The following is a 283,344-nucleotide window of genomic DNA, read 5'->3' on the forward strand; positions in this document are numbered from 1 at the left end:
GAGTTCCTCTCCCCACAACCCCCCTCAAATCAATTAAAAAACATTTTTAAAAATGTCTACTCCTTTCTCCCAGATTATTATTATTTTTTAATATATATATTTTTTTATTGATTTAAGAGAGGAAGGGAGAGAGATAAAAACGTCAATGATTAGAGAATCATCGATTGACTGCCTTCCGAAGGTCCCACACTGGGGATCGAACCTGCAACCCGGGCATATTCCCCGCGTTGGGATTGAACTGTAACCTCCTGGTTTATAGGTCGACACTTAACCACTGAGCCATGCAGAGACATGGATTCTTTATTTGAGTACAAACTCATCAATTTCTTTTTCTTTAAAAAAAAAATATATTTTATTGATTTTTCACAGAGGGGAAGGAAGGATAGAGAGCTAGAAACATCAATGAGAGAGAAACGTCGACCAGCTGCCTCTTGCACACCCCCTACCGGGGATGTGCCTGCAACCAATGTACATGCCCTTGACTGGAATCGAACCTGGGACCTTTCAGTCTGCAGACTGATGCTCTACCACTGAGCCAAACCGGCTTCGGCCAAATTCATCAATTTCTGTAGAACTATGGTAGCAGACCACAGGAAAGATCTGAAATATCTGAAAGTCATCTGATTAGAGAAAAATGTCTTCTTGAGACTTGGAGGCCGTCCTTCATCACGTTGTGTCTGAAGGCATTCCTCAGTGAACGTCTTTCCTAGTCTTCGGAGGAAAGCGCAGGACCTGGCTTCCCAGAAGGGGCTGCTCCCAGCGGGAACACTGGCCAGCAGGGCGTCCTTGCAGGCCTGCTGCACGCAGTACTGCTGGTCCTCTCCACACTGGCCTCCAGCCACGCTGCTCCTCCAGGCACTGCAGGGCGTTCACACAGGCCCGGGAGACAAGGCCACCACACGGTGCTCTGAGGGCAGGACACGAAGAATCCTAATGTAAAAAATGCTCACAAGCCCTGGCCGGTTTGGCTTAGTGGATAGAGCGTCAGCCTGTGGACTGAAGGGTCCCAGGTTCCATTCTGGTCAGTGCAGGAGGCAGCTGATGGATGTTTCTCTCTCATCGATGTTTCTGACTCTATTCCTCTCCCTTTCCTCTCTGTAAAAACCAATAATATATATATATATATATATATATATATATATATATATATATATATATATTTTTTTTTTTTTAAATGCTCACAAAATCCAGTGTGGTGAGCAGCCCATAAGTGACCACCAGTAGTCCCCACCTGCTGTTGTGTCATCTCTCCCCCTTGAGTGTGGCTGGACCTAGTGGCTGGCTTCTGCTGAGCAAAACATCATGGGATGTCACTTCCTAGATTAGGCTACGAAAAGACTGTGATTTCCATCTCGCTTGACACCCTCTCCCTCTTCGGTGCCTGGATCTAGTGGGAGCCACTGCTGTGTGGTGAGTATCCTCTGGAGCAGCGCTTGCCAACCGGTGGTCCATGGACACTGGTGGTCCGTGAGGTCTGGAGGTTGGTGGCTGCTGCTCTAGAGAGGTCCGTAGGCAAGAAACAACGTCTCTGACCAACAGCCATGGCTGCCCCCTAGCTGCTTGCAGCCTCCTGAGAATCCCTAAGCCAGAGGCGCCAGCCAAGCCCCCTATGGAAACAGCGATATAAAAAATGCTTACTGTTTTAAGCTACTAAATTTGGAAATAATTATTATGCAGCAATGTGTATACAACTAACATATTCATTAACGGAATATATTAGGACATCAAACTATAAACAGTTCATTCAGTACAATTTTTCAGGGAGCTAATATGACCATAAATATTCAATTCTCCTATAATTCTACACATCCTCTGTCCTTATAGATCTATCTCTAGAACTTCTCTTAAGGGGAGACAAATCATGAAATGCTAACAAAGGAATAGTTACAAGGATGTTCAGAGCAGCATTATAATGGCAAAAATTGGTAGCAATCTCACACATCTAATAACAGGCATTGAGTAACTAGATTATGGAATCGCCTCTAACAGAACAGGTTGGACTCCATTAGTGAGTCTTGAAAAACAAAGTGACTTGCTTTCAGCATTTGAAAACAATAATTATAACAATGAAATAGAATTAAAAATACCCCATATTTCCACCATTCAAATGCCACTACTTTCACCACGTTGTGGGTTTAGTGATGACAGCTATTCTGACAGGTGTGAGGTGATGTCTCATTGTGGTTTCAGTTTGCCTTTCTCTGATGATTACTGATTTTGAGCATCTTTTCACATGTCTATTGGCCATCTGTATGCCCTCTTTGGAGAAGTGTCTATTCAGGTTCACTGTCCACTTTTTCGTTGGATTGTTTAATTTTAGTGTTGAGTTGTTTGAGCTATTTACAGATTTTGGATATTAACCCCTTATCAGATGTATCATTGGTGAATACCTTAAGGAGTCTCACATTATTAATAACTAGAGGCCTGGTGCATGAATTCATGCACAGGTGGGGCTCCTCAGAGTGGCCTCCAGATATTGGGCCCCAGCTCGTACCCCCAGCCTCACAGCCCTGCTTGGCACCCCGCCTTGGCCTGGCGCCGCCTCCTCACCTGCTCCACCATCCCGCTTACGGGGCGATAGGTTGAAGCCAGGCTCTCCCACCCCCGCCTGGCTCCCTCAGCCCTGTCTTCCGCTACCGCCTCTGCTGGTCACCATCTGCGGGGTGATCAGTGGGGCAGTTGGGCCTGGTACCACCTGCTCACCTGCTCCACCTGGTTGGGCCAGGTACCACCTGCTGGGCCTGGTACCACCTGCTCACCTGCTCCACCATCCCACCGAGGTCCTGTTCTCATTGGGGCTCCTTCAGGGCTGGCAGCGCCTCCACTGCCGCCTGCTGCCTGTGCTGCATCGCCAATGTCTGCCACGTTCCACGCCGCCCCCTGGTGGTCAGTGTACATCATAGTGAGTGGTGGAAAGGGGACAATTTGCATATTGGGCTTTTATTCTGTAGGATGGGAAAAACTCATTCTTGTGCCCTCAAGTTTCACCAGGTCCATACTGTTTGCTGATGCAGAATCCCACCAACCGCCAGTTTACACATTAGGAAACAGGCTCAGAGAGGCTCCTTGCATGAACCTGTCTATGTCTCTATGTAGGCATCCAGGAAGTTTGCATATTTATGTTCTCAATTAAAGTTCTGTTAAAGATTGCCCCCTAAATACCTCTCCAGCTTCTCCACTTCTTACTACTGTGTTTCCCCAAAAATAAGACACCTTCCGAAAATAAGACCTAGCACATGGAAAGATAAGACATCCCCTGAAAATAAGACCTAGCGCAACTTTGGGAGAAAAATTAATATAAGACACTGTCTTATTTTCGGGGAAACAGGGTATCAGCAACACTGCCTCCCCTTGTCAAGCCTTACAGCAATGACCTCTTTTTTTTTTTTTTTTTTTTACCTGCCTCTAGAACTTGCTTTTATTGATTGATTTGAGAGAGAGAGAGGAAGGGAGAGACATTGATCTATTGCTCCACTATTTGTTGATGCTTGTATACGATCTAACCGACAACCTTGACTTACTGAGATAACACTCTAACCAGCTGAGCTGCCTGGCCAGAGCCTAGACGTTCCTGGTGCAAAGGGGCTGAGCTCTGAGACCCAAAATCCAGGAGCCATGACGATGCCAGGGCATTGTTTATATGAACAGTCTCCATCCCACCAGCGTCTGAGGTTGGCACTGTTTTAACCCTTTTCCTCCCGGAGTCAACACTGGCATGGGCCTGCATGCCGCTTCCTGCTGGGGAGCCTGGGCACTGGAGGCCTGTCCTCCAACTTGATGTCCCCCTGCTGCAGGGCCTGCTGGATGGCGTTGGCGAGAGTCTGGAAAGCTAGGTCCACGTTGCAGTTGTTTTTGGCTGAGGTTTCCATGAAGGCCATGCCCAGGGTGGCAGCCAGCGCCTCTGCCTCCTGGGCCGAGACGCAGCGGGCGCTCTCCAGGTCGCTCTTGTGGCCCAGGAGCAGGAAGATTGCCCTGTGGGGCCCTGGGTGGCCAGGACCTCCTGGTGCCAGTCCGGGATGTGTTCAAAGGACTTCCTGTTTGTCACATCGAAGACCAGCAGGACACCCACCACATTCCGGTAAAAGGACCTGGTGATGCACCTGAAGCGCTCCTGGCCCGCAGTGTCCCAGAGCTGCAGCTTGAGCGCGGCCCGGCGGCAGGCGCAGCGCGCGCCGGGGAACTCCACGCCCGCCGTGGGCGCCGCCGCCCGCCCGGCTCCGGGCTCCCCGCCGCGCCCGCCGGGAAGCGCCGCAGCAGGAGGTCTCCCCACCGCGGCGGCCCCCAGCACCGCACCCGGAACTGGCAGCCAGCCCGGCCCCCCCGTGGCCCGCGCCTCGCCCTCCGCCTCTATCGCCGCGCCTCCCCGCCCGCAGCCCATCTAGCCATGGCCTCTTAATTGGTCTCCTCCAGCCCTTCTGCACCCTCTGATCCTCTCTCTATTCAATGGCCAGGGTGATCTTTTAGAAATGTAAATCGGAATATGTCAGCCTGCCCAACCACCATTGCTTAAGATTTTGCAGTGATTCCCAAGGCTCTTAGACTGGAGATAAAATGCCTTAACATGATTCACCGGGCCCCCGTGTACTACGTACTTTCACACCTTGTGCTCATGGCTCCCCTCCTTTCTGATCCTGTCCCTTGGACTCTCTGTCCTCTGTACTCATCATCTCCTTCTTGTCAAGAGGCTTTGCTTATGGTCTGCCTTCTGCCCGGTCCACTCCTGCTGGCCCTTGTGCCTAGTTCATGCCTACTCACCCTTCAGAATTCAGTTCAGCCCTAACTGGTTTGGCTCAGTGGATAGAGCATCAGCCTGCAGACTAAAAGGTCCCAGGTTTGATTCTGGTCAAGGGCATGTACCTTGGTTGAAGGCACATTCCCAGTAGGGACTGTGCAGGAAGCAGCTGATCAATGTTTCTCTCATGGAAGTTTCTAACTTCTATCCCTCTCCTTTCCTCTCTGTAAAAAAAATCAATAAAAAATATATTTTTAAAAAAATTCAATTCATGCCGAAACTGGTTTGGCTCAGTGGATAGAGCGTCGGTCTGCAGACTGAAAGGTCCCAGGTTTGATTTCAGTCAGAGGCATGTACATTGGTTGTGGGCACATCCCCAGTAGGGGGTGTGCAGGAGGCAGCTGGTCAATGATTCTCTCTCATCGATGTTTCTAACTCTTTATCTCTCTCCCTTCCTCTCTGTAAAAAATCAATAAAATATATTTAAAAAATTTCAGTTCAAATGTTATTACTCACTACATGACACCTTATCATACCTTTTTCTTTAGATCACTAACTACAGTTGCCATTTTATATTTATTTATTAGCTGATTAGTGTTTATTTATTTTTTAAAATATATTTTTATTGATTTTTTATAGAGAGGAAGGGAAAGAGATAGAGAGCTAGAAACGTTGATGAGAGAGAAACACCAACCAGCTGCCTCTTGCACACTTCCTACCGGGGATGTGCCCGCAACCAACGTACATGCCCCTGACCGGAATCAAACCTGGGACCTTTCAGTCTGCAGACCGACGCTCTATCCACTGAGCCAAACCAGTTTCGGCATGTTTGTTTATTTTTATACTAGATGGTGAGTTCCATAAAGGCAGGAACTGTGTCTCTTTTGGATCAGCCATCCTGGTGCTGACACAGTATTTGGCCTGCGAGAGGAGCTCATAAAGCCTTTGTTAAGTGAATGAGGTGACGAATGAACAAAACCCAAGGCCTCCTCTCACCTGCTTCCTCTTCCAGAAAGGTTCTCAAGTCCTTCAGAAGACAGGAAGCAGCAGAGAGAGGGGACCAGCATAATAATGACTGCCCGTCACAGTGTCAGAGTAACAGGGGAGTCTGCAGGATGCATTTTAGAGGCTCCCCTATCCTTGCTAATTTCCACCCCCTCCACAGAGGCCCAGGAAGGAAGTCGCTGAGAAGTCCCAGGGCCAGCACTTCAGATGCAGAGCCTCAGCAGGAAGGCAGGGAGAATGGGAAGGGGAGAAAGGAGGGAATGGATGTCTACTAAGAAGGGACTCTTTTTGGACACCATGCTAAATGTTTATGTCTATCATCTCATTTAACCCTCCCCGAACCCCATTTTGCAGATGAGACAGCAGACTTAAAGAGCTGTGAAACCCATGCAAGACAAAGCTGAGCCGAAGCCGGTTTGGCTCAGTGGTAGAGCATCGGTCTCCGGACTGAAGGGTCCCAGGTTTGATTCCGGGCAAGGGCATGTACATTGGTTGCGGCCACATCCCCGGTAGGGGGTGTGCAAGAGGCAGCTGGTCGATGTTTCTCTCTCATCGACATTTCTAGCTCTCTATCTCTCTCCCTTCCTCTCTGTAAAAAATCAATAAAATAAATAAAATAAAAAACAAAAAGACAAAGTTGAGTTTGAACTCAGATCAGTCTTCCTTCCACGACTGGGCTTCCCCAGGGCCTAAAATTGGACCTAAAGACTCAACGCTCTATCCAATGACCAATTTGCCTCATTGGATAGAGCCTTGGTCTGCGGACTCAGGGGTCCCAGGTTCGATTCCGGTCAAGGGCATGTACCTTGGTTGTGGGCACATCCCCAGTGAGGTATGTGCAGGAGGCAGCTGATAGGTGTTTCTCTCTCAACGATGTTTCTAACTCTTTATCCCTCTCCCTTCCTCCCTGTAAAAATCAATAAAATATGTTTTAAAAAAACTGTTTAAAAAAAAAAAAAAAGACTCATTGGTTGGCCTCTGTCTAAAGCTATCTTTAAGCGTCCGTGTACAGTATGATGGTGGAAGCCCATAGATTGGAAACAGAAACTCAACATAAAGGCAACTGCTACCAGACCTCAAAAGTAATATATAAACGAAAATTGGGATGTGGAAGCAAAAGAGATGGAGTTAGTGAAGATCTATCCTTCAGATTAAGGAGAGAAGAGATAGTGACAAAAACGGACATATTTATGGTGTTGCATAAAAGGATAATGGTGATCACAGGAGAACTAAAGACAAGCTGTTGACGGCAGTTGCCTCTGGAGAGAGGATTTGGCGAAAGAAGAGAACTGAAGGGTCCCAGGTTTGATTCCGGGCAAGGGCATGTAAATTGGTTGCGGGCACATCCCCGGTGGGGGGTGTGCAAGAGGCAGCTGGTCGATGTTTCTCTCTGGGACCCTTCAGTTTCACTTTCATTTGTTCGTCCTTCTGAGCTTTCCATTAAAAAAAAAAATTAACTCTGGCTGTGTAGCTCAGTTGGTTAGAGCATTGTCCCGATACACTAAGGTTGTGGGTTTGATCCCTGGTCAGGGCACATATAAGAATCAACCAATAAATGCATAAGTGGAACAACAAGTCGGTGTTTATCTCTCCCTTCCTTTCTCTAAAAATCCATTTTTAAAAATTAGTGTCCTGTAACTTTTCTAAAAAGTTTACATATTTTTGTTACAAAGAACTAGACAAACAAAACCATCATTCCTTTATTTAAAAAAAAACATTTTTATTGATTTCAGAGAGGAAGGGAGAGAGATAGAAACATCAATGATGAGAGTCATTGATTGCCTGCCTCCTGTAAGCCCCCTACTGGGGACCGAGCCCACAACCCAGGCATGTGCCCTTGACTAGAACCGAACCCGGGACCCTTCAGTCTGCAGGCCAAAGCTCCATCCATTGAGCCAAACCAGCCAGGGCAACACCATTCATTTAGAGTGCAAGCAGGTGTAGAAGTAGCAGGCCTTGATACCTGGGTAAAAGTTAGTCTGCAGGTTTCCTGTCAGGAGGGACGTGAGTCAGGGGAGGGTCATGTGATGATAAACATGGCTTCCTAAGCAGTTGCCTCTGGAAAAAGGAGACAGGCTTGGTAAATTGCCTTTGCAAGCACAGGGGGCCTGGCTAACACAGGAGCGCCCCTCCCCTCACATATTCCTAAAGGCGGCTCACATGCAGACACACCCAGACACAGAGGGCACTGACTCCATGGGGACCACAGATAAGCACCCCTCCGAGCAGGGCCATGCTCTGAGCAGGAGCTCCTTCCTGCCGGGGACACTGCTCCTGCAGGTCCATCCGACCGCCCACAGGTAGACTCCAGGCGGTGGAGTGCAGCAGGTTCTCGGGTGAGTGTGACTCTGGTCCTATCTCAGAGCTGGTCATAGAGCACAGATCACTGACCCACACCCCTCAGGGCCCCAGGGCCCCTGCCCCCTCCCGAGGCATGGCACCCTCTTGACCTTTGCTCCTTTGCAGCTTACGTCACATGGGAGCCTCTACGGCTGCTAGAAAGGGAGGCTAGGGCACAGCTCAGCTCGGGAGTGCCATTCACTGGCCGCCAGGAGCCAGGCGTCTGGCATTTCCAGCACCTGTTGATCTTTGACCCCCCGCCCCTCCCACCTTTCTTCCCTGTTTGTCTCTGTTTCCCGGTTTCCTCAGTTCCCTGGCACCCAGGCTCTGACTGGCAGTGTATCCCAGCTCCTTGCCCGGGCCATTCCTCCCATGCTGCCTTCAAACCCTGACGCCTGCACCTCTCCCAACCCCGACGGGGAGAGCTCCAGTAAGAGGGTCCAGTGGGCTTCTGGGAAGAGGAGGACGTCATCCACAGACTCAGAGTCCAAGTCCCACGCCGACCCCTCCAAGGTGCCCCGGTCCCGGAGACCCAGCCGGCTGACGGTGAAGTATGACCGCGGGCAGCTCCAGCGCTGGGTGGACCTGGAGCAGTGGGTGGACAAGCAGCTTCAGGAGCTCTTCCAGGTGGGTAGCGTGGGGGAGGGAGGGGGGAGCAGGGGCTTGAAGCCTGGCCCGGGAGCTGAGGAAAAGCCAGGAGGAGCTGGAGGGTGGATGCGATGCTCCCATGGAGAGATCGCTCTTCCCAACAGGCGAAGCGTGCGCTTGCAGCCCAGAAATCTGGCCCCTCTGCTCTGGGCTCTGCCTCTAACTCCTCACAATCCGGGAGGCATGTCTTTTACCATCAAAGAGACTTGGTTTCCTAATCTATAAAACGGGCTGTAAAAACCTGGGCCTGTCAATACCGCCTTTTACGACGTTTTGATGTCCAAGAGAGATAATAGAAGGGCTATTTTTCTTTTTCTTTTATGTGTTTCTTTACTCTTTTCCTCAACGTATATACACATCTAGAGCTACACGGTCCAATACTGTAGATATGAGCCACGTGTAGCTATTTAACTTCAAATTAATGGAAATTAAATCATATTCAAAGTTCAGTGTCTTAGTCACACTATCCAATAGCCCCACGTGGCTAGTGGCTACCAACATATCTGTCCGCAAAGATCTAGAACATGTTCCTCGTTTCAGAATGAACAGAACGGGGCCAGAACATCAGAGTAACCGGCACTAACGCCAGCAGCTGGTCTGGCTTGTCCTGGTTCTCACTGACTACCCTCCGTTCCCCCAGGGCCAAGGATGGGTCTTGGTCCCTTGTCATGGGAAGTGCTCAACCAGCTCCACATTGGGCTCCTGATGTAGTAGCAACCACTGCTTTAACAAGAGCACATTTTGAGCACTGAAGCACCTGCTAGGCCCAGTGCCAGCATTTGATGTGCGTTATTTCATTCACACACACTCCACACCCCATGACTCCATTAGATGGGTAGTATCTCACCCTGGAGGACATGGAAGCTTGGCGATGCTGAGTAGCTAGGAAGCCACGGCACTCAGGGCTGCGGCCGGGGCTCTGCCCGCAGAGCCTGAGCACACACTTGTGCATTAAGTGGTTCTCCACACACCTGAAGTACTTCAGGGGGAAAAAACAGTGTCCTGGCTGCACCTCAACTGAATTTAATTAGAATCTGCTAGGGTGGGGCCCAGGCACTGGTCTTTCTCATAAGCTCCACAGTGATGCTAGCATTTGGCTGGCAGAGAGCCACTGCACCCAGCCAGAAACTACAAGTCTCCCTTATCCTCATACCATGGTCCTTATTTCTCCTCTTTCTTGACTCAGTTCTCTCTCTCTCTCTCTCTCTCTCTCTCTCTCTCTCTCTCTCTCTCTCTCAATCTCTCTCTCTCTCTCTAAACAAGGGCCTGTGATTCTTCCAGGAAAGCCCTCTGTGGTTGGGTGGGGAGGAGTCGCCATGTGGTCCACGCTGCCTTGTGAGGCTCACTGGGTCATGTGGCTGCTTGGACCAGGTGCATCCTGGGGCAGGTGGCAGATGTCTTGACGCTGGGAGCGGGAGAGGCAAACTTTCTTGGCCCGAGTCTGCTCTGACCTTGCAGGACACCTCCCGTGCCAGTCACTCCTGCCAGCACCCTCTCTCTGGATCAGCTTCCATTTCAGATTGCTGTGAAAAGTCTCATATTTCAGACACCTCAGGGCAAGTCCTTCTGGAGATCAAAGGAAGATACTAGTCAAAACTTGTTTTGCAAGATTAAGGGAGGGGGGGGTAGGGGGGGGGAAGCAGTACAATAAGGAGTTTATAACATTTCCAACAGGATGTGTAGGAGGACCGCTCCCAGGCAATGACTGAAATAAAATACCTGGCCTGCAGTTGCCATGGTGCTTGTCCAAAGGTGCAGGTGGCAGTTCCTCTCCCAATCCCTGCTCTTTTCATCTGGAAGCAGCCAGTGACTGGGGAAGCCCCAAGTGGCTGAGCACCTTGGGCGGAGATGGAAGCCACAGAGCCTCCAGACTTACCCGACCCCAGTTCTAACTTCCCTGGGCCCCTCGCCACCCACCTGGGCTCTCCTTACATGTCCACCTTAAATGGCTCAACTGGAAATGGTTCCAGGGATGCATCACTACTTGTTTAGTTAAAAAAAAAAAAAAAAAAAAAAAAAAAAAAGACAGGAAGGGAGAGGAAGAGGGAGTCAGAAACATCGATGAGAGAGAAACATCAATCAGCTGCCTCCTGCACACCCCCTACTGGGGATGTGCCTGCAACCAAGGCAAATGCCCTTGACAGGAATCAAACCTGGGACCCTTGAGTCTGCAGGCTGACTCTCCATCCACTGAGCCAAACCAGATAGGGCCTGTTTAGTTTTTTTTTTTAATGGGACCCAACCTCCCTTTGATGAAGGGCCCACCTCTTTTCACTGGGTGTATGGCCTGCTTTGGGTTCTTCAGAGGAAGCAAGTCTGGATCCAACCCAAACAGACAGATGTGGGGTGCGGGCGCTCCTGCTGTCCAGAGTGGGAGTGTGGGTTTGGCTGCTAAGCAGGGGCTTAAACACTCATAAGTTTCTCCTATTTTAAAAACACTGTTATTTCCATCCAGTAAACTTTTCATTTAAAATATTGTAGTTTTCACCTCTGGATGTTTGGTTCCTTCTCAGATCTCCCATTTTCATCACTGTGTTCACGTTTTCCTTGTCTGCTAATTCCATCCTCTCTGTCATTTCTGGGTCTGATTCTATTGATTGGTCTTCCTCTTAGTGTATAGGGAGCATTTTCTGCTTCTTGCCATGGCTAGTGGTTTTTGCCTGGATACTGAATTGTAGAATAAATTATGTTGTTGAGTAACTGGATTTTTCCCCCTCCCTTTAATGTTGGGCTTTATCCTAGAAGGAAGTTTAGTTACTTGTGGTTCTGCTGAGGCTTGTGTTTAAGCTCTGTTAGGATTAGTCTAGAGTTGCCTTTAAGCTAGAGAATAATTCACCCTCGTAGTGAAGCGTGGCCCCTCTGAGGTCTGTACTGGATCCCTGCATGGTCCGTGCTGGCTGTCTGCGCTGGCCGGGTGGACTCTGATTTGTCTCCACACCTCTGTGAGGTCTGGGAACGGTTCATCTCTGTGCTTTCAGTGTCTCATGGTTTTACCCTACGAATGTGTATCTTGTGTTCAGCAGACGTAAGAGACCCCCTTATGCAGATTTCTGAAGGTTATTTTCTTTATAACCACTTCCTCTCCAGAACTTTGTCCAGCAAATTCCAGTCACCTCAACCCTGAATTCTGATCTCTGTCATATCAACTTAGCAGGACCTCTGTGCTCTGCTTGGAATCTCCCTCTCAGCTCTGTGGTCTGGAAATGGCCCCTAGAAAGCAATTCCGGGCAAGTCTAGAGGTTACCTCTTTCACTTCCCTTCTCTCTTGGGTATTTTTGAGCTTCTTCTTGTCCAATATCTGAAAACACTGCTCATATATTCTTGTCTAGTGTTCTAGTGCTTATGTTGGGAGAATAAATCTGGTCCCTGCTACTCCATCAAGACCAGAGTTACATATCTGGCTAACTCTTACTCAGCCTCTGGTCTCGGGTTAGAGGTCACTTCCTTCAGAAAGCCTTCCTAAACCACAGGCTCGGTTAGGTTTCCCTTCCCTATTCTCCCAAAGTATCTGTCAGCGTGCTTACCACCCTATTGCAAGTGCCTTTTCACCTGTCCATATCCCTCAAGAGACAATAAGCTTTTCAAGGACAGGATCATGTCTGTCTGTCCTGCAATTATAACCCCAGTACTCATCACAATGCTTGGTGTACAGCATTCTCTCAATAAATATGCATTAAATGAATGAATGCTGAATCAGATGAGCTAGAAACCAAGGCAGCAAAGGGAGCTTAGGATGAAAGAGCTATCTTAAGACACCTAGCACTGTTCCTTTTGAAAAAGGAAAGGAAGGACCAAAACTGTTAATTTGTCTCTGAAATCAATAAAAAATATTTTTTTAAAAAATCAATTATAGAATAAAGTCTACATATGAATGTACTTTGCTATAATGTATCCAATACCCCAATCAAGATATGGGACATTTCCATAGTCCAAAAAGTTCCTCTAATAGCCTTTACTTTTAGTTGAATTACACAACTTGATTACTTAGTACATCTATTTCTATTTTGTTTATGAAAACAGAGCCAGGGTTCTAAGATAGTCCTTTCATCCTAACACGTAAGCTGTTTGAGGGCAGGTTCTTTGTTTTGTTCACTGAATTTCCCAAGTTCACAGTAGCCACTTGACACATATTTAATATTATCCCAAATTAATATTATTATTATTCCAAATTATTAATGAAAAAGGTGAAGTTTGTAAAGGTGAATATAAAATATACACATCAATATGGAAAGAACTTGTGTGTTTTTAAAAAATATTTTATTGATTTTTTTACAGAGAGAAAGACAGAGGGATAGAAAGTCAGGAACATTGATGAGAGAAACATTGACCAGCTGCCAAAACCAGGGTAAATGCCCTTGACCGGAATCAAACCTGGGACCTTTCAGTCCGCAGACAGATGCTCTATCCACCGAGCCAAACCAGTTTTGGTGGAAAGAACTTGTTAAGCATAAAATAAAAAGGAAGCAAAACCTAAACTGGAAAATACCATTAGATTTAACTATTTAAACACATACACCTATTCCCCAAAACCCTTCTGAACAAATGATAATTCTATGTGGAATGCTAGGGCTAATCTTATTTTTTTTAATCAGTAAGAAAAAACTGAACAAACCTAATAGACAAATGGATAAGGCAACAGTTCTTGTGGTCTGGTGACTCCAGGGGTTCCTAAGACCATGTCAGGGGGCCCATGATTATTTTCACAACAATACTAAGATGTTGTTCGCCTCTTTCACTATATTGACACTTGTACTGATAATGCGAAAGCAATGATGGCTCTTAGAGTGAATCAGTAACGTGACACCACGCACCCTATGTTCATTGGGTGTTATTTACAGTAGCCAAGACCTGGAAGCAGCCCAAGTGTCCATCCGTAGATGAGTGGATAAGGAAGTTGTGGTGTATTTACACCATGGAATACTACTTGGCCATAAAAAGAAGGAAATCTTATCTTTTGCAACAGCATGGATAGATCTGGAGAGAATTATGCTAAGTGAAATAAGCCTGTCAGAGAAAGTCAAGTACCAAATGAGTTCACTAATATGTGGAGTCTAATGAACAAAATTAACAAACAAAATAGAAATAGACTCATAGATATAGAGAACAGACTGACGGATGTCAGAGGGGAGGGGGGCTGGCAGGCTGGGTGAAAAAGATGAAGTTTTGGCAATTATGAATGAAGTTCCTATAAACATTTGTGTGCAGGTTTTTGTGAGGAAATGTTTTCAAGTCATATGGGCAAATATCAAGGATCACACTTGCTGGATTGTATGGTAAGACTGTGTTTCATTTTATAAGAAACAGACTGTCTTCCAAAGTGTCTGTACCACTTTGTATTCCTACCGCAATGAATGTGAGTTCCCGTTGCTCTGCATCCTCACCAGCATTTGGTGTTGTCAGTGTTTTAGATTTCTTCCATTTTATTTTATTTTATTTTATTTTATTTTATTTTTTTTTTAGATTTCTTCCATTTTAATAGGCGTGCAGTGGTATCTAATTGTTGGTTTAATTTGCAATTCCCTAATGACATGTAATATTGAGTATCTTCTCAGCTGTTATTTGCCACCTGTGTATCTTCTTTGGTGAGGCATCTGGTCAGATCTTTTGCCCATTTTATTTTATTTTTTAAAATATATTTTATTGATTTCTTACAGAGAGGAAGGGAGAGAGATAGAGAGCCAGAAACGTCGATGAGAGAGAAACATCGATCAGCTGCCTCTTGCACACCCCCTACTGGGGATGTGCCTGCAACCGATGTACATGCCCTTGACCGGAATCGAACCCGGGACCTTTCAGTCCACAGACCGATTCTCTACTACTGAGCCAAACCAGTTTTGGCTCTTTTGCCCATTTTAAATTGTTCTTTTCTTATTTATGAGTTTCAAGAGTTCTTTGTATATTTTGGGTAAGAGTTGTTTTTTTTTTTATCAGATACATCTCTTGCAAATATTTTCTCCCAATCTGTGGCTTGTCTTCTTATTCTCTTGAGCTTCTTTCATCTTCAATTTTATAATCTTTGTAGTTAAAATTTTTTCAATGACTATAACTTTTCAAAAGTATATCTTTATTGATTTCAAAGAGGAAGGGAGAGGGAACGAGAAAGATAGAAGCATGATGAGAGAGAATCATTTATCAGCACACCCCCTACTGGGGATCGAGCCTGCAATTCCAGTATGTGCCCTTGGCCAGAATCGAACCTAGAACCCTCCAGTCCACAGGCTGATGCTCTATCCACTGAGCCAAACTGGCTAGGGCGACTATAGTAACTTAAAGATAGCTTTATTTCACATACCATATAATTCACCACTCAAAGTGGGAAATTTCTTATTTTAAATATCTTCAAATGGTTGTACAACCATCACAATCTAATTTTTGGCCTTTTTATCACCCCTTAAAGAAACCCTGGACCCATTAGCAGTCATACCTCATTCCCTACCGCCACCATTTCCAGCCCTAAGAAACTACTAATCTACTTTGTGTCTCCATAGATTTATCTATTCTGGACATTTCATACAAATTGAATCATATAATATGTAGCCTTTTATAACTGGTTCCTTTCACTAACAATGTTTTCAAGGTTCATCCATGTTGTAGCATGAATCAGCGCTTTGTTCCTTTTATTGATGAGTAACATTGCATGGCTACATCATATTTCATTTATCCATTCAACAGCTGATGGGCATTTGGGTTGTTTTAGACTTTCTGGCTAGTATAAATGATGCCGCTATGAAGGTTCATGAGAAAATTTTTTGTGTGGACATGTGTTTTCATTTCTTTTGGGAACAGATCTAGGAGTGGAATTGCTGGGTCAGATGATAAATATATATTTAACATTTTAAGGAACGACCAAACTTTTCCAAAGCAGCTGCACTGTTTACATCTCTACCAACAATATATGTAAAACTTTTGAAATTAAAACAGACACTCTTTTGAAAGACTTCTAGGGCTGTTCTGGTAGATCACAGTAGGTGTCCAGTAACTGTTAGGGCAGGATGAATGCGTGGTTTGAAGAAGATGAGAGGAACTGGACATGGAAAATAGAGTGGGGAACGGGTGAGCCCCTGACAGTAACTTTCACTCCAGCACTAGCTGGCCAGGCCTCTCTGAGCCCCATGTGATTCCCAAACAGGATCAACCAACCTCTTCCGAGCTGGAGATCGACCTGGAAGCTCTCCTAGAACTACCCACAGAGGAGCAGAAAACTCATTTGGAGGTAGAATGGGGGCTGGGTCTGGGGCCAGGGTTTGGGGTTGGAAGCTGGACTAAGGGGAACTTAGGAACCCAGGTTCTGCCTCCTTGGGTGGGGTGGGAGAACCAAATCAGAGGGAATTCCTGGGAGACTGAGTGCGGGCTTGTGAGAAAGTACGGAGGCTCAGGACCCACTGTCTGCTCTCTTCTACCCAGGCTCTTCTCCGAGGCTGTCCCAGCCCCACAGAGGTAAGGATGCTTTGCTGCTCTGGGGGTAAGGGGAGGCCCAGTGGGGAGGAAACTAATGACAGGAAAGCTTGGGCCTGCATCTTTCTCCCTTCCCTGGCTCCAGGAGACGGGGTAAGGCAGATATTAGGGAGGACAGTATGGTGGTGGGTGTGACTCCATGCCTTGATCTCACCCATTTCTTCTTCAGCCTTTTATCTCCGAACTGCTCAGTCAAATCAAGAAACTCCGGAGACTCAGTCGGCCTCAGAAATAGGACTTGTGAGACTACGTTCAGCAGCTGCAGCGCTGTCAGGCCTGCCCCAAGCCTCTGGATCCTGGGCTGAGAGGGAAGTGGCTCCTTGGGACACGGACAAGGAACGTTGGAAGATGAGGTCACATGTGGCCAACCCTTTTGTATGTACAATCACAGCTAGTTCTTGTCAGTTGGGCTTTCTGGGAGCGTCATGGCCGCTGCCCAGTGTTTTCCTTCACAGCCAAGTGGATAAAACCTTTAGGAGTCCCGGCTGAATGGAGTGTGGACATATCTGTACTGAGGGGAGGGAGAGGGTGAAGTGCTTTACCAGGAGGCGAGCATCATGATACATTCTATCTTCATACCTCACCATCCGTCAGTCCGTCCATCCATCCATCCATCCATCCATCCATCCAATCTGAGAATTTAAAAATGAAGGTCAGAGTTCTGCTTCAGAGATCACAATTCTAGCAAGGCCCTGAGGCTAAGACACAAAGCACCCTGTCATCATCAACAGGAGCCAAGCGGCAAAGACTAGTTTTGAGTCCCAGAGGCAAAAGGAAAAAGCCATCTGGGTCTGGGACATCAGGGAGGCTGAAACCTGCCTCGCTAGGTGAGGCAGGAAGTCTCAGGCTGAGGACTCTTTCCAGAGCTCGCTCCAGCCGGGGGAAGAGAAAAAGCAGGGCTAAGCAGAGAGGGACAGGGTTCAGGCTGAGGCCAGGGGTCAGGTCAGGAGGGAGTTGCTAGCAACAGACACTGAGTCAGAATGGCAGGAGCCTGGAATTGGTGCCCTTTGGGAGTAAGGCAGGAAGCAGGGTGTGCTTCCATTGCTTGTGCATTCGGCTCTGAGCACTAGAGAGGCCGAGAACCCACCATAGTGGGGGCTGGGGCTAAGGTGGGCTGCCCAGAGCAGGACCCACACTTCCGTCCAGTTGAACAAATATTCATGCCTATGGTCTCTGGGGCCCCTGAGGCGGGCAGCACTGTTCCTGACATGAGGGTCGACCCTTTCCCTCACTCCGGAGGCCTGGACTTACAGCCTCCTTTGCTTCGCCACCTCTCCCAGGACCCAGGCTCAGGGCCCACAGGTTCTAGAGATCAACGATGCTGGGCCCAAGGACTCAACATACTTTATTTGATACATTAAGTGCTGGGGCCCTTGAGCAGGTTCCAGGCTCATTCTTAGATTCAGTCTGGTCTTCCCAGCCCAGGCTTTGCTGGTGGAAGGCTCCTCCTTCTGCCTTCCCTCTGGCTCCTCCACCACCGTTCCCACTGCGGAATCTTTCCCCCTCCGTGGACACCCAGGCTCAGGAAGGGGTGCACCCAGGAGCAGTCTGGCTCAAAGTGCTCTCCCGTCAGAGGTCCCGAGTCTGGGCCCAGAGGTGGGTGCCCCGGCCTGTGTGACTGCCCGCAGGACGACCTTCCTGGGAGGACAGGGCTTCCTCAGTGTGCTTGGCCTGCATGTGGGGGGTGGTAAGCAGATGTCTGATGCTCTTTAAGGTCAAAGGCGTCATGGCCTTCCCTGTGGAAAAAGAGAAACAGGTCAGGGGTCACAGGTCGCCCTGGGGCACCCCCAGCCCCACAGAACACCCTCCCTGCACCCACCGGAAGCAGCGGACGCAGTAGAGGTCTCCATCGCAGCCAGCACAGCGCAAGGTGGCGTCCTCATTGCAGATGCAGCACCAGGGGAGCGGCTCTTCCTCAGCCTCGGGCCTGGGGGCCGTGGCCTGGGCCTTCGGGGAGCAGCAGGAATGGGGAGTGAGGTCCCTGAGGGGGGAATGGGTGGGGTGGCTGTTGCCAGAGCATCAGCCAGTGAGAGGGGAGGCTGCGGAGGCCCCTCAGTCTGTGTTGGGGCTTTTCTCACCTTAGGCTCTGCCCTGCAGGACGTGGCCGGGGGTCGGAGTGCTGGCTCTGCGGGGATGTTAAAGCCACTGGCCTCGTCCAGGGCAGCCTCTTCAGTGAGCTGTGGACAGGGCAGAGAGTACAGCTCCCTGCTCGTGGCCCAGGTCCTCCCCCGTGCCCCTGAAGGTGCCGTGGCCTTAGCTTCTCAATCCATCTTCCTTATGTGTTGTCTATGGCTGCTATCACCCCATCTCAAGGGGCCAGGGGCAGGTCTGGGTCATAGGGACAGAGGGACCTCAGCTGAAACAGCAGCTGCAGAGCGAGGCAGGATGAATGGGGCCAGGCGTGTGGTGGGACAGGGAGGCAGGGGCAGGACAAAGGGTGGCCAGTGGGTAAGGCAGGCCCACCTGTCGCAGGATTCTCTGGATGGCCGCCTCCTCATCCTCATCGTCATCACTGTCTGGGAGGCGGTAGTCTTGGAGGGTCACTTGAAGAGGGAGAGAGGTAGAAGCAGGGAGGAGTTGAGAGAGTTCACCAGCTATACTCCTTTTTTTTTTTTTTAATATATATTTTATTGATTTTTTAGAGAGGAAGGGAGAGGGATCGAGAGTTAGAAACATCGATCAGCTGCCTCCTGCACACTCCCTATTGGGGATGTGCCTGCAACCCAGGTACATGCCCTTGACCGGAATCGAACCTTGGACCCTTGAGTCCGCAGGCCGACGCTCAGAGCCACACCGGCCAGGGCATCACTGGCTATCCTCTTGCTCCCAGGAGCTGGTTTGGTTTCCAGTGGCACTTGGTCCAGAGCTGAGCAGTCTCTGCAGCCATTCTGATCAGGCCTCCCTCTCCTTGTTCCACCCGGTAGGGCTCGGGGTCAGGAACAGAAGGCTCTGCACCTGAGGGTCCCCTGCCCCCTCATGGCTGCCACTTACTCCTCAGCCGCTGCTTTGCTCCAGTATTTTCCCTGTGGTCCTGGGCAGAGCTCGGTAAACTCCCGGGCACAGAGACCCCCGGCACCTGCCTGAGCTGGGCGGCCCTTTCACAGAACCTGCCGAGTGTGGGGGCTGCTCCCCAGGTCCTACCTCTGTCGGGGTCCTGTCCCCGAAGCACGGCCAGGCGCTTGGCGAGGTCCAGGATCCGCTCTTGCCTCGTGTTCTCCTCCCGCAGCTCGACGGCAGCTTCAGCCAGCAGCCTGCTCTTCTCCCCATCCAGGGACCGGGTGGCCTGCCCCTTGGAATTTGCGCTCAGGCCGCCTGGCCAACCCTGGTTGAGGTCATTCTGCATAGAGGCAGCTGGAAGGAGCAATGCAGTCAGGGAGGCGGAGCTAGTCCGAGATCTCTCATCAGAAGCCACGGAGCCCGTTTCTCAACATTTTATAAAGACTCCAGAGCGCCAGCTTTCTGTTCAGCACCAGCCTCCATGGTTTATATTACACACCAGATGTAATATAAACCTAAGAACAGCATGTTAGAATATCAGGTGGGTTGGGAGGGATATAGTTGGAAAAAACCTCTACGATTACCAGTGTTTTATATTGGGGGGGCAATGGTATGAGAATCAATGCCCCAAATAATCAGGTTACGGGGAGGCCAAAGTTCAGCCAGTGCCTCTGCCTTACCGGCTGAAGCAGCATTTCCAGGGACAGCACAGAGAGGATATGACAGAACCTGAGGTCTCCTGTGTCACTAGGCTGGAAGAATTTTGACAGAGGGGGTGTGGCTCTGACATGTTCCCTTAAGCTCAAGATCAGACCAAGAGGTCTGAAAGCAGACAGCTTTGGGTTCAAGTCCTAGCTTTGTTCCCTAATGGCTGTGAGATCTTGATCTAGTTCTTGAAAACTCACAAGGCCTGTTTCCTCATTTATAAAATATGGATAATAAGAGTATGCATCTCAGAGAATTACTGAGGATGTTCAATGAGATTGTGTCTCTAAAGCAGAGTTCCTCAATGGTGGTTCTATTGACATTTTGGGAAGGATAATTCTTTGTTGTGGGGCTGTCCTGTGCATTATATGATGTTTTAGCAGCATCTTTAGCTTCTGCTCACTAGGTGCCTGTGGTAAATTCCACATTATGACAACCAGAAGGTCTCCAGACACTGTCAAATGGGACATGGAGGAGAAATCATCCTTAGTTGAGAACCACTGCTTTGAAGCCTTTGAAGTCCAATATAATTTTTATAATGATGGAAACATTCCATATCATGGTTATATTTGTGCAGTCCAAGATGGTAGCCATGAGCCATATGTGGAACTGGGCACTTGAAATGTGGCTAGTACTACTGAAGGGGCAGAATTTTAAATTTAATTTTAATTAAAGTAGTGTCTTCCTCCTCCTTATCTTCATCATTGCAAAGAACATTCGCTGAGCACTTACTACAGCCAGGCAGGGTCCTAAGAGCTAATTGGATAATCTCATTTATTCCTTGAAACTTCCCCACAAGGTAGGCTTTAACACACACACTTCCATTTTACAGATGAAGAAAGCGAGACATTCCCAGGATCACACAGCTGGTAAGTGGTAGGAGAATCACTGACCGATTCTAAAGTCCACACACTATCCACTAGGCTTACACTGGCTCCCGGAGGAGTAGACACTCAATAAATGGTAGCTCTTCTAGTGTTGACTGTTCTCTGATTTACATATATCCGCCTCCCAGTAGACAGCAGAGCCTCTCCCACCTGGGGAAAAAGGAGGAGAAGTTACCTGGGCTTCCTCCTTCCCGGCCCTCATCAATAGCCACCTCTGCAGTGAGCTGTGTCAGCAGGTCCTGTGCTTGCTGGGCCTGGGTCCTGGGATCTGGTGGCTGGTGCACCTGCTCAGAGGAGGGAACCTCAGTGGGGATCGGGACGGGGGAAGCCACACCATAAGGCCCAGAGCAGTCTATGTCAGTGAAGGCTGAGGAGTTCCCAAAGCTCAGGGAAACTGGGGCTAATCCAGGACCCACATAACCGAGTAGGTCTGGCAGTCCCCAACCAGACCAGAGCCACTCTTTCCTGCCCATCCAATCCTGCTTGACCCTGTTCCTTGGCCTGGCAGCAGACCCGAGGATCAGGGGGTGGGAGTCAGAGGCTTGCCAACTCCTACAGAGTATGTCCTAGCACACATGTACTAGGACCCCCTTCCCTCTCAAGCCACAGCACTCACCGGCTGGGGGGTCTGAGAAGGTGGAACTCTGCCCTGCAGCGCGGCAAGCCGTGCCTCCATCTCCTGGGTGGAAGGGATGGAACTCTGGGCTTCGCCCCTCAGTGCGGCTAGCCTGGCTTCTATCTCTGCCAGTGAGGGCACTGACTCTGCAATTGGCATGGGGGACACGTGTAAGGCCCAGAGGAACCCCAGTCCCAGGAGCCCCAGAGAGTGTCCTTTAGGCCAGCGGTCGCCAACCTTTCGGACCCCATGGACCACCGGCGGTCCGCAGACCACCAGCTGGCGACAGCTGCTTTAGGCCAGCCTGCCTGCCCCTACTCACTGGGCTTGTTCTCCTGGCGGAGCCGTGCCAGGCGCTCAGCGATGACTTGGTCTTGTTGGGTCAGTCCATGGCTCTGGGGAATGGTGGACTTCTGCTTGGCTTCCAAGGCTGCCACACGCCTGGCAGGACAGGAGATAAAGGCTCTCAAAGAAGGCAAAGGGAGGGGTGAAGGCACCCATCACTCCTCCCCATTCAAACCATTTCTAGGCATCGAGGGGGGCCTCCAATGGACAACCTTCTGTGGTCCTCATGCATGTTGGCCTGCAGCTCAGCCCACTGCCCAGCCAGAGGGACCAACGGAAAGGATGTGTATCAAGAACTGTTTCTGGGGAGAAGGCTAATGAGCTGCTTTCTGATCCCCAGAGGGCGGATAGGAGCCTTCCAGATGGATGTTCTCCTGACCCTGTGTTCATTTGATCTAGAGGCTGGGAAGAGAGTCCTACCCCGGGGCCTCCCTGTCCTTTCCCCCATCCACATTGTCTCTGTCCCTTCAGCACTTACTTCTTGTAGTTCTGAGGTGGTGACCACCTGGAGGCGTTGGCAGGAGAAGACCCTCTATAGAGAAGAAATCTGGTTTCAGGAGTCCTGGCATCTGCCGATCAGTGATCCCCACCCCAAACACTTCCTGGGCTGACCTCAGGCCACAGAGCACAGGCTACACGGGTTGGCCAGCTGCCTGCTGCCATGGTTGGCTGAATCCTCGCCCTTGTCAGATTCTCACCTGGTCAGGACCTCGTGGCACTGTTTGCAGACTTTCTGTTGGGTGTTCCCAGCCCGGGGCACTGCTGCACTGAAGCTGAGGCAGCTGGAACAGAAGGCCCGGCCACAATTCTTACAGCCAACCTACAAGAAACACGAAGCAGAGTTATCCACCTCTCAACCACCCAGGTGGGCCCTCCCGGGCACTCTCTGAGCACCCAGAGGGAAGACACTGAAGTCAGATGAGGAGTGAGGACCCTAAGGCCTGGGAGACACGAGGGTGGAGTAAAGTGATTCCTCTGTCCCCAGTCTTTTATTCAAATCAGGTAACGCTCCATACAAGATTCCCATGCTTTCTGTCTGACGGGTCTTCAATTTCCTGACACTGGGGTAGAGAAGACAAACAGGCAAGGCCCCTTGGCCACTGACTCTTCAACAAAGGAGAATCGGAGAAAGTACGGAGCTCACGCCATCTCTGCTCCAGCAACCATGGAGGGAGGCTCTGGCTGAGGATGGGATGACAACAATAGCTCCATTTATTAAGCACTTACTGTGTGTCAGGCCCTAAGCTCAGTATTTAACATTCATCAGCTGATTTAATCCTCACAGTTTCGACTCACTATTTTACTTAATCCTGATGTCCAGCATTATTGTTCCTATTGTAGGCAGGGGCAGAGAGCTTACATGACCTGCTCAAACAAAAGCCACCCTATGAACAAGACAACAGAGCTCACATTTGAACTCTGACCCTGACTCTCCAAACCCAGCTTTCCAAGTACTGCACGGACCTGCCTCCCTACGTGCTCTTCACTCATCCTATGTGGTTCCTATCTCCTAGTCACTGCTGAGGTTCAGGAAGCCTGCAGTTAGTTTACCAGGGAGACTGGGGGGTCTGTGCTGAAGAGCGGAGAGACTCTGCCATGGACCCTGCGGGCAGCAGAAAGGTTGGTGACCTAACTGAAGAAACCCGGAAGGGCCGGCTGCGTGATGGTGAACGTTTCAGAGCAGAGAGTAACGGGACAAGGCGTGATGGAGAGTGGTCACCGGGCTGCGGAGAAGAAGCAAGATTGAGGGGAAGAAACAGCCGGATCCTACACTTGGCAGACAGAAAAGTCTAGCTTTCCAAACCCACAGGAGCGCGCTTTGTAGTTCACAGAGAGCTTTTCCCTCCATTACTCCACTGGACCCACACCAACCTGCGAGCGAGGGAGTGCTAGCCCCATTCTACAGAAATGGAAACTAAGGCGCAGGGACTGAAAACCATACCGCTGGGAAAGGCTGGAAACGCAGTCTATGGGCTGCAAGTCCAGTGTATTTCCTCCACTCTGCGTTCTCCCCGGCCCTCTCGCCCACGGGGAGAGAAGACTCACCTCCTTCTTGAAGAGGGTGAACTTGACAGCGCAGCCGTAGCACCTACTCTCCATCCTGGTTCCCGGCGTGGCGTGGCGCGGCGCGGCACCGTCGGCAGAGTTGAGATCACACCTGCGAGGTACGGCGCCCCGTGGACCTTCACCCGGCTCCGCCCCTGCCCCCCACACCCACTCGCGCGAGCCTGCCACGGCCTCCCGCAGGGAAATCGCGAGCGGCCATCCTAGTCGGAGAGCTACAGCGGCGGGCGCGAGGGCTGCTGGGAGTTGTAGTTCACTTACGGCAGCCCGCTTCCCTCAGTGGCAATCAAGCTTGACACGGAACACGACATTTCCCAGGGGGCTAAGCGCCATTTAGCGGCTCGGGGCCGACGGTCTTCGGGAAGAGTCCCGCGCACGTGTGGACTCCTGGGAGTTGTAGTAGGAATCCAGTCAGGGTTGGAACCATGTCGGTGGCCAAGGAGCTCTTACAGATGGACCTGTACGCGCTGCTAGGCATTGAGGAGAAGGCGGCGGACAAAGAGGTGAGAATGGTAGCGAGGAGGGACGGCCCCGAGAGGTCGGGCGGCCCTTCCTGTCTTGGCGCCTAGACCGGTACCCGCTTTCCAGGTTCGGCCGGGCCCTGGGCCCGTAGCGAGGGGCGGCCTGCTGGCCTCAGAAGCTGGGCTCCCGGACCGTTCTAAGGCGGTGTGAGAGCCTCGCGAGGAAGAAGGGGTCGCAGAAGAGGGGCTCCTCGCGCGGGATACAGTGCTGCCCCTCTGGCCCTAGTCTAGGAGAGGGTGTGGGGTGAGCCTGGAGGGAATGCGAGCCTCCTCCCTGCGCCTGCGCAGGCTCAGCCTCTAATTCCGCTTGTGTCCCGACTGTGGCCGGAGGCACTTCACTCTCCTGAAGGCTGATTAACTCCGCTTAACTTGCAGTGGTTCTCAACCTTTCTAATGCCGCGACCCTTTAATACAATTCCTCATGTTGTGGTGACCCCCAACCATAAAATTATTTTCGTTGCTACATCATCACTGTAATTTTGCTACTATTATAAACCGTAATGTAAATATCTCAAATCACAGGTTGAGAACCGCTGCTGTAGAGCCTAAGACCGTCGGAAAACACAGATATTTGCATTACGATTCATTAACAGTAGCAAAATTACAGTTATGAAGTAGCAACAAAAGTAATTTTACGGCTGGGGGGTCACCACAGCATGAGGAACTGTATTAAAGGGCCGCAGCATTAGAAAGGTGGAGAACCGCTGGCTTAGAGCGTAGGACGAAAGAAAGGCTCAGGCGCCTCCACTCCCTTTGCAGCCCCTCCTTGGGTCCTATGACTTTGCCGTCTGCCTCTGTTTTCTTTTCCTTCCCAGTTCATTGACTCTTTTCAAGTATCAGATGCTCAGGTGTTGTCCTTTAAACAAGTGCTAGTGGGCCTTGCAAAGCAGAGGATCACAGGGTGAGGCAGATGGATGGCCTGAAGTTCCACAGGAAGGTGTTTATAAAGGCGCCAGGGATTCGGGCACTGTACTGTAGTTAAGATTTCTGTTATCTAACCCTGGATCATGGTTGGTAATTGTAGCAACATAGGAAGGGGAGGCAGATAATTCATCAGCTGAAAACCAAAGCCTGCTGTGGCTGGGTAGGTTAGAGCGTCCTCCAGATACGCCAAGGTTGCCGGTGGATCCCTGGTCTGGGCACATACAAGAATCAAACAATGAATGCGTAAATAAATGGAACAATTCAGTGTTTCTTTCTCCCTGCCTCCCTCCCTTCTTCTCTCTCTCCCTCCCTCAATAAATAAAAAATAAAAAAGAACATTAATGCCTATGAATGCCCCTGTACTTCCAGGCTGCCCTGCTCATTAACTGAGTGAGCTTGTAAGGGAAATGCTAGGCAGAAAAGCAGGAAGACCCATAGGGCCCTTGGGAAGCGCTGCCCCCTGCAGCTGGGCTGAAATCACAAGTGGACCATGGGCCCATGGGTTTGGGTCAGTGAATGGTTAAAGCGCTGACCTGCAGATCAAAGGGTCTCGGGTTTGATTCCCAATCAAGGGCATATGCCTCGGTTGCCGGTTCAGTCCCAGGCCCCTGTTGAGGCATGTGGGGAAAGCAACCTCTTTTCCTCTCTCCCTCTTCCCTCCCTTCTACTCTCTCTCTAAAAAAAAATAAATAAATAAAATCAATGGGAAAAAAAATCTTTGGTGAAGATTAAAAACAATTTTTTAAAGAAAAAGAAAAGAAATGGGTCAGGGGGATGTATAACATCTGCTATCTGTTAAGTCTTAAAATTTCAGTATTAGTAATGTTTAACACCCATATAACACTTCGCGTGTGCTGAGCACTATTCTAAGTTCTACATTTGTACTTTGTTTAACTGGTTCTTCATTAGTAGTGAGAAACTACTTGGGACATTTCACACTAGATCTAGCAGGTGTGTTGGAACCCTGAAGTTGAGAACTTTTGAGGAAGGCAGTTGGGAGTTGTTGCTGTATATATTACTCAGAGAAGTGATGTAATCAGATTTTTAAAAATTGAACATCAGTGTGTAAAATGGACACAAGTGGGTGGTGGGTGTGTCTGTTGTCTAGCCAGAAACCAAGGTCTAACCAGGGGTCCTCAAACTTTTTAAAGTGGGGGCCAGATCACGGTCCCTCAGAGAGCTGGAGGGCCGGACTATATGAACTACTAATTCCTACTGTAACACCTCGGCTGCGCTCACTGCCCAAAAAACCTGGCTGGCCGGATCAGACTCCTCTGTGGGCCGCATGTGGCCCACGGGCCGTAGTTTGAAGACCCCTGGCAGACCAGTGTGGTTGGGATCCAGTTTTCACTCAAACGAGATAAGGGATAGGTGAGAACATTCTTTTAAAGGATAACAGGTGCTTCTCCTGCCTTTCCGTAGGAGAGACGCAATTGTAATACAAGGGAGAACACAATACGTTCCTTAAGAGGGACACAGACAAAGTGCTGTGGATGTTTGGGAAAAGGGGTGGGGAGATAGAGAAGGCATTTTAAGCCTTGAAGAACCGGCAGAGTTTGGATGTCTGGGGATAAGGAGGAAGGGATAATCCAAGAAAAGGGAGAATGTGTGTAGACCAGTTTGTGTGGAGCATAGGCCAAGAAGAAAGGAAGGGTAAAAGAAGATAAGGCTTGAAAAGTAGATTGGGGCCTTTGGATATATTAGCTATTAGCTAGCTTCATGGTGATGGGTATTTTTTGGCAGAGAACAAGGAGACATCGGCCCTGTGTCCCCTCTCCTGGGTTCAAGGCCTATGTTTTCTAGGGATGTCTGGAGGACCAACAGATATCTAAAGACTGTACCAGGAAGGCCTCCTAAATGCTGGTTGTCTGGTTAGATAGCAGTTCCTTATTTGGGATCCACAAAAAGTTGCCAAGAATTAAATAAACCCCAGAAATCATGTGTAATTTTTGTGTGTGTGTCTTCATTTTTGAGAAGAGGTAAGTCTTAAAGAGAAAAGATTAAAGAAGCCTCAATCTAGGCCAACCCCCTGTGTTACTGTAAGTGCAGCAAGAGTGGTTAGTGACAGAATTGGGTCTAGAACCTGGATCCTCTGGATCCCCAGCCCAGGCCACTGCTCCTTCCACACCGTGTCCCGTTAGCCCTGTCCGGCACTGTACAAGCCAGTGGTGATGATGCACATCAACATCTGATTTAATTTCCATTCAGACCACTTCTCTGAATCCCAAATCTGTATATCCACCATCCTGTTCAGTCTCTCCATTTGGATGCTTCACAGGGATCTAAATTGTATTACTCCAAAATCGAACTCTTGAATTTCTTGAATTTCTCTTTCTAAACCTGCTCCTTCCTTGTGCTTCTGTGTCTTAGTAAATGGCACCACTATCCCTCCACTCAAGCTAGGAACCTGGAGTCATTCTTCAGACCCCCCATCCTCTTCCTCCTGCCATCACTGTGTCTCACTGAGTCAGCCTCCTAAATAACTCTCAAACCTGTTCGCTTATCTCCGTCTCCACCACTAGCGCTCTGCCCAGAGCCCCATCAGCTTCCGTCAAACCATTAGAGTGGCCTTTCAGCTTGTCTGCCTGCTGCCAGTCTATTCTAGTTTACTTTGCTGTACTCCTCCAACATATTCTCCTGGCAGAAAATGGAATGATCTTGAAACCATATTGTGCTTTTAATAAAACGCTCAATAGAATTTCTTACCCTTCTTACATGCTGTTCCTTCTGCCAGAGATGTTTTTTCTCTCCTTCTGTTAGCTTGGGTTGCTTTTCCTTTGCTTTCAGAACTCAGCTTCAGTAGTACTTCCCCAGAGAGGCCTTGCTGATTATTCTTCCATACCAACTGGTTCTCCTCTTTTCCAGCACTTTTCATTTTGCGAGTATTTATGCATTTGTGTGGTTATTTGTCTAATTTCTTACTCCCCTGTATATTCAGCTGCAAGGAGCATATCTCGTCCATTTACCTGTGCAGCAGTTCCGTGCCTCGTGACTGGCACAGAGGAGGCTCTCAGCAAATACGGGGAGTGGGGGCAAAAGTAGGTTTACAGTTGTATGTGAAAAAGGTTTGCAGAGTTTATTCTTGTATTATTATTTTCCATACGAACAAGTGTAAACCTACTCTCACCTCACCCTGTATTTTTTTTTTTAGTTTTTTAAAATATATTTTATTGATTTTTTTACAGAGAGAAAGAGAAAAGGATAGAGAGTTAGAAACATTGATGAGAGAGAATCATCGATCAGCTGCCTCTTGTACACCCACCACTAGGGATGTGCCCGCAACCAAGGCCGGAATCGAATCCAGGACCTTTCAGTCCACAGGCCGACGCTCTATCCATTGAGCCAAACTGGATTCGGCTGTTTTTTTTGTCTGTTTTTTTTGTTTTTAAATATATTTTATTGATTTTGTACAGAGAGGAAGGGAGAGAGATAGAGAGCCAGAAACATCGATGAGAGAGAGTCATCGATCAGCTGCCTCTTGCACACCCCCTACTGGGGATATGCCCACAACCAAGTACATGCCCTTGACCGGAATCGAACCCGGGACCCTTCAGTCCCCAAGCCGACGCTCTATCCATTGAGCCAAACCGGTCCCGGCTCGGCTGTTTGTTAATGAATAAAATAAAATAGTGTCTTCAGAAACCACTGCAGCAATTTGACTTGAGAATCAGGAGACAGTCTCTGCCTTTCTCATTTTAACCCTTTTTGAGTGTACAGTTCAGTGGTGTTAGTGCATTCACATTGTTGTGCAACCATCACCACTGTCCATGTCCAGAACTTTTCTGTCATCCTAAATTGAAATTCCAATCAATTAAACGTTAACTCCCATCCCTCTCCCTTTAACCCCTCCCTGGTAACTATTCTACTGTTTCTCTTATTGTTTCTCTTATTGTTTCTATATATGAACTTAACTATTCTATGTACTTCATATAAATAAACATACAAATATCATATAATATTTGACATTTTGTGACTGTCTTATTTCACTTAAGGTAATATTTTCAAGATTCATCTATGTTGTAGCATGTATCAGAATTTCCTCATTCTTATATTATGATTTGTTTATTCTTTTAAGGGGACATTTTTTTTCTGTGATTTATATCCTTTTTAAATACATATTTTTATTGATTTTAGAGAGGAAGGGAGAGGGAGAGAGAGATAGAAACATCAGTGATGAGAGAGAATCATTGATCGGCTGCCTCCTGCACGCCCCCCACTGGGAATAGAGCCCCCCACTGGGGATGGAGCCCACAATCCAGGCATGTGCCCTGACTGGTAAACTGTGACCTGGTTCATAGGTTGATGCTAAACCACTGAGCACACTGACTGGTCGAGTTTTGTAGTTGTTATTTTTTTCTTAATCTTTTCACCTTTTTCACCCAGCCTACCAATCCACCTCCCGGCTGACAGCTGTCAGTGTAGTATTGACTCTATGAGTCTGTTTCTACTTTATTAGTTTATTTTGTTCATTAGATTCTACCTGCTGAAATCATAATGGTACTTGTCTTTCTCTGACTGGCTTATTTCAGTTAGCATACATAATACTCTCCAGGTCCATCCATGAAGTTGCATTTCTGACTGGCCTTTTTTTTTTTTTTTTTTTGCTGTTATAGTTCTAAGTTCCTTGTAGTATTCGCTAAGTTTCTTGATCATCCTTATAACCATTTTTGGAACTCTATATCTGATTATTTGCCTCCTTTCATTTAGCTCTTTTGCTGGAGATTTCTCCTTTCATTTGTGGCCTGTTTCTTTGTCTTCCTCATTGGGCTGCCTGTTTTTTTCTATGTGTTAATAAAATCTGCTATGATTCCCCGGATTTGTAGGGTGGCTTTTTGTAGTAGGTGTCCTGTGGAAGCCAGGGGCGTTGTCTCCTTGGTCACCTGAGCTGGGTGCTCTGTGAATGTCCCTTGTGAAGGTTTTATGGGCCCTTCTGTTGTAATTGAAACTTGGTTGTTGGCCCTTTTGTGTGTCGGGTCAACCCTCAGGCTGTGAGGATCAACCCCAGCCACAGTGTATGAACTGCTGTGCACATAAGCAGAATTCTCCGTAGCCGGCCTGGTGCCTGCCAAGGTCTCCCTTTGTACAAGCGGTACATGCCGCTTGTGAAGCCAATTAGATCCCGCTCTGATGTTCGAGGCCGGCCTCTGGGAGAGACTCTGGTAGATGGGCAGGTATCGTTAACAAGGAACACTCATGGGGGGGTGAATATGATTTTGATGTCTTTACAGTAGAGCTGTAACTGAGAAGGCTACAAAAGAAAGCTATTTTGAAGGCTTTATTGCTAGGTATTCAACATCAAATTTCAGCTATAATAAATCTTGGTCCCTTGTTGTATTAACATAATCAAGGATTTTGCAGTTATATTTTTTTCTAAAATCAAATAATTAAAATCCTTGTTACTGACAATCCCTGCTCCGCTGCAGTTGCCATCACTGTCCTCTTCCCCTCCCTTAGCAGCCCCCTAAAAGCTCTTTCAAATTGTCTTTCAGAAAGCTGGTACACTCCCAGCCATTAAGTATTAGACTGCCCATCTCTCTGCTGGGAGTCCCCACCCTGATTCTTGAAATCAGCATGCTGTGTGCCCAGTGCTTTGCTCAAGTCTGTCTGCCTCTCTCTCTCTCTCTCTCTCTCTCTCTCTCTCTCTCTCTCTCTCTCTCTCTCTCTCTGTCACACACACACACACACACACACACACACTCACTCACTTTAGTTCCCCTGCTACCTTTTGGTTTCCTTTTCCTTTCTCCATGAGTATTTTACATGAAGGTAGAAACATTTCTCACAAACACCATTTGATTACACAAACTTTTAAGCGGTACCATGTGCCCATCCCACGTGGTGCTAGGGATATAAATGTGAGGAGAATATCCCTGAAGGGCCACCCCAGCTTGTCTGTCCTCACTTTCCCTGTCTGTGCTCCTGTGGCTCATCATTTTGAAACGCAGGGGTTAATGTTGATAATTCTACAAAGTTTGTATTTCCACACGACTGATGAGAGCAAACCAGTCCCACCTCTCCCTGAAAGCCTCCATGACCTCTCTGTCCCCATGGCCTTCCACCCACCTCCACTCCCACTCCCACCTTCTCTCGTTAATTCAGGTCTTCTGGTGGCAGAGAACACTTTAATGAAGTTACCACGGAATTCTTTTCCATCAAACCAGTTAATGGCTGCCTTAGCTGAAAGAGAGTTATCAAATACTCTGTTGTCTCCCCTTTTGGCTTCTCTCTTTCCTTGTCTGTATACACATTTATCATCCGTTCAGGTCTTCTTCTTTGTCTTGGCAATTCCTGTTCATTTAAAGAACCTCCCTACTTGATCTGTAGACACACCCTCCCCAAGTCCTTGTTCAAAGATTGTTTGTTATCTGAATGATCGGATTCTTAATCAGCATTTGGTCTGGGTCCATAATCCCTGTGACCACCAACATTTTTGAAGCCACTACAGTCACCACTTGATCCTGTCATAGGACTTCTTTCATCCTTATCATATCTCCACGCCCTCTGCCTCTTCCCTGTGACCCACCATATCCCCTATTATCTTCTCTATTCCTGCCCACATCAGACAGTCATCTTGTGTGTGGTGGCTGTAATTTTTCCTTTGTGAATGGTAACACTACTGGTTTTGATTATAGGAATCATGCTGCTGATCATAACTAGACTGTTGAGCAAATATTTAACCTCTGTGTGCCTTGGCTTTCCCATCTGCAAAATGGGAATGATGGCAGTTCCTCCTTGCCAACATTGTTGTGAAGCTTGGTCCAGGCAAAGCACTTAGCACAGGGCCTACGACAGGTTAGCTCTTGCTGTTATCATTGTTGTTCCACCTTTCTTACACTGTGAGTGCTAAAGTCAAATACATGCTATCCATACCTCATGTCTGTCCATACCCCTTGCCCCTCTCACTCATTCCAGTCCTGACAGACCAGTGCTGATTCACCCAACACTACACCAGTGATTCCTGACTAAGGCAGTGGTCAGGGTAGAAAGGAGATGGGGAATCAGAACAAAGTTGAGAATCAGCAGAGTCCACTGTTCAGTTCAAATCTACAATGGATGGAGTTTGTTACCATGAACAAGTACCTTTTGGGTCTTGTAGAGTTGAATAAGACATTACTTCTGCTTTCTGACAGCTCTCACAGTATAGTGAGCAATGAATTCTGAGGTAGATGCAGGAGGTGCAATGAAAATATATAAGGAAAAGGTAGGAATAGAAAGGGAGACACAGCTTGTACGATTAGCAGGATCAGGGAAGATATCCTTCAGGAGGTGTCATTGTGCAAGGCCTTGAGGAGAGAAAAGAATATACCACAGCGGGGTTAAAGGGATCTTCTACTCTCATTTTATATGTGAAGATGGAGGTCCAGGGGGGTTATGGGACTTGCCAGAGTCACCCAGTGAGAGAGAGACCTGAGGGGTGAGAGCCCCAGTTTAATATTCTCTTCACTCCTCTGCCACTGACACGTGGATTTCTCTCCCGTCCACAGCAGCCTCGCCTTTCATTTGGAGCCCTTCGAAGGCTTCAGACTCACTGTATCTTGGCAGGTATCACTTGGTGAAGCCAGCCTCAAATTTTAAGTGTATTTACCAGGAAAACTTAATATTGACATTTGAGGGTGGTTGAAATGCATTTTGGTCAACTTTTCGAAGACTCAAATTTTAAGTGTACTTACCAGAAAAACTACCATGGAAACTTAATATTGACATTTGGCAAGGGGGGGGGGGGCAGTGGATATATTTTATTACTGCTTTAAGAAAAAGGCTATTTTACCTTTATGCTAGCTAATCCCTTTCCTTAAACCATGTATTTCTGTTATAGCCCAGAATGTGATCCGCTGGCGTTGTATCTTACAGATGTAAGAAGAGTTAAGTTTTTGAGGACAGACAGGGGCTTGAAGGAACAGCATGAGCATGAGGAAGTAGCAGTAAGAGTACTTGGCATGACAGGGAATGGGGCATTGCTTAGGGTTCTTTTGAATCTGAAAAACGTGGTGTCTTTGGACCTCTAGGTTATAGTGTGGTTAGACCTAATTCTGTGGACATCCGGGGCCCATTTCTGCAGTTGAGGTGTACCTGACTCGGTCACTGCCTCTGAGAGGAGCCTCTCACCGGAACAGGCCCAGGTCCCTGAGGTTGGGCACCGAGCCTGGTTTCACTTGATGATAGTCGTTTGCTCATCAAGGGCCTGACCAGCACTCCAAGACTTCGCCTTCTCTCTCTGATGGTTAACTCACTCCTGGGTTAGTTGTCTGGCTGGAGCTCTGGGTTTTTGAAGTTACTTGGCTGCCTGTTAAGTCAAATGGAATGATTCATTTGTGTTTGTAAGCTCTTCATTAGCATTCAAGATAATAACTCTCATTTATATGACACTAAATTGCTTTCACATAAATTAATCTCATTTGATGTGATCTTCAAAACAAGCCTGTGAGATAGGCAATGACCATTAGCTCCAGTTTATAGGTGAGAGACGAAGTTTAATTGATTTGCCCAGCATAGGGTGGCTAGTAAATGCAAAGCACCTGCCCAAACCTGAATTTTCTACTCCTCTCTCAGAACCTTTTCCATGACCCACACTTCAGGAGCACTAGGGCAATAAAAGACAGATTTTGGGGCCTCAGAGAGCCTTGGGACTCCAACAGTGACACCGATGGAGATTTGACTACATGAAGCTGCCCAATCTGGCTGACCCCAACAGGTATTGAACTGGTCTGGAAAGTTGGATGAATATGTGTCAAAATTTGCATTAAAACTACCACAGCAGAGTTTCTATTTCAATTGAGGCAGTACTAAACATATTCTCCATGCTCATAGCTGCGTCCCTATTTTTGCTGTTTTAAGTTGGCTCACTTCTTTATTTCTTTTTTTTTATTGATTATGGTATCACATAATTGTCCTCATCCCCCCAATCCCATCCCAACCCCTCCCTACATATGCCCCGTTGTCCATGGCCACTGGCCAGGCCCATATGCATGCACACCAGTCCGTTGGTTGATCTCTTCCCCTTTACCCCCACCCTCCCCTACTTTCCCTCTGAGGTTTGAGAGTCTGTTCGCTGCTTCTCTTTCTCTGGGTCTGTTTTTGTTCATCAGCCTATGTTGTTTATTATTTCTTCTGGATTTGTGAGATCATGTGATCTAAGAAATACCCTTGTAAGAACCTAAACTGAGACAAGCCATAATGGTTATGCTGATAGGCAAATGATCAGTCTGTAGGGCTCACTTCTTTTTAAAATACATTTTATTGATTTTTTTACAGAGAGGAAGGGAGAGGGACAGAGAGCTAGAAACGTCGATGAGAGAGAAACATCCACCAGCTGCCTCCTGCATACCCCCACCGGGGATGTGCCCTCAACCAAGGTACATGCCCTTGACCGGAATCAAACCTGGGACCCCTCAGTCCACAGGCGGACGCTCTATCAACTGAGCCAAACCAGTTTCGGCTGGCTCACTTCTTTTTATTAACATAAATTTGTTTATAAAGGAAACTGGTAGCTGAAACCGGTTTGGCTCAGTGGATAGAGTGTCGGCCTGCAGACTGAGGGGTCCCAGATTTGATTCCGGTCAGGGGCATGTACATTGGTTGCGAGCACATCCCCAGTGGGGAGTGTGCAGGAGGCAGCTGGTCGATGATTCTCTCTCATCGACGTTTCTCTCTATCCCTCTCCCTTCCTCTCTGTGGAAAATCAATAAAATATATTTTTAAAAAAAAAGAAAAAAACTGGTACATTAAAGGAAAAAAGAAATGAACGAAATGTAGGAAGTGCCAGGGGCCAGAGAGAAGGGGTTGTACACTCCGGGAAAGGGCGGAGACCGGGGGCCCAGGTCTCCAGGAGTTGAGGGTAACAGCAGGCAGTGGGGAGAGGTGAGGGACAGCCAGATCCCCGGTATAGATAGACCTGAGGGTGAGAATCTCTAACCTGAGATAAGAAGGTGGGCAAGGATTTTGGAGTCTGAGCCGGATATAGGGGTACTTAGCCGGATATAGGGTGGGAGAGGAGAGATGGGGCCTGAGAGAAGTGGTACTGAGGAAGGGAATGGCAGTAGACAGGGCTCCGGGTGAATTGCGGATTTGGGGAAGTGGGGCTGAGAAGGAGGGCAGGGCAGATATCAAGGCCCAGGAGAGAGTGCTGGGAGGGCCAAGGGAAGGAGGAACCCAGAGGTGAAGGCCCGAGACATGGGAGAAGCTGAAGAGTGACCTCAGAGATGGAATGAGGATCCAGATCCCAAAGGGTGCGTGGGGCAACATTTGGAGAGAAGCGAGCCAGATCCTGTACATGGGCCCAGTCGGTCCAGGCTGCGTAGGTTATACCCCGAGTCTGATGATGGGTATGGTAGCAACCTGAGAGAGATGGTGTGAGGTCCAGGTCCCCCCGGAATCATCCTGGTACCACCAGCAGGCCCACATTTTGGGAGTGTGGAGCTGAGGGTGCTGGTCTGGGGGTTGGCTGGTACCCTGCTTGCACTGAGGCTTATGAGCAGTCCGTAGTTTCTGTAGTGACCAGGCATTTAGGAATTTCTCCATGGTGCTGTTGCAGTGTGGGCCATAAGCTATAAGGAATGAAAGGGATCAGTCTTTTAGGCAGAGTATTTATTCTAGATAAATACCAGAACCCTATGGTTTACTTCCTGCCTCTGACATTGGGCAGTCACATAACCTCTGCTATTCCTGGGGCTATGTCTGCCTCTCCCAGGCTTGGGGAGAAGTTCCTGCTGGGCATTGGTTACTGGGTCCCATCCTGGAACCCAGTCTTTCTAGCTGACTCCCTGACGTGGTCTGTTCATTCAGTACCTGTGGCCACACTGAGTGGCCTCCCTGTGTGTTCTCCACCTCTCAGTCCTATCTGTACATCTTCCTATCTGACTCCCAAGTATGAGTCTGGCTTTTGAGAACTGGGCCTAATTACCTGTACCACTTACTTACCTGGCTCCAAGTTTTATAAGAAAGGGCTGTAGGCCCTAACCGGTTTAGATCAGTGGGTAGAGCGTCAGCCTGCAGACTCAAGGGTCCCAGGTTCGATTCCGGTCAAGGGCGTGTACCTTGGTTGCGGGCATATTCCCAGTAGGGGGTGTGCAAGAAGCAGCTGATTGATGACTCTCTCTCATCGATGTTTCTAACTCTATCTCTCTCCCTTCCTCTCTGTACAAAATCAATAAAATATTAAAAAAAACAATGATCTCCTCTTTGTAGGGCACCTTTCTTTTAAGTTAATTATGGCTATTTTATGTTTATTGGACCCCTTAGAGCCTAGCGTTTTTTTGGTAAATCAGGAGTTCATTCCCCTAAAGGGGTGAACCTGTAGGCAGGTGGATTGTCAGAGGCCCCAGCTCTGTGCCGGTGCAGAGCCCGTTGGAGATGGCAGGAGACCCAGCGCCGGGCCCCTCTCCTGCTTTGGGCTCAGGTTGCTGCAAGTGGTGGAACCAGTTATGAAGACTCCAGGAAGGGCTGGGTGGCTGTTAATTCATGACTCATTCTCCTCTATAATGTGGCTCTGGGGAGATGACATTTTAGTTCTCACAGTTGGTCTCTTAGCAGTCTGCTATAGTGATTTCTTCCCTTTCCCAGATGTGATTTACCAAGAGGAGGTGTTAGGCAGCAGGGGAAATTGTGAAAAAGTGGTCAGGTCCCCTAGAGTCGGGGCAGCACCCACTTCCTTCTACTCCTCAGTGGCCTGAACTAATTGACATAGTTGAGGCTTTCTAATTGTGTTTGGGTTGAGAACATATGAAAGTTTGCCCCTTTCGTTCAATAGGTATTTATTGTGTGCCATTAAGTACCAGGTGGTGGTCAGTGCACTGTTCTGTGCCCTGCCCCCTGAAGTGCATTCCCTTTTTAAAGGGAACCCACATAATTTCTTATACCTGTATGCTCTCATATGAGGTGCAGTTATGACCAAGTTATAGCTTTTATCCAGACCATACCTGAAAAAAAATGTAGATTCCAGGCAAGTCCTGGCATCTGGCATAGTTTAGTACAGGCTGATTAGCGAAGAGATGGAAAAACTATATATAAAAACAGTCAAATTTAAGATCATCACCACCCAAGCAAAGGAAAAGCCTGACTCTGCTCTCAGTAGCATTGAATGTGCTGTTACTGTTCAGTAGTTTATGTTCTGGATGATGATCCTGAGACAGAGACAGATTAAACTCAAGTGTGTCCTAGGATGGAAATGGGGAGGGGGAGGCAGTAACATTTGAGAAAGACATCAGGAGAAAGGCCACACACTCTTCTCAAACTGGATTTTAAAGTCCTCACAGAGCTTATGTTCATCTGAGGTCTTTGCCGACCTGGGCCTGGGCCTCGGAGACAGCCTCGTCCTCTGAAAAACCTTGGTCTGGTCTGGTCTGGTCCGGAGGCATTGGGTGGGAAGTCTCTCAGCTCTCCCCTAGCTCTCTCCTTGAGGCCTCAGCAAATGCTAATGAATGTTTCCAAGTGTTAAGGAGACCAGAGGACTTAGGGGAAACCTAGAGGTAAAGAAGGAAACTGCATGTGTTAAGACAATGCCATAGCCTTTGGCAACTTCCTGTGGCTACTTCAACCTTGCCTAAGCGATCCCAGCACCTGCAAAACCCAATTTCACAGGGGAGCCGCTAAACCTTGATGCCTGGAATAGGCAGTTCTGTGTTTACCCCACATCACTCCACACCAGGTCCCTCTATTTGTTCTTCTGAAAGTTCCTTTTCCTTCCCAGCTTTATCAGAGTTCAGAAAAGTATTGTTGCATCCTTTTGCCCTGAATCTACTTTCTTTTCTTTTTCTTTTTCTTTTTTTTAATATATTTTTTATTGATTTTTTACAGAGAGGAAGGGAGAGAGAGATAGAGAGCTAGAAACGTCGATGAGAGAGAAACATCGACCAGCTGCCTCTTGCACACCCCCTACTGGGGATGTGCCCGCAACCAATGTACATGCCCTTGACCGGAATCGAACTTGGGACCTTTCAGTCCGCAGACTGACGCTCTACCACTGAGCCAAACCGGTTTCGGCCTGAATCTACTTTCTTGAGTTGCCCATTAGGTAAGCTTATCCTATATAATAAAGAGGTAATATGCAAATTGGCACTCACACCCTCACAAAATGACTGCCTATGGCCAGGCCAGCAGGGAGGTTAGTGAGGGACCACCAAATGACTGAATAGCAGGCTGCATGGGGTAACCAGGCTGGCAGGAGGACAGTAAGAGGCAACCAGACTGGCAGGGGGCAGTTAGGGGTGACCAGGCTGGCGGTGGAGGGGGGGGGGCTGCAGTAAGAGGCAACCAGGCCAGCAGACAGGCAGTAAGGGGTGACCAGGCAGGCAGGCAGGTGAGCCATTAGGAGCCAGCGGTTCAGGATTGTGAGAGGAATGTCCAATTGCCGGTTTAGGCCCAATCGGACCTAAACTGGCAGTCAGACATCCCCCAGGGGGTCCCAGATTGGAGAGGGTGCAGGCTGGGTTGAGTGGACCCCCCCCCCCCCAATGCACAAATTTCACGCACCAGGCCTCTAATTTATTATAACATTATTATTTTAAAAGGCTAATACGCAAATTGACCGAATGGCCAGTCTCCATGATGCGCACTGACCACCAGGGAGCAGATGCTCAACACAAGAGTGCGCTCCCACTGGGGAGTGCCCCTCAGCCAGAAGCCCTGAGCTGGCAGCAGTGGCCAGAGCCCCTCCCGCCTCCGGGGCAGTGTAAGGATTCTGACTGATGGCTTAGGCCGCTTGGGGAGCAGGCTTCAGCCGTCAGGCAGACATCCCCCGAGGGCTCCCAGGCTGCAAGAGGGCACAAGCCAGGCTGAGGGACTCCCCTGAGTGCACAAATTTTGTGTACCAGGCCTCTGCTGGGGAGCATAAGACATTTTGGGGGCTGGCAATCTGAATTTGTTCCAGTAACCTGCTTTCTACTGCACCCTCTTGCTAGCCAGTAATTAACTCCATTTGTGAAAAAATGTAGGAGACTAGCAGCCGGACTCTGTACCTAAGTTAATCAATGCCCCTAATGCACATTCCTGAAGTCACTGCCCCTTCCTTAATTATCTGTCTTGCAAGAGCTATTTACCTAATACTTCCAATTTACAAGGGGCCATAAACCAAGTATGTAACAGCTAATCTAGAGGGAGGTCACTGGCACCATCCAGGATGGACATTAGATACAATCTAAGTTAACCATTCCAACTGACTAGCAGGGTCTGTGAGACTCCACTACAGAAGCTTGGTAGTTAGGAAACAAAGAAACTCAAATATATAAAGAGAAAATCTCATTGTCTAAGGGGTCCAGAATCTGGATCTTAGAGTCCCCTGAACCAGCAGCTCTGCTTTGAATAAAGGCTTTTCCTGAAACCTCAGAGTGTCCAACTGTCTCTTCAACACCAATTCTATATATATATATATATATATATATATATATATATATATATATATATATACACACACACATATATATCCATCCCTATACAAATAGACAACAGCAGAACAACCAAACAACCAGGGGCACACACGGAACATGGTCGGCGTCAGCAGCAGGTGGCAGAGTGCAGAACATGGTGGGCATCGGTGCAGCAGGATAGTGGAGCAGATGAGCAGGGGCGCCAGACCAAGGTGGGGTGCCAGTCATCGGGGGAGCCTTTGGTGATTACTGAAAATTCTATGCTCCCCTGTACCATGGTCCCACCCAGCACTCACATCTGCTGCTGGCGCCCAGTGCTGGTCCCGATCCCTTGGCGCCATCAGCAGGTTCTAGCAGCTGCTGGCCCCGATTGCCCCTTAAGGGCTTCTCCACCTCCCGCTGCTCCTGAGGGGCTCTTGGGGCAACAGCTGCCTCTTGCACCTGCTGACAGCGTTGGCCTGCTTGCACCCGCTGCTGGCATCATCCTTAATCCCTCCATGCCATCAGCGGGTGTGAGTAGGGCCAGCTCCGTCAGCAAATGGGAGCGTGGCAGGAGTGGGGCTGCCAGCAGACGGGACCCAGGGCCATGGCAGGAGGGGCCGGGTGGCAGTGCAGAGGATGGGCCAAGACCTTCCCCTGAGCCCACTGCAGCCTTCTGGCCTACAGTTCCTTTCAAGGTACACAAATTTGTGCACTGGGCCCCTAGTATTCCATGACACCTCTAGTTTCATAATAAACAATATTAACTCTGGGAGCTTTTTCAAAGGCCTGTTTTAGGAGAGTTGTGTTTACATGAGAAATTCTTCAGGCAACAGTCACTTCAGGCCAGTTTGTAACACAAAACACCAAACTCTAGGCCAAACTGGTTCAAAGTCAAAACTGACCTTCCAGGCTATACCCCAGGAATGAGCCCCGCCCAGAGGAGGCTTAGCAGCTAAAGATAGCAATAACTAGTTAATCAGGACAAACACACTGGACCAGCACACTAAACCAGCTGACCTATGGTTCACAGTCTCTGGAAGATCTCAGGACACCTCCACTCTTTGAGAGTATTTCAGAGCCTCTAGAGGCTGACCAAGGATTGAATTTTAGAACTGCCCTCCAGCAGACTTGAAAACAGTCCTGTCCACCTCAAGAATTCAAATTGGGCTGACCTGGTCCACTGTGGACTGACATCCAAACTTGGAATTACTGTCAGGTTGGCATCATACTGGGCTGGTGTTAACAATTATTTCCTCCCAGGAATGGATAAGGGAGAGTTTTGGAATATATATATATATATATATATATATATATATATGTGTGTGTGTGTGTGTGTGTGTGTGTGTGTGTGTGTGTGTATGTATATATTGTATATATATGTATACATATGTATATATATTTTTAAAATATATTTTATTGATTTTTTTACAGACAGGAAGGGAGAGGGATAGTTAGAAACATCGATGAGAGAGAAACATCAATTAGCTGCCTCCTGCACACCTCCTTGGTACCAAGGGCAACCAAGGTACATACCCTTGACTGGAATCGAACCTGGGACCTTTCAGTCCACAGGCCGACGCTTTATCCACTGAGCCAACGGGTTAGGTGGAACTCATATTGAGTGCCTATTTTGTCAGGTACTTTACATGAATTATATACTCCTCACAGCAGCCCCTGTGGGAGGGGATGCTTTCCTCGCTTCGTAGCTGAAGAACCTAAGAATGAGTGCGATTCAGTAATTTTCCCTAGATCATGCTAGTTGTACGTGAAAGACTCAGAATTTGAAAACCCATCTGTTAGACTCAACTTCCTTTCCCTCCCTCCCTCCATTTTTGATTCCTCCCTCCTCCCCTCTTTCTTCCTTCCTTTTAAAAAATATATATATTTTATTGATTTTCTTACAGAGAGAAAGTCAGAAACATCATGAGATGAGAGAGAAACATTGATCAGCTGCTTCCTGCGCTGGGGATGTGCCTGCAACCAAGGTACATGTCCTTGACCAGAGTCGAACCTGGTACCTTTCAGTCCACAGGCTGACGCTTTATCCACTGAGCCAAACCGGTTTTGGCTTTTCTTTTCTTCCTTTCCCTCCCTCCCTCCCTCCCTCCCTCCCTCCCTTCCTTCCTTCTTGCCTCCTAGCTTGGAACAGTAGAAAGAAGCTAAACATGCCTGTTTTTTTCTATTGAGACATAATTGATAAATATACCATGTTTCCCCGAAAATAAGACATCCTCCAAAAATAAGACCTACTTACAGGTTTCCTTCTGAGTGAAATATAAGGCATCCCCCGAAAATAAGGCCCCCCTAGGCTAAACATGAGAGATTTGGTCCACTGATTCTGAAAGAAATGGAGTCACAAGAAATTCACCAGGAAATTCAGGAATTGGATTGTTATGATGATGTTCCAGAAGATGGTGACATGATTGTCATTGAATAAATGAGTAAATTCTTGATACTGTAGGATTCACAGTTTGTCTGGTTTGTGTTGACAACTACCGTACTACCGTACCGTATACAGGTAATACATTTCCTTTATTTTCATTTAACAATAAATGTGTACCGTATTCTTCTTTATGGAAAAATAAGACATCCCCTGAAAATAAGACCTGGCACATCTTTGAGAGCAAAAATTAATATAAGACACTGTCTTATTTTCGGGGAAACAGAGTACTATTATATTGGTTTCAGGTGCACAGCATGATTTGACATATGTATATACTGCAAAACGATCATAGTAATAAGTCAGTTAACATTCATCACCTATAGTTAAATTTTTTTTTAAAGATCTATTGTCTTAGCAACTTTCAAATATACAGTATAATATATTTTTTTAAATCCTCGCTTTGGAATATTTTTTCCATTGATTTTAAGAGAGAGTGGAAGGGAGAGACAAGCACTGATGTTAGGGAGACACGTCGACTGGTTGCTTGCTGCATCCCCCACCCCACCCAGGGCCGGGAGCCTGCAACCGAGGTACATGCCCTTCACCAGAAATGAATCCAGGATCCTTCAGCCCACAGGTCAACACTCTAGCCACTGAGCCAAACCGGATAGGCTGCAGTATAGTATTTTTAACTCTAGTCACTGTGCTATACATGACATGCCTAGGACTTATTTATTTTATAACTTATTTATAAAGGACTTATTTATTTTATAACTGAAATTTTCTGCCTTTTGATCCCCTCCACCTATTTGGCCACCCCTGACCCACCACCCCTGGTGACCACCAGTCTGTTCTGTGTATCTATGGGTTTGGGTTGTTTTTTATTTTGTTTTGCTTTTTAATTCCACATATATGTGAGATCATGTGTACTTGACCTTTTCTGTCTGACTTATTTCACTTAGCATAATGCCCTCAGGCTCCATCTGTATTGTCACATATGGCGAGATTTTAATCTTTTTTATGGCTGAATAATATTCTATTGTATGTATATACCACATTTTTTTATCCATTCATCCACCAATTGGCACTTAGGTTACTTCTGTGTCTTGGCTATTATAAATAATACTGCAGTGAACATAGGGGTGTATATATCTTTTTTTATTTAGTGTTTTCACCTTTTTCTCCCCCCCCCCCCCCACCCAGATATATACCCAGAAATGAAATTGCCGGATCACATGGTAGTTCTAAATTTTTGAGGAGCTTCCATACTGTTTTCCACAGTGGATGCACAATTTACACTCCCACCAACAGTATACAGGATTCCCGTTTTTCCACTCGCTAACACTTGTTATTATTTTTGGTCTTTTTGACAAGAGCCAAATCCAAAAAAATTATTACCAAGACTGATGTCAAGGAGCTTACTACCTGTTTTCTTCTAGGAATTTATGGTTTCTGGTCTTACATTCAAGTATTTAACCCATTTTTAGTTCATTTTTGTGTTTGGTGTAAGAGGTCATTCTTTTGCATATGGCTATACAGTTTTCCCAACAGTATCAAAGATACTGTAATTTCCCTAAGTATACAAAGTGTCCCAAAAATATGTATACACAGTTTAACAGCTGATAGCTCAATGTTGAAAATTAAATGTATTTTAATAAACACTGTCTTTATAATTTTTTTAAAATATATATATTTTATTGATTTTGTACAGAGAGAAACGGAGAGAGAGAGAGAGTTAGAAACATCGATGAGAGAGAGTCATCGATCAGCTGCCTCTTGCACACCCCCTACTGGGGATATGCCCGCAACCAAGGTACATGCCCTTGACCGGAATTGAACCCGGGACCCTTCAGTCCCCAAGCCAACGCTCTATCCATTGAGCCAAACCGGTTTCGGCTGTCTTTATAATTATTCAAAGTATGTATATACATTTTTGGGAATAACCTATATTCTTGGTTTCTTTGTTGTAAGTTAATAGACCAATAATTTGTGGGTTTATTTCTGGATTCTCTATTCTGTTCCATTAATCTATGTGCCTGTAAATCATACTGTTTTGATTATTATAGCTTTGTAATAAAGTTTGAAGTGTATGCCTCCAGCTTTGTTCTTTCTCAAGATTGCTTTGGCTGTTTGGTGTCATTTGTGGGTTCATACAAATTTTAGGATTGCTTGTTGAATTTCTGTGGAAAATGCCATTCACATTTTGACAGGGGTTGGCACTGAATCTATAAATTGCTTTTTGTAGATGGGCATCTTAATAATATTGATTCTTCCAATCCGTGAGAATGGTATATCTTTCCATTTATTTGTGTTTTATTCATTTTCTTTCATCAGTGTCTTAAGGTTTTCAGTGTGCAGTTCCTTCACCTCCTTGGTTAAATTTATTCTTGAGTATTTTATTGTTGATGTAATTATAAATGGGATTGTTTTCTTCATTTCTCTTTCTGATTGTTTATTATTGGTGTACTAGAGGCCCGGTGCTTGAAATTCGTTTCTCTCTCTCAAAATCACTTTTAAAAAGTGGGAGGTGAGGGGTAGATAACGGGCTAAAGAATGTAGATGACATTTCAAATGTAAAACTATATATTAAACTAGCACCTGCATTCCCTTATCTGTGTGTGTGTGTGTATGTGTGTGTGTACATGTATACATGTGTGCGTGCGCACCAATGGAGTCACATTGGCCAGGGCCCAATTTTTTTTTTTTTTTTTTTTTTAGTTGGGGGGGGGATCAGGAAGGGAGAGAGAGAGAAAGAGAAATATTGATTTGTTGTTCCACTTACTTATACATTCATTGTTTGATTCTTTTATGTGCCCTAACTGGGTATTAAACCCAAAATCTTTGCATATAGGAATGACACTTTAACCAACTGAGCTACCTGGCTAAGGCCCATTCCCTTAGAATTCCTTTTTTTTTTTTTTTTTATCTTTTTGTAGTGTAAACAGAGCTAGGTTTTGTTGTTGCTGTTTAATGGTGAAGACGTCTGTTGGGGTGGGGAGGTGAACAGGTGGGCCAGGTGAGCAATTGGGAAGGTGGGAGGGCAGGAAGGCATGTCTATACCTTTGCTGCTCCCAACCTGTCCTGACTGGTTCCTTCCGCCTCCTGCTCAACCAGGAGAGCCAGATGGGCCAGGTTACCCTAGCAGGTGAAGGTGTAGTGCTGGCAGTGGCCCACCAGAGGGCAGCACATCCCAGAGGTCTAGGCAGCTGCCGGCCTTAGCATAGATGTGGGAGTGCAGAGGCACCTGTCTACAGGCCCTCCTCCCCTAGGGCCTCTGGCAGCTTGCCTCTGAAGGTCCTCATTTAGCCCACTGTGGGTAGAAGTATTTACTGGTTCCCGCCGAGAGGTGGAAGTTCTAGGTCCAGAGGCTCCTCCCAGGATCTTTGAGCAGCAGTAAGGTATGTAGGCAGAAGTGAGGGCAAGCCCTCAGGAAGCAGAGGGCAGAATCTGGGATTTTGTGCTCTGCTTTCCCTTAAAACAAATGAGTGGGTAATAGACGAAAGAGAACCTTGGTAGCTGTTTACTTTTACTAATAGAAAAAAATACTACTTTTCTTCTTTTCAAATCAGAGATGCAACGATAAAATGCGCCATAACCTCCCCACCAAGATGACCTCTGTTGACAATGAAAAATGATAGTAAAATAAGACTTGTTTAAGGTTTGAAATTTGAACTACAGAATGGCATAAAATGAGACGAAAATGTTTCCCTCCCCTCCATCTTTAGCTTCTCTCCGAAGGAAACAACTCTTAAGGTTCTCATGATTGCTTTGAGGGGAAAAAAGAAAACAGAAGCTGTGCACATGCCAGAGTATCTCGAACTATTTATATTTCATTTGTTTGATTGTTTATTTTAAACCCCGAAGTGATCATATTATATAATGGTTCTAAGCCTTTTTTTCACACACCTTATCTTAAAGATCTTTCTAGTCAGCACGTATAGATTCCCATCTATCTTTGTAAATGGCTCTTTGTTGATGGAGATTTTGGTTGGTTCTAGTTGGGGGCTAATATAAATAGTGGTGCAGTGGGCATCCTTGTATGTTTATGTTGGCATACTTCTACAAGTCCAAATTCCTAGGAGTGGCTCAAAGGGAAAGTGTATTTTAAATTTTGATGGCAAAATTTCCCTCCAGAAAGGTTGCCCCAGTTCCCATGCCCATCGAGGTGTGTGAGATGCCTGTTTCCAGGTGGCTGCAGAGAACCTACCCCTGCCTGGAGCCCTGGGCATCCCAAGTGATGAGATTGGGGCTGGGCAGGACGTAAGCCCAGCCCCTCCGCGCCAGGAGGTCTGGGCTCCCTACCGGCCCTTGCCCCCTCCACCGCATCTCCTCGGTGGCTGTGAGCTACTGTCTCAGTGTGGGAGCCAGCAGCCTCCCTTATAGGGCTTTCCCTTATCGCTTTAGCGAGGTTCTCTTGTTTGCTGTGGGTGAGAAAGAATGAATGAGCGTGTTTTCTGACTCTTCCAGGTGAAGAAAGCATATAGGCAGAAGGCCCTCTCCTGCCATCCAGACAAAAATCCGGATAATCCCCGAGCAGGTGAGACTCTCCTGGGTGTGGTGCCCGCCTGTGCTCCCGGGGGGTGCTGGGAATGCTGTGCACACAGCCCGCTGCTCGTGTTGGTGGCGGGTCCATTGCTGATGTACTCGCCTTCCTGCTGGCCTGTCATTGCCAGGGCCAGCCTGACAGGTGAACCGGGCTGAGGTAGGGAGGTGGGAATTGAGAAAAGAAAGACAGGAAAGCGGGGTCGGGAGGACTACAGGTAGCCATTGACCAACTGTAGCAAGTTTATTAACTGCGCAATGCCTTTTATACACAAACACTTGAAAAGGAAGTCAAGAGGAATGTACTCTTTGTTCCTCTTAATCTCTAAGGGAGAGACAGAGCAGAAGGACAAATTCTTGGTACAGTAAATCTAAGTAAATAGTTACAGACTTCTTGGCAAGCATGAAAGGTTGCTCTCATTCTACTGATAGGAGCCATCCAAACAAGTCTGGGAAAACTGTGTGGGTTGGGGCCAGCCTTGCTAGCCCCCTCGAATGCAAGGACCTTGTCAGCTTACACTCTGTCTCCAACATGTCATCCTATGTCAGCTTTTCTGCCAGCCTGTGGCTTCTTTGAGGTGCTTTTCTGAGGGAGCACAACATCACCAAGTCTAATTTAATTTTTCTCCTCTCTGTTTTTTGATCTTTGTGTTTAGCTGAACTCTTCCACCAGCTTTCTCAGGCCTTGGAGGTGCTGACTGACGCTGCAGCCAGGGTAAGACACCTCCTCTGTCTGAATTGTCTTCATGGTTAGAGACCACGTGGTACTTCAGCTCGGTCCTCTGTGCCATGCCATGAGCACGGTCCCAGCTGTCCCAGCCTAGCGGCCCTCCCAGGGCTCAGCGGGGGGCGGGGCAGGGGGACAGGAAGATGGCGGGGCCCTCTGCTTGTTCCCTTGCTGACTGCTCCTCGGCGTTCCTTTCTCCTGCCAGGCCGCGTACGACAAGGTCAGGAAAGCCAAGAAGCAGGCGGCAGAGAGGACCCAGAAGCTCGATGAGCGAAGGAAGAGAGTGAAGCTTGGTAGGTGAGATGGGGGTGCCGGGTGGCCTGCCGTTTCCTTGGGCAGTTTTGATGCGCAGCCTCGCCTTCCTTCCTGGAGCTCATTCAGTTCCAGCAACTCAGCCTCTTGGCCCAGCTCGGGGAGGAACCCTGTCCTCAGGTGGACCCTAAAGGACACCGAGAATAACAGCAATGACTAGGCTCACTATTAGCCAGGCACTGTGGCCAATGTCTTACTGTCTCTTAATTGTCACAGTGCTCAAAGGAGGTGGATATTACCGTGTTTCCCCGAAAATAAAACATCCTCCGAAAATTAAGACCTACTTACAGGTTTCCTTCTGAGTGAAATATAAGGCATCCCCCGAAAATAAGACTCCCCCAGGCTGTCTCAGAATGAAAATTAATTTACCTGACTGGTAAACTGGTCGCTAGGGCCACCCCAGGGCGACTGGCGTCTAGCTACCAGTGACGTTTCGCGGAGTCCTGATGTCACTGCTGTGTGGAGGCGGAGCAGAGGGTGGGAGTGAGCGGTGAGCACCGGGCGGGAGAGGAGGAGACTTTCGCAGATGCGTGTAGAAGAACAGGAGGATTAGAGCGGACAGGACACGGCGAAGGTGGTGAGTGCTGGTCTGTCTCTGGAGACAATACCCTGTTTCCCCGAAAGCAAGACAGTGTCTTATATTAATTTTTGCTCCCAAAGACGCGCTAGGTCATATTTTCAGGGGATGTCTTATTTTTCCATGAAGAAGAATACGGTACACATTTATTGTTAAATGAAAATAAAGGAAATGTATTACCTGTATACGATAGGGTAGTACGGTAGTTGTCAACACAAACCAGACAAACTGAATCCTACAGTATCAAGAATTTACTCATTTATTCAATGACAATCATGTCATCATCTTCTGGAACATCATCATAACAATCCAATTCCTGAATTTCCTGGTGAATTTCTTGTGACTCCATTTCTTTCAGAATCAGTGGACCAAATCTCTCATGTTTAGCCTAGGGGAGCCTTATTTTCGGGGGATGCCTTATATTTCACTCAGAAGGAAACCTGTAAGTAGGTCTTATTTTCAGAGGATGTCTTATTTTCGGGGAAACACGGTACCTGATGCTCGCGGCCTCATGATGACTGAAGGTTCTCAGTCAGTGGCAGACCCTGCTCCAGCCCAGATCCAGGCCCCAGCAAGCCCAGTGACAGTCCCCAGGCAGGTCCCAGGGGGTAAATGTCTGATAAAGGGGTAGGGGGAAGGTGTTCAGTGGCACAGGGGTGGGGGGAGGGGGATCACTTAATATGACACAGAAGGATCAGAGGGGGCAATCAAAATGACACAGCAGGATCAAAAGGGGTTACTAAAATGGTAATCCCCCCTCTGATTCTCCTGTGCCAGTTTGATTTCCCCTCTGATCCCCTCTGTGTCATTTTAAGTGATCCCCCTCCCCCTACCTTGGTACCCCAATTCCTTTTTTTTACCCCTAGAAATGAGCGCAAAAAGAAAAAGCTACTCCGTGGAGTACAAGAAAGGAATCGTGGAAGACTCTTGGGGCCAAAATCTTACTGCTTTCTGCAAAGAGAAGATGTTGAGTATCCGATTGGTCCGAAAATGGCGAGCAGAGTATGGTAACCTCATTGAACAAGTGGACAAGGGAAATGCTAAAAAGTGCAAGTGTGGATCAGGTCGGCAACCATTATTTTCCGAGCTGGAAGACCTGATCTGTGAATGGGTTGTTGACAGGAGAGCAAAGGCTTTGGTTGTGAATAGGGCTCAGATTCAAGAATTTGCCCTTGCAATGGCACCGCAGTTTGACATAGCCCCCGAAGACTTCAAAGCATCACAACACTGGCTGGATAATTTCCTTCAGCGAAGTGAACTGTCTTTAAGAAGATCTACAACATTGTTTAGGTTGGAAGATACTCAAGTTATTAAGCGAGCACTTGCATTCAAGTCCTTTATTGATGATGCTGACTTCTCTAAATACAGTCTTTCCAACATGATTGCTATGGATGAAACTGCAGTGTTTATGGGCCAATCATCTCAAACAACAATTGAACAGCGGGGTGCCTCCTTAGTGTACATTCCCTCCACTGCTTACGAAAGTGCACGTGTTTCCTGTATTTTGGCAATTCGTCTGGATGGCACTAAAATCCCACCTTTAATCATTTCTAAGGGCAAGAAGGAAAAGATTGAATGTGTTTTGGGCGTTTTTATTCTTGAAACTGAAAAAGCCTGGGCCACACAAGCAGTTATAAGGAAGTGGGTCGATTTAATGCTGCCGCTTGTTATGCGAGGCAGCCAAAGAGGTCTGCTAGTCTGGGATGCAGCCAGCACTCACCGTGCTAAAGACATGAAGACATTTCTTCACGAAAGAAAAATAGATCAGATAATGATCCCCGCAGGAATGACAACCTATCTCCACACTCTTGATATTGCAATAAACAAGCCATTCAAAGACAATTTGCGCATGGAAATTAATGATTACATTGAAAATAGAATGGAGAGAAATCAGCATGGAAACTTTGTGGAACCTAAACTGCAAGAAGTTGTGACTTGGGTGAAGAATTCATGGGAGAAAATCACTGACAGTTCGATTGCAAATGCACTGCGAGCAGGCTACCTTGACAAGAAGTACTCATTTAAGGACAGTGCTATTGCTAAACATGAGAGATTTGGTCCACTGATTCTGAAAGAAATGGAGTCACAAGAAATTCACCAGGAAATTCAGGAATTGGATTGTTATGATGATGTTCCAGAAGATGATGACATTATTGTCATTGAATAAATGAGTAAATTATTGATACTGTAGGATTCAGTTTGTCTGGTTTGTGTTGACAACTACCGTACTACCGTACCATATACAGGTAATAAATGTCCTTTATTTTCATTTAACAATAAATGTGTACCGTATTCTTCTTCATGGAAAAATAAGACCTAGCGCATCTTTGGGAGCAAAAATTAATATAAGACACTGTCTTATTTTCGGGGAAACAGGGTATTAAACCCATTTTTTATAGACAAAGAAGCTAAGGCAGCACAAAGATGGGAACTGGCTGGAGCTGTGCTTTTAACCCGCAGTCCGTGTAAATCCGTTCTTGTTCACCATGCCATCCGGGCCCTTTTACTCGTCCCAGCCTCCTTTCTGCACAGAGCTTTCACTCTGCGAAGTCCCCTCCGAAGGATCCAAAGAGGTCCAGGCATTTTTTTTAAAACGGCTTTATTGAGGTATATTTTTCATATTATAACATCCACCCATTTCAAGTGTACAATTCAATGGTTTTTAGTAAATTTACCAAATGGTGTAATTATGACTGTAAGTCAGTTTCATCACCTCTGTAAGATTGGTCCATACATTCTTCACTCGATTTTCCCTCCTTCTTGCCTATTTGATACCCGTATATTTAATATGTTCATATGCCAGCCCAGTACATCCAACTCTTTATTAAAAACAAACAAAAGTTCTGGAGACTGAAGGCAAGTAAAGTGCACAGAAAAGAAAGCTCTGAGTCCCGAGCCAGAGAGAGGAGCTTGCCGCCGCAGCTCGCCTGGAACAGGGCCACACCAGTCTTCCCCTGGGAGGGGGGCAGAGCTCTGACCTGGGTGAGGGCCTCGCTCAGAGCCTGCCGTCCCTGTGGGGGCTGCGCAGCCAGGCCGCAGTGAGGCTTGGTAAACGTGAGTTGAGGGGGAAGTGAAGGCGACAGTGACAACCTGAACTCTGGTGAGAAATGCATCAAAGCCAAGGCAAGATCACAGTCAGGCTGTGGTGCCAAACCGCAGGAACGGGGGCCAGCAGCTCCTCCCGCTGGCATCCCTGACACTTGGCCCTGGCTGGCTAACATAAGCACCTACCCACGCCCTGTTCCCTGATCAGACAGCCAGCTCGTCAGTATGAGCTGATTTCACTCTCCCAGACCCCGGCCACTCATCTGGAGCCTGTGCTTCTGTGCTGTGACTTTTTCCTGATGGAAATAAACTTGGGGGCACAGGGGCATGGAGGGTGGTGGCAGTCACTGTACAGTTTCATCCTGTGTGAGGCTGGGGAAGCAGCCAGAGCTGGGGAGCTGAGGCCGTGTAGAAACTGCTTAGACCAGCCGTTGGGTCATTCAACCCTTGTGTCTAGACCTGGAGGCCAGGGAGCAGCAGGCGCAGGCCCAGGCCCAGGGCGAGGAGGAGGAGGAGAGACGGAGCACCAGGACACTAGAGCAGGAGGTGAGTGGCTGGCAGGGCCTCAGGCCCTCTGCAGGAGTTGGGGGGAGGTGGACTTAGCTGGGTGTGGTGGCTGGGAGGTCATGCCCCCCACCTCCTATGTGGGATCAGGGCCATCTGTCCCACCTGCAGGTTGCTGAGCCCTAGCTTACAGGTGGAACCTCCCAGGGGCCTTTCGGGCGGGAGCCCATCTGGAATGGGATCTGCACAGAATTGTCACCTCCCACCCCCCTGCCCTGCAGATCGAACGCCTGCGAGAAGAGGGCTCCCGGCAGCTGGAAAAGCAGCAGCGGCTGATGCAGGAGCAGATACGCCAGGAGCGGGAGCAGAGGCTGAGAGGTGAGAGTCCATCACTCACCTGCCGCCCGCTCGGTGGAGACATCTACCTGCTGCAATCCCAGGGCCTCCCCCGTGGGCACATGCCACCCGTCCTTCTTCCTGCCAGTTCTCTAGGCCTGTTTGCTTTCCCTCTGCCCTGGCCTCATATACCTTAGTCCCAAGTAGGGCTGGCTCTATTTTGGAGCAGGTAACCAGGAGAAAAACTCTAGTTTTGTATTTTTTAAAATGTATTTTATTGATTTTTTTACGGAGAGGGATAGAGAGTTAGAAACATCGATGAGAGAGAAACATCGATCAGCTGCCTCCTGCACACCTCCCACTGGGGATGTGCCCACAACCAAGGCACATGCCCTTGACCGGAATCGAACCTGGGACCTTTCAGTCTGAAGGCTGACGCTCTATCCACTGAGCCAAACCGGTTTCGTCAAAAGCTCTAGTTTTAGTAGAACTGCGTGGTTGTACCTCGGCGTCCTGCCCCCAGAAGGTGCTCACAGCCCTGCGCTGGCCACGGGCTCACCGTGCCCTCCCGCAGGCGGCCGGCACCCCCTGGGGTGTTAGCCTCAGGGGCTCCTGAGCAGGGGCAGCTGTTGCCCGTGGTCAGAGTGACCTTTCCTAGGTCCTCTGGGCCCGGGCTGCGTCTCCTTTGAGAGAACGTCTCTCTCCTTCATACTCTACTTTCTAATTTCCCAAATTTTCCAGGAAAGGCAGAAAACCCTGAAGGCAGAGGAACTCCCAAGCTAAAGGTGAGCCCTGTGGGGATCCGTGGGTCACCTCACACTACCTTCTCTCACTCAGCAAGAACAGATACTTTCTGTGGCTCAAGGGCTTCTGGTGGGGACCCCGGATCTCGGGGAGCAGCACCTCTCCACAGCCTCCACCTTCCCCTGCCCGGGGAGGACAGCCCGGAGAGCTCGCCATGGAGGCTGCTCCTAGCCCTGACCGCTGCAGGCACTCTCCCGGAGGCCCGCGAAGAGCGCATCCCCAGGCCGGGGAATGGCTGCAGTGGGCAGCCACCCTGCTCGTCCGTCTTCAAGGGGGACACATTTTGGAGGGTTCTCCCTCGATTGCTAGTGGCGGGTGTCTGTTCAGACTGTAAAGCTCAGGTGTGGGGTCTGGCATTGTTCAGGCGAAAGCTGGTATTCACTGGTGATGCCCGCTGCTGTCTTTCCAGCTAAAATGGAAGTGCAGAGAGGACGGGTCAAAAGGCGGCTACTCCAGAGATGTCCTCCTGCGGCTTTTTCAAAAGGTCTGCCCTGCTGACTTGCCCCTTTCCCCATCATCTCAGTCCACACCCCAGGATCTCAGCCTAAACCTCCCTCACCGTCCTCCCTGCCTCTTTCTCTGTCACGGACCTCAGACAGCTTAGCTTCTTCCAGGTCACGGCCCTCCTCTCCCCTCCAGCCTGGCTCACCTTCCCTGCCCGTCACCCTTAGAAGCAGAGGGCTTGGCTGAGTGTGTGGGAGAGGAGGTGGGCATCTGGCACAAAAGCCTGCCTCCTTCACCATCTCCAGTCATTGAGGCAGCTTTGCCACTCTGCCAGTCAAGTCCCAGCCCTTTGTCCGACTCTCCTTTCTCCCCTGTATTCCCCGGGGAAAATCCTTTCCTTCCTCTCTCTGATCTCCTCTCTGGGACCCTGGGAACAAGAAGCGGTCCCAGCGGGACGCCCCAGGCCTCCGGGCCGGGCTGACGGCCTTCCTTGTCCCGCAGTACGGAGAGGTGCTCAACCTCGTGCTTTCCAGTAAGAAGGCGGGCACCGCTGTGGTGGAGTTTGCGACCATCAAGGCTGCGGTGAGTGCTGCCTGAGGCTTGGGGGAGCCACTGCCGTTCCAGGGAGGGACTCAGTTCTGGGTACCCTGTGGTTAGGTGTCCACATTCCCAGGAAATCTCTGGGGCAGCTCAGAGCCAAGCCCTCTCACCCCACGCCCACCAGGTGCTTGACTCCTGCCTCCGGAATCCCGGAGGAGGGCAGGCATAGCAGGGAAGGGATGGGCGGGGGATGCTCTGGGATGAAGGAGAGCGTGGACCAACAGCATTGCCCGCTGCTGGCTCCACCCTCCACTTTGCCGGGGAGCTGGCGGCCTCCAGGCTGGGGCCCACCCTGCCTTTCCCCTTCTCCAGCTTCTCCACTCGGCACACCATCTGGGAAGGTTGCTCAGTTTTGCTTGGAGGATGAGTTTGCTGGTTCTGGTACTTTCTGTGGGGGTAGAGAGAGCCACTCCATGGCTGACTTTCGGAGTGTTAGGACTAACTGGAGGCTGTGTTTGGCAGGAGCTGGCTGTCCAGAATGAAGTGGGCCTGGTGGATAATCCTCTGAAGATTTCCTGGTTGGAGGGACGGCCCCAGGGCAGGGACGGCCCCAGCCACCCAGGACTGGCACCGGTGAGGAGCCGCCGCACACGGGGGCCCAGGGTTTGGGAACCTGTTCCTGTCTGGGCTCTCCTCAGGGCTCTTCGCTCGCAAATGCAGCTCCTCCTGACGGAGTGATTGGCAGGCCCGCCAGCCAGAGCTGGGGCTGGTTTCGTGCTGACCCCTTTCCTTTCTGGGTGGCAGCGGCCCACCCTACACAGATTCTTAGACCTCATTTTCCCTCCACATCCTGGCTCCTGCTGAGACCATCCTTCCCCAGAGGGGTTTCCCTGGCCCGCAGGCTGCCTGGTTTTGATGTGAAGCGTTTGGCTCTTAGACAACCCGGTGCTGTAGGAAGGGAGAGAGGACGAGGGCAGCTGCTTCCACTTGCATCCCCACTCCTTCTCCCGGTGTGTCCGCAGCTGCCCCAGGCAGGACCTGCTGTAAGAGGTGCTGTCTGCTCCTCAGAAATAACACTAGCGACCCTGCCCACACTGGGCGCTCGCTGCCTGGCCGACTCATGAGGAGGCAGGCTTCAGCTGGTGTGTTCTCCACACTGGCTGCTGGTCCTCACAGCTCCATGGAGGCAAGAGCGCACACACACACGTGTGCAACCCCCTCCCACACACACACACACCCCTGCCCTTGCTTTGGTGGGACAGAGAGCTTTTAGGCCAAGAGCTCTTCCCTCTCTGGAATGGCCCGTGGTCTGTGTGGGAGCCTCAGACTGATATCACGTCCCTCTGAGGGGAGCATGCCCCTCGGTGGGTCAGCAAGGCCTTTGCGCTGTCACTGCACCCCTGCTTTCCTACTTGCCCCCCCTTGGCCGTGAGAACCGAAGCTCTGGGAGGTGTCCCAGACCATGGACAGAGGAAGACAAGGAACTGTCCAACTGAAGACCCTTCTGCTGGGAGCTCCTTCCCTCCCCGTTCAGTCCCAGCATCTCACAGCCCCAGATGACACTGCACAGGCTGCCATAGAGAACTTTATTTACTGCCTCCGGGGAGGAGCCTCTGGGCACACCCACAGGAGGAGGGGAGATGGGCCACAGGTTTGGGTTGGAAGCAGTGTGTGCCGAAGCCTCCTTCTCTCTTCACACCTGGAGCTCAGAACACAGGCCCAGCCTTCCTGAGCTCTAGTTTCAAGTCTTCTGGCCACGCCACAGTGCGGGCAATAGCACAGCATCGGCCTTACCAGCGGCCTCAGCCCCGGGTGGCAGGCCCATCGGTGAGGGTCCAGGCAGAGCTCCCCATCCTGGTGAGAGCGGCCGTGAGTTCCTGTCCATCCCGGTCTGGCCCTCCTGTGTTCTCGTCGGGGAAGGATGAAGCAAAATCTGCCAGTGTGGTTGCTGCATTTCCCAAGGGCTCCATCAGCAGCAGTTCCCACGCAGCCCTTCTCACGCTGTCTGTGCCTTCAGCTGGCAGCCCCTGGGACTGCTGCAGGCAGCTGCGTTGGCAGCTGGAGTCTCTCATGCCCCCTCTCCTGCTAATGATGTGTGTGTCTCCATGCCTCCCTCTTCCTCCTCTCCAGCCCCTCCTTTCCTGTGCAGGCCCTGTGCGCCCTTCCCCCATGCCACTGCTCCTCAAGGCCACGGCCGGGGCACTGCGGTCCTGTTAACGACCCAGAGGACCTGCCCCAGTGATGCTAATGAAGTTCGCCCTGCACTGTGCAGTGTGGTAGCCGCTGGTCATGTGGCGATTCAGCATTTGAAATGCAGCTAGTGCAGCTGAGAGACTAAATTTTTAATTTTACTTAGTTTCAATTATTTAACTGTAAACAGCCACATGTAGCTAGTGGCTACTACACCGGACAGAGTCAAGCCTGTCTCATCCTCTCCCCTCGGGTCTTCCCACTTTCCCCTTGGGTCTGATTCGGACCATTTTTGCCTGGACCTGACCTGTAACCTCTCGCTGTGGAGAGTAGCTTCAGAGGGTAGACTGTCCAGTCTGCGTGTCCTCCACTCCCTGACTCGCCCCTTGTGCCACCCACCCCTCTGCCGCCTCTGCCCGGCCCCTGGAGTTGCCCTGTGGCCTCTTTCCCAGCCTCGCTGCTGCCTTCAGGGCTCCTGACAGCAAGTGCCCCTTCCCATTTCCAGCTTGCCTCCACTCCCCTGTCCCTCCACGCCTGGGGACTGTTGAGGACCCAGAGGGCAGGCAGGGTCCTGGGTTCCCACCCCACCTTTTTCTTAGCCCACAGCTCGACCTTCCTTTCCTGGGTCCCAGGCTTTCCTCTCCTCCAGTTACACACTCTGCACACCTCACCCCCGTCAGAAGCCGGGCTCCCTGGGAAACTGCTCCCTCAGCATCTGCAGAACCTCCTCGAGCAGTGAGATCCCCAGGTCCACCTTGAAGGAGAAGAAGGGGTCAGTGGGGTCCGGAGCAGGCGTCTGCTGGCAGGGGGGCGTGTCCACCAGGTCCTCCTCGGAGCACTCGTGCAGGGCCTCCGCCAGGGAGAGCGCCGGGGGCAGGGTGGCCGAGTAGGCAGCCGCGTAGGCGGGGGAGGGCTCCAGGATGTTGGGGCAGCTGGAGCTCTCTCGGTAGAGGCGAGGGGGCTTGGGCGGGGCCAGGAGGGTGGTCCGGGGCTGCTCGTCCCCCCACAGCGGCAGGCGCCGGCCATCCGGCCTCCCTCGGAGCTCCCGGACGACCTCTCTGTTGCTGTACTCCTCGTGGTCCCCGCCGGCCGCGCTGGCCTGGCTCAGCACGCTGCCCTGCCGCCGCAGCGCCCGGGGCCGCCGCAGGCTCAGCCGCTTGAAGAAGGAGGCGTTGCGGAAGGAGCCTTTCCGCCAGGTCTCCATGGGGCAGTAGGTGGTAGGAGCGGCCTCTGTCCCAGCTCCTTGCGGCCCAGCTCACCCTTTCCCAGCCAGCACCCCTCAGGGGTCCAGTTCAGCAGGGCCAGGGGCCACTTGTCTCTGCCAGAGCAGTGCGTGGCGAATGGGAGGCAGCACGTGGGCTCCCCGCAGAGGCCTCCAGCTTTCTGCCCAGCGCAGACCTCAGGCCGCACCGGCGGTGAGACGATGACCCGCGGGCTCGGGGAGTCTCCCGGAGGCACAGGAGTGGCCCGGATACTCGATAGGGCAGTGGAAAAACCCCGAGGGGAGGAAGCAGCACTTACTGGAGCCGGAGTGAGGAGCGCCAGGGGTGAGGGATGAATCTTCTCAGGTGGTAGGAGCGGCCTCTGCGCCAGCTCCTCAGGCCCAGCTCCCCCCTCCCGGCCCGGCCCTGCCTGTCGCTGTGGCTCCGGCCGCGGACGAGTACCCTGTGCCCTGCTGGCTGTGCTGTGCGTGGAGGTGTGTTGTTGTTCTCAGCTGACTCAGTCAGGTGGAAGCCGGGTTTCGTGCTCCGGTAATTGCAGCATCCGCGTGCAGGAGTTGGGGCAGCCATGGCCAACACCCCAGGGCCACTGGGGAGCAGAGATTCCTCTGGGGACTCGTCTGGGGCAGCCCTGCCTGTCCGTCAGCACACTGTCCCCCCGCCACCCTGGGCCGCAGCAGCAGGCGGAGCTCCCCAGGGCCCAGTGTGCCTGGGGCAGAGGCGCCCAGGGAGGTGTGAGTTAGCTGAGTGCAGGCGCTGAGCACTCAGATTGTGGAGGAAGAGGAGGCCTGTTGGCAGTGGGTGACTCAGCCGGGGACAGGCCCTCATTAGCAGAGCCCACAGGTATGGGGGAAGGAGGCAGAGGGTGTGTTAACAGGGAGCAGCCCCATGCCAATAAAGGGCAGGCTGCTTCCAGGGCTGGGCTCAGGGCATGCCAGGGTGACGGGTTTTCTCAGCAGAGCAGTATTTCCTTGCGGAGGAGAGAACTGCCCTCCCTTTGGCCTGACACCCAATCTAAGCTGCTCCATTTCCTCATCCTTCATCCATTTACCGGACGGCCTCCGGGCAGGAGAGAGCAGCTGAGGGGCAGGGTCCTGTGCTACAGTCCTTCCTGTGGGCTGCTGTGAGGCCCTCTGTGGAGGGGCTGGCTCACAGGAGACGGCCCTGGAATGTCAGCAGAGCTCTGACCAAGCTGAGCGAGGGGGGCCTGGCTGGGGGGGCAACTCTGCTCAGAGCTCGTGCAGCCCAGGAGAGAGAGACGCAGCCCAGGAGAGAGAGAGGGGTGGGGCAGGGGGAGGAGCAGGGGGATCTGGGCTGAATAACACTTCCTTCCTTGTTCCGAAACCCCCATATACAAACCAGTTGGCCAGGATCTGGCATCTTAACCACAGCCACTTCCTTCTGATCCCCTGGGTCACTGATGCCAAACTTGCCTCCTGACTGACTGACTCCGTGAGCGGGCAGCAGTCAGCATACCACGGAACAGGGCGCTGCCCCTCTGCCTGCTGCGCAGCCCCGGCCCTGCTGTGCCAGCTCAGGTGGGCCTCGGCTCCACGCAGAGGAAGTGATTTAATCCCTGCAGGCCTTATCAGGGCGCGGCGCTGGCAGCCGGCCCCACAGCCTGGGCCCATTGAGTGGTTGTTTATTCTTCTGATGATGAAAATATAGCAGTCTTGAACCCGCTGCACTCTGCTGGCAAGATCATACGAGAAAGAGCTACAGCCCTGCCCTCCAAGAACCCTGGTGTGTTTCTAGGAGGCAAGCCAGCTTCCTGCTCGGCTCTGTTCCGGGCTGAGGTTGACGGGCTGTGTCTCGGGCAGGGCTTCCTCTCTGTGGCCTCAGCGGGCCGGTCCGCAGGGAAGGCGGGCAGCTGGGAGGGTGCGGTGCTCCGGCCTCCGCCTGGCAGAGCAGAGCGGGTTTCTGACCTCTGACAACTTCCTTCACTGGAGCCTGTGAGAAGCAGAAGCTGGAGGAGAGGGCTGAGAGGGGTGAAGGGAGGGAGCCCCTGGGAAAGCTGGACCAGAGCCGGCTGGAGAGGGAAAGACCTGAGGGGGTGGGGCGGTAGCTGGTCCGGCGGCCCAGGGTCCGCGGCTCCGAAGGAACATGAACTGGGCTTGCAGGTGCTCCCGGTCCTCCTCCTCCTGGCACCATTCTTCTTGACTCTCCCCAGCTCTGCCCGGGCCCTGACCCCTCTCCGTCCTCTGTCCCCAGGGCTCGGTGGTGTCCGAGAGGGACTACGAAAGCCTCGTCATGATGCGCATGCGCCAAGCAGCCGAGCGGCAGCAGCTGATCGCCCAGATGCAGCAGGAGGACGAGGTGGGGCAGCTCACGTAGCATCCGGCCCGCCCCCCGCAGCCCTTCCCCAATAAACTGTTTCTAAGTCTCCGCTGTCGCTTATACAGGCGCAGGAAGCCGGCCTGTCCGGTGTGGCCCAGGCTGGCTCTCCGCCTGGGAGTGGACAGACCCGGGGAGGCGCTCCGCTTGCCGAGTCCCTGCGCGCACACAGCTTAGATCAGCCCGTCATCACAGCCCTTTATTGGCCTAGACTCGCGGCACAGGCCCCACCGCCCAGGCTCGGCCAGGGCTCCTGACAGCCCCTCAGGCTGCCCACGAACGTGGACTCCTCCAGAGCCCTCCCCAGCGGGAAGGCGGAGGGGCAGCCGGGAGCAGGTTTCAGAGGGCCGTGCACTGCCCGAGGCGCTGGTCCGAGGGAAAAGGACAATTTGGGAAGAGGGGCAGGGCCGCGAGCGAGGGGGGCTTGGGATCGGGGCCCATCGGCAACCACTCGGAGAAGTGCCCTGTCCCTCCTCACAGGGAGGTCACTCCTTGTGCAGGCACCACACCAGCGTCTGGCCCACGCCTGTCATGCTCAGCACGCGGAAGCCCCTGCGTTCCAGCTTGTCCAGGACGATTCGAGGAGGGTCATTGACGTAGTACTCGTAACTGCAAACAGATGGAGAGGGCAGCGTGAGGGGGCACAGTGTGAGGGGGCACAGTGCGAGCTCCCCCTACAAAGCCAGTATCTGCTGAAGACCACAGCCGGGCAGGATGCTCATGACAGGGACGGACACTGCTGGTGTCGTCCAGGTGCCGGGCTGATGCACATCCCCTGACCCTCCCCTGCTAAGCCTGTCCGTGCCTCATCCCACTCATTCCCCCCAACAGCCGAGGAAGGCACATCATGTTTTCATTTTGTAAATGAAAGAACTTCCAGGGCTTAAGTCGCTTTCCCGGTGTCATAGGCTGGGGGACAGCCCACGCGCCCTGGCTGCTGCGAAGAATGGCTGCTCCCAGGGCCGCACCAGCCTCCCGCCCCTCCTCCTGCCTAGCCTGTCCCACAGTTCTGGGGCCATAGCTTGACCCCCAACAGTTCCTGACCCTGGGCGCCTCTCCCCAGCACAGAGAAGGCCCGTGTCCCTTCTTTCAGGGTGAACTGATTCTAAAGGGCCATCACAGAGGTGAAGGGCGCAAGCTCCAGCTGGGCATCCCCAGAGCAGTGCTGCGTGGCACACGGACGGGTTGGCTTCCGCCCTCCAGCCCTGGCCCAAGGGGCGGGCACCAGCTTGCCTCTCCTCGCTGCCCCCTTTGGATGGGGCTCATTCTGGGGCCTTCTGAAGAGCTCCAGCTGTGGGCGTGCACGGGGAGGGGCAGGAAAGGGAGCAGCACTCGGGTTCAAGCGCAGAACCAGTGAGTGTGCAGAAAGCCAAGGGAAGTGGCGGAGCGCCGGGCTGCTGGCTGAGCTGGAAGGAGGACCCGGCTGTGGCTCCCTGTTTGGGGGCTTAGGGTTGTTGATCAGCCAGCTCTTCAAGACAGAAACCTTTTTCCTGTGCCTGTCTCTGCCACGATCCGGTCCAGCTGGGAGATAGCGGGGAGAGCAAGGCATAGCGCACTCCATAATCCTGTCTCCGGGGACTGGACTCTGCCCGGGGACTGGCTTTGTCCTTGACGCTGTTATGACGGGAGGGCGGTGGGAGAGCCTCAGAGCAGCCGGGGCTGAGCGGCTGCAGACAGGACTGGCCCTGTGAGAGGAGAGCCCGGCAGCAGCAGGGGCTCTGAGGGCGGCAGCGGCTTTGTCCCTGGCCTCGGTGGTGTGTGAAGGGAACGGGAGGGTCCGCGGGAAAAGATAGGTAAGAATGCCACTACTTACAAGTTGTTTCCCAGGACGCCTCTTTTTGAGGCCCCCAAATGCTGCATCAGCTCCGGATCGGAGTACTCATCGCCCACCATGGTGGGCCCCACCTCCTGCAAGGTAAGCCACAGGGGTGCTTGGCTGGCTGCCGGGCAGGGGGAGCCGGGCTGCCTCTCCTTCCTGCCTGCTGCTGTGAGCCAGCTGAGATGAGGTTTGGAAGGGTTGGTGAGGGACTTTGAGGGCTGAGAACATTCTGGAAAAGGGTGAGGCCTTTTCAGTGACCCAACCAAACAATGTGAGGCTTCTCTGGCCCCTTCAGGAGGAGCTGGGCAGTGTCTGAGCTGGCACCCACGTGCCAGGCACCGCCCGCACGTGTTTGATGTGTGCCAATCCGCTGGAGAGCAGAGGAATGAAAGCCTGTCCACATAAGATCTTGTACGGAATGTCGGTGGCAGTGTTATTCATAATAATCAAAAGTGGAAGCAACCTAAATGTTTTTCAGCTGCTGAATGGGTAAATGCCATGTGGCACGTCCATATGATGGAATGGTATTTGCAGTAAAAAGTAAGGAGCTCTGCCCCAACTGGTTTGGCTCAGTGGATAGAGTGTCGGCCTGTGGATTCGATTCCAGCCAAGGGCATGTACCTTGGTTGCAGGCACATCCCCAGTAGGGAGTGTGCAGGAGGCAGCTGATTGATGTTTCTAACTCTCTATCCCTCTCCCTTCCTCTCTCTTAAAAATCAATAAAATGCATTAAAAAAAAAAAAAAAGTAATGAGCACTGATACGTACTGCAATATAGACGAACCTTGCCGTTTGAAACCAGTTTGGCTCAATGGATAGAGCGTCGGCCTGTGGACTAAAGGGTCCCGGGTTCGATTCCGGTCAAGGACATGTACCTTGGTTGTGGGCACATCCCCAGTGGGGGTGTGCAGGAGGCAGCTGATCGATGATTCTCTCTCATTGATGTTTCTAACCCTCTATCTCTTTCCTTTTCTCTCTCTAAAAAAGTAAAATATATTTTAAAAAATTATATATATAGATGAACTTTGAAAACCTTATGTAAGCGAAAGACGCCAGATACAAGACCACATATTATGACAGACTGTAGATTAGTGGTTACCTGGGGCTGGGGACCTGGGGGCGGGCGGTGATGAGAAGTGACTGCTAAGTGATGGGAATGTTCGAAAATAGATTAGGATGATGGTTGCACAACTCTGAAGGTAATAAAAAGCAAACCACTGTTGAACTGTACACTTTAAATTGGTGAATTCTGTGGTTTGTGTATTATATGGAAATAAAAATGACCTGTTTTTTTTAAACCACTTGAGGAGCCCCGCATTCCCATGCCCAGGCTGAGAGTGTTTTGAGAGGTCGGGAAGGGGCCTAGAGCCCACATTGAACGGCTGCTCCAGTGACTGTTCTCAGACCCCTGACTGGGCACGGCCAAGGCCCCCATTTCCCTCCCCCCCGGGGAGCCGCTTACCCTGCTGGGTCCTCAGCCCTGGGGAGGGAGGGGGGCAGAGGAGCATCCTGCCGCCCTGCGGGGGACCCAGGCATGTGATTCTGAAGATAAAGGGGCCCTGGGCAGCCAGCACCTTCTTAGACAGCAAACTGCGTCCAGAGGTGACTTCTGGCTCCAGAATGGTTTCTCCCACCTCCAACACCATCGGCGGCATTCTCCCCTTCTTTTTTTCTTTTTTTAAAAATATTTTTTATTAAAAAAATAAGATAAAATATATTTTATTGATTTTTTACAGAGAGGGAGAGAGTGTTAGAAACATCCATCAGTTGCCTCCTATAGGGGATGTGCCCGCTACTAAGGTACATGCCCTTGACCAGAATTGAACCAGGGACCTTTCAGTCTACAGGCTGATGCTCGGTCCACTGAGCCAAACCAGTTAGGGCTTTGCTTCTTCTTAATATCCTCACCGGAGGATATTTTTTTCATGAATTTTTAGAGAGAGGGAAAAACAGAAATACCAATGTGTGAGAAACACATATCCTGTTTCCCCGAAAATAAGACAGTGTCTTATATTAATTTTTGCTCCCAAAGATGCGCTAGGTCTTATTTTCAGGGGATGTCTTATTTTTCCATGAAGAAGAATACGGTACACATTTATCGTTAAATGAAAATAAAGGAAATTTATTACCTGTATACGGTAGGGTAGTACGGTAGTTGTCAACACAACCAGACAAACTGTGAATCCTACAGTATCAAGAATTTACTCATTTATTCAATGACAATCATGCCATCATCTTCTGGAACATCATCATAACAATCCAATTCCTGAATTTCCTGGTGAATTTCTTGTGACTCCATTTCTTTCAGAATCAGTGGACCAAATCTCTCATGTTTAGCCTAGAGAGGCCTTATTTTTGGGGGGATGCCTTATATTTCACTCAGAAGGAAACCTGTAAGTAGGTCTTATTTTCGGAGGATGTCTTATTTTCGGGGAAACACGGCAGATTGGTTGCCTTCTGCACACGCCCAGGCCAGAAGGGGCTGGGGAGGAGCCTGCAACCCAGGTATGTGTCCTAGACCTGAATGAACCCAGGACCCTTCAGTCCCCAGGCCGAAGCTCTATCCATTGAGCCAAACTGGCTAGGGCGCCCCTTCTTGAGCAGGAAGAGTTTTGTGTGCTTTTTGTTTGTTTGTTTTTCTTTTCCTTTCCCAAGGCCTTAGGAACAACTCTCCTGGAAGTGCTTACGGGGCAGCTAGCGGCTGTTTAGCATCTTAGCACATCCTTTACCAAACCTCTTCTCCTCGGGTTACTGCATCCCGCCCCCTCCCCCCTGCGGAGCGGCTCCCTGTAGGGCAGTGGGTGTTGCGCCTGTGAGGCCAGGGTTCCCCGTGGGCAAGTGGGAGCAGCGGCAAGCGCCCGAGCTCGCTGGGTCGCGGGGACGCACGCATCTGGCCTCCGCGTCCTCGCAGGCGCCGAGCGGCCAGAGCTATGAGTTCCGAGTTCCTGATCCGGCGGAGTGGGCTCCGGCCTCCCTCCCGCGGCCCAGGGGGCGTGTCCGGACTCCGGCCCTGCACCGCGGGCGCTGCCCGGGAGGGAGGCGCCCAAGTGCGGCCGCAGCCCCCACCCCACGGCCAGGCGGCTACTCACCATGCGGATCTGGGTGCTGATGAGCACGTAGGGCATGGTGCGCGCTTCCCGGCCAGGCTCCCAGCGTGGGCTTTGGATGTGGTGCCGCCAGCACCTCCGACTGCGACCAGACGCCCGGTCCGCTACTCCGGCCTCTGGCTCTGCCAATCCCGGAGCGCCCGGCCGCGTCGGCAGCCAATCAGGAGCGGGCGCCAGTGACGCCCTGGCATTCAGGGCCCGCCCCCACCTCGCGGCTGTGGGGAGCCGCTCCGGCACCCGCTGCACAGAGGCGCCCTGCGCGCCTGTGACCTTGCACCCTCACTGCAACGCCCCCAGGAACAGGTTCCAAAGTCCTGCTGGTCCCTCCCGTCAGTGAGGCAGAGCTGGGAGCAAAGGCGACCCCGCTGACGCCTTCTGCCCTCCGGCCACTGCACCAGGGGCGCCTCTCACTTCCCCGGGGTCTCCAGCGGAGGAAATGCAGGGAGCGGGGCTGTGGCTACAGCTAGAGTACCAGCTGGGCTCGCTGCGCCCTAATTCCTAGCACAGGGGTTGGACCTTGCATTTCTGGGCGCTGTAGGTAAATCTGTAAAGGAACTGAGCGCTTGGCCACGTGCCAAGCCCGGAGGGACTTGAACCAACAGAATTTGTTTTGGCCTTCAGTTCAGAGAGATTTCTGCGGAGCTAGAGAGGCTGGCACAAGCAGAGATCGGAAGGCAACACATGGGGCAAAGGAAACTACCTCCCCGCACCATTCATCAGGAGGGGGCAGCGAGTTCACCTCCGTGCACCCACGCCCTCATCTGAATGTAGCAAAATCTGACAACATTCTTTGTCTTGTTGTGACTGGTTCTTTGAAAATAAGCAAAGCAAACCGTACCTGGCTGGTGCCGTTCAGTAGTTAGAGCGTCAGCCCTGGTTGTGGGTTCGATTCCCTGTCAATGGCAGGTACCTGGGTTGCAGTAAGATTGGGGGACAGACAGACTATCCATGTGTCTCTCACGTGGATGTCTCTCTCCCTTCCTCACTCCCTCAATAGAAAAAATACCTTCCAGTGAGGATTAACAACAAAAAAACAAAACAAAAACAGCCTGTAACCTTCCAGGCCAGCGATTGAAAAACTTTGACTTTTACTGAAGCGCTCTTAAATGTGAAGAGAACTGTAAGGGAAATAGGAAGTTATAATTCTATTATACATGGGTCTAATTTATTTTCTGTACTCTCTACTATCCCCCAGGGTTAATAACCTAGCTAGAGAGATAAAACAGACATATTCATGCTTAACAAAGGTTTTGTTAAATTGTCAAAGGATGAATGCCCAGGACATATAAAGAACTACAAATCAATGAGGAAAAGATAAGTTAATAGAAGAAATATTGGGAAATGACTAGAATAGGCACTTTTCAAAAGAGGGAATGGAAATGGCCAATAAACATAAAGCATGATGTTCAATATCATTAGAAATCCTAGAAATGCAAATTAAGCTACACTCTAAACCACAATGACATACTATTTTAATGATTTGCAAAAAAATAAGTAAACATCAAGTATTGGTAAAGATATCTAACAAACGGAAACACTTCTGCTGGGACTGCAAATCACAATTACCTTGCGCCTTGGAGGACAAATAGGCGCCGGCTGGCAAAGCTGAAGATGCGATTCCCTACGACCCAGCCTCACCGCTCTCACAAAAACCTCAGGAGCACTCACTGACGCCATCACGGGAATACACGTACAAGGATATTCGTAACAGCACTGCTTGCAACTAGCAAAAAACTGGAAACAGGTCTATATTCCTCAAAAGTGGAATGTGTTTTTGGTTGATTCTGTTAACAAAAGTTCCAGAAGAAATTAAGAGAATTTTGCTCCTGTGTGATTTGCAAATCAGACAACATAGCCCTAGGTATGAACCAAAGACACACCCTGAGCTGGGAGGAGGAGAGCAGAGTTTTTGAAGCTATAAGCTGCTAGCAGCTGACCATCAGAGATGGGTTGTAAGGAGAAACAAGACCATAAACTTACATCAGCCATTTCCCAGTTGGTGGAGGCACCTGGCCTTTCAACGGTGGCCGACTCCGTGTTCAGCGAGTGGGCTGTGATACAGGAATAACGGGTAACTGACGTTTAGGCATTTGTCAGTGTTCTGCTTATAGAACAAAAGCTTTTGGGTTACTTATCAACAGAAACCAAACAGCACAGAAAGACTTCGTTCTGCGGGCAGTTTTCAAATCCAAGGACCAGAGCCATGCTCCAGACGCGGCCTCAGAGTTCAAACTGCAAAAATCCGAATGTGGGGCCGCCGGTTATGGTATAAGCCCTCAGTCCACAGGATGGAAACTATGGCAGTGAAAATGCTCAGTGAAAAAGCAAACCTTGGAAACACATAGAACAATTCTATCTACGTAAAGTTCACAAACTTGCAAAACTAAGCAATATACTGTTTGGAGATAAAGACGGAGATGGTCAGATTGTGAAGAAAGGTAAGAGAATGGTCATTGTTAATGAGGGAGGGGTTATCCTGGAGAGCAGGGGAAGGGATTGGGGGGAAGGTGCAGGCGTTTTAGAAGGCGAAAGTGAAGGGCCCTGAGCAAGCACATCCAGCGGAGCGGTCGGACCCGGGACCTCCCATTGCCCTGCGGCACCCGGTGTGGAGCCGGCCAGCCGGACCGAACCACGAACATGCCCTCTGGGATCCCCCCACAGGTTCCTCTCCGGCCTCTGAGGACCCGGTGCCTGAGCGAGCAGACATGGTGTTTCGGGAGGCACAAAGAGCACGCCAGAAGCCACTGGTTTTCCAAGGAGCTGTCCGAGGGCTCTGGCTGCATCCGCCATAACATGGGCCCCATCATCAGCAAAATGGCCCCAGATCGGACTCTGCCAGCGCCGGCTGCCCGGCCGTGCCCGGAGAGCGCACCGGTGGGTGAACACCCGGGAGGTGTCCCCCCGAACGCGGGAAGATGGCTCCTCTGCGTGGCGTGTGAGGAGGCTCCTGTGGGTTCCTCACCTGCAGGAAGGAAACGATGCTGGGCCAGAGCAGCCCCTGCCAGAACCATGGGGCGGCCCCTGCGGTTAGCTCCCTGCCAGCCCCCCTGCCCTCCGCCGCACTCATCCTGCGTGACAGCGGCCAGACCACACCCCTCAACCTGGGGACTGTGCTTTCACTGAAGCGCTGTTCACAGATCAATGTCCATGTATCTATAGATATCTATATCTATCCGTCTACCGGTATCTGCCTAATTTTTGTTGTTAATCCTCACCTGCGGGTATTTTTCCATTGATTTTTAGAGACTGGGAGGGAGGGGGAGAGAGAGAGAAGCATCAATGTGAGAGAGACACACCGATTGGTTGCCTCCTGCATGTGCCCCAACCAGGGCTGGGCCCAACCAGTTGAGTCAAACTGGCTAGGACTATAGAGATGTAGATGTAGATGTAGTAGATATAGATATAGATATAGATATAGATATAGATATAGATATAGATATAGATATAGATATAGATATAGATATAGATATAGATTTTTTTTTAAAAAATGGGGAAAAAAGAAGCGTGAAGATTTTTAAAAGAAAAAAGTTATTTAAGTTGCTGCTTGGAAGCGGCCTCCCCGGTGCCTTTGGAGAGGACTGCCTTCAGCCTGGGGGCCAGTGTCTGCCTGTGGGAGGGGAGCAGTTAGGGCTGGGCCCGACCAAGTGAGGTGGCAGAAGCTTGGCCAGCACCTCAAGAAGATGTGAGAGGGCCCTAGCCGGTTTGGCTCAGTGGATAGAGCATAGGCCTGCAGACTGAAGGGTCCCAGGTTCGAATCCGCTCAGGGCACATTCCTGGATTGCCTGCTTGATCCCCCGTGGGGGATGTGCAGGAGGCAGCCTGTCGATGATTCTCTTTCATCGTTGATGTTTCTCTCTTTCCCTTCCTCTCTGAAGTCAATAAAAACATTTATAAAAGAAGATGTGAGAGGGAGCAAACACGGTTAGCAGCTGTGGATGAGAGATCAGGATCTGCCTGGTGGGGGGGAAGGGCTGACTCAGACCTCTCCCCTCCCCCAGGACACCTGCACCCCGACCTCAGGGCGCTCCAGCCTGGACTTCGCTCCTGTTGCCTAATCTTCACTTTATTTTTCCAAATAGTGGCCCAGGGCACGGAATTCGTGTGGGGGAAGGAGTGCTCCCCAGCCCGGCTTTGCACCCTCTCCAATCTGGGACATCCCTCTCACAATCCAGAACTGCTGGCTCCCGTCTGCTCACCTGCCTGCCTGATTGCCCCTCACTGCTTCTGCCTGCCAGCCTGATGGTCCTTAACTGCCCCCCTGCTGGCTTGATTGCCCCTAACCATCTCTGCCTCAGCCCTGCACCAGGAACCCAGGATTCCCTCCTCCAGCTGACCACAGGCACCTGGAATCCGGGCTCCGCCCCTCTGGTCAGCCATAGGCGCCCAGGCCGGCTGCAGCCTCAGGGGATGGTGGGCCAATGGCTTCACCTGGGCTGCAGCTGCAAGTGGGGCAGGTGGCTTCTCCGTCTGCCAGGCTGCAGCCAGCCTCAGGCGCTGGGGCCCGGTTGCTCTGACTCCCCCAGGACATGGGGCAGGTGGATGTGAGGCTTCTCCAGCTGGCTGCTGCCTGGGATCCCAGGCAGGCAGCTTCTTTTGTCTCCCGGACTGCACCAGCCTCAAGCGCTGGCACCCGGTTTCTCTAACTCCCACAGGCCCAGAGTGGCTCAGGGGTGGCTGCTGCCATCTTCGTCAGGTTAATTTGCATACTCACTTCTGTTTGGCTGGTGGGCATAGCGGAGGTATGATCAATTTGCATCTTTCTCTTTTATTAGTGTAGATGAGATCCTGCACAGAGAGTGATTTCTTCTGTCCTAAGCAGTTTTTCTTCAAATCACGTGTTTCTACTTCTATGCTAACGGGCCTGCAGATGTTGCTTCCCAGCCAGGAATCTAGAGCTTTTGGTTTGGGGTCAGGGCAGTAAGGCGGGGTTGGAGGGACTCGGGCTGCGATGGAAGGGTTCTCTGCACAAAACCGTTGCTTTGCGGCGTGCAGCTCCGTGTGCAAGCCTGGCGAGTGGCTCGGGGTGATTTACAACAGAATCTTAGGACCTACACCCTCCTTTTTGGAACCACATCAAAGTCCTAATGCTGCTGCCATTATCCCTTTGAGAGCCGGCACAGAAGCTCCCGGTCCTTTATTACTGCCTTCTCTTTACAGCACACACTTCTCACTCTCCCCGCTCCTCTCTGCCCTGGTTGGGTCAAGGAGCGACCCTATTCTAGAAGGAGAGTTCTCGGTCACTGCGCAATATGGCCTCCTGCTTGTGTGTGTGCGTGTGTGCGTGTGTGTGTGTGTGTGTGTGTGTGTGTGTGTGACTGGCCCTCAGAACCTCCTGAGCTCTCTGCCCTGGGCCTGGGGCTGGCTGCTCGCCTTGCAGGAATTCCTTGGCTGAGCGGGAGAAAGCCCCACGCTCTGCGGGACTGATCGGTATGCTTGCAAGGCTGACACTACCAACCAAACCTTGGGCACTGTTTTTCCCTGGTGCTCAGAGCACCCCGGGGAGAGCTGGCTGTCTCAGGGCAATCCCAATCTGTCCGAAGACTTGTGCAATATTTACTGTTCTGAGTTGAGAAAAATGGGAAACTACCTTTGGTCTCTCAGTGACATTAGGGAGGGGCCTCAGAAGGCTTTAAGTTTCCCGAACCTAAATCACTTTATTTATTTATTTTATTTTTTTGTATTTTATTTGTTTTTTACAGAGAGGCAGGGAGAGAGATAGAGAGCCAGAAACGTCGATGAGAGAGAAACATCGACCAGCCGCCTCCTGCACATCCCCCACTGGGGAGGTGCCCGCAACCAAAGTACATGCCCTTGACCGGAATCGAACCCGAGACCCTTGAGTCTGCAGGCTGACACTCTATCCACTGAGCCAATCCGGTTTCAGCCTAAATCACTTTAAAAGGACGTAGTTAGAACACCTGGTCGATCTGGCTGCCCTCCTGCTGTTGCCTTTGGATGATGGCCTTACCCCTGAGTCTAACCTCTAAGGCAGCAGCTGTCAACCTTGTTCATCTCATGGCACACATAAACTAAGTACTAAAATTCTGCAGCACTCCAAATAACATATTATATTTTTGGTCGATCTGGCAAAAAAAAAAAAAAAAAAAAAGGTATAATTTTGCTTCGTTCATACTGGACAGCTATTGTTGTGTTGGCTGTTGTAATTTTTTATTTGACAATCTAAGGGAAAAGAGGTCAGTGCTCCTAACTAAATAGTCAGATATTGCAAGTTTTTAAAAAATAGATATATACCCCTAGCTGGTTCGGCTCAGTGGATAGAGCGTCGGCCTGGGGACTCAAGGGTCCCATGTTTGATTCCAGCCAAGGGCATGTACCTTGGTTGCGGGCATATCCCCCAGTGGGGGCCTGCAGGAAGCAGCTGATCAATGTTTCTCTCATCAATGTTTCCGACTCTCTCTCCTTTCCTCTATGTAAAAACCAATAAAATATATTTTAAAAAGTAGATATGTGTATTTTTTTAAATTGATTTCAGAGAGGAAGAAAGAGAGAAAGAGAATCATTAATTGGCTGCCTCCTGCATACCCCCTACTTCGAGGCGGCAACCCAGGCATGTGCCCGTGACCAGAATCGAACCTGGGACCCTTCAGTCCTCAGGCAGATGCTCTATCCACGGAGCCAAACCAGCCAGGGCAGGTACTGCAGGTTTTAAAAATTCCAAAACCGGTTTGGCTCGGTGGATAGAGCATCGGCCTGCGGACTGAAGGGTCCCGGGTTCGATTCTTGTTTCGGGCACATCCCCAGTCAGGGGTGTGCAGGAGGCAGCTGATCAAAGATTCTTTCTCATCGATATTTCTAACTCTCTATCCCTCTCTCTTCCTCTCTGTAAAAAAATCAATAAAAATATATTTAAAAACAATTCTTGTGGCGCATGGGTGAAAATTGCTGTCCCAAGGCACCGGACATGTCCCTCTCTTGGAAGAGCCAGGCAAATGAAGGCGTCACGTTCTGAGAGCAGAACAGGAGTCTGGGGTCTGTCTGTCTCCTCTCCTGTCCCGGCTGGGCTGGGGGAGGTGGGGAGGAGACAGAGGCAGCACATCAGGTGCCCGGGCTTCATTACACTGGGAAAACTGGTCTGCAGAGGCCGCGTCAGATAAGGAACTTTATTGAGAGCCACCCACCCTCTGCTGATTGCCCGGGCAGCCTCGCCCAGATAGCATCTTTAATATCCAGAGGGAAATGAATTCCCTCGCTTGGTCTGCCCATCTGGCCTTGCCTCCTGCCACAGTCAGTTTATCTGGCAGATCTTCCTCCCCTGTAAATAGAGGAGAAATTGTCCTTTCACAACAGCTTTTCATTAAAGTGGCAGGGCCTGGGTTTTGTCATTCCTTCTTCCCTTCCGTCCTCTATTCAGTCTTTACGGATGGCTTCTGCGTTAGAGCTGTGCTGGGCGCGGGAGGCATGGAGGTGAGTCAGGCAGACACCCGTCCTGGGACCGAGCAGCCCAGTGAGGCTGGCAACGTAAGAAACATTCCAACCGGCAGAGGATTTTTGTGAGTTTATTTGAGCCAAACTGTTGACAATTGCCAGGAAGCAAAATCTCAATGGATTGAGATAATCCTCCGGAGAATGGCAGTTTTGCACCTTGTTTTATACATTACAATCAAACGAGGAGACGTATGTGGGGTACGTGAAATCCTTTGGTGATAGCTTAGGGAGGCAGGAGAAGCAGAGTGGGGAGACTGCTGGGGTTGGATAAAAAAGTAGAATGATAGACACGTTTCTTTTACGTAGATGGGTGCAGGATAGCGAACAGCGGCCATTAACTCAGTAACCATGAGGGGATTTGTGGTCTCTGCAGAGCAGTGTCTGTGCTTTGAGAGGTTCAGAAAAAGGAAATTACTTTGATATTCCAACCGTGGATGCAAAAAGACAATAGACAGGCTCAGTTAGGGTAAAGATTGGCCCTTGTCAGGGAAGGCGCCGGCCTGGGACATGACTAGCCTCCATAAACTGCTTTTAGCTTCATTTCAGAACATGCAGGCTCCATGTAAGGCACCTGACTTTGTCAGGCACCATGCAGGCTTCCCCTGAGCGTTTGGCCCCTTTTCCTCCACAAGAGAGAACAGAAAGCAAGTAATGATGGAAGCAAGTAAGTGTAATGGAGGTAACTGAGCCTCAGAAGCAAAGAAAGATACAGAGATTAATTCCGCCGGAGGAAATGAATTTTTATTCCCTCCAAAATTAAGTTAATTTTTTTTTCTTATTACAAAAGAAACACAAGCTCAGTTCAGAAAAAAAGTGAGAAAAAATAGGGGACAGGATATTAAAAACACATGTTCAATATGAAAGCACAACCTGAAAATAAAAGGCCAAAGTGAAAAGGCGACAGCCTTTACTGAGATAACAGCCCCTGCTGGGGAAGCATTGATTCAGGCAGACCAGATAATGTTCCCCTGCTTTGGTTTGGTTTGTTAATCCTCACCCAGTGACGTTTTCCCATTCATTTTTAAAATATATATTTTTATTGATTTTTTACAGAGAGGAAGAGAGAGGGATAGTCAAAAACATCGATGAGAGAGAATCATCGATCAGCTGCCTCTTGCACACCCCCTACTGGGGATGTGCCCACAACCCTTGACCGGAATCGAACCTGGGACCTTTCAGTCCGCAGGCTGACGCTCTATCCACCGAGCCAAACCGGTTTTGGCTCCCATTGATTTTTAAAGAGAGTGGAAGGAAGGAGGAGAGACAGGGAGACAAACATCAATGTGAGAGAGACACATCCAATGGCTTCTTCCTACATACTCTCTGACCAGGACTGGGATGGAGCCTGCAACCCAAGTACACGCCTTGACCAGAATCAAACCTGACACCCTTCACTCCAATGTCTGATGCTCTATCCACTGAACCGCTATGGCTCCGGCTCCTCCTCCTCCTCCTTCTCTTCCTTGTCCTCTTCCTCCTCCTCCTCCTCCTCCTCTTCCTCTTCTTCAAAATGATAATAATAATAATAATAAAATATTCTGATTAGGAAACCAAGGCAAGGGGTATTTGTGAGAAAGGAAAGGGGGAAAAGTATATGAATAGAAGGATAAGCTAATAGTACTGCTAATTCTAAACAATGTTGTTGATTTTCAGTTCATAGTCAACAGTCCAGTAGACAAAATACCTGCTTTCTTGTTATCTTTGCAAAAAGTTCTTAAGGACTACAGTGCTGCTTTAGGTTCAGCCCAAAGGTTAATTTGCCTCTGGAATGGCAGCTCAGGTTCCATTTATATTATTTTGAAGTGGCTCCATTTATATTATTTTTTGCACATTGCAGCATTATTTACAATACTAGGTGTACCGGTTAATAATGCGGATTTTTTTTTTCCAATAGATGAAGTTACACATATGTTGATATATATGCGGTTTGATATGTATGCTATTTTGTTGTATTGACAGCTTCAAAACTTCATATGTCAAATTTTCTGAAGGTGTTAACATCATAGATATTTTTATGCTTAAAAATGCTGAATTTAAAAAAAAATGTTGAATTTCTTGCCAAAAAAATAAGAGCATTTGCAGTAAGTTTTGATTCACTACTTTATTTTGAAAAAAAGTGCTGCTGAATACTTCAGGAAGCTTCCAGTGAACAGGCTTCATCTCAAGATACATGTGAACACTGGTTCAAATGCTTTAAAAGTGATGATTTTAATGTGAAAGACAACATCGAGGTCAACCAAAAAACTTTGAAGACCAACAATTACAAGCATTATTAGATGAAGATGCATGTCAAACTCACAAAAACTTGCAGAAAGATTAAACGTTGCTCAGCAAACAATTTCCAATCATTTACAAGCAATGGGAAAGATTTTATTTTATTATTATTTTTTAATATATTTTATTGATTTTTTACAGAGAGGAATTGAGAGGGATAGAGAATTAGAAACATCAATGAGAGAGAGACCTCGATCAGCTGCCTCCTGCACATCCCCCACTGGGGATTTGCCCACAACCAAGGTATGTGCCCTTGACCGGAATCGAACCTGGGACCCTTCAGTCCGCAGGCCGACGCTCTATCCACTGAGCCAAACCGGTTTCGGCAGGGAAAGATTTTAAAGGGAGGAAAATGGGTGCCACATCAACTGAAAGAAAGACAAGTGGAAAACAGACAAGTAATCAGTAAAATGTTGCTTCAACAGCACAAAAGAAAGTCTTTTTTTTTTTTTTTTTTTTTGCATTGAATTGTGACTGGCGATGAAAAGTGGATTTATTTTGAGAATCCAAAATGCACAAAATCATGGGTTGACCCAGGTCAACCATCAACATCGACTGCAAAGCCAAATTGCTTCGGAAAGAAGACAATGCTCTGCATTTGGTGGGATCAGGAAGGTGTGGTGTATTATGAGCTTCTAAAATCAGGTAAAACCGATAATACTGATCACTACCAACAACAGATAATCAATTTGAACCATGTTTTGATCATGAAACGACCCAAATGTGCCAGAAGACACAGCAAAGTAATTTTGCTTCAGGATGACACACCATCACACACTTCAAAATCAGTTCAAGACACGTTAAAAGATCTTGTCTGGGAAGTATTAACCCACCCGCCGTATTCACCAGACCTTGCTCCTTCAGATCACCACTTGTTCCAATTGATGGCACACGCACTTTCTGAGCAGCACTTCAAAATATATGAAGAAGTGGAAAATTGGATCTCTGAAGAGTTTGCCTCAAACTAAGTAAAGTTCTATTGGAATGGTATCCACAAATTACCTGAAACATGGGAGAAACGTGTAGCTAGCGATGGGCATTACTTTGAATACAGCACTTTTGATGTTTCTCTTGAAATTATCATGCTTTCTTTGATTACAAAATTCAAATTATTAACTGGTACCCCTGGTATATACTAGAGGCCCAGTGCATGAAATTTGTGCACAGGTAGGGTCCCTAGTGGCTGCCAGCCAGGGCCTCCTTTCCCCTGGCTGCCTGCTTCCACTGCCCCCTGGTGGTCATCACGTCTAACCCCAGGTCAGTCAAACTCCCTATATGGGGATATTTTGGATATTAGCTTTTTATTATATGGGACTCGGGGCCCAGTGCATGATTTCATGCAGCTTGAAAGGAACTCTGGGCTGCGATGGTGGGCACAGGAGCCCATCCTCCACGCCCCGGCCTGGCCCCTCCCTCAGCGGCCCCTGGTCCCCTGTCTGCTGGCAGCCCTGCTTCCACCCCGGCTGCTCCCACACACTGACACATCTGGCCCTGCTCACACCCGCCCATGGTGCCCAGTGACAGGGCCGGCACCAGGCACCAGCAGTGCATGGGAGCAAAGAATTTTCAGTAACCACCAGAGGCTTGCCCTGATGACAGTGATGGGCAACCCACCTTAGCCTGGTGCCCCCTCTTTCCTGCTCCACCATTCGGCCCTGGCAATGCCCACCATCTTCCATGCTCTGCCACCTGCTGCCAACGCCCGCCGTTTCGAGTGTCCCTGATGGTCAGCGCATGTCACAGCGACTGGTTGTCGGGTTATTCCCCTCTTTGGTCTATTTACATATTAGGGTTTCATATATATAGATTTTTAAAATAATAATTATATATACATATACACACACAGACATACACACACATTCATACACACATATATAGTGTTGGGGTGTGCATCTATAATATGAGGTTTTTTAAAATAAATATTTGATTTTAGAGAGGAAGTGAGAGGGAATCTACCAGGAATCAAACCCTGACCTCCCGGGTCATAAGTCCACGCTCAACCACTGGGCCACACCGGCTGGGCTAGGATACAAGTTTTTAAGAGAAAGGTTAGAGTTGTTTTTTCTTTCCTTGTGTTTTTTTAAAAATATATTTTATTGATTTTTTACAGAGAGGAAGGGAGAGAGATAGAGAGCCAGAAACGTCGATGAGAGAGAAACATCAACCAGCCGCCTTCTGCATACCCCCCACTGGGGATGTGCCCGCAACCACGGTACATGCCCTTGACCGGAATCGAACCCGGGACCTTTCAGTCCTCAGACCGACGCTCTACCACTGAGCCAAACCGGTTTCGGCAAGGTTAGAGTTTTTAAGAAGTTGGCCCTGGGGACTCAGGCACCTCTTGGGGCCAACCAACAGTTTACATGTTCTAAGTTGAACTGCGAAAAGGGCTATTGTCTAGTGTTTAGCAAATGGTTTGAATAAAAATGCGTAAATAAATTAAGCCGAAATAAATAGGTGAGGAGGAGATGGCGTTTTCCAGGTAGAGACTGGGTCATTCTAGGCAGAAGCAACAGCAGACGCGAAGGTAGGAAGACATCCGGGAACAGCAGGTACCTGATGTGACCAGAGAAAAACAGAACCCGGCCGGCCACGGGTTTCAACGCCCCAATATGTCAGCTCCCGCCTCTCGCTGGGACCCGCTGCTCCGCTGGCCCCGCCCCTCCGGCGCGCGGTGGCCCCGCCCCTCCGGCGCGCGGTGGCCCCGCCCCTCCGGCGCGCGGTGGCCCCGCCCCTGGGAAAAACTGGGGCGGGAGGCGCAGCCAAGTGCGGTCATCTCGCGGCGCCGTCCTAACAGGGAGCGGGGCAGATGGCGCCGCTTAGTGACGTCACGATCATTGACAGCGTGAGGCGGCGGCGGCCACTGCGGCCCGGGTGCTGAGCGGACGGTGAGGGTCTAAGTTTATTTCCTGCAAGGCCAGGGCGCGGGGAGGCCGGGCGTTTGCGGCCAGGGCGGCGGGTGTGCTCTGCAGGGTCCTGAGGCTGAGCGGAGGGTTTGGAAGCCCAGGGACCCACTCCGGGATCAGGGCTGGCTAGGGGGCGTGTTGGCGGGGAGGCTGCTCCCACGCCGTGTGAGAGGCGCGGTAGTTCGGCTCGGGGCTGGCGGAAGTCTTAGGGTCCAGATTGGGGTGAGGTCACTGGGCACTCAGGGGTGGGCAAGGAGGTATCTCCAGGGGTTCGGCGTGGGGGTGGGTGGACCCCGCTCACGAATCTCCCCTCTTCTTCTTCCCCCTACCCCCCGCCTGCTCGCGTGCCTCGCGCGGGCTGCAGGTGCATCATGCCCAGCCTGGGAGTGCTGGGCAGCGCCCGCTCCGGGCTGGGACTGTTGCTGGGCACCGCCGCGGGCCTCGGATTCCTGTACGCCCTTTACAGACAGCGGTGGAAACGGCCCCAGCGCCATGGCCAGAACCAGCTCCTGCCCAACTCACTGGACGTCACGCAGACTTCAGAGCCCAGACGCCAGGGTAGGAGCCGGTCCCCTGAGGCCACAGTCACGCCTGATGGATGGGCCTGGGACCCAGCCTGCCTTAGAGAGCCTATGGGACAGGACCACGGAGGCGGGGGCCTGAGAGTTTCACCTTTTTGGAAAGCTTATTGAAAAGGAAAGCACGCTCCCTCTTCTCTTCTCCTCTACGCCCTCCCCTGTAATCCCAGGACAGTATATTGTGAAAAGGCTGCTTAGCTTTCACTTTTGGTTTTGGCCACAGTGGTGCTATATTAAAGACACTTGCTCAGCGTTGGGTGAGGTGTTTAATAAGGAGAGGAAGAGTTCAAAAGAAAGCAAAAGGAAAAACAAGCCTTGTAGGAATTAAAAGTCCTGAGGCTTATGTGTTCAATTACATATTAGAATGAAGGGATCTTGGAGACCAGTCCAAGTGTTTTTATCCTTCTTATGATGAAATCAAGATTAAGATTGTGTAACTTTCCCAAGGTTGTCACAGAGTAAGAGGCAGGACTGGGCCTCGTCACCCGTCCCGAGAACTAACATGCCACAGGGCTGCGAGTGAGCTTACTTGCAATGAAGCTGAATAAGGGTGGAAGCCAGCCACAGCTGAAAGTTTTGCAAAACCTTCTTGTTAAATTAACTCATGTGAGCAGAGTCTGAGGGCTGGTTCAAACCTCATGTTCCTGTAATAGTGGAGCTATTATTCAGAGAACCTCACCCCAGGTTAATTGGGAATGAGTGTTTTCTCTGATAACCAAATGCCAAGTGGTTAGAAAACTAGTTTTAGAAGGTCTTCAACAAAGAATTATCATTTAAATTTTTTTTTTATTATTGATTTCAGAGAGGAACGGAGAGAGAGAAACATCAATGGAGATAATCACTGGTCAGCTGCCTCCTGTACCAGAGATCCCTGCAGCCCAGGCGTGTGCCCTGACCAGGAACTGAACTGTCGCCTCCTGGTTCATAGGTCGACGTGCAATCACTGAGCCACACCTGCTGGGCGGGAGTTATCATTCTAAATTGCAGCGTTTATCAGCATTTACAGCCTGATAGTGACCTAATGCAGCATGTATGCTTGTCTTTCCTCAGTTTTCCTTGCGTTTTGTTTGTAATTTCTCAGCAGCAGTGGTTCTGTGGAGGCTGGGAGAAAGTGGCTCTCTTCCCAGGGACCTTCTTGCTCTACACAGTCTTGAGTGCTGTTGGATGCGTTCTGTGATCTGGCCTAGACTGCTACTAAATTTAACGGATTTGTGCTTCCTGGACTATGGGTTCTGCCTCCCTCGTTTCTTTCCTGCTTTTACATTTTCCAGTAAAACTGCCTTAGGGTAGTAGTTCTTAGTTTGCTAGCATTTACTGTTGGAATTTAGGTAGAGCTCAATTCAGATCTTGGTAATACTGTTTTTCCAATGTCTTTTTTGAAATTAAATCTTTATTGTTGAGAGTATTATAGATGTCCCTCTCCTCCCCTCATTGTCCACCTCCCCCTGGTTCTCACCCTTAAACGTGTTTGATGGGCTTTTCCCACTGTGCCTTTTCTCTCAGTAGCTACTCTTTTTCTCTTTGCCCCTCTCTGATGCTAGTAAAAGTTCTTGAAAGGATCTGTGTTCTTTGCTATTCTCTGTGAAGTGAAAGATCAGAGTTTGAGTGAACTCAGTTCTAGTTTTGCTCTGTGGTTATTTGCTGGGTGGCAGATATCTGGGCATTATATGCAGGCATACCTCATTTCATTGGACTTCCCTTTATAGTGCTTCACAGACATTGCATTCCCCCCCAAATCTTCACTAGCAAAATATTATGACTCACTTTATCGTGAAATGTGATTTATTGCAGTGGTCTGGAATACCCACCATGTCTCCGAGGTGTGCCTGTGTCAGATAGAGGTTTTTCTTTCATTTTAGCAGGGCAACTGTCCTGACTTTGAGGAATCTCACTCTTGCAAGCATTTTATTTTTATTTTATTTTTTCTTGCAAGCATTTTATATCATCTGGCCTGGTGTGTAATACTGCTGAACGTTGGTGAGGAAGGTTCCTGGGACAGAGGGCTCTTGTTGATGGATTAGGACCTTGGTTTTTTTCTGGGTAATTACTTGGGGCTTGTTAACAAGACAGCTGTGAACATAGGCCTCTGAGTCTGAAAACAACTCCGGTGAGAAGCAAGTGTTCTTGAATTCTGGGTGCACGATCTTTTCCTTGCCGTGTCCCTGGCCCTCACGTCTCCTGTCCCCTTCCCTCAGTGAGGCCGCTGCGCGCAGTCCCCGGGGAGGCTGGAGATGCTGCGGTGCTGCCCAGCCTGCCAGGAGAAGGCCAGGAGATGGTGCTGGACCGCCTGGACTTCGTGCTGACCAGCCTGGGGGCGCTGCGGCGGGAGGTGGAGGAGCTGAGGAGCAGCCTGCAGGGGCTCGCTGGGCAGATCGTCGGGGAGTTCCGGTGAGTGATCAGCCTCCTGTCCTGCCTCTACAGCTTTTCAGCTGAGCGTGTTCTACCTTCGCCGTCTGTCTCGAGGGCGAGGCCGGCCTTACAGCTCCTCACCTCGTTGGCAGGGAAGCGGCCTTGCCCGGGTTCCTTGCTGCGTCGGGGCCTTTGTGACCTGTCGTAGCAGCTGAAACGCTTTGCTCTGACTGACCTGCTCTGCCTGATCTGTCCAGAGCTGCCCTTGTTCTCTTGAGTGTAGAGACCCAGGATTGTCTTAAACTACACATTCTTAACTTATTGATTTTAGAGAGAGAGGGGAGGAGGGGGGGAGAGAGCGAGAAAAACATTGATTTGTTCAACTTATTCATGAATGGCCACCCGTAATCTTGGAGCCGGCTGACATCTCACAGCTGAGCCCCTGGCCAGGGCCGGGACAGGGTTTTCTCTGCCCCCGGCCCTTTTCCGAGGTGCGGTGTAAGGGGCTCCGCATTTGAGGGGAAAGAGGCCGGGTGGGTCTAACCACCGTGCTTTTCAGGTCCCACATGGAAGAGAACCAGAGGGTGGCTCGGCGGCGGAGGTTCCCGTTCGCCCGGGAGAGGAGTGACTCCACCGGCTCCAGCTCCGTCTACTTCACAGCGACCTCGGGGGGCACGCTCACGGATGCGGAGAGCGAGGGCGGGTAAGGCCTCTCCTGAGGCAGCTGCGGCTCTGCCGGCTACGTTACACTCTGTGAAAGCAATGCTTACCAGTGGGGGTTCACACCACGCTGCCATAAGTGCTTTTTGGAACAAGGTAAGGGTATAAATCAGGCTGGGGACATCTGGCCCGGGGGCTGGATAAGGCCCAGGAAACCATTTGGTCTGACCGGCCAACGCATTAGGGGTGAGTTGAGTAAAGGTTTGATCAGAGATAGCAGGCTAACTTTTAAGTTGATAATTTCGTATGGCCTGTGAATGATGTCATTAATATCCAAATAGCCCTTGGCAGGAAAAAAGGTTTCTCGCCCCTGGTATAAACAAATACAGATCAGTTGAAATAAGAAAAACCATTCAGCCAAAACTGGTTTGGCTCAGTGGATAGAGCGTCAGCCTGCGGACTGAAGGGTCCAAGGTTTGATTCCGGTCAAGGGCATGTACCTTGGTTGTGGGCACATCCCCAGTGCGGGGAGTGCAGGAGGCAGCTGATTGATGTTTCTCTCTTGTCAATGTTTCTAATTATCCCTCTCCCTTCCTCTCTGTAAAAAATCAATAAAATATATTAAAAAAAGAAAGAAAAACCATCCACCTTGTCATCCAGACAAATAGAAATGTTAATAATGGTTATTGCTTGCATCTGTTGTTTTCCTCTGAGTAGATTTATTGTTTACATGGTTGTTGTATTTTTTTTTTTTTAATATATTTTATTGATTTTGTACAGAGAGGAAGGGAGAGAGATAGAGAGCTAGAAACATCCATGAGAGAGAGTCATCGATCAGTTGCCTCTTGCACACCCCCTACTGGGGATATGCCCGCAACCAAGGTACATGCCCTTGACCGGAATCGAACCCGGGTCCCTTCAGTCCCCAAGCCGACGCTCTATCCATTGAGCTAAACCGGTCCCGGCATTGTTGTTGTATGTTTTTTATTTCTATTTTTCTCTATAACATTACCAACTTTTGTTTTATTAATCCTCACCTGAGGATATATATTTTTTTTTTCCATTGCTTTTCAGGAGAGTGGAAGGGAGAAAGGGGGAGAGAGAAACATCAGTGTGAGACACATGGACTGGCTGCCTCTTGCACATGCCCCGACCAGGCCAAACCTGCAACCTAATTATGTGCACTTGACTGGAATGGAAACAGAAATCCTTCCCATGATCCTTTGGTGCACAGGCTAATGCTCTAACCATTTAGCAACACAAATAGAGCATTTCCCTGTGTCATAACCAGAACTTTTCCTCCACTGAGGGTGCGCCCCTCCCCCGGATACTCTCTTCCCACAGGAGAGGCTTGTTTCCTTCAGCGTTACAGGAGGGAGGTGACTCCGAGTAATGGGTGGCCCAGCAAGTCTGACCACAGGCAGGAATCTGTGGACAGCCCACAAAGCTGGTCAGGCTACAGCTTTTGATTTGAAACCACTCGTGCCGTTTTGAAACTTTGGTCCCAAGCAAGAAGCCTGGATGAGCATCGTTGTTGTGATCCTGACGCCGTCAGGGCTGCGTCGCCCTGGTGTGCCGCTCGCTCCCGCGGGCCGGGTGGTGGGCATGGGGTCTGGAGGCTGAGCCTCCTCCTCCTCCTCCTCCTCGAGAAAAAGACTGGGGCAGAGGATACCCCGGCCTCCTCTTGAGTCAGAAAGTCTGATTTAGCTATAAACAGGCCAGTCAGGAGGATTTGTGCAGCACTCTCTTCGGCTGGAACACATTATAATTTTAATTACTGGTTATTCATTCTCTGTGACAGACATGGTTCTGAGCACTTTGGAGGTATTTTCTGACTTCATCCTCACAAGAATCCTATGGAGGAGATGCTATTTTTCTGTTTCTCAGAGCGGACTTGAGGCTTGGCAAGGTGTGCTGTCTTGTCCAGAGCTGTACAACTGCCAGGTTCAGGCTGGCCGGCCTCATCTGCAGAGGTGTGAGGTGTGTGCTCTGCGCAAAGGAGGGCCTTCACAGGGAGACGTGTCCCAGGAGCCCTTGGGAGTTCCTCCCCTGACTGAGCTTCCGCAGCTCCACCGTGTAGCACAGTATGTTCATACATCTCACTCAGGGGAGTTCAGCGTTGTTTGGGCCGTTCTCCTGCCTCTACTCAGTGGCTTTCTAAGAAAATGAAGAGTTTATTACTCTCTTTTTCCATGTCACGGCCCCGAGGCGCTGGTGCTGGATGTGCCTACTGCTCAGATGCCTTTGGAAACAGTGAGGTCTCTCCCTGGCCGGTGCGGCTCGGTTGGTTGGAGCCTTGTCCCATGAGCCGGAAGGCGGCTTTGGCTCCGGGTCAGGGCATGTACCCAGGTTGCAAGTTTGATCCCAGGTCAGGGCATGTGGGGGAGGCAACTGATCTATGCTCCTCTTTCATATGAGTGGTGTCTCTCTTTCTTCCCCCTACCTTCCTCTCTCTAAAAATTAATAAAACAAAAGAAAGAAGCAAGTCTTAGTAGAACTTTAGTTCTCCGTTCATGGCTACTGATGCCAGGGTTGTCCGTTCCCTGTTGTCTGTGTTCAGTTTACCGAATAACTGGGCTGAGAGCCCAGTGGGCTGTGTGAGAGGAGGGGCAGAGAGGCAGTATTCGACACACCTGGACTGAAAGGACAAAGTGGTTGATAATGGGCCCTGAGACTTAAGGAGCATCTTCACGAACCCAAGGAAGCAGGTCACTTGGGTGGGGAGTTGATGTTTGAGCTTTGTCAGAGGGTAGAACAGGAGCGGTCACAGATCTGCCCACGGTCAGGATGGAGAACTCGAGGCCATGGGTGATTCCTCAGAAGTTAAACTTCTCTCTAACCAGGGAAGCCTGCAGGTGCTCAGGGGGCTCTGTAAGGGGAGGACAGGCCTTCCGCCACCTGTGATGGGGCGAGAGGAAGGGTGGCTTTCTTAACTGTAGCTCCAGCGGCTCAGCCCCACAGCTGATCGTGTGACGTGGGAGCGAATGGGGTGAAGCAAACTGGTTCCGCTGGCTGCCAGCTGGGGCAGTGGCCGCAGTGAGTAATTATTTTCGCCATGGCCACTGCCATCCAGGTCAAGGGGAAATTATGGGAGACCTCAGACTCTGGAATGACTTTGAACATGTGGGTCTGGGGCAAGGAGTGCCTGCTTGAGGGCTGAAAGGATGAGTATTTGATGGCTACTCAGTCCACTGGAAGCTGTAGTGCCTTCATTCCCCAAATAAAACAGTAACGCTGAGTCCCCGGGGGACGGACTGACTGACTGTGGCAGAGGCAGAGTCCCCGTGTGGTCCGTGAGCTTGTTCCCTGAGCATTGTAGCCAGGACAGCGTTAGCTCCCTCCCTGTGAAAACACCCGTCCTCCTGCAAGCCTTCACATCGCCCCTGCCCGAGGGATGCTGCCATCTCCTCTCCTTCGGCATTTACCGCCCCATCAGGTTGGTGTTCTCTCTCACTCCACCGAGAGGTCTCAGTCAGAATCCACACCTGCTTGTCTGAATGCTTCAGCTCAGCCCCCATGGGGCTTAGGAGTTCAGGAAAGAAGTTAATTGCCAGGAGGGGAGATAGTGTAACAGAGTCCTTGATCGCTCAAGGACCAGGGCAGGATAGCTCTGGGCCCCCTGTTCCCACTGTGGGGACTGTGTTCCGGCTGAGTGATGGCCTTTTCACAGGTCTCTGCCAGCCCCTCACTGATCTCAAAGTCCCCTGGCATCTTCAACAAGAGAGGCCCCCCCCCCCGTGGATTTCTGCAAGCGTTGGGGTGGTGGTCCAGGGGGTGTGAGAGCATGTGACTGTAGGGATGGCAGCCCATGTAGCTCTGGCACATGATCATCTCTCAAATCCTGGAAGCCCGTGGGGCTGAGTCAGTGCTCACTGGGCAAGTGTTTGCCTGCCCCCCGTGTGCCGGGCAGCAGGCCTGCAAATCAGGGAGGCAGAGCTCCGCCAAGTGGGGCTGCGGTAAAGGCCAACTCCCTGTGCCAGCCTTGCTGGGGCGTCCCTGCCTCAGGCTCCACCACCTCAGCGGGTGGCAAAAAGGCCCCTCCTGACCTCTTTCTCCTTAGCCTTTAGGACCCAGAGGGATCACAAATTGCAGGGCTTTTCCTCCTGGCTCAGCTCCCTGGAGAGACTGTCCCTCCTGGGAGACTCCTGATTGGCCAAGACAGCCTTCAGTCCGGGAGCGGCTCTCCCCTCTCTTTCCCCGCTTGCCTTTGGGCCTGGCAGGGCTGGCAGGGAGGCTGTGGTCCCGGCCCATGAACCGTTGTTTCTCCAGGATGCCCCGGTGCAGCCTCACTCAGCACCACGCAGGCTGATTGTGAAACCTGATGGCACTTTGCCTTGTCCCTTTAATTTCTCGAGTTTTTACTGCAGATTGCTAAATTTGGTAAGTTCTTAAAAAGCAGGGCGAAGTTGTCAGTTCCTGTGGTGATGTTCCTGGGCCCTTTGTTCGCGGGTCTGGGAGCCGTCAGCATGCATTGCTCACCTGGTACTTCTAGACGGAACCTCCCTCCTGACCACGTCTGGCCTGCGGGCCTGCAGCGTCAGCCCACATCTCTCCTTCAGTTCCGTTTTGCTCCAGCAATAGGGATCTCTCATCCCAGGAGGGAGGGAGGCTTACCCCCTGCAGGCCCTCCCGATGCTCCCGAACCTGTGTCTTGTAAAACCCGCGTTCCCTTCACTGGAGGCCTCTGGTGTGATTCTGGCCCCTGGAAGCCGTACCGCCCCGGCTGTTTTTGTCTGCTCAGCTGGCAGTGAGGAAGAACGGCCTCAGCTGCTGGTGCAGGCCACCGTCTGAGAGAAATGTGGCTTCCTCAGTGGGGAATCGAGGTTGGGCTCCCTGGCTCATGTTGGCAGAGATACCTTCCCAGGGGATTCTGCTTGCGTCTTCCTTATCTCCTGCTTTTAGCTGCAAATGGCCTCACCCCGCCTCTAGCAATTGCAAAGGTTCCCAAGGGCTATTCCTACTGTAGTTCAGGTTTGCTGGCTGACCTGGGGTAGAGGCACACATCGAACTGAGGAAGAAAATGTGGGTATCTGTGGCTGCCCATGGCCTCAGAGGCTGGCACCCACCCAAGCTGCTTCTGACAGATGCCTTTGGCTGATAAAGCAAAAAAGATTGACAAACCTGAGTCTGGTGAGCCATCTAGCTCAGGAGATCAGCTCCACCTACATGAAAGTTTTTATCTTTTTTAACAAAAATTACTTATTTGATTTGAGAGAGAAGGAAAGATCAATTTATTGTTCCACTTATTTATGCATTCATTTGGTTGATTCTTGTATGTGCCCTGACTGGGGATTGAACCCATAACTTTTATGTACTGGTACAACACTCTAACCCAGGGGTCTTCAAACTACGGCCCGCGGGCCACATGCGGCCCGCAGAGGAGTCTGATCCTGCCCGCCAGGTTTTTTGGGCAGTGAGCGCAGCCGAGGTGTTACAGTAGGAATTAGTAGTTCATATAGTCCGGCCCTCCAGCTCTCTGAGGGACCGTGATCTGGCCCCCACTTTAAAAAGTTTGAGGACCCCTGTAGTCTAACCAAATGAGCTACCCGGCCAGGGCTAAAATTTTAATCTTAAACATTCATTTATTTTTTATTTATAAGAATATAGTGTGGCTTAGTGGTTAGAGCACTGGCCTACACACCAGAGGGTCGTATCCAGGTCAAGGGCATGTATCTGGGTTGCAGGTTCGATCTCAGCCCTGGTTGGGGCATGTGTCAGAAGCAACCAATCGATATCTCTCTCTCACATCGAGATTTCTCTCTCTCTCTGTCTGTGAAAAAAAGAATATTCTGGGGTGAGATTAACAAAACAAAAATAGCATAGGTGTCCCAAAAAAGGTATACACACATTGACTGATTATCAAGTCAGTGTTTATTAACATACAGTTTATTTTCAAAATTTAAAAGAACTACAAAAAATGAATAATTTTTTTTGGTCAATGCCTATTTTCAAACTGATGAACATTCTGGTCCGGCCACTGCTGATAACATGAAGCAATGCAAACACAAACATCAAGAATCATTTTGTTGCCTGGCTGGTTTGGATAGAGTATCGTCCTGTGGACTAAAGGGTCACGGTCTGATTCCTAGTCAAGGGCACTTACCTCGGTTGCAGGCTGGATCCCCAACCCTGGCTTGGGGCGTGTGTGGGAGACAAGCTATCAGTGTCTCTCTCTCACATTGATGTTTCTCTCTGTCTCTCCCTCTCCCTTCCACTCTCTTTAAAAGTCTATGGAAAAACATGCTTGGGTGAATATTAACAAAAAAAGAGAGAGAATCATTTTGATTGGTATTTGTGTGCCCTCAATTCATCAACTGTTGGTGGTTTTGTACTATAAACTTTATGTATCTCCATAAAAAAGACTAGTGGATAAATTTTCTTTGTTCAAAGCTTAATTTGGCTTTACCCATTATTTAAAATCAGTTAAACCTAAAAAGGAGTGAAAATTAAGTGAGTTATCAGCTGTTAAATTATGTATACATGTTTTGGGATACTTTGAATATGCTCACTAAAGCAATCATATTAAAAGATAGAAAATTAGCCGAAACCGGTTTGGCTCAGTGGATAGAGCGTCGGCCTGAGGACTGAAGAGTCCCAGGTTCGATTCCGGTCAAGGGCATGTACATTGGTTGCGGGCACATCCCCAGTGGTGGGGTGTGCAGGAGGCAGCTGATCTATGATTCTCTCTTATTGGTGTTTCTAACTCTCTATTCCTCTAGGCTCTTCCTCTCTGTAAAAAAATCAATAAAATATATTAAAATAAATAAATAAATAAATAAAAATAATAAAAGATAGAAAATTAGCCCTGGATGGTTTGGTTCAGTGGATAGAGCATCAACCTGAGGAATGAAGGGTCCCAGGTTCCATTCTGGTCAAGGGCACATGCCCAAGTTGTCAGGGTATGCAGGAGGTAGCTGACTCATGATTCTCTCTCCCCATTGATGTTTCTATATCTCTCTCCCTCCCCCTGCCTCTCTGAAATAAATAAAAATGTATTAAAAATATAACTAACTAAATAAATAAATAAAAGGTAGAAAAACAATTTCTTTAAAAATTTGTTAAAATCCTCACCTGAGGATATGTAGTATATGTGTGTGAGAATCCTCACCTGAGGATATTTTTCCTTTTTTTTTTTAAGAGTGGAAGCGGGGAGGGAGAGAGCGAGAGAAACATAGATGTGAAAGAGACAGACTCATTGATTGGTTGCCTCCCACATGTTCCCTGACTAAGGCCTGGGATTGACCTGTAACCCAGATGTGTGCCCTTGACAGGGAATCAAACCCTTGACCACTGAAGGTGCGTGGCTCACACTCTACCACTTGGTCACACTGGCCAGGGCCCCAAGGATGTTTTTATTGATTTTTTTTTGGGGGGTGGAGAGAAAGGAGAGAGAAAAAATGGTTGCCTCCAGTGGGATGAAGCTCCAAAGAACTAAACCACTCAGCCAGGGTAACAATTTTCTTTTCATTCGACTGGCAACATTTTGGTACATACAGACCTTGCTAGGCTTTTGTTTCTCTGTTTTCTGTCAGACTTGATAGGAGCTGCACAGGGGGCTCTGATAACGGCCCGACGGCCCCGGGCCCCAGAGCTGGTCACCTTCTCCCAGCTCATTCCCCAGCCGTTCCCACGGGAGCTCTCTCCGGAGGCCTGGTTTGCCTCGCCCTAAAGGAAGCGGGGGATGGTTCTCTCTTGGTTTGCTGGGCAGTGTCACGAGAGCCCCGCTTTGTGGGTGAGGGACAGACGAGTTCTAAGGCTGAATGGCCCCCCCTTTGACCCTGAACTCATTTCTCTGCCACAGCTACACAACAGCTAATGCCGAGTCTGACTATGAGCGGGATTCCGACAGGGAGAGTGAAGACGGGGAGGCTGAAGGGAGCCCTGAGACGGTGAAGATGGGGAGAAAGGATTCTCTGGACCCGGAGGCAGCGGCGGTTCCCGGAGCCCTGGAGGCTGCGGGCCCCCCTGGCCCGGAGGACATGCTGCCCCTCCTGCTGCAGGCCGATGGGCTGCACCGGGGCGGTGCGCAGAGCAAGCGGGAGGGCTTCCAGCTGCTGCTCAACAACAAGCTGGCGGTGAGGCTCCTGCTGCTCCTGCCCTCCCTCCCTCCCTCCCTGCTGACTCCGCCTGGTGCCATGGGAGGGAAATGAGGGGGAGAAGCTGGTGTCCCACCTCCCCACCCCCCCACCAGGCTGCACATCCTCTCCTGGGGCTCCATGCTGCCCTCGGCCTCGGTTTAGGCCTGCTCCAGAGCTCCCTCCCGAGGGCAGGTCTCTGTCTCCTATTTTTACGGCAAGAGCCCCACCTCCAGTAGAGGGAAATGTGGGGAGAACTGGAATGTCCTTTTATTCCCCTTGAGGCAGAGCCCAAGCCGCCTTTGGCACCTGACATTCCCAACACCAGGGATTTCAGCAGCAATTCCCTTTCCTCAGGCTCACTGCCGCACTGATGCTCACTCAAGTAAACATGCCCCAAAGTTAGCCCAGGGAAAGGGAGGCCGTATGGGGGTGGAGGGCCATGCATAAAACTGAAGCATTGTCAGGCAGCGTCTCACACGAGCGGGGAAGCCCAAACGCAGGGCGTGGGAGGGCCCTTGCCCCAGTTCTCGGAGGGAAGACGGGCCTCCATCCCTTTCGTTTGTCTGCAGTACGGAGGCCGGCAGGAATTCCTCTGGCGCCTGGCCCGGGCCTACAGCGACATGTGTGAGCTCGCGGGGGAGGCGAGCGAGAAGAAGTCCTACGCTCAGAACGGTAAGTGCTGACAGGCTCCTGGCGGGAAGGTGACTGACGGGCTGGGGGTGGAGCCAGCCCACCTGCCGGGGTCCAGAGGAGCCACAAGAGGAGGACTGTCAGGGCAGTTGTGGCTCAGTTGCTCACTAGGAATAAACTCGGGCTCCAGGGCCCCCTGCTTCCTTGACACAGAACAGCCTGCCCTTCTGCACATGGCTGTGGTCCGTGTGTATCACTCGTGCACGTTTTTAGGAGTACTGCATGGTTCCAGCCTGTCTTTGTTCTTCCCAAACACAAAGGAGGGTAAGATCCTGTTTCTTAATCTGGAGGTTTTTTGCTGCGACTTAGGAGTCCGGTTTCAGTTATGCAGAGTGTGAGGCAGTTCTAAGGATGTGAGTGGAGTGGATTTGGTGAGCACCTGTGAGGAGTGGTTTGGGAGAAAACTGCCAGGTTAGAAGTCCCTGGATCTATTCAGCAACCCTATTGCCAAATCTGTGCCCTTGGGTGTATGTGGCTGAGGGTTCGTCCCTCTCTATCACTGAGAATCCTGGGACTTTAAAAAGCCACAGCTGGTTTGGGTCAGAGGTTAGTGTCGGCCCATGAACCAAAAGGTCCTGGTTTCAATTCCGGTCAAAGGCATGTGCCTTGGTTGCAGGTTTGACCCTTGGAGGCAACCAGTTGATGTTTCCTTTCTCTGTCTTTTCCCTTCCCTTTCACTCTCTAAAAATAATGGGGAAAAATATCCTCGGTTGAGGATAACAAAAAAAGTAACTGGCCCAACCAGAGTGAATCACTTGGTTGGAGTGTTGTCCCATGCACCAAGGGGTTGCTGGTCGATTCCCATTGAGGCACATGCCTGGGTTGTGGCTTCGGTTCCTGGTCAGGCATGTACGGAAGGCAGCAGATTGGTGTACTTGTTCTCTCTTCCTCTTCCTAAGCATGTTTGAATAAAGTGACGGGTTTTGTGGGGATGATAATGTGTTCCGCTGCTGTATACACCTGAGTCAAGTATTATACTCAGGTCTTGTGGTGCAGTTAGTTATCTAAAACTAGAGGCCCAGTGCACAAAAATTCATGCACTTGGGGGGTTCCTCAGCCCGGCCTGTGCCCTCTCGCAGGCAGACTGGGGCCCCTTAGGGGATGTCCACCTGCCAGCTTAGGCCTGCTCCCTGGGCAGCCAGACATCCTTTTGTACCTGAAGTGCAGCAAGCACATCAGTGGGAACTGTAAAAGCAAGCTTGCTGGGACAGCTGACGACAGGAATCAGGAAGGTGAGGTGAAATGGAAGTCAGTCCTGAAAAGCTACTTGCAGCTTTTCATTCTGTTCAAGTTCACAACTATTTCCAAGCAAGTCCAGGCTGGATAGGCATTGCTGAGAGCTGGAGCGGTCTTTCGTCCTGACGCCCCTCCTGGGCAGTGTGCATGGGAACCCTCATCCACTCTGGATCACCTTTGTCCTACAGGAAAAGAAGAAGCGGAGGCCGCTCTGGCGAAGGGGGACGAGAATGCTGACTGCCACCAATGGTAATGACACCCTGCGGGTCCCATGAGGAGCCAGCATGGGCTAGAGAGGAGCGGAGGGGGCGGAGCTGTTGTCTCTGTCCTGGCCACGAAGGCATTTGCTGAAAGAACCAGAAGGGGGAGCTCTGGCCTTTACTCCATATGCCCCACCCCACCCGCAACTGGGGGCCGGGAACTTTTCTTTGGCAGGTGCTCTCAGGATGAGGCAGGGAAGAATACAGGCCACCCCTACCCCCGATAGGGCTTGGAAAAAACGAGCAGCTTTGTAATAACCCTCGTTATAAAACTTGTGGGTTCTGGGCTCCCATGGAGGCTGGGACAATTTGCAGCTCACTTCTCCTGCACAACCTCCTCTTTCCCCTAGCTGCTGTCCCTCGCTGATCGTGGGCTTTCGCTTCTTTGCTTGGCTTGCATGAGGAAAAGTGGATGCGAGTTTACCTCCAGAGGTTCAGTAGACAGGATTTAGCTCTCAAAAACAGCCCTTTTTGTGGCTCATGTGGTTTGTGGTTCAAGTTCCTCCAATTGTGTCCTGGGCCTGGTCCCAGCACCTCTGAGTATTAATGAGAACGTTCCTTTCCTGCCTCCCCTCCTGCTTTCTGTAGCCCTGCCCTCAGGCTGTGAGCTGAGAAGCTGTTTCTCTAACTGTAGCTGAGGTAAAGTGTCAGCTTTATCTCAGAGGCCAGGTCACCACTGTTTCTAGGGGGTCATGGGTGCTGCTTCCCTGGGGGTCCTGGACTCCCAAGAATGGAAACTGGCTTCGTGTTTTCCCATCTCGGCGAACAGCTGTTTGGACTAAACATGGAAACGAGCCTCTGGAAATATCTGATACTTAGTGAACATGTGAGAAAGCAACTTGGACCTTTAGATGTTCATTTAATGTCAGCTGTGCTCTGGAAACAATGCTGGAGAAATGGGGTAATGAGACTTTGGTTTTGAAGACAGAAGACGGAACGCTGGCTGGCTTTGCTGCCTGGGAGGAAGGACGTGAGGCTGAAATCAGAGGCTTTTCCTCCTCTGCTTCTGTTAGTTTCCACGCTAACATCAGGAGTGCCTCACCCCAGCCTAATGGTCCTGAGCAGCTGACTGTTGGTAACCTGTGAACCTCCAACGCATGAGACCTTTTAGGGTCGGCAGGGCACAAAGAGGAACGTACTCAGGTCTAGTACTCTTTGATGCTCATGAGTAGAGAACTGCTCTTTAAGTTTTGACAATATCTATGTCTGTACTCATTATGAGGGGAAATTTGTTGGAGACCTGGACCAAGACCTTGCCTAAATATGAAGTATGAGAGACCCAGCCTTTTTTGTAGCTAGTACGCACACTTTGGAGGGCCTACCATTGTGTTTGCAGAAGAATATGAATTGGGACCACAGGCCTGTGAAGGGAATGACATACAGAGAGCAATGAGTTCCCGCTCCAGCGAGGGCGCAGGGCTGGGAAGCCCTCCCTGTCTGAGCTGCTGCTGCTTTCCCCTCAGGTATGCAGTGCTTTGTGGTCAGCTGGCTGAGCATGAGGGCATCCAGAAGCGCATCCAGAGTGGCTTTAGCTTCAAGGTGAGGAGAGGCTCTTCTTTCCCTGTGCCGCCCATGTTCCCTGCTCATCCTGGCTCCCGCAGTGCCCCCGCTGCCTCTCCGACTCACCCCTCTTCCCTTGTCCCGCCGGTGTGTCTGTGTCTGATCTAGTTTGTGTTCACATTCCCCCCTCAGGAGCACGTGGACAGAGCTCTGGCTCTGCAGCCAGAAAACCCCATGGCTCACTTTCTCCTCGGCAGGTGGTGCTACCAGGTGAGCTAAATGCCAGGCCTGAATAGAAGGCGCTCACTGTCCTGTGACACTGACCTCCCTTCAGTGAAAAGCCGGGAGCTGGGGCCTCAGCCTGGCTCAGGTGCCATGTCCTCCCAATGGTCATGTTACTGTAACTGGACCCCGTCTGTTCTCAGTGCAGAATATGCAATGTTCTGAAAAGTCTTGTTAAAACTTTATTCACACCTTGATCTTTTGCTGGCAGGTTGCTCACCTGAGCTGGCTAGAAAAAAAAACTGCGACAGCCTTGTCTGAAAGCCCCCTCAGTGCTACTGTGGAAGAGGCCCTGCAGAGCTTCCTGAAGGTATGGGGGGGGGGGGGGGGGGGCAGCAGCCAGAATTGCCCGGGCGACCTTGTTTTCCTCAGGACATGACTAGGTTTCTGGTAGAGGCCACTTCTGTTTGCCTGTTCTATGGAAAATCAGAACCTCCTGCAGAGCCGATAAAAATATACATCCCAGACCCACTAACCCGGACTACAGGGAGGGGTCGGGAACACTTACTGAAAGACTTCCTTCCTCCTCCAGGCTGAAGAACTACAGCCAGGACTTTCCAAAGCAGGACGGGTATATATTTCCAAGGTAAAACCACCCATCTTACTTTAACACAGATGAAAAGGATGTATGTTGATAATATTCTGGAAACGCCTAAAAGCACACCTACTTATCCCCTTTTAGTCTCCTGGTGATGTTTCTCTCAGGTTTTCACTGTTGTGTCTTCTAGTGCTACAGAGAACTAGGGAAAAACTCTGAAGCTAGACAGTGGGTGAAGCTGGCTATGGAGCTGCCTGATGTCACTAGTGAGGTAATGCTTCTAAGAGCTTTTCTAACCCTGGGGCTTATCATTGAGTCATCCCTGGATCCTTTCAAGAAAGAAAATCTTCCCTTGAAATCTTATTTTCCTAGAAAAGAGCCTTCACCTTGCATGTAGGTGCTATGGTAACCGCTCAGAAACGAAGCTAAGGGCCCTTCTTGGGTACCGGTGGTGTGGGAAACGCTGGCTTAGATTTGGGGTCCTAGTATTGTTCTCTTGTCTCCTTAGGATTCAGCTTTCCAGAAGGACCTGGAAGAATTGGAAGTCATCTTAGGACACTAACCACATTTCAGTGGCCTTCATGACGAGAAATACCACTACTTGAGGGGGATGAAATCAAGTCTTTTCCCCCCCTAGACCTTGCTTAGATCAGGAAACTGAGCAAGCCTGGTTAAGGGAGTATCCTGAGTCCTGGTCTAACCAGTACCTGCTACCTACCATTCCACTGGTTAATTCCTTAATTAATCTGAAATTGCGGATGCACTCGAGACCTGGGTTTCTGTTGTATTCTCCCTAAAGTCAGTTCTTGAAAAATCAAGACCTATCCGAGGGCTAAGTGTGGGCAGAGAACTGAAGGCAGCCTTCTAACTGCTGGTAAGATGAAGGAACTTCAAAGAGTCACAGAAACCAAACAGAGAACTTGTACTCTCTAATCTGTCCACTGATTAATATTTAATCCTAAATTATAAAGCACATTCCACAGGAAGGAAGGGTCAGGGCCGACCATGGGACTGCCCTCTTCTCCCTCAGCACGTGGATTCTAACTGTATCCTTGGGCTCAGGGGCTGGACACCTGACTTCTACTCTTTGCTGCTTTTGGAACAGCAGTGCACAAGACTTAGGAGACTGAAATGATGATCTGAAGAGTTGCCTGGAATATATTTTGGTACCACTTTAAAAATAAACCAAATTTGATTAGAAGTTATTATGTCCCCCTGTTTGCTATTAGCTCTGTTGCAGGCAAGTGGAAAAATAGGACCAAAGAGTTTAGAATATGCTCTGGTTAGTGCTAGTTCTGTGAAAATCCTACTTACTTCTGAAAGGCAGATAGAGAGCTGATTTCTAGCTTAACAAGGCCTGTTCCCATGAGCAGGTGTTCCACTCATGTTTACTCAGAGCCAGCAGCACAAAGCCTAATGCCACCTACAAGAAAAACTGAGACAAAGTTCTAGGTCAGAGCCACTTAAATACTTTATAGGTCCTAAAAGACTGAGATGCTCTTACATAAGAATCAAGCTCTCACTCCACAATCTGTCACGGTGACTTTATTATACCACCCAGGTTGTTTTTTGGTAAAAGAAGACCTCCATTCTTAAAAGCCAGGGAACAGAACTGCTTTTAAAACTAAGTTGCATTAGATCGTATCTCCCTTCATATGGTAGGATCGACACAGGCAGCAGCAGAGATTCTCACTGCCTTTCCTCCCAGCACTAAATGAGAGGTCCTTTCAAGTGTCAAGATCTGGTGAAACCATTCCTGAGTGGAAGTTTGAAGGGAGGGAGAGTATCTCGAATCCCTGAAGTAAAATAACCTAGGGAAGCATCAGACCTCTACAACACGAGACTAACAGAGTAAAAGCAAAGGCCCCAGGAAAGCCATGGCACATCCATCTTGTAATAGTCTATTACGTTGAAGGACAATAAGCTCAATTATCTGAATGTAGAACTTCCCTTTAAAATTTCCATTTTAAAGCAACAGCAACTGATCACCCCTACCCAGTGCAAAAAAGACGTAAAGGGCCTATCTTGAAATAGTTTGTATCAGAATAACTCCTATAAGCAGCAGTCACTACAAATAACTACTTTATTAGCAACCCCACACTGTATCTACTTACTTAAGCCTCTGAAATAATTAAGATTCCAGAATTTTCTTGATTTGCTCTTAGCATTAAAAAAACAAAAACATCAAAACCCAAGCAAGTAGATGGTGAAGGGCTAGTGACCCAACAGATCTGCCCAGTACTCCTTAAATAAAAACCAATCCTTACATAAGATAATTCAGACACACAAACTTAAACACCTGTCCGATTGACAGATTTATTGACAGACTTACAGAGAAAATCACCTTTGAGGAGGCCCATCCCTTTGCCCTGTTGCTGAGATTGTCCATATTCAGATGGTGAGAGAAGAGTCACGTCTTCCCAGCTTTAGTTCTCTCAGAGACACAGACTGTCCAGCTGTTAGTCCCGAGTCAACCTCAAGGCACTATGTCAGAGGTATTTCCCCCACCACCACCCAAAGAATTCACATAGAGATTAATACACTCTCTAGAGAAGGAACAAACATTTCAGATCAGTTTGTGACTACTGACCTGTCTCCTGTTTACTCCATCAGAAAAGCTGATTCAATAGCCGTTTTCCTGGATGCCCTTTTCTGGCAGCCACAGCAGGAAGAGCCTGCGAAGATCCCCGGGAGCAGTGTCCTCCATTCGGCTGTAGCACTTAGTTACCGGGAAAACCCACGAGTCAGTCTTTGGCGTCTCCCACTCCGTCCGCATTGATGGCGAACAGAGCTTCAGCTTCAGGAAGGCAGGGAGAGTCGTAGATTTTGCAGATTCTGGTTTCCCCTCTTCCTTTTCTCAAGTACAGTCTGACCCAAAGACACAGATCAAAATACCAAAGCTATGATAATTTCAAAAAATGCTCTTCCCATTTATGATAGAACTAAAAACATTTTTGATGTGTATACTTCTTAGAAGGACTTTCAGAATCTTTCTGTATTCCTTGGGGCCCTGTCACCCTACCCCCCCACCCCCCACCCTTAGTGGATTTTCCATATTAAAACAATTGTTTTCTTTTAATAATGAAGAGACATATGAATTCTTCATATTCAGTTCTCCATATTAGAGGGCTTTCAATTCTTTTATGAACTAAAAGCAAACACCTCTACTAACCAAAGCATGACAATGAGATTTAGCAAGAGCTCCTTTGTCCAATTACACAATCGTAGCTTTAACAGGGAAACGTTCTACCTTCATGTCTACTACACAGTTAACCTGACATTCCAAGGTGAAGTCACCTGCCCATCCCTTTACCTGGTTGTTGAGGCATGAGCAATGATATTTCCTCCAATAGGTTTTTTGGGATCTGCAGCAAACATGGCCGCTCCATCCACTTGGGCTACCACCTGGTTGGTGATTACCACAGCTACACCAAACTGACGGAGAAAGGATACATGTCTTTTATTATTATTTTTAATATATTTTATTGATTTTTTACAGAGAGGGAGAGAGAGAGAGAGAGAGAGCTAGAAACGTCAATGAGAGAGAAACATCGACCAGCTGCCTCTTGCACGCCCCCCCCCCCCCCGCCCCGGGATGTGCCCGCCCGCAACCAATGTACATGCCCCTGACCGAAATCGAACCTGGGACCTTTCAGTCCGTAGACCGACGCTCTATCACTGAGCCAAACCGGTTTCAGCTTTTTTTTTTAATTATTATTTTGTGGCCACAGACATTGTAAGGACTAACTTTATTGCTGGCAACCCTTTTCCTCACAAACCAATGAATAGCTCAAGTCTCTTCCTATCTACCTGATATCTTGATACCAATGCCCTGGCCTTCCAGCAAAGCTCCTGAAATCCTTGGCCCCTGAAAGTAGTCTCTGTCCCCACCTGACAACTCACCTCATCAGCAAGTCGCAGAAGCATCCGCAGAAACCTGGCCAAGTGCATCTGCCTGGCTGAAAGTTCACCTCGGCCGGAGTAGTCTGTTCTGTAGAGGGCAGTGGCACTGTCTACAATCAGCAGTGCATACCTGCAGGGAACAAGGACTCTGAAGCCTGTTTCTAGCTTATGTCAGATTCTGCTTCCTTTCTCTCACTTTGCTAAATTTCACATTCAGTTACACAGGTATACAGATGTTTCATTAACATATTTGTATAACATCCATGTCTGAGGTACCATATAACAAGATAAAAGTTCCAACAAGTTCAGCTGGATTATGGTTTCTTATTACTTTATGCTTTTATTTTAGAGAGAGGAAGGTGCGGGGGAGGGAGATAGAGAAACATTGATTTGTTGTTCCACTTATTTATACTTTCATTGGTTGCTTCTTGTTTGTGCCTGACTGGAGATCGAACCCACAACCTTGGTTTATTGGGATAATGCTCTAACCAACTAAACTACCTAGCCAAGGTTATGGCTTCATTTAACAGTGACTTGACTTTAACCACAAAGAGTGTCAAAATAGGAACTAAAACTTAAATCTCCCCATTTCTAATTCAAGCTACTATCAATTTTGCCAAATAGCCTATATAAGATTCAGGATAAGGGCCCTGGGCGCATATTCAGTGTTTTCTGAGCACATACCTGGACTCCACCATCATAGCTGATGCTTGATAAAGCAGCTGGGTCTGGTGGTCTGTGTTGAACCCACGAGCATATGCTACATTATCTAGGACATCACTGCCAGAGAGGCCATATCTAGAAAAGCAGAGAGGACATTTTTAGGCTGCACAGAGAAGGCAGGCAGATGAGAAATTCATCTCTAATAAAGAAATTACATAGATGGGTAGGTAAGAAGTTTTGGGACTAAGTAGTATTAATTCCCTTTCTATTACAAAGTTCAGACAAGAGAGATGACAGCAATTACTACTTTGGAGTCATCTACCTGGCAGGACTTTAGGATAAATCAAATATTTTCTTGGAGGACTCATGAACTAGAATTAGAAATTTCCAAGTACAAGGAAATAATGTTCTCTTGGAAAAACCCAGGGCAACATGACAGAATTGAGACAGAAACAACAAAAAAGAACCACTCAAAGATCTATTAACCAAATTCATATAAATTTATTAATAGGAATAAAACCTAAGCAAGGACTCAAAACTAAAAAGTTCAAGAGAAGCAAATATTTTTCTTCTTTATTCTTGCAGTAATTAGTTATACCCAATAATGATTTTCCCTCTGCATTTAAAAAAGGCAAATATTTATTTTCTTAGAACAATTTGTGTTTTCTCATCTTTATAACTGATACCTAAGACATGAATGGTTCGAGTAACAACACAGTTTTCATTCTCATTAAATGTACCATAATGGAGCTGCATTTCTTTGAAGATAAACTTCCCCTTTATCTCTCAAATAGATGTGATTTTTCCCTCTTCTGCACTTCCAAAAAACTGATTTCGGTCTTTTTATGGCACTTGTGCGGGGCAACCCTGCCATTCTTTGACTAAACTACAAATTCCTTGAGGATAAAGATAAACTTGTCTACCATGAGTACTATTTATACCTAGTAAATTCTGAATGTTGCTAAGTGAAGCTTTTATGCATACAAAAAAATCATACAAATCACTTTAACCCATATTTTTATATTAATGTCATAAAATCATTACAGTCTAAAAATATAACACTGACTCCCTTAATGTAATAGTTCAAAAGAGAATCTGTTTAAACAAATCAATGTGCTATTAATTCTCTGATAACCAAATGTTTCTATGTTTATGATTCTATCAGTCTTTAAAGAATCAGTCTAGCCCTACCTAGTTTGGCTCAGTGGATAAAGCATTGGCCCATGGACCAATGGGTTCAATTCCGGTCAAGGGCAATTACCTCAGTTGCAGGCTCCATCCCTGGCCCTGTCTGGGGCCATGTGGGAGGCAACCAATCAATGTCTTTCTCATATCCATGTTTCTCTCTCTGTGTCTTTCCCCCTCCCTTCTGCTCTCTAAAAATCAAATATCCTTAGGTGAGGGTTAACAAATAAATAATAAAAAGGGCAAAGACTGTAAAGACATCTTCCAAAAAAGATATACAAATGTCTATGCCTCTTCTGTTCAATGGCCTACCGATGGATTCCCTTCTAACTGGAAAAGAAACCCCTAAGCATTACAGTTTTAGCTCTTAACATTTAAGAATATCAACTTTTTAAAAATTATCTAATGAAAGAGTAACATACAAATTAACCATCACTCTGCTACACCCAAAGCCATGCCCACCAACCAATAAGGAGCAAGTATGAAAATTAGCCCAACCAAGATGGCTACAGTCACAGAGCAAGCAGGAGGCTTGGGTTTCCTGGCTAATGGAGGAAGCCAAGCTTTCCGCACACCCTGGCCGGCCTAGGCCTCCACTCAAGGCTACAAAGTTTCAATTATAGAAGATACATCTCAGATACCATGGCATCACTTGGGTTGCCGGGGAGCGTGGCTGGCCTGCAAACCACCACAGGACCCTCTCCCAGGCCACCCCACAGAAACCCCCACCCTAATCTGGGACACCCTTCAGGGCAAACCACTGGCCCCCACCCATGCACCAGGCCTCTATCCTATATAATAAAAGAGTAATATGCAAATTGACTGTCACTCCAACACACAAGATGGCTGCCCCCATGTGGACACAAGATGGCCAGCAGGGGAGGGCAGTTGGGGGGGGGGGGGGGGGACCAGGCCTGTAGGGGAGCAGTTAGGCATCAATCAGGCGGACAGGCAGAAGCGATTAGGGGCAATCAGGAAGGCAGGCAGGTGGGCAGTTGGGAGCCAGCAGTCCTGGATTGTTAGGTGTCTGACTGCCTGTTTAGGATTGGGCCTAAACGAGCAGTCGGACATCCTCAAGGTGTCCCAGACTGAAGAGGGCGCAGGCTGGGCTGAGGGGAACCCCCCTTCCCCCGCAATGCACAAATTTCGTGCACTGGGACTCTAATAAAAAAAAAAAATACACACACACACACACACACACACACACACGTATATAGGCATTTTTTTAAAAAGAGAGAAGACACTGTTCAACCAGACTAACCCTATAAATCATGACAGTGACAGGTACAGCCATACTTCTCTCACCTAATCCAGTAACCTACCTCTCAGCCACTGCTAGCAGCCGCTCTGGCCTAAAGGTACCCTCGGTGTCAATGTACATGGCCTTTCCTTCACCTCCACCCCGGTCAATGGGAAGCTAGAGAGAACAAAAAGAACGGCAGAAATGAACACTGTACTTCTTATATAACTGACCAACTTACCCATGATTCTACACATCCCCCCTCTCTCCAATAAGGCAAAGGGAAAAAATCACTTCAAAGTGACAATCAGAGATAGGAAAGAGAGCATTCCCTTCCAAGAAGCTCTGCTAGAAGTATAGATATGAAGCTCACTGTGTCCCTTAGCATATAAGGATAGAAATCTTGCCAGAGTAGACTGCTTGGAAATACAGTCCAAAGTAAGTAATAAAATTCTGACTGCACACCCTCAAAAGACTGACCAATCCTCACAAGAGTACAAATAGCCCTGACCAGTTAGGCTCACTGGATAGAGTGTCGGCCTGTGGACTCAAGGATCTCAGGTTTGATTCCGGTCAAGAGCATGTACCTTGGTTTCGGGCACATCCCCAATAGGGGGTGTGCAGGAGGCAGCTGATGTATGTTTCTCTCTCATCAATGTTTCTAACTATCTTTCTCCCTACCTTTTTATAAAAAAATCCTTTTAAAATATCTTTATTGATTATGGTATCACATAATTGTCCCCATCCCCCCATTCCCATCCCAAACCCCGGATATGCCCCCACCATTGTCCATGACCACTGGTTAGGCTTATATGCATACATACAAGTCCTTTGACTGATCTCTCCCCCTTACCCCCATCCTCCCCTACCTTCCCTCAATAAATTATTTTTTTTTTAAAAAGAAGGAAAAAAAAAAAAAGAGTACAAATATTTGGAAGATCATTTACCTTAGCTTTAATAAGTAAGAGAGCCTGATCCAATATTCAATTAATTTTAGCACGACCAAACCACTTTTACACTTCACTTTACTGAATAGTTCCTTTCTCTGGGTTATTGAAGGAACTTGGCAATGCCCTAAGGGCATCCCTAGCAAATTTAATGTATGAACAAGAAAGAAAGGTGTTTGTTTCAATAGTACATATAGATGTTAAAAATAAGCAAAAGAAGAGAAACCAAGATGGCAGCATAGGTAAACACTAAACTGCTGCCTCACACAATAATTTCAAAACTACAATTAAAAAAAAAAAAGTTCTCCTAGCATAGACATAGCTGATCCTCACAGCCAGTTGGCCTGGAGGTTAATTCCTCCCAGTGATAACAACAACAATCAAGGCTTGAGACCTGGGCAGGGGCGGAGCTGGCAATTGGAGGGAACTGGGGGGCCCTGCCAAGGCCCCGAGACTGTAGGCCTTGGCAGGGGCAGAGCCAGCGATTGGCGATCTATGTGAACTACAGAGGAAACACCTTTTCTGACCACTCATTGGCTAAGCTCCCTGAGCGCTGCCATTGATAATATTCTTAGTAACTTGAGTATCAGAATCCAAAAAGGTGATCTAGGGCTTTTCCACCACACTCCTGGAGGAAAAAGCGAGTCTGCTGCTGGAGGGCGAAGAAATGCCATATCCTGCCCTAGCCAGCTTGGCGCAGTGGATACTGCCTCGGCCTGCTGACCGCAGGGTCGGGGTTCGATTCTAACCGAGGGCATGTATCTAGGATGCAGGCTCCTCCCTGGCTGGGACCCAGGCTCATGCAGGAGACAACCAATCAAAGTGTTCCTCTCACTTTGATGTTTCTCTCTGTCTTTCCGTTTCTCTTCCACATTCTCTAAAAGTCAATGGAAACATATCCTCAGGTGAGGGGGGGAAAAAAAAGAAAAGAAAAGAAAGATGTAGATCCTATGAAAGACACATCTTGAAAATGCGTAAGAAAGTTGTCATTTTTTCATGGTGAAGGGACTGGAGTCCGTGTCGATTAAAACAACTTGGTGGCTGCAGTGACTGGCGGTGGCTGCAGCAGCAGGGGGATGGGGCTGGTGCCTTCCCCTGATCAGTCCGGTTGCCTCCCACAGAGGGAGTCCAGACTGTGGCTTAGGCCCACGGGGAGCAGGCCTAAGCTGTCAGTAGGACATCCCCTGAGGGCTCTTAGTATGTGAGAGAGGGCAGGCTGGGCCGAGGGACCTTCCCCCAATGATTTTCGTGCACTGGGCCCTTAGTATGTATGTGTATGTACGTGTACACACACACACACACGCACACACACACAAAATGTGAACCCTATGCAATACACACGGTCCTAACAAAATCCTTATTTTTAAAAATATATATGTTTATAGATTTCAGAGAGGGAGAAATATCAATGATAAGAGAGAATCATTGGTTTGCTGCCTCCTGCCTGTCCCACAAAGGGGACCAAGCCCACAACCTCAGCATGTGCTCCAACCACCAGACATCAAATCGTGACCTCCTTCCTGCTTCATAGGTTGCTGCTCAGCCACTAAGTCATGCCAGCCAGGCAAAAATCCTTATTTTTATAACATACTGTTTTTAGCGGCAGCAGTTGCCCTGGCCAGGTGGCTTGGTTGACTGGAGCTTTATCCCATATACCAAAAGATGGGGGGTTCTATTCCAGGTCAGGCACATACTCTAGGTTGCAGGTTTGATCCCCGGTTGGGGCAGGTATGGGAGATAACCCAATCAATGGTTCTCTTTCCCTCTCTCTAAAATAAAAACATCATTTTTTGATAAAGTGCTACTTAAAATACAGAATAAATTATGAAGGACTGTTCATAATTTGTTTTGTAAGGGGAAAAAAAAACAAAAGAAAATTTATATTTGATGTCTAAATTTATAAATAAGTTCCACGAACTATTATTATTTTGTTGAGAGGATAAGGACTCACACTAGGATGGAAAGGTACTATATATGTAAGAAAGCACATTTCATTTCAGTTATTCTTGAACTCCATTAATAAGTTGTGTCCCCGGGAGAAATGAGTATTATCTATCTAGATTAAAATAATGCCGTTTTTGCTCTGGCCAGGTGGCTCAATTGGTTAGAGCATTGTTCCTGATACCCCTGGGTTGCAGGTTCAATCCCCAGTTAGGGCACATACAAGGATCAACCAATGAATGCATACATAAGTGGAACAACAAATCAATGTGTGTGTTTTCTAAATTTTTAATAAAAAGGAATTTTTTTAAATGCTATTTTCTTCGAATACCTAAAACTGTAATAAAGCCCCAAAAGATTATAACAGAAGAGTTGGACCATGGAAATGGACCTTGATTGGAGTCAAATCCAGGACCTTTCTGACCACGGGCTGACACTCTATCCACTGTGCCAAATTGGCTAGAGCTTTCAGTGGCACTTTTAAAGTTTAGTCCCGATGAGCTAATGCTGGTAGTAATCACACATCAAATATCCTTAGCTCTTGCCTCTCCTTTCAAGCATTCAATAGGTTGTTACCAGAATATTGCTGAAAATTTTGCTCGTGTTCCTCTTTAGTTGGAAACATTGAATAAACTCCACTCTTTACAAAATCAAGTGTAAGCTTCTTACACTAAGATCAAAATCTGGTCTTGATTTGTCCTTTTAAGGTTTATATCCTACAACTTTTCTAAATAAAACCTCTGAACTCAGTTAACAGGTTTATTTATTGTCTTCTCCTCAATACATATGTCTCCCTGATCCCTGCACTTTTGTTCATACCATTCCCTATAGTTAAATGTTTTTAAATTTCTTTACCTGCTCAAATTTAGTATTCTCTAGAAGTGTAGTCCAATCTCTTTTCTCCATAAAGTATTCCATGATTATTCTAGGGTGAGGTAATGCTTCTCTCTTCCTTAAACAGTTACACTATTTCCTCCATACCATTTACTTTATATCAGATATGCCTTAGGATATCCATTCTATCATCTCCATCCAGTCAAGCAGTTACTGAATGCCATGCACTGATTTAGGCAATAGCAATATAGCAAGTATCCTATCTAATAAGATTGACCATCACTCCAACACACAAGATCAAGACAGCTGCCCCCATGTAGTCAAAGATCCTGCCACCAGGTGGACACAAAATGACCACCACAAGATGGCCAGCAGGGGAGGGCAGTTGGGAGGAACCAGGCCTGCAAGGGAGGGCAGTTGTGGGTGATCAGGCAAGCAAGGGAGGGCAGTTGAGGGGGGACCAGGCTGGCAGAGAAGGGAAGTTGGGGGCAAACAGGCTGGCAGGGGAGCAGTTGGACATCAGTCAGGCTGACAGAGAAGTGGTTAGGGGGTGATCAGGCTGGCAGGCAGAAGCGGTTAGGGGCAAGCAGGCGAGCAGTTGAAAGCCAGCAGTCCTGGATTGTGAGAGAGAGCAGTTGGATATCCCTCGAGGGGTCCCAGATTGGGGAGGTTGCAGGCTGGGCTTAAGGACACCCCCCCGCCCCCGCACCGTGCACGAATATCGTGCACCGGGCCTCTAGTCAGATATAAATCTGAGAGTATTGGTAAAGGAATACTTTTAAAAAATATATTTTTATTGATTTCAGAGATGAAGGGAGGGAGAGATAGAAACACCAATGATGGGAGAGAATTACTAATCAGCTGCCTCCTGCCCACCCCACACTGGAATTGAGCCTGAAACCTGGGCATGTGCCCTGACTGGGAATCAAACCATAACCTGGTTCCTGGGTCAACGCTCAACCAACTGACCTGCACTGGCCAGGGTGGTAAAGGAATGACTTTAATGATGAATCATAAAAAGGGAAGATAAAGCCACGGAGGCTTGGTGGGTGGTAAGAAAGTATTAAAGTCAATGATCTGAAAGTTTCTATGAATTGGAAGAATTTTGCAGTAGGAATCTATTTTATAAGTAACACATGGGATTCTTGAGAACAGAGAAAGTGCCTTAATATCCATCCCAACAGATGCTTGAAAACAGTGGAAATAACTTCTTGCTGGTTTGATTAGTTAGAGGCCCAGCAGCTCACCTGGCATGTTACAGCCAATGTATGACAGATCTGGGTCTTCCCTGTTCGGAATTCTCCAAACATCTCTGTGATGGATCCAGTTTCAATTCCTCCTAACAGAGCAATAGAAACACCTCTTAGCACAATACAAATGTTTAGAAACAATAATCATAGAAACGTTCTTGGAGCTCATCAGAAAGATATTTACAGGATGATACAGAGGTGCAGAGGGGAGGGCTAACACTTAAATTTAAGTGTGACTCCTAAACTCAGGATATTTTGTACCCTATAAAAAGATAACTTGAATGCTTAAATATTTGGGGAAGCAATAAGAATCACATCTAACTTAGGACAGCAATGCTTTTAAAAGTTCAAAAACTAGTTTTCTGCCCTGGCTGGGTAGCTCAGTTGGTCAGAGCATCATCCTAATACACCAAGGTTGCCGATTAGATCCCTGGTCAGGGCACATACAAGAATCAATCAATTAATACATAAGTAAGTGGAACAACAAAAAGAAAAAAGGGAAAAAAATAATAAAAAACAAAAATAAAAGTGGAACAACAAATCGATGTTCTTTCTCCCTCACTCTCTAAAATTTAAAAATAAAAGCATAAACGAAACTACAGCTTTCCATAAAATAATAAAGATTTAGTGTAAACTAGAGTGCAGTATTCAAACATGGAGTGGTTATTTAAAAAAAATATGTTTTTATTGATTCAGAGAGGAAGGGAGAGGGAGAGAGAGGTAGAAACATCAATGATGACAGAATCATTGATTGGCTGCCTTCTACGCATCCCTTATTGGGGAACTGAGCCCGCAACCTGGGCATGTGCCCTTGACCGGAATCAAACCCAGGACCCTTCAGTCCGCAGGCCAGTGCTCTATCCACTGAGCAAAACCAGCCAGGAGTAAATATGGAGTGTTTTAATCAGCCATCAGATTCTCAAACTTGTGTGTATTAAAGTAGAAGATTAAAATGATTGCTTTAGGCAGAGGGAGCTGACTCTCTGAATGCAATATTAAATGGAGATTAAATTATTTAATTGGCAGATCACGTTAGCATTTTACAAGTCAGGTCCCACCCTGCAGCAGTCTTACTTCATCAATGTGGATACTTTTCTTATCTCTTAATCAGATCTAACACATTAGTCCTACCCATATACTTTAGTTTTGTTCTATGACCTGGATCCTTTGCTAACTGCAGTTCACAAAATAGGACAAGGAATTACTACACCTTGAAGTAGTTTGTCGAGTTCTTTAGAGCCAGTAGTAATTTGTATGATCTCTGATCGCCTTTGGTGGAACTCAGTTGCAGTGGTAAAACCCATTGGAACTAATTTAGCTGCCTCCGTCTGGGAAAAACAAGCAATGTCAAATCAACAAAAATAGCTTACCAAAACAAGAACCAGGCATAAAATAGACAACATCTAGCAAATTCCCATTATGATTTCTATTTAAGAAGTCATCAAAATACTAGTAGTTCTAGGATTATTTTATCTCTCTGGCAACTAAAGGATAAGCTAATTTAGAGACTCCATGAAGATTAATGTTTAAATTGCCAATTCAAGCAATACATTCATGTACTTAAAAAACTATTACAGACCCACACATATATGCTTCAGGTGATTTATGACAAATGTGACAATACAGTATAAGGTCCAAAACAGATTTAAACCTTAATTTTCTGTACCATCAACCACAGATTACACAACTTTCTATCTACTTTGTTAAATGAGGACATTTGTCCTTTGATCTCTTCTCCTTCCATGTCTACTTCCCCACCTCTGTCAGCTATTCCTTTTCTTTCACCTTTTATTTTTTTGCGACCCATTTTATATCCTATGTTGTAGTTACTTATACATCTTCAATAATCAGTCAATCAGTTGATTTCAAAATTTAAAAATAAATGCATTCACAAACATGTGAGAATAAAATATCACAATCCTAAATAACCAATGAATCCAAGAAATCTCTAGGGAAAATACTCTGAGATGACTAAAAATAAAGACACAAACATCAAATCTTATGGGATACAGCAAAAGCAGTGTGTAAAGGGAAATCTGTGGCTATAAACACCTATATTAGAAACCCCCCCCCCTTTTTTAAATCCTCACCTGAGGATATTTTTTCCATTTCTTTTTAGAGAGTCGAAGGGAGGGAGGGAGGAAGAGGGGAGAGAGAGAGAAACATGGATGTGAAAGAGACACATAGAATGATTTCCTTGATTGCCTCCTGCATGTGCCAGGACCAGCCCCAGGTGCTTGCCCTTGACCTAGAACTGAGCCCGAGACCCTTTGGTGCATGGGCAAACGCTCTAACACCGAACACACTGGCCAGGGCTAGGAGAATCTTAAATTGCCTAAATGTCCATCTTAAGATACTGGAAAAAGAAGAAACCAAATAAGCAGAAAGAAAGAAATAAGATGAAAGCACTAATTAATAAGATAGGGGACAGAAATATAATGGGAAAAAATTCACTACAATGTTTATATTAGTTTTGTACACATAATTCATTGCAGAACCAAATAGTGTGATAGAAATGCAATTTTTTGTTACATTATGCCTCTCAAAAATTTCTACTGTCAAATTCAAATGAATTCTTTTTTTATACTACAACAGTTTCAAAATAATGCTCCATTTTACCCTGCTTTTATATCTGAGCCACATCTTTGTCTAGTATTCTCTAACATCATTCCTCAAATTTTCCAACAGCTCGATCTCACTATGTATTCACACTTAACCCCTTCCCCCCCTCTGAGATCTTCTTTCCTTCTCCAATTCACTTTCCGCTCTCCAGGTCAGCTCCCATCCTGGGCCTCCTTCCCTGAGTACTTGAGTTGGAGCCACTCTAACCTAGATCCCGTGTTTTTCCATTTAAAATCTGGTAAAGTATATCCTCAAGTAACTTCCTCAGAAAAAATGGATGAGAAAAAATGTTCTGAATTCTTACATTTCTGAAACTGTTTTAATCTGCACTAATATTGGATTAATAATGTTAATAATGTTAAGATTATTCTCCCTCAGAGCTCTACCTGCTTCTCTCACCCGGATTTCTGATGATCATTCCTTTAGATGTCACTTACTTTTTTCTCTCTGAAATCTTTCAGAACCTTCTCTTTATGAATGTTATACTGAAATTTCACACAGATCTGTCTAGGTGTTCGTTTTTGATAGTCTATGGGGTATTACTATATAAGACTTCTGCTTCTCTTTAACTCTGTCAATTTCTCTGGTATTATTTCTCTGAGAATTTCTTCCCTTTTTCCTGTAACTTCTACTAATCTTCAGGATGAATGAAGATTTAGTAGATTTAGGAAATAAAAATATCAAAGAAAGGGGGGAAGAAGCTTATATACCAATATTGAAATCTACTTAATGTATACTAAAATATTTAGGGAGAAATGTATTAATACCTGCAACTTTTTTTGAAAAGCATAAAAAAATCCAAGATGGATTAACTGCTGGATAGAAAGATAAACAAGTGATAAAGCAAGAATATTAAAACTAGTGGCCTGGTGCACAAATATGTGCACAATGAAAGAACATTAATTAGAATAAATATTTTAATAGCGCTATTCGCCCTTTCTCTATAATAGAAGTGTCAACCAAGTTCATGATCGACAATGACAGATGGAAACACATGGGTGTGATTGGTGCCAGAGAGCTTTATATGTATTGCGCATGTGTGAGTCAACTTAGCCTTTTGTATATATAGAATAAACTTGCTTAATTAGACCTACGTTCTGATTTAGCTAAACTTTTCCCAGCCCAGTGAAGCACCCCAACTTCTCTTTCAGGTAACTGTCAGCAACACAGCAGTAAATATCAACACAAAGCAGATTATTATTGTAGGTCATGCAGGGAGAACAAAGGATAAAATATTTAACTGCAGCAGTGTTTGACTATATTCTGTGCAGTGAGAAAACATGAAGTCATTTTCAAGTTCCACCATTTCTTACTTCTTTTCAGTTGGGTCAAGTTTCTAAGCTTTCTAAATCTCCATTTCCTGGCTAATGAAAATAGGATTCTAGCTAGTCTCCTATCTACTCACTTCAGGACTTCTGTGAGGATCAAATGAGATGAGGCACAGGAAAACACTTCACAGACATTTGATTAAAGTGTAAATGTTTCCACCGGGGTACAAAGCAAGTCATGACCCTGGGGTGCAGAAACTCCGAGGAGGCCAGTCGCTAAGGAGAGGAAGCTGGGCATTGCTACGTGGCGTCATTACCAGGCCCCACAGCGCCTGTCTCCGGGCTGGCCACGGGGTCACAGCAGCCACGGCTGTGATGTGATGGGCTGTCGCTGCTGATGTCTTCTTCCCCACCTCTGCCAGCTATTCCTTTTCTTTCACCTTTTACTTCCCCGTGTCCCACTTGGGAGAAGCGGAGTATTGCTTTGTCCATCAGGTCCGTGCTGCCAGTTTCTCTGTAAATGTCAAGTGTGCACCAGGGCAGCTCCTTCATTGAGGGTCTTCCCCTTGGTGGTCAGTGCACATTATAGCGACCAGTTGGATAGTGAGAAGGACATTTAGCATATTAGCCTTTATATATATGTATAGACTAGAGAACCAGTATACAAAATTCATGCACAGCAGGGGGAGAAGTCCCTCAGCCTGGCCTGTACCCTCTCCAATCCGGGACCCCTCAGGGAATGTCCAATTGCCAGTTTAGGCCCCTGTGTGATGAGGCCTAAACCGACAGTCGGACATCCCTCTCACAATCTGGGACCATTGGCTCCTAACCACTTGACTGCCTACCGGCTTGATTGCTGATGACCCCCAACTGCCCTCCCCGGCTGGCTTCATGGCCCCCAACTGCCCTCCCCTGCTGGCCTGATCGCCCTAACCACCTCTGCCTTGGCCCCCACCACTGTGGCTCTGTCCAGAAGGAAGTCGGATGGTAGGAGCATGTCCAGTCTCCCAGTCTAATTAGCATATTACCCTTTTTATTAGTATAGATGTTAATGTTATAGTCCAGGTGGTGGGTATATGACTGTCCACTATATAATTCTTTCAGCTTTGCAATAAGTTAAAAAATTTTAATAAAATGTTGAGAAAACTCAGGAGATGTTTTACCTTCTTTTCATTTTATTTATTTATTTTTAATATATTTTATTGATTTTTTTACAGAGAGGAAGAGAGAGGGATAGAGAGTTAGAACATCAATGAGAGAGAATCATCGATCAGCTGCCTCTTGCACACCCCCCACTGGGGATGTGCCCGCAACCAAGGTAGATGCCCTTGACCAGAATCGAACCTGGGGCCCCTGAGTCCACAGACCGATGCTCTATCCACTGATCCAAACCGGTTTTGGCAGGAAAATATTTTTTAAAAATATCTGCTGAATCGATCAGTGCCATGGTAGTATACCAAGCAAGAAAGAATAGTTCAACAAAAGCCAATGACAATTTCCTTTTACTACCCTTCCCTCAACCCCCTTCCCTCTGGTAACCACCATTCTGTTGTCTGTGTCTATGAGTTTCAGTTTTATACCCCACATGAATGAAATCATATGGTTCTTTGCTTTTTCTGGTTGACTTCTTTTTGCTAAGCATAATATTCTCAAGGTCACAGATCATATATCACAGAAATGTATACTTGGACCCATATAATCTTATTAACTAGAGGCCCAGTGCATGGATTTGTGCGGGTTGGCCAAAACCAGCTCTCCAACATCCCCCAAGGGGTCCCTGATTGTGAGGGCAGTTCTTGGGTGACACACCCCAGGATCAGGCTCCCTCCTCTGGGGTGCATCACCCAAGAACCACAGCTGCCAAGTCACCGCAGTTCAGCAGCTCCTGCATTGAGTGTCTGCCCCCTGGCTGTCAGTGCACATTATAGCTACTGATTGTAGCATCTGGTCCCTGGTGCTCATTGCTCGTCATAGCTATAGTTGGATGGTCAAACGGTTGCTTAGGCTTTTTATATCTAGACTAGAGGCCTGTTGCACGAAATTCATGCAAGGAAGGGAGAGGTCCCCCAGCCGGGCCTGCACCCTCTCCAATTCAGGACCCCTCGGGGGATGCCCAAGTGCCTCTCGCAATCCAGGACCGCTGGCTCCTAACCACGTGCCTACCTGCCTGATAGCCCCTATCTGCTCCCATACCAGCCTGATTGCCCTAACTGCTCCCCTGCTGGCCTGACTGCCCCTAACCGCCTCTGCCTCACCACACACCCAGGACCCAGGATTTTTTCCTCCAGCCAGTCGCAGGCACCTGGGATCCGGACTTCCCTCCCTCTGGCTGGCTACAGGCACCCAGGACCCAGGCTGGCTTTTCCCAGGCCGGCCACAGACACAGAAGACCATGGGTGGGTGGCTTCGCCCGGGCCGCAGCCACAAGTGCCCAGGACTGCAGGGCGGGCGGCTTGTCCCTCTCCTGGGCTGCAGGCGCAGTCGTTGGTACCTGGGACCATGGCGGGGGGGGGAGGGGTTGTCCTTCTCCCGGGCCGTAGGCCCAGCTGCTGGTGCCCAGACCACGGGGCGTGTAGCTTGTGCCTCTCCCAGGCTGCAGGTGCAGCCGCTGGCGCCTGGGACCACAGAGCAGGAGGCTTGTTCCTTTCCCCAGCCACAGCCTGGTTGGGCCCCATTCCTCTCTCCCAAGTGTTGAGTGCCTGAGCCATTAAGGTGTGAGGGCGTGACAACTATTTGCATATTAGCTCTTTATTATATAGGATGTCACACCAATAAATTTAATAATAATAAAAATGAATAAATAATTCTGGATAGTTTCCTTTCTCCACTGTGACAATGGATATTCTTGCTGAAAATCTCAATTCCAAAGATTGGGGGGAATGGAAGGGAATAGCCACAGTACTGAAAAAAAAATGTTCTTTAGCCTTTTTAAAGTAAATAGTATAATTTTTAGTCACCAGAAATTCAGAATATAAAATGTCTGAGATCAAAAGAACAAAAATGTAAAAAGACTTATCTATTATCATGTTGCACATATCATTTCACTTATTACAGGTGCGTATGTTTACACCAAAACATTGATTTCATTTCTGAAAGTACAGTCTGACAAGGCATAAATAAAGATCCTGCCAGGATGTGTCCAGTCACAAACACCGATGTTCAAAAAGAAACAACAGGGACACCTACTGGCTCATTCAATATCACAATCTTTCAATAAGGTATTGGGGACTCAGAACTCTTATTTCCAATTAAGTCACCACTTCAAACATTTATTTATTTGGATAATCCAATAAATGACAGCATCTTTCCTCTTAAATTAAGAATTCCTTATGATTTTTGAGTCCTGACTAAATTTATATTACAGAGTAATAAATACATGGAGGACTAGCCCTGCCAATGCTTAAAAATTCAAAGCTCTTAGTATAATAACCAATAAAACAATTACTGTGTTGTATATATATTTTATGTGTAAGATATTAAATAAGTATACATAAATCTCAAATACTGCCAATTTGAGTAAGTCACATAGCAGAACTACATGTATTGAAACTACCCAAGAACAAAGGATACATTCTTTTGGAAGATTCTCTAGTTTTTCAAGATTACTTTTCAGAGAAAAATTGTGTAAAACTATGTGTTATGTAGATAACCAGAAGCAAAACAAGTAATGCAGGTTCTGCCTATCTTTCTCATTGCTGTTATGAAGATCAAGGGATAATATATATAAAAGAGATGAGATTTCAAAGTTAAAGTGCTTTATAAGGGATTAAGTTACTACCTCACTTCAAGTAAGCCAGTAAAATCACTTTTATGTCATTTATTAAGACATAAAAAAAAAAACTAAGCACATGATTTGAAATCACACCCTCTTGTCATTATTAAAGAATCTTCCTATGATTAGCTAACAGATTATATACACTGAGAGCCTAATTAATATGACTTTAATATTCAAGCAATTCAAACAGCTTCTCTATTTGAAAGTAAAACATGTTTATTATAGAAAACATGTTGTCTGTGTCTATAAGTCTCAGAAAATTGAGACAAAAATAAAAATTGCTTATGTCCTTACCATCAGAAGTTAAATTAATATTTTAGTGTATTTATCCCTAGTGTATGTGCTATACATATATAAGTACACATTTTAAAAAGAAAAAAATCAAGCATATATATATATGTGTGTGTATGCATATAAATATATATATATATATATATATATATATATATATATATATATATATGCGCGCACACACGTTTTGTTAACATTTTTTGAATCAGGAACGTTATCCTGTCAATGAATATTCTTTGAAACTGTTTTAAATGGCTGCATTCTGAAGAATATTTCTAAGGCATGAGATCAAATATCTAGAAAGATAAGGTAAATACCACTCACTCACTGTTAGTAGTCAACTTGGCAGTATTTATGCATTACCCATGATACTGCAATTCCTTAGAGAAAATCCCAGTCTATGCAAGAAGGCACATACAGACATAACCGGGAATGCAGTCACCCCTGGAAAGGGGAACAAGATGGCACACCAAGGGATGAAGCAGCAAGACTACCACCTTTCACTGTATACCCTTTGGTATTCCTCCCTTTAATGCCTCCGAGGGCACGGAAGCAGTACTTACCAGAATTTTATCAGCTTTGGCTTCACTGATCCCCTTAATATTTATTAGCTCCTTTTTTGGTGCGTAGGCAACAGCCTCCACAGTATGGAATCCAGCTTCTTCCAATTTCTTCACATCATTGGCATTTATGCCACATTGCTACAAGAAGAAAACCAGGGATTAATTTAAACTTCAGTTTTCTCGTCTGTCTAATCTGGATAATTTGTCCTACCTACTCACAGGGTTGTTTAGAATACAAAAGCTTTAAAAAGTGTGCCCTAAATATAAGGTATTTAATTACCAAAACTAGGAATTTTAAACTAGAACTATCCCACATACATTAAGTGGATTAAATTAGTAACTTCCAACTACTGGAAACAAATCTGTAACTCTCAACCTTTTATAACTGGGACTTTAAATGAACTTTGAGAACCTGGGTCCTAAAAAGGGCCACTTTAAGCCAGTATCTCCCAATGTTTTTTACATCAAGCACACATAAAAAATTATATTTTTTTTACACCAAACTGGGGTTAGTAGATGAGGCTGCCCCAGAGCTGAGGGGAGCACTATCTTTTTGTAGTAAAAACGACTTTTTGTAATACAATGACTAGAAAGCTCTACTCTAACCATTGACACTGAGAAGGGGGAAAATTGCTTTTGGTCACAGACTTGTATATCACTTCTTTCTCCCAAAGACAGCTTTGATTTCATTAGCCACTGAAAGCGTGACTTCTGGGAGAGTGTGAGTTAGTGGAGGTATGTGACTGTATTAGGGAATCAGGGAAGATCTGGGAGAGGAGACAATAATACTTGCCCATAGAAACCATGTCTGCTATTAGTATTTAGGCGATAAGCAATGCACATGTGTGCTTGTACCATCACAAACCTATTTGTAACTTCTGAGTCTTGAAGCTTAGCCGGGGATGGAAAGAACATGCACAAAGAGACAGAAAAATGAAGGCTTTCTCTAATTTTCCTTCTACTTCAGCCTATGTATCAGCATTCACACTGGGGTCTTCGTACAATGAGCAGAAACCTGCAAGGCCCTGGCTTTGGTGCTTGATGTTCTTATGCAGATTCCTGAATTAGAGCTGGACTCTTATACCTTAACTAGAGGCCCAGTGCATAAATTCGTGCACCAGTGGGGTCCCTCAATCTGGCCCATGGGATGGTGCTGAAACTGGCTCTCCGACATCCCCTGAGGGGCACCAGATTGCAAGAGTGCGAAGGCCAGGCCGAGAAACCCCACCAGTGCACGATCAGGGCTGGGGAGGAACGCAGGAAGTGGCCAGCCGGGAGGGACTACGGAGGGCTCCAGGATGTGTCCAGTCCATCTTGCTCAGTACCTATTGGCCAGACCCCAGCAGCAAGCTAACCTACCAGAGCATCTGCCCCTGGTGGTCAGTGCAAGTCATAGCAACTGGTCAACCAGACAACTGTGTGCTTCCTGGTGGTCAGTGCACACCACAGCCAGAGGTTGAGGGGCCTTAGCATATTATTATTTGATTGGTTGACTGGCTGACCAGACTTAGCAATATTAGGCTTTTATTATATAGGATAACTACATGACCTTCTCCTTGACCATGACAGCTGTCTTGTTAGTAACTTCAGCACATATCTGGGTCTTTCCTGTCTGCACAACCAGTCAGGCCACTGTAATTTCCTGGACAGTTTAATACAACTATTGTTTAATACTTAGTACAAACAGCAGACTCTACCATGGGACGCTAGGGCTTCTTCATTTCTGACAATCCAGCTCTGGGAAAGAAAAGTGACAAAGTGCAGGAGAATTCTTGACAAAAGAGATCTGCTCTGTTATATTTTGCAACTATCTTAAGCCTTTCCACAGGATCTTTGACAACCCTTCTGAAAACTAATTTGGGTACTGATCATAGGTAGCAAAGCAATCTATGTATATAAAAGCCTAAGTGACTGTTATGACGACTAGAATGACCAGTCGCTACAATGCACACTGACCACTAGGGGGCAGACGCTCAATGCAGGTGCTGCCATTGAGCCAACCTCCTGCACTACCTCCCCCTGGCTGGCAGGCCCTGGCTGGGACAGGGAACTAGGGGGTGGGTGGCAGCAGATGCAACCCCTTTCCCAGGAGGGCCAAGGATTGAGGGTACCTCCTGTGCCCCGTCTCTCCCCAGCTGCCAACAGGCCCCAATCGGCCAGCTGCCCGCCTGCCATACAGCAGCAAGGGAGGGAAGGAAAAAGGGTGAGGGGAACCGTATGGTGGCGTAGGGATCCCACCCATGCACAAATTTTGTGCACCGGGCCTCTAATGGTTTATATAAAGGCTGTGATTTTTCCCAATCAGTAGAAGAATCTCGACCAGCTTTAAAATTTCCAAGTTAGCAACTAAACACATTACCTCTAATCGTGAAATAGGTTGTGGGCCAAAGCTCTCTTCTTCCACTGAAGTATCTGCACTTGCTTCAAGCTGCATCTGCATAGCCATTACTCAGTGTTCAATACTGAAAAATACAGATGGCCATCAAAGAGAACACTGGAAAAAGTAGACCTGCACACTTACATTTGCAATAAATCTCTTAAGAATTACCGTATTTTTCGGACCATAAGACGCACTTTCCCCCCCCAGAAGTGGGGGGGAAAAGTCCCTGCGTCTTATGGTCCAAATATAGCCTACACATATACTGTAAAAAAAAAGTTTTTTTACTTGCCCGGCTCTGTGTGGTCTCTGTGTGCTTGCCCGGCTCTAAAATGGTTCTAAATGCTGCTGTTTACTTTACAGGGTTGATTACATGTGTTTATGACTGTGATGTTGGGTTTTAATGCACATAAAATATTTTAGGACACTATTTGTTTCAGAATCTTTTTTTCTTCATTTCCCTTCTCTAAAAACTGGTGCGTCTTATGGTCCGGTGTGTCTTATGGTCCGAAAAATACGGTACCTCCTGGACGTTTGGTGTAATCACTGACCTACCTATATCAAGAAAAAGAACAAATCTCTTACCAGCTTTCCCTTCCACCTAGCTAGTTGTATCAGGAAAACTAGGAAGAGCCAGGACTAGTCTGTTTCTTAAAAATGCAAAGCTTAACTAGATCAACTACATCTCCATTCCCCCCTTCATATTCCCTGAGGGTAGGGCCAAGCCTTTTTTATTCGTATATACTTCATGATACATTATAAATGTTAGGTGTTTGGTAAATGAATGCACTTTCCAAGACTCTACTTCAAACATGTCAAACTCTCAGCCTGCAGGCCACATGCAGCCAACAATGAATATTTTTGCGGCCCAGCCAATATAACGGTATGTAAGAAATATTTTAATAAAAATTTTGTAACTTAATTTTTACAATATCCTGTTATACATAATTATTAATAAAGAACTACAACGTTCGCTAATGACTGATTACTATAATCATGTTGCATTCATTTCCCTTACATGCCTTACAATCAATCGTAGGTGCACCATTTCTCTCCACTAATACTAGCAGCCAATAACCATGTCATTAGTCTTGAACTGACTTGTTTGATGTGTGCAACAGAAAATATCCTGCTTTCAGGGAACAAGAAAAATAGGTTTATTTGTGTTACACTTATTAATTTTTGCAGTTATTCAGTGTCTGATAAGTTAATGTCCAAGAAAAAATATTAATTTTTAGTAAAATGTTCTATTATTTTATGTTAATGATTACTCATTTATGTCAGCCCTTTGTATTCAGCATGTCTCTATCGAAATAAGCCTACGTTTCTATGAAAATTGAAGCTTTTGTTTTTTTGTGGCCCACATGAACTTAAACCTTGTTTATTTGGCCCATGTTGGTCTTTGAGTTTAACATGCTTGCTGTACTTAAAATGGAAAAAAAAAAATTTTTTTTTTTTTTAATGAAAGGTTAAATTGCTTCAGTTCCATTGTTCCCTTCCAGCAAGAAGGAGGTGGAGGTGGTGGGACAGGAGTGAATAAATGTACAGAACCAGTGCCTCTAGTCTCCATTCCTGGTAAACAGTGGACTGTTAGCCTGGGCAAGGATCATAGCTTGTAGTTACACATTATGCTTCTAACAGGAGTGTATGACATTTATAATAAGTTCAACATTTTAATCAATTCCATACTTCAAGGTATGTGCAATGAATAAATAACATGCAAGTATCCTGCTCAGCTTGAAATCTTCCATTTAAGTGTAAGGGCTATACCTAAAGTGTGATTATTATAATAGAGTTAAGATTGCTCAGGTTGAAAAGAAGAACTGAGAACAAAAAGTTTTTTTAAATTATCTTCAAGAGATTTTATTAGTAAAAGTGAAGAATTCTTCATGACTATAAGAATAAATGGCCTTAAATCAAACCAAAACAATCAGGACAATTTAACAATCAGGATAAACCTAATTCAAAAGATAACAAATATGAAGTTTCCATTCTTAGAGACTTGACAGATGACCATTTGTTTTTGATTGGTTCAAGTAAACGCTTCTTAGGTGGCAGTTTTAGCATAATTCAAATATCAAAATCACCTGAATGCGATTTAAATCTCTTCCTTAATAATTTATGAAAAAGATGGCACTGCAAGTAACTAGGAAAGGATTGTCTTTTCAATAAATAGTGCTGAGTTAACTGGATAGCCTTATCCAGTAAGAAAAACAACAGGAAAAAAAATGTTTCCAATTTAGAGATTATAGATCTAAATGTAAGAGGTAAAACAAAGCTTTTAGAATATCGGTGAAAATCTTCATGACTTTGGGATAGAGAAGACTTATTGAATGGTATACATAAAGCAATAAGCTAAAAGGAAAATGTTGAAAAACTGGACTATATTCAAACTTAAAACCCATTAAAAGAGACCATTAGGAGAATGAAAAGTAAAACTACAGCGAAGGGAAGAAATATTTACCACATGCACAACTAAGGGTTGATAACAAAACTATATAGGAAAAAACTCCTCCAAATCAGCACGGAAGGCAATTCAAAAGAAAAATAGGCAAGAAATTTGAACAAGCACTTCACACTAAAAGATATCAAAATGTCTAATAAATATATAAACATAAGTCCAGCCTCATTAATAGTCAGGATAGTTAAAATGAGATATTACTATATGCCCACCAGAGTAGCTAAAATTAAAAATATTGACAATATCGTGTTGGCAAGCATGTGGAACAACTAAACACTCACTCACTGCTGTACTGTTTCTAGTATAAAATGGTACAACTTTGGAAAACACATTAAATGTGAAAGCTGAAACAGACAAATGCTATGACCCAGGAATTTCACTACTTTATATTATTAACCTACTGAAAAGCATACACGTGTACACCAAGAGGTATACAGGAATGCTTTCAGCAGCCTTTCTCATACAAGTCAAAAAACAGAAACAATCCAAACGTCCATCATGAGTACAATACCATATAGCAACAATAAAGAACTACTGCTATATGCAAAGACATGTGTGAACCTAAAGTCAGACATTAAAACATATATTACTTAAAGAATCTTGCTTCCCAGCATCTGTCGACAGTTTGGGACAAAGAAACTCATCAATTAACACACACACGCTTATATAAAATTCAGAAACAGGCAAAATTAGTCTGTGTCTTAGAAATTAATGGTGGTTGCCTTTGGAGAGAAGAGGGGAGAGAATTAGACGAGAGGCACAGGGAGGTTTCCGAGGTGCGGACAGCATTCTATTTTTTTTACTTGAGTGGTGATTATAGTGATTATCAGGTCCAGAGGGAGAGAGGGAGGGAAATACCTACTGATTTGTGGTTCGACTTGCTTCTATGCGCCCAGACCTGAATCAACCCCATAACCTGTATCTGGACGTCGCTCTAACCAACAGGACGATCCGGCCAGGGCTACACTTACTTCACTTTAGAAGTTTAAAACACACACACAGATCATTCCCTACGCATCCCGTGAACGGTCTTCCGATTAGAAATGAAAGTATCTTTTTGACAACTGGAGTAAGCAAAGCACGGTATAACGGCCAGAGGGCTGCCAGAAGTCCGGAAGCCCCGGCTCTAACAGGAAGCAGCTGTGACTGGGTCTGTGCCCTCGGCTCCCCGCCGGGGAACGGGCGCTGGCCATGGAGGCCTCAGGCAGGCTCCGCCCAGCTCCACAGACCCGTCCGCTGCTTCCGCCGCAGCGAGCTCCGCGAGTCGGTCTGCCCGGGCATGTCCGCCTCACTTTGGGCGGAGAGCCCGAAGCCGGTGGGGAGCCGGGTCCCAGCCTGGCTATGGCGGGGAAGAAGCTGGCGCAGGAAAGGGCGCCCGTCCACACCCGACACTCACCGGGGCTGCAGCGCTCCGACCTCCGGCCTCCGGCCGCTGCCCGGCCGCGCCGCCCCGGGACGGACTCCAGACGCCCTCGCTGGGCCTCACTTCTCTCCTCCTCCGCTCCGTCCGACCTCCTGCACACAACTCCAACGAGTTTCAGCTCTCACCCACGCGCCCGGGACCCCCTGCTCCCCTCAGGCCTCAGGCGCCAGTCCCGGTGCGCGCTTGCCCCGGCGGTTTCGTAAATCCCGCCAAACCCTCCGGACAGGGTCACGCCCGCGTCAACGTCACGTCTCCCCGCCTCCTCTGTCCGCCTTCCAGCCTGGACCGCCGCTGCTCGCGAGCTCGTGACGAGGCCGCGGAACTTGGCCTTGCTTAATGCTATGTATTGCCCTCTTCCTTTTATCCTTTAAAACGAACTCAAAACTTGGGAGTTGCCGCCTTCTCATTATCAGATTGAGGATTACAACTCTCAAGAGGAATGGGGTCAGCTAGAAACTACATCTCCCAGTATGCACCGCCCGCGGTCTGGGCGGAAGCGTATCCTCCGCCTCTTCTGGAAATAGCCTGGCCCCTTAGAGCAACTTCCTAAGAATCTAAACGTGAGGTGTTGGTGCTTTAGGTAGTAGCGCTGGGCCTCTCTGACTCAAATTCCGGGAGCCAGGCGTTTTCCAGGTCTCTGGAGGTGGGGGAGCTGAGGAAGGCAGAGTAGGTGGAGAAACCTGGAAATCGAGCACGGGGAGGGGATAAAAAAAAAAAAAAAAAAAAAAAAAAAAGCTATGCTGAAGATTTGCAGGACTGCAGAGGAAGAAAGGAAGGGAGGCATTGATCTTGAAGGTAAACCTTATGTTTTACTGGAAAGTTTAATCTATTATTAAGATTTTAAAGTGTGAATAGGGGTTCCCCGGCTAAGAAGCAGCGCTGGAAGACAAGCAAATAAGAGCATTATGGACGTGGAAATTTCACATGGTCAAGGAACAATATTGTCTGATGAAAGGAACATGTCATAAGAGGTTCTGAGACTGGAGAGTTACATTTCATTTAGTTCAGGCTATGAAGAGGCTTAAGAGCATGTATAGTCTTCAGTTTTTATCTAGGTAATGAGGAAATCACTGAAATTATTTTAAGCAGACGAGTCATATGGTTAGATCTGTTTCCCCACCACTACATTTATGAAGTGGTTTAAAAGTTCATAAAACTTTCACTTAATCCTCACACCATTATCTTGTGTCATTGCAGGATAAATTTCAGGAGAGAGAGTCAAGAGCAAAAGCTGTTAGGAAGCTCTTGGAGTATTTCAGGCAAGAGATGAAGGCTTGTGTTAGAGCAATGACAACAGATTCAGGAAGCTTTCTGAAGTACAACCAACCTAACTTAGTAATTATAGATAGTACCTGGGGTGATAATGAGCTGCCTTCCATACCAAAGACACCCATATTTACCTCCCATTCTTCACATATATTCCTCAGAGCATCTGCAAATCCATATCCCTCCTCTCCTCCCCCCCATACCCCTGCTGAGTGAAGTCACATTTCTTTGACCTTTACTTAAATTTCTGTGGCTTTGTGGATGTTAAATGAGAGAAATCTCATCTGCAGAAAGATTAAGAAATTGAGAGATTGCCCTGGCCTGATAGCATTACTTAATACCTCAAGGTTGAGATTTCCATCCAAGGTCAGGACACATACAAGAGTCAACCAATGAATAAATGAATGAGTGGAGCAACAAATAGATGTTTCTCTCTCTCTCTCAAACAATCACTTAAAAAAGGAAAATGAGCCCTAACTGGTTTGACTCAGTGGATAGAGCTTCAGCCTGCGGGACTCAAGGGTCCTGGGTTCAATTCCAGTCAAAGACATATACATACCTAGTGGGGAGTGTGCAGGAGGCAGCTGATTGATGTTTCGCATGGATGTTTCTAACTCTCTATCCCTCTCCCTTGCTCTCTGTAAAAAAATCAATAATATATATATATATATATATATATATATATATATATATATATTAAAAAAGGAAACTGAGAGACTTAGCAAGTGGGAAAGAGTCTGAGACAAACAGTTTTGAATTCTAACTGCTTTCTAGATCTCTTCCAATTTATTATGAACCCAAAAGCACTAACTGCTCTTCAGGTCAATATGGCCCTACACTCCAATAAATCTCCCTTTTTCCCCCCTGCTTAAACCAATTTGAACAGTTTTCTCTTCCCTTCCTCCAGACAACCCACTAAGAACTAGAGAATAAGACAAACTAGATTTCTCACTAGTGGTTAAATTAGTAATTCATGAATAGCTATACTAACAATAGAGGAATATGCAAATTTTCTGGGCCACCATCACAGTAACAGTAACAACCAAACAGCAGACTGTGTGGGGCAACCAGGCCAGCAGGGAGGTTAGTGAGGGGCAACCAAACGACCAAACAGCAGACTGCATGGGGTGACCAGGCCAGTGTGGAGGGGGGGGGGGGGCAATTGGGGGCAACCAAGCCAGCAGGGGGGGCAGTTGGGAGCAACCAGGCTGCCGGGTAGACAGGTGCAGCCAGGTTGGCGGCGGCGGCGGGGGGAGGTTGTAGTTAGGTGTGATCAGGAGGGCAAGCAGAGGTGGTTCAGTTAGGGGTGATCAGGTTGACAAGCAGGTGAGCAGTTAGGAGCCAGCAGTCCTGGATTGTGAGAGGGATATCTGACTGCTGGTTTAGGCCTGATCTCAGGAACATCCCCCAAGGGGTCCCGGATTGCAGAGGGTGCAGGCTGGGCTGAGGAGAACCCCAGCCCCCATGCACGAATTTTGTGCACTGGGTTTCTAGTATTCATATAAATGTATAATTGAAACATTTTTTGATATATCCTTAATTATAACCTAAATGACCTGCCTGAAATCTCAGGGAGGCAACCTCTGATAAGACCAAAACTCAAGTAGCAGAAGCCTAATTTTTTTGTCTGAAGAAAAATAATCTCATCAGCATAGTCAGTCAGGAACATTTAAAGAGAAATTCAGAAAGAGAAACCCAGTGTCCAAGTAATCTTTTTGAGTAGTGCAAGGATGATTCCATATTAGGAAGTCTTTTATTAATATTAACAGATCAAAGAGACAAAATAATATAGTTAATTTTGTCATTTTTAAAATCATTCAATAAAATTCAACATAAATTTCTGATGAAGAGGAAAAAGATAACTATGTTTCCTAAACATGATCAAGAATACAGGCACTCCATATAAGCTGCCATCATCTGCTTACTGGTAAAACATTAGAAACTCTTTCAGGAAAACCAGTAACAGCCAAAACTGGTATGGCTCAGTGGATAGAGCATCGGCCTGAGGACTGAAAGGTCTCAGGTTCGATTCTGGTCAAGGGCATGTACATTGGTTGCGGGCACATCCCCAGTAGGGGGTGTGCAGGAGGCAGCTGATCGATGTTTCTCTCTCATCGATGTTTCTAGCTCTCTATTCCTCCTCTTCTCTGTGAAAAAATCAATAAAATATATTTTAAAAAATCAATGGAAAAATATCCTTAAGTGAGGATTAACAAAGTTCTATGAGAAACCATGGATCTTACAATGGGGAAAATCTAAATATGACACAAACCCTTAAAGCTATAAAAGAAAATATTAATACATTTGACTATATATCTTTAAAATTCTTAATGACAAACCCCATCATAAGTAGAGTCAATAAAACAACAAACTGGGGCCGAAACTGGTTTGGCTCAGTGGTAGAGCGTCGGTCTGCAAACTGGAAGGTCCCAGGTTCGATTCCTGTCAAGGGCATGTACATTGGTTGCGGGCACATCCCCGGTAGGGGGTGCAAGAGGCAGCTGGTCGATGTTTCTCTCTCATCGATGTTTCTAGCTCTCTATCTCCCTCCCTTCCTCTCTGTAAAAAATCAATAAAATGTATTTTTTTTAAAACTGGGGGAAATGTGGCAACCTTTCTCATAAAAAGTTATTTCTTATATGAAAGGAAATCCTACAAATCTGTGAGAAAGATAAATCAGAAAAACGAGCAAAGATATGCTGCACCAGCACAGCTAAGGGTTCGGCGAGCCTGACCGGGGTGACGAAGGATGGAGAAATGATAGACAAAGAGAATAAGCTGGGTCTAGGTGGATCTTCTGTGCCTGGCTGAGGCCACAGAACAGATCCAGACTGCAAAGCTGGTGCTTTATTTATAATCAGGGACAAACAAGGTAATTTACAATGTTGTTCTAAGTTTCACTTGTTTTGGCAGCACTTGCTGCCCCTCCACAGCCCATTAGCTACCCAGGAAAGATCTAGGAAGCAGTTACAAGATCAAGCTTAATTATGCTTAGAGGACTGTGCCCTCCAAGCTGGGACTTGTTTGCGACTTTGCCAGCAGGTCAGTCTGAGGCTTAACCCTATAACCGCTTCCTACACAAAGGTTATCAACAGACAGTACACCAAGTATGTCAAACTCAAAGGCTAATATTGGCCAAATAAACAAGATTTAAGTTTATGTGGGCTACAAAAAAACAGAAGCTTCAATTTTCATAGAAACATATGTTTATTTCGTTAGAGAAATGCTGAATTCAAAGGACTGACATAAATGAGTAATCGTTAACATAATAGAACATTCTAATAAAAATTAATATTTTCTGCCGGCACCGGTTTGGCTCAGTGGATAGAGCGTTGGCCTGCAGACTGAAAGGTCCTGGGTTCAATTCCGGGTTTGGGCATGTACCTTAGATGCGGGCACATCTCCAGTATGGGGTGTGCAAGAGGCAGCTGGTCGATGATTCTCATCAACGTTTCTAACTCTCAATCCCTCTCTCTTCCTCTCTGTGAAAAATCAATAAAATATATTAAAAAAAAAATTAATATTTTCTGCCGGAACCGGATTGGCTCAGTGAATAGAGAGTCGACCTGGGAACTGAAGGGTCCCAGGTTCGATTCCGGTTGGGGGCAAGTACCTTGGTTGCGGGCACATCCCCAGTGAGAGGTGTGCAGGAGGCAGCTAATCGATGTTTCTCATCGATGTTTCTGACTCTTTATCCTTCTCTCTTCCTCTCTGTGAAAAATCAATAAAATATATTTTAAAATTTTTTTCTTGAACATTAACATACCAGACACTGAACTGCACAAATTAATAAGTGTAATGCAAATAAACCTATTTTTTTGTTCTCCGAAAGTGAAATATTTCCTGTTGCGCATACCAGTCAATCCAACACTAATAATGTGGCAATGGGCTGCTAATATTCACTGCTAGTATTAGTGAAGAGAAATGGTGCGCCTCCAGGTAAGGTGTGTAAGGGAAATGAATGCAACACGATTGTAGTAATCAGTCATTAGCGTACGTCGTAGTTTGTTATTAATAATATGCATAACAGCATATTGTAAAAATTGTTACAAAATTAAAAAAAAATATATTGATTTCAGAGAGGAAGGGAGAGAACTAGAGAGATAGAAACATCGATTGGCTGCCTCCTGCAGATCCCCCACTGGGGTGGATTGAGCCCACAACCTGGGCATGTGTCCTTGGTCAGAATCAAACCTGGGACCCTTTAGTCTGCAGGCCGATGCTCTATCCACTAAGCCAAACCAGCTAAGGCTACAACATTTTCATTAAAACGTTTCTTACATACTTATATTAGCTGGGCTACAAAAATATTTATTGTGGGCTGCGAGTTTGACATGCTTGCAGTACACAGAGGAGATAAAAATTGCTCTGATAAGGCCTTGGTTGGGTAACTCAGTTGTTTAGAGAATTGTCATGATGTGCTAATGTTGTGGGTTAGATTCCTAGTCAGGGCACATAGAAGCAACTAATGAATGCATAAATAAGTGAACTACCTAGCTGGTGTGGCAGTGGTTGAGCATCAACCTATGAAACAGGAGATCACGGTTCAATCTACAGTGAGGACACAGGCCTGGGTTGCTGGCTCGATTACCAGTGTGGAGCGTGCAGGAAGCAGCTAATCAATGATTCTACCTCATCATTGATATTTCTTTCTCTCCCTCCTTTCTTCTCTGAAATCAATAAAAATATATGTATTTAAAAAAGAAAATAAAAATGTTATTTTTAAAACATAAGTGGAACAACAAATTGATGTTTCTCCCTTCCTTTCTCTCTCTAAAATCAACTTTTAAAAATTTCTCTGATATATATATATGAAGAATCTCAACCTCACATGTAATAAGAGAAATGCAAATTAAAATCACACTGAAATACCATAAAAAAGTTTGGGGTCCTGGTCAGGTAGCTCAATTGGTTAGATATACCAAGTTTGTGATACACCAAGTTGCAGGTTCAATCTCCAGTCAGAGCACACACAAGAAGCAACCAAAGAATGCAGAACTAAGTGGAACAATAAATCGATACTTTTTTCTGTCTAGCTTCCTCTCCATTCCTTTCTCTCTCTAAAATCAATCAATAAAAAACTTTTTAAAAAGGCCGCCGGCACAGAACGTCTCCTCCACCAGCAGCCCCAGCCCGAAGCACAGTCTCAGGGGACCAGCCCCGTCCGGCCAGGAACAGAGGGAGCCCCCCCCCCCCCGCGGGAGCCTCGCTCCCTGCGCCGTCCCGCACGCAGGGAGGAGCGGTGCTGCCGTCCTCCCCGTGACACCCAAGCCATTCGCACGCGGTCGCATGCGTGAAGTCCCCGTGTGTGTGATTTAGTTTGGTTTGGAATCACCCAGCATGCACCGCGAGGGCACCGCCCCGGGCCACCTGCTGGCCGGCCGCAGCGTCCCCCAGGGCTTCCCCCCGGGAGTCCCCGCAGGGCGGTCCGAGCCTGAGCGGGGCCCGCACACCCGCCCCCAGCACACGGATGCACACCCGCCCCCAGCACACGGATGCACACCACCGCGCACACGGAGCCCTCGCTTAGGGACGGCCACGCCCCCCGGGCCGTCCCCCAGGGCACGGGCCCCCCGGGCCGTCCCCCCACAGGACTGAGTGGGCTTGTACGATCAACACGGGTCTATTTCTACGTCCCCTGCACACGAGCGGCCAGTCTCCTCCAGACGGCCCCCTGAGACCGGGCGTCGGTACTCTGTCCTGTTTTTATTTGGAAAACCGGTGAACGGGCTGACATGTTCCATGTGAATGTACGTTTCTTAATTGCAACTTTTCTACTGAGTGTTTGCACTATCCTTCCTTCCGGACCTTGTTTAACGAAAGTAAAGGAAGACCTTGCTTGACTAAAAAAAAAAAAAAAAAAAAGTTTAAAATGTACTGTATTAGTACGTGTGGGGAAGGAACCAGGCACTCATTGCTAGTAAAACTTATATGACTATTTTAGAGGGCAATTTGGTGATATCTATTAAAATTACAAAAGTGGGGGGTGGGGGAATAAAAGGCAAAGGGGTCATAAATGGTGATGGAAGGAGACTTGATTTTGGGTGGTGAAAACACAATACACAGATGATGAATTATAGAATTGTACACCTGAAATCTGTATTTTATTAACCAACTGGAGGCCCGAGGCATGAAATTTGTACAAGGGACTCGGCCCTTGCAGCCTCGGCGGCTGCCTCAGCCCCTGCAGCCCCAGCTTCATCTGGAAGGTCGTCTGGAAGGTTGTCTGGCTGTCTGGTCTAATTAGCATGGTACTAGTCAGCCATTAAATCTCACTGAAATACCGTAAAAAAGTTTGGGTCCTGGTCCTGAAGGGATGTCCGCCGTTTTACTTGGTACTTTGTGAATTCTGGATCATGGGAATGTGTTACCCACTCAAAAACTAACCCAGACTTAGGTCTTATTTTAAAAACGAAGATAATAAACACTCTTCCTTTTGGAAAAATTTCAAAGGATTGGGGAACATCAGAGCAAGAACTTGGTATAGCCTAGGAGAGAAAGAAATTAAATTTGGCCTAAAAACAACTACAGTAGTGGTTCATGAGGCTTCCCCAAAGCCTGAATGAAATCTCAGAATTATACTATCTCTAGATACTTAGTCACCAAGCAAACCAATTTTTTAAAAAAATATATTTTATTGATTTTTTACAGAGAGGAAGGGAGAGAGATAGAGTTAGAAACATCAATGAGACAGAGTCATGGATCAGCTGCCTCTTGCACACTCCCTACTGGGGATATGCCCTTGACCGGAATCGAACCCGGGACCCTTCAGTCCCCAAGCTGACGCTCTATCCATTGAGCCAAACCGGTCTCGGGCAAACCAATTTTTTATTTTGAAAAAAATAAAGCCTACAGAAATGTTGAAAGAATGGTGCAATTAAACACCTATGTACCAATTACCTAGATTCATCAATTGTTAACATTTTGCTATATTTACTTTTTCCCATTTTTCTCTCTCTCATATACACATATTAAGTTGTAGACATTATATCCTAATAAGGTCATTCTCCCATAGAACCATAATACTATTATCCCACCCAGGAATTAAACACTAACATAAGAATATAATGTATCCTATGTGTATTGAATAGTACATGAGCAAATTTTATTTTATTTTTTTACTTGAAGAGTTACATTTTGTAAAAAGTTTGCAAATAAGTTTTTATTTTGACTTTTTTCAGTATAAAAAAATTGCCTTGATGGCATATTATGATGTAATGCTAATTGCTTGTAGGATAGTTAGATGTCAGTATTGAAACATAATCCTTAGCACCGTCCTGTAGACATGAAGGAATGTTCACCAAGCATGTATTTTGTATTTTGTTACATTGTACACTGCAACTAATAAGCCAAGGAATCGAGATATTAGGTGCATGTACTGTTCCTAAAACCACAAACTAAGAATGATAAATTATCAATATAGTTTAGTATTTGCTAATTTTACTTCTGTTATATATTATGTAGGGAAGTCATAGGGATTATAAATTCAATTTGAGTCAAATTTAAAACCATATATTTTATGATGAAGGGCCTTTAACTTAAGATGGCCAAGCCCTGATATCACATATATGCTGTAAAGAGAATTATAAGAGTTTTATTTTTCTGATATTAAAAGTTACTTAAGCCGAAACTGGTTTGGCTCAGTAGATAGAGCATTGGCCTGCAGACTGAGCGGTCACAGGTTCAATTCTGGTCAAGGGCATGTGCCTTGGTTGCGTACATGCACCCCAGTAGAAGGTGTGCAGGAGGCAGCTGATCGATGTTTCTCTCTCATCGATGTTTCTAACTCTCTCTTCTCCCTTCCCCTCTGTAAAAAAAAAATCAAGAAAATATATTTTAAAATAAATAAAAGTTATTTAATAGCCCTGGCTGGTTTGGCTCAATGGATAGAGCGTCGGCCTGCAGACTGGGGGGTCCCGGGTTTGGTTCCGGTCAAGGACACGTGCCTGGGTTGCGGGCTCAATCCCCAGTGAGTGACGTGCAGGAGGCAACTGATCGATGGTTCTCTCTCATCATTGATTTTTCTCTCTCTCTCTCCCCCCCTCTTCCTTACTCTCTAAAAATCAATAAAAATATAAGAAAAAAAAAGTTACTTAATAAAGACTTCTTTCCATTAACTTGAAAAATAAAAGAATATTATCTAATATATAGTTTATATTAAAATTTCCAAGTATCCCTAAAATATCCTTTATAGGTTTTCTCTTTCAAAATATATTTTTGTTGATTTCAGAGAGAAAGGGAGAGGGAGAGAGAGATAGAAACATCAATGATGAGAATCATTGATCAGCTGCCTCCTGCATGCCCCCTACTTGGGATCAAGATCACAACCCCGGGCATATGCTCATGACCAGAATTGAACCTGGGACCAGCTAGGGCTATATGTTGTTTTCTTTTTTTTTCTTTTTTTCTTTTTTTTGTTTTAATATATTTTTATTGATTTTTTACAAAGAGGAAGGGAGAGAGGGATACAGAGCTAGAAACGTCGATGAGAGAGAAACATCGACCAGCTGCCTCTTGCACACCCCCTACCGGGGATGTGCCTGCAACCAATGTACATCCCCTTGACCGGAATCGAACCTGGGACCTTTCAGTCCGCAGACCGAAGCTCTACCACTGAGCCAAACCGGTTTCGGCATATGTTGTTTTCTTAATACAGAATTCAATCAAGGATTAAGCATTGTTGGTTTTTGTTTTGTTTTTTGTCTCTTTAGTCTCCTGTAATCTGGGAGAGTGTCTCCCCCCCACCCCCTTTTTTTTTTGTTTTGATTTCATAACATTGACATTTTTGAAGAGTCCAAGCCAGGTTTCTAGAAAATGTCCCACAATCTAGATTTAGTTACTTCCTCATAATTAGACTGAGATTAAACATTTTTAAAAATAAGAATATTAGCCCTAGCTAGTTTGGTTCAGTGGCTAGAGCATCAGCCTGTGGACTGAAGGGTCCCGGGGTTCGTATCTACTCAAGGGCTTGATCCCAGTAGGGGGAAAAGGGGTGTAGGAGTCAGGTGATCAATAAGTCTCTCTTATTATTGATGTTTCTAACTCTCTCTCCCTCTCCCTTCCTCTCTGAAATCAATAAAAATATATTTTAAAAAATAAAGAAAAAAAATATACTAGTCCTGGCTGGGTAGCTCAATTGGTTAGAGCATCATCCTGATACACCTAGAGGGAGTTTTCTTTGTCATACCTTCAGAGGTCTTTTGGATACATAGCAAAAACACTCTCAATTCATAAGGAGACACGGCTTAAAAAATATTTCACATAATAAACTTATTTTAATAGTGCAAAAAATAATCTGCTTCCAATCAGTAAAGGAAAACTTCCAAGAATTTTAAAAATAGGCAATACTTTGAAAAAAAATCAAATTACTAAGTAAATATTACAATTATGTACTCCGAACACACGAAAGCAGAAATCATCATTACAAGCCAAATCATTTTGGAACTGATAATTCCAGGTTACCAAAATGCATGAAACAAACTTCTACTTGTAGGCTTACAGAACAAAAACAAAACAACTCCAGTAAGAAAAGTAATTTAAGTTACATAGGAAACAGATCATATTGGTAACTTTAAAAGTTTTCAAGGTCATGGAAATAGGGAACATCTGCATCTTGGCTTGTATGACAAATGAGTTTTGTGGACTTTTAAAGCTTAAAAGACCATGTAATCTTTTGACTAATAACTCAGAAGTTCAAACCAAACCAAGAGGGAAACACAGGACTTTAACCTGATCTTCAAGTATAAAGTAAAATAATAAGATGAATTAGTTTAAAAATGCTAATATAAAAAAAAAAAGCTAATATATTTTAGTTTAGAATTAAATATAAACAAAAATGGTCATGATTAGGATTTGACTAAAGTTTGGGTAAAAGTCTTTTCTATTTGTTTATATCATCACAGATAATAATGCTCAATCAATACAAATGGATATTTTTACTTTTTTATATTAAGAAAGGTATAGCTTCAGAAACCAATGCCTATAGTAAATTCATTACTATTGCCAGAATTTGACAAAAAAAAACTACTCTTTTGGTGTTCTGTTATTTAAAGTGTAATTATTTAATAAGAGGAGTTGAGAATATCACTGTAAAGCAACCTTCAAAAACTTGGAAAATGCCTTATGGTATCACTCTAAACCTCACTGGGTATTTCTATGTATCTCCTTACTATATCACAAACACAAAATCAATATTAATATATTTACATATATACACTGGGCCAAAATCAATGATCTTTCCCTACAAAATTATACTTTCTACCACTTAAACTTTTAGTAGAAAAATAAGCAAGTTGTTAACTAACCCTACAATTAACAGAAAACCATCAGAAGGAATTTTACTAGGCTTCTTTCTAGGACCTGCAGAGGAAGATTAAACATCAATGGAGACTCTAACGTAAGTTATTATTAAGTGTACTGTGCTTGGTTGTTACAGCTGTGGTCCAAGGTTCTACTGGTGGAAACTGCAGCCCTGAAGCAGATCTCGGTGAATTTGCTTGACTACATTCTTTAGGTAGTCGTTCTCCAGTGGCACTTTAGATAGAAGGCCGGAAATGTCATCATGGCTGGAAAGAACAAAAGGTTAATTAAATTTTCTGGAAACTTACACTTATATCCATTTCAGTGGAACTCCTGTTTTTTGTGTTTTTTTGGATTAGTCTCTGAATCCCAGGAAGCACAAATAGACATTTCTGGAAATAATTAAACTATTCAGTTTGAACTGAAGGTCTAAAAACAAAGCCTAAGAAACAATTCTGAATGCAATTATAAGTTATCTTGGCCTAGCTGTTTTCTCTGGCTATAAAAATCTAAACTGTTGGACTGTTGGTATTTGCTGATGGATTTGAGGTGCACACATTCTAAATTCTGCCATTTTTATATCTGTCAGCAGTGTATCTAAAAAGTCACACAGTATATAGTAGAAATGAAATATTTTTAGGTCTTGCTCTACAGGCTAATTCAGAAAAGCATTATGACTTCACAGCTTTTCAAATGATTATTCTGTTTTAAGAGCATAAAAGGTGTTCATATATGACCTGGGCTACCCTTATGCAGGATTTTTTCCTTAATTCTTATTTTAGGTAAGAGGGTTAAAAAAGTGAATCCAGTATGAAAAAACAGACCAGTGGTCTCCAGCAGCCTCTGGACATAGCAGTGAATGTCACTGACCTTAAAAGAACAAATTCCTCAAAATGAATTCAGAGAGCAGTAATATTTGATTCTCATCATGGTCTATCATTTGGTGACCACTGTGAAGAATCTTTCAAATAATATAACAAAGGTAAAACAGTAGTTGAAAGTGCTATCCTGCTGGCCCTTCACTCACCTGATGTTTCCAAGGTGATTTTTAATGGAGAAAGGTAATAGGACAGATGGATAATGTGCTGAGAGAGACAACGTTATCTCAAACTTTGCAAATGCTGCAGAGCTGGAGAATAAGAGCCTCAATCTGTAAAAGATAAAATTCTCAATTAAAATACAAAACAAAAACAGAATAAAATACAAATATATTTTCCTTTTTATGAAACTTATGTGTACATTACTTCTCCTTTTTAAAAAAATATGTTTTTATAGATCTTGAGAGGAAGGGAGGGAGAGGAAGAAAGAAACATTGATATGAGAGCAGCTATCTCCGACATGTCCCCCTACTGGGGATCAAGACCACAACCTGGGCATGTGCCTTGACTTGGAATCAAACAGGTGACCTCTAGGTGCATGGGATGATGCTTAACCAAGTGAGCCACACTGGGAGGGCAGGTGTACATTATTTTTTGTTCTTATCAGCCAGAAGGTATAACATCTGGAACAAAGTATTATTATGGTTGGCTTTTCATTACTAGTTATGAAACTCAAAATACTTTGTTAATACATTTTTATTGATTTCAGAGAGGAAGGGAGAGGGAGAGAGAGAGAAACATCAATGATGATAGGGAATCATTGATTGGCTGCCTCTTGCACGTCCCTCACTGGGGATTGAGCCCTCAACCCGGACATGTGCCCTTGACTGGAATAGAACCCAGAACCCTTCAGTCCTCAGGCCGACGTTTTACCCACTGAGCCAAACCAGCTAAGGCTCAAAATATTTTTAAAAGTTTTCTACTACTTACTTTTATGATTTAACTGTGCCCTTCCCCCAGTTCATATGTTGAAGGCTTAACCCCAGTGCACCTCAGCATGTGGCCTTATTTGGAAATAAGGTCATTGCAATTAAGATGAGGTCTACTGAAGTATGGAGGGTTCCTAATCCAAAATTACTGGTGTCCTTATAAAAAGGCGGCATTTGAACACAAACATACACATAGGAAGAATACCATGTGAAGGTGAACCAAATATTGCCAGCAAATCACCAGAAGTTAAAAGAGAGACATAAAACAGATTCTTTTTCACAGCCCTCAGAAGGAACCAACCATGCTGACACCTCACTCTCAGACTTCCAGCCTCCAGAACTGTGAGATAATAAACTTCTGTTGTTTAAGCTACCCAGTTTGTAGTATACTTATATGGCAGTCCTAGGGAACTATACTTACTCAGTATTATTTACGTCTATGTTCATTAGGTTATAAGTTGGTCCCCATCTCTTTAAAAACTCAATTTCCTCTCCAAGGAGTCTGCAATGGCTTATTACCAGTGAGATTTCTTGAAGCATCTGGGAAAAACAGAAGAAAAAAAAATTATAAAAACATTTCAGTGTTTAGTGGCTCTTTAATAAAGAATCCCCCAAAGTTAGATGATTTAATATATTTATCATTTCATGATACACTATTACACACATAAAATTTTAGTTTTGCTTTTTGGGACAGATAACATAATTTGCTTTTATATAATATACTTCAATTAGAATTTACCTTGGGTACCTGATGCTGTGTTGTACATTTCTTCTTCCAGGATTCCTGTTCCTCAATGTACTGAAAAATAAGCTTATGAACTAAAAGGGAGGAAGGAGGAGCTTTATCCTCTGAGGAAGGAAGAAAATAAATCAAAAGCAGGTATTAATTATTCAAATATTTTATATAAATATATAAGCTAGAAAAAAGAAAAATATATAAACTAGAAATATTATACAAACTAAAAATACCTTCAAACTACTAGGTATCTAAGTATCCTCTTTATTTTATTTTCAAACACATGAATCAGAATATATGATTCACTTAAGACATTCTTATAAAAATGTAAGTTTTTATCATATACAGAATAAAACTTGATTAAGAGCATAGGCTTAAATGTAACATAAACCTGTGTTTAAGTCCTGTTTTTCCTTACTACTTGAATGAACCTAAGCACAACACATATTCCTTTTGAGCTGTAGGTCCCTACTATGTAAAATGGGGAATAATACCTTCCTCATAGTGTTGATGTAAGTAATACACATGCCTAATACAGAACAAATACTCACAATGGTAATTTTTAGATTATGGAACTAGCTATTATTAATCATTGTTCAAGGTGTAGTCATAATAATAATAATAAATCATTTCTTTTAAAACCTACCCAATATTTGGAACATTATCCTAGCAGTTTATGTCTACTACACATTTCTAAGGACAAATTATGATTATTAGTGCTTATATTTAACTTAGAATTCTCAAGGAGCAATTCACACTTGTAAATTTCCAACACATTTTTAATGGCTTAAATGCATTGAACTTACCATCTAACAGAGATTGGAAATTCAGGTCAACAGTCCTCCTATTAGCCTTGTTCAGGAAAGGGAGACCAACTAGGAAGAACCAAAATAAGGACAGTATTTCTTTTCATTATCTGATTTTAAACTATGTACAACTCAAGTACTTTAGAATCCTACTCTTTCTGGGTAGCAGGACTTTTTCTTAGGCAGTTGAAGGTATATACTTGAATCTCTCTATGTGGTAAAGACTCCCTTGGACTGCTGAACTATACTGATTGGCAGGCCTTTGAAAGAAACTTAAGGTGTAATGAATTTATAATATATTTATGAAGGCCTCCTCCTTTGCTCCTTAACTGCTGTGCAAAGATATTATTTTCAGGAACCATATAAAGAGGCTGTGACCTCCTGTACCTACTATCTTTGTGCAAATACAGTAAAAATCATTTATGTTTTTAGCATTACAGTAATGAGTTTTAGGTAACCAGAATAGCTGCTTGCTTTGCCAGATTCTAGAGTTATCTCCCATTTCTCAAATTCTGATTCTTTTTACTTTGAATACAATTATGAGACAAATAGACACAATCAATCTATACTCTTAGGAAGCTTACAGTTCAGGGGAACACACAGATAAGTGCAGTAATAAACACAATAAGAACTACAAACTGTAATAAACATTATTAAGGAAAACTGCAGGAAGCAATGAGAACATATAATAGGAGGACAAGTAGCAGAGGAAATATGTATAATTTTCTGAGAAAGTGATAATTAAGCTGCGCTTATAAGAATTATTAGTAGAAACTTATTTAGTGAAGAGGGGGTGCTGTCTAAACATTTGTGTTTCCTCCAAATTCCTATGTTGAAATCCTAATGTCCAATGTGATGGTATAAGAAAGTGGGACCTTTGGGATGTGCTTAGGTCATGTGGGTAGAGACCTCCAATAAAAGAGACCCTAGAGAGCTTAGCTGACTTGGCCTTTTGTCATGTGAGGATACAATCAGAAGCATGCAACCTAGAATAGGGCCCTCATCTGGCCCTGCTGGTTTCCTAATCTCAGATTTCCAGCTTCCAGAACTGTGATAAACATCTGTTGCCTAAAAGCTACTCAGTTTACGGTATTTTTATTAAAGCAGCCCAATGGACTAAGACAGGGAAAGGGGTCCCAGGAATTAAAAATATCAGTATGTAAGTGCTAAGGTAAAATAGAATATGACTTGAGAATAAAAAACATGATCTTTTAAAAGCAGGGATGGGGAACTGGCCCATGGGCCACAGAAGGCTTGTGAAATCATTTGGTCTGACCCTGCCAGGCATTAGGGGTCAGTTAATTAAATGTTTGACCAAATATAAGAAGGCTAATTTTTAAATTGATAATTATGTATGGTGAATGATGTTATAAATATCCAAATGACCTTTGGCAGAAAAGTTTCCCCACCCCTGTTTTAGGGAAATAAAAGAATTTCATTGTGCCTGACATAAAAATAATGTAAGAAGGGACAGGAAAAGGAGGAGAAAAAGAGCTTTATAGGTTATATTAAATATTTTGGTCATTAGTCTAAGAGTAGTAGGTGTATAATCAGATTTCCAACAATCATTATATTAATAGCTATAGAAGGAGAATGAATTGGAGAGGAAAAAGAGAAGATCCAAAAAGACGATCTAGGTTAGATGGACTGAAAAGCCAAAAAATGGATTAATATTAAGTTAAAATCAGTCTTAATGATTTAAATATGCCTGGTAAGGGAGAAAGAGATATAGAGTGATTGCTAAGTTTTAATTTTGGACCTGAATGGAAGTTGATGCTATACACTGAGAAAAGGAACTTTTCAAGAGAGATATGTTTAGAGGCTGGAAGAATGTAAAGATCCTAAATTCCAATTTGTCCATGTTTACCCATAGTTGGCTATGACAAATTAACTGTTTCAAGAGAAAAGACTTAAAGATACTAACAGACAAATCTAACAAATCAGCTAGTACTCTTTTCAGTCACCATATAGTGATGTCTACCTACTTTTATGAGCCCACCAATATACATGGGACTTCCAATTAACTTTTAGATTAACTGAAGTACAAAAATACAGTCAAGAGTCACCAGCTATTAGAGTAAATTTTCTATCACAAAAGAAACAGAAGAGAGGAACTCACAGTAAATAGATTTGAATAGCATATTGATCAATATTTGAATAGGAACAATTTCTACTGTACAAAGGGCACTTTCATTAGCTGAATTTTTAAAAAATATATATTTTTACTGATTTTAGAGAGGAAGGGAGGTGGATATATATATAGAGAGAGAAAAATCAATGAGAGAGGCTGCCTCTTGCCTACCCCCTACCAGGGAGTGAGTCCACAACTGGGGCATGTGCCCTGACTGTGAATCGAACTTTGGCCTGGTTCATGGTCTGATGCTCAACCACTAAGACACACCAGCCAGGCTGAATTTTTATTTTATTCCTTATCTAATAAAATAAAATTCTATTCTCACTTATTGAGCTAACCACCTCTTCTAAGAGTTTCAGTAGTGCTTTAATGTTAGTAGTTATTATTATAGTAAAATAAAGATTTGAGTTTAGCCATATAGTTTTCTGCAGAATTATCTTACTTTTGCTACTCACCTACTGGCTCTCCAAAAGTGATGGTGAGTTCTACTGTGTCATAAAGAAAGGTGAATACAGCTTGATCATCACTCCACTCAATGACATCCCATTCAGACCAGCTGGAGAGATAAACAAGTCAAAAAATTTTGTTTTTGAGATAAAAGAAGAGAGTTAACTTCAGATACCACCCAAAAAGTACCAGCAGCAGCTGCTAGTTTTTGACTAGATTGGGAGACAGCTTATTTATTTATTAAATATGTTTTTATTGGCTGGCCAGCATGGCTTAGTAGTTGAGCGTCAATCTATTAACCAGGAGGTCACAGTTCACATCCCAGTCAGGGCATATGCTCAGGTTGCAGGCTCCATCCCCAGTGTGGGATGTGCAAGAGGCAGCCGATGAATGATTCTCTCTCATCATTGATGTTTCTATCTCTCTTCTCTGAAATCAATATATATATTTAAAATGTATGCTTTTATTGATTTTTAGAGAGATAGGAAGGAACAGGGGAAGAGAGAATGAAAGAGAAAGAAACATCGATTGGCTGCTTCCTACATTCCTCCTACTGGGGATCAAGCTCGAAACTTCGGAATGTGCCCTGAGTGCAACCCAGGTATGTGACCTGACTGGGAATTTGGTGCATGGGATGAGGCTCAACCAACTGAGCCATACCAGCCAGGGCAGAAGACAACATTTAAAAAAAATATATGTTTTTACTGATTTCAGAGAGGGAGAAGTAGAGAGAGATAGAAACATTAATGTTGAGAGAGAATCATTGATTGGCTGCCTCCTGCACACCCCTCTACTGGGGACCAAGCCCATAACCCAGGCATGTGCCCTGACTGGGAATTGAACCGTGACTTCCTGGTTCACAGGTTGACGCTCAACCACTGAGCCACCCTGGCAGTGCAGGACATGACATTTTAATTCCAATATTGTGAATGTACAAACATGCTTTTGACAGAAATAAGAAATATTTTAAAATTTTAATTCCACAGCTCTCCCATCTTGTATATGTTCTTTCTTTGTTTTGTTTTTTTAATTTTATCTTTATTGAGGAGAAAAAAAATGGCAGTAGAGTAAGTGGATGCTGCATGGACATGCTCCCAGAACTAAACTGAAATTATAACTAAAATACAGAAAAACTTCCTGAGTAATAATTGAAGACTCGCTGGAGAGAACCCTGATAACTGAGGATGGAATTTGAAGACCACACAGAGACTGGTAGGAGGGATGGAGGCGCAAAAGGGCTGGCCAGGTTCCCACAAACAGCAACTGAAGTTTTGGAGAGATATCTCAGCTTTGGGGGTTGCCTACTCACCTACTGGCTCTCCAAAAGTGATGGTGAGTTCTACTGTGTCATAAAGAAATTCTGGAGTCTATGTTCTACTGTGTCATAAAGAATTCTGGAGTCTAATCCCAGCAGAGAGCACCAGAACTGAGAAAGGAACCCACCTATTTTTTAGTCAAAGTATTACAGATGTCCCTTTTTTTTTTTTACCTTGAATACTTCAAACTTAAAGTATTGAGAACATCGGCTCTTTCTGAGGCTACATTGTTTAAAAACAGTGATACATACTACAAAAACATGTCAAATGCTCTAGTAGGTTTGGACAACCACAAAGGAACAGGATAAGATGCAAACTAATGACACTAGTTTTTCCTTACCTCAACTGATCCAGCAGCTCTTCAGTTGTATTTGTTTGTTTTTGCATGAAGTCCATTTGAGCAAGGGTCTGCTCTTTCTGTACCTCTAGTTCTGAGAGATTTCTGCAAAAAAGTATTCACAGAAAGGTAAGTCCATTGTTAGAGAATTCATACTCTATTAAAATAAAAGGTTTGTGATAAGAAGTTACATGCTAGATGGCTCCTCAAAGAGAAGCCATTTTTGGCATCTATTTTTGCATTCTCAATGGGTTTTTAGAATGAGCATTAATCTAGAAGCATAGATCTAATTAGGAAAGGATTATATCAATGGCTCTCAAATTAGAATCCATAAAGATATCCTTAATAATCTTTGAGATTAAAATTTACATTTCATTTTTATAATAAAACATAAGCATAATGCAGATTATGAGATTGCCTACCTTAAAACTGAGACATGCCATAATTTCAGTGCCTTCATTTGGTTTAATTTAGTTTATTAGATCTAAATAGAACTGATGTTTTATTAGTCATTCTGCTAACATCAATTTAATTTCAGCCAAGCATCACCTGTCAAATTAATGTTATCAATTGTAATTTTACTGGTTTTGTCATTATTTATATTTAATTTTAGTCTTTTAGTTAAATAAAATTCATGAGTATAAGAAATATGCACCTCTTTTTATACTTACTAATACTTAAGTATACTATAAACATAATTTAATGCTAAGTTTATTTCCTTTAAAAGGATCCTGAGCCCTGGCCAGTGTTGCTCAGCTGGTAGGAGCATTGTCCCATACACCAAAAGGTCTTGGGTTCAATAGCCAGTCAGGACACATACCTGGATTTCGGGTTCAAGCCCTGGCCCCCGTCGGGGCGAATGTGGGAGGCAAGCAATCAATGTTTTTCTCTCATATTGATGTATCTCCCTCCACCCCCCACCTTCCTGTCTCTCTAAAAATCAATGAAAAAATATCCTTTAATGAGGATTAAAAAAAAGGATCCTGTTATTATTCAAGCTTGAGAAATACTGCCTTGGAGTAAAGCTCTGTAAACAATAGTGCTTAGAAAATATTGTCAACACTGAAGTCAAGGTCAAAGCCTTGAATCAGCCTTAGTCAATAATCATGTTCCCAATCTTATAAAAATCTGAGGGTAGAAAGTCATTTACCCTTATGAAATTTCGCATATTTTTTAACACTCAAAATGAAGGCTGACCTTTGAAGCTTTTCTTCTTCAGTTTTCAGCTGTTCCAGTTCTTTGAAAAGAAAAATAAAAACAAATCTATCAGAGTAGACACACTAAAATGTTGCTACAAAAATCATCTATTTATTGAAAATTCTAGTTCAATTAATGTCATCTAAATAATCACAGAACAAAAGGGTGTTTCCCCCCATTTATCTTTTTGATTAATTCAGTTACCTTTCTCTGCAGCTCTCATTTCAGAATCCCATTCTTCCACAGGATTGTCTTTCTCTTCATCCTCTAAGTTCTTACTTTCTAAAGTAAACAATATGCATTAGAATAACCCAGTCAAAAATAATTTAAAAATTGGACATGAAAAGAAAAATGCATTAAGAATATCTGACAAACACTCATTTTTCCCCCATCTTTCCTTGCCAATAAAGCACCGAGACACAATTATAATTTCATACAAAAACTTGCTTCTAGTAGCAAAAAACTGAACTTTGTGCCAGATAGCAATTATCTCCAGTAGCAGCTTTTCAAGGACCATTCTGAGTTGGAAATTTTTTATATAAATTTGTATAATCAAAGTTATTGTTAGGTAACCCTGTGAACTAAGCAGGAACAGATACTGTATGCACACACATTTAAAATTTTTTAATCAATTTGTTTCTAAAGCCTTGGAGTCATCCATTAAGGGTGTCAACAATAAAGAAAAAAACACACAAACAAACCTTGGAGTCATCCTTAAAATTCCGTTCTCTTCCTGCAATCCAAACCAAGTTTAGATTCTTACCTCAAAAAATTACTTCGTTGAATCTTTTTTTTCCTCCATCATCACCACCTTTTCTTAATATAAGCTACAATCCTCTCTTTTTAAAAAATTTGATTAGAGAGAGAGAAAAATATCAATTTGTTGTTCCACTTATTTATGTATTCATTAGTTGATTCTTGTATGTACCCTGATTGGGGATCAAACCTGAAACCTTGGTGTATTGAGACAATGCTCCTAACCAACTGAACTACCCTACCAGGGACTGTCCTTTCTTAACCATACCAGTCTTACTAGTACATTTACTCTTGATTTATTCAAATCCCATTTCTACACGTCAGCCAGTGCTTAACAACACCCTCTTTGGCCTGGCTGCTAGTAACACCTCCAGCTTTACCTCAAACCATGCTCCCATTTGCTCATAGTCACTGCTCAAACATTGAACTACACCAGCCAGAGCAAAAGGCTCATTTTTAAATGGAAATAAGTTCATCTATAAAAAAAAAAACAGATTATGGTCCTAGCTGGTTTGGATCAGTGAATAGAGCATCAGCCTGTGGACTGAAAGGTCCCAGGTTCGATTCTGGTCAAGGGCACATGCCTGGGTTACAGGCTTGATCCTAGGGGGTGTGCAGGAAGCAGCCGATCAATGATTCTCTCTCATTTATTGATGTTTCTATCTCTATCTCCCTCATTCTTCCTCTCTGAAATAAATAAAAAATATATTTATTTTTAAAAAGCCCTAGCTGGTTTGGCTCTGTGGATAGAGCATCACAGCCTGGGAACTGAAAGGTCTGGGGTTCAATTCCAGTCAAGGGCACATGTCTGGTTGTGGGCTCAATCCCCAGTAGGGGGCATGCAAGAGGCAGCCAACCAATGATTCTCTCATCATTGATATTTCTCTTTTTCCCTTTCCTTCCTCTCTGAAATTAATAAAATATATATATTTTAAAAATTGGCATCTTAAAAAACACAAAACAAAACCAATGCCCAATTGGATACACACACACACACACACACACACACACACACACACATACACACACAAACAAAAACAAAAAAAACAACAGATTATGGTCTAGGTTATGAAGAGCTTTCCAATTTTGGGCATCTCTTGTTGATAGTGTTATGGAGGAGCATAGTAAAGGAGCTTTAATTTGATCTAATTTAATATCTCAAGCTACTGATACAAGGTTTTAGCATAGTGATACCAGCAATCTGTACAAAAGGAAACATTTAGATAAAATTAAATTTTATTTTGAAAAAATTTCCAAATACTTTACCTATTTTCACCTGAGTGAGACAGTTAGCAATCTTCTTAAGTATGTTGTCCATCTCATTTATTTTTAACTGAAGTTTCTCCCTCTCATTCTAAACACACAATAGTATAGACTGTTAAGTTAAAGTTCCAAACAAAATATTATAACATTATTATGTTTCAAACAGCTGATATAACTGCTGTATCTATAGGCAGATCTCAAAATGAAGGTCAAAGTTGCTAGTCTAAACTTAAATTTTACTTCAAAAAAAAGAATTAATTAAATAATGTACTATGGTAAAATGCATATGGGAAACACTGGTCCAATAGAATTATGCTTTTTTCTTTTTAGACTTTTAAAGAAAGACATTAATATGGTATCTATTATAATTTCTCTGAAAGGGTAATATTACATATTACATTTCCCAGATTTATTTGCTAATCGAAAGTTTTTAAATACATAGCCTTTCTTAAGGGACAATCATTTGGGAACACGCTTCTTTAAACACATACACAAACATACACAATTAGGTATGATAATACTATAGAAAGTCCTTAGCAATGAAAGATCAGAATCCTATATTGTTTTATTTCAATATGTATAATGGATAACAAATTTGAGATAAATTAATTTTAATAAACCTTTCTTTCTATGTTATTTACCGTGTCAAATTACCTGAGCTGACTGTACCAGTTTGCTATAGAGAGTCACTTTTCCTTGGTGAGTGAAGATTTTAGTCATCTTGGTAAAATGTGATTTTATTTTGTTCAGGTAAATTCCAAAGGACTTCAGCTGTAAGGAAAAGTCAAAGGCTACAATGTACTAAAATGAGTTGAAAAAGCAAATGATCTGTGAAGGCTAGTTCAGATGATTCTAAGCTTTGCCCATTCTAGAGTCTGATTCCTAAGACAGGGCACTTCTCATTTGCAATTTAATTCAATTTAATAGTTTAAAAGCACAACCAAAAATTTTAATTTTGATTCCTGCTTTTAATTCACTTTATATTACAAATAAAAAAATTTTGTAATATAAAATTTTAAGTTTTTTTTAATAAAAAAACTTATAAAACTCTTTTAATATATTAGGGCACATATATTATTATTTGATAAATTAAATTTTTCCTCATGTAAATCTAAGTGAAAGGTAAACAAGAAGGAGAGAACTCTAAATAAACTTCAATTATATTTCATATATTAAATTGATAATTTCAGGTTTTAAAAAATTATGTATTAACAATTACTCATGTATACTTAAATAAATCCTTGGTAACATATACCTGAGAAGTAACTTAAAGAACTCATCACTAATTACCAAGTAATAACTGTCTATTTCATAATAAGAATTGTCCAAAATGTCTATACTGGTTCCCATTCAGAAAATGACACAAACATACCTCCTCATCAGAACAATGTCTCATTTTCTCCCATAAATTCCTGTTTACATCAGTTAACAGTTTATCTTGGTTCAATACAGAAAGCTTTAATCTAAAATATAGAAAAGTTAATTAGCATAGAGTTCAGAAGTCGGCTTCAATGAATCGACTCAGATTTACAGGTATAGTAGATCTTTCTAGTCCTTTTTCTACATTAAAAGAGGGGAATTCACTAAAGAACAGTGACCAGCCTTACTATTTTTCAACACTGTAGAACAGTTCAAGAATATTATGAATCAAAAAAGCTTCTTGCCTGGCTGGCATGGCTCAGTGGTTGAGCGTCCATTCCTGGTCAAGGCACATGCCCAGGTTGCAGGCTCAATCCCCAGTGTAGGTAGTGCAAAAGGTAGCCAATGAATGATTCTCCCTCTCCCTCTCCCTTCCTCTCTGAAATCAATAAAATCATATTTAAAAACATAACTTCCCACAGATAGAATTCTCATCCTAATATTATCAGCTTTTCCAATATGAAAACATGATGCTAATAAAGAATCCTTAAGGCCTGTCAATGCACAATTATGATGTTATTTACTTTTATTGTTAATTCTGACTTGAGGATCTTTTTCCCACACTTTTCAGACACAGTGGAAGGGGAGAGAAACATTGATGCAAGAGAGACACATGGACTAGCTGCCTCCTGCATGTGCCCAGACCAGGGTTGGGGAGCAAACCCACAACCCAGGTATGTGCTCCTGACTGGGAATCGAACCCAAGACTCTTAGGTGCCCAGGCTGACGCTCTAACCACTGAGAGATATTCACCAGGGCCGTAACTATCCTATATAATAAAAGTCTAATATACAAGTTGACCGAACGGCAGAACGACAAGCGGAATGACCTATCACTATAATGTGCACTGACCCCCCAGGGGGCATATGCTCAACACAGGAGTTGCCCCCAGCTCACAGGCCTCAGGCCAGCCAAGGCGGGTGCCAGCAGGAGCCCCTAATTAACCCGCCAGTCGCCCCACAGATGGGTCCTGATCGCCAGCCACGCCTTGGGACTCTATTCATGCATGAATTTCATGCACTGGGCCTTTAGTTGTTTTATTTTTATTTTTTTTAAATATATTGATTTTTTAGAGAGAGGGAGAGGGATAGAGAGTCAGAAACATTGATGATAGAGAAACATCAATCACCTGCCTCCTGCACTAGAAAAGTACCCGCAACCAAGGTACATGCCCTTGACTGGAATTGAACCTGGGACCTTTCAGTCCACAGGCTGATGCTCTATCCACTGAGCCAAACCATTTTTAGCCATCTAGTTATTTTAAATAAGAGTTTCCAATTTGGTTCTAAATCCTATCTCATCTTTACAGAATAGCATGTATAAAAATAGCAAAGATATATATATTATTAATCTTTTGAAAATAAGCAGAAGAAATAAATCTTTACCAGAGTTCAAATATTATATACAAGCATAGAAGTGCAAATCAAATAGAAGACCACATCTAAACAGACTATTCATTGTATTTCATTCAAAATAAAACATTCTCAAAAAAATCATCAGATGCCCAACTCATTTAAACAACATGAAGAAACCTGTTTGTCTTGTTCAGTGAAGAACCCCAGTACTAAAAACAGTAGGTGCTCAATATGTACATCTATTAAATAAATGTTTGTTAGACTGGTTCAAATTTCATTGGATAGTTCTACATAAGTATGAATATCAACATTATATTGGGTTGCAAATCCTGTTCTGTCTTTGAGAAACTAGGTATACTGTATCAAATTTGTAAATTAGTCTGCAGCATCTATATATCCCAAAGCACTAAACTACAGTCTGAGGAAAGCATGTTCTTTTATACATGCAAATCAAAGGCAAATGTGATAAAATTATAAACCCTAAGTTATTCCTGATTTTAAGCAATATATATAAGTCTATAAAGAGACATCTCTCTTTTGAAGATGTTCCTTTGCAATCAATTTATGATGTCACTAGAGGCCTGATGCATGAAGATTCCTGCAAGAATGGGCCTTCCTTCCCCTGGCTGTCGGCACCACTCTCGCTCTGGCCCAGAGCCACCTTTCCCCTTCCCACGCTGCCAAAGGCCTGGAGTGGCTGGGGTGGTGCAGAACACCTGCATTGTTGCTATGGCACCTGGGTATGCAAATTAACCCACCATCTCTGTTGGGTTAATTTGCAATTCCTGATTGTCTGGTGGAAGTCACGAAGGTACAGTCAATTAGCATGTTACTTTTATTAGGTAGATAATCTAATAATTATTGTTCGCTGAGGACACACTTTTTGCTAAAAATGGCATGAAAACATTTTATATACACTATTTCCTATTGTTCATTTCTCCCTCCTGAGTAGGTATTATGATTCCCAGGTTATAGATGTGGAAATAAAGGTTAAATGACTTACATAATGTTACATAGTTAAGTGTCATAGACAGGATTAAACCTCAATCTGAAAGCCAAAGCTCTTTCTATAAACATACTGTACTACACCACTGATTAATGCCATCAACTTTTTTCTATAGTGTTAGTCTCATCAAAACCTTACCACACAGATATTCACCCATCCAACAAACACAAAAACATGAAAACTTTCATACTCTTCAATCTTTTGGCGAAGAGCCTCACAATCTTCTCTATAAATCTGTATCTTGGGACGGTAAACATATTGATTTAACATCAGGTCTTCTGGAGTAGGTTGTGTGTTTATAGTAAACTGGAAAAAAAAAATCAGTTTCTCAAAACTGGTATTTTGAGAACAAATCATGTTTAAGAACGATTTCAAGTTTCAAGGTGCCTATTTTAAAAAGTTCTACAAGAAAAATGTGAATACTCTATTAACATTCTTACACCCAGTAAAGCTACAAGTTGGGATTTGAATTCAAGTCTCTGACATCAAAGTGCATTTTCCACAGATATTTAGGGAAACTGTATATTCTACTCATATGGGATTTTAAGTGATTTTAAAACGGCTATGTGCTATTTGTCAATTATACCTCAATAAAGCTGCAATAAAAATAAAATGGCTATACATTATTTTAAATAAATCAATACCTAAAAATACATTAGCTTTACCATTTACCTGCATTGTCTTCCTGCCTTTTTATGGATAGCATTTTATTGTTCTAATTCCTTAAAGTGAGTACTAATAATTTCTTTATTTTTACTGTTTTTTAAAATCTTTATTGTTCAAAGCATTATGTATGCCCCCTCTTAATCCCCTCAACCCCCTCTAGCCCACCCTCACCCCAACCCCAGGCACTCACCAACCCCCTGTCTGCGTCCACGGGTTATGCGTATGTGCGTACAAGGTCTCTGGTTGATTACTTCCCACATGCCCACTCTCCCTCCCCCACCTTCCCTCTGAGATTCCACACTCTGTCCCATGCTCCAACGTCTCTGGACTCCACTAATCAGTTTATTTTATTAATTAGATTCCTTTGAGTGAGATCATGTGATACCGTCTTTCTCTGACTGACTTATTTCACTTAGCATGATATACTCCAGGCCCCTCCATGCTGTCTCAAAGGGTAAGAGATTCTTTTTTCTTTTTTTTTTTTTTTACTGCTGCATAGTATTGCATGGTATAATTGTACCACAGCCTTTTTATCCACTCATCTCTTGAAGGGCACTTGCTATTATGAACATAATTCCTTTATTTTTAGACTCTCTTCTATAAAAATTAGAGGCCTGGTGCACAAATTCATGCACGGGTGGGGTCCCTAGGCCTGGCCAGTGATTGGAGCCAGCTGGGGAAAGGGACCATGGGAGGATGCGCTGGCCGGCCAGGGGGAAGGATCACAGGAGGTTGCCGGCCAGGACTATGTGAGGTTGGTCGCCAGCCCGATCTGGGCCTATCAGAGGATGAATGGGGCCAGTCGGCCAGAGGGAGGAACTGTGGCCAGCCAGGGGAAGGGATAACAGGAGGTTGGCCAGCTGCGGAAGGCTGATTGTGAGAGCACACTGACCACCATGGAGCAGCTCCTGTGTTGAGCACCTGCTACCTAGTGGTCAGTCTGTGTCATAGCGACTGGTCAACTGGTCGTTCAGTCATAAAGGTCACTTAGGCTTGTATATATATAGACTAGAGGCGCAGTGCATGAGATTCGTGCATGGAGGAGGTGAGGGGGAGGGTCCCTCAGCCTGGCCTGCACCCTCTCACAGTCCGGGACCCCTCGGGGGATGATTGACTGCTGGCTTAGGCCCAGGCCCAATCTCTGGGGATTGAGCCTAAGCCAGCAGTTGGACATTCCCCTCACAGTCTGGGACCTCTCGCTCCTTATCACCCGCCTGCAGTGGAGGTGGGAGAGGCTCCCGCCACCACCGCTGCACTACCAGCCATGAGTCCAGCTTCCAGTTGAGCAGCACTCCCCCGAACTACTGAACACCAGGGGGAAGCTCCTGTGTTGAGCATCTGCCCTCTGGTGGTCAGTGCATGTCATAGTGACTGGTCATCCCACCATTCAGATGATTTGCACATTAGGGTTTTATTATATAGGATATGTGAGGCTTTTAATTTTCTGTTAAGTTTAAATTTTTCTGTATGTTCCATAGATTTGGTATTAAATGTACTCCTTTGCTTTCTAAATAGTTTTGATTGCCTCTTTGATATAAGAATTATCTAGCCCGGCCAGCATGTCTCAGTGGTTGAGCAGCAACCCATGAACCAGGAGGTCATGGTTTGATTCCCGATCAGGGCACATGCACAGGTTGCAGGCTCAATTCCCAGTGTGGGGCGTGCAGGAGGCAGCCAATCAATGATTCTCTCTCATCACTGATGTTTCTCTCTCTCTCTCTACCTTCCTCTCTAAAATTAATTTAAATATCTATTTTAAAAAATTATTTAGAAGTGTGTTTAATTTTTAAGAACCTAAAGAATGTTTAGTCCTTTATTAGTTCTAATTTTATTGGATCAAGGTCAAATGATGTGGTCCATAAAATCTCCATTTTTTCAGTTTGTTAATGTTGTCTTTGTGGCAAGGGCCTAACTAATTCTTTTAAATGTTCAACAGACTAAAAAGAAAAAAAATTCTTACGAAAGAACTACAAGTTTTTCTCTTAATCTTTTTTAGTTTGTTGATTGTATTGTTCAAATATTCTATGATCTTACATATTTATTTTGAAAAGTGTTTATTAAAAACTGCTATTTTTAGACTTGTTTAATGGTAGAAAAGAGCATATGTTCAGGAAAAAGTATCAAAAACAAAAATAGATGGCAAGGAATGAGAAAACTTCACCTTATGAAAATCCATGAGATGAATAAAATATCAGTTTTTATGCTAACCACAAATGTATCTATTACAAAAAATTTTGCTTCCTTAGATTTTCTTTTTGTTTCTGAATAAGTCGTAATTTGATGCAGTTTAGTAAATAAGTACAATATATTCTATCTGAGGCAACTATTTTGCAAAAAATTGCACTTACTTTGGTTGGGAGAGTGCTCTGTCGGGGTTTTTGTATCAAAATGTGGACTTGAAGAAGTATAAGGAATTCCTTTATTGTTATTCTCCCATCTTTGAGTTTCTGAGGAAAGAAAAAAAAAAAAAAGCTTGCATAACCATTCAAGGTGAGCTCATTTTGATTTTAACATTTGTTTAAAATAGCTTAAAGTACTTTGCGTATATTTGTGGAAATACTATCCAGCATTTGTAAGCTATACATGAGCAGATACCTAAAATTTATTTCTTAAGGTTATTCAGTAACAGAATTGGGGGAAAATAACAAAATTTAGTTTTTCTAATCATTATTTTTACTTCATATTCATATAATTAACTGCCAAATTGGGTCCTTACCAGAGAAAAGAAAATTCTTCTATGTATTTAAAACATTTAATAACATGGTCATATGTTCAGTGGTTAGAGTGCTGACCCTAGGGCTAAAAGGTCTCAGGTTCGATTCCATCCAGGGCACGTAACTTGGTTGCAGTTTGAGAGGCAACCAATTGAATGTGTCTCTCTCAGTCGATGTTTCTCTCTCTCTCTTCCCCTTCTCCCTCCCTTCCACTGACTCTAAAAATCAATGGGATGCTGAAACCGGTTTGGCTCAGTGGACAGAGCGTCGGTCTGCGGATTGAAGGGTCCCGGGTTCGATTCTGGTCAAGGGCATGTACATTGGTTGCGGGCACATCCCCAGTGGGGGATGTGCAGAAGACAGCTGGTCGATGTTTCTCTCTCATCAATGTTTCTAGCTTTCTATCCCTCTCCCTTCCTCTCTGTAAAAAATCAATAAAATATATATTTTTTTAAATAAAAAATAAAAATAAATAAATAAAAATCAATGGGAAAAATATCCTCAGGTGAGGATTAAAAATAAATAAATGAACAAAACATTTCATAACTTTTTAAAAATTAAAAAAGAGGAGACTGAGACTGCAGGTCTGGGAATGAGGCGGGAGGACCACGGAGCAGAGGAGCCCCACTGCCGCCTGGCCTGACTGCCTGCCCACCGTTAAGCTAGGCCCAGATTGGAGAGCCTCTGACCCAGGACAGTCGGAAGGGACTGCCCTCTAAGCCTGCTGCAGAGCTGTGAGTGGCATTTCCATCTTTCCAGGAGACTCATTCAACAGGCACCTGTGCCTTGGATTCTACATATAGAGGCCCAGTGCATGAAATTTGTGCATGGGGGGGGGTGTCCCTCAGCCCAGCCTGCATCCTCTGCAACCTGGGACCCTCTTGAGGGATGTCCAACTGCCCGTTTAGGCCCGATCCCAGGTTGCCATGAGGATTAACCGGGATAAAGATAGAACACATATCATGTGAAGAATCCAAGATGGCTGCACAGGTAAACACCTAGCCGCAGCTGCACACAACAATTTCAATAAAATACAACTAAAATATAAAATGGACATTACCCAGAACTACAGGAAAGTCAACTGACTGGAAAATCTACAACGAGAAGCAAGGAGAAAACCGGAAGGAAGTGTGGAGGAGCTGTAAAAGCCTAAGGTACGGAGACACGCAGCACACGCGGCGCGCATGGAGAGGACAGAGCCAGAGAGAAGGGGCGGCTGATTGCCTGGCTGGCATTCCCTAGCGGGAAAGAGATAAAAGCTCCGACTCTGCTGGGCCCCAGTTCCGACTGCTCTGAACCCCAGTTCTAGGCCAGATTCCGGGGACCCAGGCTCACACAGAGGGAGCTGGGCTGTAAGGTGGAACCCCGGGGGAGCGGCGAAAGGAGGTCCCGGAGGCGCGCACATTGCGTGCAGAGAAGGAAAGGTTGGCTGTGTTGCGGGATTGCCCTGGCGGGAAGGAGACAAAAGCTCCGGACTGCTCTGAACGCCATCTCCAACTCCACTTCCAACTGAACTGAACCCAGTTCCGGGCTCATTGGGGGAGAGCCTAGACTGGTAGCAGGCGAAAATCGAGGGCACCTTTCTCTCAGAGGTGCTTGCAACTAGTACTGAAGGACCCTGAGACTCAGAAGCCGCATAAGACGGGGCTGACGAAAGCCAAGGCTGTAGGCTCCACCCTGAAACTCTGCCCCATCAGGGAAGCTGCAAAAATGCCAAGACAATGAAATAGATCACAAACGAAAGAAATGGAGGAAAAGAAGAGACTGGATATAGAGTTCAAATCTACGCTTATAAGGTTTTTCAAGAATTTCCTAGAAAAGGTCAATAAGACCTATGAGGGTATGAAAAGGGATCAACTAGAATTAATAAGGAATCAATGAGAAATGATAAGGGATCAACAAGAAATAAAGAATACATTGAATGAAATAAAAAATATTATACAGAGTCCCAAAAACAGAATGGAAGATCGCAAGAATCAAGTCAAAGATTTGGAACATAAAGAGCCAGAAGACACTCCTCCGCAGAAGCAAGAAGACAAGAGAATCCAGAAAATTGAAGATAATGTAAGAAACCTCTGGGACAACTTCAAGCGAACCATCATCAGAATTATGGGGGTCCCAGAAGATGAGAGAGAGCAAGATATCGAAAACATACTGAAAGAAATAGTGACAGAAAACTTCCCCCACCTGGTGAAAGAATTAAGACTTACAAGTCCAGGAAGCACACAGAACTCCAAACAAAAGGAATCCAAAGAGGAGCACACCAAGACAAATCATAATTAAAATTCCAAGAGCAAAAGACAAAGAGAGAATATTAAAAGCAGCAAGAGCAAAGAAGGTAGTTACCTATAAAGGAACACCTATACTATTGTCAGCTGATTTCTCAACAGAAACCATGCAGGCCAGATAGGAATGGCAAGAAATATTCAAGGTGATGAATAGTAAGAACCTACAGCCAAAGATAATCTACCCAGCAAAGCTATCACTCAGAATCGAAGGCCAGATAAAGAGCTTCACTAATAAAAAAAAGCTAAAGAAGTTCATCAACACCAAACCAGAATTATATGAATTGCTGGAGATGTTCTTTCGGAAGAGAAAGTAAATAAAGATAAAAATTATGAACAACAAATATGTAACTATCAACAAGTGAATCTAAAAACCAAGGAAATTAAAAAAAAAAAAAAAAAATCTGGAGTGAAATAAGCCAGTCAATAAAAGAGAAATACCACATGGCCTCACTCATTTATGGACATTAAAAAACATTATAAACTGCCGGGACCGGTTTGGCTCAATGGATAGAGCGTCGGCTTGGGGACTGAAGGGTCCCGGGTTCGATTCGGGTCAAGGGCATGTACCTTGGTTGCGGGTATATCCCCAGTGGGGGGTGTGCAGGAGGCAGCTGATCGATGACTCTCTCTCATTGATGTTTCTAGCTCTCTATCTCTCTCCCTTCCTCTCTGTAAAAAATCAATAAAATATATTAAAAAAAAAAAAACAAAACAAAAAAAACATTATAAACTGACAAACCAAAAGATAGATATAAAGACAGTAAAGCAACAAGCAGACTGTAAAATTACAGCGGGGAGAGTAGGGAGATCTGGGGGAGATAAGAGATTAACCGAAGGACTTGTATACATGCATATAAGTACAACTAATGGACACAAAACTCTGGGGAGGGAGGGTATGTATGGGGGGGAGGGCAATGTTAAAATATGTACACAGATAATAATTTAATAAATAAAAAAAATAGAAAGAAAAATCTTAAAAAAATAAAAAAATCTGATGAACAATATTAACTGGTGAATATAATAGAATCAGAGGTATGGAAGGGGAGTGAACTGACGATTCTTGGGGAAAAGGGGAGAGGGGGATGTGGGAAGAGACTGAACATAAACTGCGCACCTATGGATGAGGACAATGGGGGGTGGGGAAAGGGCAGAGGGTGGGATGGGAACCTGGTGGAGGAGAGCAATGGGGGGGAGGGGGGGAGGAACATTTGTAATAATATGAATAAAAATTAATTTAAAAAATAAATTAAAAAAAATAAAAGTAAAAATATATATATATAAATTAAAATTAAAATTAAAAAAGAAAAACAAAATTAGGAAATTAGTTGCATTAGAAATGAGAAATACTTAACATACCTCCTTCAAGCTCTCTTCACAAACAGTGTCTGTGAGAAACTGTGGTTCCATTTGACTATTGCGGCATGCTGAAAGTAAGGCATTCAGGTGATGAACAAATCAAAATTAAACTGTAAACTTAATTTTTTAGTTATTATTTAGGTTTATGTGTAGTTCATGCTTTTGAAGCTATCCATTAGGATCTTGTAGGGAAGACAGTCAGTCAGTTGTATATTGCAGTTTTAAAGCTCCATTCAATGTTTCTCTACTGAGTTTATAAGACTCTTAAGGAAATCGCTCTTCCTCATGTTGTATTTCACTTTTCCATTTATTAAAATAACTAAGAATTAAATATGAAGTATTATTTTACTTATAAACTACTTATACCTCCCCAAAAGGTTACACAAGTTTCAAACAACTCCTGAATTGAAATAAAGTTTTATTAGTCAAGTCAATAGAAAATTTCTATCAAAATTAACTTTCATGAACATTATCTTACTGCTGAAGTCCAAAGAGGTCCCATCAGCTTTGATTGAATCCAGAGAACTGCTACAACTAGATGGGGTTCTGCCCAGGCTTTTTATCAAGACACTGTTAGCATCTTTATCTCCTTCAGCATGATCATAAAAAATCTGAAATTATGAATTAATAAATAACATCAGGGTAAAATTTTAACACTGTATAATTATAATGACTAATTGTTTGTTGAACACTAACAGAAATACTTCTAACATAAAATTTATGTATAACTTAGAGATCCCTTAGCAAAGAATTCAAATAATTAACATAAAACTGAAGCCTTTAGAATTGAAAGTAATTTTATGTTAAAATACATAGAAACAACTTTTTGCATTACACTGTATAACAAGTTATTTCTCAGATGTATCTAAGTTATAGCTAGATTCTACGAGCTATCAAATGTTGACCTACACAATTATTCAACTACTAGCCAACAGTGTTAGGGCTACCACACTCCAGAAAACCAGAAGAGAATATTGGCTGTACATGGTGGTCCTGCCTAGTGTATAGAATTAAGTGCTTTTACATTTGGTGACCAAGACTCATTTGACTGAAGACAAATCCAGTGTAAGTCATGTGGTCCTATTTTTATCATTTTAATAATTTGATTTTATAGCCTTAAATGTCATTTTCGTCTACCTACTTACATATATTTTTGAGGACATTATATTCTTTGTCTAATACTAGAATGTAAGCTCCATGAGAAGAGATTCTTGTCTATCAATTTCCACTGTGGCATTCTTAGCAACCTAAACAGTATCTAGGACATGGCAGATATTCAATATTGAACAAAATAGTACTAATTTTCATAGAATCTATTCAGTTATCTATATATATATATCAAAGCCCAGTGACTGTAATGGCAGAATGACCAGAATGACTAGTGGCTATGACGTGCACTATGGCAGTCAAATACCTGTTCCAGGTCCCGATTGGCCCTCCTGCCACTCCCAGCCGGGGGGCAGGGCTGGCCCGCCAACCACCTGTGCCCCCTCAGCCCCCCGGCTAGCCTGGCCCATTAGAGTGGGTCTGCCAGACCACCCATGTACGAATTTGTGCCCCAGGCCTTTAGTACATTTTATATTACTGTTAGTACTTTCTCAAAGCTTCATAGACAAACCATTTCCTCAGCATCTCCTCTCATAGAACCACTGAAATCATCTTCTAAGCTTCCATATTTCTTAAGAGTTTAAACTTTGTTTTCTATGAACTTCTGATATTTTTAATCTTTCTCTTTCGAGCTATAAAACTCAGTTTGAGTGACAGGTTATCCAAATCAGTGTCCCTCAGCTTTAATATTTATGACTTTCTTTCATAAATACAAAATTTCACTAACTTCACTTTGAGATACTGAACTTGACCTAGGCACTTCCCCATCCACTAAAGAAATGTACTTTCAATTTCTACATATCATCAATTGCCAAGAAAATTCTGTCAAGCTTTTCTTTAGGGATAATAAAGACTTTTTACCCTCCAAGTATTTATAATACCTCAGATGACTTTTAAAATTACATGTAGCTCTAGCTGGTTTGGCTCAGTGGATAGAGCACTGGCCTGTGGACTGAAGGGTCCTGGGTTCAATTCTGGTCAAGGGCACATGCCCAGACTGTCAGCTCGATACCCAGTAAGGGGCATGCAGGAGGCAGCCAATCAATGCTTCTCTCTCATCACTGATGTTTCTAGCTCCCTTTCTGAAATCAGTAAAAATAAATTAGTTAAAATTACATATACCCTGCTTAGAAATTTTCATATGCAAACCACAACAAATCACCAAAGATGACAGAATATTTAGAATTATACAATTTCAACATTAACTTTTGTACTACTTTCCATTTCATTTTTTGTGACCATTTCTCACTTCAAATCATTTTTAAGTCTGTTCATTAATTCCTTAAGCTTCTACAAAGAAATGTTTCTTCCGCTCTATAACTAAAAATAAATTCCTGCTTATCCAAGACTAAAATTCAAGAATACTCATATTTAAAAAACAAAAAAAAACAAAACAAGAACATTCATCAGTTCAAGACAGAACTCACCTGCTGATCTTGTGTAGTATCACTAAACTTAATCTCACTTTTTCTGACTTTTTTCTCATTCTGAGTATCATCATCATCTTCTTGTACCCAGGTTCTTTTTTGCCTATTGCAGGTTTCTTTCATTTTATTTTCAGATGGTGAAATCACTTTCTGGCATGTCTCAATCAAAGACTTTTCCTCAGTTTCTATGCTAATAGAGTCTGAGGAATTAATCTCGGCAGGATATATAGGAAGATTTTCCTCATTTATATATTGAGATGGACTTAAGTTCAGTTTAGCTGCAATAAATCCAATGCCTGAATCCTTACTGGAGACTGGCTGAGTTTCTAAGTGACTTAAATCAGTTGTTTTTGAGGGGATCTCCTCCAGGTCATCTATTCCAGTGACACTACAATTTCTCTTGTTTGGCAACCTGGGCAAAAATATTCCCAAAGAACATCTCCTTATTTTATCTTTTACAACTGGTACCGAGTTGGTTTCAGCTCCATTATGAAAAAATTTATTTGCTTCACCTCTATCATCTTTAACGTTGTTGGACACTGTGCTAATATTATTTCTTTCTGTAGCTTGCACTATACTCATATCACCGTCTACCTTATTTACTAACTCAAGTAATTGTTTCGGAAGAGGTGGTATATGAAAAGCTTGGATATCTAAAAATTCTTCAGTTTTCCCATTCAAATTATTCAGATTTTGTTTGCTACTACTAAAACTTGCAGCATTGGATGCAATTACAGGATCTGATGTTTCTTTAGGATTGGCATGAGTTTGAATAATTTGCTTAGTCAAGTCTGAGTTACTGTGGAAATCTACGGCTGTATTACAATTAGCTGTTTGGATATTTTTCTTCAGTTCTTTTTCGCAGGCTACCGTCAACTGTTTCTCATTATTGAGTATTTTGGACTCATTTTCACATGTGGGTACAGTGGAATTTCTTAGAATATTTAAATTCTTACTTCCAGCTTGAACCAATATTGCTTCATCTTTATTAACAATACTCTGTCCTTGTTGAGGTAATGGAGATAGTTGAGTTGAGAGAGGAAGTGGAGAATCAACACAAACATCATCAACAAAGATCTTCTTTAAATTATGTTCTTTATGATGAACAAAGTTTTCCATTTGATCCTCTGGAAACTTAAAAGATACTTGCTTTGAATCAAGTTTAGTCATGTTTCCCAAATCCTGGCTATATACTAAAGTTTGATTAGCTAATAGATTTGGGGGCTCCTTCATCAGATCTTTATCTTTGAGCACTGTTATGACACAGTCATTTAGCTGTCCTTGGGTATTAGTTTGAATAACTTTTTCCTTCTCTAACATAGAACAAGGAGCAGAGAGAGGCAGTGCCTCAGATTTCAAGTAATATTCACTGGCTAACTCATTTGTATAAGCAAGATCATTTTGCACTGGGCAATTACTGTCTTTCTCATCTTTATCACATAAGGACATGACATTCCCTTCCAAATTATCAACAGAGGAAATAACATTTGGTAGAAAGGAATAATTGTCAATGGATCCACAAATAGCAGGTGCACGGCTGTTTGTAAAATCCACATTTCTCCTACCTGTGCTATTTAAGTGGCAGTTTTCAAGTTTGGCTTTTTCCAATGTATAGGCCTTATCTACAACTTTTGCCATGACCTTTTCATCCACAGCAGTGCTATGGAATTTGATGATTTCTATCTGAAGTTGATCCCCAGATAATGTATTAGAACAGGGTATCACTTGGTGCTCTTGCTCAGAGTGAAGAACAATTTTGTTTTCTATAGCCTGTGCTTGTTGTTTAGTGATTTCTTGAACAGAGCTACCTTCCTTAGGAAAAGAAACGCCCAAGCTTTTTCTTTTTACTTTTCCTAATTTAGGGCACTCTTGAAGTATTTTTCCTGTGGCTTGACAATCAATGAAAGCAGTATTAGACTTGGTGATTTCTAGATCACTGTGATTATCTATAAACAATACAGTATTGTCCATTGGCCTAGTGATTATTTTAAGTGGTGAGACAGGTTTACATTCTAAGGCAGTTGTGTGAATTCTAGTGATCTCCATGTCATCCTGCCCACATGTGTACAAAATAGTTTTAGAAGTTCCTTCCAAAGGCACCAACAGAGAATCTTTTCTATCTTCTGTGGCATTTTTGTTATTTATTCCCACTGTACAACTCTGGATGATATCCATATCATTTTTATGATTACTTGAAAATGCAATGGGCTTGTTATCATCTTTGAGTCTAAGGCTTTTCCTTCTTTGACTTTTGCCTGATAAATATTCATTAAAAAATCCAGGCTTTTGTACATCTCTGTCATTTTTCCAAACAGTTGATGTAGACACTTCCATGTTCTCGTCAGCTATAAATGCTACAGCTTTCTCTATAGGACCACTATTAGATGGGTCCCCTAGAAGTGTTAGCTGGCCGACTTTTGCTGCTGAATGGTCACTTTCACCATTTTCTAGGAAGAAAACTCTCTCCTCAGCAGAAGTCACTTTTATTTTTCCTAGGCTTTTCCTTTTGGATAGTTCAAAGTCAGGTCTGTCTGCAAGTACAGTTCTTTCTAAATTAGTCTTACCAAGTTCTTGTACTTCAGAAGGACCAAATCCAATGACAACAGTGTGACTCTTGGTTAGGTCCATATTTTGCTCCACTTCTGAACAAGTAATTGTCTTGTCACTAGAACAGTCAAGGGTGGGATTACCTAAACTTTTCCTCAGTGGCTCAGGCAGTTTAGAATTCTGGTCTGGTACAGATTTAACTATATGACTGTTAACAGCAGTATTATGATTTTCCATGGCAGACTGGCCTTCTGATGAAGACAGTTTAGTGGTCGGAAACAAAGCTTGCTCACATGAAACTGTATCTCTATTCTTTCCCAGTGCTACTTGTTTATTAAGATCTCCACCAGAGTAAACTATATTATAGCTTGCTACTTTGTCCTGGTTAATATCAACAGGCTGAGAAGACACTTTGTCAAGATAGGATGAAATCTTCAAAACTTGATCTGTTTCTTTGTCCAAGGGATCAGTTAGGATATTTTCAGATATTATTCTTGGTTGTTGGGAGTGTTCATTATGATTTTGGGTCATTTTCCCCCATTCATTTAAAAGGCTTTTGCTGTCAGAGTGAAATGTACTGGCATCCTTGAATGCTAGATTATAAGATGCAAGAGGAGCTTGACTTCCTAAGTTAGTTGTTTGAATTTTAGTCAAACCCTTATCTTCACCTGTGAAGATTACAGTCTTTTTACCAGCTGAAGTAGGCAAAGGATCTGCCTGGCCCTGTTGTAATCTTTCCTTAGATACATGAGGAAGTGAGATACAATTTACATTCATTTCCTCATCCTTTGACATAGTTATGTGATTTTGGAGCATCATTTCTTTTTCAGATATTGGTATGGCTGTTGTCTGGGCATTTGTCTGATCTTCTTTAAAAACTTGATTATCTATTCCAAGTGTCTGACTCTTGGTAATGTCCATGCTATCCTCTCCTGAGTAAATTGTTTTATCTATGAGAAGAGAACTGGCACCTGGATTATGATACATTTTGGCATAATTACGGTCATCCTTTAGCAAATTTTCATCCTCTTTCATACTTGAGAGACACTTGGTCAGTTCCATGGCATCGTTACAAGTAGAATACAAAAATGTTTTATAATCTTGAATTGCTGGACTGAAACATATAGATTCTGGGACCATGGCCAATGTTCTGACATCTTGGTTAGAAGTCTGTGTGACTGTATGAGTTTCTGTCCCCGTAATATGATCTCTGGTAATATGTATGTCACCTTTAGGGTTTAAGGAAGAGTCTGGAAGAGCAGCATTTGGTTTATTCTCAAAGACTGTAATCTTTCCTGGAGCTTTATTTCTATAATCTGTTGTAACATCCATCATGACAGTCTGAGTTTCATTTTCTATTTCAGATAAATTATTTGCAGAGGGTAAAATTTGTATAGTGCGGTTTATTGTCAAGTCCATCAAATCATTACCATAAACTGTATTATCACTTTTAAATTCCCTTAAATTGGCTTCAGTGGATGTGGGAACCAAAGTCTGAATATTGGATGTATAACACTGGGTGAAATTCATCCCATCATCTTGTTCAATAAAGATTCTAGTCATATTACTGGTATTTTTATCTACATTGAGAGATACATGCATTTGATGTATAGAAGAAGCCTTATTTGATTCTATGGAATGAATAGATATCTCAGAATTTTCTTTATCAGGTCCTGTAGAAGAAGTATTAGATTTCCCTGTTTTCAATCTTTTTATGAAATCATTGAAATTTATTTTCTTTTCTGAATTAGTGTTTTGATCCTTGGAAAAATTCAATTCTTTTTTCATTCTTGAATCCTCAGTATGAAGGTTTAAGTTAGCCACAGACGATGTGGTATCTGTTTTGGTGGACTTGTCACTTTCTGTACAATCTAAAAGGTCTCTCGTAATCAACACAGTGTGACTTGCTGTCAGGTCCATCTGGTTTTCATCTGAAAAGATGACTGTCTGGTCATTTGAGTGTTTCTCTTCATGGTTGTATTCTATAACTGAAATCTATAATGAAAGCAAAATATTTTTAAAAATCAAATACAATAAAAACTTTAAAAAGGTATTTTACAACATGTACTGTAAAAATAATCATCAATGATTGGTTTGAATCAATGGTGTGCTGTGTAGTACATAATTAGTTATTAAATTTTTTTCTAGTCTGCCAGGTGTAGCTCAGTGGTTAAGAGATGACCAGTCAGGGCACATGCCCAGGTTGCAGACTCTCTCCCAATAGGGAGCATGTAAGAAGCAGCCAATCAATGATTCTCTCTCATCATTGATGTTTCTTTCTTTCTCTCCCTGAAATACTTTTAGTGTTTGTGGACAAATTAAAAGTTCAAGGTTTATTATACATCCATTAGAATGACTAAAAGATAAAAAAAACTGACAATTCCAAATGCAAATATAATGAAAATGATAATTACTGTATTATATAGGTCATTCTCTTTTTAAATAGAAGACTCAGAAAGGGATAAGTGCATAGCTGACTAATTTGTAGAACACTTCTGAACCATTGAAAGTTGGATTCTCTTTGAATCTTAATGCAGTGATTTTATTTGTAAGGACATGGTCAAACTCCTTGCTACTCAAAGTATAGTCTCTAGACCAGTGCACTAGTAAGACCCAGGAGATTGTTAGAAGTATAAAATCTCAGGGCCCACGCTAGATCTACTGGATAAAAAACTCTACATTTTAAACAAAATCCTGAGATGATTCATATGCCCATTAAAGTGTGAGAAGTCCTAATATAACTAATATATTTACCTATTATTTAAACTGACAGTGACTTAACTTTCCTTAGTTAACTTAAAGGGTAGAAGTTTTTCCAGTCTACAGGTCCATTTTGGTAGGTAACCCCTAACTCATGCATTACCATTAAATTTTGAGTTTTTAAAAACTTTCAACTGTCAAGGGAAATTGAATATGAAGGCACTTGTATGAACTCCTACCTCTCTCTGTTGCATCTGGGTCTGAATGGGAGCACAAAGCAACGTGTTCATTCCTATTAAGAAGAAGAAAAAAAAATAGTCGATGACAAAAATATGTATCACTAGAGCCTGATTTTCCTTCATCAGTTACAAGTACAGTAGTGCCTTATCAGTGGCTTTGCTTTTTTCAGTCTCATTTATTCATGGTCAACCATGGTCTAAAATATTAAATGGAAAATTCATGGAACATATTCCCCATTGATAAGGGGGGGCTACTGTATTTACCAAAGTTTTACTAGTTACTAAGCCCTTTATAAGGACTTAGGTATTAAATTTTACTGACTTTTAATTGTCCCATGTTAGAGACAAAAACAGTTATTATATTCTCTGTGTAACTAAAATACTTTTAGAATGTGGCGCAAATTTTAAACATGGAGAGTTTAGATCACTTTTTCCCTCCTTTACTTCTCCATTTTTGTTTCCTGGATAGTAGAGATTACATGAGATTTGAACATCTTTTATTCTATCTTAAGGAATCTAGACATTCCCATTATAAAATGTGCATTTTATAAAAATACTACTAGAGAAGGAGAAGAAAGTAGATTCAAGAAAAAGATGAATCAATAAGGAAACTACTGTAATAGTTCAGATACATCTTGATGAGATTTTATGTTAGAACAAGATACAATAATAGAAATAAGGAACTAGAGTCTTGACTCTATATTATTATAGGTTCTAAAATAATAAAAGCATAATATGCTAATTAGACCAGACATCCTTCAGGACGACCTTCTGGACGAAGCCGGTGCCTCAAAGGAAGCCCGGATCCCAGGTGACTGCCAGTGGCTGGAGGGAAGCCCGGGTCCCGGGTGCCAGAGGAAAGCCAGTGCCAGCATCCATGGGAAGGAAGGCCTGCCTATTCTTGCACAAATTTCATGCATCAGGCCTCTAGTAATAACAATAAGTAAAAATAGGCTCTCGCCAGTGTGATTCAGTTAGTTGGATTGTTATCTCATGCACTGAAGAATTTTGGGTTTGATTCCAGGTCAGGGCACATACTCAGGTAGTGGGTTCAATTGTGATCAGGGTATATATGGGAGGTAAACAATCCATGTTTCTCTCTCTTCCTCTCCCTTTTTCTCTCTCTAAAGTCAATAAAAATTAAAATAAATAAAAATAAAGGCAAATCTTTAGAATAGTTTCAAGAGTTTACAGCAACCTTGATTAAACATAGTGAAGTAATTATAGGCTTTTGGTTAGAAGCCTTTTTTATTTATTAAGTTTCCACTCATTTATTCAACAAATATTGCTTCAGAACCTATTATGACCCCCAAAACAACTGTCTACTAAAGTACAAAGACAAAATTTTTGGACTCAAAAAATTTAGTTTAACAAAAGAGTGACAAGTAAATACCAAAACTACAATGTGATAAATTCTACAAGAGACAGAGAAATAAAAGCTGTAGTCAAAACACAGGAAAGAGTGATTGACTTATTGGTTTTGTCAAAAAACAACAACTCCATTTAAGGCAGTACTACTTAGTGTATGGTGCCAGTCTGTGAACTGCTAAACTAAAGCATTTCTTTCTTTCTTTTTTTTTTTTTTTTAAAGTATATTTTATTGATTTTGTACAGAGAGGAAGGGAGAGAGATAGGGAGTCAGAAACATCGATGAGAGAGAGTCATCGATCAGCTGCCTCCTGCACACCCCCCACCGGGGATATGCCCGCAACCAAGGCACATGCCCTTGACCGGAATCGAACCCGGGACCTTTCAGTCCCCAAGCAGACGCTCCATCCATTGAGCCAAACCGGTCCCGGCTAAAGCATTTCCCTTGCTAAGAAAAAATGTTAGCTACACAAAATAATAGCTTACTGCCACAGTTGATTTACATTCCAGAGTAACTTCATCTTCAGTCATGGACTGTAATAGTTTGTAAACTGGTTACTTTGAAAAGAACTAAAGTTACGCTAAGTGAAAAATGAGAAGAATGCTAGGCAAATTATAGTTGGGAGAGCACTTTAGGTAGAGAAAATAGCATTTACAATGGATACCAGCAGGAAAAAAAAGTCCACATGAAGAATTGCAAATAGTTCTTCATGGTCTAGGAGGAATGGGGAATGTCTGGCCCACAGGCAAAAATAATTTTGTCTGACCCTGCCAAATCATTAGGGGTGAGTTAATTAAATGTTTGGCCAAATATTGCAGGCTAATTTTTAAGTTGATAAATTTGTATGGCCTGTGAATTTTGTTATAAATGTTATTTAAAACATCATTTATATAAGACCCTTGGCAAAAAGAGAGTTCCCCATCCTTGGGCTAGAGCAGTGTTTCCCAAACTTTTGACATATGTACCCCTTCTATAATTTTCGTAACGCTGAGTACCCCTCGTACTCATGAGAACGTAGAATTAGGTGCAGCTAAGCACGGTGCAGTGCATATCCCCACCAAACTCTGGTGCAACGTGTACCCCACCAAACTCTTCCCATACCCCTGGGGGTATGCGTACCACACTTTGGGAAACACTGGGCTAGAGGAAAGGATGCCTATAAAGGAAAGGAAATAAGATTGGAGAAGACGACAAGCCAAATCATAAAGGGCTTTCTAAGTCTATGCTGAGGAGTATGGGTTTTATCCTGTTAGCAAAAGTGTCACTGAACAATTTTTAGCTGGAAGGTAATATGATCAGATTTAGAAATATACAGAATAGATTCGAAGGATAAGAAACTATATACAGTAACCCAAGAAATAATAGGAACTTGAATTCAAACAGTGGCAGAAGGAATAGAGAAACAGTAAGAGATCTGCAAGATATTTAAGAGACAGGATATCAAGAGGATATAGCCGAATAGATATAGAAAATGAAGTAAATATTAAAAAATGACTCAATTCCTGACTTGAGTAAATAAATTAATAAGACCCAGCTGGCATGGTTCAATGGTTGAGTGTTGACCAGGTCACGATTCAATTCCTGGTCAGGGCACAGGCCCAGGTTGTGGGCTCAATCCCCAGTGGGGGACTTTCAGGAGGCAGCAGATCAATGATTATTCTCATCACTGATATTTATGTCTCTCTCTCTCCCCCTTTCCCTTCCTCTCTGAAATCAATAAAAATATTTTTAAATAAATAAATAAATAAAAATAAATGAGTGAAAGCCTAAGATAGAGGAAACAAGAGGGACAGCAGTTTTGGAATAAATAAATTTGTAAAATTTTAAACTAAAATTTTGTGGAACAAACAGAGGCCTCTTCATACTCTCTTAATCATATTTTTTTTTTTTAGATTATTACTTATCAAGGAATTTGGATAAAGAGAAAAGTATATAGTAAGAAAACTATTCAGATCATACTCACCAGTAATTTCACAGTAATTATCTTGTGGAGTCTTATTCCTAAAATATAAAAAAATATTTTAAAAATCTGTATTACAAACAATTACCAAGACTCACAACAGTTGAATAATAATGCCAATTGCCTTCTATAATCTATACCCACTAGCAATGAGTGATGCTTTACCTATGTTCTTAACTGGTTAGATGAAAAATCTCAATAGTTTTTATTTCTGCCAAAACCGGTTTGGCTCAGTGGATAGAGCATCGGCCTGCAGACTGAAAGGTCCCAGGTTCGATTCCGGTCATGTACATTGGTTGTGGGCATATCCCCAGTAGGGAGTGTGCAGGGAGTGTGCAGGAGGCAGCTGATCGATGTCTCTCATCGATGTTTCTGACTCTCTAACCCTCTACCTATCTCTCTGTAAAATATCAATAAGATATATTAAAAAAAAAAAAATAGTCTATTACTCTTCTGAAGATATGCATCTTTTCATGTATTGAAAAGTTACTGGTATTTACTTTTCTATGTATTAATATCATAAAAATAACTTTAATTAAAAGATATTATAAAAATAACTTTAATTAAAAAAGCAAGCAGGTGGGCTCCTTACTGCCCACCTGCTTGCTGCTCCTTACCGGACTTGCGGGCTCAGTCCCCAATAGGGGGCGTGCAGAAGGCAGCCAATCAATGATTCTCTATCATCAATAATGTTTCTCTTTCTGGTATTTATTGTTTCATACCAGCTGATGTATTTAAGGATTTATAAATGAAAGAGTATTAATCACTTCATTAAAAGAATAAGCTGTACAATGTACTTACTTATCCTATTAATAAAGAGCAAATCTGCTAATGAGACTGGACGGTGGAATGACTTTCCAGGATGGCCTTCCAGAACAACTAGTGGGCAGGGGTCATGAGGCCACAGGGCCATGAGGCAGCTGGGGCCATGAGGCAGCCGGGGTTGTGAAGGCCAAAGCAGCCAGGGCCTACTCTTGCACGAATTTCATGTATTGGGCCTCTAGTCCTATATAATAAAAGGGTAATATGTAAATTGACCGAATGGCAGAATGACTGGTCACTATGATACATACTGACCACGAGGGGGAAGGCATTCAATGCAGGAGCTGCCCCCTGGTGGTCAGTGCGCTCCCACAGGGGAAGCACCGCTTGGCCAGAGGCCAAGATCACAGCTGGTAAGCATAGTGGCAGTGGTGGGAGCCTCTCCCACCTCTGCAGCAGCATTAAGAATGTCCGACTAACAGCAGTTTGACATCCCCCAAGGGCTCCAGGATTGCGAGAGGGTGCCAAGGCCAGGCTGAGGGACACTCCCCACCCCCACCCCAACCCCCACCCCCGCCCCGGCTGAATGCATGAATTTTGTGCACTGGGCCTGTAGTCAAATATAATAGTACATTAAGTTCTGCAAAACAATTTATTTTGTTTGTGGTTGTTGTTGTTTTTAAAGTAATGTCTGGTATACATTCCTTTCTTTGGAACATGTTGTTTTTAAAAAATATATATTTTAAAATATATATATAGAGAGACAAACATCAATGCCTCCCATTGGAACTGAACCCACAAACTAGGCATGTGCCCTTGACCAGAATTGAACCCAAGACCCTTCAGTCTACAGGTCGACTCTCTATCCACTGAGCCAAACCAGTTAGTGCAATAATTTGTTTTTAAATTATTCCTAAGTATTCCACAAAAGGGATACACACACACACACACAAAAAAAAACAACAACAACACAACAATTAAAAGGATATTAACTAAGCCTGGTAAGTGTTGCTCAGTGATTGAGCATCAAACTATGAACCAGGAGGTCACGGTTTAATTCCCAGTCAGGGTACATGCCTGACTTGTGGGGTCAGTCCCCAATAGGGGGCATGCAAAAGGCAGCCAGTCAATGATTCTCTATCATCAATAATGTTTCTCTCTCTCCCTCTCCCTTTGAAATCAATAAAAACAGAGGTCTGGGACATGGCCGCGCGGTCCTTGTGGGCAGTCCGGCGGCGGGTGCAGCACCTCCTGGCCTCGGTTGCTGCGTCCGACGGCAGGGGATGTCTGCATCCTTTCAGCACTGCCACCCAGAGAACTGCTGGTGAGGACTGCAGTTCTGAGGATCCTCCTGATGAGCTGGGGCCCTCTCTTGCAGAAAGAGCCTTAAAGCTAAAAGCTGTTAAACTGGAGAAGGAAGTCCAGGATTTAACAGAATTCAGAGTTTCTGTAAGGACTTGGTAGAGGTGGCAGACATTTTGGAGAAGACTACAGAGAGCATTTCTGAAGAAACAGAGCCTGGGGACCAGAAGCTCAGCCTTGAGAAGATCTTCCGAGGATTGTCCCTTTTAGAAGCAAAGCTGAAAAGTGTGTTTGCCAAGCATGGCCTGGAGAAGATGAGCCCCATTGGTGACAAATACGACCCACATGAGCATGAACTCGTCTGTCATGTGCCGGCTGATGGGGTGCAGCCTGGCACGGTGGCATTAGTAAGGCAAGACGGCTACAAGCTGCATGGCCGCACCATTAGACTTGCCCAGGTGGAAGTGGCAGTGGAGTCTCAGAGAAGACTGTGAATGGGCCACGAGGAACTGAATGTCCTTCAGAGTGCAGTCACCTGTGTTTCCTTTATTTATTAACCTAGGTTTGTATCGTACATGAGCTACTTCATGTGATCTTTTTGGGTTTAGTCATATTGGCTTTCTTTCTAAGACACTCTGTTGATATACTGTGACCTGTTAGGTCTGTCTCATCAGGAGTCTTGCTATTGGGCATTTGAACAATGTGACAAGTGTTCCTATGGCCTTTATCAAAATATGTTTAAGAAAATTATCTTTACACTTGTACTCTGATGACTTTCGACCCAAAATCTTCTTAAAAGTTGGAAATGAATATATGTTTATGTATTTTCAACTGAATATTCCTTTCTAGTAGACTCCATAACAGGAATTGTATAGGAGCTTGTATTTTGTGGGGAAAGGGATTGGTTCAACATTTGGTACTTAGATGATAAAGCTTTTTATAGTTGTATGAATCTAGATAATTTGGGTTAATTTTTATATACATAGATTTTCAGGACTTTACCTTTTTAAATTTTATTTTCCTGTAAGCCGTTTTTGTCCTTAAAGTTCCTGCCAGGTAGACATTATGTTCACACTCATTGTCTTTTTCTGATTTCCATTTATAAGGGCTAAAGACCCTGACAAAACTTGGAAGGCACGGAACATTGAGAAATTATGTCACATGTATGCAAACATATCACCCCTTAAGTGTATTGACTTCCTAGAGTTAATGAGCCTATATGTCTATCTGTTATTCTTTCAGTTTTGCTTCTTATAAATGGTGTTCCATAAAATGTGTTCAATGTATGAGTCAGTGAATGGATGATACAACAGACTAGAAAGAAGTTACGCATGGCTATTTTAATGCTAGAAGAGGCCTTCATATGAATTAATTTCACCCTTTCCACTTTTCCTGACATATGAAAACAGTGTTTTTAGAATTGGACTTAAAAAAATTCTCTAAAACTAATAAACTAAATTTCACTGAGAACTCGAATAAGGAATAACTAGATAACTTCAAGATTTTTTTAATTTAAGATTTAACAGCTCTTTAATGAACATACAAAGATGTTCTCAGGGGACAATTATGTGATTTCTGTTCAGATTGCATAAGTTTAGGGTTATTGGGTAGTTTGTTTGTTTTTTCCCCTTCATTGTTTTAATTGTGTAGGTTTAGGTTTAACCTAATTACCCATAAAATAAATCCATTTCTACTGGAAAAAAAAAAAAAAAAAAAAAAGAAATCAATAAAAACATTTTTTTAAAAGGACACTAATTAAAAAATTACTTTATTTAGTAGGAATAAATAACTTTAAAATATAATTTGAATCACATTTTTCTTACTTACTGTACAAGTAGAACATTTTCTCTTGTTTCTGTTTCTAAAAATTAAAAAAAATTCAAGTTTTTCAAAGATATTCTGATAAAGCATTAGAAAAATTAACAAGAATAAAAAAATTCTGCCCCCCCCAAGACACAAGTTATATTTTTCAACCAATAAAATAAAAAATAAGTTATATCAATTATCTGATTAGATAGCCACAGTAAATTTTTATACATAACAGACTTGCAGGAATTGCATTAATACATTACCTGCAATTTCTGACTTTCTCACTATTTTCATATGAGATTCTGTCTGATATACCCTAGAAAATAAAATAAAGATTAATGAAAATCTGTCATTTTGAATTAGAACACTATGGCATCAATTTATACTGTTTTTATCTTAACACTAGAGGCCTGGTACATGAAAATAATGAAAGGGGGGGAGGGGGGAGGAAAGGGTGTGTCCTTCAGCCCAGCCTGCACCCTCTCCAATCTGGGACCTCTCGGGGGATGTCCGACTGCCAGGCAGGGATTGGGCCTAAACTGGCAGTCGGACATCTCTCTCACAATCCCAGACTATTGGCTCTCAACTGCTCACCTGCCTGCCACCCTGATCACCCCCTAACCACTCCCCTGCCAGTCTGATTGATGCCTAACTGCTCCCCTGCCAGTCTGATTGCCCCCAACTGCTCTCCCCTGCAGGTCCGGTTGCCCTTATCTGCCCTCCCCTGCCAGCCCGGTTACCCACAACTGCTCTCCCCTGCTGGCTTGGTCACTCCTAACTGCCCTCCCCTGCCGGCCTGGTTATCCCTAACTGCCCCCCCTGCTGGCCTGACCACCGACAACTACCTTTCCCTGCCAGCAATCTTGTGGTGACCATCTTTGACTACATGGGGGCAGCCACTGTGTGTGAAGGTGTGCAGGTCAATTTGCATATCACTTCTTTATTATATAGGATAATAAAGGCCATATATGACAAACCCAAAGCTAACATCATACTCAATAGGGAAAAACTAAAAGCATTTCCCTTAAGACTAGAATAACACAGGAATGTCCATTTTCTTATTGAACACTAGTGGCCCGATGAATGAAATTCGTACATGGGGGTGGAGGGTTTATCCCTCAGCCCGGCCTGCATCCTCTCCAACCTGGGACCTCTTGAGGGATGTCTGACTGCCAGTTGTTTTACAAATGTAGATTTTGAGGGTCATAAAGGTTAAGTAACTACCAAGATCACATAACTGACAAGTGGCAGAGCCAAAATGCAAACTCAAATCTATCTGACTTCAAAACTTGACTACAAAGCTGCACTTGAAACAACTTTACTTCAAATGATTTACAACAGAAGATATTTTATTCAATATTAGAGGTTGCCAAAACCGGTTTGCTCTGTGGATAGAGCATCAGTCTGCAAACTGGAAGGTTCCAGGTTCAATTCCGGTCAAGGGCATGTACATTAATTGCGGGCACATCCCAAGTAGGGGGTGTGCAGGAGACAGCTGGTTGATGTTTCTCTCTCATCGACATTTCTAGCTCTCTATCCCTCTTCCTTCCTCTCTGTGGAAAAATCAATAAAATACATATATTAAAATAAAAAAAAATACTAGAGGCTTGATGCACGAAATTAGTGCAAGTGTAGGTCTTCCTTACCACAGCTGCTGGCAACCGACTTCCCTCTGGCAGCCATACCAACTTTAAAAGCATTTTTAAAAATATGTTTTTATTGATTTTTAGAGATAAGAAGGGAGAGGGATAGAGAGACAGAAACATCCATGACAGAAAAATATCCTTGATTCGCTGCCTCCTGCACACACCCCTACTGGAGATCAAGCTACAAACCCCAGCATTGTGTTCTGATCAGGAAATTGAACCAGTGACCTCTTGGTTTATGGGTCAATGCTCAACCACAGAGTCACACTGGCCAGGCTAAAAGCATTTTTAAAAATAAATTCACCTTTATGAACATTTCCCTAGCCATTCAATATACTTTTCACAGAAATAACTATCTTTGTCTTTGAGCTCACTTTCATTGATTTATGTAATAATAGGTTAGATTATGTAATTACAACTCCAGCTATATAAATAAGACAAACCTTTCTTGGTTATCCAGCCAATCAACTGTTAGGAACTGATGTTTATGGACATAATAATGTTCAGTGTAGTGTAGGTATCAATTAGTATGCTTTGCCGAAACCGGTTTGGCTCAGTGGATAGAGCATCCGTCTGCGGACTGAAAGGTCCCAGGTTCAATTCCAGTCAAGGGCATGTACATTGGTTGTGGGCACATCCCCAGTAGAGGGATGTATTAACTTTGTTAGGATACTGAGTCACACCAGTAATCTGTCGGGGGTAGGAGGGTGTCAGAGAAATGTGAACATTGAACAGTTATTTGATAATATCATAGAATTACTGTTGGCTTTCTAAAAGATGGAATGTATTAACTCTGTTAGGATACTGAGTCACACCAGTAATATTTTCCTTTTTTTTTTTAAAGTATATTTTTATTGATTTCAGAGAAGAAGGGGGAGAGAGAGAGATAGAAACATCAATGATGAGAGAGAATTATTGATTGGCTGCCTCCTACATGCCCCACACTGGGGACTGAACCTGTAACCTTGGAATGTGCCCTTGGCCAGAATCAAACCCTGAACCCTTCATTCTGCAGGCTAATGCTCTATTCACTGAGCCAAACCAGCTAATGCTCAATGTTTTTCTTTTAAGCATAATGCTAAATAACAACCTCTTAAATAACAATTCTCTAATGCTTATCTAATAGAAACACAGGTTATCTGAGTCAGCGCTAACATATTTAGTTTGACACAAAACAAAGCATTATTGTCATTTAAAATTATTTCTTCCTTGACCCAGTAATCCCACTCCTAGGAATATATCCCAAGAAACTAGAAACACCAATCAAAAAGGATATATGCACCCCTATGTTCATACAGCACAATCTACAATAGCTAGAATCTGGAAACAGCCTAGGTGCCATCAGCAGATGATTGGATCAAAAAACTATGGTACATCTACACAATGGAATACTATGCTGCCATAAAAAAGAAGGAATTGTCATCATTTGCAGCAAACTGGATAGAATTGGAGAACATGCTGAGTGAAATCAGCCAGTCAATGAAAGAGAAATACCACATGACCTCACTCATTTATAGATAATAAAGAACATTATAAACTGATGAACCAAAAGATATAGAGACAGTAAAGCAACAAGCAGACTGTCAAATTACAGCGGGGAGGGTAGGGAGATCTGGGGGAGATAAGAGATCAACCGAAGGACTTGTATACATGCATATAAGTACAACTAAAGGACAAAACTCGGGGGAGGAAGGGTATGTATGGGGGGAGCAATGTTAAAATATGTACACAGATAATAATTTAATTAAAAAAATTTATTTCTCCTTTCAACTTACTTTATAGTATCTGCAAAGCTGACTCGGCGAGAGCTTTTCTTATTTCTCGGAGCATTGGGTTCCTAAGGGCAGAGAATATTTGGTATGATTCTTAATGAAACCACTGATAATTCTGGTCAAGGGTACATACCCGGGTTGCAGGCTCAATCTCCTGCATGCAGAAGGCAGCTGATCAGTGATTCTCTCCCATCATTGATATTTCTATCTCTTTCCTTCTCCCTTCATCTCTGAAATCAATTAAAAATCCTATATAATAAAAGGCTAATATGCAAATTGTTCCCAACTGAGAGTCTGACCAGGAGTTCAACCAGGATTTCAACTAGGGGGCAGGGCCAGCCAGCCAACTGCCTGTGCATGAATTCATGCACTGAGCTTCTAGTCCTATATAATAAAAGTCTAATATGCTAAGTGTCCAGTCAGCTGGTGACCAGTTGACTGTTCAACCAATCAAAGGATAATATGCTAATGATATGCTAAGGCTGCTCAACTGCTTGCTATGATGTGCACTGACCACCAGGGGATAGACAGCTGACCAGTTAACCAGTTGCTATGATGTGTATCGACTACCAGGGGTAGATGCTCCAACTGGTAGGTTAGCTTGCTGCTGAGGTCCAGCCAATCGGGACTGAGCGAGTTGGGCTGGACATACCCTAGAGCCCTCCTGTGGTCTTCCTTGGCTGGCTAACCTCCCGCATCCTTCCCCAGCCGGCCGACCCTGATCAGCCCAAATTGGGACTGGAGAAGACGGGGCCAGACATCCCCTGGAGCCCTCCTGCGGTCCCTCCCCAGCCCCGATCATGCAATGGTGGGATCCCTTGGCCTGGCTTGTGCCCTCTTGCAATCTGGGACCCCTTGGGAGGTGTCAGTCAGCTGGTTTAGGCTTGATCCTGCAGGCCACTCCTCTTGCGAGGGCACCAGTCCCAAGGCTCACAATTGGCAAGTGCTGTTGTAGCAGCAACGTGAGCCTCTCCCCATTGGGACTGATTGGGTGTGAGCCCTCAGCAGGTGCAGTGGGGCCGGGATAAGCGAGAGCAGCAGGTAGGAGCTGCAGGCGGCATTGGACTGCAGGTTTCAGCCTGATCCCTGCAGGCCACCCCAAGGGACCCCACAAATTCATGCACCGGGTCTGTAGTGTGTGTGTGTGTATCCCGAAACACTAATTGAAAACAAAAATTTTTTAAGTGAAAGTAAGAAAAAAGGAAGAAAGATTAAAGAGGCCAAAGTAGAATGAGCACTCCGAATTATATGTTCTCCAAACTGTTTGCACTGCAACCATCAACAAAATGTATTAGACGTCATTATGTTCTGAGCACTTTTTTCCCCCCAGAGAGGCGAGAGAGACGGAGAGAGGGAGAGAGAGAGAAGAAACATCACTGATGACAAAAAAACACTGAGCAGCTGCCTCTTGCATACCCCTACTGGGAATCAAGCCTGCACCCCAGTAATGGAACCTGACCAGGTATGGAACCATGGTCTCCTGATTCATAGGTCAACACTCAACCACTGTGCCATGCCAGCTGAGATAGACACAATAAATTTTAAAAACATATGATAAAATTCTTGCCTTTAAGGAGCTCTCAATTTAGAAAGGACATTGGTAAACAATTACAATATAAGGTATAGAGGGATAATTTTTCTGAGACAAATGATTCCAAACCTGAATCTTGAAAGACAAATAGGAATTACTAAATAAAGGCTATAAATTTATGATAAAGCAAGTATGATAAAATTAATTATAGAATCTAGGTGATGACTATATGAGTGTTCACTATAAAACTATTCCTACTTTCACTATATTTTTTTTTTTAATTTTTAATAAAACAAAAGGAAGAATGAAGAACTAGCCATCTAGGCAGAGGGAACATCATATGTAAATACTTGAAGGTTCCAGAATTCATGTCTTGCTTGGGGAACAGTAAGCAATTCTAATTGGTGAAATATATGTGAGAGAAGCAAGAAAATAGGCTGCAAAGTAAATAGGGGTTAAAAATCATGAGTGCCAGCTTACTCAAGATTTTAATCTGAACACCATGGCATGCTTACTTGTTCATATTCAATAGAGAATCATTTATGATGTTCTCTCTTCATATGGCTAATAAAGTTCTTTACTATTAACAATATCACTAAAAATTGTTATTTATAAAGCATTTACACTAGAAACATACCTGAATTATTTCATTCCCTTCTTTCAGATCCCGAAGAGGACTCCTTGGGGGTTTCAAAATCTAGAAGAGAAATATTGAAGAAAATCTGGCATATCTATTAATAATCTGTTCATTTCAAGTTATACCATGAGTAAAATGTTCAAGTTATACCATGAGTAAAAAGGTAGAGATGCTAAAATTCCTGTAAAAACCTCTCAAATTCCTCAAAATCATACTATTCAGTGCTTTGCTTTGTGGCTCATTTAAATATTTGGTATCTATTCCCTTCTCCCTTCTGCCTACCTTCGCCAATTATTTCTCCAACTCTGATCCCATGTGGTCTGGGTAAAGCTCATTTCAACCTAGGGTACAACATGCAGCCCTGTTCTAGAACAATCTTCACGTGATTTTCTCTCAGCAATAGTGATTGGTTCAGGAATGAGGTCTTGACCCATATCAAAATAATTAAGCCAAACAATTTAACCCTGAGCTATTTTTATCTTGAGGATGTAAACTACTTTTCCATGTAGGACTTGAACCTGGAAGTAGTAAGCACAGAGAATCTGTCTAATAATGGAGATTACCCAGAGAAGCAGTCAGAGTGAAAAAGTGAAATCATAGTACTGATTATATTGTTTGAACCTCTTGTCAGTAAATCATGCTCAAAGTCATTCCTCTTTGGATTTTTCAATTTTATAACCCAATACATTTTTAGCTCAAATTAGTTTAAGTTGGAATATTTTTGGATCTTGCTACAGCTTTGTATACCAGTTAAGAAAAAAAATCACAAAACACTAATAATAGAAAAACATGTAAATTGACTGTACCTCCACCACGCCACCAAGCCAATCAGGAGTGATATGCAAAGTAACCCAATAAAGAGGGCAGTTAATTTGCATACACAGGCGCTAAGTGACTGGGTTGGGTGGGGGCAGGATGCTGTGTTCTGCCTCATCCCTAGTCTCTCAGGGCCTCTGGGCAGCATGGGAAGGCGGGGCTGGAGCTCCAGGGCCTGAGCAGAAAGGGCCAAGGCTGGAATGGAAAGGCAGTGCTGGCAGCCAGGGAAAGGAAAGCCCATTCTAGCACGAATCTTCATGCATCGGGCTTCTTGTATATAATATATACATATATAATTTTTTTTTAAATAATAGTTTATTGATTTTTAGAAAGGAAGAATGAGGGAGAGAGAGGTAAAAACACCAATGTGAGAGTACATTGTAGGAAAGTTGCCTCCTGCACGCTTCCTACCTGCAGTTGAGTCCACAAGCCCATCATGTGCCCTTGACCAGGAAGAGAACCAGAAAACTCCTGGTGCAAGGAAGGATGCCCAACCAACTGAGCCACATGGGCCAGGGCAGTTTAAAAACTTTTTAAAACAGCTTTATTAAAGTATAATTTATATAGCATATTATATAATTCATAAAATTACCATGAAATTAATAAAATAAAAATTTTTAATGTATTTATAGAATTGTGAATCAGGTTAAATATTTGAGTCTATCTAGAAAGCAAAAGAAGCCAGTGGGGGTGGGATGGTGATGCCACAGTTAAAATACTGTTGTATATAGTCATCATTCAAAAAATGTTAACCATTAATTTAAATATAAGTATTTCTTACTGAGGAATGTCGTCTTCTAACAGGTCTCTCTATGTTGTCACTGAAAGAGAAAAAAAATTTTACATAGACACTGAAAGAATGAATTTTCAAAAGTCCACAGTATCCCTTACAACATGCTTTTAAATTGGCCATTACTTTCACTTAGCAAAATTTGTAACACTAAATTCAATATTTATAGTCAGTGTTTTAATCCTTTGTACGCCGTCAGCGTCTATACATGCAGCAGTGGACCTTCCCCACATGCCACGCATGTCTATAGCCGCAAACCTCGCATTATCAACAATGGTCGCCCAATTTTAAAATCAGACTTGTGACATCTTTGGGTTTGTAAAGAAAATTATGGTAACAAATTCATATATATCCCAGCGCAAATGAAAGAAATTACAATATTGATATATAGGGCTGCCATTTAGGCATGTGAGAGATAAACACTGAGACACTTGAGATTTTTTTGGTCATTGTGACACACTTGAGATTTGTTTGTGTTATCATGAATTTCACACCTAAATGGTAAAGATAAGGTACATTCCTCATTATTTTTTTACAGATTTGATCTTCGGAGCATCAACAAAATTTAGTGTTTTCGAGGCTTTTCATGTTGAGGGTTTATTTTTATTTGCGTTCACTTTTATTGATATTTCCGTAGAACTGAAAATTATCATTATTTTATTAGTGAACTTATCGTTGTCATATATTATATTATACAAATAAAATTCAATTCCCATAAATGGCATCAAATAAAGAAATAATCAAACCAAGCACCTAGCAAGAAGAAGATGAAATCCTTTATTCAACTTCAGAGTCAGGTGATTTTTTTTATTACATTCAAAATATTGTGGCATGTGAGGATGGTTTTCGTTTTGGACACATGGCAGTTAACTGGTAAAAATACATATTGTATACTACAATACTATCTCTTAAAACACAGTACAACATAATTTAAAGTATTTACAAAGGTATAATTATAAGATAAATAAATGGGCTATAAATCAAGAGATTCTGATTTCATTTAGCAGGAATAAAAGTTAGGTTAATACAAAAGGAAAAAAAAAATCAAGAGATTCTAGTTCTGGTTTTACTATTGTGTGACTTTTTAGACCAGGTTTTAAACATTCAAATGCCTACGAAAGCAAGACATATACTTTAGTAAATGCAAGGAAAATTGGTGGGTTGGAGACTATAATGGAGAGTTCCCGACTAGTCTGAAGGTCATAGCCATTATCCACCCAGGCTAATTGTTGCCACAGCTTATTTTTTAAGAGAAGCTGAAAATCCAATTGTTATACGAAATCTTGAAATTTGTCAAATAATTCAAAAATTCAAAAACATAGCTGGGGGGGGGGGGGGGAATTATGTCTTTGATTGTAAACAAGCCACCAGTTTGTGATGCCAACTTTAGACAAATCCTTTTATTTCTTTATGCCTCAATTTTCTCATTCTTAAATTGAAGAGATGAGACATGATCTCTAAAGCCTCTCTTAGTTTTGACTCTAGATGAGTTTAGATAAAGATATGGCAAGGAAGACCTATTCATTACTTCTGAAATCTTTTTCCATTCTCTTTCAGGGGAAAAATAGATGGTACAAAATTAATAGGTCTTACTAGTTGAAGAAGTATCTTTTCTCTGATAAAGTTTAACACTTTTAGAGGCATTGCATGAACTTACTTTTCTTCATTAGTTTCTGAAGACATCCCATCCATTTTTGAAGTAAACCTCTCTGTAACAAACACAATATTAGAAAAGGTGAGAAAAAAAGTACAACCCATGAGGAGATTAAGAGCAGATATTTTTGTTGTTAATCCTCACCAGAGGATATGTTTTTCCATTAGTTTTCAGAGAGAAGAAGGGGGAGAGACAGAGAGAAACACCCAAGTGAGAGAGACACATGGATTGGATGCCTCTTGCACACTAAGAGGAGGCATGCAGGAGGCAGCTGGGGACTGAGTCTGCAACTGTACATGCCCTTGACTGGAGTGTCCCTGACTAGAATTGAACCCACTCCTTGGGGTGATGCTCTAACCACTGAACAACCAGCTAGGGCTAAGAACAGAATTTTGATTTTAGTATTACCTTCTGGTAAAAGACAGAAGAAAAAAAAAAAGGGATAAAAAGCTACACTTATGAGGCCATAAGACCAGAAATTTTGAGGAGTTTACACTATATACTCTATCAGAATACACTAGAGGCCCACTACAAGAAGATTCCTGGAAAAACAGGGCTTCTGGTGAGCTTCCCTCCCGCCACCGCCACCTCTCCTACCACCCCCATCCCCTGCCCCACACTTTCCCTGCAGCCTCTGTCCCCCACCCACCACCCCATGCTTTTCCTCCCACCACCGCTGCCCTAATATCCCCACTTTCCCTCCCGCATCTGCTGCCCCCCTGCGCTTTCCCTCCCGCCACTGCTGCCCTGTGCTTTCCCTTCCGCTGCCCACCACCACCGTTGCACTACCACCACTGCCTGCCCCGCCCACGCTTTCCCTCCCAGAGCCACCTTGCTTTCCGCTTTCCCTCCCTCTTCCTTCTATGCTATCTTCAGTCTTCACTCCTTTCTCCCTCACCGTATGCAAATTAACCACCTTTGGTTAATTTGCATACTTGCTCTGATTGGCTGTGGGAATAGCAAAGGTAAGGTCCATTAGTATTTTTCTCTTTTATTAGTGTAGATACTCCTGGAAAATTATATTTAAGATTATTTTATCTAGGAGGTAAGATGGCGGAAGAATAGATGGGCGGATTCTGAGCCCTCTCCCGAAGCAGAAAGAGAGAGCAACTGATGGTCTTGTGCTGTGAGTGTTATTAGCAAGCTGGGAGACAGCGAACACCAGAAGAAACTGCTGGGGGGCTGCTGACGGAGGTACCCCTCACAGGGAAGCACCCACGCGGGCTACTTCCCTGCCCGGAGCTACCTACCGGCTTGGACGGGGAAACCTCGCCATCTTGAGAGGAAGATAGGATCGTGTCAGAGGCCTGAATATCCACAGCTGCAGCGACCACCAAGCAGCTGTGACCCTCAGAATGCGGAGCCCAGGCGGCGCAAACACCTAGCTGCACTGGAGTGCCCCACTGCTCGGCGAAAAGGTCAGATTTCGCGGGGAAAAGGGTGGAGAGCGCTCGAGGCGCACGGAGCGCGAGTGCGTGGAAGCTGGAGGACAAGGGCGGTGATTACAAGTAGAAGCCCCCACCGTTGGGCGGGTGTCACCCGTGAAAGTGGACGGGGCTCCTAACAAGGGAGATATCTAAAGAGCAACACTTTTGGATCTGGCTCGGAGGGATATCGGAGAGTTGCTGGAGATTGGAGTTGCTCGGACCTGCCCCCTCCCCCCTCCATAGTTCCTGCTTCAGAGAGGACGAAAAAAAAAAAAAAAAAAAAAGCTGGAGATGCTCTCAGAGTCTGGGAAGTCAACCCAGAAACACTGCCCCCAGAGGCTAATTCACAAATTGACTCTAGTGTAATAAAAACAAAGCAAAACCTGCCTAAAAATCAGGACTGGATCATAACAATAGAGGAAGCGAATGACCTTCATTACTGCAAATTTTATTTAAATTTTTTAAATTTTTTTTTTAAATTTTTAAATTTTTGTTTTTTATTTTTGTTTTCATTATTTGCAACGTTTACTCAAGAAACTATTTTTTTTCTTTTTCCTCACTTGATTTTATCTTTATAATTATTACATTGTATAAGTAATCAACATTATTACTACTATTAATTTACCTATTTCATCTTATTTTCTTTTGTTTATTTTTATTATTTTTATTTCATTTGATTATATAGATATTTTTTTTATTTCAGGATTACTGTTCTACAGTCTTTATCTATCTTTCCTTCTCCAACACTTTATTCTATCTCAACCCTACCTTTATGCCTTCACCCTCTTTCCGATCTTTTCCTTTGGTACCCCGTTTATCTTAACCCTTTCCTGCTCTAGATTTTCCCCATTCCTTCTGTCTACCCCATCCTAAAATTTCACCCTACTTTATATATCTAATTTCCAACTACCTGCTCCAAGCCCATTCACACCTCCCTCACAGTTGTCCTAAAAACAAAACAAAACAAAACAAAACCAAAAAACAGTCTTTCTCTCTATCTCTTTGAAGTTGTATGTTGAATGTTAACTATACTGAAGTTGTATGCTTTTTTTATAAGATTGATTTGCCTATGCTTTTTGTTTGATTGTATGTTTTTGTTAGCTGGGTTCTAGTCACCATTATTGGTGGTTATTAATATCGCAAACACATTTCTATTCAGTGCCTTGTGTGTTGTACCTGGTTGTGTTGTATTTTGTGCCTTTAAATCAAAGCAGGAGAGAGAGAACTACACAACCAGACATCCTAGATCATGGGGAGATCAAAAAACAGTCCGCAAATGAAAGAAAAGCAGGCTTCACCAGAAAAGGAAGTAAACGAGATAGAGTCAACCAACCTACCATTCAGAGTAATGATCATAAGGTGGCTAAAAAGAATGGAAGACAAATTTGACAATATGAGTAAGACCCAAGAGGAAATGAAGAAGAACCAAGGTGAAATGAAAAATGACATTGCTACTGTAAAGAACTCAATAGAAAGCATCAAGAGTAGATTAGAAGAAGCAGAGGACCGCATCAGTGAGCTAGAAGACAAGAGGAAAATAATACCCAATTAGAACAGCTTCTGGAAAAAAAAATTAAAAAACAGGAGGAAAGTCTAAGGGAACTTTGGGACAATACAAAACAAAACAATATTAGAATAATAGGGGTTCCAGAAGGAAAGGGAATTGAGGAAGACATAGAAAACGTATTTCAAGAAATAATGACAGAAAACTTTCCGGAAATAGAGAAGAAAAAACCCACACAAATCCAAGATGCTCACAGAGTCCCAGGCAAAATGAACCCCATAAAACCGACCCCTAGGCACATTATAATTAAGCTGGCAAACACCAACGACAAAAAAAAGAATTTTAAAAGCAGCCAGAGAGAGACAGAAAGTTACATATAAAGGAACCCCCATCAGACTAGCAACTGATTTCTCCACAGAAACTTATCAGGCCAGAAGGGAATGGGATGAAATATACAAAGTCATGCAAAGGAAGGGTCTGAATCCAAGAATACTGTACCCAGCAAGGCTATCAATCAAAAGTGAAGGTGAAATCAGGAGCTTCACAGACAAAAACAGACTAAGGGAATTTATCTCCACCAAACCAGCAATGCAAGAAATGCTAAAGGGTCTACTGTAAAATTAAAGAAATAGAAAGCAAAGAAGGAACACAGGGGTATAGAATAAAAATGGCGTCAAATAAGTATCTATCAATAATAACTTTAAATGTAAATGGACTAAATGCTCCAATCAAAAGACATAGGGTAACAGATTGGATAAGAAAACAAGACCCACATATCTGTTGTCTACAAGAAACCCACCTCAGAAAAAAAGATGCACACAGACTGAGGGTGAAGGGATGAAAAAAGGTTTTCCAGGCGAACGGAAGTGAAAAAAAAGCTGGGGTAGCAATACTTATATCTGACAAATTAGATCTCAGAGTGAAGGACATAACAAAAGATAATGAAGGCCACTTCATAATACTAAAGGGAGCAATCCAACAAGAAGAAATAACCCTGGTAAATATATATGCACCCAATACGGGAGCACCCCAATATATAAAAAAACTGCTGGAGGACATTAAGGGAGAGATTAATAGCAATACAATCATAGTAGGAGATTTTAATACCCCACTGTCACCCTTTGACAAATCATCTAAACAAAAAATCAGCAAAGAAATAGCAATCCTAAATGACTCGCTAGACCAGATGGAATTAATCGACATCTTCAGAACATTCCACCCCAAAGCCACAGAATATATATTCTTCTCAAGCGCACATGGGACATTCTCAAAGATAGACCACATTTTGGGACATAGGCAAAGTCTCTGCAAATTCAAGAAGATAGAAATCATATCAAGCATCTTCTTAGATCATAGTGGCATAAAACTGGAAATTAACTACAATGAAAAAAATCCAAAGAAATCAAACACATGGAGACTAAACAGCATGCTATTAAACAAGGACTGGGTTACCAAAGAAATCAAGGAAGAAATTAAAAACATCCTGGAAACAAATGACAATGAAAACACAACTATCCAAAATCTATGGGACACAGTAAAAGCAGTTCTGAGAGGGAAGTTCATATCCCTACAAGCCTATTGCAAAAAACTAGGAAAAATGGTAACAAATGATCTAACGCTACAACTCAAAGAGTTAGAAAAAGAGCAACAAGAAAAGCCCAGTGTAAGCAGAAGGAAGGAAATAACAAAAATCAGAGCACAGATAAACGACATAGAGACCAAAGAAACAATACATACGATCAACAAAACCAAGAGCTGGTTCTTTGAAAGGATAAACAAGATAGATGGACCTCTAGCCAGGCTAACCAAGAAACAGAGAGAGGACCCAAATAAACAAAATCAGAAACGAAAGAGGTGAAATAACAACAGACCCCGCCGAAATACAAAGGATTGTTACAAAATACTACGAACAACTCTATTCCAACAAACTGAACAACCTGGAGGAAATGGACATATTCCTAGAAAAATACAAACTTCCAAAACTCAATCAGGAAGAATCTAAAAATCTCAATAGAGCAGTGACTTGGGAAGAAATTGAAACAGTCATCAAAAAGCTTCCAGCAAACAAAAGCCCAGGGCCAGATGGCTTCACAGGAGAGTTTTACCAAACATTCAAGGAAGAACTAAAACCTATCCTCCTCAGACTATTCCAAAAAATTCAAGAGGAAGGAACACTTCCAAACTCCTTCTATGAAGCCAGCATCACCCTAAAACCAAAACCAGATAAAGACAACTCAATGAAAGAGAATTACAGGCCAATATCCCTCATGAATATGGATGCCAAAATCCTCAACAAAATTCTAGCAAATTGGCTCCAGCAGAGCATCACAAAGATCATACACCATGACCAAGTAGGATTTATTCCAGGAATGCAAGGTTGGTACAATATCCGCAAATCAATAAACGTGATACATCACATAAACAAGTTGAAAGATAAAAATCATATAGTCATATCAATTGATGCAGAAAAAGCATTTGATAAAATCCAGCACCCTTTCCTGATAAAAACTCTCAACAAGGTGGGAGTACAAGGATCATACCTCAACATAATAAAAGCTATATATGATAAACCCACAGCCAACATCATACTCAATGGGCAAAAACTAAAACCATTCCCTCTAAGAACAGGAACAAGACAGGGATGCCCACTATCGCCACTCCTCTTTGACATAGTACTGGAAGTACTAGCCATTGCAATTAGACAAGAGGAGGAAATAAAAGGCATCCAAATTGGAAAAGAAGAAGTAAAGTTATCCATATTTGCAGACGACATGATATTGTATATAAAAAACCCAAAAGACTCCATTAAAAAACTAATTGGCTTAATAAATGAATTTGGCAATGTAGCAGGATACAAAATTAACGCCAAGAAATCTATGGCATTTCTATACACCAACAGCGAATTTATAGAAACAGAGACTAAAAAAGCAATTCCATTTACCATCACACCAAAAAAATTAAGATACCTAGCAATAAACTTAACTAAAGAAGTAAAGGACCTATACGTGGAAAACTACACGACACTGAAAAAAGAGATAGAGGAAGATGTAAACAGATGGAAGAACATACCATGTTCATGGATTGGTAGAATCAACATCATCAAAATGTCCATACTTCCTAAAGCAATCTATAGGTTCAATGCACTCCCCATTAAAATACCAACGGCATATTTCACTGACCTAGAAAGAACTCTCCAAAAGTTCATTTGGAACAATAAAAGACCCCGAATAGCCACAGCAATCCTGAGAAAGAAGAGTAAAGTAGGAGGGATCGCAATACCAGACTTCAAACTGTATTACAAAGCCACTGTTCTCAAAACAGCCTGGTACTGGCACAAAAACAGACATATAGATCAATGGAATCGAATCGAGAACCCAGATATCAACCCAAATCACTATGCTCAATTAATATTTGACATAGGAGGCACGAATATACAATGGAGTCAAGACAGTCTCTTCAATAAATGGTGTTGGGAAAATTGGACAGACACATGCAAAAGAATGAAACTAGATCACCAACTTACACCATACACAAAAATAAACTCAAAATGGATATAGGACTTAAACATTAGACGGGAAACCATAAAAATACTAGAAGCATCCACAGGCAACAAAATCTCAGACATATGCCAAAAGAACTTCTTCACTGATACTGCCCCTAAGGCAATGGAAGCTAAAGAGAAAATAAACAAATGGGACTACATCAAAATAAAAAGCTTTTTTACAGCAAAAGAAACCATCAACAAAACAATAAGAAAGCCCACTGTGTGGGAGAACATATTTGCAAATGTTACCACTGATAAAGGTTTAATCTCCAACATCTACAAACAGCTTATACAACTAAATAAAAGGAAGATGAATGATCCAATTAAAAAATGGGCAATGGACCTAAATAGAATATTTTCAAAAGAAGACAGAAGGAAGGCCAAAAGGCACATGAAAACATGCTCAAAGTCACTAATTATCCGAGAGATGCAAATCAAAACAACAATGCGGTACCATCTCACACCTGTCAGAATGGCCAACATCAACAAATCAACAAACGACAAGTGTTGGCGAAGTTGTGGAGAAAAAGGAACCCTCGTGCACTGCTGGTGGGAATGCAGACTGGTGCAACCACTGTGGAGCACAGTGTGGAGTTTCCTCAAAAAACTGAAAATGGAACTCCCATTTGACCCAGTAATCCCACTCCTAGGAATATATCCCAAGAAACTAGAAACACCAATCAAAAAGGATATATGCACCCCTATGTTCATACAGCACAATCTACAATAGCTAGAATCTGGAAACAGCCTAGGTGCCATCAGCAGATGATTGGATCAAAAAACTGTGGTACATCTACACAATGGAATACTATGCTGACATAAAAAAGAAGGAATTCTCATCATTTGCAGCAACCTGGATAGAACTAGAGAACATCATGCTGAGTGAAATAAGCCAGTCAATGAAAGAGAAATACCACATGGCCTCACTCATTTATGGATATTAAAAAACATTATAAACTGACAAACCAAAAGATAGATATAAAGACAGTAAAGCAACAAGCACACTGTAAAATTACAGCGGGGAGATCTGGGGGAGATAAGAGATCAACCGAAGGACTTGTATACATGCATATAAGTACAACCAATGGACACAAAACTCTGGGGAGGGAGGGTATGTATGGGAGGGGGGGCAATGTTAAAATATGTACACAGATAATAATTTAATAAAAAAAAGATTATTTTATCTAATAAGAGTAATATGCAAATTGACCATCACTCGAACACAGAAGATGGCTGCCCACATGTGGTCAAAGATGGCTGCCCCTATGTGGACACAAGATGGCCAACAGGGGAAGGGCAGATGGAGGGGACCAAGCCTGCAGGGGAGAGTAGTTGGGGGGGACCAGGCCTGCAAGGGAGGGCAGTTAGGGGCAATCAGGCTGGCAGGGGAGCAGTTAGGCATCAATCAGGCTGGCTGGAGTGGTTAGAGAGTGATCAGTCTGGCATGCAGAAGCGGTTAGGGGCAATCAGGAAGGCAGGCAGGTGAGCAGTTGGGAGCCAGCAATCCTGGATTGTGAGAGGGATGTCCCAGATTGGAGAGGGTGCAGGCTGGGCTGAGGGACACACCCCCCATGCACACATTTCGTGCACTGGGCCTCTAGTATATATATGTGTGTGTGTGTGTGTGTGTGTGTGTGTGTGTGTGTGTATATATATATATATATATATATATATATATAAATAAATAAATAAAGCCAGTGACCAGAATTCCAGAACGACTGGAACAACCAGTCGCTATGACACCCACTGTGGCCAGTGAACCAGCCCAATTGGCCTTTCCCTCCCCAATCGAGGGCAGGGCGGCTGGCCAACCCCTCCCACCACCATGGTCCCACTACTAGCTCAAAATAGTAGTTTTTAACATTTTGAATGGGTTGTAGAAAACAAAACACAACAAATAAAAAAGACTATGTGACAGAGACCATGCCAGTGACCATGTAGTCTGCAAAGCCTGAAATATTTACTTTCTGGCTCTTTGTCCACTCCTGCAGTTACACTAGCAATAACTAGAGTTAATATGTTCCATAGCGTCCACTGACAGGCTCTAGCCCAGTGCTGTCCAATACAGAAAACTATTTAAAATTAAGTTAATGAAAATACAATTTAAAATTCCGTTCTTCAGTCACAATAGCAACAACAGTTGCATGTGACTAATGGGTACCAAGTTGAACAACGTAGATGTGAAACATTACCATCATCAATGATCGTTTTATTGGACAGTTGTCCTATCAATATCTAGCAGTGTTTCCCAAAGTGTGGTACGCGTACGCCCAGGGGTAGGGGAAGAGTTTGGTGGGGTACACGTTGCACCGGAGTTCGGTGGGGATATGCACTGCACCGTGCTCAGCTGCACCTAATTCTACGTTCTCATGAGTACGAGGGGTGCTCAGCGTTACGGAAATTATAGAAGGGGTACACATATGTCAAAAGTTTGGGAAACACTGATCTAGAGTAGATACTTATCATCAGAAACATCATTAATATTAACACTCCAAACATTTTTACTCAGTTTTCCTCTCTTTGACATCTTGTAAACATTTCCAGTCATCACATAGTCAAGAAGAATTATACTGCTTTGAACGTGACCTTCAATTAGCAAACTCTTAGGGTACATTTACCTCCATAAATCATTCCTCCCTTCAAGTTACACTTTCTGCATGACGCCTCCTTTCGTCTCCATAGTTAGGGGTGTCAAATAAGGTGCTCCCACACAGCTGTAACACGTCCTGGAATCCTTTACCTTGTCTTGTATCATAACTATGTGTGTATACCATTTCCCTTTCTGGGCTGTAAGTTCTTTTAGATTAGGGACTCTGAATCAGCTGCTCCCAACCCTAGCCTAAGGCAATATGAAACCCAATAAGTAATTAATCTAAGGAATTCGATTGATCTAATTCAACTGAAATGAAAACTTCAATCTTAATCTCTAGAGTATAAGCTCTGCTTGGTCTTCTCTGACATTTCTATGAACTTATCGGCAACTTTCAAATATTTTTTTGTTAAACTCTAGTATTAAGATAAACCAGCAAGAAAGGGGGCTTGAACTCTGAGCTAATAATGGACAGAGGAAGCTTTATAAAAGCTTATTTTTGGAGAACTAATACCAGCTTATTTGCTAACGTTATTTTATCTGCAGGAAAGTCTGTTCAGTGCCGGTAGCACTCCAAACACTGTAAACAAACCACGACCGGCCGGGAGTGTAAAATCGCTGGCTGCTGTCACTTCATTGACAGCGAAGACAAGACCGGGTCAAAACACAGCCCGCCAGAGCTCCCGGGGGAAGGGCAGCGGGGCCGGCCCGGGGGCCCAGGAGTGGGTGGGAGCTGCTCGAGAGGAGGGGAAAGAGGGAAGGGGGAGGGAGGAGGGGGGAGGAAGGAGGGAGGAGGGAGGAGGAGGAAAAAGGAGGAAAGAGGGAGGAGGGAGAAAGGAGGGGGAGGAGGAAGAAGGAGGGAGGAGAGAGGGGGCACAAGAAGCGGGCCCAGGCGGAAAGAAAGCCCCGCTCTGCGTCCTGCGCTTCCGTGGGCCGCCGGGCTGAGGGCGCGTCCCCGACCTCCCGCCCCGGATTTTCAGAGCTTCAGACAAACTAACTGCCCCCGCCCCCGCCGTCCCGCCAGCAGCCCAGAACGAAAGCCCGTTCTCTTTACCTGCCGAGCCTCCCGCTGGACAAATTCTCCTCACACCCGTATGGGGTCCGCGGTCCTCAGGGGGGCAGGTCACCGCGGCCTCCGCGTCCCGCGCGGCGCCGGCAGACTCGGGCCGCTTTCAAATCTAACCGCCCAGAGGCTGCGCATGCGCAACGCCGCCCTGCGCGCGGCTCCGCCCCTTGGGCGCCAGGGCGACCCCGTTCCGAAGGCTCTTTTAGTCCCGCTTCCTTTCCAGCCTGTGCGCCAATTTTATATCCTCCGAGGTTTCTCATTGTCTACTCATTCTTTTGTTGTTGTTCCCCTCATTGCAGATCTCCCATATCGTGGGAGCAGCCATCTTCTTCTGATTACTTGGTGTAAAAAAGATCCGCTCTTTGCTTCCGTACAAAATGGCGGCCGTCATGACAGTGCGTCACAGCCCCTGGTATTACTCCCTATAGCCACCAGGAAGAGTTAGACTTCTGGGACGAGGTGGCCGAGTGGTTAAGGCGATGGACTGCTAATCCATTGTGCTCTGCACGCGTGGGTTCGAATCCCATCCTCGTCGGAAGTAACTTTTTGCCTCAGATTTGAATAGATGAATTTATTTGCGGAAATAAATAGTATAACACATTCCAGTTGTCAATTTACTTTAACGCCACTAATCTCAGGTTTCAGTATTTAAAAGACAGCTTTCGGAGCATTCTGACTTGACAGGTAAAGAAAAGGGAAGGAATACCGACAATGCAGCTAAAAATACGGAGCCATTCATCAATCTGGATGTAAATAATCCTGATTGTAAGGCTGGTGTAATGGTTTTAGCTAACCTTCAGATTCAAAATCATAATGATTACCTGGTAATGCTCAAGGCAATTCGCATTTTGGTGCAGGAGCGCCCGGCACGGGATGCAGTTGCTAAAGCAAATCAAACAAAATAGCAGTTGCCGGTTGCTTTAGATAAACATATTCTTGGTTTTGACACAGGACATGCAGTTTGTTTTTTTCTTAAATACATTTTCATTGATATCAGAGAGGAAGGGAGAGGAAGAGAAAGAAACATCAATGCTGAGAGAGAATCATTGATTGGGTGCCTCTTCATCTATGAGAACCATTTTCACCTTCTAAGAATCAAGAGAATCAAAAGAATCAACAACATGCCAGATTATTTAAAAGCCCTCGGGGAGGGTGGGGGGAATACTTGGTTTAGTAATGGAAAAAGCAATTTATAAACTAAGGCAATATGAGAGTTAGAGGCGCCATCTACTGGACAGTAGCTACCGCAAGATTTGCACAAAATAGTTCTATAGGAATGACTGTTAGGTTTGGAAAGATCTCCTTTACTCTCCCTAATTTTTCAACAAACCACAGCTCAAGGAAACCATTCTCCATCAACACGGAGAGTTTCTCCTCAATTCCTATCCTGAACCATTGCAGGACCCCTCAACCTCTGGAAGGCCACTGGAGAAAAACACATTGCAATCAAATGCATTACCAAGATATTGATATTGCAGCTCGCTCTCTCTTTTTTTTTTTTTACAAAATATTCATGTATTTATGAATCCATGACCAAATTAAATATGAAACCTCATATAAAAAGAGTGTGGGTTTGTTGTTTCCTCCACGTCCGTCCTCCCATTCTCTGGAACAGCTGAGTGACATGAGGAATACGGGGCTGTCCATTCTTGCTGTGGAACTCGCTCCTTGCTTTCCCCGGATGCTTTCACTTGCCCCACATAGTCGGGTTCCTGCTCTGACTCTGAATTTTCAAGTGTCAGGGCCACAGGAAGCAGCTCTCTTAACAAATACTTCAGTGCCCAGGAATAGTTCTTCACTATCCCAGTCCAGTTTCAGGAAGAAGACCCATTATGTTTGGAGAATGATGAGCTCTGTAAGAACTGTCCAGTATGTAGTTGATGATGGTCTGCAGCTGAACCCTTAGGTTCAGAAGCCCTATATGACATAACTCTGAAGGAAGAATTGAAATCAATGATTTTTATTGTTTGTCTACAGTTTTATTTAATTATTGCAAGAAAAACCCAGACTCCAGGCTGCAAGACTTACAAATATTGATTCTGAGAGGCAGGCAATGACAGAAGTGAGTTCAGTCTGTTTCTTTTCTTTAGTAAGTGTGGTCCCACTGGAGAACCATCTCTGGGAAAACAGCCATGAAAAGGCCTGGAGAGGTTCAAGAATAAATCCAGGCTTTCTTCTATGAGTCTGCAAGACCAACCTGAAACATTTTTCTTTGCTCAATTCATTCCTTGAGCAGCATGCTATCATGTAAAAACATCCACCTTGCTATAACAGCTTCTGGGAATGTCTACTGAACTAAAAATGAATTATTTTTTCATATTGAAGTCCAATAGAGCAAAAACTGAAATCTAGTTTGTAGTAACTTTGCTTAGGAAAGACAAAGTGAATAAGTGCCAATAGACTAGGGGAAAGGGGGAATGACACTGTTGATATCCATGCTTTGTTTGCTGAGATAGCTATCGATAGTTAACAAGCAACAACCAATTACACCTTTCCTTCTCATCATTTTGAGGAGGAGCAATGCCCTACATTTTAAATTCCAAAGTAACTTTTCATTTGAAATCTCCAGAATGAAGTAAAGCTGGTTTAAACCCAACCTCGATAGGGTGAAGATAATGGATGAAGGCAAGATTTGGGGGCATAATCTAATGATTCCACATAACTGAATTGCAGCTTGGGTTCTTCATTGCCAGGATTCTCCTCGTTTTCTGCTTCCTCTGAAGGGAGGCATATATTCCAATAATTTGTCAGTTTCCTTAGATTTGTTTCTAACCTTTCCATGTCTCCACAAAATGAAATTATCTCCATCAACGGTGTCAATGACTCCAACTGTATATCGAGACTTTCCACTGGGGCAGTCAAGGACCTCAGGTCAGGGTGAGCCTGCTCATAGAAGTCACAAACCTTGTAGAATGCACATTTAAAAAACAAAACATTTTTTATTGATTTCAGAGAAGAAGAGGGAGAGTGAGACAGAAACATTAATGATGAGAGAGAGTCATTGACCACCTGCCTCCTGCTAGCCCCCCACTGGGGATTGAGCCCATAGCCCTGGCATGTGCCCTTGACCAGATTTGATCCTGGGACCCTTCAGTTCGCAGGCCGACACTCTATCCACTGAGCCAAACCGGCTAGGGCTAGAATGCACATTTTAAAAGAGGGGTGCCGCCTGCCAAATGCCCTGTAAGAGCCTGTCCATACAGTTGGGATCTGATGGATTAAAGGTTTGTACCAGGTCCGTCTGTTCAACTACCAAGTACTACAAGTTACTGTATTCCATTAAGTCTATAAGCTTTTTAACCCAGATAGTGTCTTCATGAACAGGGCAAATTCTTCCTGAGTCACAGCTTCCAGGATCTTTTTGGGTTCAGTTAGTATAAGTTCCTTTACTTCCTTTGTTAAGACTCCATCTGGTAAAGTCTTAATTTTGTAGAAAGGGTTATGATTGCTCATACTCCAAGAATGTCCTCTCCTTGAACAATTTAGCTGAATAAGCCACCTAAAGTTCCTTTTACATCCATCTTAAATAAAGTTAACAAGGCATTGTTCACTAAGTTAAATTCTGCAGTCATCTGCAAAAGTTGTATTAGAATATCTGCCACTGGGGGAAGATTTTCTCTAGTGGCAAATTGAGGACGTTCTTAACTGCTTGCCAGCAAACTGATACATCTTCATCCTCACAAAGTACTGTGCCAACTCTGGAAAATGCTTAAAGAAGTTTGATATAAACTGAGCTTCCAATCTTTTTCCTTGGCACCACCTTTCACACCATCCAATGTCACTTAGGAGGTGTCCTTCCCCTCCCCGCCTCCCCCCCAATCCTCACCCAAGGACATGCTTACTGATAGAGATCAATTGGTTGCCTCGGGTACATCCCCAGATGCGGGATCAAACCCGAAACCTAGGTATGTGCCCTGACCTGGAACCAACCTGCAACCTTTTGGTGTATGGGGTGATGCTAGCCAACTGTGCCGCCTGGCCCATGTGCTCTGTGCCATTGGCTAGGATGCCATAATCCTGGTAAACCTCCTCCACGGTCAGAATGGTCAACAACAGGTCCTTGTGGTTGCAGTCCTCACCAGGGCCATCACTGCCTCTGACGAGCCCACGAGCTGCACTATTAAGCTTTCAGCTGCAGCCAGCCACTTTACCAGGAATTCTTAATTGTTCTGATGTACTGAATGATGATAAAAATGTTGCAGTTTTGAAAACATGAGCAAGCTTCAAATGAAAGGAAAAGAAGAGAGTACACAGAGTGTTTAGAGGAGAAGTAACATTATCTCTATTCTCAGAAGTCATGGGAAAAAATACACATATCTACTTTAAGAATCCATAAAAAAATTATTAAGCTAATAAATTCAGAAAAGTTGCAGGATATAAAATCACCACAAAATCAGTTGTAATCCAATACATTAGCAATGAACAATCCAAATATAAAATTAAGAAAAAATTCCATTTAAAATAGCATCAAAAAGAATAAAATATTTAGGAATAAGTTTAACAAAGGAGGTATAACCCAATCACTGGAAATGACAATGCTAGAGGAAAATGGGACTAGATCAAACTTAAAAACTTTTGTGTATCAAAGGGCATAATCAACATAACAAAAAGAATGATGGGAGAAAATATTTGCAACTCATATTTCTGTAAGGGTTAACATTCAGAACATGTAAAGAACATGGATGGAATTCAACAACAACAAAATCAAATAACTCTACTAAAAAATGCACAAAGACTTGAATAGACATTTTTCTAAAATATATACAAATGGCCTAGAAGCAAATGGAAAGATACTCAATGTCACTAATCACCAGAAAAATGCAAATTGAAACTATGATGAGATATTGCCTCACACCCATTGGATGGATGGTGTGAGGATGGCTACTATAAAAATAAAAAAATAAATAAAACAGAAAATAATATGTTGGCAAGGATATAGAGAAATTGGATCCCTTGTGCAGTTAGGATTGTAAAATGATGCAGCTGCTATAGAAAACAGTATGGAAATTTCCTCAAAAAATTACAAGTAGAACTATCATATGAGTCAGCAATTCCATTTCATGATATATACCCAAAAGAATTTAAAGTGGGATATTTAAGAGGTATTTGTACAGGCCTGGCCAGTGTGGCTCAAAGGTTGGGTGTCAACCTATGAACCAGGAGGTCACGGTTTGATTCCGGGTTAGGCCACATGCCCAGGTTGCAGGCTCGATCCCCAGTTGGGGGTGTGTTTAGGAGGCAGCTGATCAATGATTCTCATCATTGATGTTTCTCTCTCTCTCTCCCTCTTCATCTCTGAAATAAATAAATAAATAAAAATTTTAAAGAGGTATTTGCACCCCCATGTTCACAGCAGCACTATTCACAATAACCAAGAGGTGGAAGCAGCCTGCGTCCATAAATGGATCAAGGGATAAACAAGATGTGGTATACACACACAATGGAATATTATTCAGCCTTAATAAATAAGGAATCCTGTCATGTTACAACATGGATGTACCTTGAGGACACCATGCTAAGTGTAATAAGCCAATCACAAAAAAGTAAAGTGTATGATTCCACTTATATGAGGTATCCAAAGCAGTCAGATTCATAGAAACAGAAAGTAGAATGGTGGTTACCAGGCCCTGGGGGTAGGAGACGAAAGGGGAGTTGTAGTTTCAGTCATGCAAGAGGAGAATTCTGGGATGTTTCACCACAATGTGAACATATTCAACGTTACTGGACTCTACACTGGCTGGTATGACAAAATTTTTCACAATAAAAAATTAAATTTAAAACATCTCATCACTGGTGTGGCTCAATTGGTTAGTGGTCATTCTGTACACCAAAAGATTACCGGTTCATTTCCTGGATAGGGCACATGCCCAGGTGTGGGCTTGATCCCTGGTAGGGAGCGTGCAGGAGGCAGCCAAATCGATCTCTCATTGATGTTTTTCTTTTCTCTCCCTTTCAAAATCAATACAAATATTTTTAAAGCATATTAATTTATTTTTAAACCCTCTCCTAAGGATATTTCTTCCATTGCTTTTTAGAGTAAGGAGGAAGGAAGGGAGGGGAAAGGGAGATAGACAGAAACACATCGATGTGCGACACATCAATTGGTTGCTTCCCACAGGCACCCCAAGCCAGGACCCAGGATGGAACCTGCAATCGAGGTACGTGCCCTTGACTGGAAATAAACCCAAGACATTTTGGTGCACAGGCCGACACTCTAACCACTAAGCAACACTGGCCAAGACCAAACTATATTTCTGGTAAGGGGTTAATATTTAAAAATATAAAGACGTCAACTCCATAGCAAAACAAACAAAACACCCACATAAGCCAATTTAAAAATGGGCAAATGATTTAAATATTGTAGATGTTTCTCCACATAATACACACAAATGACTAAGTTCAGAAAATTTTCAGGGTGGTGAACAAGAAGGCATTCACATACATAGGGGGTGGCATATCCTGAGCAATATGGGGCAGAAGCGCCTGTGCTCAAGACCCTTCCAGGCCTTATCCTACATACCTCTCTCTTCACCTGGCCATCGATTTGTATCCTTTAATATCTTTTGTAATAAACCAGTAATCTAGCAAATAAACTATTTTCCTGAGTTCTGTGAGCCATTCTAGTAAATAATTGAACCCCAGGAGAGGGTTGAGAGAATCTCTAATTTATGGTTGGTCAGAAGCACAGGTGATAAGATGAACCTGAGTCTGGCAATGTAGGACTGACCCTCTCTCCAGGTAAATAGTGTCAGAATTGAGTTAAATAGGACACCTAGCTGTCTCAGAGAATTGCTTGGCGTGCGGGTTGAAGTATAGAGTATTCTATGAGTGAGTAGTGAGTAAAGGAAAACAAGATTTTCATTTCAGGTATCTAACACAGTAAAACACATAGAAACAGAGTAGAATATGATATCAGGGGTTGGGAGCAGGGGGAAGTGGGGAATTGCTAATCAATAGGTATAAACTTTCAGTTATGTAAGACGATTACATTCTAGAGATCTGCTGTTCAACATTTGTATTTGTAGTTAATAATACTGTACTGTACACATAAAAGGGTATACTTCATGTGAAGTGTTATAAAAAAAAAAGTAAAAAGGAAATTAAAACTTTTGTGAATGGAAGGACACTGTCAATAAAATGTACGAATATTTGCAAATCATATACCTCATAATGGTCTCATATCTAAAATATATAAAGAACACATAGCTTAACAACAAAAGGGAAAACAACCCTATTAAAAAGTGGGCAGCCCTAGCAGGTTTGGCTGTGGATAAAGCATCAGCCTGTGGACTGAAAGGTCCTGAGCTCGATTCTGGTCAAGGGCACATGCTGGGATTGCAGGCTTGATCCCCAATAGGGGGCATGCAGGAGGTATCGGTCAATGATTCTCTCTCATCATTGTTTCTCTATTTCCCTTTCCCTTCCTCTCTGAAATCAATATATATATATATATATATATATATATATATATAATTTTTTTTTTTTTTTTAAATGGGCAAAAGAGAGCCCTGGCCAGTGTGGCTCGGTTGATTAAGCATTATCCCATATACCAAGAGGACGCTGGTTCGATCCCCGGTCAGGGCACATGCCCAGGTTTTAGGCTCAATCCCTGGAAGGGATGTGCAGGAGGCAGTCAATTGATGTTTCTCTCTCACATTGACCTTTCTTTCTCCCTCTCCCCCTAAAATCAATAAAAACATTTTTTTAAATGGGCAAAGGACCTGAATAGACATTTCTCCAAATAAGATATATAAATGGCCAACAAGCACATGCAAAGATGCTAAACAGTATTGATCAATAGAGAAATGCAAATCAAACATGATTAAGTCTTCACTAAGCTAACTATAATGAGAACAACAGAAAATGGGTATTGGTGAGGATGTGGAGAAATTAGAAACCCAGTGTGTTGTCGATGGGAATATAAAATGGCTCAGCCACTGTGGAAAACAGTTTCATGACTCCTCAAAAAGTTAAACATAGAATTACCATATACTCAGCAATTCTACTCCTTGGTACATATTAAAGAACTAAAAATACAATTTGAACAAAAATTTGTACACAAATGTTCATAGCAGCACTATTTACAATAGCCAAAAGGTGAAAATAACTGATGACATGTAGTGTACTCATACAATGGAATATTATTCAGCTATAAAAAGGATTGAGGTACAGATGCATACTATAAATTGGATGAACCTTGAAAAAAATATGCTAAGCAAAAGACATACACAAAAGATCTTTTATTGTATGATTCCATTTATTGTTTTATAATTTAAAAAATGTTTTTATTAATTTCAGAGAGGAAGGGAAAGGGAGAAAAAACATCAATGATGAGGGTAATGGTTGCGAACACTGTGAATATCCTAAATGCCACTAAATACTCATAATACTCATAATAGTATTCCTTATTATGGTTAATTGTATGTTATGTGAAAAAAAGGCCCTGGACTGGTAGCTCAGTTGATGTCTCAGTACACCAAGGTTGCAAGTTTGATCCCATCAGGGCACATACAAGAATCAACCACTGAATACATAAACAAGAGAAACAACAAATTGATGGTTCTCTCTGCCCATTCTTAGCTCTCTTAAAAAAAGGAAGAAGCCCTAGCTGGTTTTGGCTCAGTGGATAGAGCATTGTCCTGCAGCCTGAAGGGTCCCAGGTTTGATTCTGGTCAAGGGCACATGCCTGGGTTGCAGGCTCAATCACCAGTAGTGGGTGTGCAGGATGCAGCCAATCAATGAGTCTCTCTCATTATGAATGTTTCTCTCTCTCTCCCTCTCTGAAATCAATAAAAATATATGCAAAGAAAAAAAGCAGTAAGAAAACCAGACACAGCAGAAACTGGTTTGGCTCAGTGGATAGTGTCAGCCTGTGGACTGAAAGATCAAGGGCATGTACCTCGGTTGCAGGCACATCCCCAGTAGGGGGTGTGCAAGAGGCAGCTGATCGATGATTCTATGGATGTTTCTAACTCTCTATCCCTCTCTCTTCCTCTCTGAAATCAATAAAAAATATATTTAAAAAAAGAAAAAAAAAAAGAAAACCAGACACACAGGGTATAAGGTATAGCAAAAGATATATATTTACAAACCAAAAAGTTCCCAAACTAGCTGGAGATAGCAAGTATAAGTACCCAACTTTACTCCTTATAGAAACATTTGAGTACCAGCCGAATGAGGTCAGTTCGTACTCCATGGCTCCTTCCAACCCAAGAAGTAGTCCGCCATAGGCCACAGCTCTCAGTCCTCTTGCCAGTCATCCTGTGCCCAGGTAGGCATGGGTGAAAAGTACTCAAAACCTGGCCCTTTATAGCACAGGGCGTGCAGAAACATCACAAGGTCCTGGGGCAAGGGGTCCTGGCGCACCAGTCGGCACTCTGCACAGAGGGGGTCTGTTTCTTGATTCACAACATCTGTTTCAGCTGCCTTCCCTGGTGCCGGGGCCTTTGTGTCCAGATCCTGAAGGGCTGCCTCAAGTACTCCATCCATCTTTTGAGCAGATGCAGCCAAGTCTTCCAGGTGATCCTTGCCCAGCTCTGAGGAGGGAGCTGTAGAGTCCGTGAGTCCTAGGGAGAGATCACCTTCACAGAGATCTAGCACGTCCAGGCTCTGTTTGGCTTGGTGTTCTGCAACCAGGTCCCGCAGCAGTTCCTCGTCTGTCTTGGGAATGTGGCCGCCCCGGCCCCGGAAGGGGCCCCAGGCCGCTGAGTTGTAGATGGGGTCGTTCAGGATGGGGTGGCCCAGGAACTGGAGGTGGACTCGGATCTGGTGAGTGCGACCTGTGAGCGGCCGACACCGCACCACACTGGAGCGGCCGTTGTAGCTCAGTCTCTGGAACACGGTCTCACAGGGTTTGCCCCGAGGATCTACACGGCACACCCCTACCTTGTAAGATACTACCAAGATGGGTTCCTTGCAGGTCACTTCCTCGGAGGGGAACTCCCCCTTCACCCGGCACACATACTCCTTTTCCAGCTACACAGGAGGGAACAGGGAGAAAATCAGCACAAAACTAAACTCATGAAGCCCAGACCCACTTCAAGGGGTGAGGAATGCATCAGTGCCAGGCAGAAGAGGATGCAAACCCCACTGCCACCATTTGCCAGTTTCATGATTTTGAGTACATTACTTAGCCTCTTTAAATACCATTAACTTGTTTAGAAAAAGTGAGATTAGAAAAGCATTAACCTCAAAGGGCTGTTATAAGGATTCAGTAAGTTAGAGGCTCTAATGTACTTGGTACTTAGTCTGATATGCAGTCAGCACTCAATAAATGTATCATAATCAGATCCAGAATTACAAGTCTCAAGACCACAATCAGTACCACTTAATTATTCTACCCAAGCCTCTTCTAGATTCATTCACAATCTTTCCACCAACGAGGCTCTCCCCAAAACCTTAAAAACCTTGTTCAGCCTGTTGGCACTTTGAAACTTCAGAAAAACTAATTACCAACATAGGCAGTGTATGCCATCTCTAAAAATCTCTTGAAACATAAGAGGTAATAACCTGTTATTTGGTACTACAGGTGTTGACCTCCCTAAAGTAGGAAGCCTGGCCAGAATACGAAGGCCCACTTCAGACAGAAGTCAGTGCTGCCCTTCTGACAGCATTTGTGAGCCCAGAAAGTGACCGGCGGGAAACAAAAGCCAGGCTCACCTGCCGGTCCCGAACTTGCTCATGGATCTTCTCCGAAACAGCTGCTGTCTTGGCAAACATGAGGACCCCCGAGGTAAGGCGGTCCAGCCGATGCAGTGGGTGTAGCTCCTTAAGCTGGTGCTCCTTGCCCAGGATGAAGATGACCGAGTTGTGTCGGAAGCGGCCACAGGGGTGGACAGGAATGGAAGAAGGCTTGTCTACAACCACCACGTCTTCATTCTCAACCAGCAGGCGGACAGGCTCTGCCGTGACGGGCGGCTCATGCCTGTGCACTGTGTTCCGCAGGAAGTCATTGTCCTGCCGATGACATAGGCAACGGTTCAGCCCAGGGACCAGCAACCTATAATCACTCAACGTCACACACAGCTTCCTCTTACTTACTGACACGAAAGACTGGTCAGAGTATATCCTTACACAGAAAGCGGTATGCACAGGGCATACTTATTTTGTAAAAATGCAGACAGATAGCAGGCACTGAAAAAGAACTAGAAGGATAAGACACAAAAAAGGTTAATGGTAGTATCTCCAGGTGGTGAGACTATGGTTTTTTATTTTGCTTATTTGTACTTTCTCTACAATAACATTATATCCAAAGGTAATTTCACTTAACTTCTCTAAGCCTTAGTTTCCTTATCTATAAAATGTGACAGCTAGACACTTGCTTTTCAAAATTGGGATGGGAGAGTGGATTCAAGCCACTCATTCCCCAAATATTGGGATCGCCTTGTCTCCCTTCATCACCTAGTGAGCCAGCGGTGTCTGGTACCTCTTAGCTGTGAAGGAATTTTATTTTTTATTTTATTTTTTTTAAATATATTTTATTGATATTTTACAGAGAGGAAGAAGGGAGAGAGATAGAGAACTAGAAACGTTGATGAGAGAGAAACATCGACCAGCTGCCTCTTGCACACCCCCCACCGGGGATGTGCCCACAACCAATGTACATGCCCTTGACCGGAATCGAACCCGGGACCTTTCAGTCCACAGACCGACGCTCTACCACTCAGCCAAACCGATTTCGGCTGTGAAGGAATTTTAAAGAAGGGTCAGCCGAAACTGGTTTGGCTCAGTGGATAGAGCGTCAGCCTGTGGACTGAGAGGTCTGGGGTTCGATTCTGGACAAGGGCATGTGCCTTGGTTGCGGGCGCATCCCCAGTGGGGGGTGTGCAAGAGGCAGCTGATCGATGATTCTCTCTCATTGATGTTTCTAGCTCTCTATTAGCCCTCTCTCTTCCTCTCTGTAAAAAAATCAATAAAAAAAAAAATTGGATACATTGCCTTCAAATAAAATAAAAAAAAGAAGGGTCAAAGCATTGGGCTAGACAGCTCTAGTCTTTATCCCTGACAGTTCACAATTATATCATCTCAGTCTCTATAATAAACAACTTAAGTAGTTATAACAGCACAGGCTTTGGAGATGATACTGTTGCCTTACCTCTATGAGGTTTACCTTTATTTAGTTCCCTCACAGGTAAGACGATGTGGCAATTCCTACCCCAAAAGGTGATCCATAAAATTAAATGTTAAAGTACTCAAAATGCCTAACTCTGTGCCCAGTAAGGAGACATAAATGACAGCTTCTACTGTACTATTGGTACAGAGATCCACAAAGCAAAATAGAAAGTGATCCATCTCCGTGCCAGTGGCATAGACTGCACAAAAGGAGCCACAAGAATTCCAACATCTATGCTTTGGAAACAAGAAAACAATGTTTTGAAGCACTGAGGCTACTTGCGGAGATGGGGTGGGAGGAGAGGGCTTAAAGACTGTTGGAAGTGAAAGCGAGAAAGCCTCGGAATGACCTCGATTTTACTCCAGCACCTAGGCCCACTACCTCAGGGGGAAAAACCCTGCCCCTTTCCTGGCCCCCATCAGTACTCCACCTTGAGCACAATGCTGAGGTCTTGGAGCGGCTCCTCGTTGAGGTGCAGGCGCCCCGCTCGGACCGCGGCCTCGTAGTAGGCCAGGGGCTGGGCTCGGAACTCAGTGCTGAACACGTGCAGCAAGCTGCGGCCCACCCAGCGGCCTTTGCAGTAGGTCCGGAAGTCAAAGTAATAGGGCCGCACTTTGCGCAGGCCGCCCTCGAAGTAGTAGCTGGTCTCTGCAAAGTGTTCGTCGCCAAAGCTCACCCCTGCCCGCCGCTTCTTCGGGGGCGGCACCACGCGCTCCCCGGTGGCGCCCCGCCGCTTCTTGCGCTTGCCCGGGCCCGGCGCGACCGTCGGGACCCGCTCCTCGCTCCCCGTGACCTGTCCCCCTACCCCAGGGGCCGACTCCCCTCCCGCGGCGGCCGGCTCCGGGCTTCCGGGGGGTCGCTCGTCCCTCGCGTCGCCGTCCGCGTCCCCGTTTTGCTGAGCCGGAGCCATCAGTTCGCTCGCCGCCTCCGCCCCGGGGGAGAGCATTCCCGCCATCCGGCCTCCTCGGCCGCCCCAAGTCCCGGCAGGGCGGAGGCACGGGAGGTTCAAGAAGCCCTTCCCCAGAACCCGGAGCCACCTGCAGCCGCCCCGCCTCATGGCCACGCGGGCGCCACTGCTGGGTCGCGATCTGAAGACGTCACTCGGCACCAGCCAATCAGCGAGGCCCAGGGCGAGGCGGGACAGCGAAGGGAGGAAGTGAGTTGAATGGAGTGGGGAGTTGAGAGGCTGTGAGGAAGGCTCACACAAAGCCTTGAATTCATGTAGATAATACACTCAAAGTTCCTTGTGTATGGCAAAAGCTCCTGAAAGGAACATATGGAAAACAAACAGACTTTAAAACAAAAGAGAGTGCTAAGTTCCGAATATGCTAGGGATATTTAAAAATTGTGTTGTATACTTTTAAAGAATCAAGCTCTTCCCAGCTTCCCTTGCATCTTGCACATTGGTGCATCCTCTGGGCTCTGTCAGGCAAAGCCTTTGGTACCCGAGGCACACAGCAGAGGAAGCCAGCATCCTGTCTCACAAGATAGTACTGGAGGCATCTGATTTGGGGGGCTAGTATTGGGGGAGGTTCTTGTGCCCAGTTCCCAGTCAGCAATGCCAGCTACAGTGGCAGCGTGGTGTTCCTTGAATAGTTCCTCAGTGAGGTTAGGACACTGCTCCTGGCTCTATAGACCCCAAGCCTTACTGTCTAGCCCACCTCAAGATTTCCTGAACTACTTACTATCTTAATCCTGTGCTGTACAATAGAGTAGTCATTAGCTACCTGTGGGTATTTAAATTAATTAAATAAAACTTAAAATTTAGTTATTCAGTTGCACACAGTGCATTTCAAGAGCTCAATAGCCACCACATAAAGCCAGTGGCCACCCTATTGGACAACTCAGATATAGAAACTTCTATTGAACAGAGCAACTTTAATCTATTCCTCTTACTGTTTAAACTGGCTAGAATGAGTTCTGTGGTTTGAACTAAGAACTCCAACTAGCCGAAACTGGTTTGGCTCAATGGATAGAGCATCGGCTTGGGGACTGAAGGGACCCAGGTTCGATTCCTGTCAAGGGCATGTACCTTGGTTTCGGGCATATCTCCAGTAGGGGTGTGCAAGAGGCAGCTGATCGATGACTCTTTCTCATCAGTGTTTCTAGCTCTCTATCTCTCTCCCTTCCTCTCTATACAAAATCAATAAAATATGTATTTAAAAAAAAAAGAACTCCAACTAACTTACTGTGATAAGGATTTAAGTAATTTAAGAGTAATGGGAAATCATCAAAGAGTTTTTTGGGAAGAGGTGGGTGACATGATTTGGTCTCCATTCCAAAAGAATCACAGTGGACACAACTTAAAGAAGAAAGAAAAGAGGGAATCAAGTTCTAGCTCCAGTTCAATGTGGTTCTTGACCATGCGGGTAAGTAAGATACTTAGGAATAGACTTAATCAAGGAGGTAAAAGACCTGTATTTGGGAAAACTACAGAATGTTGAAAAAATTGATAGAAGATATAAACAAGTGGAAGAATAGGCCATGTTCATGTATTGGTAGGATTAACATAATTAAAATGTCCATTCTGGCCATGGAGTAGTTTGATAAAGCATCCATAAGCCTATGAGACTGCCCCATTCTGTGAATCAGGTGCTGCCAGACTCATGTTACATAGGATGGCCTCAGAATCCTTCCATTCCCCCCATTCATTCCCTATAAATAAGCACTGTCAAAATCTTGCTTGCTATAAGTTCCTTTCTTTGTAACCTTCTTGCTTTCCGCTTCCTTCTGTTTGCACATTCTAAGAATGGTTATAAATATGATCAACGGAGTACCTTGAAGTTTCCTTTCACATATTGGTAGTTATCAACACCATAGCCACATTAATTTACTTTGGACACATCTGGACACTATATCATAAGCCAAGTTACTCTGTAAAAACTTCTACTGATGGTTGGCTAATGCCTTTCCGCAAGTCCTTTTAGGAGTAACCAGCTCTGGAAATTGGGGCTGTAGAGGCGAGGAAGAGTTGCATCTGAGCCTACTGCTAATCCCTAAAAGATATCAAAGGTCACTTCCTTTTATTTTTAAAAAAATATATTTTATTGATTTTTTACAGAGAGAAAGAGAGAGGGATAGCGAGTTAGAAACATCGATGAGAGAGAAACATCGATCAGCTGCCTCCTGCACACTCCCTACAGGGGATGTGCCCGCAACCAAGGTACATGCCCTTTACCGGAATCAAACCCGGGACCCTCCAGTCCGCAGGCCGACGCTCTATCCACTGAGCCAAACCAGTCTCAGTGGGGTCACTTCCTTTTAAAAAGTGCTTCTGGTTCTAGCCGGTTGGGCTCACTGGATAGAGCATCTGTCTGGGACTGAAGGGTCCCAGGTTCGGTTTCTGTCAAGGGCATGTACCTTGGGTGCAGGCACATCCCCAGTGCGGCATGTGCAGGAGGCAGCTAATCGATGTCTCTCTCTCTCATCGATGTTTCTAACTATCCCTTTCCCTTTCTCTCTGTAAAAAATAAAAAATATTTTTTTAAAAAGGGGGGGGGGGTGTATCTGACATTCATCTCCCAAGACCACTCTGTCCTTTATGTGCTCTGGCTACACTTCTGTGATATCCTCTATACCTATTGTTATTTGTAAAGTTGTCTGCCCCCCAACGCACCCTCTTACACTAAAAGCTGTGAAGGCCTCAGGGACCATACCGGGACCCATAGAGTCTGTCTGTCTTGAATTCCCGCTTCACACAATGCTTAGGGCACAGCAGGAGTTTGGCTATTGACTAAATGAATGAGGAAAAGCTTCATAACATGAATGGGACAAGGGTCTCCTGTAAGGAACGAAGTCTCCTCCTACCCCATTAAAGCCCCCAATGCTCCAACTCGGGTAGCGAAGGGCTGACATTTGTGGAGACCAACGCCGGCCCAGACAACTGCTGAAGAGGTGAACTTGCTCAGGGAACCAAGCCAAGCCAAAGGCCTCGGAAACCGGGCTTCCTCATGCCAGCAGGGGCCGGGTGGAGGGCACAGCCCGTGCGGCTGGAACTCCCGCGAAGAAGTGGAATCCATCCAGCTTCAGGGAAAAGCAGCGGCCCGGGGTCCTTGGCTCCACCGTTGCCCGGCAACAACAGGCTCGCCCACCGCTTCCTCGCTCTCAGCTGCTCACTTCCTTATCCACTCGACCAATCCACGCACAGGACATCGCCAGGCCGGCGGTGATTGGAGGGCTGTCAGGATCCGTCACTCGGAGGCTCCGCCCACCACTTCTTCCGGCTGCCGCAGACCGGGCAGAGCGGAGCGTTTGCGGGCTGCCGGGCAGGCTGCTGCGGTAGGTGAGGAGTGGCGGGGGGTTCCCCAGCATTTTGTATCCGCGGTTCCGGCCTCATCCTGAATACCGCAGGGAGGCCTCGGAGCCTGAGTCATCTCGCCCAGCCCGTCCTGGAGGCCAGAGTGACGGAGGCCCGAATGGCCACCCAACTTCCCTGCGCTGTCCTGGACTTCCTAGGAGGGGAGGGGGGCCGGGCTCCGGGGTGAGAAAATGTTTGGTTTGGGTGCGTTTTCCCGATTTGGGGATGGGGGTGGGGGTTCATTGTGCCCCCTGGCATTAGTTCATTCAGGGCTGCCATGACGTACCTGTCCCGTTTCCTTCTGAGCCTTTGCGCTCGTTGGGCTCTCCTAGAATTGGGATTATTCAAACCTTTCTGTTGGCAGCCTTCCTAATCTCAAAGGTCCATCCTGTAAGAGACTAGAGAGTTATGAAAACCTCCAGGTGCTGTGTGGAACCCTCCACCTACCTACCTCTGCTAGGGCTACTTTCAGTATGTTCCCAAGCAGGCAGAATGATATCTGGTAAAAGTATGGATTTTTGGAGCGGCACTGGTCTGGTTTCCAATCAAGGATTCACCATATATCAGTAATTACCCTTCTGGTCCTCAGATCCTGCAGATTCTTCATCTGCAAAATGATGAAAATGTCTACTAGTGTTTCTATTAAAATAAGAACACAAGCCCGACTTCTACCTATAATGAGTGAGTGGGCCTTTGCATTTGATACAGCTCTCCGAGAGACACTTTTCACCAAGCAGAACCTGTGTATGTGGAACTTTGCAAGACCTTTAGGGCCTTATTGACATCGGGATTTAATTAACTGAGGGCAGAATTGTTGAGTTTGGGAGCTTTTTGGAGAAAAGTGCAAGCTGATTGTCTTCACTGGAAATGTCATGAAATATGCACGCACCTGTGGTGTGTGTGTGTTTAAAAACAAAAGTAAAATTTGCCATTTTAACCATTTTTAGAAATATTTTAGATATATAGTTCAGAGGCATTCACATTGTTATGCAACTGTCACCACCACCACCCATCTCTAGAACTTCCCAAACTGAAACTCTGTACCCATTAAACAATAACCCCCATTCCCCCATTCCAAAAAACCCCTGGCAACCACTGTTCAGTTTTCTGTCTATGAATCTGACTGCACTAGGCACCTTCTGTAAGTGGCATCATCCAGTATTTATCCTTTTGTATCTGGCTTGTAGAAATTCCATTTCTGAAGACAAACTTCATTGTGAAAACAACTTGGGTGCAGAGCCAGAAGAGGAACCCATTACCTTTTTGCCGTCTTCTTATCTCTAACACAGAAACCTAATAGAAGAAATTTTAAATTTTGTTAAAGTTCTTAAAAGCCTATTACCTCAATGGGTAAACATACATCTGAATACTACATGCTTATAGTGTATCCTTAAAGCCAGTCCTTGCTCACTTGAGCTTCTGTTTTTTCAGCTCAAATTCCAAATGAAAATGTTTGAAAGCATTGACTCTACGGCTACAAAATCTGGCCCGGACCTTTGGGCTGAAATATGTTCCTGTCTGCCAAGTCCTGACCAAGAGGATGGTGCCAAGAATGCCTTCTCAGACTCCTTTATGGATTCTTATCCTGCAAGCACAGGCCAGAGGGAGGCCCCGGACTTTGCTGCTCAGCCAGCTATAAAGCCTTGGGCTCCCTTGCAGGATTCAGAAGTGTATTTAGCATCTTTAGGTAAGTTAGATGGCTTAAAAAAAACACACACACAAAAAAACACACATGGCTTTAAAGATGCTTGTTGAAGTTCCTCTACCTTAAACTTGGTTTTCTGTTCTTTTTGTCAATTCTCACCCAAGGATATTTCTTCCATTGATTTTTAGAGAGAGGGGAAGGGAGGGAGAGATCAGGAGAGAAACATTGATGTGAGAGACACATCAATTGGTTGCCTCCCACACAAGCTCCAACTGGGCCTGGGGAATCCAACCTGCAACCCAGGTGTATGCCCTTGACGGGAATCCAGTCAAAACCCTTCAGTGCACAGCCGAAACCGGTTTGACTCAGTGGTAGAGCGTCGGTCTGTGGACTGAACGGTCCCAGGTTCAATTCCGGTCAGGGGCATGTACGTTGGTTGTGGGCATATCCCCGGTAGGGGGTGTGCAAGAGGCAGCTGGTCGATGTTTCTCTCTCATCGACGTTTCTAGCTCTCTATCTCTTTCCCTTCCTCTCTGTAAAAAAGCAATAAAATATATATTTAAAAAAACAACAACAAAAAACCCTTCAGTGCACAAGCTGACAATCTAACCATTGAGCAACATTAGCCAGGGTGGTTTTCTGTTCTTAAAAAAATTTCTTTTTGTCCTCACCACATGTATCTGTCAGGTGTAAGGATAGGGGTTGTTTAGGTTGGTTGTGGGAAGGACCCCATTTTTCTTGTACATAGGGATTAAAATGGTCTTTGCAAACTCTTACCTCTGTTATATCTAAATTCTGCTTTATGCACTGGCTGGTTTGGCTCAGTGGATAGAGCGTTGGCCTGCAGCGGACTGAAGAGTCCCAGGTTAGATTCCAATCAAGGGTGCATGCCTGGTTGCAGGCTTAATCCCCAATAGGGGGCATGCAGGAGGCAGCCTATCGATTATCCCTCATCATCCATGTTTCTTTTTCTCCCTCTTTCTTCATCTCCGAAATCAATAAAAAAAAATTAAAAAAAAATAAATTCTGCTTTATTTCTTGGCATTTTGTAGATCCTCTTGCCTACTATTGGTGGCTTATATATTCAAATAACTAAAAAAACATCAAATCTTATGCTTTCCTAAAAGGAAAGGTCAGAGCTACATGTGGATTGAGGGATGCTACAGTTTGAAAAGCTGTTATAGTAGATAGATTGATTGTTGGAATGGGAACATGTTGACATAAAATTCATTCTGCCTCTTGTTAGCTATTTTATTTTTTTAATATTTCCTGAACATATCTTCACTATCCTGTCATATGGCCTTAAGTGTAAGTATTTAGAAAGACTAAATACACAAGAAAGAGATTCAGATTGTTCCATGCTAGGGGAAAGAAAAATATCAGTCGAGGGTAGTAATCGCCATGCTTTAAAATTGTAGTGTATTTTTATTATTAAACATACATGAGACCCATCTATTATACGTGTCACAAAACCAAACCTAGGAATAATTGTTTAAGGAAGGAAAGGCAATTCAGGAAGAAGAAGCTTTTAAGGAAGGCTAGAGAGAAGAGTCAGAATAGAGTTTACATAATTGCTGAGAAATACTTTGGAAAAACAAGGAATTTTGTTAACTGTGTACTGGAGGAAAGATATGAGAAAAACAGGTGGAATGATGGATAATGAGAAAGATGAGGGTATAATGTGAGATTCTCAGGAAGCCACCAAAGATAGGGTATGACCATGGCTGAGTAGGTTGGCAGTTCTGTTTTGTGGTAGTCAGAACATCTGTTTAATGATGATAAGGAGAAGAAGCAACATTCTGAGAAAACTAAAAAACCAGATCCTTTGGCTTGTTGGTGCTCTGTGCCCAAGGGTTATAAGAAACTTCCATGGGTTACAGACATGGTGTCCGTTAGGATGGGCAAGCTGACAACTATATCTGCAAGTCTGATGTTTGCATTTATATGTGTGCATGCAGCCAGAGGAGAGGAATCCAAAAAGGAGCTAGTGAAACCACCGCTCCAGTCTAAATATGTTTAAGAGCAGCCTGGTAATTGACAAGTGGGCTTTGGCGCCATCCACACTGCAGCTGGTCCTGACATTGGCTGGTGCAAGGGTGTTTATGTCCTTGTGGAAAATGGGGTAACGGATACAGTACAATTTGGAAAAGAGGCATATGTTTATCTGAAGAATCCACCACAGAATTTTCTTCTGAAAACTGGACTAATTGGTTTCAGGATTGGCAAGCTGGGTTTCAGCAAGAAAAGGTTCTAGATTTAAGAAAATTGGTTCTCCACTGGGACTGGCCCCTTTAGGAACAACTGTTTATTGTCTAGTTCAGTCCGTAACAATTGCAAAGGAAACTAGAAAAAAGGCATACGGTACCAGCCAGAAAGTTTGTGAAGCAGGTCCATCGTTATGGTAAAAAAACAAAGACACCAAAAAAGAATCACTTTCTGAAACTAAAGAAAAAGCAAAGCTAGGACGCTCTACTGAAATAGGATTACCTGCAAAACAACTCACGACTCGAAACACTCAGTTTCTTTGCCAACAGAACTCAGCTCTGAAGCGAAGACCAAATCAGAATTCACCTCAGGTGCTACACAGTTTATGCCCGACATGGATCACAAGCAGTCCCATCTAGAAGGTGTAGATATATATGTACAGCAGTAGAATCTGAAATAGTCTAATAGAGAACTACAGATATGTGAGGTTCCAAATAATAACAAAAAAGATCATGTAATGAATAACTGTGACACATGGAGTATAATTTAAAGCAAGTTTATCCTTTAGATCTTCTAATGTATAGAAGATCTAAAGGATAAACTTGCTTTAGGATAAACTTGCTAAAGGATAAACTTGGCCAATCACATAAGTGTTTATTTAAAACACACACAGCAAACACAATCCAAGTACTATTAAGTGATTGGTGAAGAGGCAGTAGTATTAGGATGCATTTGATGACTTTCAAGGGTGGTTATAAAAACAACAAAAAACAGAGTGAATATGTGAACACTTATGAGACTAAAATTTGAAGAAACATGTATGTGTATATAAATACACATATACACTAGGTATATGTGCTTTAGCTTTTTGTAATTAACATCAGCTAAATTAGAATGGTGTATGGAAGGATGTGTTTTTTATTTCCCAGAGCTGGAATAAAATATCCATAGTTTATGACAAAATAAGAGAAGCTTTCATGGATTCAGTGATAATTTTGATTGGTTCAGAAAGTTAAAATTCCCTTGATATTTTCTAAAATCAGATAAGATGATGATTAAAATTTCTTTCTCCGGGGAAAATAAGAACCATTTCTGGCTCCTACGGCAGAGTTTGGGAGACAATGGCAGGCAGGTTTGGAGTATGAAATGGCACCTGCTTCTGCCTGCCCCTTAGATCACCCCCGGTCATGGACTCCGCGCACTCAGAGGGCGGGAGACCCTTTCCAGCCCAAAAGGGCACCTTCCACCTTGACAGCCAAGGCCAGACAAAATAAAGATTGTTTTTATTGCCAAATAAACTGCATCAAAGAGAATTCACTAAGATCACCGATTAAAACCTTAGTCAGTTCAACAAAAATATACATAATTCTTTTCATATCCTCAAGGAGAAAAAAATCCCTCAAATATTTTACAGGTGTTTTATATGGGTGAGCGCTTGGAGGTAACTTACCTCAACAGAAGGTACTTATTGTTTTGATCAGAAGGTGCTAGCTGATGTGGCTTATCTATAATAATAAAAGGGTAATATGCTAATTAGACCGGATGTCCTTCTGGAGGTCATTCTGGACGTCCTTCCTGACGAAGCCGGGCCAGCGGGAAGCCAGCCCAGGTCCCAGGTGCCTGCCGGTGGCCAGAGGAGGGAAGCCCAGGTCCCAGGTGCCGGAGGGAAGCTGGTGCCGGCAGTTGGAAGGAAGGCCTACTCTTGCACAAATTTTCATACATCGGGCCTCTATTTTAGAAATGAAAACAGGATTGTAAATCGTAAAGTTTCCATTGGTTCTAGACTTGATGTTCACCATCTCTAAAAGCTATAATTTACCCGCCGGGACTGGTTTGGCTCAGTGGATAGAGCGTCGGCCTGCGGACTGAAAGGTCCCAGGTTCGATTCCGGTCAAGGGCATGTACCTTGGTTGTGGGCACATCCCCAGTGGGGGGTGTGCAAGAGGCAGCTGGTCGATGTTTCTCTCTCATCGACGTTTCTAACTCTCTGTCCCTCTCAATTCCTCTCTGTGTAAAATCAATAAAATATATTAAAAAATAAAATAAAATAAAAGCTATCATTTACCCATTTATTATAGTTGAAGGCAAGACTAAACAAAGGCAGAAGGTACATGGTGATACCCTCTCTTGTAATCTTCAAAAGGGGTTATCTGTTCTCAACAGTTACAATTAAAATGCAAATAAGAGTAATTAAACATCTATCATCAGGAAGCCATATGGACCACTCTCAAAGAGATTATAAGATGTTTGTTTTTATTAGGCTCCAACAGCCAGGCCCAAAGTTGAGAAACATTAAAAAATATTGGGAGATTGTTCCTCTTTAATTAAGAATTTAATCACACAGAAATCTTACAAGTCTCTTATTGAGTTCTTTTTTAAAAATATATATATTTTATTGATTTCTAACAGAGAGGAAGGGAGAGGAATAGAGAGCTAGAAACATCAATCAGCTGCCTCTTGCACACCTCCCACCGGGGATGTGCCCCCCAGCAAGATACATGTCCTTGACCGGAACCAAACCTGGGACCTTTCAATCCACAGGCCGAAGCTCTATCCACTGAGCCAAACCAGCCAGGGCTCTTAGTGAGTTCTTATCAACTCAGTTTTAATGTCTAATGAACCATTGGATCTCTCATCATTTTCTCTAAGTCTTTCTCATGAGGTTTGGCAACCACTTTATGTCACTGTAACAGGAAGAAAAACCATTTACTCCTCAGAGAGACTATTTTCAAGGAGTTAAAAAAAGATGAGAGTATACACATGTCAAGCCAGGGAAAACAAGCATTCCATAGAGAGATGCCTGCTGGGCTTCTGTGACTTCAAAGAAAACATGCCATCAATCTGTTATGAGAACCTATGGTTTTTCCCTTTTCTGGGGTTAAACATTTATTTGGTGCAATGTGGAGTGAAAACATTGTGCAGGAAAAGGAAAATTGTACATTTCTCTTTCGCTGCCCTCCTTAAAATATTAGGGTGTGTTGTTTTTTTTTGTTTTTTTGTAGAGAGTGTACATGTACTCATCAGTCAGAGAATTTTTGAAGTTGGCATTTGCATTTAAAATTTAGTTTCATTTCATATTCACTTTCCTTGTTAAGCTCCATTACTTCTCTCTTTAGAGAATAAGCTGAGAAAAATCAAAGGTTTAAATCAGGAAGTGACTTCTAAGGACATGCTTCGAACGCTGGCCCAAGCCAAGAAGGAATGCTGGGACCGGTTCCTCCAGGAGAAGTTAGCGTCGGAGTTCTTCGTGGATGGACTTGATTCTGATGGGAGGTGAGTTCTAGGTGACGGTCCGTTTTATGGTGCGCATTTCTTTCTTTCTTTTATTTTATTTAATTTATTTATTTTTTTAAATATATTTTATTGATTTTTCACAGAGAGGAAGAGAGAGGGATAGAGAGTTAGAAACATCGATGAGAGAGAATCATCGATCAGCTGCCTCTTGCACACCCCTCACTGGGGACATGCCCGCAGCCAAGGTACATGCCCTTGCCCGGAATCGAACCCGGGACCTTTCAGTCCGCAGGCCGATGCTCTATCCACTGAGCCAAACCGGTCCTGGCAAATATATATATATATATATATTTTAATATATTTTATTGATTTTGAACAGAGAGGAAGGGAGAGAGATAGAGAGTTAGAAACATCGATGAGAGAGAGTCATCAATCAGCTGCCTCTTGCACACCCCCTACTGGGGATATGCCCGCAACCAAGGCACATGCCCCTGACCGGAATCGAACCCGGGACCCTTCAGTCCCCAAGCCGACGCTCTATCCATTGAGCCAAACCGGTCCCTCTTTCTTTCTTTTATTTTAAAGATAGTTTATTGATTTCTTAGAGGAAGGGAGAGGGATAGAGAGCTAGAAACATCGATGAGAGAGGAATATCAATCAGCTGCCTCCTGCACACCTCACCCTGGGGATGTGCCCGCAACCAAGGTACATGCCCTTGACCAGAATCGAACCTGGGTCCCTTCAGTCTGCAGGCCGACGCTCTATCCACTGAGCCAAACCAGTTAGGGCTGTGCACATTTCTTTTTCTCTGAAGAATCCAGGGAGAGTGACACGTGAGTTGAGATATTAGTTGATATCAACATCAGCGTCTGAGTTAAAATCGTCCTTTGTCAGTTTGCTCTATTTGCTCTTAGTACAGCAGCGGATTTTTGAGGAAGGATATTTTTTGTTAAAAGGCAAATACTCCAGCCACATCTTGCTCACAGATTGGATAGTTGAGGATAAATCATTGCCTTCTTTTTTTAAATAAATTTTTTTATCCTCACCCTAAGATATATTTTTTTATTGATTATCAGAGAGAGAGAGAGAGGAAGGAAGAAAGAGAGAGAAACAATCAGTTGCCTCCCATACATGCCCCAACTAGGAATTAAACCCACAACCTAAGTATGTGCCCTGATCTGGAATCAACCTGCAACCTTTTTGATGAGGAGGATGATGCTCCAACCAACTGAGCCACCCAGCCAGGCCCATGGTCTGCATTTTTAAGTGCAAGTACATAAAACATTTGAGAGAGTAGTAATCAGCAACTGGAACTATGTCTTCTCACCTCCAAATCTCTGTTGCTTTACAGAGTTTCTGTCATATTGTAGTCACTCAAATGGATGTAGAGTAAATGAATGATTTTCTTAAGCATCTACTGAGTGAAGGCACTGTGCCTGGTGTCTTGGGGCTGGGGTGTAAGGAAGTTTAACACCCTCTTTTTTTTGTCCCTGTAACTAGTTAGGGAGAGATGACAAGTAGGAATAAAGATGTACCTAATAATATGAGGCAGCATGAGGGAAGAGCCAGATGAGAAGAAGTGATGGAACATGCTTTAGGAGTTGAGAGACCATTGAGCTCCCTTTGGGCTCTGGTGTTTGTGACAAGTACCTGCAGGTGGGCCAGATGCCGAAAGGAGAGAGAGCATTCTGCCACAAAGCAGGAAATGCTTGACAGTGGGAAAATGGCTCTGCCACTTAGCGGTTGTATGTTCTTGGGTAAGAAAGCTGTATGTGCCTCAGTTTCCTCCTCTGTAAAGCAGAGGAAACCTCATAAGGTTATTGTTAAGGTTTAACGAGTTCCTGTGTGTAAAGTTCTTAGAACAGTGCCTGACACATGGTAAGTACTATATAAGTGTTAGCTATTTATATATAGAAAGCCTAAGCGACCGAACAACTGGTGAACTGGTTGCTGTGATGTGCACTGACCACCAGGGGGGCAGACACTCAACACAGGAGCTGCCCCCTGGTGGTCAGTACACTCCCACAGCCAACCTCCCATGGCCGGCCAATCTCCTATGGCTGACCAAACTCCCGATGTCCCTCCCCCTGACCACCAACCAACCTCCCATGGTCCCTCCCCCTGGCCAGCTGGATGCTCCCCTCCCCCCCATCAGCTGCAATCACCCGCCAGGCCGGGGGACCCCACCTGTGCACAAGTTCATGCACTGGGCCTTTAGTTGTTAATATTATTCTTCCTAACATAGTTTTATTTATTTTTAAAGACTAGTTTATTGATTTTTACTTATTTATTTTTCTCATTTAAAAAATGATATTTTATTGATTTTTTACAGAGAGGAAGGGAGAGAGATAGAGAGTTAGAAACATTGACTAGAGAGAAACATTGATCAGCTGCTTCCTGCACCCTCCCCCTGGTGATGTGCCCACAACCAAGGTACATGCCCTTGACTGGAACCGAACCTGGGACCCCTCAGTCCGCAGGCTGACGCTCCATCCACTGAGCCAAACCAGCTAGGGCAGTTTATTGATTTTTAGAGAAAGAGGGAAAGAGAGGAAGAGAGAAGCATTGATGGATGTGAGAGCACAGTATGGATCAGCTGCATCCTGCACGCCCTTATTGTGATTGAGCCCACAACTGTGGCATGTGCCCTTGACCAGGAATTGAACCAGCGATCCTTGGTACACGGGACAATGCCCAACCAACGGAGCCACACCGGCTAGCGTGCTAATAGAATTTTAAAGTTCAGTAACAACTTATTCAAAATAAGATCATTGAGGGGAGTAACAACCTTAATTTTAAGGGGAATACGACTTAATCTTTAACATTGATTTTGAGAGTCCCATTGTGTCAGGTGACGATATTGCTGCTGAAATTGTGGGCAATATGTGAATAAAACTTCATACATTTTGTTTTTTAATTTGCAAAGTACCTTCACTTACATTATCTTAAATACCAAATCAGCATCCCCTGAGACGCTTCAGAAATGGGTGTGGCATCTAAGGTCAGGCCAGCTACCTTCTCAGGTTCAGAAAAATAACACAGATTTTGCTCTTTTCTGTATCTAAAGGCTCAATCCAATTGAGCTTTAAACTGCCCCAATTACAGAAGACTTGAAGATACATAGATTCCTGACTCACTAATAATTTGGTGTTTTCTCTCCCTTGAATATTCCTTCCTTTCCAACTCTCAGAAGGAAAGATAAAACTTTCTCCTGCCTAATTCCCAACTAAGAATTCTTTTTTGAAATCAGATCAGCACCAAGGCTCCTTAATATTTCTGTGTACTTATCAATAGCTAAGATAAAGTGGTTTTCCTTTCTCTATAGAAATAATTGAGCCCAGCTGGCATGGCTCAGTGGTTGAGGGTCGACCAGGAGGTCACGGTTCGATTCCCAGTCAGGGCATATGCCTGGTTTATGGGCTTAATCTCCAATAGGGGGCGTGCAGGAGGTGACCAATCAATGATTCTCTCTCATCGATGTTTCTAGCTCTCTCTTTCTCTCCTTTCCTCTCTGAAATCAATAAAAATATATTTTAAAAAATAAATAATTGAGTAATTCTATGAAAAGTGTGGAAGGTGAAGATTAAATGCCTGTGCAGTATCTGAGTCCCCTGAGCTGGGCTGTTACTCCCCCAAGCCTACATCGGTGGGAAAACTTCTATCATCGTTCAGAGCAAGCACCAGGAAACAGTATATATGCATTTGTTCTCAAACTTCAGAGTTTATGTTTTAAACAGAGGCCATTTTGTAGGGGATTGTGTGGTCCTTCACCTACAGGAAGGCCACCCTTTTCATGCTTTTGGCAGGGCAATCCAGCTGTGCACAGCATGAATCCCCATCCCTTATGATGGGATTCTTAAATCTGCTGGTCGTGGCTTTATTTCTTGGCTTACTAGTAAGACTCTGTGCTATTGAAGAGCATAGACTGTGGCTAACGTTATTTCTGGTCATTTATGTTTTACTGTGGATGTCTAATGGCTAAGAGTGAGAATCCTCTACTTACGGAAGGTGGGAGGAGACCTCTTCTCCCTTCCCCACAGATCCAAACCAAAAAGGGCCTCTGGGTGGTGGTCATTCCTTTATGGGGGACATTGCTGTCCCAGTGTTTCTATCTTGGGGACTTGCTATAGGGCGGTGCTCGGCAAACTCATTAGTCAGCAGAGCCAAATATCAACAGTACGATCAAAATTTCTTTGCAGAGCCAAATTTTTAAAACTTAAACTTCTTCTAATGCCACTTCTTCAAAATAGACTGGCCCAGGCCGTGGTATTTTGTGGAAGAGCCACACTCAAGGGGCCAAAGAACCGCATGTGGCTCGCGAGCCGCAGTTTGCCGATCACTGATATAGGGTGAACTAAACAAACAAAAAGCCCATAAACAAAATTGCTCTCAGTGCAACTAAGCATAATTGAGTCTCAGACTATCTCAGGTATGACATTTCAAGTTGCTCAGGTTTTTGCCTAATAATTTGGTATTTATTGGGATGTTTTCTCCCCTTGACAGTTTCTCTCCTCTTTTTTGGGGGGGAGGGAGGTGGGGAGGAAAAGACAGGACTGATGCATTAGTTCTTCAGCTGTTCTCATCAAGCCTTCAGAGGCTCTGCATTCCAAGGGGGTCTGATGCTGCTGATAGCCAAGTGCCCACCAGGAGGTAAATTATGCCTGGGAGCTGCCAGGATGCACAGCTGGCAGAGGAGCATCCGTGAAAAACAATTGTAGGAAGAAATTGGTTGTGGGTGGGAAGGCAGTATTTGAGTAACTGAGATAATCATTAAGTAATTAATCATCCAGGTCTGATGCAGTCACCCTTTTCTCTTGCTCTTTTCTAGCACCTTGGAACATTTCAAGAGGTGGCTCCAGCCAGATAAGGTGGCCATCAGCACAGAGGAGGTCCAGTATCTGATTCCTCCAGAGTCACAGGTGGAGAAGCCAGTGGCTGGGGATGAGCCAGCGGCAGCAGAACAATAAATTACACACACATATAGACAGACAGACAGACACAGATAGACAACTAGACACACGCATGCACGCACGCACGCTTGCGTGGAGCAGCTGTCTGGAGTCCAGAGGGCAGTGGGGAGCTCAGCGGCAGCATCGGCAAGGAGGAGGCTCTGGAGGGGCAGAGCCCAACTCTCCATTCCCAAGGCAAACAGCTGTGCGTACCTGAGGACTTGCTTGGGGCTGGAGTGTGTGTCTGTCTTGGATGAAGTGACTGTCCCAGTGCATGCTGGATCAAAATACCAGTTTCCTGTATGTCTCACAGCTTGCTCCAGCTCTGGTGGCACAGCTGAGAAGTCTACCGAGAATCTACTGAGAATCTAGTGAAGGACCCAGGTGTAAATGTGTGTGGAGCAGCTGATGCCCTTGTGTATAATGTTTAAGTTAAGTGAGCCATATTTATCCCTGCCTCTTCTGGATTTTCCTACCTGTGTCCCAAGCACTCCCTGGGTAACTTGTCAGGGGTGAGTGGGACCAAGGAAAGTGAAGTCTGCCTCCTCAAATCCAAGCCCCATTTGGGGCTTCGCTAAGTCTGCAATAAATATGAGGACTTTAGCAAAAGAGCCTGTGCTTTTTCTTTGTCCACTTTGTTTCTTGTGGGGAAAATGGACAAAAGAAATGTGAAAAGGTGTGTGTGTGTGTGTGTGTGTGTGTGTGTGTGTGTGTGTGTATTTTTAAATTTCATGAGTGATTTCTCCCCTAATTTCCTCCTGCACTTATAAAGGACTAAGTTCCAAATTAGACTTGCAAATATGGTTTTGGTGTTTGACACCACTGCTTGAATGTTCCCTGCTTGCTACTAGTAGCAGCTTTTTTGGACAAGCCTGTGCTTCCCTCCTTCTTTATGGTGCTCTTCTCAGATGGTGTTGTCCATATAAACCTTTTATCATCAGAAGAGCTGTATGTGTGGTCAATTGGCCTGATTCCTCCGGAGAGATGCTCCCAGGCAGTGGGGAGGTAAAAACAAAAGCATGGCAATGCAGGTGAGCTGGTAACGGGTCAGCCTTCCGTGTTTAACACGTGTCCTCTGACAGGCCCCACCTCGGTGCTCTGAGGGGTACATTTCTGAGGCCACAGGTCCATGCAGCTTCTTTCCGGATAACAGGTTCCTAGTCCCTAATGATGAGCAGGGTGGCCATATAAATCTTCAGAGAACATTTGCTTTCTTTTATTTTTAATTGAATTTATTGAGGTGACTTTGGTCCACAAAACCATACAGGTTCCAAGTATACAATTCAACCAAACATTATCTGCACAATGCATCATGCACCTATCACCCAAAGTAAAGTCTCTTTCCATCCCCATTTATCCTCCCTTTGCCTACCTCCACTTACCCCTACGTCCTTTCCCCTCGGGCTATCAGCACACTGGTGTGTGTGTGTGTGTGTGTGTGTGTGTGTGTGTGACATATATACTGGAAGCCCAATGCATGAGTTCGTTTAGCAGTGGGGTCCCTTGGCCTGGCCTGTGGGATTGGGCCAAAACCGGTTCTCTGACATCTCCCTAGGGGCACCAGGTTTGCAAGAGGGCACAGGCCAGGCAGAGGGACCCCACGGGTGCACGATCAGGGCCAGGGAGGGATGCAGGAGGTTGGCCACCTGGGAAGCGACCACAGGAGGGCTTTAGGGTGTGTCTTGCCTATCTCAGTCCTGATCAGCCAGATCCCACCGGATCCCTGGTGGTCAGTGCACATCATAGCGAGTGGTTGAGTGGCCTTAGTATATTATTAGCATATTATGCTTTGATTGGTTGAACAGATGACCGGACAACACTTAGCATATTAGACTTTTATTATATAGGACATTTGCTTAATCCCTTCACCTTTTTAAAAAAAAGAAAAAATATTTTATTGATTTTGTACAGAGAGGAAGGGAGAGATAGAGAGTTAGAAACATCGATGAGAGAGTCATCGATCAGCTGCCTCTTGCACACCCCCTACTGGGGATATGCCCGCAACCAAGGTACATGCCCTTGACCGGAATTGAACCCGCGACCCTTCAGTCCCCAAGCCGATGCTCTATCCTTTGAGCCAAACTGGTCCCGGCCCCTTCACCTTTTTAATCCAGCCCCCCAATACTCCTCCCTTCTGACAGTTGTCAGCCTGTTCAATGTATTCATGCCTCTGTTTTAATTTTGTGAAGGACCCAGTTTGTTTTGTTCATTAGAGTCCATATATAAGTGAGATCATATGTTATTTGTCTTTCTCTGACTGGCTTATTTTGCTTAGCATAAAATCTCCAGGTCCCTCCCTGTTGTCACAAAAGGCAAAATTTCCTTCTTTTTAAGCCTGAGTAGTATTCCATTGTATAAATACACCGCAGCTTTTTTATTTACTCATCCATTGATGGACACTTGGGCTGTTTCCAGATCTTGGCTATTGTAAATAATGCTGCAATGAACATAGGGGTGCATATATTCTTTCAAAGGAGTATTTGTTTTTTAATATATATTCCCAGAAATGGGATTGCTGGGTCAAATGTCAGTTGCATTTTTAATTTTTTGAGGAAACTTCATACTGTTTTCCTCACTAGCTGCACCTGTCTGCATCCCACCAGCAGTGCACTAGGGTTCCTCTCCTCCACATCCTCCCCAGCACTTGCTGTTTGTCGATAAATTGATAATAGCCATTCTGATAGGCATGAGATAATATCTCATTGTGGTTTTAATTTGCATTTCTCTGATGATTAGTGACATTGAGCATTTTTTCATTTATGAAATGGCCATCTCTATGTCCTCTTTGGAGAAGTGTCTATTCAGGTTCTTTGCCCATTTTTAAATTACATTTTCTTGGTGTTGAGTTTATAAGTTCTTCCTTTTCTTGATATAAGTTCTTTTTATGTTTTAGAAATTAACCCCTTATCAGCTATGCCATTAGCAAAAATGTTCCCCCATTCCTTGGTTTGCTTTTTCATTTTATTGATTTTTTTTTCTGTACAAAAGCATTTTAGTTTGATGTAATCCCATTTGTTTATTTTCTCCCTCACCCCTTGCTCAAGGAGATACATCAGCAAAAATATTGCTACGAGAAATGTCTGAAACTTCACTCCCTATTGCTTATTTCTAAATTAAGTATTTGCCTTGTTTGAAAGGATGATAACCACCCAAGTAATTCTATATCCTTGCCTAATTATATAAATACTTCAGTAGTAATTTCCAGATATATTTCCCCTTTTTTCTTTTAAAGAATATATTTTTATTGATTTCAGAGAGGAAGGGAGAGGGAGAGAGAGATAGAAGCATCAATGATGATAGAGAATCATTGATCAGCTGCTTTCTGCACACCCCTCACTGGGGATTAAGCTCATAACCTGGGCATGTGCCCTGACCAGAAGTCAAACCATGACCTCCTGGTTCATATGTCGATTCTCAAACAGGAAAACCCACTGGAAACCGCTTGGGTGGGCCCAAAACTTGGGTGGGGCAGGGCCTCAGGGAATCACCAGGATGGGGTCAGGTTGTGTGAGCCAGGTTGATGGAGTCTCAAATATGGTGTCCACCTGCCAGCTCTGTGGGTAAGGGCTCAGAAAAGGAACAATGGCCTCTGCCAGTACTTCTGTCTGGGAGAAAGCTGCCCCCAGTGCTTGCTTGATGCAGGACAGTTCAGTTCCTGTATGTCCCTGGTGCCTTTCAGCCATTGTGCCAGCACTGGGGCTCAAGGCAAGTGAGTCCAATTAAGTCCATATGTGGGCCCTTTAAGAGGAATTGCCTCAGATCCCATCAGGCCTCCCTCATCCTTAATCCCTGTTTTTTACAGACAGAAGTTATGGGGGCTTCTCTTTCTGACAGGAATCCTGGGCTGGGGGGCCTGGTGTGGAGCTGGGACCCCTTACTCCTCAGGGGAGACCATGGCAGCAGAGCTATCCCTCCCAGTTTTTATCCCCTACACATGGATGTGGGACAAGCCCCTTCCGTGACTCTCCCCTTCTACTACCAGTCTCGCTGTGTCTTTAATTCCCTAGTTGTGGGATGTCCATTCAACCAGATCTCAGATGGTTCTTTCTGAATGATGGTTATTCTGTAGTTTAGTTGTAGCTTTGATGTGGTTGTGGGAGGAAGTGAGAACCGTGTTTACCTATGCCACTATTTTGGCCAGAAGTCCAAAACACTAAGATTTTCTCCTGGTATGATAAACAACTATTCAAGGGGGGGAAAAAGCAATAAGGTCTCAAAACATTCTCCCAAAGAGTAGCTGATCATAAGATGGATAGGGAATATTTCTGTACCAGAAAGTAGTGTTTCTGTAATTCAGGCAAGATTCTAGCTTTGCTGTTTCTCTACCTCCCTCCCATTTTATCTTTAGGAAACAGAAGTTTTAGTGTGAGAAGATGGGGAGTTGATGTAAAAGAACCAAAAAGAGATGGTAGGCCTGAAAGGCTTTCAGTCCCACATGAGGACCTGGGTGAGGACTGAGGAGCAGCTGCCAGGTCTCTGCTTACCTTCTTGCTTCACTCTGTAATAAAGATAGTTTTCCACAGAAGGGAGTCCAATAAGTTGTAACTATGGTTTCTTAATTGCTTTAGAGGTGACAATTTAAGTGCTGTCTCTAAAAGAAGGTGAAACTATTTACCAAAAATAAATGTGATATTAGTTCCCAAAGTTAACGTATTAATATAGACTTACCTTGGGCTATTTAAGTGGCACTAAATTTGAAACCAAGAGTCTTGGGTGCTATCTTTATCTGTCTGTGGCTTACTGTGTGGTCATAAATAAGTCAAGACCTCTTTGTGTTCCCGTTCCCTTTCAGAAATTGGACCAACCGTAGGAAAAATTGTATTGGCCAAAAATACTGATCTGTTTCCTTTGACCCTGGAAACTCCCAAAGAACTCCAGTTAGGACTTCCTCAGACCAGTAAAATTTATGAGTTGAGAGAGCCTTTTTTTTTTTTTTTTTTTTATCATCACACCAAACTTTCTTCCTTCCTCGTGTCCTTAGTGAAACAGAAAGTTAGAGCGAATGGAGCAATGAATATTGCTAAACCTTAGAGCCAGGGAAGGACAATTACCAACACGGGCAAAGCAGTAATAACTTGGTATATCCAGAGAAGGCTGGGTTGGGGCCATGGAGATAAGCTAAGTGTCTGTTACTGTTCTCTTCCGGAACATGCACTCATCACCCAGGGCTTGGCAAGGTTAGTGCTGGAACAGCCAGGCTTGCACCCAGTACCTGCTCCAGAAATAGGCTCCAGATATAGGCACAGCAAGTAAACAGATACCCTACCAGTTGTTGCTGAGGTGTCCTTCCCAGGCAGGCCTGCCCACAGGACTACTGCTGAGAGAGGAAGAGCCCGGAGCTACTCCCTGGCCCTGCCCTGGAATGAGTCCCTAAGGCTGAGAATAGCTGCCGTCACCCGAGACAGGAGGCATTTTCCTGAAAATTCCGAACTGTTCCAATCAGCTCTGGCCCTGCTTCAGTTATAAAATTCAAGACAGGCTTGGCTGGTGTGGCTCAGTGGTTGAGTGTTGACCCAGGAAACAAGAGGCCAGTGGATCAATTCCTGTTAGGAATTGCAGGCTTACCCTTAGTGGGGGGCATGTAGGAGGCAGCCGATTGATGATGTTTCTCTCATTGATGTTTCTATGTCTCTATCCCTCTCCCTTTCTCTCTCTCTAAAAATCAATAAAAACATATGTTTTTTTTAAAAAAAGATTAAAGAAAGGACACTGCCATAACAATGTTAGGTTTGTGAGAGGGCTGCTTACTTGAACCCAGAAGTGGGTTATTGAAGGCACAGATTCATTCATCTATTCTAACCAATATTTGTTGAGCCCCTGCACGCTTCAGGCTCTGTGCACGGTGGGGAATAAAACAAAGCCAGGCGCGGTGGTGGTGGAAGTGGGAGCAGGGCTGGAGCCTTGGAGAGCGCTGAGGAATCTGCTGGAACTGGTGCTTGGACTTCTCTGTCCCTGTCCTCCCCTGAGTCTCCTTCTTGGTGGGAGCCCTGGTGACTCGCCCGGCTCGGAGCCCCCAGAGGAGCAGTCGTTTGAAGGATGACCTACCTCTAGGAAGAAGGCGTTGCTGAATCTTCATCCTGGAAGATTCTGGAGCTGGTAAGACATCACTCATGAGCCAGTGTGTGAAGAAGAAATTCAGTAGTCAGAAATTCACAATAGGAACAGCCTTTCTGACAAAGGAGGTGATGGTGGGTGGCAGACTGGTTACAGTGCAGATGGGAACCTGCAGGGCGGGCGTGGTTCCAGGCTCATGGTGTGGCCTTTTCCAGAGGTGCAGGCTGCTGTGCTCTGGCATTTGACGTGACTTCCCTCAACACACTCAAAACCCTGGAGAGCTGGAGAGATGAGTTTCTCATCCAGGTCAGCCCTTGGGATCCTGAAAACTTCCCTTTCATGGTGTTGGGAAGTAAGATTGACCTTGAAAGCAGACCAATGGCCACAAAACAAGCACAGGCCTGGTGCTGCAGCAAAAGCAACATTCCCCAATTCAAGACCAGCGCCAAGGAGGCCATCAGTGTGGAGCAGGCATTCCAGACGATTGCACGGAATGCACTTAACAGGAAATGGAGATGGAGCCGCACCACGAATTTCCTGAGCCCATCACACTGGACAAGAATGTCCAGGCCAAGGCCTCGGCTGGAAGCGACAGTTGCTAAGTGGGCAGTGAGAGGAGAGCACACAGCCCTTCACGAACCAAGGACTTCCAACACAAACCCCCTCTCTCTGTCAAACAAAACATAGTGATCTCTCATATCCAGCTGCTGAAAGAAACCACACCAAACACACTCAGCCCTCCATACCACACACACACACACACAGATCTGACACAAGCAGACAGACTCCAGCAGCCCAGGCCTGTGATGGCTCCATCAGGGTCTGCCCACCCCCTGCATCCGCCCTCACATGGCAACAGGATGGGCCAGCTGTAGGAATTATTCTGGTGCAGAGTCAACATCAGAAGCTTATTCCTTTTGTCCACCGGGGAGAGAGAACTATTTACAGTTAATCTGTGCCTAATGAGTTATCTGATTTTTTTAATGGACTTGTGATCTTTTTACCCCATCACTCCCTGCTCTTGTCAAGGCCATCACTTGGGAAGGCTGGTGCCCTACGCTTCAATGCAGGCTCATACCCAGTATGATCAGGCCGAATTTTGTTTGTATCTGTTAATGCTTGTTACTTTTTAAAAAAATATATATCTTATTGATTTTTTTTACATAGAGGAAGGGAGAGAGATAGAGAGCTAGAAACATCGATGAGAGAGAAACATCGATCAGTTGGCTCCTGCACACTCCCCACTGGGGATGTGCCTGCAACCAAGGTACATGCCCTTGACCGGAATCGAACCTGGGACCCTTGAGTCTGCAGGCTGACGCTCTATCCACTGAGCCAAACCGGTTTCAGCAATGCTTGTTACTTTTAACTAACCTAACCAGACCTTATTATAGTATCTATTATATAAAACTTATTAGAAAAGAATTTTATAGTACATGTTAATATATGCAACCAATTAAACTGTATAAATTAGTGTAATGAAAACAAAAAACCAACCAAACAAAACCAAGCCACATCTTCCCACATGATGGCCTCGCTAATTAGCGCTGTAATCACCACTGTTATAGAGCCCAGGTGTGAGCCAGGGTGCTTTGAGAGCGTTTAGGAAGTCAGTGTGGTAGGTAGGAGGGAGGCTGTGTTAGGAAGCTGAGTCCAGAAAAATGAAAAGCAGAGAGAATGAAGGGATAGAGATGGAGGCAGAGAAGAGTCCCAGAAGAGGACAGCAGCATATCCATCTAGAAAGATGGTTATGGCTGCCATGGGTTTGACAAGTCTGATTAGAGGAACACAAATTCACATTTGGCAATGCTATGTCTACAGGAAATACAATCAGAGGGCTCATGGTTTCCCTTTTTAATTTCTTAGCTTTATTTCTTTGAAGTTAATTTTTTCATCTTACAGAACAAATAGAATCATGTATTTACCAACGATGGGTACATCAATATATCACATCCCACAGTCTGGTCTTCTGGAGGTGAGGACACTCCTTCCTTGAGATGTTGGGTCAATATTTCCTCTCCTTGAACCTGGGTAGACCTCTGTAACTGCCTTGCTAATAGGGTACAGCATAAATAATGTGACTTCTGAGTCTAGATCATATGTTTATGATCCACCTGGTTCTCTCTCTGTCAACATGCTCCTTGGGAGTTCTAACCAACAGGTAAGAAGTCTGACTACCTTGAAGCCCCCGTGCTAGAGAGGCCATGCAGAGATAGAGGTGCTCCCAGCAGTTTACTCCCTAACTGCCTAGATGTCAGACAAATGATCCAATCATTTCAGGCCCTAGTCTTATAGCTTCCCCAACTGTCTCTGCAAAGCCCTGAAGATTCAAGAACAAAATAAATTTCATGGTTCAAGCCACTAAGTCTTGGGTTGGTTTGATACTCAACAATAGATAACTGGTACACCATGACATACATTTTGGATTTTATTTTTTTAAAATATATTTTATTGATTTTTTATAGAGAGGAAGAGAGAGGGATAGAGAGCTAGAAACATCGATGAGAGAGAGACATCATATCGATCAGCTGCCTCTTGTACACCCCCTGCTGGGGATGTGCCCGCAACCAAGGTACAATACATGCCCTTGACCGGAATCGAACCTGGGACCTTTTAGTCCGCAGACTGACGCTCTATCTACTGAGCCAAACCGGTTTCGGCTGTTTTGGATTTTATGTAGCTAATTCCAGGTATTTGCATCCCTTTTAGTTTCTGACGGTGACAGAGTTTTTATATTCAGTGTGGAGAGGAGGAGATTGCAGGGGCCCAGCTGTGAGGTGGTTGCAGTTGTCTGAGAAGGAGATGATAGTATCTTGAGGACTTCTGTTTCCACTTAGGATGTGGAATGCTGCAAGAAAATATCACTCCCGTCCTAACTCTGAGAAGTAGCCAAATAGTTTACAAAACCATAGTTTTTCTTGAGCCCTCAGAAAGCTGAGGTCACAAGGCAACCAAGTAAAGCTCTTCAAGGAGAGAGAGACACATGTCCTGTTTAAACTTTAGCAGACCTGCGAGAAAGAGGTGGCTGTCATACAAGCAGATAAGAACCCAACAAAAATTGAACACAATTTATTTTTTATTTTATTTTTAAAATCTTTTAAAAAAAATACATGTTATTGAGAGGAAGGGAGAAGGATAGTTAGAAAAATTGATGAGAGAGAAACATCGATCAGCTGCCTCTTGCACGCCCCCTACTGGGGATGTGCCCAAAACTAAGGCACATGCCCTTTATCGGAATCGAACCCGGGACCCTTCAGTCCATAGGCCGATGCTCTATCCACTGAGCCAAACCAGTTTTGGCTATTTTTTTTATATATATACTTTATTGATTTTTTACAGAGAAGAAGGGAGAGAAATAGAGAGTTAGAAACATCAATGAGAGTCATCGATCAGCTGCCCTCTTGCACGCCCCCTACTGGGGATGTGCCCGCAACCAAGGTACATGCCCTTGACGGGAATTAAACCCGGGACCCTTCGGTCAGCAGGCTGACACTCTATCCACTGAGCCAAACCGGTTTTGGCTGAGCACAATTTAAAAGGCTACCCATGGGCTAGTGTGCACAGGGGGCAGTTTGCACTCACAGCTAGTGTGTGTGGGGTGAGGTGTGGGGGGTGGGGGTTGGGAGTGGGAACAAAACCAAGCTTCCAGGGCCTCCCCCGAGGTTCTGAGAGCGGGTGGGAGCACGGCCTTTCCTTCTTGGTGGTGCCGGCGCGTAGGAAGTGACTAAGGCAGCTGCTGGGACCGAAGACAGGCCCAGCTGCTTCCACTGTCCTCCTCTCTTGGAAGCAAAAGCCTTAAACCACTGGGGGAGGGGCAAATTCTTGCTTCCGGGAGGGGAATAAAAGCAAAGCTCAGCTGCTTCTGGGTGAGGGTGAAAAGCTCCTTGAACACAGGCAAAGACCCACTGCTTCTGGGGAAAGAACAGAAACAGGAACCCTTTACCCCCAGGGGAGAAGCAGGACACTCTCTTGGGCTGAAGATTCAAGCAAAGGTCTTCCCTGTTGGGGAGAGAGCAGGGCACTCTGGCCACCCCAGCCCACCCTAGAGAACAGGCTGCGCTTGGCTGTCTCAGGGAGGAGGGCCAGGAGTCCTGAGAAAGCCCCTCTCCTGAAGCGCAGGAGCAGGGGGCCTGCCTCAGACAAGCTGAACCAGGGGAACAGACACACAGGCCCTCGGCCTCCCTGCCCTGCGCCTCCAGGAGCCCATCATCAAACAGCGGCCTACCCCGGGGGAGGGCAGGCCTGCAGGGATGGATGGAGAGTGGAGGGTGGAGCAGGAACACAGAAAAACCTTCTGACGCCCCGGTCCCCACTCTAAGTTTCACTACCAGAGAAACTCGACGCCTGTGCTGCACTGAGGTGATGATAACAACAAAACCCAACCCTGCCTGAGCCCTCACTAGGTTGACTCAACACTCCCCAGACCAGCCAGCTGACAGAAGAGGCACGCCCACTTCCAGGCACAAATACTTTCTACCTCCATCTCTGCTGTTCTACACGTGATGGGCATTCCGTAAAAAAGGTATGAAACATGAGAGAATCCAAGATGGCTGCCTAGGTAAACACCTAGCCGCAGCTGCACACAACAATTTCAATAAAATACAACTAAAATATAAAATGGACATTACCCAGAACTACAGGAAAGTTGACTGACTGGAAAATCTACAACGAGAAGCAAGGAGAAAACCAGAAGGAAGCGCGGAGGAGCTGTAAAAGCCTAAGGTATGGAGACACGCGGCATGCGGAGAGGACGGAGCCGGAGAGGAGGGCTGCTGAGTGCCTGGCTGGCGTTCCCTAGCGGGAAGGAGATAAAACTCCGACTGCGTTGGGCCCCAGTTCTGACTGCCATCCACAGGGAGCTGGGCTGTAAGGCGGAACCCCGGGGGAGCGGCGAAAGGAGGTCCGGGAGGCGCGCAGATTAGGGACAGTCAGCTGTGCAGCGGAATTGCCCTGGGGGGAAGGAGACGGGGGCTCCAGACTGCTCTGAACGCCACCTCCAACTCCACTTCCAACTGAACTGAACCCCAACACCGGGCTCATTGGGGGAGAGCCTACTGTTTGGTAGCAGGCGAAAATCGAGGGCACCTTTCTCTCAGAGGCACTTGCAGCGAGTACTGAAGGACTCTGGGGAATACTGAGACTCAGGAGCTGCATAGGGCGGGGCTGACAGAAGCCTGAAATTCCACCCCATCTGTAGCTGCGAAATGCGACAACGAAACAGATCACAAATGAAAGAAATGGAGGACAAAAAGCGACTGGCTATAGAGTTCAAATCTACGCTTAGAAGGTTTTTCAAGAATTTCCTAGAAAAGATCGATAAAACCTATGAGGATATGAAAAGAGATCAACTAGAATTAATAAGGAATCAACAAGAAATGATAAGGGATAAACAAGAAATGATAAGGGATCAACAAGAAATGATAAGGGATCAACAAAAAATAAAGAATACATTGTCTGAAATAAAAAAATATTATACAGAGTCCCAAAAACAGAATGGAAGATCGCAAGAATCAAGTCAAAGATTTGGAACATAAAGAGCCAGAAGACACTCCTCCGCAGAAGCTAGAAGGCAAGAGAATCCAGAAAATTGAAGATAATGTAAGAAACCTCTGGGACAACTTCAAGCGAACCAACATCAGAATTATGGGGGTCCCAGAAGATGAGAGAGAGCAAGATATTGAAAACATACTGAAAGAAATAGTGACAGAAAACTTCTCCCACCTGGTGAAAGAATTAGACTTACAAGTCCAGGAAGCGCACAGAACTCCAAACAAAAGGAATCCAAAGAGGAGCACACCAAGACAAATCATAATTAAAATTCCAAGAGCAAAAGACAAAGAGAGAATATTAAAAGCAGCAAGAGCAAAGCAGGTAGTTACCTATAAAGGAGCACCCATATGATTGTCAGCTGATTTCTCAACAGAAACCATGCATGCCAGACGGGAATGGCAAGAAATATTCAAGGTGATGAATAGTAAGAACCTACAGCCAAAGATAATCTACCCAGCAAAGCTATCACTCAGAATTGAAGGCCAGATAAAGAGCTTCACTAATAAAAAAAAAAGCTAAAGGAGTTCATCACCACCAAACCAGAATTATATGAATTGCTGAAGGGGGTTCTTTCAGAAGAGAAAGCAAATAAAGATAAAAATTATGAACAACAAATATGTAATTATCAACAAGTGAATCTAAAAACCAAGGAAATTAAAAAAAAATCTGATGAACAATAGTAACTGTTGAATATAATAGAATCAGAGGTATGGAAGGGGAGTGAACTGACGATTCTTGGGGAAAAGGGGAGAGGGGGATGTGGAAAAGACTGAACATAAACTGTGCACCTATGGATGAGGACAATGGGGAGTGGGGAAAGGGCAGAGGATGGGGTGGGAACCTGGTGGAGGAGAGCAATGGTGGAGGGGGGGGAAGCAACATTTGTAATAATATGAACAATAAAAATTTATTTAAAAAATAAAATAAGTGCTTTAGAAAGAAAAAAAAAAGTTATGAAACACACTAAAAGGCAAGAAAGGAAAAAACAGCACTCCGCTGTCAAAAGAGAAATCCGTAGAACGAGAGCCACAGATAGCACAGGGACTTTAAAATAATAAGACCAGTATGTCGAGTGAAGAAAGGTGGGCCACTTGCATAAACAGATGTGGACTTTTAGTAGTGATGTGGAAACGGCAATTAAGTCAAATGGAAATGCTAGAAATAAGCCATGATATCAGAGATGAATTCCTTTAATAGGCTTTTGAACAAGTAGGCACAGCGGAGGAACCAGTGAACGTGAGAAAGGTCAACGGAAATCCAAACGGAAACAGAAAGAGAAATGTGTGTGAGGGTGGGGTGTGGGGAGGAGGGAGGTGGGGGGTGGGAGTGAGAACAAAACCAAGCCTCCACAAGCTGAGGGAGAATATGAAACAATCTAATAAACGTGCAATATGAGTCCCAGAAGGTAGAGACTGGAAATGGGGCAGAAGAAATATTTGAAGATTACAGCCACATGCGCGTGGCGGTGAAGTGCTATGGAAGCATTGGAAGGAGCCCTGGAGCCTGGAATGAAGTGAGAGAGCGTGGGGAGCACGGAGCATGCTCCCCATATGGCACAAGGTAGCGCTGGGTGGTTAGCAAGTGACAGTGCCGGCACCGAGAGCCAGGCCTCGCTCTCTCCAGAGCCCAGGCTCTTTGTTGCTGCGCAGTGCTGCCGCCTACAGGCCAGACCGGAACGACAGTGGTTCTCAGCGCCTCCAGTCCGCACTCCCCAGGCTTCAGGAGAGCCATCGATGCGCGGCCTGCTGTGCGTCAGTGTGAGGTTAATGCTCACCTTCCATTCTCCCCATCTCTCTTTCCCAAGAGTGTGTGTCACAGACTGTTCTGAGGGAAAGGTTCTTCTCCTCCCCAAAAGACAGACTCTCTTCTCCCTTCATGCTGTCCTACTATGCTTTTTTAAAGAATTGATTTCAGAGAGAAAGGGAGAGGGAGAGAGCGATAGAAACATCAGTGATGAGAGGGAATCATTGATCGGCTGCTTCCTGCACGCCCCACACTGGGGACTGAGCCCCCAACCCGGGTATGGCTGCCTTATAAGAGACAGTGAGTTCCCTGTCACTGGAGGTGTTTAAGCAGGTGTCAGAGAGGTTGTGAAGGGGATTCCTGCATTGCACAGAAAGCTAGATCAGGGGACCCCCCAAGGTCCTCTCCAGTTATGAAAGTCTGTGGTTGTCCATCGGAGATCCCCCCGGGCTTGCTTCTAATAAGTCAGCCCTGGCCTCCGAGATGACAATGACCCCTTCCCGTAAACACCCAATCACCTGCCAATAAGCTGTCAGAGGCTCAGCCCTCTCACACTTCTGTCTCAGCACAGCCTTGAGGGGCAGACACTGGCTGGGAGAGCACAAGACAGCTCTTGTGCTATTTTATATGGAGTTTCCTCTTGTGCTATTTTATATGGAGCATTCCCTGTGACAAGGACTCGTGTGGACGGGGTTTTCTTTGTGGGGAGAGCAGGAAGGAGGGAGCAGGGAGAGAGACAAAGAAGGGTGCGTGGCGTAGGGCTCCATCCCCCTGGGGTCACTCTGAGGACCGGAAAGATCTCAGCTCAGGATTCTCCCATTGAGTGATGGGGAAACGTGGAGTATAATCCCACCAGTGCCCGCCTCTCACTGGTGGGAGTCTGCCCTTCGGGAGGGTTAAGCTCTACTACTTCCACGCTGCCCTCTAGGGGCCGAGAGAGCCTCCGGCAGAGGAGGAGAGAGGTGGGAAGCTGGGAGCGTGCACCAGAGCTGTCTGCCGCAGCTGCAGTGGGACCAGAAGGGGCCAAAGGGAGGTGGGTATCAACAACATCTGCCATGGTCCCTCTCCTGCCAGGCCAGCACCATCTCCCAGGGCTGTGGGACCTGTGACTTTCACGCCCAGGCTCTGGGCCCGTGTGCTCACCAGGCTGGCTAGTTCAGCACGGCCTTGTCTGACTGCCCCCAGAACTCTCTCGCGCTCAAGTCTCCCTCTGGGCCCCGCTCCCTCCCTGGGCCCTGTCGGCAGAGGGACCAGGGCCGCGGGCCCTCCAGGCTGCCACCTGTTCCATTCCAGACCCACATAAGTCTGGAACATGTTATATTAGGGACGCTGGCTTCATTATCCCCTCCACACTGTGGTCAAGGTCAGGGTAAGTCAAAAGCTAGATGGGCTTCAGAGTTTTCCCTGTGGATGGTCTTTATTCTTAAGAAATAATGAGACCATTCTTATTTCTTAAGAATAAAAAGCTAAGGATGACCAAGAGCTCAAAAGACCCCAACAGACCTCACTCAGAGCCTCAGAGCCACTTCCAAGATGGGAAATCATTGCTCTCATGTTGGAGGCAGGGTCCTGGCCAGACCTGGGGGACCAGTCCCTGCTGGCCCACCACTCCCCTCACTTCTCCTCTGCCCTGCCTTGGTCAGAGCTCTGAGCCTGTCTCTCTCCCTCCCTTTGCTCCTCTCACCCTCTCACCCTCTCACCCCTACACTCCTCTGGTACTCACTGATTTTCCACTTGGGGCCTTCTCTCTACTTTCATGTTAATCACCTCCAGGGCTTTATGATCTCTGATATTCACACTCAATGATCCCTAATTTTGCCTCATTGCTTACCATCCCGTCCCGTGTTCTGATGCCCATTTCACCTCCTGGGAGAGGTGAGGCTGAGAACAACGTTTAGGAAGAGTTTGGGGCAAAAAGGAACCGGCTGCCTCCCAAGCGCCAGGAGGGGCTGGTGGATGATGGGATTGTGTTTTACCTTTGTTGGCTTAGGGCAGCGGTGAGGAGCCTTGGTTCTGCCAAGGGCCATTTGGATATTTATAACATCATTTGCTTAATATAATTCACATAATGCAAATTTATGTTGCTATGAAAAAAGCTCCCAGGTTTATTGAATTTTGAGTCCCGCCTGTGGCTGCCTGGGCAGAGCCAGACCAAATGATTTCATGGACCAGACGTTCCAAAGCCCTGCCTTCCGCCAGGGTCTGTCCTAGGGTGACAACGGTTATCCAGGCGGAGGAAGAACCTGGCTGAGACCTCAGAGAGAACGAGACAAAAAGAAAGCTCCTGGACACAAGCCCTGCTCAGCACGGGCCCGCTCCGTTCCTCTGAGTTTGGGGTTCCCTCTCCCTGTGTCCTCATGGGTCCCCTGTGTCTGTCTCTGTCTCTTTGTCTTTATCATCTCCCTCTCAGACTCTGCTTTTGCTTTATTCACCCCTCAGTCCTGCATCACGATGGTTCTGTGACCGTCTCGCTCTCTTGCATCTTCCTACTTTCTGTGCCCCTCAGTATACTCGTTTCTCTGTATCTCCATCCGTCTGGGTGCCTCTGCCTTGATCTGTTTTTCTGTGTCTGTCTGTGAGTCTGTCTGTATTCCCAGAAGCCCTATACCCCGTGCATGCCGGGCAGGATGGCTTTTCTGAGACAAGGCCGGGGACGGCCACCAGAGAAGCAGAGGTGGCTGAGGACACTTCCATTCCCGCAGTCGTCATGGTAACAGCGAAGGCAGGCCGGGAAGGGGCATGAGGAACCACGTGGGCCTGACCTTTCCGTGGGTGTCAGGTTTGAGCGGGAGCTGGGAAAACAGCAACAACCGCTTCCCTCCGGTCCAGCCCGCCGGCTCCGGGCCGCGCTGCGAGGAGAGGGGGAGAGACTTAGAACTGGGACAGCTGGCCGCTGAGTGAAAGGACAGGGGCTCGGCCACGGCGTCCAGAGAAGCCCGGGAGAGAGGGACAGGAGCACAGGCAGGCACACACGTGCATGCACGCGGTCCCAGGTGGTCACCCAGACTGCCCTTGTGAACTGACCTGTGGGGGGCGCTAAACCTCATTGCTGGAGGCCTGGCTTCCACCTCCCTGGCCCCTGCAGCCCCCGGTGGGTGGCTATGAAAGGTCAGTGCCCACACTCCGAGCTCCCTCCCCACGGCTCCTTCAGATCAAATGCCGCCTTCTCCATGCTGCGAGAACCTTTATTGCTCCAAGGAAAATATGCTAAGAAAAAAGAGCCAAATGACTCTTTCAAAAATAGAAAATATTATAAATGCAAAACTCCAAAGAGAGATACTGGAAATAAAAGGCGTTCCAATCCCGCCTCCGCTCCTCCCAGCAGTAACGGGCCTCCCCCAGCGGCTTCCCAGGCCTGCCAGGCCGGGGGCGGAGATGAGGACGGACACGGGCCGGCTGTTGCTGGTGTGTGAGGGAGGCTCGGACTCACAGCCCCCCCTCCCAGCTCATACACACGCTCTCCACTCCTTCCCCTTTTCCTGGGGGAGCAGACATGCAGGCCCAGGAGGGGGTGCCCACAGGTACCCTGTTAGCCCTCAGATCAGCTCCCAGGGAGCACAGCTCACATGAGGGTCTCATTTCCAGACCTTCCAGTCAGGACCACACAAGAGATCCCAAGCCTCTCGGGCACACTGCTGCGGAAAACAAGACCACAAACTCAGAATGAAAAATAAGGGCTTGCCCTGACTGGTCTGGCTCAGAGGATAGAGCGTCGGCCTGCAGACTGAAGAGTCCCAGGTTCTATTCCAGTCGAGGGCATGTACCTTGGTTGTGGGCACATCCCCAGTGGGGAGTGTGCAGGAGGCAGCTGATCGATGTTTCTCTCTCATCGATGTTTCTAACTTTCTATCCCTCTCCCTTGTTCTCTGTAAAAAAACAACAACAAAAAAAAAACAACAATAAAATATATTAAAAAAGAAAAATAAAATAAAAATAAGGGCTTGTTAGATACAGAAAATCCACATCCAGGGAAGACATGAAGGGGCACTGACCAGACCAGAGGCGGGTGACTTAACAGGCTAGCACTCCAGGCTTTCTTTTATCCAGCAGACACCCCCGCCCTCTCCCGCCCTCCCCGGAAACTGCTGCTTCAGCAGGCAGATACCTCTCCTTCCCCCACAGGCTTATGTGCTGCGGGCCTCTCTCTGGGAGTTGATTGACATCACCTCCTAGCTACGCTCCTACAGAACCATCGCTGACCTTGTGCGTCCAGAGCAGCGGGCAGAGGGCAGGAGCGCAGCCGGTGCTCTGACAGCCCAGGCATGAGGCCGGGCTGCAGCCCAGGCACACGCACTGCACCACTGCTCCTCCCTAGCTGTGACTGTTTCCCTGTGCGGGACCCAGCCCAGGACCAAGCCCCTCCTTTTTTTGTTCTAGGCCCTTTCCCTGCAGTTCAGCCTTTTCTACGTCAGCCCCTCAACTCGGCCCTGACCCCCGCAGCTCAGCACCCGGGGTTGGGACAGTTCCCCGGAGATGCTGGCCGGTCTCAGACCGTCTGCCCAGCGCCGGAAGTGGTGCCTGTGGGCAGCTGGGCCTGGGACCTCTGAAGGCTTCCTTAGGATTCATCCTTTCGGTCCTCATTCAGGTGCTGGGCCAGGCCCGCCACAACCTCTGCATGCTCACTGGCCTCTTTCGTGCCCCATGCTTTTGCTCAGTCTATTCCCTTTGCCAAAAACAAACTTTCTGGTAGATCCATGTTCCATTTAAAGGCTCACCTCGAATGCCACCGCACAAGACAATTCTCCTCACTCTATCCTAACCTTCTCTGTTGCCCATAGAGTTCTTTAAAAAATCACGATCATAGACTCCGCCACTAGAGGGCGTGTCTCCTGGAACAGACTGGGTCGTTGGGATCTGTGGATCTCCAGAACGCCAGAATGTGGCTGTGTCCCCCGCTGCATACTTGTTATTGCTGTTGACCGCCCTGCAGGGCAGACTCTGGATCTGGGGTGTGAGCCAGAGAAGGCCCCAGGCTCCCCAGAGACAACGCCACACCTGCGTGCAGTGAGCAGTGGATGGTAATGTGCCTCCGCTTCCCGGTCAGACCAGGGCCCAGCCTGCTTGCTGCAGGCCCTGTAGTGCCAGGCTGGTTGCAGGACCCCTGTGATAAACCACGGCCTGGCCCATGGGCACCCCACGGGGAGAGGGAGCAGTAACACAGGCCTAGCATCTGGATGCTTGTTCTCTGGCCCTCAGCAGCTGTTTCCTATCGCTGTCCCCTCACCTTATGGCTTTCCTGACCCCCCTTCCTGCTCTAAAGGGAGCCCTGGAGAGCAGGCTCCAAGCGGGAAGAGAGGGCTGGGGGCACCCTCCCTGCCTCCCCCCTCCCTCCTCCTGGCCGGCTGCAGCTGCGCTGCGTGATGGGGAGCAGCTCAGTCTTAATTACCGCCCAGCCCTGCTCATTAGCGCCCCAGACTCCGGGGAAGCCCGGAGCTGCAGTGGGCCAGGGCTCAGCTTTCCTGGGCGATCGCGGGCCCCGCTTCCTGGGGTTTGGGCCTGTGTGAGTTGGGATCCCTTTTTGGGCCCCCAGAGAGCGATGGCATTCCCTGGGATGGGGGAAGGGCTGGAGCTGGAGGAGGAGAGGGGACCCTGGGCCCCCCAGGCTCTCACTTACGTGCAGAGCATCTCAGGAGCAGCATATGGTGGGGCATGCGAAACTCTACTGCAAGCGGAGAACGATGAACAAATGATTAAATAAAATAAATCTGCTCAAAGCCAACACACTGATGACGTCTCTGACTTCAAAGGGATGTAAGCAAGGAGCCTGGTGCATTATTCAGCTAACCTTTCTTTATTTCTTTTTAAAATAAAGAATCATGAAGGCCTGGCCTGGCATGGCTCAGTGGCTGAGCATTAACCAGGAGGTCACGCTCAGATTCCTGGTCAGGGCACATGCCTGGGTGTGAGGCATGCAGGAGGCAGCCAATCAATGATTCTCTCTCATCATTGATGCTTCTATCTCTTTCTCCCTCTCCTTTCCTCTCTAGTCAATAAAATCAATAAGAACACATTTAAAAAGAAAGAACCACGAAGTACTTTAACACCGAACAGAAGGAAGCTGAGTGAAGGAGGAGAGGAGGGGTGGATCCTGGAAATAAAAATGCAGAGTCCTGGCTCCAATAGCTGGGAAACTCCTTCACAAAAAAATCAACTTTTTTTTTTTTAAATATATTTTATTGATTTTATACAGAGAGGAAGGGAGAGAGATAGAGAGTTAGAAACATCAATGAGAGAGAGTCATCGATCAGCTGCCTCCTGCACACCCCCCATTGGGGATATGCCTGCAACCAAGGTACATGCCCTTGACCGGAATCGAACCCGGGACCCTTCAGTCCCCAAGCCGACGCTCTATCCATTGAGCCAAACCGGTCCCGGCCACAAAAAAATCAACTTAAAAACACCCTATAAGATCAAGTGAGAATATACACGAGAGTATTTTTTGAACTAAAGGGCTTTAGAAATATAAGGTGTTACTTATTATGTAATATTTCTGCTCAGTGCAGACTATAAAACAGATGTCATAGGAAGGCTGGAGATCTAGGATAGCGCTTCCTCCCTCACAAGATACTCGCACAGTCTGGGCTGTTCCACTGAATTAGCCATCGCCTCTCCTATAGACGGCTGCAGAAGCCTTCCAAGCTGCCTCCCCTGAGTGTCCACCAGCATGGTCCTCCCTGTTCACTCTGCCCTGGTGATCCCTGAGGCCCCGCCCCATCTTCCCCCTTCTTGCTCGTTCGTTAAGTGTACCTGCCGCTGCTGGCTTCATTTTCCCGAGGCAGAGCTCTGATCAAACACTGGCAACGTTCCTCTTGCCGACGGCACGGAGCCGGGAGACCTCGGCTTCGCAGTCAAGATCCTCCGTAGTCTGGTCCCACGTGACTTTCCCAACCTGATTTCCCTCCTTCCATCCTGGCAGACGTAGGCTCAGGAAGATCAAGTCACTTATCCAAGGCCACACAGATACCAAGTGGCAGATCCTGAAATCAAACTCTCAAATCACGGACACCTCACCGCCAAACCAAGGCTCTTTCTATGCAGCCCATCGCCTTTTCACGATGGACGCAGCTGCAGTGAAGGTCTTACTGCGGCGTTCTTTCTTTTTTGGAAAAATTACCCCAGGACAAATTCCCAGAGTGGGATTGCCACGTTATTACCAGAGGCCTGAGGCATGAAATTCATGCAAGAATAGGCCTTCCCCACCCCCCCTGCACTGGCTTCCCTCTGGCACCCAGATCCGACTTCCCTTGCAGCCCCAGCTTCCTCTGGAAGGTCTTCCGGAAGGACGGACGTCCGGTTTAATTAGCATATGCTTTTATTATTATAGATGTGTATTCTTTATTGTATAGCACCTTCCTCCAGGATGTAAGCCCCATTTTGTCTATTGAATTGCTGATGCATCCCAAGAATCTAGAACAGTGCCTGAGGCACAGGAGGTCCTCCATAAACACAGTGTTTGTTGAAAGAAAGTGATGTGCACTCCTCCTGTGTCTGAGACACTGGCTAAGTATGCGGAGGCCTCCAAGATGAATCTGCTGTGAGTTCTAGCCTGGAAGAGCTGAGAGTTCAGCCTTAGAGTCGAGACATGGAATTAATAACTACAATACAAGATAGAAACAGCAGAGCAGAAAAGAGCTGGGCAGTCAGGGGAGGTGAAAGCTTTCAGTCATGAAAAAGCTGAGGGAAGGCGTGAGCAGAGGCACAGGGGCAGGGGTGGGAGAGGGGAGGCTGATGAATCAAAGAGACTGGAATTGCCCTAATTGAATGAGGTTGGCATGTTATAAGCAACCCGTCTGCAAATTGGGGGTAAACATATTTATCGCAGTGGAATCGTGAGGGTCTAAGATAATGCCTGTGCCTGGCCTGTGGTGATAGCACCTGGACCCAAGTTCATGTTGAATTAATATCAATCCCCTTCTTCCTCTTGGGTAGTGTTGTGGGGTCGAAACCTGGGTTCAAAATAAGACCACCGGAGGCTGATGAATAATTTAAAAAAGCAGGCAAGGATTTATTGAAATATCTGGCCAGGACAGCCGGGAGAGCACCACACGCAGGTGGTCTCCACGCGACTGCACCGTTTCAGGGGTAGGCAGTTTCTTTTAAAGGTTCCACACGAATTTTCCTTTGTGCTAAATTCTAAAGCCTAAAGACTACATTCTAAAGACTGGGGTCAGCCGGCAGGGTCATTCCCAGCCACATCCTGCTGAACATTGGAATGTGGCCCTATCTTGCGATAGCCGATAACACAGAAGCAGAGCTCAGCGGTTAGTCTTTAAAGGTTATCTACAGTTTCTATCCCTGAAGCTACTGAGTCAGTGGGAATCAATCTCCTGTGGTCCTGGTCCCAGGCAAGGGAAAATTGCCTTAGCCTCCAGGTCTCCACCCAGAAGCTGAGGTAAGTATTCCGTGTTTAATCAGGCAGGAGCCAGACTTACCAGGGTTAAATTCAAACAGCAGTTTTTACCAGAGTATGGTTGCCACTATATTTCAGAAAACAGTGTATGACTGACATTGAGTGAAAAAGGCAGGTTACAGAATTGTCCATAAAGACCCATCTGCAAATTGGAGGTAAACATATTCAAAAAGAATTCAAAACCTACAAAAATCTATACATCCTTGGGCTATTCTGGTGAGGATGACAATTAATTTACCTAAATGTGCTCCTCTGATTTTTGTAATTATGACTTTTTGTCAGCAATTATTTTTTTCTTTATTGATTTTAGAGAGAGGAAGGGAGAGAAACATTGTTGTGAGAAACATCAGTTGGTTTCCTCCCATATGCACCCCAACCAGGGATCAAAACCTAAGTCTGTGCCCTGACTGGGAATAGAACCTGCAACCTTTTGGTGTACAGGACAACACTCCAACCAACTGAGCCACACTAGCCAGGGCAAAAAAAAATTTTAATCCTCACCTGAGGACTTTTAAAAAATATAATTTGAGCCGAGACCGGTTTGGTTCAATGGATAGAGCATCGGCTTGGGGACTGAAGGGTCCAAGGTTCGATTCCGGTCAAGGGCATGTGCCTTGGTTGCGGGCATATCCCCAGTAGGGGGTGTGCAAGAGGCAGCTGATCGATGACTCTCTCTCATTGATGTTTCTAACTATCTCTTTCCCTTCCTCTCTGTACAAAATCAATAAAACATATTTAAAAAATATATATATATATATATATATATATATATATATATATATATATATATATATATATATAATTTGAGAGGGAGAGAGGGAGGGAGGGAGAGAGAGAGGGAAACATCAATGTGAGAAGAGAGAAACATTTTTTTGGCTTGCTCCTCTATGCATGCTCCAGGGATCAAATCCACAACCTGAGTATCTGTCCTGTCCAGGAACTGAACCTGCAACCTTTTAGTGTACAGATGATGCTCTAACCAACTGAGCCACTTAGGCAGGGCAGCAATGAATTTTGACATATTTCAAATTTACAGAAAAGTTACACAGTACATACAAGGAATTTCCAAACATCTTTTCATCTTTTACCCAGAATCACCAATTATTTGCACCCCCCAATACATTTACTAAAAATAATGACATTCTCTGCCCTTGCAGAGAATGGTTTGGCTCAGTGGATAAAGCATCGACCTGAGGACTGAAATGTCCCAAGATCAATTCTGGTCAAGGGTACGTGCCCAGATTGCAGGCTTGATCCCTACTAGGGGGTGTGCAGGAGGCAGCTGACCAATGATTTGCTCTCATCATGGATGTTTCTATCTCTCTTTTCCCCTTCCTCTCTAAAATCAATAAAAGTATATTTAAAAAAATAAAGACACTCTCTTATATAATCACAGGATAGATTTCTTACGATTTTAAAAATAAAAAGGTTGAGACATATTCTCTCAATATGTCTTCTTTTCCTAAGTTCCTGGACCACAATCTCACTAGGTTCAGAATGCAATCTTTGAGCACCTTACATCTCAAAATACGAGTAAACCTCCAGGTCAGCCATGCTGCTGGTGGGCAGGACTCCCTTACAACACCTGGATGAGGGACCAGTATTGTGCCCCGTCCCTCCACCGTCCAGGTTGCATGGAGGAGGGGTGAGATGGAGCCACCTCTGCAGAGGCTCCTCTTCGGGACTGGGATTCTGCACGTACAGGGCCACAGAGGCTTCGGTGACCCAGGAAGCTTGTCCACGTGGGCTCAGCTTCCCCGGGGAATGGAATTTCAAGGGAAAGGCACTTAGCTCCCGACTGGCTTCCCACTCCCACCAGAGTCTACTGAAAATGTTCCTTCAAACTATTGAGTTCTAAGGTCCAAATGCAAGTGCTGGAGCCAAAAGTGGTTAAATACATGTCAGTCCTCAGAACTCCAGAGCTTAGAGACGCCATTATACAAGGAGGATTGTTTAAGGGGCTGTGCCGGGAACCAATGTCAGCACGTCATAATTGCAAGAGCTTTATCAAAAGGTTGATAAGACTTGTGGGCTCAACAAGGGCTGAGTCACATATGTTATGGCCTGTTGGAAAATGGTTTCAGGACATTTCCCCAAACCTAAAGATTTGTATATATTATTTTTTTTTAAAATATATATTTTATTGATATATTTCACAGAGAGGAAGGAAGAGGGATAGAGAGCTAGAAACATCGATGAGATAGAAACATCGATCAGCTGCCTCTCGCACATTCCCCAATGGGGATGTGCCCACAACCAAGGCACATGCCCTTGACCGGAATTGAACCTGGAATCCTTCAGTCCACAGGCTGACACTCCATCCACTGAGCCAAACCGGTTTGGGCTGTATATATTATATTATTGTTAACTGCCAAACAGCTCAGGGCATCTTACGTTTTATTGCCAAATAAGTCTTATTGCCAAATAATTTGTTGGCCAAACACCTGAACAGCTGTAGACTATTCCCCAAACTGACAATGCTGCTGTAAACCCTACCCTTTGAAGTGTATTATCCCACCTTGCCTTGGGACAAATTGTGTTAATAAATAGCACAGGGTCCTTAGACAAGGGTAGTCTTCAATTCCTTTAGCTAAAGCTCCTCTGACCCCCAGTGCCTTTCAAAATTATCTTTTACCCTTGGACTCCTTGAATCTATGAATCAGCTTCTTTCTCCAGATTGCTGCACCCTTTTTAATGCCGGGGCAAGAGCCCCGGCAGGACTGCTCTTGGTTGGAGGAATGGAGTCTGTGCAGAGGGCCCTGGGCAGTGACTGGAATAGCAGCCAAGGGGAGGAAGGGAGAGGTTTCCCAGGAGCTTGCTGACAAGGCCTGACCACGTATAATCAATCAGACACACCTCCACCGGCACCAGGGGGGAGGTCCACCCCACTCTTCCCTTGGACCTTCTGGGTTACCACACACCACACCAGGCGTTCCTCTCTCCACATTTGCAGCCTCCGCCTCATGCCCAACCAGGACAAGCACAAGCAGAACAGATCCCACACCCTGCAGCCCACAGGAAGGAATTTAGCATCATTCCTGGCTTCCACCTCCATCCCAACTGGCCTGGCTCTGGCCTTGAGACCCAGGCCTGGCCCCACCCAAACTCCAGGGTTAATAATGGCCTTGCCCTTGCTTTTCTTCCCTCCACCCTGGAATGCCCTTCCTCCCTGGCTCTTAACTTGTTAACCCTGTGATTTGGAGGAGTCAGCCTCTCTGGACCTGCCTCCTCATCTATAAAAAACACAATGACGCTTACCTCAGAGGATGGTGATGAGGCAGAAAAGAGACCTTGCATGTGAAAGCACATGACTAACTGGGGCAAGTGGGAGTCAAATCTAAAGCTTATCCACTGGAGCCGCCAGAGTTTGACCTGGCTTAATCTATACTCTGTCAGTGACCTGTGCTGAAGGTCACAAGCTGCTCCGTCAACATCAACGGCTGAGGCTGATTTTTATTGAAAAGGTTATTGCCCATTTTCACCTATCAGACTGACAAAATTACTTATAGACGAAAAAAATATTTTTTTTAATAAAACTACCATATGGCCGAAACCGGTTTGGCTCAATGGATAGAGCGTCGGCCTGCGGACTGAAAGGTCCAAGGTTCGATTCCTGTCAAGGGCATGTACCTTGGTTGTGGGCACATCCCCAGTAGGGGGTGTGCAAGAGGCAGCTGATCGATGTTTCTCTCTCATCGATGTTTCTAACTCTCTATCCCTCTCTCTTCCTCTCTGTAAAAAATCAATAAAATATATATATATTTTTAAAAAGTGTGGACTCAGATCCCAGAGTTCCCTGCGTTCTGGCTGTATCACTTATAAATAAATAAATAAATAAATAAATAAATAAATAAATAAAACTACCATATGGCCGAAACCGGTTTGGCTCAGTGGTAGAGCGACAGCCTGCGGACTGAAAGGTCCCAGGTTCAATTCTGGTCAAGGGCATGTACCTTGGTTGCGGGCACATCTCCAGTAGAGGGTGTGCAAGAGGCGGCTGATTGATGATTCTCTCTCATCGATGTTTCTAACTTTCTATTCATCTCCGTAAAAACTCAATAAAGTATATTTAAAAATAATAATAATAAAAATAAAACTACCATATGGTCCAGGATTTTACTCCTGGGTATATATCCAAAGGAAATGAATGAGATACCTGCACCCCCTTGTTCACTGCACCATTATTTACAATAGCCAAGACATAAAACAACCTGTCTCCATCAATGAATGACTGTATAAAGAAAATGTGCTAGCCTTGCCTGGTTTCAACAGATAGAGCGTCATCCTGTGGAATGAAGGGTCCCAGGTTTGATTCTGGTCAAGGACACATGCCAAGGTTGTGGGTTCAATCCCCACTGTGGGCATGCAGGAGGCAGCTGATCAATGATTCTCTCTCATCTTTGATGTTTCTATCTCTCTTCCTCTCCCTTCCTCTCTGAAGTAAATAATAAAAAAAGAAAACTGTCTAGCACGTAGTAGGTTATAAACAAATAAATATTGAATTGAAAGAATATGATCTCAAAAGGATGTTTTCAAAAGGAAATTACGTTCCCACATTTATAGACAAGCCCATACATGTCCATGTGACTAAAAAAAGGCCCTTGAAAGACAGTGACCACTGATAGCTGTGCTTTCCCCTGGGTATGAGCAGCTTCTGTTTCCCTGGCTCTGCTCCACAGAAGCAACATCGCGAGAGGTGGGGCTGCAGGGGGCAGCCCACACACACACCTGGCAGCTCACAGGTGTTGTTGTTGGTTGCCTTTAGTCCTGCTTTCTCCATAGAAAAAAACAGCAAAGCCCAACCACCCTCCAGGTGACTTGCACGGTCAGAGAGAAAAAGGCCGAGGACAAGATGTGCAATTATTCAGAACACTGTTTTATTTATATCTCAGGAGAGACACCTGCAGTTTGTGACAGCAACTCCAAGTTATTCTGATCAACTATCTGTATTGAGAGGGAGGCACTGCTATCCTTACGCTGTGCTGAATGACCCCACCTGCCTAGTAGACTTTATTTAAGGTATTTAGATGTTTGGGCACAAACCAGACCCCCCCCTGATATTTTAGTTTCCTATCCAGTAAAAGATCAAATTTAAAAATCAGATATGCACCTAATAAATAGAAAAACATTCTATGTTTGGATCAAAAGACTTAATATGGTTAAGATGCCAAATTGATCTATAGATTCAACATACCCCATATCAAAACCCCAGCTTGGGGTTTTTGGTAGAAATTGATAAACTGATTCTAAGATTCACATGGAAATTCCAGGAACCCAGAGTTGCCAAAACAATCATGAAAAAGAAGAACTTACACATCCCAATTTTAAGACTGACTACAAATTCATAAAAATAAAGGCAGTGTGGTACCAGCATAAAGATAGAAATACGACAACAGAATAGAAGTTAGAGTTCAGATACAAATCTTTAATTTACAATCAAATGGTTTTTAACAAGGGTGCCAAGATAATCAATGGGGGAAAGAATAATCTTTTCAACAAATGATGCTGGGACAACTGGTTGGTTATCCAACTGCCAAGGAATGAAGTTGAACTTCTACCTCACACAATATACATCATATATTTCTTAGAAGAAATATAGGAAGAAAATATAGGCATAAATCTTTGTGTCCACCCAGCTGGTGTGGTTCAGTGGTTGAGCACGGACCCATGAACCAAGAAATTGCTGCTTAAATTCCCAGTCAGGGCACATTCCCTGGGTTGCAGGGAGGGGGCGTGCAGAATCTTTCTTTCTCATTGATGTTTCTATACTCTCTATCTAAAAAAAAATATTAAAAACATATTTAAAAAAAATCTTTGTGACCTTGGGGCGGGCAAGACACAGTGACAAGAAAAATATTAAACTTTATCAATATTAAAAACTTTTGGGCTTCAAAGAACCATTAGGAAAGTAAAAAGATAACCCACAGAATAGGATAGAATATTTGCAAATCAAGATGGCTTATAAGGGGCTTGTATCAAGCATATATAAAGAAATCTTATAATATAATAATAAAATGACAAATAACCCAGCTAAAAAAAGAGCAGAGGATCTGAATAGACATTTCTCCAAAGAAGACATGCAATGACCACTAGCCATTATGGAAATGCAAATAATAGCACAATGAAATACCACTTCACACCTGCCAGAATGACTATGATATAAAAGACAGATAATAACAAGTGTTTTCTAGGATGTGAAGAAATTGGAACCCACATATATTGCTACTGGAGAATAGCTGGGTAGTTCCTCAAAAAGTTAAACAGTTATCTACGTCTATACCCAGGAGAAATGAAAACATAGCTCCACACAAACACTTGTCCACAAATACTTACAGCAACATTATTCATAACCAAAAAGTGAAAACAACTTAATTATCAATCAATTGATTAAGTAAAATTCCATATGATGGAATATTATTTAGCAATTTAAAAGACTTAATTACTGATACATGTGACAACATGGATAAACTTTGAAAATTTTATGCAGAGCCCAGCCAGTGTGGCTCAGTGGTTGAGCATCGACCTATGATCCAACAGGTCACAGTTCAATTCCTGGTCAGAGCACATGCCTGGGTTGCAGGCTCGATCCCAGAGACAGGCATGCAGGAGGCAACTGATCAATGTTTCTCTCTCATTGTTGTTTCCATCGCTCTTTCCCTCTTCCTTTCTCTCTAAAAAAACATCCTATATAATAAACCCTAAAATGCAAATAGAGTGGAAGGCAGAACAACCAGCAGAATGACCAGTCGCTATGACATGTACTGACCACTAGAGGGAAGACGCTCAATGCAGGAGCTGCCCCCTGGTGGTCAGTGCACTCCCACCAGTGGAGCACTGCTCAGCCAGAAACCCTGTAAGGAGCAAGGGGTCCCAGACTGTGAGAACCCTGGACTGCAAAAAGGATGTCTGCCTGCCAGGTAGACCCGATCCCCGGGGAGATTGGGCCTAAGCCAGCAGGCAGGCATCCCCCAAGGAGTCTCAGATTGTGAGAGGGCGCAGGCCGGGCTGAGGGACCCCTCCCAGTGCACGAATTTCATGCACTGGGCCTCCAATATATTATATATATGAAAATATTATGCTGAGTAAAAAAAGCAAAACACAAATGATGATATATTGTGATTCCATTCATATAAAATGTCCAGAGTGACTAAATGTATAGAGAGCAGATAGATTAGTGTTTACTTAGGTTAGAGGAGGGAGTTTGTGGGAAATGAAGAATGACTACTAATAAAAATTTTCTAAAATTGCCTGTGGAAATGGTTGCAGAACTCTGTGAATACATTAAAACATTAAATTTTACACTTTAAACAAGTAGGTGAATTTTAAAAATATCATTATGCAAATGTCCACTTTTATAAATTATTAAACATTTTCTTAATTAGGACATAATTTTATAAATATAGTTACATTAGTGTTTTATAAATAAAGTACTTTCATTATACGCCTACAGAGCTTAGTACAAAATGATACCATTGCCCTGGCTGGTTTGGCTCAGTGGATAGAGTGTCGGCCTGCAGACTGAAGGGTACGAGGTTCGATTCCAGCCAAGGGCAAATATCCGGGTTGTGGGCTCCATCCCCTGTAGAAGGTGTGCAGGAGGTAGCCAATCCATAATTCTCTTTCATCATTGATGTTTTCATCTCTCTCTCTCCCTCTCCCTTCCTCTCTGAAATCAATAAAAATATATATTTTTTTAAAAAGCAAAATGATACCATTATTTAATACACTTAATATTGGCTGTTCTTTTTTTTTTTTTTTTTTTTTAAATATATTTTATTGATCTTTCACAGAGAGGAAGAGAGAGGGATAGAGAGTCAGAAACATCGATGAGAGAGAATCATCGATCAGCTGCCTCTTGCACACCCCCTACTGGGGATGTGCCCGCAACCAAGGTACATGCCCTTGCCCGGACACCCCCTACTGGGGATGTGCCCGCAACCAAGGTACATACCCTTGCCCGGAATCGAACCCGGGACCTTTTAGTCCGCAGGCCGACGCTCTATCCACTGAGCCAAACCGGTCCCGGCAATATTGGCTGTTCTTTGCCGGCATTTTATCAGTACAGTGCATTGATCCTGCTTCAAAGGCAGGTATAGAAAGGATTTTCAATATGATGGGCCAGTATGGTCTGAAAAACAGAAGAAAATATGCATAGAATTAGGTACAAAGTAAATGTGTTTCCTTCAATATTTTATGTCCACATTGTTGTTTTGTAATGAAAGAACAGGTTGTAAACATTAAAACAAACACATATAAAATTGAAGGAAATGACACAATTAGTAATACGCAGAATACATTCTTTTTTTTTTTTTTTTTTTGTAGGTTTCATTTTGTTTTGTTCCTCACTCAAGGATATTTTTCCATGGATCTTTTAAAGAGAGTGGAAGAGAGAGGGAAAGACAGAGAGAAACATCATTTGGTTGCCTCCTGCATGGGCTTTGGGGGAGAAGCCTGAAACCAAGATAGATGCCCTTGACCAGAATCAAACCTGGGACTCTTTAGTCTTCAGGCCAATGCTCTATCCACTGAGCCAAACCAGCTAGTTCCAGAATACATTCTTAAAAACACATTTCACATAGGTGTATGGCATGTGCATCCCCCAACACACACACACACACACACACACACACACACACACACACACACTCAAACTGTCAGCTTTTGATTGTCACGTCTAAAGACTGGACAAGCGTTGGTGGGGGGCTCCCAGGCTCCCCAGGAAAGAAACATTTCCTGATTGGCCATCTCCACGGACCCGCGCCATGTGCACCCTAACCTGGTGCAGAGAGGGGAGGAGCTGCCGGTGTGGCCCAGGTTGTCTTTTTTCTTTCAGGGGTGTCCCGGGCTTTCAGGAGAACAGGGGGCAGAGGACACTCAGGGACGCAGCAGAGGGTGATCAGCCCAAGGAGGGTGGCCTCAGCAAGCAGCACTGCCACCTTGTGGCTGGGGATGGTCACACTTCTGATACGGCCCCAGGGACCTTCAGTGGGGCTCCTTAACCTCAGAAGAAAACATTGGGTAATGCAGTAGCATTCCTTAAACATCATTTTTATGATTCTTTCTTAATATAAAAGTAATTCATGTTCACTTTATAAATTTTGGAAAGTAGAAAGAAACAGAAAATATTAAAAATTACCTGTAAATCTAGCCCCCTGAGGTAACGAAGGTAAGGCATTTGGGTGTATATTTTTCCTGTCTTTTCTCTAAGTATTATTATTATTATTATTTTTTTACAAAAATGGGGGAGGATCATGCAGTACATACTTCCCTCCACCACATAAACTAAATATATTGTACAAATATCTTTCCACTTGTTAAACATTGTTCTGCAACACCTTGTTTTTTGTAAGGAAGAAAATTAAATGTACAAAAGGAGAGAGTCTGGCATAATGGGTTCCTATATACAAATTACCCAGCTTCAACAATCATTGACACATGCTGATACCAAAGCATTTTTTTTTAAATTAATTAATTTATTTTTTACATATTTTCTTGATTTTTTTTATTGCCCCCCTCCCTCCCTCCCATACATCCCCTCCCTCCCCATAGTTTTATGTCCATTGGTTGTACTTATATGCATTTATACAAGTCCTTCGGTTGATCTGTTATCTCCCCCTGATATCCCTACCCTCCCCACTGTAATTTGACAGTCTGCCTGTTGCTTTACTTTCTCTATATCTGTCTCTTGGTTCATCAGTTTATAAAGATCTTTATCATCCACCGATGTGTGAGGTCATGTGGTGTTTCTCTTTCGTTGATTGGCTTATTTCACTCAGCATGATGCTCTCCAATTCCATCCAGGTTGCTGCAAATAATGAGAATTCCTTCTTCTTTATGGCAGCATAGTATTCCATTGTGTAGATGTACCATAGTTTTTGGATCCAATCATCTGCTGACGGGCACCTAGGCTGTTTCCAAATTCTGGCTATTGTAGATTGTGCTGCTATGAACATAGGGGTGCATATATCCTTTCCGATTGGTGTTTCTAGTTTCTTGGGATATATTCCTAGAAGTGGGATTACTGGGTCAAATGGGAGTTCCATTTTCAGTTTTTTGAGGAAACTCCACACTGTTCTCCACAGTGGTTGCACCAGTCTGCATTCCCACCAGCAGTGCACGAGGGTTCCTTTTTCTCCGCAACCTCGCCAACACTTGTCGTTTGTTGATTTGTTGATGTTGGCCATTCTGACAGGTGTGAGATGGTACCGCATTGTTGTTTTGATTTGCACCTCTCGGATAATTAGTGACTTTGAGCATGTTTTCATGTGCCTTTTGGCCTTCCTTCTGTCTTCTTTTGAAAATATTCTGTTTAGGTCCATTGCCCATTTTTTAATTGGATCATTCATCTTCCTTTTATTTAGTTGTATAAGCTGTCTGTAAATGTTGGAGATTAAACCTTTATCAGTGGTAATATTTGCAAATATGTTCTCCCACACCGTGGGCTTTCTTGTTGTTTTATTGATGGTTTCTTTTGCTGTAAAAAAGCTTTTTATTTTGAAGTAGTCCCATTTGTTTATTTTCTCTTTAGCTTCCATTGCCCTAGGGGCAGTATCAGTAAAGAAGTTATTTTGGCATACATCTGAGATTTTGCTACCTGTGGATGCTTCTAGTATTTTTATGGTTTCCCGTCTGATGTTTAAGTCCTGTATCCATTTTGAGTTTATCCTTGTGAATGGTGTAAGTTGGTGATCTAGTTTCATTCTTTTGCATGTGTCTGTCCAATTTTCCCAACACCATTTATTGAAGAGACTGTCTTGACTCCATTGTATATCCGTGCCTCCTTTGTCAAATATTAATTGAGCATAGTGATTTGGGTTGATATCTGGGTTCTCAATTCTATTCCATTGATCTATTTGTCTGTTCTTGTGCCAGTACCAGGCTGTTTTGAGAACAGTGGCTTTGTAGTATAGTTTGAAGTCTGGTATTGAGATCCCTCCTACTTTACTCTTCTTTCTCAGAATTGCTGTGGCTATTCGGGGTCTTTTATTGTTCCAAATGAACTTTTGGAGAGTTCTTTCTAGGTCAGTGAAATATGTCGTTGGTATTTTAATGGGGAGTGCACTGAACCTATAGATTGCTTTAGGAAGTATGGACATTTTGATGATGTTGATTCTACCAATCCATGAACATGGTATGTTCTTCCATCTCCTTACATCTTCCTCTATCTCTTTTTTCAGTGTCGTGTAGTTTTCCACAAATAGGTCCTTTATTTCTTTAGTTAAATTTATTCCTAGGTATCTTAATTTTTTTGGTGCGATGGTGAATGGAATTGCTTTTTTAGCCTCTGTTTCTGTAGTTTCACTGTTGGTGTATAGAAATGCCATGGATTTCTTGGCATTAATTTTATATCCTGCTACGTTGCCAAATTCATTTATTAAGTCAATTAGTTTTTTAATGGAGTCTTTTGGGTTTTTTATGTACAATATCATGTCGTCTGCAAATAAGGATAACTTTACTTCTTTTCCAATTTGGATGCCTTTTATTTCCTCCTCTTGTCTAATTGCAATGGCTAGTACTTCCAGAACTATGTCAAACAGGAGTGGCGAGAGTGGGCATCCCTGTCTTGTTCCTGTTCTTAGAGGGAATGGTTTTAGTTTTTGCCCATTGAGTATAATGTTGGCTGTGGGTTTATCATATATAGCTTTTATTATGTTGAGGTATGATCCTTGTACTCCCACCTTTTTAAGAGTTTTTAACAGGAAAGGGTGTTGGATTTTGTCAAATGCTTTTTCTGCGTCAATTGATATGACTATATGATTTTTATCTTTCAATTTGTTTATGTGATGTATCACGTTTATTGATTTGCGGATATTGTACCATCCTTGCATTCCTGGAATAAATCCTACTTGGTCATGGTGTATGATCTTTGTGATGTTCTTCTGGAGTCGATTTGCTAGAATTTTGTTGAGGATTTTGGCATCTATGTTCATGAGGGATATTGGCCTGTAATTCTCTTTCATTGAGTTGTCTTTATCTGGTTTTGGTTGATACCAAAGCATTTTTAAAAAAATATGTTTTATTGATTTTGTACAGAGAGGAAGGGAGAGAGATAGAGAGTTAGAAACATCGATGAGAGTCATCAATCAGCTGCCTCTTGCACACCCCCTACCGGGGATATGCCCGCAACCAAGGTACATGCCCTTGACCGGAATCGAACCCGGGACCCTTCAGTCCCCAAGCCGATGCTCTATCCATTGAGCCAAACCGGTCTGGGCCCAAAGCATTTTTGATGGCTGCATGGTATTCCTTTCTTTGGGTGACTGGTTCTAGTTAGTCTAACTAGTCCTTTACTGTTACACATTTAAATTCAACTTAGTTTTCCATTGACATTAACAATACTGGGATGACCCTAACTGGTTTGGCTCAGTGGATAAAGCGTCGGCCTGCAGACTGAAGGGTCCCAGGTTCAATTCCAGTTAAGGGCATGTACCCTGGTTGCAGGCACATCCCCAGTAGGGGGTTTGCAGGAAGCAGCTGATCGATGTTTTTCTCTCATTGATATTTCTGGCTCTCTATCCCTCTCCATTCCTTTCTGTAAAAAAATCAATAAAAATATATTAAAAAAATACTGAGATGAACATCAGAAATTTATGATTATTTTTTTGGTTAAATTCCTAAGTCAAAGTGGGTATAAATTTTGTAGGTGTTTCATATATTACCAATATGCTTTCCATAACAGCTAAATTAGGAGCCTTTTTAAGTGTAAAAAAATTGAGGACCTTCTCCCCATATGACAGTGAGGAGAAACTGATAGAGAAAACTTATACTGGTTTTAAAAATATATAAATTCAGCAACATTAAAAAAAATACACATGAGAACATCCCAAATAAACAATCTAAATCTGTATCTAAAGGAACTAAGAAAAGAAAAACAAACAAAGCTCAAAGTAAAGAGAAAGGAGGAAACAGTTAAGATCAGAGCAGAAATAAACAAAATAGAAAATTTAAAAACAACAGGAAAGAGCAATAAAACTAAGGGCTGGTTCTTTGAAAAGACAAATAAAACAGACAAAACTTTAGTTAAACTCATCAAGAAAAAAGAGAGAGAGAGAGAGCCCAAATAAGTAAAATCAGAAATGAAAAAGAAGTTTCAACAGATACTACAGAAATACAAAGAATCAATAAAGAATACTATGAATAATTATATGCCAACAAATTTGACAATCTTAAAAAAATGGATACATTTCTAAATAAAATTTCTAATTTCTGTATAATCTTCTAAGACTTAACCAGGAAGAAGTGCCAAATCTAAACAGATCAATTACCAGCAATGTAATTGAAGAAGAAATTTGAAAAAATCCAACAAGTAAAAGTCTAGGCCAAGATGGATTCACAGGTGAATTGTGCCAAACATTCAAAGAAGAATTAATACCTTCTTAAACTATTTCAAAACATTGAAGGGAAGAAACACTTCCATATTCATTTTATGAGGCCAGCATTACCCTGATACCAAAATCAGATAAAGACATTATAAAGAAAAAATTATAGGCCAATATTTTTGATGAACATAGATGCAAAAATTCTCAACAAAATGTTAGCAAACCAGACTCAACAATGCATTAAAAAGATATATACTATTACCAAATGGAACTCAAGTCAGGGATACAAAGATAGTTCAACATGCATAATCAATTAATAGGATATATCAGATTAACAAAGTAAAGGATAGAAATCATTTGATCATCTCAATATATACAGAAAAAGCATCTGACAAAATTCAACATCCTTTTATGATTAAAAAAAACAAAACTTCCCAATGAAGTCCGTATAAATTTAACATATCTCAACATAATAAAGACCACACATGTTAAACCCACAGCTAATATCTTGCTCAATGTTGAAAAGTTGAAAGCCTTTCTTCTAAGATCAGGCACAAGACAAGAATGCCCACTATCACCATTTCTATTCAACATAGTATTGGCAGTCCTAGCCACAGGAATCAGACAAGAGACAGAAATAGAAGGCATCCAAATAGGAAAGGAAGCAGTTTTTTTATTATAATTTAACTAGAGGCCTGGTGCACGAAATTCGTGCATGGGTAGGTTCCCTAGACCTGGCCGGCAATCAGGGCCAATTAGGGCCTTCACCTGCCGGCCAGGGCCCTCCTTCATTCCGGGCCACTCCTTGGTGATCAGCACACGTCATAGCGAGCGATCAAAGTCCTGGTCTCCCAGTTGAACTCCCAAGGAGACACTTTGCACATTAGCCTTTTATATAGATAGATAGATAGATGGATAGATAGATAGATAATTTGCAGATGGTATGATACCATTAGCAGAAAACCCTAAGGAATCCACCAAAAGCCGAAGTCAGTTTGGCTCAGTGGATAGAGCATTGGCCTGCGGACTGAGGTGTCCCAGGTTCGGTTCTGGTCAAGAGCATGTACCTTGGTTGCGGACACATCCCTGGTAGGGGGTGAGCAGGAGGCAGCTGATCGATGTTTCTCTCTCAATGATATTTCTAGCTCTCTATCCCTCTCCCTTCCTTTCTAAGGAAAATCAATAAAATAAAATAAAAAATCCACCAAAAAACTATTAAAACTAATACAAACTTCAGTAAAGTAGCAGGATACAGAATCAGGGAGAAGTCTGGATAAATATCTGCCAATGTCCCTGTATTGAGTCCCTCATCCACACTGCCCACAGACGCCATCTTTCCTGGGGTGAGCACTCCCCATATGGCGTTAGCCTGGTTGGCTACACTAGCTCCAACCTGATAACACTCTGAGATCCTGCCCTGCTAGTAGTGGGCAGCCTGGGCCCACATTGTAGTCTTTCTTTCTTTCTTTCTTTCTTTCTTTCTTTTTTTTTCCATTCTCACCTGAGGACATGTTTTTTATTTTTTTGCTTTTTATTGATTTTTTACAGAGAGGAGGAGAGAGGGATAGAGAGCTAGAAACGTTGATGAGAGAGAAACATCGACCAGCTGCCTCTTGCACACACCCCCTACCAGGGATGTGCCCGCAACCAATGTACATGCCCTTGACCCGAATCCAACCTGGGACCTTTCAGTCCGCAGACCAACGCTCTACCACTGAGCCAAACCGGTTTCGGCAGAGGACATGTTTTTATTGACTCGTAGAAAGTTCTAAAAAGTGAGAGAGAGAGAGAGAGAGAGAGAGAGAGAGAGAGAGAGAGAGAGAGAGAGAGAGGTGAAAGAGACATCAATTGGCTGAAACTGGGGATCAAACCTGCAACCAAGGTGTATGGCTTAACTAAGAACTGAACCCACAATCTTTTGGTAGATGGGATGATGTTCTAATCAACTGGACTACTAGACCAGGGCTGCGGTCTTTCTTGAAAAACTCGCAGGGAATTCTGGGCAAGCTTGGGGGTGTCAGAGACTCACGGAGAGACTGAGTGGTGTGGCTTTAGGGCCATTGTCCGTGGGCTCACCTCCCGGCGTTAGCTTGGGGAGCTGCACTAGCTCCGCCTTCAGACTCCCTGAGGCTCCGCCCTGCCACGCTTGCGCACGGCTGTGGGCTCTGCCCGCCCCTGGGCCCACATTGCAGTCTTTTAAAAAATATTCTTAGGGAGTTCTACTCACGTTTGCGGGGATCAGGCTTGGGGGTTGCTGAAAACACACAGGGAAAGGCTGAGGTGTGTGGCTTGAGAGAAGACGGCCCTCCCTCATAAGCCACTCTCCTCAGCCTTTCCCTGTGTGTTTGTGGTACCCCCCTCCAATACGAGAATAAACTCAAAATGCATTAAACACTTAAATATAAGACTCGAAGTTATAAACTCCTAGAAGAAAACGTAGGCAGCAAAATCTCTGACATTTAACAATATTTTTTTCCTGTTATAACTCCTGGAGTAAGGGAAACAAAAGAAAAAATAAACCAATGGGACTACATCAAACTCAAAAGTTTTTGCACAGCAAAGGAAACCATCAACAAAAAGATATTAGCCAATAATACACCAATACCCAAAACTTATAAAGGACTCAAACAACTCAACACCCCCCTCCAAAATCTAATTAAAAAGTCAGCGGAGGACCTGAATAGATACTCTCCAGAGGACATATAGATGGCCAACAGACATATGAAAAGATACTCACCATCACTAATCATCAGATAAATGCAAATTAAAACCACCATGAGCTATCACCTCTTTCCTGTCAGAGTGGCTATCATCAATACTAGTGAATCCACAAACATGTGTTGGTGAAGATGTGGAGGAACGGAACCCTTGTGCACTGTTGGTGGGATGCAGATCGGAGCAGCCACTATGGAAATCAGTATGGAGGTTCCTCAAAAAATAAAAAAATGGTACTGCTTTCTGACCCAGCAATTCTGCTTCTGGCTACATACCTGAAGATAACCAAAACCTAATTCAAAAGGATATATGCACCCCTATGTTCATTGCAGTATTATGTGCAATAGCCAAACTAAGTGCCCATCAATAGATGAGTGTATAAAAAAACCTGTGACATTATATATATATATATATATATATATATATATATATATATATAACCTTCATGCATTTTTATATGGCTTGTCCAAAAAAGAATGAAATCTTATTATTTGTGTCAGCATGGATGGACTTAGAAGGTATTATACTAAGTGAAATAAGTCAGATAGAGAAAGGCAAATACCAAATGATTTCACCTATATGTAAACTAGAGGCCTGGTGCATGAAATTTGTGCACTGGAGGGAGGTCCCTCAGCCCAGCCTGCACCCTCCTCTCACAGTCCGAGACCCCTCACCCCTCACTGCCTGCAGTGGGGACGGGAAAGGCTCCTGCCACCGCCACTGCACTCCCAGCCATGAGCCCGGCTTCTGGCTGAGCACCTCTCCTCCTGTGGAGCGCACTAACCAACAGGGGACAACTCTTGCATTGAGCGTCTGCCCCCTGGTGGTCAGTGCATGTCATAACAACAGGTTGTTCCGCTGCTTGGTCTATTTGCTTATTAGGGTTTTATTATATAGGAGTCTCAAGAACAAAATGAGGGAATAAATGAAATAGAAACATACTCATAGATGCAGAGAAAGACTGACGGTTGCCAGAGGAAGGAGAGTTTGGGGACTGGGTGAAAGAAGGGATCAAGAAATATAAATTGGTAGTTACAAAATAGTCTTGAAATGTAAAGTACAGTATAGGGAATATAGTCGATAATTTGGTAATATCTATGTAGGTACTTGAAATATGGAGGGGACCACTTTGTAAAGGATATGATTGTCTAACCATTATGCTGTACACCTGAAACTAATATGAAATAATACTGAATGTGAACTGTTATTGAAAACTAAAATTTAAAAAAAGAAGGGTTTAGATGGAGAAGGCAGGGTTTGGATTAGTATCTGACATATATAGTACTTAAGTATTTGTTAGATAAATGAATGATTTGCTTGCATTTAAAAAATATATTTTATTGATTTTTTTACAGAGAGGAAGGGAGAGGGATAGAGTTAGAAACATTAATGAGAGAGAAACATTGATCAGCTGCCTCCTGCATACCCCCTATTGGGGATGTGCCTGCAACCAAGGTACATGCCCTTGACTGGAATCGAACCTGGGACCCTTCAGTCCGCAGGCTGACGCTCTATCCACTGAGCCAAACCGGTTTTGGCTTGCTTGCATTTTTATGCAGTGATTTTCAAGAGCCAATCTATGGCTCACTGATGATCCTTTCACCAGGCAAGAGCAAATAGAAGAAAATAAGGACTATAAAGTGGATTTTCCAAAAAGCCAATTTTATTTCATTTAAGAGATTTGTTAATTCACCTGACAAGTTCCTTACCAATTCCAAAGGAGAAATAATTTCACAGTGGAGAAACCTAGTTTGTCTCCATTCCAACCAAGTGACCAAAATTAACGTCTCTCAAAATAGGACAAACAAATGTCATGTGCCTCTTGGTGTGATATACTGAGAAAAGACACATCATTTCTGTGGTATTCTTGGCAAAAATGCATTGCCTTCATGCAATAATGAGGAAACATCAGACAGACTTCAAAGGAGGGACATGATGCATATTAACTGGCCTGTATTTTTTTTTTTTTAAGTCAACGTCACAAAAGACTAAGAGGCGGAGGAGCTGTTCCAGATTGAAGATGACGAAAGAGTCATGACAACTAAATGCAATATGTGGTCCTGAGCTAGAGATAACAATAGCTATTGGAAGGGGGTGGTGGAGGAAGGGGAGGAGGAGGAAGAGGAAGAGGAGGAGGAGGAGGAGGAGGAGGGGGAGGAGGAGGAGGAGGGGGAGGAGGAGGAGGAGAAAGAGAGAGGAGCGAAGGAGAATTAAGCAAAGGCGGAGGAGGAGGAAGCAGCCTCAGCAGGGGGAGGGAAGCGGACATTATTGGAACAATTGGCAAAATTTGAATAAGTTGTGAATATTAGATAATAGCATTGTATCAGTGATGTTAAATTTCCTGATTATGGTAATAGTAATGTAGCATTTCAGGGTTAAGAGGTGCCATACAACAATTTACTCTCAAATGATTCAGATAAGAAATTTATGTTTCTAGAGAGACTGTTTCCTTTCCACCACCTCTCTCTCTCTGTGGATGTTATGTGTGTATGGAGAGAAAGAATGAGAGAATAATAAATCAAATACAGCAAAGATGTTAGTAATTGGCAAATCTGAGTGAAGTGCGTATAGCAGTTCATTGTACTATTCTTGCAACTTTTCTGTAAGTTTGAAATCATTTCAAAATAAAAAGTTGACAAAAGTAAAATCTGTTAGTAATCCTTCAATGACGTTATTTTCATATTTTTATTATTTATTTATTTTAAATATATATATTTTATTGATTTTTTTTACAGAAAGGAAGGGAGAGGGAGAGGGAGTCAGAAACATTGATCAGCCGCCTTTTGCACACCCCTACTGGGAATGTGCCTGCAACCAAGGTACATGTTCTTGACTGGAATCGAACCTGGGATCCTTCAGTTCACAGGCTGACGCTCTACCTCTGAGCCAAACTGGTCAGGACTATTCTCATATTTTTAGAATTAAGAAGTTTGTTTATAAATGAAATGATGGTGATAATAGATGCCAGTTGTTTTTTGTTTTTTTTTTTATAAGTATCTTTATTGATTTCAGAGAGGAAGCGAGAGGGAAAGAAAGAGAAACAATCAATGATGAGAGAGAATCATTGATCGGCTGCTTCCTGCATGTCCCCTCCTGGGGATCAAGCCTGCAACCCAGGCAGGAGCCCCTGACTGGAATGGAACCCGGGACCCTTGAGCCCACAGACTGACGCTCTATCCCTGAGCCAAACCAGCTAGGGCAGATGCCAGTTATTTACCAATGAACTTGGCAAAGTAAGAAGTTAGATATCCCCTGTTGATCCCTCCACCAATGTTTTTCCTGGTACAAAAGAAATAAAAATAAAACAATGCAAGAAACTCTGTTTTTATGTGTATCCCTGAAAGGGCGGACTCCTGACTTCATCCAGAGGCAGGACACAGTGTGCCCTCAGTAATGGGCCGAGAACAGCTCTGAGGGTGTGGGGCCTGCACACACACACACACACACACACACACACCCCGCATAGCACACATCCTGAGTGTCCCCGGAAAGGGGTCCAGCCTCCCCCCCTGTGCCTGGCTGTCCATCCTAGGTGTGCTAGATGGTAAAGTAGCTATGTTGCCGTTATCATCTTCAGGAAACGGGGGCAGCCAAAACGTGCTTCCTTTACCCATTCGTCTTGGGGATGTTTAGCTGATTAAATTGTATCTCTTGGTGTGCCAGAGGGAGGAGGAGGTAAGCTCCGCTCCTCCTCCATCACCTGGGAGGTCCTCGGAGGATGCAGGACCCTCAGTGCAGGTCAGATAAAAAACAGGGCTCCCGGCCCGGCCAGTGTGGCTCAGTGGGGTGTCCTCCCGGGCACGGAAAGATGGCCCATTTGAATCCTGGCCCAGGGCACTTGCTGGGGTTGCAGGAAGCAGCCCATTGGTGTTTTGCTCTCACCTCGATGTTTCTCTCTCTCTCTAAAAATTAATAAACTATTAACTAACAAACAGGGCTCCAATCCTTTGGGTAGAAAAAGCAGGGGCCTGAATCTGCTCTGTGGCCCCTCAGCAGGGCTGCTGAACAAGAGAGGGTGCTGCCAGGCCTCTGGACTCCCCGGGGAGCTCTGTGAGCACAAGTGAGGGCCTGGCGGCGGCCTGGAACAGCAGCCTGTTACCCAAATCCCACAGGCCGCCCGTCAGGGGAAGGTTCTGTGCCGGGACAGCGACTCTAGATTCAAGGGAGGTGAGGGGTGAGGGCTGCGACAGGGACTATGATGCCAGCGGGGAGGGCAGTGTTTGGAACACACATTAAGGATGCAGATTAGCGAGTGGGGGAACAGGGAGCCTGAAATAGCCGCAGAGCTGTGAGGACTGGGACCCAGGGATGAGAATGGGGGTGCGACCGGAGCAGTAAGTAGGGTTTTTGCTGAAGCTGCTCAGTGAGCCGGAGCTGTGATGACGGCTGGGTCAGGAGCAGGGCTGAGAGAAGGTCTGGGGAGGTTGGGCCGGTGGGGAAGATAGGGTGATGGGGAGGAGGAGGAGGAAGAGGAGGAGGAAAATGATGGACACTTAGCAAGGAAGGATGTCAGAGCCCGGGAGCTCATGCCTATCCCCAAAACAGAGGTCTGGGAAGCGGAGGGGCAGGGCGAGGTGCAGGAAGGGGGGCTGGGCTCGTCCACGGCTGCATCCCCGCGGGGCGCAGGCTGGGCCTGTTTCCCACACGCTGCCCCAGCCAGGCCCTGGGCAGCGAGGTCTCCAAACGCCGCTCCGAAATCTCCTGTTCCCCCGGCGGCGGAGCGAGGCCCCAGGACTCAGCCGGCGGGAGCGGCCCCGCCCTCCGGGGGTCTCGACGGGGGGTGGGTGCGGGGAAAGGGTTGAGGGGGCAGGAGGGGGTTGAGGGGGGCGGGGGAGAGGTTGAAGGGGGGCGGGGAGGGGGTTGAGGGGGGCGGGGAGGGGGTTGAGGGGGGAGGGGGTTAAGGGGGGCGGGGAGGGGGTTGAGGGGGGAGGGGGTTGAGGGGGGCAGGGAGGGGGTTGAGGGGGGAGGGGGTTGAGGGGGGAGGGGGTTGAGGGGGGCAGGGAGGGGGTTGAGGGGGGCAGGGAGGGGGTTGAGGGGGGCGGGGAGGGGGCTGAGGGGGGCGGGGAGGGGGTTGACGGGGGGAGGGGGTTAAGGGGGCGGGGAGGGGGTTAAGGGGGGCGGGGAGGGGGTTGAGAGGGCAGGAGGGGGTTGAGGGGGGCGGGAAGGGGTTTGAGGGGGGCGGGGAGGGGGTTGAGGGGGACGGGGAGGGGGTTGAGGGGGAGGGGGGAGGGGGTTGAGGGGGGCGGGGAGGGGGTTGAGGGGGGGAGGGGGTTAAGGGGGGCGGGGAGGGGGTTGAGGGGGGAGGGGGTTGAGGGGGGCAGGGAGGGGGTTGAGGGGGGAGGGGGTTGAGGGGGGAGGGGGTTGAGGGGGGCAGGGAGGGGGTTGAGGGGGGAGGGGGTTGAGGGGGGAGGGGGTTGAGGGGGGCAGGGAGGGGGTTGAGGGGGGCGGGGAGGGGGTTGAGGGGGGCGGGGAGGGGGTTGACGGGGGGAGGGGGTTAAGGGGGCGGGGAGGGGGTTAAGGGGGGCGGGGAGGGGGTTGAGGGGGCAGGAGGGGGTTGAGGGGGGCGGGAAGGGGTTGAGAGGGGCGGGGAGGGAGTTGAGGGGGACGGGGAGGGGGTTGAGGGGGAGGGGGGAGGGGGTTGAGGGGGGCGGGGAGGGGGTTGAAGGGGGCAGGAAGAGGTTGACGGGGAGGGGGTTGAGGGGGGAGGGGGTTGAGGGGGGCAGGGAGGAGGTTGAGGGGGGCGGGGAGGGGTTTGAGGGGGGCAGGAGGGGGTTGAGGGGGGCGGGGAGGGGGTTGAGGGGGAGGGGGGAGGGGGTTGAGGGGGGCGGGGAGGGGGTTGAGGGGGGGAGGGGGTTAAGGGGGGCGGGGAGGGGGTTGAGGGGGGCGGGGAGGGGTTTGAGGGGGGCAGGAGGGGGTTGAGGGGGGCGGGGAGGGGGTTGAGGGGGGCGGCATGGGGAGGGGGGCGGGGGGGACGGGGAGGGGGTTGAGGGGGAGGGGGGAGGGGGTTTAGGGGGGCGGGAAGGGGTTGAGGGGGAAGGGGGTTGAGGGGGGCGGGGAGGGGGTTGAGGGGGAGGGGGGGAGGGGGTTGAGGGGGGCGGGAAGGGGTTGAGGGGGGAGGGGGTTGAGGGGGGCGGGGAGGGGGTTGAGGGGGGCGGGGAGGGGGTTGAGGGGGAGGGGGAAGGGGGTTGAGGGGGGCAGGAGGGGGTTGAAGGGGGCAGGAAGAGGTTGACGGGGAGGGGGTTGAGGGGGGAGGGGGTTGAGGGGGGCAGGGAGGGGGTTGAGGGGGGCGGGGAGGGGTTTGAGGGGGGCAGGAGGGGGTTGAGGGGGGCGGGGAGGGGGTTGAGGGGGGCGGCATGGGGAGGGGGGCGGGGGGAGGGGGTTGAGGAGGGGGATGGGGTTGAGGGGGGCGGGCCGGCGCCCAGTCTCCGCCCGGCGGCCGCGGTGGGGCGGCTCCGCGGGCCCCGGGGACGCCGGGGAGCGGGGCTGCGGGCGGTGGAGCCGGGCGGAGCGGGGCTTCGGCGGGGAGAGCGCCACCGCCGGGCTGCGGGCAGCGCGGGGTCCGTCCCGCCCCGGGTGCGGACAGGCGGGCAGAGCCCGGCGGCGGCCCGGGCGGGGCGGGAGGTCACGCAGGCCGCCCCCGCCAGGAGCCAAACGGAGCGGAAACCGTGTGCCCGGGGAGGCTTTGCGGGCCGCAGGCCGCCGGGCCGCACCCTCCCCTCAGCGCCACCGAAGGGCACGGGCGCCTCCGCCGTCGCCCTGCCGCCCGCCCTGGGCTCCGCCCGCGCCGGTGCGGGTTCGCAGCCCGCCCTCTCCCCGCGCCGCCCCTGAAGCAGGGCTTGGCAACTCCTCTCTCCGCTACAAAACGCCCGTTTACACAGAACTTTAGTAAATCCTGTAGGTTTTTTTTGTGTTGTTTTGAAGGCTTGTAGAGGAGACCAAGAAAAGGGAATGTCCTACGTAACAGCGCAGCGCGCAGCATGTCGTCCATTCACCGTTTCTTCCCGTGTTTGCGGGTGCGGCCGCCCCCAGCCCCTCTCTCAGAGGCCCTGGACCAGCCCAGCCCCAGCACCGCTCCGGTCTCCCTCCGGGCTCCTCCCTCTCCGCTTCCTCACGCGGAAAGAGCAGCGGCTCCCAGCTTTTCCAAGCTGCTCGTGGGCACACACTCTGTCCCACACCGCAACGCCTTCAGAAAGGCCCTCTCGCCCCAGTGCCCAGAGCACCCGCCGCACATGAAGGGTGGTGAGCTCCATCCTGGTCAAGGGCCTGTATCTGAGCAGCAGGTTCGATCCCCACTCCCCCCTCCCTACCCACCACCTCCCCCCCTCTTCTGGGCACATTTTGGAAGTAACTAATCGATGTGTTCCTCCCTCCCTCCTTTCTTCCCTTCCACTGTCTCTAAAAATCAATATAAGAAATATCCTCAGGTGAGAATTGACATAAATAAATACCCTCTCATCGCCAGCATTCACCCTCTGCAGAGATTAGCACCGTTTTTATTTCTGAAACATAACTTCTTTCCTCCAACCATCCCCAAATCCACATAGGGTCGGCATCACTCCCATTTTACAGATGAGGAAACTGAGGGTTAGCAAGATTGAGTACCTCCCTAATATCACATGTACTACGGGCTGGCCAGTATTAAAACCCAGGCAGGCGTGCTCTTTCTCCTGCTCAGCAGCCCCACAGAAGGGCAGTTTAAGTTGTCACATTGGCCCCATGGGTGTGGCTCAGTAGTTGAGCTTCCACCTATGAACCGGGAGGTTATGGTTCCATTCCTGGTCAGGGCACATCATGCCTGGGCTGTGGGCTTCATCCCCAACGATTCTCTCTCATCATTGATGTTCTATTTCCCTCTCCCTCTCCCTTCCTCTCTTAAATAAGAAAAAAAATATATATTAAATAGATAATAGCCATATTTGAGACGACGTCTTCTGGCTCATCTATGGCAGTCATCGTGGAATTGTTGCATATGGAAGCGTCCAGATCACAGAATATGTGGTGTTCCTTGATTCATTCCATGCTTCTTTGGTGTTTGGACTTGGAGCAACATTTCACAGATATAGAAATTGTCAGGAAGTTAAACTGGATGACTTAACTATCCACTACTAAAATATTACTAAACAAATACAAATGCAGCTGAGGCACAGGCCCACTTAGTCCTCACACCTCCTCTGAGGTGGGGACGGTGGTATGACTCCTCAGCCCTTAGTGCGAATTCCTTTGTGGAAAGTTCTGTCACATCGAACTTTGAAGTGTGAGTCTGTCCCACAGTCTCATGGAATTTGGATCAATTATAAATATTATGTACAAGTGCTGTATAAGAACAACATGAACTATTAAGTGTTATATAAATACTTAAATAGTAATATCTTTGTGCCAGGCACTTCTCTAATACTTTATATATTCACTCATTTAACAATTACAATGGCACTCTAAAGTAGGTACTATTATTATTTTTCTTTTTTATGTTTATTTTTTTAAATATATTTTCATTGATTTCAGAGAGAAAAGGAGAGAAAGAGAGACATAGAAACATCAATGATGAAAGAGACTCATTGATTGGCTGCCTCCAGCACGCCTCCTACTGGGGATCAAGCCCAAAAGGGGGGGCATGCACCCCTAACGGGAATTGAACTCTGGACCCTTCAGTCTGCAGGCCAATGCTCTATCCACTGAGCCAAAGCATCTAGGGCTACTATTATTTTTCAAAGATAAATTTTTAATCCTCACCCAAAGATATGCTTTTATTGATTTTAGAGATGGAGGAGAGAGAGAGAGAGAGAGAGAGAGAGAGAGAGAGAGAGAGAAACACTGATGTGAGAGAAACATGGATCATTTGCCTTCCATATGCACCCTGACCAGGAATCGAACCCTACACCTTTTGCTTCAACCAACTGCCACACCGGCCAGGGCCAAAGATAATTTTAAATTAAAGTTTCATCTACATAAAACATAAACGTTTAAATACAGTTTTATGTGTTTTGACAAATATACTATCAATATATATTCATGTAACCTTCACCTCGTGCAAGAGAAAGAACATTTCCATCGCTCCAGAAAGTCCCCTTTGCCCCAGTGAGCCACACCATCCAGAGACACAGCTGTTCGGACTTATCTCACCGACTAGCTTTGCTTTTTCTAGAACTTCATGTAAATAAAGCCACAGAGTCTGTATAGTATAAAGCTTTTGAGATTCGCTCATGCTGAAGCATGGGTCAGGCAGTTTGTTCCCTTTGTTGCTGAGAGGTATGAAGACATCACAAAGTGTTTTCCGTTTACTTGTTGGCGGACCTGTGAGTGTTTCTACAATAGTCTGGCTGTTATGAATTAAGCTGCTATGAACGTTGGTAGGCACGTATTTTAATGGACATAGATTTTAGTTTCTCTCGGGTAATTACTTCGGGGTTGAATGAAGTAAGTGTATATTTAACTTTATAGGGAATTACCAAAAAGTCTTCGAAAGGTTGTAAACTTTAATATTATTATATACAAGAGGAAACGAGGCCCAGCCAGACGAAGTCACTGCCCCCAAATACCTTGCCTAAGCGTAGTGTTCTAGAGACCAGACCCTCTAGTTGGGAATGAATTAGGAGAAGGAAAAGCTGGGGCCAGAAACAGAAAAGCCCTGCCTAGCCGGTTTGGCTCAGGGAATAGATATCGGCCTGCGGACCAAAGGGTTTTGGGTTCGATTCTGTCAAGGGCACATACCTTGGTTGCAGGCTCCTCCCCGGCCCTGGTTGGGGCACGTGCAGAAGGCAACCAATGGATGTGTTCCTCTCACATGGATGTTTCTCTCTGTCTTTGTCTCTCTCTTAAACTCTCTCTCAAAAAAAAAAAAAAAAAAAAAAATCAGTGGAGCCCTAACCAGTTTTGGCTTGGTGGATAGAGCGTCGGCCTGTGGACTGAAAAGTCCCAGGCTCAATTCCTGTCAAGGGGGCACATCCCCAGTAGGGAGTGTGCAGGAGGCAGCTGGCGGATGTTTCTCTCTCATCGATGTTTCTAGCTCTCTATCCCTCTCCTTTCCTCTCTTTAAAAAATCAATAAAATATATTTTAAAAAATAAAAATAAAAAAATCAATGGAAAAATATACCTTCGAGTGAGGATTAACAAAGAAAGAAAAGGAAAGGGAAGGAAAAGGCTGTGAGGGGGAGGGAAGAGGGTGCTGACCCTCCGGAACCAGCCTTGAGCGGCTGTCTGTTCTGGGGGAGGGACGGGCTGCAGCCCGGACAGCGCCGTCCACGCGGGTCCGGAGCTCCGCCTGGGGAGGGACACCTTTCCTCCCGGAGCCTCTCAGGCCCGGCCCCGGCTGCCGCCCAGGCTCCCCACCAGCAGCTGCCGGCTGGCAGGGGGAAGCTGCCCTTTCCACCCAGGAAACTGGGCGCTTTGCCTAGAAACCATTCCCTGAGGTCCCGCAGGGGGACCACGCTCACCTCCGGGGCTTGGAGGCAGGTTCCCCCTCCCGCAGGGCTGCGGGGCCGGGCGGCGGGCGGCCTCTGCCTGGGCCGGACTCGCCAGGCCTGGCTGCCCTGCGGGGCCGGCGCGCTGCACGCGGGAGGCTGCAGGTTTCTGTCTCTCTCCCACTAAGCGGTTTCTCAGGAAGCAGCTCACACGGAGAAGTGAGGTCACATTTGTATCGTAAAATCAGACATCTCAGCGGAATGGTCCTTTGGCTGGAAAGCCACCACCGACTCGCAGATTCTAACCCGGGAGCTGTCGGCATTGAAGCAGGAGTGCAGGAAATGGGTTTTTCATAGCGAGGGGGGAAAATGTTAAACGTTGGCATTTGGTGCAGACAGTCATTTGAACCAGAAAATACCATCTAACATACAATAGGGATTTGACTGAATAGAAAGCAAACACATTTTTTCCAATGAGATGGAAACTAGTTTGTGTGTTGTTTTTTTTAACCTGAAGATGCACTCCCAGGAGGCCCAATTTACCTGTCAAGTTTCTACTTTACCTGTTCTTTCGTTCTAATATTTTGAATTGCTTGAAAGGAAAAGGTGGAAAACACGTAAGAAGTGCTTGTGATGAAAAGCTGAGAGGCCTCATCAACCAACAAGCTGTCCCCGGCCCCGCCTGATGAGACGCTGCCGAGGCTCCAGAGAGGTGAGGCCGGCAGTGTCATTAGGGAGGAAGGACTTGGGCACAGGACGGGCCATAACGATGATCTGTATCATACAATTATGTCACTGGGTATGAAAATTCACATTTTCCTAAGACCATCGTCATCTTAACCAATTGCCAGATTCAGAGCTGGGTAGCAGATGCAGAACTAAAGACATAGGAAGACCTCATAGTTTTATAGAATGCACCCTTTTCACATCAAAGAAAGAAATATCCATGAGGGGCAGTTGACATCTATAATATACATAAAACTATTAAAATAAATACTTTAGAAAAGAATACTAAGGTAAGATACAATTATAACAAGCTCTGGATCCATCTTTTTTTTTTTTAATATGTTTTTATTTCAGAGAGAGGAAGGGAGAGAGAGAGAGATAGAAACTCAGTGATGAGAGGGAATCATTGATCAGCTATCTCCTGCACACACCCTACTGGGGATGAAGCCCACAACCCGGGCATGTGTCCTGACCAGGAATTGAACCATGACCTCCTGGTTCATAGGTTGACGTTTAACCATTGAGCCACACCGGCCAGGCTGGATACATCTTAAATAGATATTTAGTAGGTGCCTGCTGTGGCGAGGCACTGTGGGTAATATAAAGAAATTGAGGGGTCATTGTTCCTATTTACCCTTAAATTTTCTATAACTTTGCACTGCTTTATATGACAATTTAGGTACTGTATTGAGCTATCTTTCTAAGTTATTTAGCTGGAAAGTCATATAGAAACTTTGGCCAAGAGAGAGCAAATATGAATAACTATATAATTTTTGTTCCTGACATTGAAAAAGGAAAATTGGTGAATACTTCTTTACCAACTCGAAGGTTTATAAGACAGAGACTACACCCTTCCTTGAATTGATTAATCTTTCCTCTCTCCGCATCTGCCCCTTTCCTGCAGGGACAGAGGATGTTGGTCATCCTGCCACTCCCTCCTTTATCCCCTATGCCTACCTCATTCCATCTGGGGATACACTTTGATGGTCACTGCCTTTGGTGCAATAGCGTAGTGTCCCTCTAAAAGATAAGTGATTACAGTCTTTTACTATTCCTGTTAGTTTACGCAATGCATTTTAAGTGTTACTCAATGTGTTTGAGGGCAGTGGTAATGGGTCATTTTGTAGGGTGACATATAAAGCTACATCTAGACACTTTTTGCATTAATTCTTATGGAAATAATTGCCATTTATTAGGCTAGGGGTGTCGAACTCAATCAGAGAAGGGGCCAAAATCTAAAATCCAGCCTAAATCGCGGGCCGAATGGTTTACTGAACAGTCATAAACTGACAATGTCATAAACTGACAGCGGAGTGCAGTGATGACAGCGCGGTGCGGGCCACATTGCAAGGCCTGGCGGGCTGGATTTGGCCCGCGGGCCTTATGTTTGACACATGTGTATTAGGCAGTAGAAGTGGAGAATGGAGTCTCAGACTCCATGCCCCTCTTTCAGAGTACAATGCATTCTTGCACGGGGCTTCCCACGCAGGAATTGTCTTTCCAGCTCCCCTTTGGTCGAGGCGGGACCGTGTGCTAAATCCGCACTGATGCAGCCTGAGCGAGAGCCATCGCTCCCCACTCTCAGGCCAGGCTTAAGAAATGCGGGTGCTTTCCTCAAGCGTTCTGTTTGCTGATGGGTGGAAGAGGAGGACAAAGTCCTGGGCGAGGGCAGAAACGCCTGGGCCTGAGTCACCAGGAGGAGCTTCAGCCCTGGCCGTTCTGTGAGGAGGATAACCTGCTGTGGTGCTCACCCTCTGCCGTGGGGGGCTTCTGTGCTACCTGGGCAGTGCTACCCTCACTGAAGCAAAAGTAATTTCAATTTAAGTTGCAATTTCCTGTAATGTAACTCTAATATGGAATGTAGATCAGTCCTCTTTCTAAATTTAGTTGGCTGTTCTGTCCTGAGTTCTAGTCTCATTTATTGACCTGAATGAACAACAGAAGGTTTAAAAGAAATCTGCAGCCAAAACCAGTTTGGCTCAGTGGATACAGCATTGGCTGAGGACTGAAGGGTCCCAGGTTCGATTCCAGTTATGGGCACATCCCCAGTGGGGGGTGTGCAGGAGGCAGCTAATCAGTGTTTCTCTCTCATCAATGTTTCTGACTCTCTCATCGATGTTTCTAGCTCTCTATCCCTCACCCCTCCTCTCTGTAAAAAATCAATAAAATATATTTTTTAAAAATCTGCAGACATATACAAAGCTTAGAGGGACAGTATGATGCTCAAGGAGAGTATCAGCATCCAAAATGACGTAGACTGGAATGATGGGTCAAAAGTAACAAGCTGAAATGCAGGCATACACTAATATGATAAGCTTTGATAGGCAGTGGTTTGAAACAATGATTCAGATATTACTATGACTTGGGACAAGCAACATCTGATTAGCAGTGGAAGAAAATGGGGGTCATTTCTATCATGTGTAAGAGAAACATGATTCTTGTACTCGATGACAGGCAGCTTACTGTCCAGTTACCTGAATAAAGAATGTGGGTCAGGCCTGGCTGGTAGTTGAGCCTCCATCTACCCAGGAACCAGGAGGTCAGGGTTGATTCCCAGTCAGGGCACATGCCCGGGTTGAGGGCTCCATGCCTAGTAGGGGGTGTGCAGGAGGCAGCTGATCAATGATTCTCTCTCGTCATTGATATTTCTACTCTCATCTCCCTTTCTTTTTCTGAAATTAACAAAAAACATATTAAAAAAAAAGATTCTGGGTCAGAATGTTTTCCGTTTTCATCTATATGCTCAGACAGAGTCTTCCCTCCACTTGGAAGACCTTGTTTACTTGAACAAGGTCTCTCTCTCTCCCTCTCTCTCTCTCTCTCTCTCTCTCTCTCCCTCTCTCTCTTTTTCTCTCTCTAAAATCAATGAATAAATACAAAATTATAAATATAAATTAATTAAAACATGTTTAGAAAAATGGGGACTCGGTCCATGTCAGACTGTGTAGGTGCTGACTTCAGCAGTGAACTGGCATATGGTTCTGTGTGAAATTACCATAACAATAATCACTCACTTTTAGAAGGGTCTAGAGCAGTGATCGGCAAACTCATTAGTCAACAAAGCCAAATATCAACAGTACAACGATTGAAATTTCTTTTTTTTTTTTTTTAAAAATTAATATATTTTATTGATTTTACACAGAGAGGAATTGAGAGGGATAGAGAGTTAGAAACGTCGATGAGAGAGAAACATCAACCAGCTGCCTCTTGCACATCCCCCACTGGGGATGTGCCCGCAACCAAGGTATGTGCCCTTGACCGGAATCGAACCCGGGACCTTTCAGTCCGAAGTCCGACGCTCTATCCACTGAGCCAAACCGGTTTCTGCCAACGATTGAAATTTCTTTGGAGAGCCAAATTTTTTAAACTTAAAGTTCTTCTAATGCCACTTCTTCAAAATAGACTTGCCTAGGCCGTGGTATTTTGTGGAAGAGCCACACTCAAGGGGCCAAAGAGTCACATGTGGCTCGCGAGCCGCAGTTTGCCAACCACTGGTCTAGAGCAATGCTATCCAATAGGAATATGAGTCACATATGTAGTTTTTGTGCTCATGTCTTTTTTTTTTTTTCAATCCTCACTTGAGGATATTTTTCCAATGACTTATAGAGAGAGTGAAAGAGAGAGGGAAAGACAGAGAGAAATATAGATGTGAGAGAACACATGGATTGGTTGCCTGATGCATGAGCCCCGACCAGAGCTGGGGCCGGGGAGGAGCCTGCAACCGAGATACCAGCCCTTGATCGGAATCCAACCCGTTCAGTCCACGGGCCAATGCTCTATCCACTGAGCCAAACCAGCCAGGACCACATATGTAGTTTTAACTTTTTAGCAGCCACATTTAACAAAGGAAAAAGAAACAGGTGAAATTAATGTTAGTATGTTATCATTTCAACATATATTCCATATGAAAAATTAATAAAATATTTTGCATTTTTCCTCATACTAAGTCTTCAAAAATCCAGTGTATACTTTACACTTGCAGCAAGTCTCAATTCAGACTAGTCACAGCCCACGTGTTTAGTAGCCACAGGTGGGTGGTGGTTGCTGTATTGGCACAGGTCACCCACACTGCCTTTTTTAATCCTCACAAAAACCTTCCACCACAGATACTATTTACATTTTGCAGATAATAAAATTTGTTTGGGGTTAATTCTCACTAGGATATTTTTCTATTATTTTTTAGAGTGAGTGGAAAGGAGGGATTGAGGGGGGAGGGAAGAGAGAGAGAGGAAGGGAGAGAGAGAGAGAGAGAGAGAGAGAGAGAGAGAGAGAGAGAGAGACATCGATTTGAAAGAGACAGATCAAGTAGATCGATTGCCTCCTGCACACGGCCTGACCATGGCCAAGGATGGAACCTGCTACTCAGGCACATGCCCTTGACTGGGAATGGAACCTGCAACCCTTTCATGTGAGAGATGATGTTCTAACCATTGAGAAACAATGGCCAGGGCAAACTTTTATAGAACTGAAGTAATTTTTCCAAGGCATGCCACCATGATGGGAGAACAAGGGCTCAGATCCAGCTTTCCCGATGGGCAGTGAGTGTGTCCAGGGTTAAGTGGGTTCATGTGGGGTCAGACAGATCTGGCTTCCAATCCGGCTCTGACATTTGCTCAGTGTGTTATCTCGGGCACACCTTGTTTTTACTCCGGCTCTCGGTTTTATGATCTGAAAAATAGTGATGACCAGCATGAACCCTCATGGACCATTGTGGGATTCAACGAGATCATGCATGCAAAGTGCTCAGCACAGCAGTCACCTACCGCAGACCATCACCTTGGCCACAAACCCAGGGCTCTTTCCACCTTCCGGGAGCTGCTCCTTCCATTCCCAGGCGTTCATTCTTTTTTTTTTTTAAATATATTTTTATTAAATTTTTACAGAGAGGAAGAGAGAGGGATAGAGAGCTAGAAACATGGATGAGAGAGAGAATCATCAACCAGCTGCCTCCTGCACACCCCCTACTGGGGATGTGTCCACAACCAAGAGGTACATGCCCTTGACAGGAATAGAACCTGGGACCTTTCAGTCCGCAGGCGGACCTCTGTCCACTGAGCCAAACCGGTTCCGGCCCAGGCGTTCATTCTTGATGTGTCGCTTGTACTGAGAACCAGTGAACTGGGTAACGCTTCTCACTCCAAGGCCAGCCTCAGCCCTCTCTCCATCACAGCTGCTCTGCTGTCCTTTTGAGTCAAACACAGTGTTGTCATCTCCCAACAACACAGGCTGTGACGGCTCCACACACCACAAGGCAGAAGGGAAATGTTTGAAGCCAACCCCAGTTCCCTTCTGGGACGCCTCCACAGGGCCCCTCGTGACTGCCGGGATCGCAGGAAGAGCGGCCAGCTGCCTCTGGCCCCGTCCACCCCTCCTTCCAGGCCTCTGCAACCTGCGCGGAGGGAGGGGGTAGAATGTGCGCAGGCGGAGCGAGGGCCCTCGTGCAGCCTCCTCCCCGCCTGGCACCAGCGCCCTCACTGAGCTGCCGCCGTAACATGACCCTTCCCCCGAGCCAGGCTTACCTCCCCGCGCCGCTGGCAGGGTGTTTTTCACCACTCTGCACGAAATCCGTTAATAAAATATGGGGCGGAAGTATCAAAGCCACACGCAGGAATATTGTGGCGCTGACACATGCAGTGCATGCTGGTTGACGACTGCTCCCCGGAGTGTTCTGTTTGCCACCATCGGGAGTACGGAGGACGGGCACGCAGAGGAGTGACACACAATGGGGCGAATCATGGTGCATTCACTCGGCCGGTGCGTGCCCACTGAGCCCCTGGCATGCCCAGACGCTGTGCGGGCTGCTGGGGACACAATGGTGGGCAAAAAAGACAGCACTGCCGCCGTCAGTGACCGTATCTCCTGGAGGGGGACGTAGATAGAAATCAGATATAGAATTACAAACGGTAGTAAGAGCTCCCGAGGCGAGGGGAGCGAAGCACAGAGAGATCCGATCTGGCGTGCGGGTCAGAGGAGGCGCCCTGAGAGGGACCACGGGGCCGAGGTGCACAGACCGTGGCAGGTGAGGGGCCAGGAGAGGTCTCCGGGGCGGGGAGGGTGTGGCGAGGAGGGTGCTGGGCCACCGCAGGGTCTAGGAGAGCAGAGCTGGGATCAGGATCCCTCCCCACTTGCAGGCCCAGGTGTGTGTCCTGGGGAAATGGCAGAAGCCTATTGGGACTCAAGGCTGGGCTCTGGGCGCTCCAAAACGAACTCTCCTGAGTAAGAAAGGTAGAAGAAAGGCTGCCCCAGCCCTAGCTGGGTTGCTCAGTGGTTAGAGTGCCGGCCCGGATTCTGGTCAAGGAGCACCGGTGGAGGCAACCAATCAATGTGTCTCTCTCACATTGATGTCTCTCTTTCTGTCTCTTCCCCTCCCTTCCACGCTCTCTAAAAATAAATGGGGGAAAATACCCTCTAGTGAGGATTAATTAAAAAAAGAAAGAAAGAAAGAAAGAAAGAAAGAGAAAAAGCCTGCCATAATCTCCAGAAAGAAGCAAGCTGGGGGGCAGGAAGGGGAGGGCTGGGTCACAGGGACAGCATCCAGGGAAATTAGTTTAGTGTTCTGCTCACAAGCCCGGCTGGTCAGGGTTTGGCCCAGACTCAAGAGAGCTGGGCCTAGTGACGGTGGAGGAACCACCACCCTCCCTGCATGGAAGGGGATGGCAGCTGCAGCTGAGTGCCAGCTGAAAGGGTAGTGGCCCTGGTCTCTTCCTGGCAGGCAGGGGCTGGAGCAGGAAGAGAGTCAGGGGCTGGGGCAGTAAGAGAGTCAGGGGCTGGAGCAGGAAGAGAGTCAGGGGCTGGGGCAGTAAGAGAGTCAGGGGCTGGGGCAGTAGGAGAGTCAGGGGCTGGGGCAGTAAGAGAGTCAGGGGCTGGAGCAGTAGGAGAGTCAGGGGCCGGGGCAGGAAGAGAGTCAGGGGCCGGGGCAGTAAGAGAGTCAGGGGCTGGGGCAGTAAGAGAGTCAGGGGCTGGGGCAGTAGGAGAGTCAGGGGTTGGGGCAGTAAGAGAGTCAGGGGCTGGGGCAGGAAGAGAGTCAGGGGCTGGGGCAGGAGGAGAGTCAGGGGTTGGGGCAGTAAGAGAGTCAGGGGCTGGGGCAGGAGGAGAGTGGGGAGGTGGGAGAGGAAGAACAGTGAGGACAGGGCCCGCTGGGTGTTAGCGGTGGAGCTGACCCAGTAGAGAGGGTGGGCGTGGGGTGCTGAGTCCCGTGACTTCCATGTGCCAGGTGCTTGTCATTAGAGACCATTGCATTTTCAATGCCCTTGATTGACCTCCAGGTTGTCAGGTTGTGAAAACATGATGATAAAATGCTCAGCCTGGCTGGAGTGGCTCAGTGGTTGAGTACCGACCTATGAACCAGGAGGTCATGGTTTGATTCCTGGTCAGGGCACAGGCCCTGGTTGCAGGCTCAGTTCCCAGTGGGGGGGGTGGGGGTGCAGGAAGCAGCCTATCGATGTTCTCTCATCATTGATATTTCTGTCTCTCTCCCCCTCTTCCTTTTCTATGAAATCAATTATATATATACATATATATACATACACACTAATAAAAGAGTAATATGCTAATTAGACCAGGATAAATTTCTGGACGTCCTTCTGGACAAAGCTAGGGGCTTGGCTGCCCTGCAAACCGCCCCCGAACAGCCCTCAGACCCTCACCCAGGTTTGCCATACCCCCCAGTGGGGATCTCAACCATGAAGGGGCATTGCCAGCCTGCAAATGGCCATCAGTCCTTTGCCCAGGCCCACCCTGCCCCCAGTGGGGACCCTCACCCCAAAGGGTATGTGGCCAGCCTGCAAACTGCCCCACACCCCTCGCCCAGGCTGGCCTCACCCCCAAAGGGATCCCCACCCTGATCCAGGACCCCCTTCAGGGCAGACCAGCCAGCCCCCAGCTGTGCACCAGGACTCCATCTATCTAATAAAGGGGTAATATGCTAATTAGACTGGGATTCTGTCCGGGAGACCTTCTGGACATCCTTCCAGACAAAGCCATGGTGCCGCCCGAGGCAGAGGCAGTTAGGGGAGATCAGGCCAGGAGGGGAGGGGAGTTGGGGGCTAGCAGGTTGGCGGGGGGGTGGGGGGGTGGTAGTTGGGGGTGATCAGACCAGTGGGGGGGCAGATGGGGGCAAGCAGATCAGCAGGGGGGCAGTTGGGGCGATTAAGTCAGCAAAGGGGGGCAGTTGGGGGTGAGCAGGCCAGTGGGGGGCAGTTGGGGGCAAGCAGGCTGGCAGGCAGAGTGGTTAGGACCTAGTGGTACCAGATTGTGAAAGGGATCAGGCCTAAACAGGTAGTCAGACATCCCCTGAGGGGTCCCAGATTGAAGAGTTTGCAGGTAGGCTGAAGGACACCACCCCCCCCCCAGCATGAATTTTGTGCACCGGGCCACTAGTGTGTGTGTGTGTGTGTGTAAACACACACACACACACACACACACACACACACTATATATATATATACATTTCGGTCATTTAAGGAAATGCAAATACAAACCCATTAAATGCTTCTTTAAAACAAAATGGAGCCGAAACCGGTTTGGCTCAATGGATAGAGCGTCGGCTTGGGGACTGAAAGGTCCCGGGTTCCATTCCGGTCAAGGGCATGTACCTTGGTTGCGGGCATATCCCCGGTGGGGGGTGTGCAGGAGGCAGCTGGTCGATGACTCTCTCTCATCGATGTTTCTAGCTCTCTATCTCTCTCCCTTCCTCTCTGTACAAAATCAATAAAATATATTTTAAAAAAATGGAAATGCTACTTTTATTGTAAACATTTTCAGTATTTGTAACAGGTAAGATCCCACACTAAGCGAGGGTACAAAGATAAGCAGGATTAGATGCAGACTCCACCCACTGGCTCATGGAGAAACAGCTATTAATTAAATAATGGCACCCATAGATATATAATCACACATAGACGGAGTGCCATAGAGATGAGGCACATCTCATCGTGAGAGCTTGTGACAGCCAGCTGACCTTCTCCAGGGCCAGGGAGCTGCTCCCCTGAGGAAGGGCCCATTGGGAAGACCTAAAGAATGAGAAGTTACACAGGCAAAGCGGGGTGGAGAGCATTTCGGAAGAGGGAGAGCATGTGCAGAGCCCTGTGGTAGGCGGGAGGCAGGGGTGGATAAGGAACTGAAGACCCGTGTGGGGGGAGAGTGTTCTGGGGAATGGAGGTCAGAGAGGAGGACAACGGCTGGCCACGCAGGGCCTGCGGCTGTGTTGAGGACGCGGGTCTTTATCCTAAGAGCAGAGGGAAGCTATTGAAGGATGAAAGGAGGGTTGGGTTGGAAGGAGGGCATTGGTGGCTTGGGGAAAGAGAAAGGAGGTTATTGCAATAGTCCGGGCACAAGATAATGTTAGTTATCACCTCACTTTTGGCACTAAGCAGACTGAGTAGAAAGAGAGAGAAGAAGAGGCATTTTGGAGGAAAAGGGAACAGGACTGGTGATTGACTAGAATCCCGACTTGGGGAGGAGAAGGTGTTAAGCAAGAAGCCAGGAATGTGGCGTGTGGAGCCGGAGGGAGGGCGGCCATGTGCACTGTGACGGGGCGGGAGCACAAGAAGCAATGCTGGCTTGTTTGTTCCTTCCTTTCCCTTCTCCTTCCCGCCCTTCTCCTTCTCGTCCTTTCCTTTCCCTTCTTTTTCCTCCCTCCTCCTTCTTTTTCTTGGGGATAACCATGAGTTTTGGACATTTTTGAATTAGAAATATCTTTGAGACATGCCAGTGGTGCTGTTATTTAGCAGTTGGATACAAGGGTCTATAGTCCAGAGGGCGAGGCCTGGGCCAGAGACCTGTGTGTGAGATTATGGACATTTGTGATTCCTGAAACATTGAGCGGGAACGGATGGCCGGTGGATAAAGCATACAGAGAGGAAGGGGCCCAGGGAAGACCGTGATGTCCCTCACACCCCATGACTGAATGGAGATGAGCCCACAAAGCAGCCAGAGCAGTTAGGTCAGAGAGTGAGGAGGAATATCTGTAGAGGGGATTTTCAAAAATTTTAAAAACGAGGGTGTTTGAGGAAAGAGAGAGTGGCCCACTGGGTTGAATGCTGCTGGGAAGTCAAGAACGAAGCCTCGCCAGGCCGGCATGGCTCAGGAGTTGAGCAAGGAGGTCACGGTTTGATTCCCGGTCAGGACACATGCCCAGGTTGTGGACTCAATCCCCAGTGTGGGGCGTGCAGGAGGCAGCCGATCAATGATTCTCTCTCATCATTGATGCTTCTATCTCTCTCTCCCTCTCTGAAATAAATAAAAATATGTTTTTAAAAAAGGAATGAAGCCGAAACCGGTTTGGCTCAATGGATAGAGTGTCGGTCTGTGGACTGGGGGGTCCCGGGTTCGATTCCGGTCAAGGACATGTACCTTGGTTGCAGGCACATCCCCAGTGGGGAGTGTGCAGGAGGCAGCTGATCGATGATTCTCTCTCATTGATGTTTCTAACTCTCTATCCCTCTCTCTTCCTCTCTGTAAAAAATCAATAAAATATATTTTTTTAAAAAGGAATGAAGCCTGAAGGTACCCACTGGATCTAGTGAGTCAGAGGATCCTAGATATTGACCTTGGGGAGAGATGTTTCTATAGAGTGATGGGGGCCAGAGATGAGGAACAAATAAGAAGTTATGGAATGGAGACAATGGGTCTAAACAATCTGTAGAAACTCGATGATTCTGTTCAGAGTATGCAATTATGATGTTGAAACCTGTACATTAGGGTTCACTGAAGCAAGTGCCATATTTCACCGGAAAGAGCCATCGTTTGTCATTGGGATCCACATACTAACAGAATCGGTGCCCGCCTTAATGAATCTTCCAAGCACTGATGCTGGCGGGATTGCTACATATATCATGGCAGCAACAAGACAAATGTTCGTTTTGGGTATTCACTTGTAAACCTAAGCGGTGTGGTCTCGCTGCAGAGGTGGTTTGGTAAACAGTTACTGACATGGGGGCATTTTTAGCCCGTTGATCTACTGAGTACAGGAAGTGACAGGAAAAGAGACCAATCACCATGATGGATGTGGGCATCAGAATTCCTGACTCACAGCATATGCATCAGCACTGGGCCTCAGCCTGTGAGGCTCCAGACAGCACCAAGGCCACCTACACACAACAGGAAGGCTGTGCCATAGAAATGTGGGCACAGGGCATTCACTCAGAGACAAACGAGAACCCGGAGGGACAAGGGACTTAGATACTGAAATATACAAAAATCCCCACAACTTTGATACCCAAACAAAGAATGGGGATTATTTCAATCACTTTGGGTCTCAATACTTCAGTCACTTTGACTCATTTGAAGACATTAACAACAGTCACTTGGTACTAAATAAAAAAGGTTTTTTGTTTCTTTTTTCCAATTTCAGTTGACATACAGCATTTAGTTTCAAGTGTACAACATAGAGATTAGACAATTATATAATTTATGAAGTGATTGATATCCCAGATAAATCTAGTACCCATTTGACACCATACACAGTTATTATAATACTAGAGGCCTGGTGCATGAAATTTGAGCATGGGGGTCCCCTCAGCCCAGCCTGCACCCTCTCCAATCCGGGATCCCTCAGGGGATGTCCCCCAGATTGGGCCTAAACTGGCATCCCTCTCACAGCCCTCTCACAATCTTGGACTGCTGGCTCCTCACTGCTCACCTGCATGCCAGCCTGGTAGCCTCTCACCACCTCTGCCTACCAGCCTGATCACCCCTAACTGCCCCCCCTGCCAGCCTGATTGCCCCTAATTCCCCAACCCCACCGGCCAGGTTGCCCCTCACTGCCCCCACCCTTCTGGCCTGATATCCCCTCACTGCCTCTGTGTGCCAGCCTGATTGCCCCCTAACTTCCCCCACTGCCTGCCTGGTCACCCCTTACTGCCCCCCGTGCCAGCCTGGTCACCTCTTACTACCCCCCTACCCCCCCTCCCTGAACTGCCTGCCCCCTGCTGGCCTGGTTGCCCCATGCAGCCTGCTTGTTCAGTTGTTTGGTCATCCCTCACTAACCCCCCTTCCGGCCTGGTCGTAGGCAGCCATCTTGTGAGGGTGTGAGGGTTAATTTGCTATTACCTCTTTATTATACAGGATTATTGACTATATTTCCTATACAATCAACACTTAAATCTGTATGCATATGGCCCAAATCTCCTAACTCTGTTTCTGACACCCCAAAGCCTTATTTTAGAGGTGTGTACCCCTCCTTCCATTTTATCCTTTTTACCTTGAAAGAAGAGAACCAAAAAAAGCTGAAATACACATCAGGAGAACAGAGAGTGTTTGCAATTTCAAACTGGTGTTTGTATCTCCTCGGCACAATCATACTGACAGCAGACACTCTACACCGAGCACGTCAAACTCACAGCCGCAGGCTGCGTGCCCGTTCGTTCGGCGTGTGCTGGCTTTGTGTCTGACATGCCCGCTCTACACCCAGAGCGCTGCTACTTACTTAGAAATGGCTTTGGGCACAATTCCCCCATATTTATTCATAGACCATGCCAGTATCACAGGAAGGGTTTCCGGAGATGGTTATTTGACAGTGACAGTTATATATGTTCAGACAGCTGGTGCTTGTTTTTCCTTAGTGCCTGAGTTCCTTGTTGGGAATAAAAACTAAGAAAACCTCCAGAACTGCCAAAATATCTCCTTTATGCCACAACTCACTTCAATGAATATCTATGTTTCCATGTCTTGGAGGAGGAGAATGAGGTGGGTGGTGGAGGCGGGATGCTAAGTGTACTGGTCAGAGGAAGCCAGGTCTCCTGTTGGAGCCGCTCACACGCTGGGGGATGCAGGCAAACGTCCTGCCTGGAGGGAATTTCCCACGGAAAGGGCCCTCTGGGAGCGGGTGGGAATGGTGACCAATCACAGTCACACAAACATTCTTGCACGTCTGGAATCACAGTAGAGATAAAGTGTAAACGCTTATGACCCTGCAGAAGGCAGCTCAGAGATGTAAATTCACCCTCAGATGTAAATGCTGCTTCCAGAAAAACTGGTTGGGCCTGAAGGAGAGTGGGAGCAAGATCCGTGCAGGAGCTGCAAGGCTGTGTCCAGGCGAGGCAGACGGAATCCACATGCTGGCTTCAGCTCGGCGCTGGGTCTGACGGGAAGGGAGGGGGGAGAGGAGCTGTGGGACAGAGTGGGAGCCCGGCGGAAGAACGGGCATGTCAAAAAGACGCCACCCTTTGGCTGCTCTCTCCGCCAGCCTGGGGCATCTGCTTTCACAAGGCCGCTCCTACGTCTTTCCATCGTTCTGACAACTCTACCTTAGAATCAGTTCTGACAACTACCTTGTTGCAAGACACCTTTTTTTGGAACATATGCTGAGAGGAATCCATCCTGTCCACTGCCTGCATTTTCTGAGAGACTCAAGGTGACAGTTGGTGGGGACCAAACCAGATTTCGGGGGAGGACCCCACTGAACTTTCTACCCCTACTTTAAAATTAAGGTTCAATCATTTGCATTATCTTCTTAAGTAACATTTAGAATTTTTAAAAAATATATTTTATTGATTTTTTACAGAGAGGAAGAGAGAGAGATAGTTAGAAACATCGATGAGAGAGAATCATTGATCAGCTGCCTCCTGCACACTCCCTACTGGGGATGTGCCCACAACCAAGGTACATGCCCTTGGCCGGAATCAAACCTGGGACCTTTCAGTCCACAGGCTGATGCTCTATCCACTGAGCCATACCAGTTTTGGCAACATTTAGAATCTTAAGAGTTTGTAGGTGTCTGCGTATGCATGGACTTGCCATTATTATCCTATACAATAAAAGCCTAATATGCAAATTGACCAAACAGCTGACCACCAGTGGAACAACCCGTCGCTATGAAGTACACTGACCACGAGGGGGCAGATGCTCAACGCAGGAGCTGCCCCCAGCTCACAGGCCCCAGGCCAGCCAAGGTGGGTGCCGGGGGGGGGGGGGGGGGGGGGGGGGGGGAGAGAGGGCGGCGGCAGGACAGGGGGAGAGCCCCTGATCACTCCCCGGTCGCCCAACAGATTGGCCCTGATTGCCAGCCAGGCCTAGGCCCTTATCCAGGCATGAATTCCATGCACTGGGCCTCTAGTTATCTTATAATTTTTTAAAATATATTTTTATTGATTTCAGAGAGGAGGGAGAGGGATAGAAAGGTAGAAACATCAATAATAAGAGAAAATCATTGATCAGCAGCCTCCTGCATGCCCTCTACTGGGGACTGAGCCCACAACTCTGGCATGTACCCTGACCAGGAATGGAACCGTGACCTCCTGGTTCATAGGTGGATGCTCAATCACTGAGCCACACGGGCGGGCTGCAGTCAATGGTCTCAATCATCTCAATTATTATCCATTTGAAGTTAAAATTGTCTTATTTTTGTCTTTTGGGAGCTTCAAAAGTTGGATCCTAAGTCTTTTGACATGATCACAGTATTCCGATCACTTTCTTGCTATCCAGTAAAACAAGATGTTCAGGCTGATCTTGTTTATTTCCTACCCCAGACCTGGAATCAACCATTTCTCCAAGAAGCTCTGGTTTCTTTTAGTAGAAAATGATATTTCAAGACTACAATCTGAATACTATAGGCACTCATTGCTACTGGGTTGGTTATTGTTTCTAGGCCTCTTCTGATGATACAGCTAGGATAGAGAGATTGGTTGATAGATTGATAGATCAGTCTATAAATAAAAATATAGTATCTCATGATACATATACTTTCAACTCAAAATCAGGACTAATAATTTGTTTTTGTTTAGAAATCTTAGGGCATTTTATTAGTCATGTATATTTTAGTAAGAATTAGCTAGATCTTTTCCAAATTGACAGGTGAAAACAAATTCCCAAGAAAGCTTAAAGAAAAGGGAGGCTTAGTATAAGAACACACAAAGCCCTTGCTCTGGTGGGTATGGCTCAGTGGTTAGAGTGCTGGCCTTATGCACCAAAGGGTCTCGGATTGATTGCCAGTCAAGGGTGTCCCTGGGTTGCACGTTTGATTTCCCACCTAGTGGGGCATGTGAGGGAGGCAACCAATCGATGTCTCTCTCACATCGATGTTTTTCTCTCCCTCTCCCCACCTTCCTTCCATTCTCTCTAAAAATCAATGGCAAAAATATCCTTGGGTGAGGATTAACAAAAACAAAACAAAAAAGCCACACAGAGCCCAAGAGCAGAAATGCAGCCGGGCCCCAGGAAGGGAGTGGAACCTGGGATAAGAAAGTTGTCAGGGCTGAAACCGGTTTAGCTCAATGGATAGAGCTTTGGCCTGTGGACTGAAAGGTCCCGGGTTCGATTCTGGTCAAGTGCATGTACCTTGGTTGTGGGCACATCCCCAGTAGGGCATGTGCAGGAGGCAGGTGACCGATGTTTCTAACTCTCTCTCCCTCTCCCTTCCTCTCTGTAAACAATCATGCAATATGTATTTAAAAAAAGAAAAGGAAAGTTGTCAGGGATCAAAACAGCCCTTCTCTGTGGGGCAGCTTCTTGTTTTCCTTTCTCCAGATCTACTTCCTCCACTTCATCATGCATGTGGTTGGTAAAAGGTGTCTAAGCACTCCAGCTGGCAGGCCTTTTGTGTGTTCTAAGCATGACATTGGGAGTGGAGACGGGAGGCAAAGGGAAGGGCAATTCTCAGGCGAGAGGGACTCTCAATAAGCCAGAGTCGTGTGGTGCTGGGTGTGAGGACACGGAGGACCGGGCACACGGGAAGGCACCCGGCCTGAGCTAAGAATGAAGGAGCACAGTGTTCCCACCTCACCGTCTGCGCATCAGATCGGTGTATCTTTCCTTCTATCCAAGAAGCCTACTTCTCAAGAACACCGGGCAGGATAAAATTAGAATATCACATTATTAATAATCTACTTTATCCCACATCACATGCACAATAGTCTCAGCATAACATGAATACTACCACCACTGCTAAAACTACTGAGAACAGTTAAAACTGCTCTTTTGAATATGCTCTCTCCCTTTTTCCCCCTCCCCCCCAATTTTGTTGTTGTTGTTCTATAGCTACATTATATGAGCTTATGGCCTTTACACATTATATTTCCTCAGTTTTAACCCTCACTCCATCTTAGTCCTATGAGTAACTGTATATTTCACGCTCATACCAGTCCTTAGGTTGGCTTTCTAGTCATTTGGACTATCTTAATTGTAACTTAAAAATATCTATCAAGCCGAAACCGGTTTGGCTCAGTGGACAGAGTGTTGGTCTGTGGACTGAAGGGTCCCAGGTTCGACTTGGTCAAGGGCATGTACATTGGTTGTGGGCATATCCCCAGTGGGGGGTGTGCAAGAGGCAGCTGGTCGATGTTTCTAGCTATCCCTTTCCCTTCCTCTCTGTAAAAAGAATCAATAAAATGTATTTTAAAAATATATATCAAAAGTTGTTGAGGGTTCCTCAGAGACACAGAAGCAATAGGGCGTGTGTGTGTGTGTGTGTGTGTGAATGTGAGTGTGTGTGTGTTATAAGGAATTAGCTCAGACCATTACGGTTGCTGAGAAGTTCCAAGATCTGCAGTTGGCAGTGGGAGACACAGGAGCGTTGATGGTGTAGTTCCAGTTCAGACCCAGCAGGCTCGAGGCTCCAGAAGAGCGGACGCTGCGCTGTGAGTGTGGAGGCAGGGAAAGCCCAGTGTCCCAGCTCGGCCGCCAGGCAGGCGGAGTTCCCCTTCTCTCAGAGTGAGGGTGTGCCAGCCTTTCTTTTCTAGCCGGCCCTTCAGCTGGTTGGATGGGGCCCTCCCGCATTAGGAAAAACACTCTGCTTTCCTCAATCTATTGATTCCACAGTTAACCTCACTTTTAAAGGCCCAGAATAACGCTTGGCCAAATACCTGGGTGCCGCGTGGCTCAGGCAGGCTGACACACAAAATTAACTATCAAAAAAGTAGAGGGTGGCAGCTAGTGCAGCTTCGTGGGGTCACAAGTTCGATGCCCAGTCAGGGCACATGCCCGGTTTGACCACAAGTAGAGGGCGTGCAGGTGGCAGCCGGTTGATGATTCTCTCATTGATGTTTCTACCTCTCTATCCCTCTTCCTTCCTCTCTCTCTAAAATCAATAAAAAACATATTTTAAAAAATTTTGAGTAGAGGATGGGAAGACTTTTTGCTGCCCAGAAAATCAATATTCATTCATTTTGCCTGCTAGTTCACAAGGCCCGACTCAGTAATGGTGTTGGTAGTACTTTATAAGATTGGCTATAGTTTATAGAGCATTGCATATGTTATCCCATCCAAACCTTCAAACAAACTCTGTTCTACAGGTCCAGAAACTGCAGCTTTGAGAGGGGAAAGAATTTACCCAGGATTATACAGGTAAGAAATGAAGCAGGGATTTGAATACAGATCTTGATTTCCAATTGTGAGCTCCTAACCACTATTCTGGATATCCTGGAAAGAACACGAGCTTATAAAGATACAAGGTGAAGTTTTCTACTCTGTGGCATACAGTTCAAATGAGTGATATTAACAGGATTCCAAGACTTATAATCTCCTTATATATACTTTGAAAAAAATAGATCTAAAATAATACATACGTTTGTGGTTTTTTTTTTTAAAAACACACCTGTTCTGAACAACTTTTAGTCTTGCTTATTATTTTTTTAAAACATATTTTATGATTTTTTACAGAGAGGAAGGAAGAAGGATAGAGAGAAGCATCGATGAGAGAGAATCATTGATCAGCTGCCTCTTGCACACCCCTCACTGGGAATGTGCCCGCAACCAAGGTACATGCCCTTGACTGAAATTGAACTTGGGACCTTTCAGTCTGCAGGCCAATGCTCTATCCACTGAGCCAAACTGGTTTCAGCTAGTCTTGCTTATTATTAATTAATTAATATTTTTTTTAAAATCATCATCCAAGGACATGCTTAGAGAGAAGAAAGGAGAGAGAGAGAAACATCAATCTGGATGTGTCCCAATCAGGGATTGAACCTGCAACCTGGGCCTGCGCCCTGACCGGGGATTGAACAAGCAACCTGTTGGTGCACAGGATGATACTCAACCAACTGAGCCATTCCAGCTGGCGCTTATCACTATTTAAAACTTCAGGAAGCTCATTTCTCCACTTCCAGAGTCAACAAGTAATGGTATGTGAATTATAAGAGCTATGATAGTTAGAACTAGAGCAAGAGAAAAATAATTTTTGACACAATGTACTTACAGAAGAGTATACATAAAATATATGTACAGCTCAAAGAGTAATAAAATAAACACTCATATACCCACCACTCATCTTCGTACCTGAATCATACCTATTAATTTGTACTTCTCCTAGACATTAGAAGTGGATGGAAACATTTATTGCATGTACTTATGTATAGGAGAGACTCAAAACCACAAAGCTGATATAGGAGCTGGTTTGTGCCTCCTAGATACTTGAGGATTTAGAGGAAACTCAGACCCGCGAAAAAAGGGATTATGTAGTCAAATGAGTTAGGAAGAACAATAAATGTTCTACTGTCTCCATCTTCCACTCAGGTCCACAAGACATAGTAACATTTCAGGGGGGGAAAGTGATCTTTTAAAATTCTGTGTAATTCTGGATTTCCTCCACACATCCGACCATCAAACTTTTCATGAGGCCTGTTACCTCCTGAACGCAACTTGCATTCCTCCAGGGACATGCCAGAGTGGGCCTGGCCTGAGG

General features: G+C 45.3%; 10 protein-coding genes and 4 pseudogenes across 23 annotated transcripts; 7 read left to right on the forward strand and 7 right to left on the reverse strand.

The window, feature by feature from the left end:
* Nucleotides 1–3,704: 3,704 nt before the first annotated feature.
* Nucleotides 3,705–8,023, reverse strand: LOC311611971 (ras-related protein Rab-42-like; annotated as a pseudogene). The gene is made up of 2 exons: nt 7,898–8,023; nt 3,705–4,299 (listed from the first exon to the last, which is right to left on the reverse strand). The product of its transcript is annotated as a ras-related protein Rab-42-like (transcript).
* Nucleotides 8,024–8,206: 183 nt separating this feature from the next.
* Nucleotides 8,207–16,884, forward strand: PPP1R14D (protein phosphatase 1 regulatory inhibitor subunit 14D; the record flags this gene model as incomplete). Of its 2 annotated transcripts, XM_084904963.1 has the most annotated exons (4): nt 8,207–8,704; nt 15,855–15,938; nt 16,130–16,162; nt 16,350–16,884. In XM_084904963.1, the coding sequence occupies 4 exons, from the start codon at nt 8,450–8,452 to the stop codon at nt 16,413–16,415; spliced, it is 438 nt and encodes a 145-aa protein (XP_084761089.1). In that variant the 3' UTR covers nt 16,416–16,884. The 2 variants fall into 2 exon arrangements, with proteins under 2 accessions (XP_084761089.1, XP_084761088.1); XM_084904962.1 differs by having other exon boundaries at nt 8,450–8,704; nt 15,855–16,162.
* Nucleotides 16,885–17,481: 597 nt separating this feature from the next.
* Nucleotides 17,482–24,199, reverse strand: ZFYVE19 (zinc finger FYVE-type containing 19). Its single transcript, XM_084904874.1, has 12 exons — nt 24,056–24,199; nt 23,777–23,888; nt 22,429–22,550; nt 22,209–22,262; nt 21,708–21,826; nt 21,386–21,531; nt 20,945–21,053; nt 19,322–19,531; nt 18,644–18,723; nt 18,259–18,357; nt 18,000–18,127; nt 17,482–17,916 (listed from the first exon to the last, which is right to left on the reverse strand). Exons 1-12 carry the CDS (start codon nt 24,103–24,105, stop codon nt 17,838–17,840), a joined length of 1,308 nt encoding a protein of 435 aa, XP_084761000.1. The 5' UTR covers nt 24,106–24,199; the 3' UTR covers nt 17,482–17,837.
* Nucleotides 24,172–59,588, forward strand: DNAJC17 (DnaJ heat shock protein family (Hsp40) member C17). Of its 2 annotated transcripts, XM_084904758.1 has the most exons (11): nt 24,172–24,297; nt 46,432–46,501; nt 47,163–47,221; nt 47,439–47,526; nt 51,625–51,713; nt 51,953–52,049; nt 52,749–52,792; nt 53,221–53,295; nt 53,757–53,837; nt 54,318–54,428; nt 59,417–59,588. In XM_084904758.1, exons 1-11 carry the CDS (start codon nt 24,220–24,222, stop codon nt 59,537–59,539), a joined length of 915 nt encoding a protein of 304 aa, XP_084760884.1. In that variant the 5' UTR covers nt 24,172–24,219; the 3' UTR covers nt 59,540–59,588. The 2 variants fall into 2 exon arrangements, with proteins under 2 accessions (XP_084760884.1, XP_084760883.1); XM_084904757.1 differs by lacking the exons at nt 51,625–51,713; nt 51,953–52,049; nt 52,749–52,792; ... (2 more) ...; nt 54,318–54,428; nt 59,417–59,588 and adding an exon at nt 48,989–50,421.
* Nucleotides 54,437–59,152, reverse strand: LOC311632959 (uncharacterized protein C15orf62, mitochondrial). The gene has a single exon (XM_084905029.1). It carries the CDS (start codon nt 57,187–57,189, stop codon nt 56,662–56,664), a length of 528 nt encoding a protein of 175 aa, XP_084761155.1. The 5' UTR covers nt 57,190–59,152; the 3' UTR covers nt 54,437–56,661.
* Nucleotides 59,589–59,725: 137 nt separating the features above from the next.
* On the reverse strand, nt 59,726–67,533 carry GCHFR (GTP cyclohydrolase I feedback regulator). Of its 4 annotated transcripts, XM_084905060.1 has the most exons (7): nt 67,427–67,533; nt 66,445–66,515; nt 66,031–66,248; nt 65,303–65,374; nt 64,447–64,586; nt 61,353–61,447; nt 59,726–60,148 (listed from the first exon to the last, which is right to left on the reverse strand). In XM_084905060.1, the coding sequence occupies exons 5-7, from the start codon at nt 64,480–64,482 to the stop codon at nt 60,025–60,027; spliced, it is 255 nt and encodes an 84-aa protein (XP_084761186.1). In that variant the 5' UTR covers nt 64,483–64,586; nt 65,303–65,374; nt 66,031–66,248; nt 66,445–66,515; nt 67,427–67,533; the 3' UTR covers nt 59,726–60,024. The 4 variants fall into 4 exon arrangements, with proteins under 4 accessions (XP_084761186.1, XP_084761185.1, XP_084761183.1 ...); XM_084905059.1 differs by lacking the exons at nt 66,031–66,248; nt 67,427–67,533 and having other exon boundaries at nt 66,445–66,905; XM_084905057.1 differs by lacking the exon at nt 67,427–67,533 and having other exon boundaries at nt 66,031–66,905.
* A 9,414-nt stretch (nt 67,534–76,947) lies between these two features.
* RMDN3 (regulator of microtubule dynamics 3) lies at nt 76,948–94,462 on the forward strand. Of its 2 annotated transcripts, none has more exons than XM_084904811.1 (13): nt 76,948–77,072; nt 77,455–77,648; nt 79,864–80,056; nt 80,577–80,720; nt 88,479–88,752; nt 89,325–89,427; nt 90,870–90,930; nt 92,405–92,480; nt 92,634–92,711; nt 92,935–93,033; nt 93,256–93,309; nt 93,452–93,532; nt 93,770–94,462. In XM_084904811.1, the coding sequence occupies exons 2-13, from the start codon at nt 77,462–77,464 to the stop codon at nt 93,821–93,823; spliced, it is 1,404 nt and encodes a 467-aa protein (XP_084760937.1). In that variant the 5' UTR covers nt 76,948–77,072; nt 77,455–77,461; the 3' UTR covers nt 93,824–94,462. The 2 variants fall into 2 exon arrangements, with proteins under 2 accessions (XP_084760937.1, XP_084760938.1); XM_084904812.1 differs by lacking the exon at nt 76,948–77,072 and adding an exon at nt 77,259–77,312.
* Nucleotides 93,885–233,440, reverse strand: RAD51 (RAD51 recombinase). Of its 4 annotated transcripts, none has more exons than XM_084904879.1 (10): nt 233,429–233,440; nt 116,103–116,205; nt 113,744–113,881; nt 106,435–106,552; nt 105,222–105,313; nt 100,335–100,429; nt 97,849–97,962; nt 97,165–97,294; nt 96,575–96,696; nt 93,885–96,129 (listed from the first exon to the last, which is right to left on the reverse strand). In XM_084904879.1, the coding sequence occupies exons 2-10, from the start codon at nt 116,187–116,189 to the stop codon at nt 96,006–96,008; spliced, it is 1,020 nt and encodes a 339-aa protein (XP_084761005.1). In that variant the 5' UTR covers nt 116,190–116,205; nt 233,429–233,440; the 3' UTR covers nt 93,885–96,005. The 4 variants fall into 4 exon arrangements, with proteins under 4 accessions (XP_084761005.1, XP_084761003.1, XP_084761004.1 ...); XM_084904877.1 differs by lacking the exon at nt 233,429–233,440 and adding an exon at nt 119,978–120,219; XM_084904878.1 differs by lacking the exon at nt 233,429–233,440 and adding an exon at nt 119,444–119,804.
* On the reverse strand, nt 130,526–187,703 carry KNL1 (kinetochore scaffold 1). The gene is made up of 26 exons (XM_084904417.1): nt 187,360–187,703; nt 177,244–177,295; nt 175,578–175,617; nt 173,981–174,040; nt 171,816–171,877; nt 168,658–168,710; nt 168,413–168,446; nt 164,525–164,562; nt 161,193–161,245; nt 155,707–160,248; nt 153,651–153,783; nt 153,173–153,240; nt 149,163–149,261; nt 146,339–146,454; nt 143,741–143,831; nt 143,023–143,139; nt 142,372–142,459; nt 140,554–140,631; nt 140,350–140,389; nt 139,156–139,257; nt 137,508–137,608; nt 134,919–134,987; nt 134,116–134,225; nt 133,798–133,916; nt 132,597–132,719; nt 130,526–131,835 (listed from the first exon to the last, which is right to left on the reverse strand). The coding sequence occupies exons 2-26, from the start codon at nt 177,276–177,278 to the stop codon at nt 131,721–131,723; spliced, it is 6,486 nt and encodes a 2,161-aa protein (XP_084760543.1). The 5' UTR covers nt 177,279–177,295; nt 187,360–187,703; the 3' UTR covers nt 130,526–131,720.
* On the forward strand, nt 166,482–167,159 carry LOC311632936 (grpE protein homolog 2, mitochondrial-like; annotated as a pseudogene). The gene has a single exon. The product of its transcript is annotated as a grpE protein homolog 2, mitochondrial-like (transcript).
* Nucleotides 194,873–200,575, reverse strand: RPUSD2 (RNA pseudouridine synthase domain containing 2). The gene is made up of 3 exons (XM_084890916.1): nt 199,914–200,575; nt 198,031–198,327; nt 194,873–197,346 (listed from the first exon to the last, which is right to left on the reverse strand). Exons 1-3 carry the CDS (start codon nt 200,538–200,540, stop codon nt 196,612–196,614), a joined length of 1,659 nt encoding a protein of 552 aa, XP_084747042.1. The 5' UTR covers nt 200,541–200,575; the 3' UTR covers nt 194,873–196,611.
* On the forward strand, nt 205,224–216,422 carry CCDC32 (coiled-coil domain containing 32; the record flags this gene model as incomplete). The annotated part of the gene is made up of 3 exons (XM_084905014.1): nt 205,224–205,467; nt 210,747–210,903; nt 215,693–216,422. 3 exons carry the CDS (start codon nt 205,224–205,226, stop codon nt 215,829–215,831), a joined length of 540 nt encoding a protein of 179 aa, XP_084761140.1. The 3' UTR covers nt 215,832–216,422.
* Nucleotides 207,078–208,078, forward strand: LOC311611977 (MICOS complex subunit MIC27-like; annotated as a pseudogene). Its single transcript has 2 exons — nt 207,078–207,099; nt 207,495–208,078. The product of its transcript is annotated as an MICOS complex subunit MIC27-like (transcript).
* Nucleotides 221,863–224,182, forward strand: LOC311632993 (ras-related protein Rab-7a-like; annotated as a pseudogene). Its single transcript has one exon. The product of its transcript is annotated as a ras-related protein Rab-7a-like (transcript).
* Nucleotides 233,441–283,344: the final 49,904 nt, after the last annotated feature.

This window comes from Pipistrellus hanaki (assembly GCF_964339955.1).
Source record: "Pipistrellus hanaki genome assembly, chromosome: 1".
Lineage (NCBI taxonomy): Eukaryota > Metazoa > Chordata > Mammalia > Chiroptera > Vespertilionidae > Pipistrellus > Pipistrellus hanaki.

Coding starts and splice junctions, on each gene's coding strand:
- ZFYVE19 (XM_084904874.1), bottom strand. CDS start 24,105: ATGTCGTGTTCCGTGTCAAGCTTGATTGCCACTGAGGGAAGCGGGCTG. Junction 22,263..22,428: donor TGCCACGAGGTCCTGACCAG/GTGAGAATCTGA, acceptor TCTTCTCTATAG/AGGGTCTTCTCCTGCCAACG. Junction 21,532..21,707: donor CCGCCAGGAGAACAAGCCCA/GTGAGTAGGGGC, acceptor TGCCAATTGCAG/AGTCAGTGCCCTCACTGGCA.
- DNAJC17 (XM_084904757.1), top strand. CDS start 24,220: ATGTCGGTGGCCAAGGAGCTCTTACAGATGGACCTGTACGCGCTGCTA. Junction 46,502..47,162: donor TCCGGATAATCCCCGAGCAG/GTGAGACTCTCC, acceptor CTTTGTGTTTAG/CTGAACTCTTCCACCAGCTT. Junction 47,527..48,988: donor AAGGAAGAGAGTGAAGCTTG/GTAGGTGAGATG, acceptor TTTTACCCCTAG/AAATGAGCGCAAAAAGAAAA.
- RMDN3 (XM_084904811.1), top strand. CDS start 77,462: ATGCCCAGCCTGGGAGTGCTGGGCAGCGCCCGCTCCGGGCTGGGACTG. Junction 92,712..92,934: donor TCGGCAGGTGGTGCTACCAG/GTGAGCTAAATG, acceptor TTTTGCTGGCAG/GTTGCTCACCTGAGCTGGCT. Junction 93,310..93,451: donor GACGGGTATATATTTCCAAG/GTAAAACCACCC, acceptor TGTGTCTTCTAG/TGCTACAGAGAACTAGGGAA.
- KNL1 (XM_084904417.1), bottom strand. CDS start 177,278: ATGGATGGGATGTCTTCAGAAACTAATGAAGAAAA. Junction 142,460..143,022: donor AACTGGTACAGTCAGCTCAG/GTAATTTGACAC, acceptor TTGTGTGTTTAG/AATGAGAGGGAGAAACTTCA. Junction 134,226..134,918: donor TTTCCAATCTCTGTTAGATG/GTAAGTTCAATG, acceptor TTCCTTCCTCAG/AGGATAAAGCTCCTCCTTCC.
- GCHFR (XM_084905060.1), bottom strand. CDS start 64,482: ATGCCCTACGTGCTCATCAGCACCCAGATCCGCATG. Junction 61,448..64,446: donor TCAGCACCCAGATCCGCATG/GTGAGTAGCCGC, acceptor CTTACCTTGCAG/GAGGTGGGGCCCACCATGGT. Junction 60,149..61,352: donor GGCGTCCTGGGAAACAACTT/GTAAGTAGTGGC, acceptor ATCTGTTTGCAG/TTACGAGTACTACGTCAATG.
- RAD51 (XM_084904879.1), bottom strand. CDS start 116,189: ATGGCTATGCAGATGCAGCTTGAAGCAAGTGCAGATACTTCAGTGGAA. Junction 105,314..106,434: donor ACTCGACAAACTACTTCAAG/GTGTAGTAATTC, acceptor TTGCTCTGTTAG/GAGGAATTGAAACTGGATCC. Junction 96,130..96,574: donor GCTCATGCCTCAACAACCAG/GTAAAGGGATGG, acceptor TCTTTGGGTCAG/ACTGTACTTGAGAAAAGGAA.
- RPUSD2 (XM_084890916.1), bottom strand. CDS start 200,540: ATGAGGCGGGGCGGCTGCAGGTGGCTCCGGGTTCTGGGGAAGGGCTTC. Junction 198,328..199,913: donor ACCTCAGCATTGTGCTCAAG/GTGGAGTACTGA, acceptor TGTCATCGGCAG/GACAATGACTTCCTGCGGAA. Junction 197,347..198,030: donor AGCAAGTTCGGGACCGGCAG/GTGAGCCTGGCT, acceptor CCTCCTGTGTAG/CTGGAAAAGGAGTATGTGTG.
- LOC311632959 (XM_084905029.1), bottom strand. CDS start 57,189: ATGGAGACCTGGCGGAAAGGCTCCTTCCGCAACGCCTCCTTCTTCAAG.